Source organism: Natator depressus, chromosome 7 (assembly GCF_965152275.1).
Source record: "Natator depressus isolate rNatDep1 chromosome 7, rNatDep2.hap1, whole genome shotgun sequence".
In the NCBI taxonomy this organism is placed as follows: domain Eukaryota; kingdom Metazoa; phylum Chordata; order Testudines; family Cheloniidae; genus Natator; species Natator depressus.
The window spans coordinates 5942436-6230793 of record NC_134240.1 but is presented as its reverse complement, the minus strand read 5'-3'; the positions used below and the strand labels follow the sequence as shown (position 1 = coordinate 6230793).

Below are 288358 nucleotides of genomic sequence, written 5' to 3'. Positions count from 1 at the left end.
TGGATAAGTTCACGGAGGATAGGTCCATCAATGGCTATTAGCCAAAATGGGCAGGATGCAAAACCATGCTCTGAAGTGTCCCTACCCTCTGTTGCCAGAAGCTGGGAATGGGTGACGGGATGGATCACTTGATGATTCCCTGTTCTGTTCATTCCCTCTGAAGCACCTGGCATTGGCCACTGTCGGAAGACAGGATACTGGGCTAGATGGACCTTTGGTCTGACCCAGTCTGGCCATTCTTATGTTCACTGCAGCTGGGAGAGTACTTCCCAGCTCAGGTAGACACACACTAACTCTGCTTGAGCTAATGCACTAAAAATAGGTGTATAGCCAGACTAGCCTGGGTCTGCAGGTAGGTATCTAGCCTGGTCTACCCAGGTCTAGCCTGGGTCTGCAGGTAGGTGTCTAACCTGAGTTACCGCCAGCTACACTGTTATTTTTACCATGCTAGCTCAACTCTGTCTACCCACACTGGGAAGCACGCTCCCAGCTGCAGTGTTTAGATATCCTGTATGTGACTTGCCCAAGGTCATATAGGCGGTTTATGGCAGAATAGGGAATTAAGCTGTGGTTTCCTAAGTCGCAGACTAGTTCCTTAACAACTGGAGCCTCCTTCCTCTGAAGCCAGGGGTAGAATTAGATCCTCTAAATGTCGCCCTTTGTTTGTTTGGTTTTGGAAGAATAAAACTCAGTCCAAACCCTTTCTTAGAATATTTTGTCTAAGTGCTTTCCCACTTTGGGTCCTTTTGGGGCTGGAACAGAAATTCCAGAATAGCACAAGAAAGGCAGCATCTGTGGTATTTCTGGTGTGGCTAGAATGGGAATTAGAAATACCAGAAATCTCATGTGAGAGCCTACCCAGTTTTGCAGACACAAGGGGCGTCACTGTAATCTTGCTCTGGTTTTACATTGATGCAATTGCACCGATCTCAGTGGGGTCGCCCCCGATTTACATCGGTGAAAGGAAAGTCAGCATCAAGTCTATGGTTAAGTGCCTGCACTGACTGAACAACAAACCTTTGGAAGTTCACCTGTCTCTAGTTAAAACAATAGCAAGGCAGAGGGGCACCAGGGAAGGGGGAAGTCGCAGCCTTAAAGCCAAGTTTCCTGGCTTTTGCAGAGGTTGTCAAATTCTTAGGGTCGGATCCTCAGCTGGTTTGAATGCACACAGGTCCTCTGGCTTCTGGCCCTTCAGAATCCTTAAGAGTGTTTTTTGGTATTTAATGCCATGGGCCAATCTGTCTCCTAATAATGGAAAACAAAAGAGGATGGTGGCATCTGCTTTGGGATTCTGGAACCCAGAGGTGAAAGTAAGCCGGTACGCCCCGGTATGGCATACTGGCAAGAGCCGGTGCACCGTACTGGGGCAGCCCGGCTTCCCCATGGGGCAATTTAAAGGGCCTGGGGCTCCCAGCAGCGGCTGGAGCCCCAGGCCCTTTAAATTGCCTCCAGAGCCCCGCTGCTGGAGCCCCTGGGGTAGCAGCTGCAGGGCTCCGGCAGCTATTTAAAGGGCCTGGGGCTCCCCTGCTTCTACCGCCCGGGCCCTTTAAATAGCCACTGGAGCCCCGCTGCCGCTACTCCAGGGCTCCCACGGCTATTTAAAGGGCCAGGGCGGTAGAAGAGGGCAGCCCTGGGCCCTTAAATAGCCCCTGGAGCCCCGGGCTGCTGCTGCTACCCCGGGGGGGGACTTACCTTACAGGTGGGCTGGGGCTGGCTCTGACCCCCTCAACCCCGCCCCTTCTGCCCTAGGCCCCGCCCCTTCCGGGGGCCAGAGCTGGCCCCAGAGTACCGGTAAATCACTCGACTTACTTTCACCCCGCTGGAACTCAATAACCTACTAAAACACACACACATCTCTTTCTAATAGATTTTACATTGTGCCGGTGGCCACTGAATTGCAGTCCCCCAGCATGTGTGAATGTACTTATCTAACCACTGCCATGAAATGCCTCACCTACACAGTTCTGCAATTGGCAAGAGAATAAGTTAGTTGAACTATGTATAAGCTGAGAACTCTCCTTTAGCTTCTATGCTGATGTACTCTTCATTCTGAGATAACTAGAGGCTTAAAAAGTAACTCAAGTGCCCACCATGCTTTGTCATTTAAACTGATGAGTCAGATGAGAACATGTGGACGGTACAACAGCGTACACAATGGTTTGGAGAAAAGTCAATAGGTTTTTAGATGCCATGTGGCATGCAGTGAATCTCAGCAAATACTGGAGGGTATCGTGAAGAACTTTGCTTAAATTGCCTAGGGAGGTTGCGGAATCTCCATCATTGGAGTTTTTTTAAGAGCAGGTTAGACAAGCACCTATCAGGAATGGTCTAGATAATACTTAGTCCTGCCATGAGTGCAGGGGACTGGACTAGATGACCTCTCAAGGTCACTTCCAGTCCTATGATTCTCTGATTTTCAGCAAGCTACATGAGGTGCGCATAAACAACAAATGACAATATCAGTTGTAATTGTTTTACACTAAAATATCTGTAGGGCACGTTAAAGTGGGGGTACTACGTCAGCCTGGGGAATTGTGAAAATTGTGGCATAATTAATTGCAAAGTAGCTGCATCATTGCCTTGTTTCAGAAATGCCAAAGCCAGCTTTTTTAGCTCTGTTTTCTCCTTCTCCTAATGCACACAGGAAGATTCCTATTTTGATGTGTTAATATTTAAAGAAGAACCAGGCAAAACTGGACTCAATAAAATGAAACCTGACCCAGCCTTTTGGCCAAAGCTCTAAATAAACTCAAATCAAACCTATGGAAGTTTGAAAATGTTCAGTAACTTCCCCCCCCCCCCACCTCCCATACCAATTATCTTCTAGTTCTCGGTACTTCTGCACATCCTAGTTCTAACTTACGGCATGATGCAAAGGCCACTGAATTCACTGGAAAGATTCCCACTGATTTTTGGTAGCCTTTGCATCAGACCCCAGAGTGAGAAAATTATTTTCCCTCATTGAGAACGCTTTTTACTTAGGGAAAACAAAACGTGAAAGGAGAAGGGAAAAATTGGAAAATAAATTCAATTTTCTAGCTCGTAGCCCATGGTCTAAATCACTCCTGTATAATTGGCATGGACATTGTTACCCCTGCCAAAACAATACAAAAACCTCCCCCTGGGAACAAATAGAGAACTACTGGGGTAAAAATTACAGTTACTACGCAAGCTGTTTGCAACAACTTGAAGGCTTAATATTGTTCCCCATCAGCTTGTGCTGTAGAAGAAAACTATGGTCGTTAACCAACATTAATACCAAGATGGTTGAAATTCCTTCTTTGCATGTCGGAGAACAGCAAATTCTTCTGTTTTCAACTAAAATGACAGCTGACTAGCTCCCATCATTAATCTACCATGGATACGAGTTTACATCCAGGGCCACGACTTTCGCTGACATTTTTCTGCTGAGAGTGGAAAATATAGTCGCACCAGGGGCCCTAAACAGAACTGAGGCCGTATTGAGATAGGTGCCATATAAACAGAATAGGAGACAATTCCTGCCTCGGAGAGCTTACAGCCTCGAAGACATAAGGAGAGATAGAGGGTGAGGAAAGAGGCCTAACATACAAGCTAAGGTACGTTGGAGTGACGGATACTTTTTATGTTAGTTGCATGTTGCTTTGTAGTTTTTGTTTGCTCGTAATTGTGTGCATACGTCAGCTTAGTCACACAATGGCCCTGTTTTTGTTGGAAATCCAGCATGTGTGAATTCATATCAAGTAATGACATGCCTAACTCTCTAATTTGCACATACAAATGTGGCTTTTGTGCACACAAACAGGCATGTTGGCAAATTTTGATGCACACGCATAGACGTAAGACCTTTTTAGAAATTTGGCTTGGTAGTGTATATGCATACACTATAAAACACAAGCACACCCTACCAAGCCAAATTTCTAAAAAGGTCTTACATCTCTCTCTCTCTCTTTGCTGATTTGCATATTCTATATATAGCACCATTTGTGTTTATGTATAGATTTCACATATATTTTGGCAAGACGTGTTGTGTTCTCTTTTTTAAAGAAGCAATTTATTGTGCTCCCTCTTTCAGTTCATTTTTGCCTTTCCCTTTGCTTCCCCATGCGGTGTTCCTGAACTCTTCTGACACCCACTCCAGGATCATGTCTGGACAGTTTAGTCTCTGCCAAACAGGCTGTGTGACATCTCTAACAGACAGCCTGATGGCTGTCACTAAACCATCTCCGTGAGTGACCTCCAGCAGACCACTCTGAAAGGACTAATGGTCCCTGGACCTTTCGCTAGGCGATTTTGTTATTTGTATTGTATTTAGGGCCAACAGTGTACTTGATATTGTTCAATGACTAAAGAGAGAGACAGTCCCTGCCCTGAGGTACTGGCCAACTGAAACAGACAGACAGTACAGTTCAAATGACCAGGCGAGGGTCCAAGCTTCAAATAACTCTGTTCTAGTAAGGTCCTAACGCTAGTTAGGTTCCTTATAATTCCTGAGGCCATTGAGTTGTGTACCATGCACCCTGATTTAGCTCTGCAAATCACCGTGGGAGTCAAATATCTGCCTCTTACTCCAACAGGGGGAATGGATCTGTTCCCCAGAACATTTAAGGTATGTCTACACTGCAAGTGAAGCTGTGAGTACAGCGTGGGTAGGCGTACCATGCTAGCTTTAATCCACCTAGCCTAGTTAACAAGAGTAGTGATGACAAGGCAGCATGGAGTTCAGAGCATGCTAACCACTTCAGTATGTACCCAGGGTCCTTGGTGGGCTTGTACTGTGGGGACTAGCCTGTGCTGAAGCCCATGCCTCCACGTCTTCATATTGTTACCTTGCTCGCTTGCTGCCTGTGCTACAATCACACCTCCGCTTGCAGTATAGACACACCCTTAAGGATGAATGGCCTGACCCTGCATGGGCCTGCACATCTGGGGAAGGGGTGCATTTGGGCCTGGTCTAAGAAAAGAAATGAATTATGCTCTAGGCCACGGCACAAAAATGTTTGCACTACTGTGTACCTGACTTCATAGAATCATAGAAGGTTAGGGTTGGAAGGGACCTCAGGAGGTCATCTAGTCCAACCCCCCTGCTTGAAGCAGGACCAATCCCCAGTTTTTGCCCCAGATCCCTAAATGGCCCCCTCAAGGATTGAACTCACAACCCTGGGTGTTTAGCAGGCCAATGCTCAAACCACTGAGCTCTCCCTCCCCCCCATGCTTATTGGTTAGGTGCTGCCTTTGTACAGAGGATAATCTCCAATTGATCCAACGCGTCTAGTAGTAGGCTCCTGTCGTTGGTGATCTTCCACTGGGATGACTGTGAAACCAGGTCAGAGACAGAAGTCAGGAGGAAGAGAAGGAGTGTAAATCTATCTGTCATGCTACTAGCATGGGAGTGACTCTTTTAGAAAGATGATGTAATGTTCGTATTGGCGGAGCTACGCTGTTACAGCTGTTAAGACTTTGAACATGCCTACTGTGTGTCTGTGGTCCAATTCCCCCCTTACACACACCAGGCTTACAGTATTGTAATTCTGCTTACTTCATTCGAGTTGGTCCTGATTGACACCTGGGTAAATAAGAAGAGAATTAAATCCTCTATGCTGCCAGAAACTATAAAGCCCGCTCTGCATGATAGGGTTATGTATTTTGGATGCCAGAGCAAACCCTTAGAGAAATGCTATGGTATTCGACAGCAGTCACCCCAAAGACCCCAGTAGCACTCTTACAAGATGTAGTTGTTTGGATAATTACTGTAGGATACTGTACTACAGTGCATTTTTCCCCTAAGGAAAGTCTGTTGATATATCCATTTTTAGTGTTCATGAAACTTAGCATTGCTAGAAACAGAGCAAAACGTAAAACAAACAAAAAAAGTCAATATATTATTTTGTCAATATGCCCTCCCAAGAGCCAGTTGTCCCTTTCTTCTTGTTTTATATTCCCACCTCTCCCCCCACCACTTCAGCTATGGTCCCATGTCTCTTCTTGCTAGTTAAACGTTTGTTATCTCAATGTTGGCCAAGTATCAGGGAAGACTTCCTGATGGTGAAATGGGGAATACTTTCCCAAGGGAAGAAGCAGTGACTACTCAGTCACTTCAGAGATTAGAAAACGAGACTGGCCAAAATACTGGAATATGTGGTGGCTGGAGCAAGCCTGAAATTGGCAGAGAGCCGGCGAGGGCTTTTTCATATGTAGCTTAGCTGATTCAAAAATTTTGCCATGTGGATCCCTAGTGACTTCAGTATTTAATGTTCTTTTCATACAGACCCACATGGCTCTGATTGCAGGCTTGGGGCCTTAGATTATATGTTCTTCAGGGCAGGGACCCTATCTGACTTGTGTATGAAATGCCACACAAACTAATGATGCCACAGTCTTAAAATGAACCAATAAACCTTAATCTCTTCTCATTCTATGGAGTTTCCTAAACCACAGTCAAGACTGGATGGACCTAACTTCAGCCCCAATACACTTTTCTCACAAGCAGCTTACAGTTCCACTCAGGGCTTAACGTTGCTTTGGGATTTTCGGGATGTTGAGTTGCTTTCCGGCTAGTTTGGCTACTTTTATTCTCCTGTTGTATACAGATTGTTTATTGATAAGCTGCTGCACGCATGTTCTAACTTCAGAGCAACCTAAGAAAAGGCATTTCCAGCTGCAGTTCAGAGGTTGCCAGAGACTGCTCTTATTGGCAGTTTTCCGTCAATCTTGTTACTACAAGTTCTAGCCCGAGCAACAATTTTGGCAAACTTCAGAATTTGCATGACGTTCATATTAGTTCACTGCAGTTCAAGTTGCTGGCAGCTCAGTAGTTCCTTCAAACTACTTGAATCTCAGTCAAAAGATTTAACCTAATCTATCCATTTAACCTTTTAAGGAGGCATTTTAATGTGCATAAACTTTTATTTTTCCCAAATATCATCACTGAAGCTGGTTTTATAATATCCTTCCTCTGTGTAGAAGATTTAAAATCCAGTTGCATGTTTGTTTTCAATATCATATGTAATAGTTTCCAAAGTAACTGTGACAACGCATGGGGTATACACCAAGTAGATTTATAGGGATATTCCTTGATTTGCCAGTCATTTTCAGTGAGGTCTTAGATAACAGCATTAAAATAAATATTTACAGAACTCCATTCTTTCAAATAATTTCACAAGCCATGACTTTATATTAGTCAGGCTTATTATCAACAACCCAACAGCATCATTCTGAACCTGCATTCAACCCAAACATTTCTCGAAAATCAACCCAAACCCAAATCAACCCAAACATTTCTCGAAAATCAGCCCAAGAAGCCTGTGGGCTCACCCTTAACTGGCTTCCACAACCTCCCACAAGTTTCTGCAGCTTGAAAGCCAGAAGCATTTCCTATTCAACCGGTCTGACAAAATCCTTTGTGGTCCCAACCTGTGGCTTTTCTTTACATTCATCCCTAGTGTATGCTACGAATCACTTCTGCTAAAATTCCCTTTGGAGAGAGGAAGTAAAATGCCACATCCTTTTTGCTGCATAGAACAGAACATTGCTCTGTAATGAATTCCGGGGGAAGAGGCAGGCCACTGGGAATGAGAAACCAAACAAAGCGACGCCTTTCTGCGCTCAAACCTACAGCCCTATATGTGACACTTAAAGTATGTAAATAGTGGGAGGGCAGAGCTCAGTTTCCCTGCTGCCCTCCTTGAACATTGTTTGGAATAAATGTAAGCACCGCATTTGAATTTAAAGATGAACGTGTAGTGGTTTTTCACACCCCCAGAATTTCTTGGCATTGACATTTTGTGTGGCTTTAATACACCCCACTCCTCGGACTGATTTTTTTTGGAGAGCTAAAGGCCTGTATTTTACCAGTGTTTAAAATAGCATGCAAATTGGATTGCCCCACACTTCAAACAAGACAGCTGTATCATACAGTGCTTTAATGTATCGGAATACAAACCTGAGGGCAGATCCTCTGCTGTTGTTAACAGTCAGCGCTCCACTGAAGTCAGTGCAACTCTAACAATTTACACCAGCTGCGGGTCTGCCCTCAGTGGTATTGCCCAGCCTGGGTTTCTGCATATAGCATAGATCAGTTAGTGGCTGCTGTACACTACACCCAAGAGGTTGTGCACGGTCAAGGAAATGGGTGCATTAGAGTCAAAGTGGGGAGAAATGGGCAAAATGAACAATATGAATGTATTCAGCACCAGGGAAAATTGTGTATTATGTTAGACTTGATACCACCTAGTTAGTCTTCACCTTACACCCAACAGTGCTAGGGCAATTCCTTGTTTTTCATAAATGTTTTGCAAATTGACTAGAGCTGGATCAGCAATTACAGTCACACACACAGTAATGTACATGTTGTTGTCATTTGTTCCTGGTAATGCGCAAAATGTGCTGGGCATTTTCCAGACAGGAAGAAGAAACAAAGAAATCACAGAATCATAGAAGATTAGGGTTGGAAGAGACCTCAGGAGGTCATCTAGTCCAACCCCCTGCTCAAAGCAGGACCAACACCAACTCAATCATCCCAGCCAGGGCTTTGTCAAGCTGGGCCTTAAAAACCTCTAAGGATGGAGATTGCACCACCTCCCTAGGTAACCCTAGGAGCTTATAAACTGAAGATAGTCAGAAGTTAGAGGGGAAAGATCCAACATTACAAGTAGAGTAGCCAAGGGAGAGAAGGTACGGTGTCAGTCACTCTCAAACTTTGACACAATAATGTCATTTGTGAATATTTCATGATCTCTCCTACAAATACCAACCTAAAATTCCCTAATTCTATTTATCTGCTACTTCACCCTAGCTTGCAGCTTCTTTGACCCTTTCTTCTAATTGTAGGTCAGATGGTGAACAATAGCACTGGAATGACTTGCTGAGTAAAGTATGATTCTACACAAATAAAGGAATAGCTCACTTCCCTGTAGAGGTTATGCTGATCCAGTCAGAATAGAAACATACCATGTGATTTACATGACCAATCACAACTGAATAACAGCTTGAATTTTGAATACTGAGGATAGAATATTTGCAGTGAACAGTTCACAATCTCTCCATTGAGTAAATTAAAAAAAACACACACAAATTGATAATTTAATTTGAAAATAAGCTAAATACACTGGGTACATTAATTGCTCACTCTATCTGTAACAGATATGTGGGGGGAGGCGAGACAGAGAGAGAATTATCTTATTTGCTGTGTCTTTCTTCCACTTACTATACAACAGGAGAACTGCTGTTGGAAGCAATCCATGTAAAATAATGTTAACTGCTAGCAAACTTTATCTGAACAAAAATGCACTGGGTCTGAGATTTTGCTTGGCTCAAGTTTTCAAAAGTAAGTAGTAAGTTACAGAATAAAACAACTGAATAATTAAACATTGGTTTAAATGTTTATTGTGCTATGAGAAACTAATTTTTTATTGGAACTGAACTAACCATGGGTTTATATTTGCTTGTAGTCTCTGTGGACTTTTGTATTACTTAATAATATAGTAATATTCATAAATCATACCAGAGTTTTCAAATTTCCTCAGGAGTGACCTAGGCCAGGGACCCATAACAACTTGCTGAGAGACTAAAATTAAACTCAGCTGTAATAGCACTGTAACTAATTTATGGTTAGTTTGCTTCCTATGAGGATACATTTAAAGGAATGTATAGTAAGGGTAAGACAGAACATTAATTTAGTAACCTGTAATTGTCACACTACCAAAATGTATCTACTGTTTTGCTGGTTTATTGCACAGTCTGTTTCCAAAGGAATAGGAAAATCAAATTGCATAATAAAATATGTAAATTCAACCAAACAAAATCAGGAAAATACCAGAGACAAAATGAAACCTATCAATTGTTGTTGCCATATTCTGTTTCTTTTGTATCCAGACTATATGTATTTTAAAAGTATCGTATGTCATCGGCTTTAAAATGAAAAGATGTACAAGATTATCCATAGTCCACTAAACTGATACGTTGTTTTATGTGCTTTGAACTGTGATTCTTAAAATATATGCTTCCTCGCTGGAAAACATTTTCATGTAAATGCAGCTTTAGAACTTCAGAAAAGATTGTTTACACAAAATAGAGAATAACGACAAAGCCCAACATTTTGAAGTTATTATAGGTATTTGTTTTTCCTTTAGTTTCTCTTACCACAGAATGAAAGGATAAAAATGATTTTTTGGTAATTACAGGCCTGACCTTTAGGTCCGTATGCAGGCAAAACTCCCACTGAACTCAATTGGTATCTGGGCCCAGATCATACATATCCTTCCTTAATTCCACCCCTTCCTTCAACTCTGAGGGCTAGAGTTTAATCTCACGGACACCCAGTGGGGTTACATCATTGCCACTGAGATCAGGTGTTGGACCTGAAATTCTGCAGTATTTGGTTAACTCTAGCCAGCGCTACTGATGGCGCAAATCAAAATGTATTTCCTTGAATTACTTTTCAAATTTAAGCTTATTTTTCATTTGCATGATCTGCAAAGAAAACACAAGTTTTAGTTCATTCCTGCTTTGTACCAAAATAACTCCTGTTTCCAATTATCATATCCTTTTGTACTCCACTTTTTTCAAATGATCATACCAAACACAAAATGTTAAATTGCCACCACAGCCCATAACTCATCCCTACACTCAACCAAGAAAGAAAAAAAGGAGGGCCGGTCATTTGTGGTTACAAGAATCACAATAAAATGTGGTACTTGATGATGATGTTCCTCTTTAACCATCGTCTATATGTTATTCTAACCATTTGAACCTCAATGTTCTCTCTGAACTAGTAATCAGCCTTTTATTTTTATGCTTATCACTCTTCTTGAGAATGACAGAATTTACTGAGCTCACCAACATGTGTTCTACAAATTGGTACATGCTTCAGACGTTCATTTAATTTATATAGGAAAATAAATTAGTCCCTGAGGTGACCTCTGAATATTTCCACTTGTTGGATGTGTTCCCCAGGGCTCTTGAGCTTCAGGAATCTTCTAGCTATGCAGTAATGACCAGGACCTCAGAAGTGGTCTCATTAATCCCTCTTCTCATCAAACATTAGGTGATGTGGTTATAAGAAGTCACCCTGTCCCCAACCTCTTCAGTTCCTCCTATTCCAAAGCTGGCTATGAGCACAGGGACCCTTGCTCCATGCCCACAGAATCTTTCTTGGTTTTCACCCAGAAATCTCCTGTTAGCTTTGTTCTTGTGGTTGAGACATTTTCAATAGATTCTTGGTAGCTGGGTAATTTTGGGTAGCGACTTTGCCCTTGTGTAATCTGGATTTGTGGATCATTGTTGGATTGCTTCTGGGGTCATCACACTAAATACAAAAGGCCTGGAGAAAAAGAACATGTCTAAGCAGTGTGATTTGTGCCCTTCCATCCTCCCAAAGTTGGATGCACTTACCTGCTGCCTCAGAGAAGGCTATTCTCCAGATGGTTGTTTGGTACACTGGGCCTTTACACTGTTGGCCTGAAAGGTCATACTTGGTTCCAAGCCTTCCTTTTGGACTGAGACCATTTAAACCAGCCCTGTACAATTAACCCTGCCTGCCACACCTGGGATGGGACCCCTGAGTTTTCAGGGGAAAGGGTTTCAGACAGAGAAAGTCTGGGAGACCCCCCCAGTGGGAAAGAGAGACAGAGTATGGATGTGGTGGGGATTTTTGAGAGTTTGATTTCAGGAATGATTTTGGTATGTTAATAAATACAGCCCCAAGGAGGGGTGCACTGCACCAGAGAAGAGTTTGTTGCGGTAGTTTGATTGAGAGCCCTGAGAAGTGGGGAAATGGAGGCAGGGTGACTGTATAGCCACACCTGGCCACAAGGGGGGTGTTTGGGAGGTGGCCTGCCCTGTGACAAAGAATCTGTCCAAATTCCTTGGTTCTGAAGACGTCTCTGACTCCTCCATTGATACTGATCCCTAGGACTCCATCTTGCCTTTACCCTCTTTGCAAATATTTTGAGGCCCTCAGTGCTGATGCACTTCCAGCTTCTGCACAGGACCCATTCCTCATTGCAGGGATCTGAGGGAGTCCACTTTGGAGTCTGGGAGATGAATGAGTCTTCTGACTCAAGGTCTCTGTGTTGGGGCCTGCCAGCATTCTCCTCCATGCAATCCAGACTGGGCTTTGAGGTTCACTTAGATAGCCTTCATGACAAGGACATTGTAATTTCCAGAGGTTCACTTATCCGATGAAGTGAGCTATAGCTCATGAAAGCTTATGCTCAAATAAATTGGTTAGTCTCTAAGATGCCACAAGTCCTCCTTTTCTTTTTGCGAATACAGACTAACACGGCTGCTACTCTGAAACTTTTCCCCTCAGGTTTCTCTAAGAGCTTCTTCTATGCAGCCTCTCAAACTGCCTGGACTGAATCTGTGCAGGTGTCTTTTCCTTATTTCTCTTTCTTTAACCATGGATGATGTGTCCATATTGGCAGGAATCTCCTGTAGCAATTTCATAGTCAGGAGACCATAAGATGCCAACTGAGAAGCCTACTCCTTTAACTCAGTCTTCCATCTTTCCCAAAGGGGCTAAGGTGCAATTGCCACCTTTAGCAGCATAACCTCTACCTTTTGAGCTACTTCTGGCCAGCATTCACAATGATTATCTCAGAACCATATGAAGAGGAAGCAAGGGATGGTGGCAACCAGTCCTCAGCAGCTGACCACATAGCTCCAGGATTTTCGCTTCCCCTAAGGGATACCATTATGTCTGTATCTGTGCCATCACCTGCTCTCCGCTGGCAGTTTCAGGAGTTACAGATTCAGATGGTACTTTACAAATATCTTTTGAGCAACAAATACCGAGCAGCAATAAAAGCACATAACACTTACAGTATGTAGTCCAGCAAGCAGATGCTGCGGTATAATTAATTTATTAGCCATTTAATATGGCAGCTGAAATGAATCACAGCTAAACTCATGGCCTACGTGCATTACCTCAGAAAAGTATCAGTATTCCTATATCTTCGCCCAGGTCTTTATCCATTCGGGCTTTCAGGAATGGCGAAATATGCTTGTGGCTGGTGCAAATGAGTGCAATATAAAGTAATGAGAATATAACATAGTTCCTCTTAAAGTTATATTGTAATTACTTCTGGTCAGTAATTGCTGCCTTTGTGAAGTATTAACCCATGCGCAGTTACAGCGCACACATGTAACCAGAGCTTGTAACTACTCAGCAACACTGACTAGCCTTGAGTCGCTATCAAAGACCTAGAGCAAAAGAAATATACAGCATATTAACGTAATAAAATAAACTCCGGTGTGATTTGAGAAAGCTGTTCTGAAAGACAAAGATGTTGTATGTTTCTTTACAGCACAAAGCATTTAGTGAAAAAACTTGGGAGCTGTTTTGCAGGAATATTCTCAAAGCAGTTAAAGTAACAGAACCAAAACGGTATTTGGTTTTGTTTGCTTGCTTTTCTCCTTGCAGCTGTCTGAGAAAAGCATCGGCATTCCTAGACTTTTTGAAGATTCCCTGTTTTTTCAAACTAGTGCTCCAGAATTAGATGGTTAATTAAAATAATCTTTCCTATGGAAATCTGGAATTTGTCAAGCCTGAGCGTGAGGGCGGCTCCCTAGTGGATCTGTTTGCTTCTTTGTTCATTTACACAAGCCCCTTCCCTTTAATCAGACATGTAGATGGATACCTAGAGGAGAGAAAAGGCCTGTAAAAACAACAAAAGTCATTCCTATTGATAGATGAACCTTGCAAGTGTTGGAAATCTGATGCAGATGATCATCTGAGTGTATCTGCACCTGTTTAGATTGGAAATCTCACCAAAAAAACCCCCAACCCTTTTCTTCCTCACTAAGATTTCCAAGGCTTGTTGGTTTCAGATGGGTCACAGATACCATGAGAGAGTGGTATTTTCTCATAGGGTTTCTTTCCTTCTCCCAGGAACCGAAAGTGCTGTGTTATACCATAAAAAATTGTTTTATTTGAAAATTAACCACATTTTATAAGCTGAAAAAATAATTCTGGTTTCATTCAGTCCCAATTCTGATAGAAGGGTTGGGTCAAATGATCAGAACTGGGTCACCCATTCCCAACTTATTTCAGAGGAAATAGGTTTTGGTAGAATAATGCTGTGGAAATTGACAAGGAATCAACTCCTCTCAGTTATTCCGTGACTCACTGGAACTAAAGGTATGCTTACAATACCTTAAAATAATATAATGACACTGCTGTTACTGGAGAAGAGAGGATTGATTGTTACTGCTGTGACTGGACACAGCTGGTCACTTTCCATCCCATCCCATCCCCCAGTGTCCTGGCAGCTGAGGTCATAATAAAGCCAATCTGGATGAAAACTTGAAATCTACTGGTGACAGAAATATGCAGATTGCTGCTGCTGCTGAGAGTTTGCTGTGGACTTTTATTCAGTGGTCTTTGGATGAAGCCTAGAAAGAGCATGAAATAATTGAAAGATGCCTATTCCTCCTCTCCCTATTGTCACATCAGGAGCATGAATAATGCAACTTTATTGCAGATGGTCTGATAATTTGGGGAGATTTTTGGGGAAGAGAGAAGTTTATTGCAAAGGAGAGTTTAATATGTGACATTGTTCTTTATTTGGCAGCAGTATATTTTTTAAATCTTCCTTAAAAAAAAAAAAGGTGGGGATGGGGACACAGGTATATGAGAAAGAGAATTACATTTTATTTGGTCCTAGGTCACTCTGTTGGATTTTCCTTTGGTACCTGGCTGGATTACTAGAGATGACTCAGAACAAGAAATGGAAAAATGAATGTGAGTGACTGTAGTGACTCAAGCAGCCGACATCAGATGTTAATGAATCAATATCCTTTAGCTAGCCACCTACCTACAAAGAAAAATCCTCCCCCAGATCGAATTTAATACAGGGGACCATTGTGAGAAGAGGAACTTCAGAGAGTGATGATATATTTCCTAAAACAATTGAGTGACAATACTGATAATGGGCAACTGATTTTCAAATGTCTACATCTGTTGTCACCATTAGAGACACCGTTGAGGCTACAGCTGTGACCCGTAATGGGACAGATAGAAAATTAACAAATATAAACTTATCTATCTTATCTTAACAAATATAACTAATGAGCCTGAGCTAAGTGTGTCGGGTGTGGCGAAATCAGCATTGGCTCTTCAAGGAAAAAAAGATAAACCAATAAATTACATTGAAATCAGTGTAGCACCATTGAAGTCAATGGACCTTTTGCCTATTTAGTCCAGGTGAGGGTCAATCGCTACATCTGCATGGATTCCGGCTTCTGTTGTTGTTCATGTCTGTTACACAAATGGTGAAAATTCGAGTTCTCATTTTGCTAACTTCAAAACATTTATTTTGGGAGAATGGAATTGTCCAATGTATCTCAAAATGTTTATTAGATATTTGAAAGCCACTTTATGGCTAGGTGAGAGCATACTTCCACCTGTGGCATTTGTATTTTTATATTCATTCATAGTTAACCTTTGTCTAAGAGGAATGCATTAATTTCTTCTATTGGCAGTGATTCTACTCCTGTTTCTTTTCCTATATCAGATGTTTCTGGTCAAAAACATACCCTGCTGATTAAATTGGTTGTTTTTGCAGACCTTGACTGGGTGCTCAGGGTATGTTACTAGCATCCAACGATCTGTTTAAGGAACACACCCTGCTTGTATTTCCAGATATCACGTTTAATCAGAGACCTTTTTATCTGGTTATTTCCAGAACACAGGGGTGCTTTTAATTTGCAGTAATCTATCTGTGCCAATATTTAGTTATGTAAAATAATAATTCATGGATTTTCCTGGTCAATTGCCACAATGTAATGAAGGACTAACAGGAAAAAACAGTGATGTGTCTTTTAATGATATGGAAATGGGTCTGATTACAGATTTGAAAGTCAAACTGCAAATGAAAATAATTCACTTCACTTTATATTTTTATTTAACAAGAATGACTTTATTTTTCTGGTAGCTGTTACTATGTGTATTACGGTAGCACCTAGAGGTCCCAGCTAAGACCAGGGTTCTAGGCACTGTACACATGTATAGCAAAAGACAGACTGTGCCCCAAATTATTTACAATCTAGAGAAAGGGTGGGAGGGGAACCAGAGGCACTGGGTGGAGAAGTGCCTTGCCCAAATTCACCTAGCAGGTTAGTGGCAAAGCCGGGAGGAGCACACTGGTCTCCTAACTCCCAGTCCAGTGCCATACCCACTAGATCAGTGTTTCTCTACCTTTTTGATACCAGGGACCAGCTTGCTGCCTTCCTAAACTGTGTCAGGGAGATCTCAGGGATCAGCGCTGGTCCACGGGCCGGTTGTTGAGAAACATGGCACTAGATCATGCTGCCTCTCAGCTGATTTGGATTACCATTAGCTGTAACCCAGTCTGGAGATGGTAGGCAAATATTATAGCAAAAACTTACTGCTCTTTCTGTTTGGCCCTTCCTATTTCTACATTTTGGAGGACTTTATTTTAATGGAGGCACATCAGGAGCAGAATTGCTTTAAATTCCCTTGTTTTGTAAATCTGTTTTTGTTTTCAAAAGTACTGTAAGGAAAAGCTTGTCCTTCTCTCCCTCCCACCCCTCTTTTTTTTATTGTTATGTTTATCAAGGGTCTCCGATTGGCACGCCTGAAATCTGCTAGTTATCCTTAATAGAGGCACAGCACTGGCAACCTCCATTCTGGCATTTCTTAACTTTTGAGTGTGCAACTTTGAAAACTTAATAATGTTATTTTAATGTAGGGGAGCTTTTTGTGTGTATTATGAGTCCTTATTGCCTGTTACACTCAGGAATATATGAAAATTATATTTTGGAGTGATCAGGGTAAAGTAGCACCTGCTTTCTCTCAGCTAAAGGAGAAAAGGGCTCCCCATTAAACTAGGGGCAGTTTTTAAAAGGCACAAAAGGCTGTTAGGGACACAAGTCCCAGTAAATATCAATGGGATATGGGTGCCTATGAAAATCTCCCGCTTAAATCTAAGTCCATACATATAGTCCACAAAATCTGGGTTTACTTTTTCTGTTTTCATGCCTTTAATTTATACATCAGATTTACATTCTGGGGACTTTGCTGCTCTTGCAGAGACAAAGTTACTGAAGCTACAGGTACTTGTGTAGATGTGCTATGCTTTGGCATAACTACGGTCCCACCTTTGTCACTTTTACCTAGCTTGCTCCACAAACAGTCCCCCTGGTTTACTCCCAGAGTAACTATTACTCAGCATGAGGAAGGGTGACACAAGCTTGGAATGTCGGGCCCAATAAAAGATGTTGGATCCGTTTGCTGTGTTTCCCACCCTGTGGAGCAGGTTGAACTGTTGACCTGGACTTTTAATTTCCATGTTTTTCACTGATGTTGTTTAAAATGCTCCCCATTATTGTAAATTCTCACCTATTTGTCACAGAGGGAAAAACTGGAATTAACCAGAGTATTTTGCTTTGTGGCTTCAGTTCCTCATTAGGGGGATTTATGGTCAGGGCAGGGTAAAGCCTCCCTTGAATTATACTGAAGTTCTAATGATAAAAACCTCAGAGAGGTCATGAACGTAGGAGCTTTAATACCTTTTCAGAACCATCTGGCATTAGATTACATGCAGGGAAAGAACAAAATCTGGCAGTAATATTCATCTCCATTAACCTAGAATACAGGCTGATATGATTATAGTGAAGAAAATACTCCCACTCTTTTAACAGAAAAGCTCTTAATAGATGTGGGCTAAATTGGTTTATAAAATGGTAGACCTCTTGAAACATGGCTTTGCCCTTTTACTGTGTGTTTTTACTTTTGGTTGCGATGGTTTCGTTTATAGGTTTTAAAAATCTTGATAATGAATCTATGTAAAAACCAAATCTCAAACATTGTGAGCATGAAAGACTGGATTGTAGCTACACTCTGCTACACTGCAAAATCCTACATGAAGAGCACAAAGTGAGATGGTAGGATACAGTCACGGTTCCCTATGAGATTCATGCTTAGTTGCACTTCTGCATCTGGTAAAGAATGTGGGTGAAATCCAGGCTCCTCTGAACTCAAAGGCAAAAGTCCTCTGAAGTCCCAATCCAGCAAAGCGCTTAAGCATGTGCTTAACTTTAACCACATTGACTCACACTTTATGACTCCCATGGGACTTACTCCTGTGGGTTATAGTTAAGCGTGTGCATGGGTCCTTTTGCCGAGTTAGTGTGTTAGAGGAAAACATACCAGTAAATGTGCAGACCGCTCCTAACATCATAGAGGAGGCCAGGGAATAGGAGAGATGTTGGAGGGCGTAAAAAGGGTGAGGACTGAGGAAGTGCCTGGGGAGAAATGCCGTGGGACCCACCCAGGCTGCTAAGCCCAGCATTCTATTGCCCCGTGGGCATACCTAGCAGCTCTGAACGTTGCAAGGAGTAAGTTAGGGGCCACCAGTCCAAGAAAGACCTCCTTGGGCCCTCAGAAGCAGTCACTTCCCAGCCTGTTGATGTAACCCAAATCCTTCAGCTCTCAGACTGGAATCTTGGCTATTCTCATCACCCTCTGTGCTGCCCCTGACAGTTTGTTCCACCTGCATCCCACCCCTCCCTAGCCTGGCAATGGCTGCCCAAAAGCTTTGCCCCCATCCTCCCTCTCCTCTCCTCCCTCCTTGGCTTCCCTTTTCTTTTGCCTTCTCTCCTTTTCTACTCTTATTCCCACACTGTCTCTCCCTTCTTGCCATCCCCTTGGTCACAGCAAACCCAGGGGGCTGATCCTTTGCTCCTTTATACCCATTTGACACTGATATTACTACATGGAAATCTGTGGAGTTACAGTAGCAAGAAACTGGTGGAGTGGAGAATCCAGCCCTGTGTGTGCCCACTTAAAAAAAACATTCACTGCTAAGCTTGCACAGTGTATCTACTAATCGTTATAACAAAGGCATACAAAACAGTCCACTTAACTTAAAACCCAGTAGAGGTGTGCATCAGTCACTAAGGGCCTGATTCAGCAAAGCACTTAATCACATGTTTAAATCAGTCCCTTTTCATCAGAGTAGGGATAGACAGTTGAATTGGAACCTAAACACCACAGAATCTTGTGGTAACTCACATGCCACTATTTAGAAAAGCTGGACGAGCACAAGTCCATGGAGCCGGATGCGCTGCATCCGAGAATGCTAAAGGAGTTGGCAGATGTGATTGCAGAGCCATTGGCCATTATCTTTGAAAACTCATGGCAATCGGCGGAGGTCCTGGATGACTGGAAAAAGGCTAATGTAGTGCCCATCTTTAAAAAAGGGAAGAAGGAGCATCCGGGGAACTACAGGCCAGTCAGCCTCACCTCAGTCCCTGGAAAAATCATGGAGCAGGTCCTCAAGGAATCAATTCTGAAGTACTTAGAGGAGAAGAAAGTGATCAGGAACAGTCACCATGGATCCACCAAGGGCAAGTCATACCTGACTAATCTAATTGCCTTCTATGACGAGATAACTGGCTCTGTGGATGAGGGGAAAGCAGTGGACATGTTGTTCCTTGACTTTAGCAATGCTTTTGACATGGTCTCCCACAGTATTCTTTCCAGCAAGTTAAAGAAGTATGGGCTGGATGAATGGAAGATAAGGTGGATAGAAAGCTGGCTAGATTGTCGAGCTCAATGGGTAATGATCAATGGCTCCATGTCTAGCTTGCAGCCAGTATCAAGTGGAGTGCCCCAAGGGTCGGTCCTCAGGCTGGTTTTGTTCAATATCTTCATTAATGATCTGGAGGTATGGTGTGGATTGCACCTTCAGCAAGTTTGCAGATTATACTAAACTGGGAGGAGAGGTAGATACGCTGGAGGGTAGGGATAGGATACAGAAGGCCCTAGACAAATTAGAGGATTGGGCCAAAAGAAATCTGATGAGGTTCAACAAGGACAAGTGCAGAGTCCTGCACTTAGGACGGAAGAATCCCATGCACTGCTACACACTAGGGACCGAATGGCTAGGCAGCAGTTCTGCAGAAAAGGACCTAGGGGTTACAGTGGATGAGAAGCTGGATATGAGTCAACAGTGTGCCATTGTTTCCAAGAAGGCCAATGGCATTTTGGGATGTAAAAGTAGGGCCATTGCCAGCAGATCGAGGGACGTGATCGTTCCCCTCTATTCGACATTGGTGAGGCCTCATCTGGAGTACTGTGTCCAGTTTTGGGCCCCACACTACAAGAAGGATGTGGAAGAATTGGAAAGAGTCCAGCGGAGGGCAACAAAAATGATTAGGGGACTGGAACACATGACTTATGAGGAGAGGCTGAGGGAACTGGGATTGTTTAGTCTGCAGAAGAGGAGAATAAGGGGGGATTTGATAGTTGCTTTCAACTACCTGAAAGGGGGTTCCAAAGAGGATGGATCTAGACTATTCTCAGTGGTAGCGGATGACAGAACAAGGAGTAATGGTCTCAAGTTGCAGTGGGGGAGATTTAGGTTGGATATTAGGAAAAACTTTTTCATAGGAGGGTGGTGAAACACTGGAATGCGTTACCAAGGGAGGTGGTGGAATCTCCTTCCTTAGACGTTTTTAAGGTCAGGCTTGACAAAGCCCTGTCTGGGATGATTTAGTTGGGGATTGGTCCTGCTTTGAGCAGGGGGTTGGACTAGCTGACCTCCTGAGGTCCCTTCCAACCCTGATATTCTATGATTCGAATTTGGCTTGACCCCACATGCCATTCTAGTATGGATTTCCATAGTCCTTCTGAAAAGTAACTTATGCCATTCCCCTCCCTCACTTTTCCCTCCTGTGTCCCACCCCAGGACGTTGTGGCATGTGGCTAAGATCTCATTATTAAAATATTTCCCAGAGAAAGGACTAGGGTTCAGTATAATTAGGTGGTATACAGATCAGCCTCATTCCGTTGAAAGATGTCTGTCAAAACATTTTCTTTTCCATACTCATATCAGAGCCAAATAGACACCTCAGGCCAAAGTGAGTGGGGTTTTTTTCCCCATAAAATGTGCGTGTCCACAAGTTGTCATGTGCAAAACTCCAAAACATGCCTTTGCATGTACAAATGTTCGTGTGCAGTGAGCAGTTTGTTTTTCCAATTTAGGTGTGCAGTGATATGGATCTGTTCACTCTCATCCTTCTTTGCAAGTGGCAATGTCAGTTTCTTTGCACACCCAGATGTGTGTGCAAATTCGAAAAGTGATTTTTTTTCCCAAAGCCTCTTTGGATATTCCCTGAATGAATGTGATAGCATGACGCTAGCCAATTTATGATCCTTCTATTGGGTGGGAGACCCCAGCCAGATTCCCATCTACTCCATTCCTGCACTTGGTTCAGAGCCAGAGAGAGAAGCATGATTTCAAGCTGCCACAGCACTCTCTGTATTCTGGGCCCTTAGAATCAGGCATTCCAACCATGCGCCCTAGCACGGGGTATTGAGAGCAGGGTCGTGTGTTGAGCCCTCACACCAGCACTACGCTGCCCACGGAGGCCCTTGTGTAGTGGGGATTCTCGGGGGCTGTTTCCCTATCCTATAAGGCCCCCGTCAAAGCATTGTTAAGGGATCTGAGCCTCACTTGCCACTTCACTTTTGCAGTCCCAATCTACTGTGTGCCAAAACTATCTAAAAAGCAAAGACTCCTATTTCACGTCAGAGGGAAAACCTTCACTGCAGAATGAAGGAGATCGCTGAATCCTGTAAGATGTGGCTCTGGTGCTTGTACTGCCGCATCTGCTGTTATATTTCTGCTTTCTTCTCTGGAATGGTAACTTTTTCCCCCTGACTGATTTATGCTCTGGTTGGAAACCAGAACCCAGGACAGCCTGTTCCCTTGGTCTGTGCTATGACACTAAATATGCACACGCAGCCATTTGTATCTGGTGCTTTCTATCTACAGAAGGGTTTTTATTATCTTTCTCTAAAGAAGTCCTGAAAGAGAGAGAGCAAGAAAGACTGGCAACAAAAGGAAGTGTTCTAACAGGAACAAGAATGAAAAGGGGCAAAGGGCAGGAAGTTGCCAAGAGACCATGTCAACCGAGAGCAGGGAATTAATGGCCAATATCAAAGTGACGACTGGAAACTGCATGTTTTCCTGCATGCGTTTAGTTACTAAATAAGAACTGCTAATGGAATGCTTCAGCTCCGTTTTTAACTGCATTTCTAATGAGTGGAAAACTCTGTTTCTTACCTCTCTAACTTTCCTACTTTGTAGAATCAAGTACTGAGCTAATGACAAGTCTTAAACATAGTTGTCATGTTGTAGAAACATAGCTAGCAATGTGAATAAAAGGCAAATAAGTACAGTTAAAAAAAACCCCACACCGAGTGCTATTAAAAGACATAGGAGATTTCAATATCTTTCCATTTAGATGAATAGGAGACCTTTACAAAATGACATGTCTGAATTTTATTTTGTAACTAATTGGAAACTGATTTTTTGGTGAAAGCGAGAATTTTCAAAAATGCCCAAGCGAATTAGGCACACCTACTTTATGCCCCATTGAAAATCGCAGTCAAAGTTCTTATTTTCTGACATTATTTTGCCCATCGTACTCTAGATGCTTTCCAACTTCTACAAAAGAAGTCATGGCCTCTGTCCCAAAGAGTTTACACTCTAAAAAAGAAAAAGCAAGCGTTCAGCAATGGGAGGGTAGGGGAAAAGGGAATATCAAACAAATAGGATGGCCAGGTGGTCATTAACTTTGTCCTGATCATGCCAAGTTTGCATTGACTCCAGAAAGCAGCTATGAACAGCTTGGTACTGATTTAGGCCCCAGCAGAGACTAAAAATAATTCACACATTCCCTAATGGAACCATGAGAACTGTTGGATAAGTGGGTTTACCTGGCCTTACTTGCACAAGCAAATTTATGATCATGATGACGCTCTTGCTTGTAATCTCTCAAATGACTTTCTCATTCTCCCCACGGCCATTAAGTTATCACCAGAAAGCAGCCTCTTCTATTGAGCAAGAGACTATTTTAATGATATCAAAAGGTGTGGAAGAACACCAGGTGACTGATAAAATCTCATGGCACAGTATGAATACACCTGGAAAGGTGCCACTATTTCCATATCCTAGACAGAAATTATCTCAGGCTGAAAGAGATGGAAGTAGATTGACTCCTCTAGGGCAGTGGTTCTTAACCTATTTATCGTTGTTACCTGTGCTGCAGGTTGAGAACCATAGCATGCCCATCTCCCCCACAGACCCCTATGCCCAGTGCCTCCCACCCAGAGACCCCTCCACAGAATGGAGCTAGGAGTGGAGCCCTGGACAGGGGGACGGGCAGCAGGGACCCCAGACTCTGCGGGGCCGACTGGCAGCCCTGGACCCCGCGGGGCCAGCTGGCAGCCCTGGACTTTGCAGGGCCGGGCGACAACCCTGGACCCCACAGGGCCAGCCAGCCAGCAGCCCCAGACTTTGTGGGGCCAGGCGGCAGCCCCGACCCGGGTGGCCAGGAACCTGGACTCCATGCAGCCTGGTGGCCTTTAGCACACAGCTGGGATGCAGCTGTGTGCTAATTGGGCTGCAGATTGAGAACCGCTGCTCTAGGGGAAGGCTATTGAGCTTAGACACAGGTAACTGGGCATTGCTTTTATTGATAAAGCTTCAGTCTGAATATGCAACGTATCAATATATAGAACAGGCTGCCAAACAAGAGAGATGGGCGCAAGCAGCGTAAAGGAATTTGAGGCTGCGATGGATAATCATTTAGGGGATACAAATCGATTTCTTTTGATTTATAAAACTATTTACCAAAAAGGGCCTCTCCTAGGCTACCTTGCCACAAGTTAAAATGACCAAGCCAAGGGCTCCATTTCATTTCAGCCACCTTTGTGATGCAAAGGGTCTGATAAGCAGCTGAATTTCACCAGCTGAGAATTTCCCAGGAATAATAGAGCGGACACAGACCCAGCTTACCCACATTCAGCCCTGGTGCAGGGGGCATGTCAGGGCTGGGGAGGAGATGTAAACTGCACTCACCCCCACTTTACAGAGTAGTGTAAGTGGGGTCTTAGTGCAAATGAGACTCACACCCGTCAGCTCAGTGCATTGGTTAAATGTCAGATTTCTGCCTATATGTGGGTTCCCGATCACTACAACTTGTAAATCAGTCAGTGCTTTACAAATATTTGTCCTGTGTTGTGGTGCAACACACGGTACTGTAGCAAGCTGAACGTTTCTCAGGATCTTCAGATACAGTCTATTAGATGTTGCTACACCCCTCAGTTTCTTGAATGCAATGCAAACCAGACATAGGCAGGGGCTTGACAGTACAATCACCCCATGTTTGTGATGAACAGCACCTTTAGGTAATTTGCTTTTAAAGTTAAAGCCATCCAAAGCAAAAAGAGAGGGGAAAAAAAACCCCAACCCAAACAAAATCCTTCCAGATACCAAGCCCAGCCATAAGCGTGGCTGTGTACTGCATCTGGGAGCAGCTGTGTCAGTGTGCGGCACGTACTGTGTGCTTCTGCAGGACCACACAAGTTTACTGTACTTCTTAAATCCTAGACTCGCAACAGTGAAGCTTCTGCCAAGTTGTTGGAGATAGTGGCACCCGGGAGGTGTTATGTGAGACGCCATGAGAACCCTATTTGCATTTACTTACACGTATTTGTTTCCCCCCCACATGTGACAAGCAAATTGGATTCCCTATCTCGAGAGTGAGAACGAAGCAAAAGGTTTGCAAGGAGAGTCTGGCAGACTGTGTGACTGAGCACAGAGTTCAGATATGGGCAAGGGATCCCCTTGCTGAGTTATAGCACTACACTAATTTCACTACATTTCAAGGTTTTCAGCCTTTTCCATAAAAACACCACCTCACCCCAAACTCCCTTCTTATCTACCTGGGGGTCTAACCTAGCAATATGGGAAGGAGGGGGGCACAATCTCTTGACATCTTTTTGCACCCCCCCCCAGGGTGCATGACCCCCAGCATGATAACCCATGCTTCAGCTATAACAAAACTTCTGCTGAGGTGTATTACCATAGTGCTGCTTATTACACAGGGCATGATAATGAGCTCAGCGTGCCCAAAGCCTTGCAAGCATCAACCCATGAATCGGATTGGTGCAGCTGCACAATAGGCGTGAAAAGATGATGGGGCTAGTTTGGAAGACAAAAATAATCTTGGGGCCCATAGTAATGTAACTACTGAGACTGATGATCACTAGTAAGAGAAGGGATATTGGCAGTGTCGCCGCATAATTACTTTGGAAAGCTTGTCTAAAGGGGCACAACTCCATCAAAGTCAATGGAGCCACACCCATGTACCCCAACTGAGGTTCTGCCCAATCTGCTTACTGTGCAGAAAATGACTGGCCCATGAAGCCATGTCTGTTTGATGCTGAAACCACAATGTGAGATAAAGCATTCAAGAGAACCTCCCCCTTATCTAGAGACTGTTCTTGTAATGCTCCTCCCTGTAAGTTTTCTGCTTCTGAAAGTTAAACCTCCCTGGGGGCAGCTCTAACATGGACAGCCGACTTTTTCAAAAATGTTTCTAAGTTTTTCATGTAGAATTGATGTGGTTTTGTTCTTTTGAGACGAATTCTACCTTTGATGCTCCCCATCATATCCTAGTCAAATGCCTTTGTCCTCCTCCATGAAATCCAGGGTAGGAAGTAGCCTTTCTGTATAGCTTAGACAAATGGGTCACGTTTGGACACATTCCATTCAAATTAAAAGCGAATCAGATGTCCCTGCGTAAAGCATGATTCTAGTCCAACGGTCAGGCATATATGGGAGCCTCCTCATTGCATGCATTCTCCATCCACACAATGCTAGATTTTGAAAGAAAGCAAAGGCAGTTTTGCAATTCATCAGGAGATATAATGGAATGTGCATGAGCTAAATTTTTGTTCATCCTCTTCCTTCAGTTTTGCAGCTTTTATAACAGAGCGATTTGTGGGGGAAACATTCCATTTGCCTGAAGTAGTATATCCAAATAAAATAGAAGTATTGTAACCAAATAAAATGTACAAGGTACTATCCATAGCTGTTTCCCTGGCTCGATAACTATGCAAATAGTGAATATTGGCTTGGCTAAAGATGTACACCAGGTCCAGCTTCTGTATTGACTTAATCCCTATTCAGCTTTACTGGCATGAATGGAGTTGCAAGAGGTGCCATCAATGCAGAAGTTGCATCAGAGGTTTTTTTTACTGTACACTGCATATGCATAGATGCCTTTCATGCAACGTCCAAAATGTTTCCATTTAACAAGTTGTGTGCCTAGACCAATCGCTTATTTAGGCATATTTTTGATTTAGAAATAGGAGGATGAATATTACGATAATCAAATATATACTATAAGACTGTTTTTGTGACTTATGATCACTTGTTTTTAGATATTAGATGAATTAACTCTTTGTAATAATCATTAAACTTAATTGCGGCACTGTGTAATGGCACAAGAACAAATATCAGGAGATTTTAAAGAAGGGCACTTTTTTAGAAGCTTTCATGTTTAATTAGATCAGTAAATGAAACATTTTCCCCCTCTAACTAAGCCAGCTGGTATCTTGCCTATTTGGCACAAACAGGAAATATACATGTCTAGCTTTGCAAGCAAGATGGTGAGTCATTGTTGCAACTTAAAACTTAAGTTTTTAGACAGAGGAACACTGTGTCTTTATATAATAAAAAGTGCTGTTTATACTGCAATATATATTTTATAGCGTTAAACATTAAAGTATGTCTTTAATTAAATTCTTCAAAACTTCCTCTCTGTAAAATAAGTTATTCCATTGTCACTTTTTTAAATGCACTGTAGAATCTAATGACAGCGTGTTTTTCCATCAGTATTATTTGACCTGTGTACTTTAAAAAGTTAAAGTGGATTGATTCTGCTCCAGATCTTCTCTGTCACATGACCCATGATCAGGGTTCTTGGCAAAACAGTGGCTCAGTATTTATCCTGCACTGGGAAAAAGTAGACTATGAGGATGATCTAGGATCATCATTTATGGTATTGTTTTTCAACCCCCTCTATAATATAGTAAATTAGACAGTAAGGGGATCTTTCCACTACTAAATTCATTTCACAATTAGAAATCTAGTATTTTTTTTCAAATTTCAAGATTTAATCTGCTCATGCGTCCTCCAGCTGTTTAATTAAAGATTTGGTACATTGGCCAAGGAATGTTAAATGGAATTCCCATAAAATAACTGTTGTATGACTAGGCTCCAACCCCAGGTATCTAGAATCAACAGTGCATTTGTCAGAACTGTCTCACAGTTTGCATCAAGCTTACTAAAATACATTAATATGGAAAGTAATAATTCAGCTGATAATGTCTGCAAGAGCAAATCACTTAACATTCATTACTGACCCAGGTCGGGGTCTCAAACTCAATTTACCTTAGGGCCAGTGCCACTCCTCAAATCCTCCCAGTAGGCCAATAATGTCACTCATGCCGCCTCGGCTGACTCCGCCCAGCAACTAGTGATGGTATCGCTGTCCCTCTCCCCGCAGCCAATGGGAGCTGCGGGGGGTGGCACCTGCAGCAGACAGAGCCGGCAGCGAGGCTGCATGGGTCTCTCCTGCCCGCTCCCCTCCTGCACCCACACTCGGCCAGCAGTCACAAGGGCTGGATGAAAAACTTTAAAAAAAAAAAAGTTTCCGAGGGCCGCACTGGAGAGGTTCTCGGGCCACAGATGGCCCACGGGCTAGGACTTTGAGACCCCTGCCCTAGGCTTTGTAGAGCCAAGTCCCAGGAAGTGCTTAGGATTTGGCCCTAAAACATAAGATTTACTAGACAAACGTTCATCCAGGATAGATCAGCTTTTATATAACCAGGTAAGGGGCAAAAATGAGAACTACTTTAGTAGATGCCGTGGATTGAGTCTTTATGGGAAACTGTTAGAATCATGTTGCAATTCAAACACCTAAGGTGTTTGCTTTTTAAACCAGACATCCATGGCAAATATTTATACATGTCTAAACTTACTGCTTTGTGCAAATATGAAATTTCAAAATAGTATTTTAGTTCCAGAATTAATATTTCCTGTTTGTGGCTCCAATTTAGCCATTAAGCAAACAAGCAATTGTTGCGATTACTCCTGTGCTTAAAGTTACATATGTATGTAAGGAGTTTGCTGAATAGGAGCATCTGGGAATACATGTGCGTTTCCAGAGACCATCCAGGGACACAAATATTTCCACTTTTCTCTCCAGCAAAGCACACTTTGCTTTTGTCTATGAGGGCAACATATTCTCAAAAGGGAAAGACCTACGGTTACGCCGTAGACATGATATAGTTTGCAGAGCATTCCTCATGCGGGAGGCAACAGACCGTCAGATACCCATCAGAGAGCATGAGATAGTAGTAGTTCTTGTCTGGCTATAAGACAGATTTCCTGAGGCAGATAGATGACCCCCGGCTCTCTCGCTTTATGTGACATTCTGGCCACAGCTTGCGAGCCGCCACTTCCAAAACAAGTTCTCTATCTGGAACAATGCAAAATGGCTTTCTTAAAAATAGTCCGGGGTATGTTCATTGCATGAGGCTAGATCATAACTTTCTAGTCTCCTCTGAGCAACGTGCACCCTGTAGCGGCGTTGCTCTGGCAGCAGACCTGAGAATGAATTGTGACTCGTGGTCACCACTCCTACCCTGCTCCTCAGTTGCTCAAGGGAAGTGAGTAAATTACTTCACCCCTTTTTGGAGAGCAGCTTAATCCCACCCCGCTACTCTGACTGGAGAGTGAGGTCAGAGCTCCTCCCACTCCTCACCCTTTCCCCACTTCCTTACCGTGGGGAGTACTGGGTTGTAACCCCACTCCCGCCACTGAAGCCAGAGTCCCAATCTGTGTGGAACCAAGCGAAGGAGTAAGGCCCAGACCCACAAAGTGAGTTGGGTGTTACAATGCTGAGCGTCACAACACCTAACTTTTAGGAGCCTAGAATATCACTGGAACAACACTGGGATCCACAAAGCCTGAGTTAGGTGCCTAGGCTTCCCTTGGACAATGAATGGAGAGAAAGACAGGAGCCTTGGCGTGTGAGCCACGAATGCCAGCATGGTAGGTGGAGAACTGCCTGAGCTGGCCACTGGGAGAGGGGTGTGTCATGAGCCCCACCCCTCTCTTGAAGTGAGGCACCTCAGTCCAGGCTGGATGGAGTCCTCGAGCTCAGCAAGCACACTTCAGGTGAGAGCCCCTCGCTGGAGCCAGGCACAGACCCAGAGGGAGTTGATACCGTCTGCTGGGCTCGCTTTATCCTTCAGGCAGCTAAGGCTTTGCACTGGGGAGGGGAGAGTGCTCAGACGTTTAAAGGGGCAGGACATCGCGCTGATTGTCTCTGTTATCCCAGTGGGCAAGGTACTCACCAGTGGCTTGCTGGGTTCAGCTCCCCCTCTGCCCTATGAGGAGAAGGGATTTGAACAGGGATGAAGCAATTCTTAGGTGAGAGATGTATGGAGCGATTCTCCCTCTTTCTCTGGCCCAATCATTTAACTGAAGAAGAACAACTGGTCTGGGCTCCACAGGTCAGACATTTCCACTGATCTTCCCCTGGCTTGTAGCCCACCCTGGGACATAGATGTCTGGACACCAGGAATGAAGCAACAGTGCACACCCCCAGAGGGAGAAATTTAGGCAGTTAGGGAGCTTCTGCAGTGGAAATTTAGGTATCAGGTGAGTTTAGGCACCTATAGGGTTAGGTGGCACCTGAGCAGGGATTCTGTGGATGACCGGGAGGCCTAAAAACAGGACTTAAGCATCTAAATCTGGGGTTAGGTGTCTAAGTACCTTGGTGGATCCAGGCCTATGGGGCTTTATTTCCCTGTAAGGGCAAGGACAACCTAACCGCTCATGAAGAAAAACAAGAATTCCCATTTATTCTCATAGTATGTTCACCGAAGTCAGCAAAGTTCATCACATGCCCTGAGCCTAGCTTACAAAGGATACCTGCTTCCTCCACATTCATTCAATTGTTGTTTTTTTCGCGTCAGAAAAATGTCTCTCTTAAGCTTTTCACACTATGTGCTGGGTCTCACAGCAGATCCATGGAAGGGCTTTCTATTGCCTAAGGCCCCTAACCTGTAACTGGATCTATGCAGTGGACTCTTAAGCCTGCTTGGCGCGCCATTGATTTTGCACTAATTGCCTGAGCCCAAAGGCATCCAAATCCCCTATGGTTAGGTGGATCAAATGCTGTGTCACTGAAGCAGGGTCAGCTGTGGTTAAACCATTTCCAGAAGGGATCAGAGCCTGGGTTTCATGGTGGGTTACTAGATAGAAAGAGCATTAGCCACCCCAGAGGACAACATTTGTAAGCTGACTCCTGACTTAAGTGGTCAGATCTGGGGCCTAAACTTGTACAATAGTTTCCATAGTAACCTGATAAAGTCCACAACCTCATCACTTTCTGAAAGTTTGACCTTTCAGGACTAAAATTGACTCTGCCTGGTGTCTATGTTAAAGTGAATTTTTCAGAAAAACTGAAGGGAAAATCTCTCTAATTAATTTTGACTTAGGGGAGAGTTTAATACCATTACTTTTACCCAGTTTAAGTATAAGCCAAACGTTCTGAAGAGCAAAAATAAGCTAAAATTTTTAACTTGCAACGTGGCATGGACACAGTCCTCATTAAGTACTAATGCATTTGCAGACACCATGTGGTCACACTTACCTTTGTGCCTGCACATTTACCAATGCAAACTAAACTTCTGTAAGCCTGGTTTAAATCAGATTAGAAGTGTCCACACAGGGCTTTGCATTGGTTTAACTAGATCAGGTTTTTTTATGTAGACCAGGTAAATTCTTTTTCTTTTTTCCTTTTTTTAAGGAAATTAAATTGAAAAAATATGCATGTCCAAAGTTTCAAAAGGAGTTAAGAAATGCAAGGATCAGGCTTTCAAGTCAGCCACATTGTCGAATGTTTATAGCAATATCTGCCCTGGTTTTTTTTCCTGGTTAAATGTATAGCACAACGTGCTGTATTGTTTCTCATAAAATATATAACTAAAATAAACAAAATGAGAAATATGGCCGAGTTAAATTGCTGTTGGAACCTTAATTTTTGCTTTTTCCTGTTTTTTAAACCATTCATTAATGTCAGTGCTTATTTGCATTTAATATATTATATAAAAGTGTATTTCTAGTGTAGCTTCATTTGGATATTCTTCTTTAATTCTCAACATAATCTGTTGTGTTGCTGTGCGGTGCTAAACAATTGCCACTAATCAGGTAGTTTAAGTGTAGCTAGACCTTTTTTTATCTGGATAGTTCAGAGGCTTTCTAGTAATTCTACAAAAAATATAGATAAATAGAATCAGGACAACTTGTCCATTGAGGGTTTCTGGAGACATTTTCAAAGTGCATGTTGATGTTTCTAAATGACCTATGACTGTTTCTTCAGTTTAAGTCCAGTGGGGTTTTCAGTATGATATGCTTTCTTTATTAAAATATTCTTGGTAATGTGGTGTTCACCTCCAATGGGCAAGATTTATGTTAACTGCATTAGGAAAATTCTCCTTTCATGACCTTTCCTCCATTGTGTGGCTTTATCATAATCAAAACAAACAATACCAAAATATTTGACAAGATTAGCAAAACAAACTAGTGTGGTGTTTTTAGGATGATAAATGCAAAATCCTTAATCGGAAACAAAAGTTAGTCAGATCCACTTTAACAGCCATGCCAGGCTAACGATGTCTCCAGGAGAGATGAAACATCAATCAGCAATGAGCCCAAGCCAGTAAATTCAGATATGGACTTGCTCAATATTTTGGGGATATTAAGGTCAGGGTTTTGGTTTGGTTCATTACTGATGGCTTCAAAGTTGATGAATCCAAAGTTTTTCCAAGTTTGGGTGCTTAGGTCAGAGGACTTTGTTTTGGGCCCATCTCTATTTTTTATTTTGGTGAGAGCTGATCCTCCATATCACGTCTTAAATTTCCAAGTCCAGAGAATGGAAGGAAGATCTCTTCAGGCTCTGATCACCAATCAAATGTCACAGTCTTTCAAAATTAACATTGTAGGGCCAGATCCTCAGCTGCTCTACCAGCCTAGTACCATTTAAGTCAATTGCAGCTGCAAGCCCCAAGAACATGATGAATTGATAAACTACACTTGAAACTTTCAGAGCTTTTAAAAAACCCAAATGCTGTTCTTAAGAAAGTGCTGTCAACAACCTGACCAAATCTCCCTCTTTGGATGGGCACTGCTCTGGTGGGAGCCAAGGGATGGATCCCATGTGTGTCTATGCCCCCTGTGGTGGGGTAGTAATTAGTCACTATTTTTTTAAGCTCCGTGTAAGGCCCCTACAGGTTTGGAACCCAGGCCTTCAGAGTGTCTAGGCAGCTGACCCCTCTAGGCTACCACCCAGCAGCAGCTGTAACCAATTTGTGCTCCACGACCCACTGTGGACACAGACCATGGGAAGTTCCGCCTCAAGGCTTTGACAGACAGCAGCCCCATGGTTCCTGATTGGCTCCCTGCCCTATATAAACCCAAGGGGTATTCCAGGAAGTGTCTAGGCAACAGTGTGGATCTTCTGGAGTTGCCATGACCAGTCCTGCTCCTTGCTCTTGAATTTCTGCTTTGGACTCTGACCCTTGGTATCAACCCTGGCCAGGACCTGACTCTGAATTCCCCTGCTACTCCTAGCCTCAGGTTTGCCCCTGCTCTAACCCTTGGCCCTGCATGCCCTTGTTGTGATCTTGACACTCTGCGGGTCCTAGGCACACTCCCAGGGGAATGGACAGGAAAAGCCTGTGTAGAGTTTGTTTAAGGAACCCCTGGAGGATGACACTGATGCAAATTGCCTATGTGTTGCCTCACATTACACGATGGAGTGATCATTGGCAAAGTGTGCTGGGCATGAACCATTCACAAATAGTGGGAATGTAGCACGACCTCTGTCCTTCAGGTTGCCAGGAGGTTGGGAGCTGGATAAGCTCTGACTGGGAGTGGATATTGCAGGATCTGTTTATCTTCTGTGTGTACAAAATGGCAGTCCTCAAAAGCTGCTGCAATCTCAGACTAGCTCAAGTGGTTTGGCCCATAATTTGATGTAACCTTTGTCAATGGCATCACCGGTGAGATGCAAAACAAAGGCAATGCTATCGTATGAAACCTTTCCCCCCAGCCCTCTGGGCAGAAATGGATACTGCTCCCTCTCGCTTGCCAGCTACCCAAATTGTTTTGTAATTGTTTAACTTCATGCTGATGAATGAGTGGTAAAACTGAAACAGAGCTGCAGAACACAGTTCAAACAGCAAGATAAAAGGGCATGTATAATGCATAGATGTTTTCATCCAGGAATGAAATCCAGGGATACTGACAAATGGGAGAAAAATTTCCATTTGCAGGAAAAAAAGACAGCACATGGGATAGATAAAGGGAAAAAATAGAGAAAATCTGGATAGCCACATGACCCCAATGGCCACATGTTGTGTTGCCATGTGGGAAGACTCAGGTAAAGACTCTGGCTTCCTGCACAGTGGAGTGATACAGCTCACTCAGAGGTGCTGGAACAATTTGTGTCGTGGGGGTGCTGAGAGCCATCGAACCAAACTGTAAACCCTGTATATGACGGAAACCACTTCAAGCCTGGGGGGTGCAGCAGCACCCCCACCACCCCTACTTCCAGCACCTATGAGCTCGCTGGAGGAGAGCAGAGACTGCTGGTTTTGCCATTATACACCATTGCTAGAGCCTCTTCTTGTGATGGGACCTCAGCTGGGGAACCAGCTTCTGCACTTGGTCTGAAATAGTCCAGGACTTGTGACTTTCAGAGCATGCTGCAAGTCCCATCTGTTTGCCTGAAGTTTTGAAAAGGGTGTGGCCTAGAGGGAAGTGGATTTCTGGAGACAGAGTTTGCGGGGGCTGGAATTGAAGTTTTGCTGGCTCTTCCTATCCATTTTGCTTTGGGTGACTTATTCTCTTTGAAATGGTGCCAAGGGCACCCGTGGCAGATGGATGCCTCTTTAATGTTGTTATAAATAAATTCTTGCTGAGGAAGGGTGTTAGAATTCGCTGCTTGGAACATGCTGAAGAGCTATTTTCAAACTTAATCCAATTAACATGATGTCTTTGAAGAATGAACAAAGGTGCTGAGTACACAACGGCAGTTCCCGTTGAAGTGCTGCTCCGGAGATATCGCAGACGCAGTGCAGCTATTGGTTCACCTTGTGGTTAGGAATAATAGTTTACAGCGGCTTTTTTGGTCAAGAAGAGGCAAATCCTGCCAGCTTCTGGTTGTGTAGGTCCCAGTTTAGCCATCCTCACTCATGCTGCATAGTAGCTCTCCTTGCAGATACTTTGATTTCAATGTGGCTGCTTGCGGCCTATGGGATGATTCACTGGGAGTAAGGCTGGTAGACTCTGACCCATAACCAGCACTAGGGGAAAGATCTTAGGATATTTGTGTCATATGACGTTTCACAGTTTACAAAGCTGAAGGCCAGAAAGGACTGTTAGAATATCTATTCTGACCTCCTGTATGAGAGAGGACATTAAATTACTCCCAGTTACCGCTGTGGTGAGCCCAGTAACTTGTGCTTGGCTGAAGCATGTCTTCCAGAAAGGCAGCCAGTCTGGATTTGAAGACTTCAAGGGGTGAAGGATCCACCATGTCGCGTTGGTTAACCACCCTCACTGGTAAAAACGGGTGCCTGATTTCTAATGTGAAGCTGTCTGGGCTCACCTTCCAGCCATTGGTTCTTGTTACATTTTTCTCAGCTAGAGTAAAGACTCCTTCAGTACCTGGGGATTTTCTTCCAGGCCTTGTATAATTTATGAGGCTCTCTTCTGCCCTCTCTCCAATTTGGCAACATTCTTTTTAGAGTGTGGCTGGCAGAACTGGATATGGGACTCCAGTATCAGTCTCGCTGAAGTAAATCACTTCCGTTCTCCCATTCGCTACTCCATGCATATACCTCCAAGGATTGTTTTAGCCCTTTGTGCCACAGCTTTGCACTAGGAGCTCATACTCAGTTGCTTATCTGCTAACTCCTTTTCAGAGTCACTGCTTTTCGGGATACAGTCCCCCATTCGTAGGTATGGCCTGCCTTCCTTATTCCTAGAGGTGTAACTTTTGATTTGGCTGTATTCAAGCATGGTTCGAATGGGCCAAGCTAACCAAGCAATCCAGAGAGTTCTATGCAACTGTCCTGTCATCATCATTTACCACTCTCCCAATCTTTTTGTCAACTGCAGATTTTGCCAGCAGTGATTTTATTTTTACTTCTAACCAGAGGTTTCTAATAAGCTTTCTGGTTACTAGTCTTTGATCAGGGGTTATAGCTAAGCCATAAGCTCTGTATTCTTCCAGACTATGTTTTAGAACAGAAAAGTTCTTGCAAATCTGATGGCTGAGTTTTTACATTTCTTGTTAGTTTTTCTCTATTTGTCAATTGTGTCTTTATCTGTTCCACAGCCGATTGCACAGAGTGTAGCTCTACCTGGATCTGGGGCTGTCCAAGAGGTTATGGAAGTTATTCATTGATTTGGTTTATGCTCTGTAGCTCTCTTGAAATGGGCTGGTTTAGGAGTTTAATTACGGGAGATTAAATATATGCCAGCTAGGCTACAGTTGAACGTGATACCAATGCTCAGTTAAGCATGGCCCTGCATATGTCAACTTGCCCAGCAGAACCAGGTCCTATTCAGAGTCATCAGTTTTAACAAGGGAACTTTTAGCATGGTGTATTGTGTGGGTAGGATATTACCCTCCCTGATGTACATGAACAACTTGTGGTGTTACATTAATGGTATTTCAGCACTCGGCTCCTCCACTCTGTTCTTGAAAAGTGCCCAGCTACCCAATAAGGTGGCATTAATACTCTACACACAGCAACCCCTGCACACCAAATGCTGTTCCATTCTTTTCTCACTGACAATGACCCAGATGCACCCACTCCCCCCCTTAGTGAAGTGCAAGAAATTACTGGAGCTGGTGGAGAAATGCATAAAAAACCCTGAGTTTTCAAACGAATTCAAAAGCACCCAAAAAATTGCAAATCATTTTCATCAAGGATATAAAAAAAACTCAACCTGCTCAAGCAATAACTGATTTCTCCCCCGCCCACAGGTGGCCTGAACTATTAATTGACTCATGATAATCCAGGTACTCTTCACTTTACCCGAAGTCCTGGAGACTTTGGTAATTTGAGAGTGTTGAGAGAAGTAAAGAAAGAGACTAGATGCAGGGAAGGTGCTAGAACAGGAGGGCCAAGTACCTGAAGAGGCTGTCTGCATTTTTGTTGGGTGCTGTCTTCTCCCTCTTCCTTCAGGGTGATTATAGTCCAAGGACACACACCCAGGAATCAGATTTTGTCATCAAGGGCCACCAATGACTGCAGTAGCTGAAGCAGGGTAGCCCATTAAGGCAGCAGGAAACTGTATAAGTGACATAAAGAGGAGACAAGAGTAAGAGGATGAGTTGGCTAGCCCTAGCCGGTAGGTACTGTCTGGGACTTGGCTAGTCACACTGTTAATGCTGAGAACTCCTGGGATGTAGTTTAGTTGGTTATTGTTGTTCTGGCCTTCCCCCCGCCCCCAACCTAGAACAAGCATAGACTCAATAAAGAAACTTTAATCTTTTCTTAGCTGACTGAAGCACCAGTGTTCTGAGGGTATGTCTACACTGTACATTAAGCCTGGGCCCTGACTCAGGTTTGAGCTGAAGCCCCCCTTCCAGCCACACATACACATCAGTCTGATTCAGGTCAGCAAGCCCTCAGGACCTGGGTTCTATGACCCTGAGATGTGAGTGGGGCAAAATCCGAGTCCTGCTGTGACTGAGGTCCAAGCCCTGTCATTTTTGCAGTGTGGACCCAGCTCAAGCCACAGACCTGAGTCACAAGGTCTGCACAGTGCAGTTATGGATGCATTAGCATGGCTGAGAGACCCAAGTCCAGTAACTGTTTACAATGCAGTGTGGATGCTCAAGTGCAGGATTGGAAACACTAAGTCCACAAATGCGGGTCCCACACACCCGGTTTTACAATGTAGTGTAGACATACCCTAAGTCAACCATCTTATTTAGGCCCTTTGACAGGGATTAGGCACTGTGACTTCTGACCAAATATACCCATTTTGCAGAACAGACAGCGCAGAGGTATTACATTGCCAGATATTTACTCTTGTTCCATTTCTGCCTCTTTATTTTATTTCAATGCTTGAATTATGGCTACAAGTGGTTGACTTTCCTTCAAACCCGCTTCCCTTGTGGAAAAGTCCTGTAGGATTTAATAGAAAATGCTAGTCTTTGTATGAGGTATGTTTTTAACCATCCTAAAGAGTTTCAGATCCTTTCTATTGAATTAACAAAAACCCAAACAACCACAAAATAGAAAGTGTATCATGGCCTGTTAAATGATAGGGGCTAGACTGTCATAGCCCAGAGATGACCCGTGCCTGCTGATAGTGGGCAGGGGGGAGAGCAGAGAGAGGGCAGCCAGCGTCAGCAGTGTTACTGAGCATGCTCAGTCCATGTGGGCATGATCACTACAGCCAAGCTGCAAATCTGGGGAGACATGTGACCCCGCATGCCCCCCCCCCCCGCACCATGCATTACCTCTATCATAGCCCTTACTCAGGTGTACAGAGGAATAAGGGGAAGTTCTATCCCTTCCTTACATTGTGGCTCCAACACGAAAAGCTGGCGCGACTCACCTGATATTCCCCACTGTGAGCAAATAGGAAAGGAGGAGGTGGGGAGCCGTAGTTCTGCTTGCTGGCCAACGTCGCAGGCTGGCTTCACAGCTGGAAGGAAGCTGCTTCACGGAAAGGGGTGAAGTAACGTAGGGTATGTCTACACTTGGAGCGGGAGGTGTAATTTCCAGCTGGGTGGTCAGACCCGTGCTAGCTCTGATTGAGTCAGCACACTAAAAATAGATGTGGCGCCGTGGCCGTGCCGGCAGTGGGAGGGGTTAGCCACCCCAAGTGTGAGCTCGTCCTAAGGACATACTCTGTGTTTAGCCCCTCCCATCGCTCACCCCACCATGGCCACGCTTCTATTTTTAGTGCACTAGCTCAGTCAGAGCTAGCATAGGTATGTCTGCCCAAGCCAGAAATGATACCTTCCGCTCCAAGTGTAGATCCCTCCTGAGAGCAAGAGGAGGAATTGTGACTTAAAGTCACAAGATTCATTCTCTGATCTGCAGTGCAGCTATGCACCACCTCTGTGATAATGGAGACTGTAACTTTGAGACCTCAGCCTCCCAGACAGACAGTCTGAGCAAAGTACTGAGAAGTTCTTGTTAGGCACAGCCAGCTGATACCAGACAGAATAAAGCTAAGTTCTTGCAAGCAACTTCTACTGATTTCAGTGGCAGTTAGGAGCCTACATCCCTTAAGGATCCTGGCTTCAGTTATCACTGAACACCACAGCCCTTGCTCAGAGCAGACTGTAAAGTTATGACCCAGTCCATAGGTTTTGATAGTGCCTTCTCTGAAGACTCTTGATAGCTCTATTAGTCGCATCCCTCCCATGTTCTGTTGGACCTTTCCACCTCTGAAGCTTGGAGAAAAGAGTAAAAAAACTGGTGGGAGCTATGTAGCATTCTTTCTACTGTCCCTATTTTCTCTAATTGAGCACCACTTTATTTACAAGTTTGACATCCCAGTGCTGTTCCTGTTTCCCTACGTTCCCTAAAACCCACTCCGAATTAGTGCCAGATCCTCAGCAGGCATAAATTGGTGCAACTTCCCTGACTTCAGTAGAGCTGTGCTGATTTACACCTGCTGATGGTTTTTCATCTTTAAAAAATAAATTGGATTCAGTGTGCCATGGGAGCTGACATAGTCTGACACAAATCAATCCTGGCATTGCACTGGATGAGAAACTGAGGGAACTGATGGCTACTCGCTGCTATTTTCTTTTCTTTTTGCTTTAAACTGGTGCCTCCACTCTCCCTCTTGGTGAAATATTCATGGAGTGCACATGCTGATCTGGAATGTGCGTGTGTGCACGCAGGGTTTCTGAATGCAGAGTGTGTGATTCTCTGGGTTTGTAACTATGAAATCCTGAGCGCTTCCAACAGCTTCCAGCCACTGAACGAACAAATCATTTTAAGAAGCACTGAATCAAACGGTGCCCTTCCAGAGGCCCAGTTTGGAACATCTCCCTTTGTGGATGAGAGAGCTGTTTCTGGAGACAGTGGTCTTCTTCGGTCACCAGCTAAAATAAAAGCCAACAGAGGTATCCTCCCTGCAGCAGTAAGAGAATTCTTAATGTGGTGAGCTTGTGACTAAAACCAGCACGAGATAGGAGATCACATCCGATGCAAAGTGGTAAGTTAGTAAAGAATGGCTGAGTTTTCCCAAATGTGCATTAATCTTCGTGTGTCTCTGTTTGCTCATCTGGTCTTGCTGCGTGGCACCATTCATTCTCTGCACACCTTCACCCAGACTCCTGCTGTCCTCCCTCTGCCTTGCTTAGCTTTCTCCACCCTGTGCTCTAACCTGTGCTTAGAACTGGCCCTGGAATGGGGGAGCTGCAACTCTACACCCTACCTTCCCCCAGCACTTTCTAGGCTCAGCTGAGAATCGAGCTCGGGGGTTCGTGCACATTTTATTTTCTAGTAGTTTGGGGCTCAAGCCTGGAAGGCTTGAGGTGATGGGCAACTTCAACTCAGCAGTGACTTTTGTGAGCACACTCCCTATTCCCACGAGTAAATCGCAGGGGCTGTTGGTGTGAGTAAGGATTACAGAGGTGAGTAAGGTTTGCAGAATTGGACCGAAGTGCTTTTTCACAGTTGAGGCCTGAACCAGTGAGGTGCTGAGGATCACATTAAGTAAAGGATGCAGGAGCTGATCCATGATTTATACATTTAAGGAGAAGATAATATCATTACATAATTTTGGGACAGCTGGAAAACAAAAGAGATTATAAATGAGCTGGTAAAACCTAATGCCTCCTTTGGAACGATTAGTTTATTGTGCAAATATGTATTGTAGGAGTTACATTCAAACACTGACCCAATGATCCCTGACAGTTTCCTTTAGAGCTTTCACGGTCTGTTATATAGCCATGTATTGAGCCAGTTTTTACACTCTCTATTGATATGCCAAGTATAACTTCCCAAACATAGTTACCACATCTGTGCAGTAGTTGGGTTTAAAAGTTAAACGTCCCTGCTGGGTTTTTTTAGATGCCAGCAATGATTAGACATTACCATGGGCTAACAGCTTGTATAATTCCAACTTTTCGGTGCAGCTGCTTGAAATTGAGACAAACAGGCTCAAACTTGCCCCACCCCCCACAAAAAATACAAATCAGTTTTTAAAAAATCCATTTTTTTTGCCTTGTTTAGCCAAACCCTGGAGAACTACTTACTTTGCATTTTTCTCAAATTAATAATAAACGGAAATAACCCCTGGGCAAGGCCCTTGTATAGCCAGAGTCAGTCCAGAACATGTTTCGGGCCAAGTCCTACAAAGCATGTAGAGTATCTTTCAGGATTGAGCCTTCATGCAGGGACCTTACAAAGCCCTGGCAATACAGCCTGATAACGGATGCCCGGGGCAGATCCCAGCCCTGTAATATTTTATATACGGCAAGCGGCATCGCTGTCATAAAGATTCACTTATAACCGAAGCCCTGATCCTGCAATGCACCTGCAGGTGTGTTGGCACCCAGCGTTGTAAATGTTTCCAGGCATGGACTGACTCCTGCTATATATCTGCATAGCACCAAGCTGCTGCATTTAGGCACGACTGTATTATACTCATTTAACGTACTATATGGAAATAGTATTTAAAATTCCCATGTTGGATGAAACCTCTTTGGGGCAGTATTGCCCAAGGGATGTGCCTAGAAGGTCTCATTTTTCAGAAGGCTGATTTCACTATCAACTGAAATGTCCCTGCTAAGATGGAAAGAACCCATCTCGCTCTTTCTTTTCAAACTGCAGTGAGCCCCTCTTGGACTCAGCTGCAGAAAAAAAAAGGGCTAATATCGAAGGCTCTAAATCATTCCTAAAACCAGAGCTCTTCGCTAATCCCAAATTTTAGGGCCTTTCTGGTTTTACCCAAACATCAAAGCTCAAAGATCATTTTGGCGCAGCTAGGAAAATTACAGAGACATTACATGGCTGATAATGGACTGGGGTCTTTCACAGGAGTGAATGTTGGGTGGTGAAAATGAAAGTTGATATTATGAACAGTTTGGGACTTGAGACTGTTCCAGCATTCATTTATACCTAGCTGTCCATTTTTTCTATCTACATTTCCTCCGCCCTTCCCCCTTTGGAAAGAGAGAGAGATAGAGAGTCCATCCAGTTTCCCTGGGGAGGACTTGTGTTCTGTGTTTTGTTTTTTGTTCCTTCCCCCAATTAACATGTTTCCAGTGCTGGTGAACTTGGCTCCTTTGACACTAGGGAGCGTCTGCTCCGTTAGCAAGTCTTCATCTCGCATGATATTCATTCATAGGGTAAAGCAGTTCACCTATATGCATTCTCCCTTTTTATGGGTTCAAATCCCCAAACGCAAAACAGTGCACACATGCAAATGCATGCACACATCACAATTTCTATGGTGAAATGGAAAACTGGTGACTGGCTTTATCACAGTCTCTGAACTAGTCCAAAGGCACCCTAGGAAAAATTGCTTTCTAAAGCTTTCATTTGATTAAACATAAATATATTTTGTAATGTCTGTTTCAATAGCTGATTCTATGAATAGCTTTCTACAAAATAGGACGTTTCTGTGTACTAGACAGAGTGTAAGTTGCAACCTGAATAAGCAATGGATAGGATTGTTGAACAGCATGGGTCTGATGTATAGAGATTGGGCGTTTTCTCTTGTGTGATCCTGCTCTCACCGATGAGAATTTTACCATTGACATCAACAGGAGAAGGCTGTTGGTGGGACCCGTTTGTGATTATTGGACCCAACAAGTTACCTAAGCTCAATTGTAAAAAGCGTGTGAAAGTTCATACGATGTTACAGTAACAATAAAAAATGGGTCAAGTTATTTACGACGATGAATGTTATGTTTGCAGGAAAACCAGACAAACTGGATTAGTCCAAACAACCATCATTCCAGGACTATGTGAGATGAAGATAATGTGGGAATGAAGTTACAGCCCTATGGAAATGGATTGGTGGATGAAATAATGAGGGGATGGGCTGTTCCACCCATCACTCCCTTTTTGGGTCCTTATAGGAAGAGACTTGGGAGTGTGTGTGCAGGGGGTGGATCACAGAAAGAACAGATGGAGAGGAAGAACAGACAGGCTACTGAAGCAAGCTTCGCCATCATGGCTTCCCCCCCTTCCGCCTCCCCCACTGGGACTCTGGGCCTTTGCTGTCCTGATCCTGATAGATGTCGTGACCAAGCCAGAGAGAAGATCCAGATGACATCGCCATGTCTATCAGCTCCAGCTGAATCCCAAATACCTCCTGAGATGAAGCAGCAACAGCTTCAGCTTCAGAGCACCTCTCTTCCCTGGAGGACAGTTATTACCAACTTTGATACCATCTAAGAGACTGTCAAACAAGGGGGTTAAAAGGATTTTTAATGATGTGTTTGCCTTGGGACTGAGCAGGCCAAGGTCTCTGTATCAAACCCTGTACCTTATTTAACACTGTTTAATGTTGGACGGTGGCTGGCTTATGTTAACACTTTTGCCCATTTATCTCAACTAAACTAATACTTGGCCACTAGATTTGCACACAACTTGACTGTGCAACTTTGCACACCCTTTTTTATGTGCAGCCGAAAGCCCAGTTTTGGGCATGCAGTTGGCATTTGTGTAAGCAGAGTCAGGATGGGCTCCACCCTGACATCTGGTGGTGAGGTGTGGCAAGTAGTGGAAAAGAACTTCAGGGGCTGATCTCAATTTGCATAGGCACACCCACCCCGCCTAGAATGAGGCCATAACTACCCAAATGGTCACTTTGGCTGTTGTGGGATCCCCAGTGTCTTTGTTATTGGGGCGGGAAGAGTAAATTGTTATTACCCTGATTATGGGAACTGTGCTTGGAACTGTACTTGGCCTTTTGTTATGATGGAGGGACTCACCATCAACTGAGTAGCACTCGCTAGGCAAGGGACATGGGTTCCAAAACTCTGTGAAGGGAGAGAGACTTGAGACAGGTATTAGTACCTGGTGGTGTGGGCCCCTTTGTGAGGGCCTGAAGCACCAAGTGCACCTCTGTCTCTCTCCACTGTGGAATGTCAGAGCTAATTTTGGGTCTATTAAGAGTCTTGCTACAGGTACTGTGCTGCATTCACTTTCGCCTTATGGTGCACCAGCACTAAGGCCCCCACTACTATGAGCTGAAATCACTGAGAGCTGAAATCACTGAGCACTGTGTCAAGTAGTGGGGAGCCGGAAGATCTAGAGTGCAGTGGTGCTGTTCGTGGATAGGCTGGCAGAGCGGAGCTGTTCGTGAGACAGCGGTGTGTTCGTGAGATGGCGAGCTGTGCAGAGCGGAGCCGTTCGTGAGACGGCGAGCTGAGCAGAGCTATTCATGGGACGGCGAGCTGTGCAGAGTGGAGCCGGTCGTGGTGGAGCGGAGCCGTTCGTGAGACAGCGGCGTGTTCGTGAGACGGCGAGCTGTGCAGAGCGGAGCCGTTCATGAGATGGCGAGCTGAGCAGAGCTGTTCGTGAGACGGCGAGCTGTGCAGAGTGGAGCCGGTCGTGGTGGAGCGGAGCCGTTGGTGAGACAGCGGTGTGTTCGTGAGACGGCGAGCTGAGCAGAGCTGTTCGTGAGACGGCGAGCTGTGCAGAGCGGAGCCGGTCGTGGTGGAGCAGAGCCGTTCGTGAGACAGCGTAGCAGAGCAGAGCCCTGTGGGGCAGTCAGCTTCAGGACACGTAAGGTACCCCTTACCTCTTTCCCCCACACGCAGGCACATTTTAGCCAGACTGGGGAGTAACACTATGCAGATGAACTTTTGAACTCTGGGGCTGGACTTTTTGGATTTTGGGTGATTTGAGGATTGCTGGACTCAAGAGACGTTTGGGTTCTGGGACTCAAGAACCCGAGGGAAAGGATGTGGCCCAATTTTCTGGGGTGGGTCTTTGCTCATGGTTTGGTTAATGAACACTAGTTGTGGTGTTTCCCCAATTTAATGCTGATGTCGTTTACCTCATGTTATTAAAGATTCTCTACTACACCGAGACTCTGTGCTTGCGAGAGGGGAAGTATTGCCTCTTTGAGGCGCCCAGGGGGTGTGTACATGTGGACTGACTCTGACACAGTCCAGAACATGTCAGTCCAGAACATGTGTGGGGATTTTCCCAGGTCACTGGGTGGGGGCTCGAGCCAGTTTTGTATTTGCTTTGATGAGAGGGAACCCCTGTGTACTGAACCCGGCCCTTGCTGCTATCAACTTGGCCTGGCAGAAGGGTTACATTTGCATGAGCAAATTGGATAATATGGCTGTACTGATTTGCATCTGAACTTACTTTATGACCTGGTAATGCTATAAGAGGCATCCAATCTAATCCTTGGGCCTGCATGTGTAGCCTACTGTGCCTTTTGAATACAAAAGTAAAACTATGCTTCCTTCTGTCCCTCATCCCCCTCCCTCTAAGTAAATAAGGCCAGGGTGTTGGAATATAACTCCTCCCCCTTCCGAAAAAGCCAGAGCAAGGAGTCAGGCCTAAAGATCCACAAACTCTGTCTGTCAGACCTCAAAGATAACTGATTCCAGAGCCAAGGACGCTCCATTGAGAGGGTCACATCCCTAGTTTCATACGTTCACATATTGGAACGCTTAGCTTGAGGGCCACAGGCTCATCTCTGCTGCAATAGCAGTACAGACTGAGAGGCAGTCTCCCAGCCACGCCTTAAGCCCTAGGGTTCAGGGCTTGATCCAAACTCCCTTTGAAACCAGATAAGGCTCAGATAGGGGAAGATGTAGCAGTATCAAGTAGGGTCATTAGATACTGACCCCTGTCATGTGATAGGAGTAATATTTATTTTACTGTGAACAATGTCACTTAACTGTGGCCAGGATCTGCCCCTGACCTGCAATCTTGGCTTCTACCCTCTTGCTACACCTGTCCCCCGGCTCCAATCTCTGCCAAACAGGGGGAGAGTTGGTGGCTGGCTCAAATGAGAGAGAGAGAGAGAGAGAAAGCTGAACACTGTCATAAGACATGCTAGCACAAGGTGTGTTGTGTGCCCTCTGGTGGCTGCTCCACTACAGGATAATAGCCTACTACTGCTACCAGCTAATGGAATTATCCCCTTTAATCAAATGATTGAGCCCTGTGTTATGGTACAGATGGGCCTGGTTTCCACCCATGCAAGGGAGTTGTTTCATGAGCATTTTGAGAACACATGCTATTCTATATTAATGTGCCTTTTTTATGAATAAGTGTCCTTTCCCCCACTTACCTCATTAAGGGTCTAATAACTGCTAGCATATTTTTGGCATATAAAGTTGGCAAGAGTCAAGAATTAAAAAAAAAATGTCTGAACCATTTCAGCCTTGACAATAAAGGCTTTTTCTTTTTTTCTTTTTTCTTTTTTTTTGAGAGCTAAGAGGAGGGGATAAACGCTGTTGTGTAACCTCCAGAAAGTGGGATAATTAACTTTTTTTACAATACGGAGAAATTAAAAAGCCTATATTTTTTCCAGCAGTGTTTTCTGCAATGTAACACAACACCAAAGCCAATCCCCCATCTTAATGGGGAATGAGCCAGCGCATACTGTATGGAGACCACATAACTGGGTGCCGTTGGTGCAGCAGTGCACTCGGAATAGTCATTCGGTTGCTGATGGTTCATTGTTGTCTTCTCAAATTTCTGAGTAAGCAAAAAGCAACGAGGGGAAAACGTGAGAATATCTTCGCATCAACCATTTTCCTTCCTTCCCAGTGCCAGCAGCTGTGCAAGAAGCCTGGGTAGGCAGGCGAAGAGTCACTGAAATACCTTGTTCTGGTCACAGGAGAAGGTGCACGGGGCTGAATGTTGATGGTCTTGCTTCGTGCAAAGCTCCCGTTGGTTTCTATGGAACTGCTGCTGGAGTAAAGACTTACGGGATTCAGAATGGGGCAGCAGAGTCCTTGAAATAAGATAGCCGGTCTGATGCTCCCCATGCTAGAGAGGGCTTCAGTCCTGCTCCAATCATTTGTGGAATAGGGAAGTTTATAGTGTTAGCCATTTACAGGGATGATCCAACCAGGAATCGTGCAGCACAGAAGTAATAGGAACAGGCCATGGAGTGGGCACATTCGAAATGAACTGATTTGCTTTCTCCAAGCAAGTCCATGGGCAGGGGCAGAATCCATTCAGTTGGACAGCAAGCTCTTCAAGGCAGGGAGCTCGGGCCCCAGTCACTGTTGTTCGGTGACTTGTCTGCACCAGCACAGACGGCACAGAAAGGTTGCAGAGCAGTCACACTGGCCCCCGCTGGGAACTACAGGAGTCTCAAAGCCGGCAATGCCCTGCCCTTCCTTCCTTCACCTTCAAGAGACATTCGAGGGTGGTTAGGTAGCAGGAGTGGGGTCGGAGTGCAATGTTCCACCAGGGCAGTGCAAGCTGCTTTCCCCATCTCTGGACTGGTGGGGCTGGCGCAGGCTGTGTTCATGTGGTTGTCTGCACAGTGCTGTATGCCACTAAGTACCATGTAAACAACCATAGTAATTCCTCACAGGGGGCCCAGGTCAGCCACAGCCTGGAAGCCAGTGGAGTTCCACTGGGCATGAATCCAGGCTTGCGAGTTTTAGTATTTCTTCCATTCATAGTTGGTGGTCTCAGAAACTGTGGGTTAAAAGTTCCCATAACCCTGCACAGAACAGTGGATCTTTGGCTGCCCTCTGACCCTTCTGAACAATGTAGGTATTGCACATTCAGGAGTCCTCTCTTGATCTACTCTGCCAACAGAGTTACGGACACCTTGGGAATGGGGGTTGTTCGTAACACTGAAATGCTCATAACTCTGAACAAAACCTTATGGTGGTTCTTCCAAAAGTTTACAGCTGAACATTGACTTAGTATAGCTTTGAAACTTTACTGTGCAGAAGAAAAATGCTGCTTTCCCTTTCTTTTTAGAAGTTTACATTTAACACAGTGCTGACCTGTATTTTTTTTTTTTTTTGGTCTCTGCTGCTGCCTGGTTATGCACTTCCAGTTCCAAATGAGGTGTATGGTTGACCGGTCAGTTCATAACTCTGATTGTTCGTAACTCTGAGGTGCTCCTGTATAATCGGAAAGAGGGGTTGTAACAACAAACATGTCTAAGACTGGGCTGTGATGTGTTCACTTTTTCCAGGAATGACATCATAGCTTGGCTGTTGTCAACATGGCTGTTGGCACTTTGGAGATACTGGCAGTGAGAGGGCCAAATTCTGCAGTTACAGTGGGGTAAATCCAGGATGAGTCCATTGACTTTAGTGGAATTACTCCCGATATAGTCTCATCAGGGCTAGCCTCCGACCGAATGGCACCCCAGGGGAGCGTCTTCGGTGCACCCCCCTCTCCATTTGTTAAACTTTTAAATACCTTACCGCACCCCAGCCTGGTGCCCCCACCCTCAAGCCCGGTACCCCAGGCCGTTGCCTCGGTCGCCTGCCCCTAAATCCGGCCCTGAGCCTCATGTTACTGAAAGCATAATCTGTCCTGGTGTATTTCCAACTCAGACCCATCTCTGAACGCATTAATTCTTTGAAACTGCAACATCTTTCTATACCAGAGTAAATCTCTTGTGATAGGTTGTGGGCTGGTGTCAATTTTGCCCTGATTTAACAATGCATTCTGGGAACGAGTTAAAAGTATGTGGCATCTGGCCTGGGGGACGGAGGAGGGGGAAACGGGGAGGAAGAACGTTGCTGACATACTCCCTAGCCAAGCTAGTGTTCAGAACCCACTTCCTAAGACACTTGTATCTATCTCATCAGGAAATGACAGGGGGGGTCTGAACAGCCCGCTCAGCTGTGCGCTGTCCCATCCAGGGCCTCGTTTCCTAAAGCAGCTACCGCTTTTTACAGCTACCATAGCCAGAATCAAAGGCGGCCGCTTCCAGCCTTCAGACTTGTCATTTTATTATTCAACTTAAATTAAAAATGTCAAACCAAGCAAAGGTGTCAACCGCTAACAGAAGCTGGAAAGTAACGCCCCACCTTAGCTGCTTCCTCCAAGCCAAGGATTACAGGAAGCGGGGGAAAGGCTGTGGTAAACTTGACAGCCACTCTCCTGGTGCTGGTTTGTGCAAAGGAAAACCATATTAAGTTGACAACGGTAGTGAGACTCAAGCCCCAGTGAGCTGCAAATATTTCTCCTCAGTTTATGTTCAATGAGACCCTCTCCTTGCTCCCCCACGCTCCTCTTTTTTGTGTGCGGTTGCTGCAAAGCCTGGTCATGCCCCGGTTCCATGAAGGAGGGGGGAGACACGTCTGACATGTGTACAGGCTCTGTTGCCTGGAGACAGGAGGAGGCTCCCCAGGGCAGTGAGCCGAGCCTTTAGCGGCTTCCCGTACAGGGAGTCGGACTCCACAGCGTAAGAACAGCTGTGCAGAGCGACAAGGCTGGAGCAGGCCTGACACCGCGCCACTAAGAAGAGGCTAGAATGCCATAGGCCTGGCTCTTGTGCATCATAAGTCTAGGCAGAGTAAGCCAGAAAAAAAATGGCCAGAACGCTAGGTTATTGCTGATGGTGGGCAGCTTTACAGCCGGGAAGGTTTGTACAGCGTTGCCAACTCCCATGATTTTCGTGCAAGTCTCCCCGTATGTGGTGGCTTTCTCGAAATCCCAGCTCCTGATTTCAAGCAGTTCTCATGAGAATCTCGACTTTCATTTAAAAAAATAAATAAATAAAAAAAGAGCGAGTTTCTAATCTCAGTGGTTGTGGTGAAAAACTTGAAAACATCAACTCTAAAGGCTCAAAACCTGGAAAGTCCATATAAAGAATCCAAAGGATATATTTTTTCAAAGATATTGTGATTTCGGGAGACCTGGCTCCTGTTCTTTGAAGGCTAGGGGTTACCACGACTGCATTATTTGTACAGCCCTGGAATCAAGGAGGAGCAGTAAAGGCAGCAAAACTCCTAGCTTTCCAAAGGAAAACGTTTTAAGATCACCCTTAAAAATAGGAAGAGCAATACTGGTGTAAATGCAGTTCAACAGAAAGGAGCCAAGGCTCAGATCCTCAAAGGTATTTAGGTGGCTAACTCCTGGGCATTAGGCACCTATATATCTTTGAGGATCTGGGCCCAACTCCTTGAAAGTTTTGCAGCTAATTACTGCAAGCAGAAAGACATAAAGATTAGCCAAGAGACCAATGAAGAGCATAGAGTTGGCGCGGGGACATGTATTAGACTGCGCAAATATGTAGGAACTGCAGTCTTAGGGTTACAGGAATCTCCATTTTGATCTTACTCTTCGGTGCAGAGGTAGCCAGTGTAATTGCCTGTATGAAGGAATGATCTTCAAGAGATTAGCATTGGGGGAAAAATGGTGCAGTTGTGTTTTTAATAGGCACACGCAGGGGGGAATAGCAATTTTGAAGTGTCAGGAGTTTGTTAGGAATCATTTGAAATGGCTGCAATCACTAGCATGATATGCTATTAAGGATGGTACGCAAAGGATCTGTCCCCTTTGAAAATGAAGGCAAAACTCTCATTGACTGAAAAGGGAAGAGGGGGCAACAGCAAATTTTGCTAGGAAATTGTTCTTTTCTTTCTAAATTCTTGTTCGTTAATATCAACTTCCTGCAAACTCCCATGGAGAAGGGATTTTAGCTTTAAAAAAAATTCAGGGCTTTTTTTAGTAGACTCCATTGTCTTGCGTCTTCCTTGTTTTATCAAAGAGATCATTGTTTTGTTATTTTGAGCATTTTTTGTTTGCTGTCTCTTTCATGAGAAATCCTGCATAGCCTGTGTTGCGGACCCTCTCCTGCTCGCCAGGAGTCTGAATTCAGCTTATGGCAAGGTGACTCAGTGCTACGCTACTATCTGTCAGCTCTGGCAGACTCTGCAATTTCCTTAATCTTCCAATAAGTTTCCTCCCGCAACGACTCTGGATCCTTTACTGGAAGGTCAAGCAAACCAGAACCTAGAGAAGAAAGTCAACAAATTCTTCTGGTTTCTTAGGATATGACCTTCTTTTCCAGTCTATAGCCATTATGTTCTCAAATTATGTACAAATTCAAAGGAAGTGGCCTTAAAATTAATAGCTTCCTTCACACTGTACTTCCGCTACAACTATAGTGGGTGTAGCGTATTCTGTAACTACTCATGTTGAGTGGTAAATAGATAATTAACTATTTGGACAACTGTAAAAATTTGCCTTTGAAGTATTCACACAACCTTTGCTGACCACTTGTAGGTCATCCAGGATTTAACCAGCAATAACTCAGGTCCAAGAAAGAACAGCCAATTTCTCTTTTCAATGCATAGTGCCAAATGATGTATGCATTTGCTAGGAGGGAGAAAATGGTACAGGAAAGTCCACTAGCATGAGTAGTTACAGCATACACTACGCCTGCTGTAGGTGAAGTGAAGTATTAAGGAAACTATTAATTTGAAGGCCATGGTCTTGTAACGTGGATGCATTGAATTATAATATGCAATGAAGGGAATTTCAGTTTGTTTCCCAATATACTTATTAAAAATTATGTCCAAGTATTTGTTCAGAGCATAAAGACAGTGGGCTCAATTCATTCTACTGGGGCCGCAGTGGAACCCAGAATTTGCACCCAGGGCAGCGGAAAGTCTGGTGGGAGAGAGGACCGTAGGTATAAGCTGAGCACAACCTCTGCTTCTCTGGGGAGCAGGAAGGCAGCTGGCACAATCTCTACACTGGCAGGCCCAGTGCCGGAAGGAGGAGGACAGGGCTGCCAGAGGTATGCTGATTTAGAGCCTCTCCAGGAAGCCCTTCTCTGCTGAACGTTTTCAGATCCCTGGCCAAAACTTCTCCAAGGAGAAGCCCTCAAGGAAGGGCTGGGGCAGTACTACCACTGATCTTCCTGATGGGTGAATTCCTCTCTCATGTGCAGCTGCCTCTGGTGGCATTGGAAGCATGGAGTTGGCAGCACCTTATTCTGCTGGGAGTGAATTGGGCCCCTTGTCATAATAAAGCCAGATCAGATCTGGGAGCGTTCGCAACTGTCTATTCTGGCTGCAGGTGGTGGTGATATTGTGCAATCCGCCGGCTGTTCATATAAACCCAGCACCTGACTTTGTGCTATTACATATTTTTTCTGGGCTGAATAAATTACCACTGGACATCTGTAAAACACATTTGTGTGACTAAAAGGTTGATAAAGACATGATGGGTTAGCTCCAGCTCCCCTCCCGCTTTAGCCCAAGGGTAAATTTCTGTGATGGATCCTCTCCAGTGACTAATGGCATTCCAGAATTAACAAAAGGGAAAGAAGCATTTCTCTCTGTTTCAGAGTAGCAGCCGTGTTAGTCTGTATCCGCAAAAAGAACAGGAGGACTTGTGGCACCTTAGAGACTAACACATTTATTTGAGCATAAGCTTTCGTGAGCTACAGCTCTGTGTTACCCATTAGTTTCTTGAAGTTTATGCCAAACAAATTCTCTCACTGTTAAAGTTGTTTTGTAAGTGGATATACCTCGGAGAACAAGGCAATTATGAGTGTGGGGAAACTGTCTCCAATGGTTTCCATTTTTATGGCCTTGTATATATCAGTGCAGTACACATTTATTAATAAATGTGCTTTCTGATTGCTAATCCCCATAGGGATGAATTTTTGTTTTCCCTCATTCCCTGTAGCTGCAAAACTGACTCACATGTTTAGTTTATGCACTGCAAATAACCCCATTGATGTCCATTGCACTACTCACATCGTATAACGTTACGCTCTGCCATCTTTACAAAATTGGGAGCTTATTTTTCAATTTTTAAAAATTGTGTGTAAGTAAAGAAAAGAGAGAATTTTATCCAAAGAATATATAACACATTCTGCTCTCCCTTTCACCAGAGTTAAATCTAGACTCACTCGATGGACCTCAGTGGAGTCACTCTGGTGTAACGGAATGACATCTGATTATGAGGTATCTGCCTAGCATCTGAACAGAAAAATAATACTTTGCCCACATAGATATCTCAGTACTAATGTAAGCTAAATCAAAACACACTGAACTGTGTCCACCCAAAGACATTTCACGGATATAGTTAAAATTGGCTAATCTGTTAATTTCTTTTCCCATTAAAAAAAAAAAAAACGACCCTCCCACGTATGACCATAATCAAGAAGGGAAGCAGGCGTTAGTTGACAAACCAACATGTACCAAGTAGATTTGCTGGCAATGTTGAGACTTTGTCAGTATCTCAAGTATATTTCTGGCATGATACTGTGCTCTATTGGGGTCACTTAAAGTCAGGGATGGAGACCCGGTAGGGAGGGAAGATGGAGGGTAAGATTCAGGCATATTAGCTTCTAGGCCAGACCTTTTTTTTTTTTTAAAATTAATCTGAGATTTGGTTCAATCTGGTCCAGTCCAAAAGAGCAGAGGAAAACAAAACTCTCAAGAAGTATTTTTATGAACCCTCTTGTTAAACCCAGTAGCAGGAGAAGGGTTGACTCCACCATACGCAGGGAATTCAGCGCATCTTTCTCATCAGCATTTTAACCTTTAATACCCTTCCAGAGTATCTGCGAGCTCCGATTTCTCCAACACTTAGGGAACTACAGTAACCCTGTTAAAACAAAGCACGAATGACATTTTTAGTTACTGACTTTTTGTTCCAGACATGCAGGATTTCAAGCAGTACAAGTTCCTTTCTTGGTTAGAGATGCGAGGGCGGCTGATGCGAAAGAGAGAGAGAGGCAGAGAATGGAGTTGCTCTAGCTGAGGCAGGAAGGACACTCCTATTGTTGTTGTAATAAGTTAGAGCCAATGGGGATTCAGCCAGCTCATCTGTCCTCTAATAGCTCACTTGTTTGGACTCTTCCAGCCACGTTTTTGAACGTCTGAAGATTGCCCTTAAAGGGGTCTGTGGCTAGTGCTGAGCTGAGATTGCTAATTGCCAATCAGGTTATATTGAAATATGTGGGGCCAGTATTGCTCCTGTGCTGGCTTGGAGACAGAGGGGAGCCAGTTAAGGGGGTTGGGGACTAGTACCGCTCTGTCACAGGCTAGGGCAGCCTCAGAGATTCCCTAAGCTACATCCATGCTGCACTTATGATCATTTGTATTTCGGTAATGTTGAGACGTCCTTGTCATCGGCCGTACTGAGTTTATGAGGCCCTGCAGGGTGCCAAATCACTGGTGGACAAGTCTGACTTGGCCACACCTCTCCCATTCCTTCCTACTCTGGCCTGTCCTGAACACCCGGTACAGCAAGGCTAGGGTGACCAGATAGCAAGTGTGAAAAATCGGGACGGGGGTCGGGGGTAATAGGCACCTATCTAAGAAAAAGACCCAAATATTGGGACTGTCCCTATAAAATCGGGACCATCTGGTCACCCTAAGCAAGACGGTGGCCCTTAGCTGATGGAACACCCTCTGCCTCTGGGGGAAGGGGCCTGCTGCAGGAAGGATATTGCTTGGAGCGGGGGTGGTATTCTCTCTGCTCTACAGTCCCTTTGTGCTAGCTAAGGTGGGGCACAGGGCAATATTGACTTGACCCCTGGAGGCCTGGTTCTGTTCTTACGCTGGTACAACTATTGGCTTCAGTCAGCAGTAACTCCACAAACCACTGGGTGTAACGGGGAGCAGAATCAGGCCTTGGATGCCAGTCTCTGGTGCATAGCTGTGAAACACATCTAAAACAACGAGAGCAAAAATAGAGACCAGAAATGTGTAATGTATCCAAGGAACTAAGCAGTGACACACTTTATAAAATGTTATTGTTCAACAAACACTGTGTCTAATAAACTCCATTGATTAGTGTTCAGCAGCTCGGGAACTTGGAAACCCCGATGCCTGCTAAGTAAAGAAACAAAAAGCAGAGCCACATGATGATACCAAGCAGTACAGCTGGTTTTATTTTATAAGATATTTAACTTTCCATATTAAACAAGGCTGCTTAGAGTGTATGAAACACATGGGTTTGGGGAAAAGGAGACCAAAGTTCCAAAATCAAATCTCCCTGGATATGTACAGTCATTAAAAGTAAGGGGTGTCCTTACGCTTCTAACTAGCTACTGTCGCATCAGAGCAGAACCCACCTCGCTGGCTAGGGCAGCAGGGAAAGCTGTTGTGATTACACCAGTTGCACAGCAAGGCCATGATCCTGAGAAGTGCTGTTAAGAGCCACACTATGCCATGGACTTAAACCGGAGCTGAGCAGCACTGAAGGTGCGTCCATAAGGATTCCTTTGGGGAAGGACATTTTGGGCCTGTGAAGTTCAGAACGCTTTTATGGACTTCAATGGGAGCTGAAGGTACTTAGCACCTTGCAGGATTAAGCCCTTAATCTTACGTAGCAAGTAGAACCGCTCTCCAATCTTTACCAATGCACATTGACCAATGCAACGTGTTCCTGACCATATTCAAAGATCTCTGACCCAATCTCTTCTAGCAAACCCCTAGGACATCTCAATAAATGTATACAATGGCTCAAATGAATGCTTCTTGCAGGGCAGATGTTTGAAACTGTCATCTTGTTAGATCTCTGATTCAGTTGCTAATAGCTACAGAAATCCCTGCTACTGGCTTTACCCTTTAGGCCATGCTTTCTTTTTGCATTTTTGGTATATTTGAGTGTCAGAAAACTCCCAAGATTTCTGGACTGCCTCCAGGACTGGATTTGGTCCATTGGCTTCTCAGTGGAAGCAGCTGAGAGTATGAGATCACAGCACTGGTCTACTCATGTTGTCAAAAGCTAGGACGTCACGTTTGGACAGACAAAGTTCAGAGGTGCAACTTCTAGGACTAGTGACATGCGCGAAGGTGGCACCCTTAGTTATGTTGACAAGTTTGCTAGGAAAAAAAATCTGAATTCACAGGTGCCTCCTTGTTAAACCTGTACACACCCAATGTATCCTTGTGTATTCTGGAGATAGACCCATGCTGCAAAATTTGGATTCTGTTGCAGCTTTTGTACACTCAGAAGTTTGACTGTTTGCATGCAGGGGTGTGAGGTTGCCCATTATCCATATAGAGGCTACTTGAAAAATTCCAGTCCTGCTCCAGTTGAGATTTTGAACAACCCCAAGGTTTGGGGAATGTTTGAATCCAAGGCTTTCGTTTCAAGTCTAGCGCTTCTAAGAATATCAGAATTCACAAAGGATGGATTGAGAATCATACCATTTTAGTCTCCAACCTATTGTTTCCTTCTGGTGACTTTTTTTCCTCTACGTGCAGCTGCGCTGGCAGCATCTGTCAACAGTTTTAAAAATACCTAAGTGATGTTTTATTGTAGTTTTTTTTTTTTTTTTTTTTTTTTGTCCTGAAAGTAGACCATGATTTTCTCTGGCAAACCCTGCTGTAAGTAGCCTTTGATGATTAACAAACCAATTTAAACAGCAGCAGTTGGCTTAAATTTTTGGAGAATTTTTGGCACACTGAATAGTTATAAGAAGAAAATCTTTTCTGTCTCTTGGACTTAAGTAATAACACATCCTTACAGATGTGGATTAATATGGCAGAGACAAAAATTAATTCCATGGAGAAAGTCTCACATACACAATGCCAATCAGTGTGTTAATTAGGCAGCATTTCTTTGGTGCTAGTTTGAATGCTATACCAAAATGATCACAAGCTACTGCAGCAAACAGATTATTATTGATTCTGTGTTTAGAAACCACTGCTCTCCAGATAGCTGTCAACAGATTAAAGCCACAAACAGAACAGCTTGTTCAATAAGGCGAAGACATACGTGAATGATGATTGCTATTAAAACAAGGAATAATGAGTTAATGCTTTCAGAAGATTAAATGTATTTTGGTGGTTTAGGAACAGGTGAGAGTGACAAGGTGGGTAATGTAATACCGTTTATTGGACCAACTTCGGTTGTGAAAGAGACAAGCTTTTGAGCTTACACAGAGCTCTTCTTCACTGCATATAGGAATAGTGAGATCAGACAGACTGTGGGATAGTAAGGTAATTATGGCTTGCATATTTGATGCATTTGAGCTAAAATGAGATCACTGCCAATAAGGGGTGATGTACGTTCAAACAGTATAAAGCATGAGTAATTTCATCAAAGTCAACAGTTACATCTCTTCAGTCAAAACTGACTTCCAATATGAGTTGCCCCTCACCCCCATTAGGCACTCTTGAAAACCCCACCCTCAAAGGCATGTGGGATCAGAATCAGGCCCAGAAAGTATAATGTTGAGTCCATCTTGCTAAGCAAAGAGGACCCAGGAGTTCCTTTCCAGTTCTATCACATATGATGGTCTATATTGGAAGGCCTTCAATTTGTCCTAGGGTGAGCAGATGTCCCGATTTTATAGGGACAGTCCCGATATTTGGGGCTTTTTCTTGTGTAGGCTCCTATTACCTCCCGCCCCCATCCCAATTTTTCACACTTGCTATCTGATCGCCCTAATTTGTCCAGGGTACTTGGTATACTGTAATGGGACTTTTTTTTTTTAAAGCAAAATGTGACTATTATTTGTTTAAAAATTACCTTTATTGTAATACTTCTGTCAGGCCCTTAAAATACTTGCTTTGAAAGTCATGAAAGGCCAAAGAGACGCTCACAACCACTGAAAGTACGTGGCCCAGCTCCTCAGCTGGTGCTAATCTGTGGGAATGAGGAGTGGGTGTAGAGAGCTGCCATCTTGTTTTTAGGTGGCAGCTTTTCAACACCCTTCTGCACTCACTCTGCAGGTTACTGCAGGTGGGGCAGGCCCAGAACTTCTGAAAACGAATACCCTAGCCCATTGGCCAACAAAATAAAAGCCCTGTGGAGTTGTTAGCCTGAGGTATCCTTCAGGTAATGACAGTAGATTCTGTTTATTAGCAACATGGGTTGCCAGCAAAAAGTTGCCATTATCCGGCAGTTGCTAATAAGCGGAAGGCAGGCTTGTGAGGCAGCAGCCAGGGAAGAAAGCCCTGGCAGCAGCCCTGCAAATCTACCTGAGGAGGGGGGCTGCAGTGGGGTGGGGGGCTCTCTATGGCATTTAGGGGACCCATGGGGCTGCACCATACTACTTCCTGGACTCTTGTGGCTTCAGGGTTCAGCCTGTTCCAGCGCTTCTGTTCCTGGTTGCAGGAGGGTGGAGAGCACAGGGAGAGGTACTAGGCAGCTCTGCCCACAAGCTCCTTTCCCATCTGATGGCCCCTTACCTCCTGGTAAGTCCCCGTGCACAGGCAGGCACATCCCAGTGCTTCCTTTCCAGGCAGCTGCCTCGTGAACCTCCCTGTATGTGGGGACTGTCTCCCCCCAAAAAAGTTGCTAATAAGTGGCCTGCTGCTGTCAAGAGCGGAATCCCATAATGTTGGCGTTAATGGGAGGGGAGTGGTTCCCAACCACACGTTGCCGTGAACCAGAAGTTGCTAATATCAGGACTGCTATTAAGTGGAATCTCCTGTATGTTGCAAAGGAAGGTAGGCAAATATTCACCTCGATTCTGGCACCCTCCCCTCCCCCCTCATATCTCCCTAACACCTCATCTGATTTGCTTCCCTTTTGCAGAAGCACTGCATAATGTACTGTACTCCCCTTTAATCCTGCAGTCGAAAACAAGAAATCTCACATCTTTCCCCTCAGCTAATGCCTCATCTGTCAGTGTTGTCTATTCCTGGGTTTTGCAGCAGGAGATCCAAGATTTGAGGGATGCCTTTGACCATGATGTCACCCTGGGCTCTTAGGATCAGAACTCCCCTTTCAACTGCTTGGCAGGGCGGCTGTTAGGAGTCATTCCCCAAACACACAGAGACCACAGAAGATCCTAAATGCAGAAATGCTTCTTAGAAAACTAAGACAAAAAACCCATTAAATAAAAATGAGTGTTATAAAAGCAAGTGTAGTTTAACCCAGGCTAGTGGCTTAGCTAGATAAATTCCAGGCTAGTAAATAATTCAGAGAATAAGACTCTTTTGTTCTGCATTCAGCCATGTCTGTTCTTCACCCTCTGATATGAACATCCCAGACTCTTCAGCATTACTCCCTTGTTTTCTCTCTGTCTCCCCGTGCTATCTCGCACCATGGCACGCACCATGGCAACAGTTCCCACATCAGTTACCTTGCTTAACTGATTGCCTACCCCTTCCAAGAGACATGAAACTCCCCTCCGTTGTTGTATATCCCTTCCTGCACATGTAGATTGGAGCAATGTTTAATCTAATCATGCCATTCTCCTGTTTGCTTAGGCTGCCCTCCATATATAGTACTCAGGGTGTCATTGTCCAGAGATGTAAGGGCTCTGTCTCACTTCCCCACCTAGTAATCATAAGAACATAAAAATGGCCATACTGGGTCAGACCAAAGGTACATCCAGCCCAATATCCTGCCTTCCGACAGTGGCCAGTGCCAGGTGCCCCAGAGGGAGTGAACCTAACAGGTAATGATCAAGTGATCTCTCTCCTGCCATCCAGCTCCACCCTCTGACAAACAGAGGCTAGGGACACCATTCCTTACCCGTCCAGGCTAATAGCCATTAATGGATTTAACCTCCATGAATTTATCCAGTTCTCTTTTAAACCCTGTTATAGTCCTAGCCTTCTCAACCTCCTCAGGCAAGGAGTTCCACAGGTTGACTGTGCGCTGAGTGAAGAAGAACTTCCTTTTATTTGTTTTAAACCTACTGCCCATTAATTTCATTTGGTGGCCCCTAGTTCTTATATTATGGGAACAAGTAAATAACTTTTCCTTATTCACTTTCTCCACACCACTCATGATTTTATAGATCTCTACCCTATCCCCCCTTAGTCTCCTCTTTTCCAAGCAGAAAAGTCCTAGCCCTAATGCCAGTATATCCTTTGAGATGAGGAGACCACATCTGTATGCAGTATTCAAGATGTGGGCATACCATGGATTTACATAAGGGCAATAAGATATTCTCCATCTTATTCTCTATCCCTTTTTTAATGATTCCTAACATTCCGTTTGCCTTTTTGACTGCCGCTGCACACTGCGTGGACCTCTTCAAAGAACTATCCACGATGACTCCAAGATCTCCTTCCTGATTAGTTGTAGCTAAATTAGCCCCCATCATATTGTATGTATAGTTGGGGTTATTTTTTCCAATGTGCATTACTTTACATTTATCCACATTACATTTCATTTGCCATTTTGTTGCCCAATCACTTAGTTTTGTGAGATCTTTTTGAAGTTCTTCCCAGTGTGCTTTGATCTTAACTATCTTGAGCAGTTTACTATCGTCTACAAACTTTGCCACCTCACTGTTTACCCCTTTCTCCAGATCATTTATGAATAAGTTGAATAGGATTGGTCCTAGGACTGACCCTTGGGGAACACCACTAGTTGCCCCTCTCCATTCTGAAAATTTACCATTTATTCCTACCCTTTGTGCCCTGTCTTTAAACCAGTTCTCAATCCATGAAAGGATCTTCCCTCTTATCCCATGACAACTTAATTTACGTAAGAGCCTTTGGTGAGGTACCTTGTCAAAGGCTTTCTGGAAATCTAAGTACACTACGTCCACTGGATCCCCCTTGTCCACATGTTTATTGACCCCTTCAAAGAACTCTAATAGATTGTAAGACATGATTTCCCTTTACGGAAACCATGAGCTGAACTCCAGTACGATGGTATCACACACAAACAAAATTGTTTAGCCTCTCCCCGTCCAATAGATTTTCTTCAAATGTTATGCAATGGGACATCTCTTGCAGGCTATCTGCTCCAAAATTCCCTACACCATTCCCATGATCCATTACTACAGAGACCTGCAAAACACTGGGGATGGATTACACTCTTTTCTTTTTGCTTTAGAAAATCTACAGGTTAAACCTGTTAGGAGTATCTTGTTGGCTAAACTGACTAGGTTTTGCTTCACTAGGTTAATAGAAGAACTGGCTCAGGAAAAAAATAGGAAATGGTCCAAAACTCAGCCCATAATTCAAAAAGAACTGAAAGCAAGTTCTTTGTAGGTCTGAAAAAGTCTATATGAACCTTTCCCAAACCCTCCAGAAAGCTCACTTCTGCTCTGAAATCCATCTGAGGGTTCCAGATGGTCTTGGTTCCTGCTCTGCTAGACTGGCTAGTGTCTTCATATCTCACAAGTTCTGGGACTTCCCTGAGGTCAGAAGAGAAGCAATATATTTGGAAGCAGAGATCATTTAAGGAAGCCCTTGAGACTTTGAGGTTTGACTACAGCAACTGGCCCAAAGCCAGCAGAGAGAGGACCAGACCTGCAGAGACTCCCCAGTGCGACATCACCAAATGTAGCAGAACTGCTGAGCGCCAGAGAGTCTGCTAAGGATCAAAGAAAGACGTGGGGGGTGGAGGAGACAAGTAATATTGGGAAGAGGGAAAAGGAGCTGGTTGAGCTGGGAGAGAGATGGGGGGTGGAGGGCAAAAGGGGGACTTTGAATGGGGGTTGGGGTTTGCTTTCAAACATGTAGAGCTTGTCTGATCCAAAGCTCTATCACCGCCAAGTGACCCAATGTCTGGTTACCAGATTAAAGAGGATCAAACGTCAAGTTGACCTGATTTAGAAGATAATATTTATGTCTAGGTTTTCAGAAGGGTGGGCATGCAAAAGCAGGTGTGCAGTTGTGTGCTTAATTTTCACCTGAAGTTCAGCCCAGTTGCACGTACAATCCTGGTAACCGCATAAGCCAATTAAGCATCCAACTTTGGATGCCAGTTTTGCTCATGCAGTTGCACACACAAACCCTCCTGAATATCTGCTCCCCTCTGCCCTAGATTACGTTGTGTGTTACTGTAAAACGTCTTTCATCAATGCCACAAAAACACATTTCAAATAATTTCATCACTCAGTTGACATCCAACCCAATGCCAGTGTTGTGGGGGAGTGGCATTTGGTTTTTTTTTAGCAGTGATCCGAATGATCTTTTTCTCTTACCAATCACTTGAACGTCCCTTCTCAGCTCTGGCATTACGAGGGAAAGGATATGCTAGGGTACCTTATCTGTGTAATGCTCTAACTAGGTAGCATCTATTAGCATTAATAGGAGTAGGTGTAATTCTCTGCCCATGGTACACCATGATTAAAATACCACCCTATTGCCTGTGTGGAATGGAGAAAAATGGTGAATACCAGGTTTCTGGAGAATAGATTTGAGCATCTGAAACCTCTTTGATTCTTTGTCATCTGCACTTTCTGAGCCTACTGCCTTGCTTTTTCCAGTGTGTATTCTCTGCAGCATTCATTCTGTGATGCTGGCACCATTGCTTCATCATTTGTATATCGAAATAAAGGATCAGTTGGGTATTAAACTGTTGTTTGGAAGCTGATGTTTACACATATTGGTCTTTAAAACGCCAAAGACTCGTTTAGTTCAAAGCTTACACAGCAAATGGTGAATGTTGCTAGTTAAGCCCTGTTTTTAAAATCAATATTAAGGCCCTGATTTAGAAAAATGAATATGCATATGCTTAACACCCACTGACTTCAAGTGGGTGTTAAGCATGTGCAACCCTCACGGCCAAATGTAGCGTGCAGTGAACGGCTCGGTTATTTTTCATAACCCAGCAACACTCTGGCCACCTTGACTCAAGCATAACATTTCTGCAGACCCCCAAAAAATCATAGAACACCTGCATGACTTTTTTGGGGGGGGTTATTGAATAGAGCTCTGTGTGCTAGTTTCTCTGTCTCCTCCTCAATGATACTATCACGGATTAATTGGCACCAACACAGATGTTCACAGCTGTGTTCAAGATGTTGGTGAGTGCACCATGTCAGTCATGCATGCTATCCCTGAACAGATTCATTTCTTTCATTCTTTAGGAAGACAGTTTTGTAATATGACCTAATAAAATCTTTCAGCTAGATTTCAGCAAGAGAAAAATACCCATCAGTCTACCGCCATGGCTTAGTCTAAGAAAGCCATGCTCAGGCTGCTATTGTTTTTGTTATTTTAACTCTCTGGTGCTGAATTTTTAATCAGACAATCATGAGACAAACCCCGTTACCTAAACGAAGCAAGATGTCTATTAAAAATTACACATAGGTGGAGTCTCTCATCCATATGTCTCAAAGACTGTTACAATAATGTGTGTGTTGTAACAAAATTATATAAAGGGATCTGTAAAGGCTTGGCCTCACCCCTGCGGCGCCTCCCGTTGGTAGTCATCAGGAATTAGCTCTTTTCCAGCAGAGCGCCCTCTGCAGGCCGGTGATCTGCCTTACCACTGGCCCCCATGTCCCTTTCTCTGGGGTGCTGTCCCCTGGCAGTACCCCCACACACACACACTCAGTTTCTGGGTCTCCCCACCCAGGGGAACCCCCACGCTCTAACCTCACCTCACCTCAGTCTGGGCTACTGCCAGTCCCCACTTAGCCCCCTATATCGGGGGCAGACTGCCGTGTATACGCCACTCATCCCAGGCAAGGGGGTTTGGACCTGCTGCCTCTGCCTACCCATGGGCTGCCCCTCTGCACCTATTCAGCCTGTAATCAGGCCTGCAGCCTGAGGCTTTCCAGGCCGGAGCTCCCAGCTCCTCTGGCCCTTCCCTAGCACTGCTCCAATCTAGGTGTCCTGCTCAGCACCTTGTAGCCAGGCCCTTCTCTCTCTACAGGCAGAGGGAGAGTGACTGGGCTCCTGGCTCACGGCCTCTTATAGGGGCCAGCTGGGCCTGATTGAGCTGGCCACAGCTGCGGCTGCTCCCTTAATCTGGCTGGGCTTTTTCCCACAGCTCCAGCCCTTTCCCAGGGCTGGCCTCAGCCTTGTCAGGGCCAGAGCGGGTAACCACCCCACTACAGGATCATTAGTGCCATTTTACATACGGTTGCCCCCTTTCAAGCACTTAAGCCAACACGACTTTATCTTAAATGTATGCCAGTGTTTAAACGCCTTGCTGAATATGCATGCGCTGAGGGTGAAGCACCACTGCACTTTGGGGTGTTTGAAATCGGGATCCAGATCCAAAGTGCGTGTTAGACTTCGCCCCAAATATATCACTGGGGGCTGTTCAGTGCAACATTAATTAACCCAAGAAGATGTGACTTGGTACTTTGGGCCAAATTCTGCTCCCTTCCTCCCAATTTACACCCTGGTGCAAGTGTTTGAAGTCAATGGGGTGCCCAGGCAGTGAATCATGTTAGATTTGGCCCATTGTTTCAGCATAGCAGATTTTTAAAAGAGCCCTGGATTAGTTAGGCATAACCGGTCAAACACTTTGAATTCTCACAGGCCCACCCAAATTGGCAACTCTTGTGCATGCAGATTAAGCTATCCCGGGAGCATGTGTAGTTGTGCTAGAACACAGGTGTGATGGGGTGGACGTGCTCCAGCCCCCTGTGATCCTCTAGCAAGAGGAAGAAAGGGTTACCAGCTCCCTGCAAGGGGGGAGAGAGGCCCTCTTGCACCCAGAGCAAGCTGGCAATCAGGGTGGGAGGAGCAGACAGCTTGTTAGAGGAAGCTATAAAAGGAGAAATGGGAGGGGACGGGCCCTTGCACCCTGGGAAGATCTCACTGGCAGCTGGGCCTTGGCTGGCGAGGAGCTGCTTCCTGGGCTCAGTGGGTTGTAGAAATGACGGTACTTAGCCTTATGGAAATAAGTAACCGGATGGGGTTGTGCCCCCTTCCTCGCGAGCACTATTAACCTGAAACAACTTGCCTGCTACTGGGAGTCAGGACATGCCCAACTCTTGATGCCAGGGCCAAGTTTCAGCAGCGAAGGCTGAGCAAGAGTGAATGGAGAGCATAAAGGACTAAACCTGGATATCAATCATGGCAGGCAGACTAGACCCGCAGTATGTGCCAAGGCACGTTTCTGCAATGTTCTCGAGGCCTAGTTAGGCTATTTGGTCTTGACCCTGATGGCAGCGGGGTGTGGGTATTGCACGAATTGTCTTGGAAACAACATTTTCTTGCTGTGTAAAATAGTTGGCTGTAAACTGCCCCACGCGTTCCTAGATCGCCGCATCAAGACCCTAATCCTGCAAACTTGTCCCAAGGTGCTGAACTTTCAAGCACGTGGGTAGCTCTGTGGAAGTTAGTGGCATCCTACTGCTGACTTCAGCAGGAGCGGAGTTCGGCCGACCTTGAGTGCTTTTGAAAATTCCACCCAAAACCCATAAAAACGAATCCTTCTCTTCAGCCAGTCAAGTCATAGATCCTACCCAGACATTTGGATTTTTCAGCTGGTACATTAAATATTATGGTGCTTCTTTGCAGAGGTTGTTCGGGGAACCTGTATGACATAAGCACAGTTCTGTGTTCTTGCTATATGATCTTCGAAATAAAAACAACACACGCTATCCTGTTTAATGTTCTATTGCCTTTCTATAACACTCCATCTGCTTAGTGTAGTTGCTTTATAGCCATTATAGTCCTTTATCAAGTTACAGAAACAAGTAACCTTCAAATGATGTCTACTCAGACTCCTTTTAAAAAATGGCAGGGTAATTTATCTAAGAAATGACAGGGCAATTTGGCTAAGAACACTACCCAGATTCACTTTTGGTTTAGTTAGTCAAACAGAGAGCCAGCCTTCGTGATGTATGAAATTTGCACATTTTGGTGTCCAAACTGAATGACTTCAGCAGCTCATTTAATGAGACGCCACTTAAAAGCATATTACCGGCTTTTTCTTGTAGCCTTTCTCTTAAGTGAGAAGGCATTACTTCTGACATTGGTACCATCAGTGTCAACATATGCTCTCTCACTCTCTGTCAGCAGTTTGAGCTTCTTGCAAATAAAATACTGGAAAGCATATAGAATATGGGGGAGCTTGCCCCATCAAGGCAGATTTGCTTAAGTTTAAGTCTGCTGCAGAGTCATGGTTTCTCAAACTCCTCACATGCTTCAGCGTCACATTCTTTGTTGGAGCCTATTAGAGAAGTATGCGCCGTCCTGTCGGCACTCCTTTTTACAATCAGGACTGGTACCTTTCATGCAGCTCTTAGCAATGGCCATGATCCCTAAGTTCCAAGTCTCATTCATGTCTGATTGTATCATGTTTCCCCCTTAGTAGCCTGTGATGAAAGTCAACGGTTACTGGAAGTAGGTGAATATACTGCTTCAATCTGTTCCTTGCTAACCATTGCTAAAGAGGTACATCTAGAGTAAATGGAAGTATCTGGAAACACACTCTAATGATCAACGTCACAGATGCTGCAGAAGGGGCAGAATCGCCATTATTTGCACACTGCACAAAATATTCGAGGAAAATACTTTACAGAACAATTTTAAAAATTACTCTAAAAAAGCCGTGGGTGAAATAGAATGCAGACAGGCAATGGAGAAGGGCTTCCATAGGAGGAAAGATTTACTTGGTTTCACTGAAGTCAATGGGAGTAGGGTTAGACCACCACAGAGTGCTCTTGAATATTTCTCCCTTACGCTGTATTGTTCTGAGAGGAATTGAACAAGAGGGCACAAACAATGAGTGGTTTAGAGAAGATCAGTCAGCTGCTCCTTTTTACCCTTTCTCATATTGCAAAAACAAGGAGTTTTCCAGTGAAAACAGAACATGTTTGAAAGCTGATGAAAGTAAATATCTATTATGTGACTGATAATTAATTTGTGGAACTCACTGCCACATGACATGGAGACAAAGATCTTAGTAGTGAACAAAAAATGTTAATAGGAATGAATAAATATATTAAGACTATTGAGCTGCAGGCTATAAACCAGCCACTAACTGCATAAGAAATGTCCTTCAGTAGGGTTTGTTATAGGGGTTTTACTCCTTGCATTGCATCAGGGACAGAATGCAGGAGTAGATTGGATGTTGGCCCAATCTAGAATGGCAATGCTGTTGTTCGTTTGTATTCTCTATTAGCAGGGGGAATAGACAAGATGACTTAACACAGTACATTTCTAGCAAGTTTTCAGGTTCTAAATTCTGTTCTTATTCAAATCAAATTTCAGTCTCTTTGCTCCTGTGATTGGCTTTGAAAGCATTTTCTGTCACTGTCACCATTCCCCCTGCCTCAGCATTTTATCAAGTTAGAGCCGGCTCCTCACTGGGTGTGAATAGCCGTAATTCCAGCTGTGGCTCTGGTTTCATACTTACAATCACAGTTCTTATCCTACTCTGAAGCTTAGTGGGGGCTTTGCCATTAACTCCAATGGAAACAGGAACAAGGTCCATAATTCTCAGTGACATGTGCATTTGCAGTTCCAACTCCTTGTTCTCTTCCCCTCGGCCCCTCTCCAGCCACTAGAATACTTGGCTCTATTACCCATGGCCTCTCGATTAGGGTTATAGGCAAAAAAGTTTGATTCCCGCCTCCTGTGGGACTGAGCTAATACTTCTCCTAGATGAACTTTGCCCCTCACAAAAGGGCTCTTTGTATTTAGTCTTTAACCAGCTCTTTGTCTAGGCAGGTATTCAGCCCCGCATGAATAACATGCCACTGCTCTCTGCTGAATCAGTTATTTATTCCTGCCCTGGGTTTCAAGGGGAAGAACAAAATGGCAATTCCCGTGCTATTACAGCTATAATTGGAGGTAATAATATAGATAATTGGGGGAGCGGGAGCAACATTTACTTTGGAAAATGTAAACTGGCCTTAACGGAGACCAAACGAAAGGCTCATGGCATGGCTTTGCAACTATACCCAGGAGACCCTCTCTTGGAAAAGCGTGTTAAACAATATTTTAATTTAAAAAGTTGAGTGCCTGCGATCGGTCAAAGTCGAGGTTTACGATCGAGCCCAGGGAGCCGAACGCACGCTGAAGTTACCGCTAGGAACTTTAGCTGATGCTGGCTAGTTGTGATGGGGTTAAAGGAGAAATGGAGGCTCCTGAACTTGTGTGTGTATTGCTAACCCTCTGGGGCAGGGGTGGCCAACCTGAGCCTGAGAAGGAGCCAGAATTTACCAATGTACATTGCCAAAGAGCCACAGTAACACGTCAGCAGCCCCCAATCAGTCTCCCAGCACCTCCCACCCACCTGCAGCCCTGCCAATCAGCGCCTCCCCCTTCCTCCCTGCACCTCCTGATCAGCTGTTTTGTGGCGTGCAGGAGGCTCGGCGGGGGGGGGGGGGGGAAGGAGTGAGGGCACTGCAGGCTTAGGGGAGGGGGCGGGAAGGGGTGGAGTGGGGGCAGGGCCTGGGGCAGAGCCAGGGGTTGAGCAGTGAGCACCCCCCGGCACGCTGGAAAGTTGGCACCTGTAGCTCCAGCCCCGGGGTCGGTGCCTGTACAAGGAGCCGCATAGTAACCTCTGAAGAGCCGCACGTGGCTCCGGAGCCCCAGGTTGGCCACCCCTGTTCTGGGGGATGGACTCAGAGCTTCTTACCTGTGTCTCGTGGACTGTATGGGGCTAACAGAAAACTCTCCTTTAGCTCCAGAGTCGGGTGAGCAGATAATAAGTGTGAAAAATCGGGACAGAGGGGGTAGGGGGGAGTAATTGGCACCTATATAAGAAAAGCCCCAAATATCTGGACTGTCCCTATAAAATCGGGACATCTGGTCACCCTACTCCAGAGGGAAGGGGCCTTGCTTCTGCAGCAGGGCGATCTGTGTTCTAGCCCAGCTGTTGCTGTGATTTGGAGCAGCCATGCTGCAGAGCACAGTTCTGTGTGTGAAGCCTTAGACGGCCGCAGTTTTGTTTTGCTACTTTCATTCCACCTCTCCACCCCCCTCGCCCTACATTTGTTATCCTCAGTCAGCCATGGATGGACTAAGGCAGGAGTATTTTTTTCATCCTGCATATACTGCCCAGTTGGGAGAAGAGGGGAATAAAATGAAACTGCTTTTACATTGCGTTCTTGTTTCTCTTGCAGAGAGAGCCCTTCTAGACTACCCAGGTGGGGATAGAATATTGTTTCCAAAAGAGCCTCGCTCAGCAGAATTCCCTGTTTCAAAACATAAGTCTTGATTGACTGGAGATAGTGGTAAACCACTAAATGTCGTATACCATATCATCACATCAGGGTTTGATAGCCTTATCGCCCAGCTTGCTACAGCTGTGTAAATAGCACATAAGAATATCTTTAAAAATACTAGAATGCATAATATTGGGGGGGAGGGCATGGGAAACTCAGGTGACTGCTTAGCCATGGCAATGGCCTTTCGAGCTTTTCCTCTGCATCCCTGAGGGCGTTGTATATAGTCTCCCATCACTATGTATTCTAACCACCTCAGTGTTTTAATCCTCAGCCCATCCCTGTGGAACAGAGGAGTGCTATTGTCCCCATTGAAGAGATGGAGAACTGAAGCCAAGAGAGGTTAAGTGATGTGCCTGAGGTCTCACAAGAAGCCTGCAGCTGCACTTGGAATTGACCTCAGGTCTCCTAAATCCCAGGCTAGTGTCCTAACCGCTAGACAATGCTTTCCTTCTTGAAGATAATTTTTATCAATGCAAACTGAGACTGTGATCTCATCGTCTGACTACAGGAGCTGGGGCCCGAAGAATAGGTGCTATATATAAACAGTATCCTCCTTAAAAGTTTTGTGCCATGAAGCCTACCAAGAGTTTGCTAACAGTGTGCTGAGATCACAGCCCAGCATGCTGACCAATACTCTCTCATTGTTTCCACCTACTCCCGCGTCGGTTTCTGTATCCATCCATTTTTCATCTTGTACTTCGATTGTCAGCTGGTTGGGGCAGGGACTATCTTTTTGTTCTGTTTGTAAAGAGCCTAGCGCAGCAGAGTCCTGGTTTGGTCGAGGATTGGGTTTCCTAGGTCTTATGATAATATAAATAGTATCAGAGAGAAACATTATTATTTATTGGTGCCTGTGCCTAAATATGGCCTTATCCATAATTATTTTATCCAGGAAAATGTTTGTGCTATTTATAAAGATGAAGGGGGAGAAAAGGCAACCTTCTATTGGTAGGCCAAACATCACTTCTAAATAAACGTATAATCTTCCTTGCACAAAGATAGACACATCTCAGCTGTTCTTCAGCATGCAACTTCCCATCCCAGGAAAGGAATGATGCCTGTCAAAAAAAAACAACCCATTTTCCTATGCTGCTCAGACACCAAGCTGTAAACCCACCATTGACATTTCTTTTCCTAAAAGCAAAATTAATATTTAAGAAACATCCTTGAACACGCGCGTACACACACAGACACAGACACAGACAAACACACACAGACAACTTGCATTTACTTCATCTCACCAGAATGTAAACTGAAGTCAGTCTTTGATGTTACATGCACAGATGTTGTGGCCAAGATCTCCCGTGGCAAACGCTAAACAAAAAGTGACTGAACTGCAGGAAGCTGAGCAGACCACAAACATCCAGCGCTACAGGGATGGCTCAAAGCTGCAATCTACAAAAATGCAATGATCTAACCCAATTCTCCTTAATTAAAGCAGGACTTTCCAAGATATCGCACACAGTTGGGGCTGGCCTCAAATTCTCATTTTAGCTGCAGTTCCTGATCTCTGTAAAGGAGCTAATGTACTAACTAGGACCCCTATGCATGCCATTCATAGGCACTGTAGTTTGACACAGAGAAGTCAACAGGGCTCCATGAAGGTGCAATAGTCTGCTTGCCGGCAATGAATTGTGGCACCGGGGCCTTTGATAGAGAGAGACTTAACTGAAAGGCTAAAATGTCGATCACTTGTTTGTGATTGGCGTATTTTAGCCCTTATTTCATTACTTCTGTATCTGAGTGAATAACTCCGAGCCAATAATTTACTCAGTTAATTTAGTTCCTGTTGTTATTCTCAGACTGTACAATAAGCAGAGTGCAATGTCCTCAAATTTATTAGCAAAATAGAGTAACTTCAAATTATGTAGACAAAGAGAGACAGACAGGCTGTCTCACACACACACTTGGACTTAATTTCAAGCCTTTCACTGTATGCATTTGACATTCAATATCCAAAGTGAGATCTGAATTGGCTAGTTGTGGTTGGTCGCACATACATGATCATCACTTTTATAACTGGGAGAATGACTTGAAGCCATAGATAGAGATTTAAGGAGATGACGCACAGCTCGTAAGGGAAATAATGAAAATGTGAACTTTCTTCCTCTCTGGGTGAAACAGACCTTGCTTTTCCTCATCTCATTCACACAAAGTGAAGATGGATGCATGCATAGTCATAGTATGAAAATGTACCCTGCTGTATGGTGCCTTTACATACTTTGAGTCCTGTCGGGTTTGGCGATCAGCATCTCCCATTGTGTGAAAGGCAGTTATCCATGCTCCAAACCACTTCTGGGGGGGAATTCTTGAACGTCCAAGTTCAAAATCCTTACCACAGGCATGTATGTCAGTAAACTCCATTACTCAGATGTTCACAGAAAGAGCATCTGAGATGTCCAAGTATGGCTAAAACAAACTCCCCTTTAAATTGGAATATATGCTCTTGAACACTATTTTTTTTTTTGCCTTCCATGCTCCTCTTCCTAATCACCTACAATTTCTCATGTATAGTGCAGCTTTGATGTGAAATGCCAGTGTATTGTACATCCCATATTTACAGTAAGGTCCATATAAGAATAATTACCCTCCATTGTGTGCCAGCATTTTGTAATAGGATTGCACCTTGAAAATTAGGTGGCATTCCCTGTAACTGTCCCAGACTTCAATGTAACAAGCTTCTAAAACCCACAAAGAATCTGGTGCCTCCAACTGCACATCCTACTTAAACCATCAACTTCAGGAGACATTAGAAAGTTAAAGCCACTAAGAGGAGGATGTCTACAGTTCTGTTAGAACTTAATACAAAAATGATGTAAATGTCAATTTGCACAGTTTGTCAAAAGACCTGGTACTGCAGTCAGTGTGTGAACACCAACTTTGGTGATCTTTGACTGATCATATGTATTTAGTCCTGTAACTGTGCATGTATTTTACGCAGAATTATACTGCTTGGGAGTTAACAAATACGGTCAGATAACCAGGAGTCAATAGAGCAAGGAGACCTACTATGTATTTTATGTATCCTAATATTGTAACTGACCCGCTGTTTTATGCAACTGATAGGAAGCAATGCACCTACGTCTGCATAAAGGGCAGTAGATTTATCACTTGAAATTAACCCTTCAAGTGGTTTTTCTTGTAATAGCAGGAAAGCAGCATTTTTTTTAACTTGCCTTATTGAAATCATCTGGACATGTGCTACTTAATAAAATGGCAGTAGATGGCTGGTGGACTTCCTGCGAGGAAAAGGGCTGATCAGATATGTACAGACCCTGTAAATAGAAATGAAACACGTAACAACATTCATAATACAATGGGGAATAGGTTGGGTCAGATCTTCAGCTAGTGTGAGATGACTGAGCACCAATCATATCACTGGGGCTACCCTCATCTATATCAGCAGAGGATCCGGCCCATGATTTCTAAGGTGGACGCTCGCGTATTTCGAACTAGTTAACCGGATATGAACAGTTTAGCAAAAGAATAGCACCATTTGCCTTTCTCTCCTTGTCAGTGAAATAAGCATCCATGCGTTATTATGAATGGGATGTCGGGTAGGTCTGCACTGCAGTTGTGACGTGTGATTGCAGCTTGTGTAGACATCCCTGAGCTAGTTTGAATCTACCTAGCTTGGGTACGGGAGCTGTGGCAGTGGGCAAGTAATTACCCAGGGATCTGGGTGGACTTGTTTAGACTGCCCTGAAATGTGCACTGCTGCAGAGTCACTGCTCTGGGACCCAAGCTAGCTAGATTAAAGCTAGCTGAGGTATATCTACACAAGCTGCAATCCCACTGAGTACAGTCTAGACATATGGGGTTTTGCCCCCTATCCCCCGCCTGCCCCAGTTTAAGGCAGTGCTAGAGTGCTGTAAATTTCTGCCTTGCCAAACACTAACGCTCCAAATGCACAAGCCTTTAAGTTCCTAACTCCATTTGGCATTGCAATGCACAGCTGAGCTGTACCCACGCTCCAGGTAAGAAATGAGGAACACTACAGACTGGTAGGACTTGATTCTCTTCACTTCCACTGACTTAAACCAGGAAAAAACTCGATTTAAGGATATGTCCACACGGAAGTCACAGTGTGAGTGCAGCATGTGTAGACATACTGGAACTAGCTCGGTTTCCGGAGCAGTGAAGCCGCAGCAGCTCATGCTTCAGAGCAAGCTCCACAAGCCCACCCAGAACCCTGAATAATTACTTGCCCACTTCCACTGCTCCTATGTCAAAGTACCGTTGAGTTTCAGTGAGACTCTGCACTTCACTGTGGAGTGAAGCAATATATAAATACCTGTTCAAAGATGAGACATAACACTTTTGTTTTGCATCATTTGGCATTCTTAAAATCAAACTTTGAATACTTTTACTCAGTAACTCCTTGTGTTGTTTCAGCCTACAGTGGGAGGAATCTCTCTCGCCCTACTTCATTCGGTCTATCTTCCACAAGAGCCTGTCCAGGGTCCTTGTCACCATAGGATCTGACTGCATTCTGGTCATGCATTAGGCCACATGAGCAACGTGTCACAAGCATTTCATTCTCTCCGTCTCGCATCCTCTCACCAGGGGAGAGCTGGAGGTGTAGTGTAGTGTTTAGCTTTAAAATGGACACGCTGCTCTGTGTCCTCCCCTGAGGTAAAATGGACTCACAGAAAAGTAGAGACCTGTCCCCATTTTGCGTGACATTTTTTCATAAGCCTGGAGGCACATGGTCAAAATGAAGTGGCCCAGACTTCCCTGAAAACAAAGGTCCCGAAATAAACCAATCCTGTTGTGCTGATCATCTCAAGGCATTTTTCCTCTTTGGTTATTTTTTCTCCTTGTACAAGGTCTCCTTAAGCCAATTTACAAATTCAGTGGTAGTAGTGGGTTGTTCCCCCCCCCCCCCTCCAACCCCAGCCCACAGCTTTCAGAGGTTTGAGCTGGAGCCAGTGTTGCCAAAAATGAGTTTGGAACAACAACTTCCTTTGCCCTTTTCAAACAACTGGTAGCTTTTTAAAATAATCACTTCAGCATTGTTACTTTCTGATCACTCGCCCCTCCTCTCTTTCCTCCCTGCTACCTGGAGGATAGCAGTGAATCGGGTTTCAGACAGAGGAAGAAATACATAGAAGGCCAAAATGAAGATAGTGAGATTGTGAGGAGTCCTGGCGGGAGGACAGACAGAAGATACTGGGGAAAAGTGGTGTCTGGCAATGAGATAACATGGTCTTGTGGTGTCTGCGATCAGATTGGTTTTGATGAATGACCAGCTTATTTAGTGGTGTCGTTTGTATCCAAATAGGTCCCAGTTAAATAGTGTCTGCTGGTCTGCCCTTCGCTTCTATAGCCCACTATGAATTTTCAGACAGAAAAAGCAGCAATTTGCATAGTCCACAAAAGCTTTTTATGGAGAGAGTGGTTTTGCATCGCAAACATTTTTTCTTCTGTTGCAAACAAACAAAGCCTCTTTCTATTATTGATGCTAAAGTGAACAAAAGAAAATGATGCCGTCTTGGTGAACAACTTTCAGTCCTTTCGAAAGAGGGTAAACTTTAATATATAGTAATCTCCTCTGACAGGTAGTGGGCCCAATTTTGCACTCCACATATCTATGCCAATTTACACCAGCTGAGGATCTGGCCCCAGGAAGCCAAATTTATTCATTGGAGGTCAGTCTTGACCTGTCAAACATTCACATTCCTACATTAACTTATTCTGCTTTCACGTCGCCCGTCCAGATTGACAGGTTGCCTAGGAACCTGGTTATTTAATCAACACTCCCAATCTAACGCAGCCCACAGAGCTAAAAATATTTTGTACCAGTTTCCCAGTTCTCTTCTACACATTTTTCCACAAAGGGGAGAAATGAAATTATGCATTTTGTGCCAGATCTGAAGCATGTGTACAGTGGCAACATGCTCTCCTTCCTGCTGGCTCACTTCTACTTAAGACCAAACAATATTCTCCCTTCAACTACGCCATGAAACACACAGAAGTTAATGGGTGAATGCAGCTCCAAGTACAGCGGAGCTTCACTGGTTTGTACCAGACGAGGATCTGCCCCAAAGATCTAAGAATGGATAAGACAGACAAATAGTAATAGATGAGGAAAATACTGAAGACCTTTATCTCATCAGTTGTAGTATTTTTAAAGTTTTCCCCACGTCAATCCCTACCCATCCTTTCACTCTGTCTTGTTGGTCTTCATTCTGTTTCCCCAGACTGCCCCCCTTATCTTTCCTGCTCTGCATATGCTGTAACTGTGGAATTACATGGATATTTTTTACGGTTTCAGCAGGAGTTCCTCATGCCCTCATGTGAATTCCACACATCATTTTTCATATTCTTGAATTCTGGCCACAGGCCTCCGGGTGCCAATATAAATGTCTGATTTTTGCTTTCTAATTGCAGCGAGGGTCCATTTCTGATTTGCGAGTGGTTGGGAGGGGAAGGGGAACAAACTGTAATCCAGATGCAAACTGCAAGCATTGCACATTTTTATATAACTTTGTAAGTATGGCCCTCGGGTCCTATTGACTCGTGTAGGATATTTTAAAAACATCCCTCCAGCACACATGCGAAGAAGAGAAAAGATCTCCAGAGAGTTGTCCACTGACAGTAAAAGCCACAGAAGGATCGTGTCAGTTAACTAGAACTGAGTGAAAAAATGCAAAGATTCGGGTTGACCGGCATAGTTCACGAATTTGTGTCAATTTCACCTAACTGTGTTGGTAAAAAAAACCCATATGTTTTGTTCTGACATTTTTGAAACACAACGCTTCACTTTTTGATTTTAAATGACTGTTTTGAAAGTACCTTTAAAAAAAAATATTGAGGAGACAAAAGCTCGGAAATGAAAGACTATGTTTTGTGTTTGGTCAAACTAAATGTTTTGTGTGATCCAAAATTAATTTTTGTCTTTTTTTCAAATGGCCAGCAAACTAAAGAATCCAGTATTTTCACAGCTCTCCTGTGAATTTCTATATCCAGCCTCATCCATAGTAGGTCTCTTTCGCCGTTCTTCCCCAAAAGCTACAGTAGTATCCTGCTCCTGTTCATCACTCTTGCTCTATTCCGGACAATCGAAGGGTTTTGCTGTATTGATGAACTTTGTCCATGACTTGTGCCTTCATGAGAAGAAAGCCAGGATACAGAGGCCTCACTAGCCACTATTGTTGGGAGTTGAAGGTATCAAACTGAGTGAGAGGTGTGGCCTGGTCATCCTGAGCACAGAACTAGGTGTCAGGAACACCCAAGTTCTAATCCAGGTTCTGCTATGGGCTCACCAGGTGCCCTTCCCTATCTGTAAAACACTCAGATGTTGTAATACTTATTTTAAGGATTGTAAAGTGGTGTAAATATATATATACACTCCAATGCAGTGTAATTAATTTAGCTTTCAATGATTACCTCATTACAGGAGACAGCAAAACTGGCATTAGCAGTGCAGCTGAGATGAACTTCCACTGGTATCTAACTCTCAGTTCTGTGTTCTGGGGGCTCACTGTGAGACGCATGGGATCATGGCACACTTGGCTTATCAGGTATTTCTCTTAAATACATCATTCTTTTTGCCACCATTATCCACTTGACTATTTGTACAGTCTGTCTCCTACATACAAATATATAAAAAACTATTTCTCATTCTTTGTACTGGAGCAGGAGTGAAGGGTACCAGTTGGTGATCATAGCCCCAGGGTGGTAGGCATTGTCTTTCATAAGTGTCTGTTCAATCTTTAAGAAGGCAGCCTGCCTGAAGCACCTTCCTGCAGCAGGCTGTGGTGTGACAGGTATGCCTGCCTCAGTTTCCCCACACAGGCAAACAACTCCACTTCAGGCTTTCTTGTCTCAATAATACCCCTCATTGGGGTTGACGTATTACAAGATAGTCCATAACAACTGTCTCAAACATATAGCTTATTTCTCATCCCCATGCAAACAATCAGTAAGATCAGACAACATCTCGTCCCACAACACCCCATGCATCACACTAGTGCCGTTGACTACACCTGGACTCTCTGGCAGTCCTCCCCTGTCCTTGCGCCAGGACAGCCAGCCCAGCTTTTCCAGCTGGAGTGCAACCCTGCTGTTCAGCAGGAACTCCCCACAGTCTCCCTGCTGGGGAGCATCCTTGCAATACCCCCATGTCTTCCACCACACCTGGAAGTCTTAACCGTCCTCTTCCATTCTCCTGCCATGACTGCCACCCGAGCTCTTCCAGCTGGAGTGTAAAGATGACCTCCCAGCAGAGAGGCTATGGAGGTTCCCGCTGGGAAGAGCAGCTCACTTCCCCCTGGCCCTCTCCTGGTTCCTTTGGGGTCCAGCTCTCCAGCCCTGGAGATGTTAGTGAGTAAATTCCTCTACTGCTCCTCCTGCCTTCAGCCCTCTCCAGTCATCCAGCCCTGGCTTGGACACCAGCCAGTAACCCCTCTTGCAGCTCTCCTGCCTTCTCCCAGGAACCACCTTCTACTTCCTCATGGTACCTGCTCCACTGCCCCAGTCTCTGGCAGCTCTCACCTGCCCTTCCTGACTGAACCAGTCTGCTCTGACTCTCTGGGTCTCCCCCTCACTGGGCCTCTCTCTTATCAAGGTCTCTCCCAGCAGGTTCCCCCCCTGCCTCCCCTCCCATAGGATTCCCAGAGAACTTCCTGCTTCTGACCTGACTCCCTATTCCCACGGAGCCGGCAGGGAGAGCCCCACGTCTACTCTCTCCGCCACTCTCCTCAGTGATTCCCAAGCCTGCTTTCCCGCACCAGGTCTCTGTATCGCTGGGTCTCTTTCCTTCCCTGCTCCAGGCCCAGATGCCCTCTTTAAAGCCCTCTTAATTGGCCAGATTGGAGTGTACTGGTAAGGCACAGGAGCATGTGACACAACGCTTGCCTCAAGGAGTTCACAAGCTAGATTACAAGGTGACATAACTGGTGGGTGAAACCAGCAAATGAGCAGAGGACGGGAATTAACAACAAAAACAGTAAACAAAAAATGCTGAGTTGGATTGATTTTTATGTTGAATCGCCAAGATCTTCAATCTTGGATCAGCTTGGGCAGGGTCACAGGCTCATGTGGAGCCCTACTGAAGGACTAAATCCTCAGCACAGCACAAAGTCTGACTATAAATGGCCTATATTCTGGGGAAGCAAAGATCCAGAAAGGAAAACTCTCCCCAACCTACAGCTGCAGAGGAATAGAGGAAGTGCTACAGCAGCCTAAGGGTTCTAGATTCCCTCACATTGTGCCATAGTCAACAATCCACCCATGCAACCCAGTTGTCCTGGGTGCGTACCTGCTAGCATGCAGTGCGTCTGTGCAGAGCATCGCACCGCAGGATGTGTGCGTGCGCTCTCCATGAGCTCTCTGCATCTTCCAGCACAGCAGAATTGCACCACATGTTCCACTATATTTTTGTATGTGCCGTCCTAGGATCTGACCCTGAACCCACTGAAGTCCATCGCAACACTCCCATAGTGTTAGGTCAGAGAGGAGTGGCAAGATTTGGGCCGAAGTGGGCTCTGACACAGAATATATCTCGAGGAACCATCCATGAATCCAAACACTAACCAGCCATAGGTCTAATGTGAGGAAACCTGTCGATGACAACAGAACCGCCCCCCGGCTTATAAACAGAAGTCTCCACTAATCCAGGTCCCGATCCTTCATTGCCTGAAGTCAATGGCAGCAGGAAAAGGGCCTGATTCAGCATTAATGACATGAGAAGTGACACTGGATAAAAACGATCCAATCGTGTGGTCCTTAGCAAAGCTGTTATCTAAACACATGGGGGGGCTTGTATCTGTTTGTAGCTTTACTCTTTTGAGCCTTTCTGGCTGTCTTGTTTGGGTGTTGCCTGACCTTCTATTTAATTACAAGGGGAAAAGGGGTGTTTTGGCTGAAATCATAGAGGGAAAGTCTCTGTGTAGTCTACACGCATGCTATTTATTGTGTCAAGAGACACCGTGTTCAGATGAAAACATTTTCAAATGCAATGAGGGGCAATCGGCACCACTCGCTGCATTAAGCTGAGCTTTCCAGCTGGCTCCAGAAGTAACCAAATCTCAGTCATTGCTGTGACAGCTGGTTACATTTGGGATGTTCAGCATTCTGCTGCAGGGAGCGGGGCAGGAACAGCTCCTGTTCAGAACAATGGGGCTTGTTCTGGACGATACTGTGAGCGCACACTTAGCTCTGAAGCAGAATGAACATTTAATCATGGATTTTGGTGTGGGATTGGCTCCTTGAATCCAGTTCTCACTTGCAAGCATCTTTTTGTGTGGTGTCAAATGCATTTTCTGTTTCTAAATTGTTCTTTGCACTCTGTCTCCCATACTTTATAGTGTTGGCTATTTTTTTCCTAGAGGTGGGAATTTCAGAGTTCTGAGTCCAAAACTTCTTCATTTCATAGAATGGACTGGAAGGGACCTCAAGAGGTCATGTAGTCCAATCCCCTGCACTCACGGCAGGACTAAGGACAAGTCTATGCTACCACTTAAGTCAATGTAACTTATATTGCTCAGGAGTGTGAAAAGGCCACTCCGCTGGGTGACGCAAGTTACAGAGACCTAAGCGCCGTCTACACTGGCATTATGGTGGTGGGAGATGGCAACATGCAGGGAGGGGACCCTACAGCACCAGGTGACCAAGTGGGGCCAGCAAACCCTGGCAAAAATCTGGCTTTACCTCTGTGGGGAGGGAGAGTCTCAGGGCTTCAGCCCCACAGAATGAGCCTGCTGCAGCTGAGGGCTTCAGCCCTGCTCCTGCAGAAGCCCAAAGCCCCAGCAGTCACCTCCCGCAGGGCTGGAGCCCCAAGTCCCGTCAAGCACGCCCCAGCTCTCGAACTTCTGAAGATTGTCATATGCGGCTTGGCGAGTCAGTAAGTTTGGCCACCCCAGCTATATAGGCTATTGCTCTTGGTGGTGGAGGTCTTCGGTTCAGTCCCTATTGGCCAAGGTGGTGACCATCACACGTGCATCTCACCTTGGTTTTGAAAGTTAGGCTCAATTTGCAAATAAAAGTATTGTTGTTCCATGGCAGCCATGTTGGGTGTCCCTTGCATCAGCGCTCCCCTCCACCTACAAAACCAAAATGAAACGTTATAAATGTACCTTCCCATTTCCCTCTGCTACACTGTTCACTCTAAGTGTGTCAGAAAGAATGTCGTTATGTTCCCTGGATCCGTCTGCTGTAAGTCACATTAGACCACAATAGATCTCTGCCTCTCCTTCTCCTGTCTGCCTTCTGTCTCCTCCATGTCCATTCCCCTTGCCTTGCTTTATCTATTTTTGTCACATCGCCTGCCCTCTGATCTCCATTTCTTGGAAAGAAGGTATTTCCCCACCAGGCTTTGCCCAGCATGTAAGTCAGTTAGGCCCTGATCCTGCAAGGAATTCTTTGTGTGTGTGTGCGGGGGATACCAATGAAATCAGGGGGAGCATTATACAAGTGCAAGGTTTCACTTGCATGAATCTGATTATGAAGTGAGTTCTGGCTTCCTGGGACAAGGTATAAAGGTACATAGGTGTGTAAGGGGTTCCTGCTGGTCACGTGGGTGATCTGGGAGGAGTTCTAAGGAGAGGGGTAACAAGGAATACTATGTTACTGTAGCGGAACTGGTGGCATCTTCTCTCCTCCCAGCTGGCTGAAGTTGGAAAGGCTCATGAGGTTGTTAGCTGGGACTCTGAGTAGATCCGTTTGTGTTTGGAAATAATGCAAGCCCCGAAGACAAGGATGGGAAGTGACCTACGGTTGGGACTTCATTTGGTGCATCCACTCATCTGGTTAAAGTGCCTTGGCCATTTCTCTGACCGAAGCAAGGGCTTCTCATTAGAACTGGGAGATGCACAATGAGAGTGGCTTGTAGAAAACTAGCTCTGAAGTCAAAAAGGAGCACAGATTTTTTTATTTGTGTCTCTTGTATATATATTTTTAAAGGTAGAGTTGAGAAGCATATCTGTTTGCTATTTCTTTAAGCTGATAACAATCATTCAAAAAGAGTGAAAATTCATCACACTTACACATGTTCTGTCCAACTTTTAAGTCTGGATTTCAACATGACGACGACTTTGGATAATAGTTTTCTATTTCTACTGGATTGTTCCTGTTTGACCATGGTACTTATATAGGAATACCACAATCAAAGGTCCTTGGTTGTTGTTGTTCCAGGCAAAATGGTGCGCAAATCTGCTCATTGAACACATCTGATATCCTCTCCCCGCTTCCCCCAGCAAGCCACCATCAGCATTGCAAAGCTGCTTCAATACCACAGCTGGGAACACCAGGCTGGCATAGAATCGACACAGCTGGCTTCTACTCCATTCTTTTCTTCCCCCCTCCCAGGACAGGGGCCGTGTCAGGGGTAGGCAGGGCACACGACAGAATCGCCTTCCAGTGCACTGATTTCCCAGTTACTCTACTGTCTCTGTGCCAGCTGCCCTTGGGATCTGGGGCGTGTAAAGGTGGGCAAGAGCCACTTCGTATCCCCATGCCTGGATCTTTGCCAAATGCAGCTCTGCTTCGCCTGCTGACCTGTGCCTCAATCCCCACGTACCCCATCATTTTATTTCCTCTCCATTCACTTATAATGTCTTCAGTGCACTTTTCCACATTCATCCTGCCTCCCACTCTGCCAGTCTCCTCTGATGCCTCCTGCCTGTTCTTGGGTTGTTCTTAGACAACACACTTCCAGAAATCATTGGAAACTGGTACCAATCCAGCCCAGAGCTTGGCCAGTGCCCTGATCTTCAAATCCTTCAGCTATCCTGAGAGAGGGCTGCTGACTGTGCCCAATACAGGGTGGTTTTGGCATATGAGCAGATGGCCATGCCTACTGGACAGGAACACCTGATCCTGACCTGGATCCAAATATGCCGAGATAAAAGGCAGGTGTGTTGTCCGTTGTGCCACCTAGCCAGTTGGAGCTTATTTAGCAAGCATTTGATGAAGAAACAGAAGTTTCTGCTCCCCTGTGGCAGGGCTTTGGCACAAGAACAAAGCAATCTTTTTTAGCTGGCTTTCCTTTCCCCAAAGGAAAAAGGATGGAAATGATGTTTAGGTAACACTTGGGTATTGTACATACATTTGATGAGAGGACAATTAATATCCAGACTCTTTCAAAAAGGCAATTGCTGCTTTAGCTTATAAATCACTGGATAGGTAGAGAACGGTCATCTATTAATGTGGCGTTTGCAAATGACTGCTTATTGTTTGGGTCCTGGTGGTGTAATTCTATCTGACCTGAACTTTCCATACAGATTGCATACCTCTGTGGTTATGTATTTGTCTCTACGAGGCTGCCAAATACATACAGTGCAGCATGTGCAATCTGACCTCTACCACAGGCTATACAATTGTTGTTTTCTAATCTACTCCCAGAGTTAGCATGTCCAACAATAGTGCTTCCAAGAAAGATCTTGCCATGCTCGATATGCCGATTGGACACAATGGAGAGGACATTTTGGCGTGGCTATCTGACATAAATGTACTTGTGCTGCTGGTAGTGTACGTTTAGACTGTAGTCAACTGGAAATGGGAGTAGATGGGCCCCTATAGTGTATTTTGGTAACTCTCATTACACCTGACATCTCGTGATTCTATGTGATAAAGATTTCAGGCTTGAGATGAGTGCAGGTTAATTCTAGATGTGGAGAAAGTAAGTAAGGCAGTGTTATTCCCTCCTTCTCATAATACAAGAACTAGGGGTTAATAGGGATGCAAATAACATTTTAAAAAAGTAAATCTTTAAACTATTAAAATTGTACTGGTTACATGTTTAACCATTAGCCTCCACTGCCACCCCACGGGCCCGGAGCTCACCTGCCACCCTGCGGAGTTTAAACGTTCACCGGAATACTTTACTGATAAGACTGATACTTATCGGTTAACCGGTTAACATTTTACATCCCTAGGGGTCACCAAATAGGCGGCAGGTTTAAAACAAACAAAAGGAAGTATTTCTTCACACAACACACAGTCAACCTGTGGAACTCTGTGCCAGAGGATGTTGTGAAGGCCAAGACCATAACAGGGTTCAAAAAAGAACTAGAGAAGTTCCTGGAGGATAGATCCATCAATGGCTATTAGCCAGGATGGGCAGGAATGGTGTCCCTAGCCTCTGTTTGCCAGAAGCTGGGAATGGACGACAGGGGATGGATCACTGGATGATTACCTGCTCTGTTCATTCCCTCTGGGGCACCTGGCACTGGCCACTGTCAGAAGACAGGATACGGGGCTAGATGGACCTCTGGTCTGACCCAGTCTGGCCGTTCTTATGTAGATGCTACATGGGCTACATTATATAGCCCAACAGCATTGAAATCTGCTGATCGCATAGGGCTAACTTGTTGTCACTTACAATATCATTCAACATAAAACGGCCAATCCTGCAAATCTTTCCTCCCATAGGTAGACCTATTGAAGCCAATGGGACTAATCTTGTGATCAAGGACTTACAGAATCAAGGTGTGATCCTGTTTCAAAAAGAGCTTACAAAGTGGAACCAATACCAACCGAATGAAACCAAGCTATTTGCTAACAATGACTCTCCCTACCCCTACACACCTTCTTACCAATAGAAGAAGCAGTTGCTTCTGGACTTGACCTAGAACTGAAGACTTGCGCACTACACAACTGATTTCTGGTTTCTTTATGAAGGTGGCGTATCCATACTACCTAGTGAAAAGGGAAACCTTTCCAAATGTACCCTAACAATCCTGCCTAGATTACATTCTGCTTATGAGTAAGGCCAGGATTTCGTCATGGATATTTTTAGTAGAAGTCAGGGACAGGTCATGGGCAATGAACAAAAATTCACAGAAGCTGTGACCTGTCCCTGACTTTCACTAAAACACAGCTCTGACAAAATGCAGAGGGAGGAGGATCCAACACCCTGCCCTGCTGGGGAGCTGGGGTGGGGGGGGGTGTATCCCCCACCACCTGCGGGAGCAGCTGGGGAGCTGCGGGGCATCCCCCGCTGCTCTGCAGGGCTGGGAGCTGGTGGGGTGGGACAGCTGGGTGCTGCAGGGGGTCCCCTGCTGCTGCGCCCCTGGAGGTGCAGAAAGTCATGGAATCCGTGACTTCTCTGACCTCCGTGACATACTCGTAGCCTTACTTATGAACAATAGTAATACCATCCTTATTGCAAATGTGTAAAACCGACCATCATATGCAAGGGCCACATACAACTGGGATTGGAGTTCCAGATAAGAAATCTAGGGGGCAGATCTATCTAATCTAACCAGGCACTTGCACCACGTTCATCCTTTTCTTGTCTGAGCACTTCAGAGTTACATAGGCAGAACCTGACCGATCTTGCATTCAGATCTGTGTAGTGGGATTCCTGGGTCCGTGTGGAGGCCAGCTTGCTTCCAAGGCAGTCTGCCTGGCTGGAGGAGTTCATCCACATGGATCTGGCAGCGGGATTCGGGGTCACACATGGGATTTGAGCCCTATACATTGATTAACATTTACATCCATTTGTGACTATTCTATTTCTACATGTGTGCACCTCCCATTAACGTTCTCCCCATTAGGTGCCTACTTGGTCCCCATAGCATTTGAGTTTCACAGCCTTTACTCTATTTATCCTCACAAGACCCCTTTGAGATTGGGAAGTGCTATTATGCCCATTGTACAGGTGAGAGAACAGAGTCTAAGGGTAACATTTTCAAAAATGGCTCAAGTGCCTGAGGACCTTACGTCCTACTTGCTTTCAGGCTCTTAGGGCCAGCTCTTAAAGGTATTTTAGCACCTAAATATAACCATAGGTGCCTAGTGGAATTTTCACTAAAGGGAGTTAGGTGGCTAGGGGCTTTTGAAAATACTACTAGATGCTTATCTGCCTCTGTAGGCTACTGACTACCTTTTAAAATGCAGCTCTAAGTCACTTTTGAAAATGAGACTTGGGCTCCTAAGTCACATATGTACTTTTGAAAATGATACTCCACGTAACTTGCAGAAGGTTGCACAGTCTAGAGCAGAGAATGGAGTCCAAGACTCCCATGTCCCAGGCTACCATGCTGGACCATCCTCCTCTCTCGGGAGTTAAGCATGTCGATGTAAGAAGGAGGAAAAGCATTTTTAGTTTTATGACCCACTTTTATTATAAACTACCTTGCTAGCATAATATTCCAGTTCTAGACACTACTTAACTTCCAGAAAGGCCACTGGTAAAATACCGATCTGAAGAATAAATAAATAACTGGGGAGTGATTCCAGACTTTCAACTACACCGAACCCATCTTGAGCATGTAACATCACATAATTAAGCATCTGTAAATGTGGAAATGTTGCCATATTATTACAAAACTTCTGTAAATGTTCATTAAGTATTCCAACAACATTGTTTCCTGACATCAAATATGAGGAACTGCTGTTACTAACTCTCTGCTTTGGACTACGATTACTTATGAACGTTTAAGGGGGAAAATGTAGTGTGTTTTTAGGGCCAAATGTAATTTTTAGGGTCTCTCTTTCCTATGATATTTCCCTTACTAGGCTTCTTTGCTCTCCGTAATGTTTTAAAGAGGAGCCTCTATTTAAATAAAAGATCCCAACTTTGGGGAAGTCCAGAATCAAATGTAGATATAAACATCTAAACTGGTCGCTCCTTCTCAAAGAGCCAGAAGCCAGTTACTCCTAAACTCTGGGGACGTTCAGCTCTGGATTCTGCATTTACAGCTTGGACCAATGTATCAAGTTCCAAAAGGGCTGCTGTCATCAGCATCATGTGTTGTAACTCGATACAAGATGTCATCATCACTTAAGCACTATGGTCCAGTGCCTTAGCTATGACCAAGCTGGGCTCACTGCTGCTCAGGAAGGGGCAGCAAAGGAATCATGCCCCATCCAGGCTGGTCACCCCAGTGCACATTAGTACAACCTGAAGGCTGCTACCAAGATTGAGCTGCTGCCTCTGGCCCCCAGGGGCCACTGAGGTAGCTGGGGATTGCCAGAGTATCAGGCTGCCATGGCCAAGTCCACTTTTCCATGGCTACATCGGGAGCTCTGATGGGGGGGGCAGCGGAGCTGCTATGGTGGTTCTGTGTTCCTATTTCACAAGGCAAAGTCAGGAGAGGAACGCAGGCAAGTGGAAAGCCTTCGCCTTTTACTGTGTTATGAAACAGAGAATAATTTCACATGCTTACATTTCTGCTTCTGTTTTTCATATGATCATTAAAAGGGGCTGTCTCTTGGCCACCATATTTGAAATTCTTCATCTCTTGCAAACCACCAGAATTCTTTCCTTGTGCCTTTCACATCTGCATTTTTCTTGCACCCAAAGTACGTATCTACATCTAATCCATGCAGTAGATTCACAAGGAAAGGCACATGCGGTCACAAATTTAAAAAGAAAAAAGATAAAGCAGTTTAAATGTTACTAACAGGGTAGGGGAAATGTACAAACCTCAACATTTGTTACATAAATTTTATAGCATGAATTTAACGTTTGAATTATTCTGATTGTTTTATGACACATTCAATTATCCTGCCTCCTGCGATATTTTTGCAAATTAAAGTGAGCTAGTAATTATCCTTTAAGTAATACTAAAGCAGGGTTTAATGGCTCGCATGCACTGTATGCTTCTCAGCATGACTGCAGTTAGTTTTGCTTTGCTGTTGATTATGGTCTAGCTCAGTGTGTCGGTAAGTATCGGAAACCAGCGATAAATCTTTCTTAACATAGCTAAGTGGGTGAGACAGAGCTGGGCCAAGTGCTGTGCAAACTGCACATGTGAGTTTGTTATTCACAGCGTGAAAGGACGTCGATGGATCCTTTAGGATCTCAAGTATCCTGTGATTCATCGTACAATTATGACAGAATAATTTCTCTGCCATAAACAGAAATTTTAATATCTTAAGAACAGACTTAAATTTTGCCATAATGTACAATCCTGAAATTCATACTCTCTCCCACCCCCAGAGACAAGGGAAGTTTTGGTTGAGTAATGGCTGCAAGCCTCTCAATCTTTACTCATGGGAGTAGCCCCATTGCCTACAGAATCAAGCCTTTCTGCTCCTAGGAACTTTAGTGTTCTCCACATACTGTTGTGTACTTATGGGTAAGCCCATACTTTGCCCTGTGGTATGTCAGCACAACTCCCATAAATATCAGCCAGGGACTTGAAGTCAATGAGAGTAGCATGCATGCATGTTTCCAATGCAGTCAGGCCCTATGCGAAGCCATTAGCATTAAGAGGGTGCTTTGTGTAATCTGACACGAAGACCTCATTTCCATTGCTAAATTTTATGACAATGAAATACGCAGCTTACTGCAGCACATTAAAACTGTCGTCTTCAGGCGAGATCTTCCAAACAGCTCAGCAAAACAGAAAATCTGCCCATTGGTGTCACAAGGGGAGCTTTTGGGTGAGGAGTGTCTTTCAAAAATCTCCCCTCTACTCCTGGCTGTATTTGCCCTGTTAGTGAGTGCAGAATTTGACCCTTCTTTTATTTAACTGTATAAATATACTCCTTACAAATGACAGTTGCATAATAAATTTTGGTTAAATGAGTTTAAACCTTAATTTTTTTCACTGAACTCCGGATAATTGCTGAATAATATGCATGTATTATCATGGCTCACACTCAAAGGGTCTTGAATTATTTTTTTGGCATCTGAGGAAAGGAAAAGAAGTGCCCAGCTAATAGACAACATGTAATCCGTCTGTGTTTGTTTTAGTGCATCCTGGATTTGTGGAAGATACTGACAAGAGATGTTGCCTGGGGTATATTGACCTTTGTGCACAGAAAGAAGTTACAGCTCACCAGACTAATAGTATAAAACAAGAGAGCTGCTTGTCTTTAGATTATGACCTGGTCACTTAAAGCATGTGGGAAAAATGTGTTCAGATAAAGGCTACAAAATTGTTAACACTTTTAATTATGTTTAGATTACAGACCATTATACTGCTAGCAGAGCCTAAGTTATTGAAAATCTTATCAGCTGCCATTCAGTGAATGGCCTAGCTAATAATGCACTTTGGTGGAGTCTCTTCATGTATTCATTCATGGTGTTTGTCCATCCATGCAGCCCTAGGAGTATTCTTTTGAAGCATCAGTCTGATCTTAATCCTGACCAACAATAGCTGTTTTATTCAAGTTATTCTTTATCACACAGTACTTAAAGAAATGATTTCCTTGCAATAATTTTCAGAGACGGTGTATGTAGATGAAGACTGAGGGTTTTTTTAAAAAATAGTCATTCTGGGTTCCATCCATTCATCAGTTACATTTTTTAAAGCAGCTAAAAATTGCAGTGATGTGGAATTTTCTTACAATATCATTGTCTGATAATTTAAAAAAATTTTTTTAAATCTTTTGTGTGAAGGCAACAAACGGAGAATGGGAGACGTATACATAATTTAAATGTACTCTCAACATCAGGTGAAATAAACTAAGCACTTAGTGTAAAGTTATTGAAATTAAAAGGGAAAATGAAAGATGTTCACTTCTTGTGTATAGGTGATTGCTCTTTTATTCAAGTGAACAATGGCTAATATTGCAAAACATCAAGGCTAACCAGAGAGGGATGTGTAATGAAACACTTAACACATCCAGGTCTAACCATAATACCCTATGGAATTCAATTAACTTGGTATCTACAGAGTTTGAGTCAGAGTTTTGGTTTGGTACCCAAAGAAACCATCTGGGGAAAAAAATCGCTGCCTGGAGCAGCAGGAAGTTTTTTGTTTTGCCTGCATTAGCATTCAGCATCCCTGCCCACTGTATGGAGAGAACTAAATCCCAGTGATCTGAGAAGGGGAGACCAAGATGGAATGAAAAGGAACAAGGAGAAAAGAGAGGGAATCTTGCAACTGTGCTGTGGACTCTTGTGGAAAACTCTCCATATCTACAAGAAAAGAACCAGCTGTGCACAGATAGAGCTGTATATACCTGGCAAATGCTTGTTTGATATCTTTTTGTTACCTAGCTGCACCCAGATTCTTCGGGGGAGGGTCGGGGGGGGGAGGGTCTACCCCAGACAGTGTGCAGAACAAGAAGCAACGACCAAACAGTCATCTGGTAATGAAGTTACTTCTAGAACTAGTTAGAAAAGGTTTTCTCCCTCCCCCAGGGAAATTTTTTTGACTTTTTATAACCCCCCACCCAACTAAAATCTGAAATTTTCAGTTGCCAAAACTCAGTGTTTTCTATTTTTTTTTTCCAGTTTTGGTTTTCTAGTGAAAACTGGAAATGTTCAAGGAAAGCAGACACTTTCCACCCAAAAAAAAAAAAAAGTTTTTAGTCAAAAATCTAACTTTTCATTGGAGGCAAAAGTTTCACTGTGAAATTTTGGACCAGCCTTGGCTATTTCCCAGGAGACATGGTGCCTCTTTTAAACATTGTCCAACACTATTTGTGGCAATTCAAGGAAATGGCATCTTCGGCTGATATTTTTTATATTTCTTCTTGCAGGGGCTGTATGCAGAAAACGGGAGGCGGAATGGATGAAGTGAAGTAACAGTGGAGTACCGAGGCAGAATAGCGCCATGTGGAAATAAATGCAAGCACATACATACACACAAAAACACACTCATGATCCTTGCTCTTGATGATCACAGCTCCAGCAGTCTACTCCATATTTAACTTGCATTTTAAGGACACAACCAAAGTCTATGAATTTGCAGGTGCCTGGCAAGTGGCTTACTCTGGCACAAAAATTGGCCAGTGTACATCTCCTAGGAATATCAGAATGGCCATACTGGATCAGACCCAATGGTCCGTAGACCCAGTCTTCTGACAGTGGCTGGTGCCAGATGCTTCAGAGGTAATGAACAGAACAGAGAGATATTGAGTCATTCATCCTCTGTCATCCAGTCCCAGCTTCTGGCAGTTAGAAGCTTAGGGATGCATAGAGCATGGGGTTGCATCCCTGACCATCTTGGCCAATAGCCTCTGATGGATCTATCCTCTGGGCATTTATCTAATTCTTCTTTGAACCCAGTTATGTCTTTGGCCTTCACAACATCCCCTGGCAATGAGTTCCACAGGTTGACTGTGCATTGTGTGAAGGAGGACTTCCTTATATTTGTTTTAAATCTGCTGCCTATTAATTTCATTGGGTGCCCCTCGTACTTGTATTATGTGAACGGGTAAATAGCACCTCCTTATTCACTTTCTCCACCCGATTCACGATTTCATAGACCTCTGTCATATTCCCCCCCATGCCCACCACCATCTCTTTTCTAAATTAAAAAGTCCCAGTCTCTTTAATCTCTTCTCATATGGAAGTTGTTCCATACCCCTAATCATATTTGTTGCCTTTCTCTGTACTTTTTCAAATTCTAATATATCCTTTTTGAGATGAGATGACCAGAACTGCACGTAGGATTCAAGGTGTGGGCGTACCAGGGATTTATGTAGTGGCATTATGATATTTTCTGTCTTATTAACTATCCCTTTTCTAATGCTTCCTAACATTCTATTAGCTTTTTTGACTCCTGCTGCACAGTGAGCAAATATTTTCAGAGAACTATCCACAGAATTGAGCCCAATGCCCTATTCAACTCCTGACTCAACCATAATTCTGATTGATGTCATTGGAGCCAATGGGAATTTTGCCTTTGTAAGGAGATCAGGACAAAGCCCCCAGTATTATGGGTGGGGAAAATTTCTGAATTATTTTTCATAGTCCACGCTTGTAAGGTCTTTATGAGAGAATATTTTGTCTTTCCTTTGTGAGCATAAAAGATTAATACAAATGTGTGTCTGAGGAGTATAGATTGCTTTTCCAATGACAATTAATCCACTGGGGCACTTAATCTTGTAGATTACACATGCACAGTTAATCATGTGGATTACATAGATACAGATATTTAATGAATAATGTAATTGGAAAAGTTTTATTGGAGTGTGGCTATTTAAATGACTTTCTACTGCAAATACTGGGCCAAATTCATCTCCTGAGGTAAGATCTCTTCTAGGATTAATGCATCCCATAGTCTTATTGAACAGATTGACTTCAGCCTTTATGCAGTTAACTAGAACATGAAATAGTGACAAATAGATTTTTCTCTCTCAAATACAATTAATTCTGTTTCATTTTCTCTTATCTTTTCATAGATTTATTTCTCTGAAAGGGAAGAACCGCTGAAGAGAGAAAGCACATGGAATGTGGGGACAAAACTATTCTCAACATGAGAAGATTTGGAGGAAAATATTTTTCCATGGGTAAGAGGGTAAATCAACATTGCTTTAATAATCTCTCCCTCCCTTAACCAAATCTGTATTTTAAAGAAAAAATCTTTTAAAAATGTATATTTTTCTGGTCTCATTTCACCCATGGTGAGAGGACTTTGTCATTTTCATGTCACCAGAGCTGGGTTGAATTTCACTCTTTTTTTTAATCTGAAGAATATGATCAATTTACCACATCTTCAAACACATTCTTGATTTGCAGAATAATTTTAGTAAGAAAATTTGTGCATGATCAGGTTGTTGTGAGTATTTTTCAGAATGTGAACAGACTGTTTTCAGTTGGTCACATGTTATGTTTTTGTTCTGACTGGGGCCCCACCATGCCTCTTGAGGAAAACAATCAAGCTTACCTTTGACTACAATGGGACTTAAAAACATGCTTAATTTTAAGTACCTGCTTAAGTGCTTCCCCAAATAGGACTGGATTTAAGCACACGCTGTAATGCTTTTCTGAACTGGGGCCTGGATAAACATAAGTCTTAAAATTAGAGCCCTAATCCTGAAAATATGTAACTTTACTCATGTGTCTAGTGTCACTTACTACAATGGGACTTCTGACATGAGCAGAATTAAATATATGGATAAGTGCTTGTGGGAACAGGGCTTAGAATTTCAAGTGCTCTACTCAAATTTTATACATGTAAACCTTGCCTTTCATTAGTATTCTCCCATGTTCACTTAAAAGACGGTGCTTCTGTGAAATTAATAGCAGGAACATTTGTATGTAATATATTCAGAAAACTACACAGTTGAAAAATGGACTCATTTAAAAGCTAGAATAAGTATTCACAGGAAAACACTATAAAGCTGGGTGAATACTGCAGACTATTTCTGTTTCAACACATTTGTAATAAAAAACTATTTTGGTGGGGTCGGGGGAATAGTGTTAACTCACTCTTTTTGGATAAGATATTAACTACGTAGACTGTTTCTTTACTGATTTTGGCATGTTGATTTCTACTTAATACCCACAATGCTTAATTAAATTAGTTATGCTGCTATCAGGTAGAGTAACAACTGATTAAGATATTTCTGAAATATTTCTCTTCAGTTGTATAACTAGGTCATAAATATTTACATTGCCGTTATCAGTAAAATATATTTTTCTGAAAGTACCAATAACAACTCAATCCCTTAATTAAGATATAAAACAGCTGTTTGATGGCACTTCCAGAAACATTTCCCTTTGACTGATAACGTGAAGAGCAGATAATTTACTTTAGGCACTTTTAAATAATTCTCAAATTTTTTGGAAAGGCGTTTTAAATATGAATCTTATATAAATGCAAATCAGCACTTGCGGTAGTTTTTCCCCAAGATTATAAATGTTGTTGTTTGTTCGCAAGGTCTCAGACTTGTGAAAGATTCTAATAATGACTGACTTATTATGAGGAGTAACATTTTAAAATGTGTATTGGGGTAGCACCTGAAGGACTCGCTCAGGTTGGGCCTCATTGTGCTCGTTGCTGTACAAACACATTGTAACATTTATGGTTGGTCATTTTATAGAACTTTTCACTAAATTCTGTATCCTTTTTTATATCGGCTTGAGTTGGAACGGTCAATTAACTGACCATTGTTTGTGCTTATAACATTTCTAATGGCTGCTGGTATAAACCCTGGAAACCACTTAGTAATTCTTTAACAGCAGTTAATGACCAGTCTCTTAGCTGAGAGCTCAGAGCAAAGCAGGTTAAACTCTTCTGAACTGATTGTTAATCCCAAACCAAGAGATCGATGCTACCATGAACTTCATTCAGCAATTAAAAAATGCAGTGAGATTGGGAATGGCAGGAAAACATGGTCCTTCCATAATTGCCCATGTTCAGTTGTTGTCTATAGTTTGAAAACAAGCAGACTCCAAGTCAAAGCCCCTGCTGCGATTCTAAGTGAATTCTGGTGGAAATTTCTTCTCAGAGACGTTGCCCACTGGCAAAAAAAAAGAGGCAATATATCTTTAAATGTGTTTTGTTTTTACTTGCAGTTATATGAAACATTATTTGCTTTTTTGGATTTATGTTAGCCTAAATTTAATTTTCAGTTACCCGTCTCACAAATGAATTTACATGGTCTGGATATCTATTCAGGAAAAAATGTTAATTTCAACTCTTAAGCAGAGTGCTTAGTTTGATTAGGAGCAATGTTTCCCCACTAACTGCTTTACTTTGGGCTATTAGACATAGTTGTACCACAGCCAAGCGCTTCCATGCAGCATCAGGAATTTACTTGGTACATGTGTTCACTCCTCCCTGTGGGATTACCTTTCTCCTACAATCTAGCCTGGAGAGAAACTTATTACTAAAATGACCTTGGCATTCTGTATAATATTTCCTTAATTTATGCTTCTTGGGTTCTTTTGGAATTCAGCTCCAGTGGTGTTGTGTCCAGAACTGTGAGCAAAACCCAACTTTATAGCCACAGAGCTTTTGCATAAAAATCACAATTTACAGAGTTAGCAATTTAAGCAATTATTGGATGTGTGCCATGATACGGAAGAGAAATTGGTTATCAACTCACTTTGTGTATACAGATCTTTATTACTCTGTTGGTGAGTGTTGATACTATGGAAAGAGGGAAGTTTTTTAAGCTTGGAAATGAATTTGTAATCATGGTTGGTCAAAACATCCAAAAAATGCTGGATACATACACACACATATATATATTTAATAATATTAACCATTAAAAAAAAAGTCAGTGCAGTCATCAGGCTTTATTATGCGATAATAAATAATTTTCTCCAGAGTATAGAGTGGCTGTTATGGAATCATAGTCAACTCTCAAAGCAGAGCTTTTTAATGCTAGGGGTGAAATCCTGGACTTATTGCAGTCAGTGGCAAAATACCTATTGTCTTCACTATAGCTGTGTTCTTCAAAAAACACGCAGGTTATTATAAAAAGAAAAGGAGTACTTGTGGCACCTTAGAGACTAACCAATTTATTTGAGCATAAGCTTTCGTGAGCTACAGCTCACTTCATCGGATGCATACTGTGGAAAGTATAGAAGATCTTTTTATACACACAAAGCATGAAAAAATGGGTGTTTACCACTACAAAAGGTTTTCTCTCCCCCTACCCCACTCTCCTGCTGGTAATAGCTTATCTAAAGTGATCACTCTCCTTACAATGTGTATGATAATCAAGTTGGGCCATTTCCAGCACAAATCCAGGTTTTCTCTCTATTCAAGCCTAAGTTAATTGTATCCAATTTGCAAATGAATTCCAATTCAACAGTCTCTCGCTGGAGTCTGGTTTTGAAGTTTTTTTGTTGTAATATCGCAACTTTCATGTCTGTAATCGCGTGACCAGAGAGATTGAAGTGTTCTCCGACTGGTTTATGAATGTTATAATTCTTGACATCTGATTTGTGTCCATTTATTCTTTTACGTAGAGACTGTCCACTTTGACCAATGTACATGGCAGAGGGGCATTGCTGGCACATGATGGCATATATCACATTCGTGGATGTGTAGGTGAATGAGCCTCTGATAGTGTGGCTGATGTGATTAGGCCCTATGATGGTGTCCCCTGAATAAATATGTGGGCACAGTTGGCAACGGGCTTTGTTGCAAGGATAGGTTCCTGGGTTAGTGGTTCTGTTGTGTGGTATGTGGTTGCTGGTGAGTATTTGCTTCAGGTTGGGGGGCTGTCTGTAGGCAAGAACTGGCCTGTCTCCCAAGATTTGTGAGGTTATTATAGTGGAACTTCACTAATGATACTAGAGTCAGTGAGAGTCTTCAATGAGATTTGGTTCGGGCCCAGGAAGATGCAAAAATGTTTTCAAATTAGCAAGTGAGGAGCCAGCCAATGGGAGCTGCAGGGGCGGCATTTGCAGCGCTTGCAGGCACGGGCAGTGCAGGGAAACCCTCTGCCCCCTCCCCCTCCCAGGGGCTGCAGAGGTGTGCCAGCAGCCAGCCGCTTCCCGGAGCAGTGTGGGACCAGGGCAGGCAGGCAGGCAGCCTGCCTGAGCTCCACTGCGACACCGACCAGGAGCCACCTGTCGTAGGCGTCTCCCAGCCGAGCCTGCACCTCGCACCGCCTCCTGCACCCCAATCTCCTGCACCAGCCCAGATCCCCCTCCTGCACCAAACTCCGTCCCAGAGCCCTCACCCACTCCCACACCCCAACCCCTTGCCCCAACCCGGTGAAAGTGAGTGAGGGTGGGGGAGAGCAAGTGGCGGAGGGACGGGGGAATGGAGTGAGCAGGGCAGGGCCTTGGGGAAGGAGTGGGGCCTCAGGGAAGGGGTAGGGTAGATCCTCCGTTGATCTTAAATTCAAAAAGTGATATTGTGCGTAAAAAGGTTGGAGATCCTGACGGATTATTTTTATCTTATGTTTAAAATCCTCCAATGACAGGGATTCTATAACCTCCCTTAGAAGACTATTCCTGTGCTTAACTAACCTTTACAGTTAAGTTAGATATTAGGAAAAACTTTCTAAATCTTGCTTGCTGCAGATTAAGCCCATTATTTCTTGTTCCACCTTCTTTGGTCAGGGGGAACAACGGATCACCATCCTCTTTATAACAGCCCTTAACCTATTTGAAGACTATTATCAGGTCCCCCCTCAGTCTTCTTTACCCAAGACTAAACCTGACCAGTTTTTTTAAACTTTTCCTCATAGCTCAGGTCTTCTAAATCTTTTTTGTTGCTCTCCCTTGGACTCTCTTCAATTTGTCCACATTTTTCTTAAAGTGACACCCAGAATTGGACACCGTATCCAGTTGAGGCCTCTCCAGTGCTGAGAAGAGCAGGACAATTACCTCCTGTGTCTTACATACGACACCCCTGTTAATACACCCCAGAATGACATCAGTCTTTTTAGCAACTGCATCACATTGTTGGCTCATATTCAATGTGTGAACCACTATAACCCTAGGTCCTTTTCAGCAGTCCTACCTCCTAGCCAGTTGTTCCCCATTTTGTATTTCTGCATTTGATTTTTTTCCTTCCTAAGTGAAGTATTTTGTACTTGTCTTTATTGAGTTTAATCTTGTTGATTTCAGACCAATTCTCCAATGTATCAAGGTCATTTTGAATTTGAATCCTGTCCTCCAAAGTGCTTGTGACACTTCCTAGTGGGGTGTTATCCACAAGTTTTATAAGCATAATCTCCACTCCATCATCCAAGTCACTAATGAAAATATTGAATGGGACCAGACTCAGGACTGACCCCAGTGGGACCCCACTAGAGATGTCCTCCCAATTTGACAGTGAATCATTGATAACTAATCTTTTAGTGCAGTCTTTCAACCATTTATGTGCCCCCTTTATAGTAATTTCACCTAGACTAGATTTTGCTAGGTTGTTTAAGAATATCATGTGGGACTGTGTCAAAAGCCTTACTAAAATCAAGATACAGGACATCTACAGCTTCCACCCACCCACTAGCCAGTAACCCTGTCAAAGAAGAAAATTAGGTTGGTTTGGCATGATTTGTTCTTGACTCACCTCAGTCCCTGGAAAAATCATGGAGCAGGTCCTCAAGGAATCCATTTTGAAGCACCTGGAAGAGAGGAAGGTGATCAGGAACAGTCAACATAGATTTACCAAGAGCAAGTATCAGGGGGTAGCCGTGTTAGTCTGTATCCACAAAAACAACAAGGAGTCCGGTGGCACCCTAAAGACTAACAGATTTATTTGAGCATAAGCTTTCATGGGTAAAAACCCCACTAAGAAGTGGGGTTTTTACCCATGAAAGCTTATGCTCAAATAAATCTGTTAGTCTTTAGGGTGCCACCGGACTCCTTGTTGTTTTTGTTACCAAGGGCAAGTCATGCCTGACCAACCTGATTGCCTTCTATGATGAGATAACTCGCTCTGTGGATATGGGGAAAGCGGTGGATGTGATACACCTTGACTTTAGCAAAGCTTTTGATATGGTCTCCCACAGTATTCTTGCCAGCAAGTTAAAGAAGTACGGATTGGATGGATGGACTATAAGGTGGATAGAAATCTGGCTAGGTCATCACGCTCAATGGGTAGTGATCAACACTCAATGTCTAGTTGGCAGCCGGTATCCAGTGGAGTGCCCCAGGGGTCGGTCCTGGGGCTGGTTTTGTTCAACATCTTCATTAATGATCTGGATGATAGGATGGATTGCACCATCAGCAAGTTCACGAATGACACTAAACTGGGAGGAGAGGTAGGTACGCTGGAGGGTAGGGATAGGGTCCAGAGTGATCTAGACAAATTGGAGGATTGGGCCAAAAGAAATCTGATGAGGTTCAACAAGGACAATGAGTCCTGCACTTAGGATGGAAGAATCCCATGCACTGCTACAGGCTGGGGACCAACTGGCTAAGCGGCAGTTCTGCAGAAAAGGACCTGGGGATTACAGTGGATGAGAAGCTGGATATGAGTCAACAGTGTGCCCTTGTTGCCAAGAAGGCCAACGGCATATTGGACTGCGTTAGCAGGAGCATGGCCAGCAGATCACGGGAAGTGCTTATTCTCCTCTATTCAGCACTGGTGAGGCCACACCTGGAGTACTGCGTCCAGTGTTGGACCCCCCACTACAGAAGGGATGTGGACAAATTGGAGAAAATCCAGCGGAGGGCAACAAAAATGATTAGGGGGCTGGGGCACATGACTTATGAGGAAAGGCTGAGGGAACTGGGCTTATTTAGTCTGTGATTATTTCGTTATTTAGAGCTTTGTTTGCCTGTGTGTGTTGGGGAAGAAATATGTGCCCATACAGATAGAAAATACGTGTTTCCAGTTTGATATTACATACATTTTTCATGAACAAATGTAGTACATACATGTATACGTGCCTTTACTAGTCCTCCGCCTTCAGAAAACATGGCCATGAGTGTCTGTGGCATGCAGTGCACATCACTAATTTTATTTTCTCTTTTGCACTGGGAAGGAATTTTATATTCATTTCATACATTCTCATTCACTGCACTGATTACATAAGCTTCCCCTATAACTTAGAGAACTTCTTCTGCTCTCCCCAACTCTGTCACTGCAATTCATGTCGTTTAAGTATCAGCTAGTCTGCTATCAGCAAGAAGTAGACGCTTGGGGTTTCAGTGTATCGTTGACGACTGAATGACAAGACAACAAGAAGACAAAGTGTGCACTTAGGAAAAAAAATGGAGACAATTTAACCTCCAGATTTATCTTCCTATAGTTGCCGTCTCTAAGAACAGCTATGGATGACAAGCCTAATAACAAAACCCTGTGATCCCATTGCCTTTCAACCGAGAGCCTATCCTATTGCATCATCCACCGCCCAGGCGCCAGCTGAAGGAAGAGAAACACCTGGGATTCAAGCACTGAAAAACCCATTTAAAGGGGAAATCCATGCTCAGATGGTAAAAGGTCCTGGAAAAAGAGCTAGGGAAGCAGCTGAAGCTAGTAGTGGGGAGGAGCAGACATAACTGGAAACAATACTATCCTAGAGTCATGGGCCATGTGACAAACCATCCCATTTGTTGTCACCCTGTAGTGTAGTAATATCAGGCTAGATCAGGGGTTCTCAAACTTCATTGCACCGCAGCCCCCTTCTGACAAAATTATTACATGACCCCAGGAGGGGGGACCGAAGCCCGAGACTGCCTGAGCTCCGCCGCCCTGGGTAGGGGGGCCAAAGCTGAATCCCAAGGGGTTTCAGCCCTGGGTGAGGGGCCTGTAATCTGAAACCCGCTGCCCAGGCCTGAAGTCCCTGGGCTTCGGCCCCGGGCCCTAGCAAGTCTAAGCCATCCCTGCTGACCCCATTAAAATGGAGTCGTGACCCACTTTGGGGTCACGACCCACAGTTTGAGAACTTCTGGTCTAGATGGCCTCCGAATGCCTCTCACCTAGATACAGAGCAGGCAACGTGAAAGGGAGGGGACTGAAAAGAGCAGCAGTCAATTTTCATTGCAGCCCTGATGTGTTGTGCAAGGTGAAATGAAACAGTAGCCCTGAGAGAGAGCCACCACTGGCCAGCCAGCTCCACAGAGCAGGACCAATGCAGAGCTGATCTGCAGATGTGAGCAAACCAATCGGGAATTTGATGAAAGCAGCTGATTCACATTAACATGTTCCATGTCTGGCTTCCCCGCCCATAGAAAAGGCCATCCCCTGGCTTCATAAAAGTCGCACACTGAGGTTAACGCACCGCGCTGGGCAAAATTTTTCAGACAGAGCCTTTTCCAGTGAAAAATGAGGATTTGGTGACACCAAAATGTTTTGCAAGTTCACATTGGTGTTTTGGGGGAGGGAGTGAAAAGGCAAAACCTTTAGATTTTTTTGTGTGTGTTTGAAATGACTTTTCATCTTGAAAATTCTTTAATTTTTTAAAAACAAAAACCTTTAAAAATAGTCAACGTTTATGAAAGGTTTCATTGGACCTGAAGCGATGTTTTCCCAGAATCACCAGTGAATTTAAAAGTCTGATACTCACGCAGCGTGACTAACACATTCTCTCTTGATAGCTGAGCTGTCGTATTAACATCACCATGGATATCTGTTCAAATGAGCCATTGAACATCCATCTCACCAACCTGAGCGTATCGCCTAGTTTGCCAGCTCTGCCCTACCCAGTCCAGCTTCTCGAAAATGTGCAATTTTTTGTATCGAAAGGCTTTGAACAACAACAAAAAGCATTGTTCTTCATCAGCTGCAACTGATAAAACAACCATTTGTAGTGACGTTTAATGCCAAGTATCTAAACCCTGGATTCATGCTGTCCTGCAGTACTAATATGGAATCAGCACCCTCCGAGACCTGTGTACTTGGAAGTACACTAAGCCTAAATTTGGCAAGAAGACCACCACCTTTCTGTGCTGAAATCTGTAGCAAACTAAAGAGCTGCATCTGTATGAGGTTCAGACAGAAAACAAGGGGTTTCCCCCCCAATTCAATTATATATTACAGTTTGTGATATTTAAGCCTGTATTTCCAAAAGACCTCAGCAAATGGCTAGAATTTCCAGAAGCATTCATTTCATACATTCCCGTGCCTTAGCCTTTCTGTACCTTTTTAGGTTGCTGCCGAATGATCAGTTTTCTGGAGGATTGAGCGCTGGCATGTCACACAAGTAAGGCTTCCTAGATCCTCTCTGCCCTCTCCCCTGCTTCTAGCTGGCGAGAGGAGATGAGAGGCTCTTCCACATCTGCTGAGAAGGCGTCAGGGACAACAGTGGCAAGGTAGGAGATGGGGAACGGCGAACTGGGCTGGAAGGTTGGAGCTAACCATAGTGGGAGTTAGAAGGGGTCATGAGGGGAGAGTAGCCATGTCCGGGCTGCAATGTCTTGTGGTGAAGGAAAGGCCAGACAAGCTCCATTTTGTTTAAATGGATTTCATAGCACTAACAGTGATGGGAGCACCTGGATATAAAAGTGAGATACACAGGCAATTACTTCCCCCTTTATTTTTGTGTAGCAGCTGTGCACTGTGTCTGCTTTCTGGGAATGCCCCGTCAATATTTCCTGACCAGCTGGTGAAACAAAGCTACTAATTAATAGTGTAGCAAGGCAGTCAGTTCCCTCCACAGTCCATCTATCATGCAGTGCCCCTTTCTGATTTTTTCCACATATGAGACTCACCTGTCCCGGCCAGGACTGTGTTGAGGTTCCCAGTTCCATCCCTAAACTTTAACTCTTTTGGTCTTCAGTGCAACAGACAGTGGAAATCAAATGAGAACATATTCTTATACTTTAAAATATGTAAAAACTCATGGTCCCTGATCTTAAATTGTATGAGACTAGTTCTGCTGGACCGCTGCGTGAGCCTATGCTTCCGAAAGGCTGCATGGACTCGGGGTCAAACGCCCATCTGAGGAGACTTGATGTTTAATGTACAGTTATCAGGATCAAAGTGGTATGTGGAGTAGTTGTTGAAAGTCCATCTTCCAGGAAAGTCTGGGATGCAGCTACTTTATTAGCTGTGATGACTTTTGATATCTCAAGAGGCTAACCCTTCACACCTGACAGGGAAGACTGTCTCCTGAAAAAGTAGAGACAGTTTATCTTGATAAATAACTTGGATACAACACAAAGGCCATTTGCTGGCTACGTACCTGCAATTGTCTGCAGTCAAAAAGGGGTAAGACTAAATTCTGAGTGGGTCTGTCTGTAACCTGATTATGTGCTGCTGATAAAGTTGTAATCAAAGAACTAAAACTCTTTTGAAGTTCAAAGGAACTCTGTGTTCATAAAGATATGTACAATGGATCTGATTATGGCAAATGATCGGAAGGTGTCTCATAATGGCAAATATAACTTGGGTAACACACAATGGGTCAAAGTCTAGGAATGACAGGACTTAATGCTACTTCAGAGTGCCGTGGGTTGGAAAAATAGATAATTGGTTCACTCAAGACAATTTCCCCTCCATTGATCAAAAACTTTCTAAAACTGAGTTTAAGATTCGACAGGGGTGAGACGGACACTGTCCTAGGAATAAGACAAATGCTTTGTGTCATGACACCACGCTGATTTCTATGAAGGCAGAAAAGGTTCTCTTTATATTTTTTGGTAACAATTTTTCTTTACAAATTTGGCCCAGGCCAGAAAGAACCCTACTCTGTATTTTCACTAGGCTTCATGTTGCATGGTTTTAACTTTGTCCTAGTAGACCTAAATATGAGTATTTGTAAGTTCTCCATGACTGACTGGCTTTCCTTAGAAGGCACACGCTGACCAAGATCGTAACCCTGTCTGTCTCTTGAGAGGAGCTGACAGAGGGAGCTGTTATCATAGATCACAAAGTTCAAGGAGTCCTTGCCTTAAGATGAAGGCGAGACTGGTGATTGCATGCCAAGGTCAGTACTGACAGGGCATGCGGGAGTGGATGACAGTGTTTGCAATGGATATACAAGAACTGAAACAGGCTGGCACCAAAATGCCATACAGCTTAAAGACAGCGAATTATGGTTTTGAGAACTATTTTTGAAGCCCAAATTATGGCTAGGGTGCATTAGAATGGAGAGATCTCACTTGGAAACCATCTGTCAAGGATACCTGCTCAGGGGACAGCTATGATGTGACTATAAGGCCTTGGGGAGCACATGGAGAGGAGCAGACTATGAAGTCTGTTGAGGAGGAGATTGTCTCCTCCTTCATGTTTTCCACAGTGGGGCCCTGACCCTGCTCGGAGCTACTGTAATAATGATCGCAGCCCAAGCAAGAGGGTCACTTGGTGGCATGGGCCTATGGCCAAGAGACCCCAGTAGAGGTGTACATGGGGAGGGAGGGCACAAGCTTCACTATTCCAAAGCAGCTTTCGATCACCCCCAGTACCTACTGAAATCATTATGCCTTTCAAAGGCATAACACCTCCAGGAACTGCCGCAGTCCCTCCCCAGCCCAGCATGACATAATCTTACCCCTAATGTAGGGTGTTCTTTCTCTCTCTCTCTCTCTCTTCCTTTTCCCTCCCTTCTATGCCAGGGAGTGAGGATTCCAAATCACAGCTAGAAAAGTCGTTTTCCAGAACACTTTGTGCTGCGTCAGAACGTTCGGTGGTTGTTGTTCCTCTGTCAGATTTGCTTGATGGCATTTGAAAAACTGGAATGAGAGGGAGGAACTAATAATCTCCCAAGTTATGAAATTCTGGTTCTGGAATGATTCAACCTAAGGTAAATGTCTGGGGGGGACGTTTTTCATTAAAATGGTGGGCAAGCTAGAACATACTGCTCGTTGTGATTCCCTATGCAGTGACTACAGAACGGTCTACACATCTTTGTAAAATGATAGTAGCTGACTGAATCCCAAACCCCAGCTATAGGCTGTCTTTGGATACATGCGCTGTGGAAAAGGCAATATTATGACTGTACATCATCCTAGTCGTGTCATGCCTCTGGGCGGCAGGACATATTGGGCCCAGTCTTGTCCTCAGTCTAACTAGGGGAATTATCTGGCCCCCATCACTACAGTATTTGAGTGCCTCACAATCTGTAATGTATTTAGCCTCACAAAATCCCTATGAGGCAGGACAGTGTTCTTATCCCCATTTTACAGATGGGAAAACTGAAGCACACAGAGGCTAAGTGACTTGTCAAAGGTCACACAAGAAGTCTGTGATAAAGCAAGGAATTGAACCCAAGTCTCTGGCTAGCTCCCTAACCATTGTACAATCCTTCCTCTCAATGTCAAGTTGCAGGAGAAGTAGAATCTTAATAGCTGACTGTCCCCTAGCTCCAATTTTAATATATTCTTATGTAACCGAAGACTGTATCATAATGCATATGAAGAAGGGGGGCAAATTAAGGTTACACAGGCAACCTTGATTCAGGCATATCCTTACATTTGAGTGCTTGACTTTGCAACCTTGATTACTTTCACAGAAGAATCACAGTACTTTTAACATTTTTTTTAAGTAATAGCTGTTGATAAGACCAGGAACCCTCTCTTTTGATTAACAAAATTGCAAAGCAGAGGAATGATATTGCAAAGTTTAACTCACGCAGTCTGCCAAAGCAAATGCACTACCTCAGCTAGACAGGCTTCCAGTGCTGAATGATTTAAAGTTTAACTGACACATGCAAATATATTTTCAATATTAATTTTGGAATGGTTTTCTAGTCAGCTGGCTACTCCCCCCTCCCCTTCTGCATGTAAACCTGGCATGATTCAAAAAGAGAAGAAAATTGTCGGATTTGTGTGTGTATGTGCGTGTGTCAGTCACAGATTGCTAAGAGCAAACACATCAGTCAAACGCCTGTGCTCAGATACTAGGGGCATGTTCTTGCTTCTAAGAACATAAACACAGAAAGCAATAGGAAAAGTTCAGGTGTATGAATGTTTGAAATATCAAAACACGGTTGAGATTAGTACAGATGTGAGACTAGCTATTGGTTGAATCCGAACCACATGCATAATGCGATTGGGTCTGCAAGCCACTCTCACAGTCAACTAAGCACATTGCAAACACACATTGAGGTAAGAGAAGAATTTGGTAGAAGAGAAGCACCCCTGCAAATGTTTAAAACTTGGGGCAAACCTGCCCTTATGGCCCTCTCTATGAGCCAGTGTTTGCATGGGCTAAGTTCCACACACAACTCCACTGGAGTCTCTGGGACCTGTCAGCACACATCTTGGTATAAAACTGGCCCTATAACTCTAGGATTTCACATATCGGGTCATTGAAGCCATAAGGGTAGATTTTTCAAAGGCATGACTAGGAGTTAGGCATCCAACTTGTATAGATTTTTTTTTCCAATGAGAATTGGGTAACTAATAACCCTTTGCCTTGGAAAATCTCCCCCAGTGTAAACTCCAGTGGGATCAGGATTTGGCACTTCGGTTTCTTTTTCCTACATCCAGCTGACGAACAAATTACACAAGGCTTCCTGAGGCAACTGTCAATCATGCTCTGTATTCCAGCCAGCAGGAGGTACTGTAAGAAGCTGCGTGCATTGGGTTAAAAAAGGATTGAGGCTAAAATATTCGATCTGCTTGCTGGACCTAAAGGTCAGAGTTGCAGAAAACCACTCTTAAGAATGGTTTGTTTGCCAAATGCTGACAGATGACTGTCCCTTTCCTCAACAACTAAACTCTTGTTTAGCTTTATTTCAAATGTTTACATTTCTGCTGTGATTGCAATAAAAGACCTTTTCTTGCAGCAGCCAACCATCCGAGCACAAGAAAGGCCCCTGTAAAACTGGTCTCTAATCTGTGCTTGTAAAATTCTTTCTTTGAGAGAGGCCACACTAGCCATCCTGTGTTTTGCTTTTGGAAGGAAGTTAAACACCCAGCATTTTAAATTATTTACCTTACAGTTAGATCATCAGGAGGAACAAGCTGACCAGTAGCAAAACCAAAATGGTTAAAATGAATGCCCTGGACTTTGTGACCAAAATTAAGATTTATCTTTAATGTCCTGAGGCTGATTGTAATGCAGCTGTATTGGCAACAGCTTCCAATCACTGCAAGCCAGGACCAGTTGTCTTTGGTTCCCTATTATATACGAGGCTATTTGCTGTAACAGGAAACTGTTACTAATTCACTGGCATATTGAGTCCGCTGTGTGGGCTTGGACCGCATTGTATGTTACCAGGCACAGTGCTTCCTCTTTCTCTTTCTTAGTGCCTTGCCATCCTCCCCTTATTGAGTTATACTCTGTGGTCAGGCGGCCTGACCACCTCCCCAGCCCAGAATTAGCACTGAAGAATGTAGCGTCCGTTTTACTCCGTAGTCTCCATTTGGCTCCTTCCATTCATTTTTTTAAACAAACCCCTTGGGGATCTGTGTGCCTGGCCCAGTATTTTCAGGGGATTGCTCTAGTCTACGTGAGTATGACAAGCTCCATGCTTGTCCCTTCTGTAGGAAAGCCAAGGTTTGGAAGCACTGCTGACTTCTGCATGTTCATTTTCCTTTTCCATCTGTCCTTCTGAGGAATGAGGTGATCTAGCTCTGTGGTGAGAGAGATCTGAAATACAGCCTGGAGAAGGGAGTGGCTGAGGAAAGCTTGTTCTCTTATTTAGCACATGTGACTATGGCCTTTAGGGCTGGTGCCCACCCCGCTCCCCGGTCCCCAACCCACTCCCCCGCCCCATCTAATTTATTATCCACAGTACTGAGAGGTCCTTGCTGAGATCGGGACACCATTTGCTGCTACTCACTACACAAACATGTAGTAAATTCCTGGTGCAACTGAGAAAGGGAGGACAAAGGTGGCGTTAAGCTGTCATTACACCCACTCAGTCCTGGGGCTGCAAGATGCTACAATGGCCCTGAGGTCCAGCTTGGAGCAGCCTGGGAGCTATACCATGTGGAGACTCCCTCAGGAAGGGGAAACTCTCCACAGTAGGAACAGTGCAGCATTGCTACATAGGCGAGGACGGTTTAGGCTGATGTCTCTTGGGATATGGCTATGCTACAAGCTCTACAGCTGCAGTGCTTCAGACACTCGCTAGAGCGACAGAAGGGGTCTTTCTGTTGCTGTCGTAAATCCCGCCCCCTCGAGAAGTGGTAGCGAGGTTGACTGAAGAATTCTTCCATCAACCTAGTGGTGTCTATATTAGGGCTTAGACCAGCTTAACTACGTCTCTCCAGGGTGTGAATTTTTCATGCCCCCGAGTGACATGGCTGGGTCAACCTCAGTTTCAGGTACAGAGCAGGCCTTGAAGATGACACACTTGGACCTCATTTAGGAACAGCCATCTGGAGATGGTACCTCCCATATCTCGCTTCCAAGCCCCTGAGTCTCCCACTGCTCACTCTTGTTTAGGCCTAGATTCCATTACCTGTACTCAGCCTGAGTAGCTCCTCCACCCAGTGAAGTCAGTGGAGTGCGGTGTTACTCAACATGAGCAGATTCTGGACCTGCGATTATTCAGAATGATTTCTGGAAACACACACATTCTAGGTATACTTGGTCCTGCCTCCGTGTGTGGGGGGTGGACTAGCTGACTTCCTGAGGTCCCTTCCAGCCCTAACATTCTATGACTGAGAGAGACTTAATGGGTCAGTCTTGTTCCCCTGAATATATTTGCTTAGATTCATTTTAAAGGAATTAAAGTCTTCCGTACCCACTTATAAAACAAGCATATTCAGTGTTGCCAAACACAGGATATCGCCTGGGATTCACGGAGAGGGAGCTTTCTAATGGTGCTTTCTCCAGTGGCGGTGAAGTTAAGATCTTTTTTAAAGCTATGGCAACAGCAGGAGGACACGTGAACTCTTCTAGTTGGCGTCTTTTAAAACCTAACAGTGCTGACTTTCAAAAAGAAAAAGATTTGGGGTGAGGGCATGCGCAGCATGAGAGCACAATCGTGGCATGCCATTCAGAACCCCCCACCCCGACTTCCGCGCTCTGCATTTGAAACTCCCAGCACTTTGCAGGAGCTCCCATTGTATTCCAGCACAGCAGCGTTATTGAATTGTACCTCTTTTCTCTGACCTAAGAGGGGGGGGGGAACCTCTATGCTCCTTCTCCCCCACTGGTGTTGACTAAATCATGTGTGAGGGATTAAGGAAGAGCTTGGCACAGTATTTTAGCTCTCCTCTTGCTACGGGAGCCATTGAGGACTCGTGCTGGCACAGAAAGAAGAGAGACTGTTTGACAGTTGGCCTTTTTTATCAAGGAAGCTACTATAGGACAGCAAGGGAGGGATGAGGAGTAAAGCAAATGATCCTTAATCCAGGTTAGGGTGAGCAGATGTCCCAATTTTATAGGGACAGTCCCGATTTTGGGGTCTTTTTCTTATATAGGCTCCTATTACCTCCCCATGCCCTGTCCTGATTTTTCACATTTGCTGTCTGGTCACCCTAAGCCAGGTAGCTCTTGACACCAATGGCCAGGCCATGTCTCCTTTCTGGGGTCCCAGATTCCAAGATTCATCGTAAGATTTTAAGCTATTCTTATAAGAAATGTGCCATTTTGGGGATGGAAAATGTTAAAGGAGCCTGTCTACTATGGGGCAATATTAATCCTTCTTACATGCAGATTATTTGCAAGGCAACCTTCTCTCTGATCTGGATTCCCGCCTCTACACATTTTGTGGGGAGGTCTCATCTCCCTATCTTGGTCTTTTTTTCCTTTAAAATCCGTACTCCGATTGGTACTGTCACCAGTCCCCTGACTCAGCGCCTCGGGAAAACTCTGCCTTTTGTTGTGGGTGCACGCCGAAGTTCATGCCTTGAGGGAAGGTGACACTTCCTAAAGTGCTCATTTAGCACAACTGGGGGAGGCAGACTAGCTGCCCTGAGAGTGTTTATTAAACTGCCCTGGCAAGAAGGAGAACCACAGAATTGTTCATATATTATTGTCCGCATCTGTCAGGTACCCATCGCTGTAGTAACTGAAGAGACTGTAGAGAGCCGAGATGAAGGCAGAAATAACCCATGGGTAGGCAGATGAAAATACATGATCCTGATTCTACTCCCTCTGTGGTTTTAACAGCCCCAATGAGGATACTGGCAGTAGCTTAGATGGTAGGGGAAAGCCAGTGCAATATCAGAATCTTGTCCTTTTATTGCTTCTGTCAGCGCTGTGGTCCTGGTTAGACGCTATGTACAGGCTGGGAGCACAGGGAAGAGAAATGAGGCCATGTGTCTGGAGCGAATGAGTGCACGGGATGTCTTTGTAAATGCTGAATTGATAACCTTGATTTCCGCAGCTCTTCAGGAGGAAAGGTGGTCCTGGCTGTGGAGTGGGAGTCAGGTGACATGAGTTCAGTTCCTGGCCTTGCCGCCAGGACTGGATTAGAGAATTTTGGGGCCCAGTTCACTATGGAAATTGGGGAGCCCCCATCTCCCCTGGGGTGGGAGTCCCGTTGGATCTTCACCCCAGAAGGGGGATTTCAGTTAGGGGGGGAGTTACAGAAGAAGCCCACCCCCTCACCCCCTGTGCTTAATTTATAATGAAAGAGGTGCTCAAGCTCAGAGGTGCAGGGGCTATGACTGCCAAGCCTAGAGGTGCTGGACTCATTCAATTTTGGTCCCAGCTCCTGTCATAACGAGGGTGCCCTGCATGGTGGTGTGACCCCTTGCACCATGGCCCAGGTTACAATGCCCAGTGCAGGGAGCCCAGACCCAAACGACAGGAGCCACTTCAACTGGGCCAGGACTTTTTTGTGGTGAACATGGAACAGTGCCACAAAACCCAAGACAATTGGGACTTATGGAGTCAGATCCTGCCCCTGAGTGGGACTGAGGGCCCTGAGGAGGGGTGGGGTTGGAAAGTGAATCTGCCCCACACTCACTGCCCAGTGGCTCCTGGCCCAGCTCCGGCCATTGGCCCTCACCACAGTATGTAGATGGGGTAAAACCTCAGTGTGCCACCTCCCATGCCACTCAAATTTGCCCAGCCACCCTTCCATCATGATGGGTCAAACCTGGTTGGACCTCAAGCTTGGTAGGAGGCCCTGTGTCAGTGCGCACTAGTTAATCCGGGCCTGTCTGCCATAGATTTCTTGGGAGAATATGGGAATAAGGTGTTTGAATTCCTCACACTGAGTGTTAAGATCTTAATAATGATATAAAGTTCCCACCATTCTACAAATGTTTCCCATCATTCGTCAGAGTAAAGAGCAGCCTTCATATATGCTTCTTTGGACTTTCAGATGCTTGACACATGATATTTCCTGTATGGAAAAGTGGCCTGCTCTGTATAAATAGCATAACAAGGTAACCATTGCACTCAGTGTGACAACCAAGAAAAATACTGAGAGATCAATTTAAACGTTGAGATGGATTCAGAAGACAATGCTGACTTTGTGACACGATCAGATGAATCTCGTCACACAAGATCCTAGCAATGGCAGGAGAGGAAACAATAGTCTCTATCACACACAGATCAGCTAGCCTGACCATGTTCTTTTTATTTATTCTATGTGCTGGCACATGACAATACGTCTTTTGTTCTTACACCTGCTGGAGAAGGGAAATGAGCTGATGACGGAGTTTTAGTGGCTTTCCATGGGGCAAATGGGTCAGATTTCTTTTCCCCAGTTTATTGCCGTACATCCGGTTTCATACATGTGCTTTTCAGCCCAAGATACACAGGCTGTTCAGAGCCTTGTGTTATCGTATTTTAAAGGACAATAAAGCAAGTCATGAAAATCCCCACCAGGGTGAAATAAGGGGAAGACACTGCCAGTTGTAAAACAAGCAGCCGTTTAAAGTGAATCCGACTATTTGTGGCATTGCAGGTTTGTGCTGCAGAAATGCAGCATGTGTGATTGCGGCAGCACTGAATCTCCTTTGCTTTGGCCTGACGTTTGTGTTTATAATGGCTACGCAAACCATAAAAATGCATGGCCAGGTACCATTCCCTGCTCTGATTGCAATCCCGCTGTTCCATTATCCGTGTTTTATCCCTTCTCTCTCTGAGGGTTACTGCACTGCGTGGACACCACTGCTATTCATCTGCAGTCATCTTCATGCTGACACCAAAAGAATGAATGGTGAGATGAAGCTCTTGTAGCACAGCTAACAAGTCTTCCTTTGGGAGAATTTAGCGGAATCTGATATTAGGGGCAATTCACAAAACTGGCCTGGAGGGACTGAGCGTGGGAAAACCCAGAGACAGTCAGCAAGGGCCTTTCCTCTAGGAAATGCCCCATCTTGGGAATCAACCCACTCCTATGATTCCTGGGTGTGAGTCCTACCACCTCCACGCCATTCTCTTCTCTTCTCTGGCTCCTAAGCTGCAAGAGAAAGGTAAGCCCCTTGTTCACTGAAATTTACGAAGTGAGGCAATGAAGATAAGCAGACAGTTGCGTAGCAGAGCCCTTCACGTTTCAGTCTGTGCTGACCATGAAAATTCTATCGCTCATTCCACTTCAAACCAGAGCGGACAAAACACTGTTAAAGGTGTTACCTAGAACAGCCCCGCTTTGGTGGGGCAATGGCTAGATAACCTGATAGGCCTTTCCTATCTCTAACAACCTGGTTACCATGTGCAGTGGCATAAATGTGCTGAGGTTTGTGTGGCCACAAGTTCAACACTTTTGGCTTTAAAAACTAAAACAAAAGTGTGAGCATTACAGTCCGGTTTACAATATGCCATAGAGGTTGTACTCCCTGGTGAAAATGCCACAGAGACCATCTGTTCCTTCTTACCCATCCCATTTCCTTCCGTACCAGTGACTGACAGCTCACGTCCTTCTACATAGAAAATCCCAACTACAGAGGACATTTGCACAGATGAATTAGCACTGCCGTATTAAAAAAGCCTGGCTTCTGATTAGAAAAGCCGATGAGCATGTTGGAATGGTGCTGAATACGTAATATAAACGATAGGTTGTGACAATTTTTCTTATGTGACCTAACTCCCTCTCCCCGTTTACTTTTGGTTGTGTAACAAGTGTTGCAGCCAGCAGCCATACTTCATATGAAGGATATATTTAGAAAGAGTTGACAGAGGGTTACTATATGAGATAAGCACATTACAGACATGAGAAATGCTAGAGATGATTCGAAACAAATCAGTAGAAAGTGTTATAGATGGTTATAAACCATAGTAACAAGTAACCTGTTGGACTTTCTAACAATTGATTAACCACCTAATAAACACTTACTCACCTTCAGAAACAGTATTAAAGGTACATTTATAAAGTGTGACTGAGCCAGCTACTGAAAGGCTAACACATTGTTGGTGTGTTTTCTGGATTTTTATTTCTTTTTGTGGGTACTCCAAGAAGGTTAGGAACTGGGGTCCCAAATCCTCTCTTTTTAGAAAAATGTCAGAAGTCTGACTTTACCTCCAAAGCAAATCAGTGGAAAGTCCTGAATTTGCCCTGTTAGGAACAACTATTTCAGAGATTTGAATCCAGTATTTCTCTTACCTACAGGGATGGTCCATTTTGTGTGTTGCTCAGTCCATTGCACTGTACTAATATGTTGCATTTCTATTATTGTCAACCAAAGATCTCAAAGACTTTTACCAAAATTAATGAACTTTTCTATGTTACAGATGGAGAAACAAAGGCCTGGAGACTTGCCAAAGGTCTGACAGGAAGTACAGGGCAAAGAGCTGAATAGAACCCAGCCATCTTAATTCCAGGCCCTTGCTTTAACCAGTAGACTACCCTTCCTTGATCTTTCTAATCTGAGCTCTGCTCTACTTTAGTTGCTCACAGTCAGCTAAATAACCAAAGCCATAATTCTTGCTTGCTGATCACAGGAAGAGTACTTTTAGGAGTGACATTCGGACCTCAAAAAGAAAAGGAGTACTTGTGGCACCTTAGAGACTAACCACTTCATCGGATGCTGTAGCTCACGAAAGCTTATGCTCAAATAAGTTGGTTAGTCTCTAAGGTGCCACAAGTACTCCTTTTCTTTTTGCGAATACAGACTCACACGGCTGCGACTCTGAAACCTGTCATTCGGACCTCAATGAATCAACACATCCGGAACAGTAACGTCCTTTCCAGATGTGTCTTGCTTTACATACAGCATTCACCAGAACCTTATGACCAAAAGTGGCACCACATTGCTCTATAGAGAGCCCACCCTTAGTTAGTTACCAACTAGATCAGATTCCACTCAGTTCTAGCTGGTTGGAAAATACTAAATATTTTCTGTGGAAAAACATGAAAAAGAAAAATGTACACTTTTCATGGACATCTTCTGCAGAAATGTTTAGACTTGATGTTTTTAAAAAGTCTCTTTTGCGGCTGAAAAAAAGAAATATTTCAAATCAACTCGAGTTACCACAATATTTTGAAAGAGGGCCTAGAACCACAGGTACCAGGATAACTGGGTACAATAAATTGAAAGAATTGAGTGTAGTCCCGAATGTAAGAATGTCCTGGGGTTTTGTGTGTGGCTGTTTGTGTGTATGGTTTTAGAGCTGACCCTTAACATTTTAACCTTTGACTTGTATCACTTTTTATTGAAAGGGAAAGATCTCCATGGAACCATGTGAGACACAACCCTGTAATACACGGGTCGCTGACACAACAGAGAACAGCAGTCCTGTCTATTGTATCAATGCAGTGGCCATTGCTTCATGGATTATTATCACAGATCATCGAAGGGGCTGTTACAGGTTTGGAATCTACTGGGCCATTGTGGATTTGGGAAACTTTAACTTGAAGACAGTTGACACTATAGAGTGCAATAGATCCCTCAGTCATATCAATTGCAGGATTCTTGTAAAGGGAACACTTCCTCCTGATAAAATCCCTCATCCCAGAGGACACAAACCAGTGTGTATCCCTGTAAAAAGTAACAATGGTCAAAGTTTAGCGACTCCGTTATCTGAGACATATCCCCCAAATTCTCTGGTCTGGAAACCTTGTGGGAACTGACTGGTAAGCTTTCCAGCTAAAGCAGAGCTGTGGGAGAAACTGGTGCAAAATGAGCGGCATCAAGGACCCCGTTGTTGCGACACTTCTGCATCTGACTGGTTCCACTGGATTGCTTGCGTGTAACATTTTCACATAGGCATTGGCAGGATCATGGGCCAATGGGCCTGTTTTTGATGGCTGGAGCTTCTGCTTTTTGTATCATTTTTTTTAATTAGTGAAAGATTTCAAAGCTGCGAATGGAATCTGGATCTCCCCGCCTCTCTCAGCATGGCGATAGGCCCAGGGCCAATGCTATCACCCTGCAAAGATTCTGCAGTAGTGGTTCTAGGCCCTCTTTCAAAATATTGATCCATGACTGAGTACACAGTTGGTCACATGATGTACTTCTGATTGGCCGAACCTATACTGGGCGCTCAAGAAAGTCAGCTGCCATACCCAGAGGGTTGGATATGTGTTTCTCGCTGAGCCAAATGGAAGAAAAGTACTATGTCTTTCCTGGGACCAGAGCCTGGGTTTCTACTTGCAACTGCTCAGAATGTTGTATGGGGCTTGTCTCTGCCCACAGAGCCTGAGCACTCAGCAGCAGCAAGGAGGGCCTCTGTGGGAGGCACATCTACCTGCTGTCCCTTCCCACCTACATACCCCACCCACTCAAAAAGATCATCCTGGACTAATGTGAGGGGGGCATTACACCTACTTGCTGGGAGCACTTGCTGTGGGAGGAGGCCACATTATCCGCCTTAGATGATACCATCATGTAAAGGTAATAGTGGAGTGTCGGAGGCCGGTCTGTCTTGAGGCCCATTGTCTGGGAGGGGGATTTTGAAGGTCTGGTGAGGCTTGGACACGTATGCGGTTCAGATAAGTAGCCAAGCTTTTAGGTGTTCACCAACTCTAAACTCTGACCTTACTGAGATTTTCTTCCTTCTCTCGACTTATTGGGGTTTCCACGTTCTTCTTTGACTCTCCTCATAGTGCTGGAAGCAAGACAAGACACATTTAAAAACAAAATGGAGATCGTTATTTCTCTGTTCGCAACAGAGTAGGTGGAAATTGTGGGCATCACAAAGGTAAGTGGCTGTTTGGTAACTGTCAAATACCTGAGCTCTGGTCTGCTCTCTGAGCTTCTGTTCAGTACAGGGTAGGCTCTGTCTGTATCCCTACTGGTGTGATTGGGTTTTGCTTTTGGATGTACGTTTGCAGTGGTGACAAGGGATTTTAGTAATGGAAAAGGTCAAGACGCTGTCTAAGCCCCAAATGAAAGGAGGAGGAAAAAAAACCATTTAATGATGTGGGATGATATTGAAGCTAAAAGTCAATAGTCAGAGCACCGATCCACATGTCTGCGCTGAGAATTCTCACCCCATGCCCCCCAAGTCAAGAGATGAGCGCAGTAGAAAATTGAGCGCTAGCTCAAAATGTCCACTTTGTGTTAAGCAAAGGGATATGGAGGTCTATGATGGAATTCCTATGAGACAGGTGGGCTAAGAAGGTCAGCATTTTCTAAGAAGAAGCCGAGTTTAGAGGAAAAAGTATATGCACAGTTGCACACACACCAAACAGCATCTTTAGGAGTGGCAGGTAAGCTGGTCTGTTTCCCACCAGGATCCAAAGTATTGATTCTTATGGCAGATCTCTATATCCATACAAAGCCCCATTTAGGTCATTGTAAGATCGGAACCACATTATAGGACCAAGGCCTGACCAATTTTGTTTTAATTAAAAAAAAATGTACTTGAAATCAATTGCCCAGAGCAACTAGATAAAATTGTGCTTACATAAAACAGAGATTTTTACCGTCAAACGGGAGATGTTTACTATTCAGTCTAAGTACTTATTTATCTCATAAATAACCATTTTCCAATCTTAATTTTGTCATCTTACATTTGTTTGCTTTAGTCTGATTTACTTATATTTCCCAGGGAATGTTCACATTTTAGAGTAACACAGAACAAATGATGTATTGAGTGTATTTGCCACGGCTTTTGAAAATCATCCCAGTGTCCAAAGACTGCTTAAAAAAAGTTTTATTCCTCTTAAATGCTCTCTGCTTGCTGCTGCTAAATGTCATCTGCAAAGCCAGGAAGTCCTACCCTGCCAAATATGCAGGATCCAAGCCAGCAGGATTAAATCCAAATGATATTTGCGCCAGCTTTGGAAAACGAATAGAATTTGTGACCCAGAACTCAGGGAAGTATCTAATGGAGTGGCAAATACAGATGGTCCATATGAAGCTTTCTGGGTAACTTCTAGTTTGACACGTGAAATGTTTTGTGTCACTTAAAATATATAAGTATTTTTGGCACTGATTATTTGGTGAAGTACAGATTGATACAATAGAGAAAAAAGCTGTGAGAATAAGAACTCAGTGCAAGTTAGTTAGGCTTTATACAGCTTTCCAGACTTGTGAGTATAAATGTCAGTGTTCTATAATGTGGACATGAGAGACTGCCTCAATGCAAGCCCAAATCATGTGAAACGTGTGTGGTTTGGAGTCTTCTGGCAAACTCAAAGCTGCTCATGTCCCAGTTTGAGAAGATCAGTCATGGAGGCGGCAAGTCTGTTTGCAGGCTCAGGGCCATAAAGGCAAAACTGGACCTAGCCTGTGGTAAATCTGAAGTTAAACCCAGCCACTTGGGGCGTGCGTTGGTGACTGCTGTGGGTCAAAACCAGAATCAAAGGTTGCATGATTAGTCCCGTTCAAACTAAAACAACCCAGGGTTGCAGGGCACTGCTGTGGGATAGAATCAACGGCTGACAAAATTGACTGCTGCTAAATTAACAATAATCACTTGTGTTGCTAAAGCGCTTTGTCTGGCGACCGGAGACTGCTGCACAAAAATAAAGTGGAACCAGACTATTACACAGGGTGACAAAAAAGTAAACACATACATTGCACCCATCCTGGCACAGAAGGGGGAGGAGGAGGAATCAGGAAAAAGGAGTGTCTGTCCATGCCTCGCAGGAGGTGGATATTAACAAACACCAGCATTAAGCACCTTGTCCGGAACTGGCGGTGATGCCGTGTTCCTCCCATAAACAAAGCTTCCATTGAAGCTGATGGAAGTTGGTCTATATAGATCGGACCTTCAGAAGTGTTCAGTACTTAGCAGCTCCCATTATTACATAAATATTGCCATATCAGATCAGCTCCTGGGTCCATTCGTCTAGTATCCAATCTCTCATTGGTCTGTACCAGATGTTTCAGAGGAAAGTGTAAGAACCCTGCAGTAGATTAGTTTTCATCCTGATCTCGAATAGTGATTGGCTTAAGCTTTGAAGCATGAGATTTAGCACCCCTCCTATTTTCAGTGCAAGCTGCTGGGAAGTAAGCTGTCTTGGAAATCTGGCCCTATCCAACCACAATTGGCCTGTCCAATGGGCTACATTTTCAAAAGTGACTTGTGTTTTTGGGTGCCCAATTTGAAACACCTGACAGGGCCCTGATTTTCAGAAAGTGCTGAGTACCCGCCCTCTGAAAATCAGGACTTTTTGAAAGTGTTTCCAGTTGGGCCTCCAAAATCACGAGTCACATCTGAAAATGTAGGCCATAGGGGTCAGTGTAAAGCCCAGTGAAATCATTCAGTCTTTCCTTTAACTTCAGCCAATGAGATGAACCACAGAATGCAGTGACTTCCTGGTACTATTCTCACCTCATTTCTAACTAATTGTTTTTAACCCTAGAAACTGTCCAAAAGTAGGAGGTCAAAATACCAACTTCTCTTTAACCAAAAGCTTCTTATTCTGGTGTCTGTAGCCTCTGTTTGCTGGATGCTGGGAATGAGAGACAGGGGATGAATCACTTGATGATTACCTGTTCTGTTCATTTCCTCTGGGGCACCTGGCACTAGCCACTGTCGGAAGACAGGATACTGGGCTAGATGGACCTTTGGTCATAGAATCATAGAATATCAGGGTTGGAAGGGACCTCAGGAGGTCATCTAGTCCAACCCCCTGCTCAAAGCAGGACCAATCCCCAATTAAATCATCCCAGCCAGGGCTTTGTCAAGCCTTACCTTAAAAACCTCTAAGGAAGGAGATTCCACCACCTCCCTAGGTAACCCATTCCAGTGCTTTGCCACCTTCCTAGTGAAAAAGTTTTTCCTAATATCCAACCTAAAACCTCCCCCACTGCAACTTGAGACCATTACTTCTCATTCTGTCATCTGGTACCACTGAGAACAGTCTAGATCCATCCTCTTGGAACCCCCTTTCAGGTAGTTGAAAGCAGCTGTCAAATCCCCCCTCATTCTTCTCTTCCTCAGACTAAACAATCCCAGTTCCCTCAGCCTCTCCTCATAAGTCATGTACTCCAGCCCCCAACCATTTTTGTTGCCCTCCACTGGACTCTTTCCAATTTTTCCACATCTTTCTTGCAGTGTGGGGCCCAAAACTGGACACAGTACTCCAGATGAGGCCTCACCAATGCCGAATAGAGGGGAATGATCACGTCCCTCGATCTGCTGGCAATGCTCCTAAATATACAGCCCCAAATGCTGTTAGCCTTTTTGGAACAAGGGCACACTGTTGACTCATATGCAGCTTCTCATCTACTGTAGCCCCTGCAGAACTGCTGCCTAGCCACTCGGTCCCTAGTGTGTAGCAGTGCATGGGATTCTTCTGTCCTAAGTGCAGGACTCTGCACTTGTCCTTGTTGAATCTTATCAGATTTCTTTTGTTCTGACCCAGTAGGGCCGTTCTTATGTTCTTCTTCAATGCTTAGCTGGACAGTTGGCCATCGCAATCGTTCGCTATTTGGTCCATTCCTTTGCAGCCACAAGGGCTTGTCCAACATCAGAACAGACTTGATGAACCCATGTAATAGGGGGGCTGCCTTTGTGCCGCCTCCACCCTGTGATTGGTGTTATTTTTTCACAGATGTTACCAGACGCCCGGAGAATGGCATTCACCGGAACGTCTTGTGGCATCCTCGCGACATGTTCGAAAAGCGTAAGACACCATCTGTGGACAATGGCCCCCGTAGTCTATAGACCGGAGTGACCGTAAACATCTGCATTACAAACAAAGTCATTCCACTTTATGCCCAATATACGTCACTGGCATTTTGTGTGGAAACCCTCCAGCTTTGCCCAGACTGAGTGGCACAGTGCCCAAGTTTCGCAACCGTAAAACAGTGTGGAGAGGCTACAGCTGGCTGAATAATATTTGTTTGAATAACTTGTATTTGACAAACTTCACAATACCGTAGTCTAGTCTAAGAATATAGATTATTTTAAAATCTCCTCCCAGCCCCGATCAGTAAGGTGGCTGCAATTTGATTAAAAAATCCAGCATTAGTTCAAGGGCGTTGAGTAAAAGCAGTAGCTACGATGGGTCAGATTGCAATTCTCTTGCTTACGTAGGTGGACAATTTGAGTGCAGGGGACTCCTCAGGCACATAAGTGCTAACTGGCATGAGTAAGGGGTTCAGAGTCTGGATGCATGGAATATATGGATTTCCTGGAGCTGGGTGGCACCTTCTGTGTCAGATGTGCACAAAGGACTATGAAACAATACATGCCCCTATTTGGTTATTCAACCACGGGCAGTGAGAGAGAGAGAGACTATGTCGTGGATGCTGCTGCCTTGCTGGAAGGTCAGGCTGCCTCTCTGTGGACTGGAAAGCGGAGCAGTCCTATTTGGTAACCCTCTGAAGAGAGGCCATATGCTATCCCCTGAATTCCTTGGAGGCATGAAGAGAAACTCTTTCCTTCTAGCTATCCAATGGTGAATATGATGTGGCTGCAGGCCCAGGAGTGGAGGAATGGGTTGGGCGGGCTTTCTGGGGGGTTCATGTTCTGAAAGAATAGGCGGGGCTGGTTCCTTGCTAGCTGGGTGGGGAAACCAACTGCTGCTTGGACTGTACAGCCGTGCAGACTGGGCAGAGCCAGTCTGGAAGCAGGGCTTGCAGCGGAGCCAGTCTCTGGGCAACCTAAGAAGCACAGCTGACCTGTCGTCAGCCACCTGGTTGGCTACACCACCTAATTGGTTGGCAGAGTCAGCAGGCCAGCTCTTAAGCCCAACAGCAGCAGGTCACCCATGGCTTGTTCCCAGCTTTGCTCCAGCCTTGGACTCAGCCTTGCCCCTACCTTGCCTCACTCCAGGTAATGGGGTGCTGACCCTCGGCTCTGATTCCTGACTTTGGCTCTGGTATTTGGTCTCTGACTCCGGGCTCTTGATTCCTGCTCCAACCAGTAGGCATGTCTGCCTGCGTCCCAGCCACTCACAGAGACACAGACTTCTCTCTGTATCCTTGGTTGTGCTGCTCTCCGCTGTCTCAAGGCCTTGCTATATGATAGCACAAGACTTGACAGCCTGCATGAGGTTGCTGAAGCTGATCAGCCTGGAAGAAGCCAAACCACTTTTCTCAGCTTTGCCAAGTCAGCCTCTCTTCTTCGGAAAGGCAGCCATGGTGGATGTTTCCGCTTTCCTCACTTGACGAAGGCCGTCAAATTTACAATCCTTTGGAATGCTGTATAGTAGTGTAATGCGACATCTCCTTTCATGTAACTACTGCATTCATTCATTCATTCATTCATTCATTCATTCATTCATTCATTCTCCACCCAAACAGAAACCTGGCAGTGACTTCCTCACTGCAGTATTTTTGGATCAGTTATTATATCTGCTGTCAGTCCAGGAAATGTCAGCTTTCATCTGGCCTCACTTTTACGTGTAACTTTAAAAAAAAAAAAAAAAAAACAGCAATTTTGTTTTGGTGTATTTAACAAATTGATATATCCTCTACTGATGTCAGTGATCACCAAGCCACCAGCTTCATCACCAGGCCCTCTCCTAGCTTTGACCACTGCTTTTGGCGCAGCAGATGCCATGTTAATTGCCAGCAAAGACATCCAGCAAGACATAGCTTGAAAAGGAAAGGGCCAGTGTCTGGATTTCTTGCTGTGTTCTTCATTCAACTTTATGATTCTGTGGCTTTCATTCTCCTACAGTCTCTTTTCTATGCTAACGTTGGTGGGCTTGTGTCTGGGAAATAAGAGTTAAGTGGGGTTGCTACTTATTTAAATTTTTCTTTTGTATTTAATGTTCTCTCTTAACCCAGGCTAGGGTGACCAGATGTCCTGATTTTATAGGGACAGTCCCGGTTTTTGGGTCTTTTTCTTATATAGGCTCCTATTACCCCCCACACCTCCGTCCCGATTTTTCACATTTGCTTTGTGGTCACCTTAACCCAGGCTATAAACAGGAACAAAACAATTGCCATACTGGATCATAACCTAGCCTGGTATTTCATTTCTGACCGTGGTTGGTACCTTAAGCTTCAGAGGAAAGTACAGGAAATCCTGAATGGACAATTAGGAATAATCTCTCCAGAGAATCTCTCTCTCTAACCCCCTATCAATTAGTGGATTGGTTTAATAAACTTGAGGATCTGTATCTCTGACATACTTTTTTTTTTTTATCTTACCTAAAATGTCTCTGGAGGATGCTGTCACGCTCCTAATTTTCCCCCCGTGAAACCTACTTTTCTTTTAGCCTCCACAGGATCTTGTGACGGGGAATCCCACAGAGTAAAAACAGTGGATCATTTAAAAACAGTATTTTTTGACTGGATAGGAAAGGACTCATTGGTAGCAGCATCTTTCTGCAAAGTCTGATGTCTTAGGTAGCCAATAAAAGTATAAAGACAGCATCAACCAATGCCTGAATTAGATTCAAAATATTAGCTGCGTTGTCTTAAAGGGAAGAGGCATTTTCTTTGCAGTCACCAAATATTGAATTAATGCCAAATCCCCGAGTTATGCTGATGGCTTTTCCATTCACTTGAAGTATGTACTTTGTCAAACCACTTGGTAAAATTCTCAGAAGTTCTTTAGTGACTTAGGGGCTTACGTACGATTTGACTTTCAATAATTACGCCCAACAGTTTAAAATACAAACTAAAAGAGGCACGTCCGGGCAGAGAGAGAGACCGCTTCAGTTCACTTCTTCAGCCACAATGAATGTTAGGGCCCTTCCACAAACGCAAAACTTGCGTAGGAAAAAACACTCAATTGCCAGTAAAACTCAACCTACTTGGCCTAAAAGTAACTCTGTTTGGGTTTCTTCTCCTTTCAGGGCATAGGTTCCCCCTGTGCCCCCCTGAGACTCTGACAGATGAGAGCAGTTTTAGGTTCTGGCTGTGATTAGATAGAGTCCCATCCATGGAGGCTACTAAGGGAACACGTTGAATCTCCCGAACCACAAGCCCCTGTTAGCCTTGCCCACTTTCTAGGCTGCACCCACCAGCTCTTAGGCTCATCAGCAGAACAGGGCTTCTGCCACTGTCCCCTGCCATTCGCACCACCAGGGACCCAAGTCCCTGTGAGGCGGGCCCCCTGTGTAGTCTTAACTTCAAGACATCACAATATTTTGCAAACTTTTATGTTAACAGGAACAGAGATTTCAATGTGTGTCTTTCTTCTCCTTGTGATTATTTATGCACTTCTGGTTTATTTTCAGCCTCTGTTTATATATTTCCAATTTTGTACTATTTTCATTATTGATGTGCTAAAAATAAGTATTTCCCAAAAGAACATTGTGGAAACATGCTTCTTCAGTTCAAATATCTTCCTCTACGTCTTCATCTGGTTGCTGATGACAAGACTAAGATGTTGAACAACTTGATGAGGCTTCCACAGATGCTTACACTGCCTTTTCCTTCATCTCAGTGTAAATCTGGAGAATGGTGGGTTGCCTCTTACAAAAGGTATGAAAATCTTATTTATTTCATTATCCAATAGACAACCTTCAGAACTTTCTGCTCATAATAATCACTTTAAATACAAAAGAAAATTGGTGCAAGAGAAGAAATTCTAGCAAGTATTCTCTTGCCAAATACAATGCTATGCGAGTGTATTTCAGATATGGGGTACAGGTTGGTATACAAACAAAACATATGCTTACAAGATATTTCTGGCATAGCGCAATGTTGTTGTCATCCTAGAACCCAAAAACGGAGCATGTTTTCTACATCAGGTCTGGGCCCAGAATTGTCTTCTGATGACAATTGCTAAGACCTCGTGTCTCTAGCAGATGCCAGGCTGGTTAGATGGTGGGACCAGAGACGTGAGTCTGTTTTCTAGCTCTAAGAGAGCACTAGACCTTTGTTAGTGAACGCATGTCTAAAAGTGTTAATACTTAGTTACCCTTTCAGCTTTTTGAAACTCTCTGGTCTAACTTTGCACATTAACTTATTTGGAGCGTTGGTTTAATAGCCTTTGGGATATGGATTACAAGGACCTGATCCTACTCATGCACATGCTTAATCGCATCTGTGCAAGCAATCCCGTCCTCCCAATGATACTACTCACTTGTGCAAAGTTAGTCATTTGCAAGACGGGGGCCCAAGTTCCGAAGAAGCTTCCCATTGGAAACAGTAATCCAATGGGCTGCAGGGATCTACCATCTGTGGTGATGCCTAATAACATGAGGACAGTGGTTATGATGATTCTCCATTAGTATGGATCTGTTGGAAAATATTTCATGTGACCACAGGTCATACAAAAGATCAAATCAATGAGTACCGTTGTGGTTTTGGTATTTATTTTACCCATATTACTGTGGTATCTGAGCACTTCACAATCTTGAATATATTTATCTTGCCCTCACCCCTGTGAGGAATGGAGTTACTACTATCCCCATCTCACAGATGGAGAAATAGACGCACGGAGGCTGAAGGCCAGATTTTCAAAGTTATTTAGGTGTTTAAAGACATAGCAAGGCGCCTAGTGGGATTTTCGCAAACACCTAAGTGCCTAATGAACTCCAATTGTCTCGAGTGGGAGTGAAGCACCCAGGCATTTTAAAAATCCCACTAGGTGCCTATCTGTATCTTCAGGCACCAAAATACCTTTGAATATCTTTGCCTAGCTGACTTACCTAATGCTACACAGAGAGTCTGCAGCAGAGCAGGGAATATCTTTTTTTTTTTTTTCTAAGTACCAAGCTCAGGCCCGAACCACCAGACCATCCTTCTTCAGTTGTGGATCTGGTAACAAATGGTAACATCTTAGCCATGGGCAGAATTATTTATTGAGGAAACTTTCAGACTGCTCTGTACCAGGAATCAAAAAGTAAGAAAAGAGAGGCCTGTTAAAATACCTGGTCCACCTCCCCTGCCAAAGCAGGATTATTCCTGAAAGCACCAACCAGTAGAAAAACATTTGAAATGGAAGTGATAGATTCTCCCAGAACCTTCTCATTTGCAAATTAATATTTTTAAACACCAAATGTGAGTGTATTTACTTGTTTATCTTTCCAGGAAACCCTCCTCTATTCCTTCCATGAACTCAGCTGTGACTATCTACTTTGCGAGATGATTTTTTTTTTTTTTTTTGCTAAAAACAGGAACTGATCTTTAAAACCTTTATTAATAAACAATTTATATTTTTTGCAGTGAAGTATTCATCCTAACCGACACATTACCATTCACTTCACTGAAGAAACCACTTACCTCTGCAGCTGCTATCTCTGGTGGGACTGATTCAAAGCCAAGTGAAGTCAATAGGAGCTTTACATTGACTTCAATGGCCTTTGGATTGATCCCAATATCTCTTTTTAGTGATAATCCATTGGTCAGTGTATGTTACAGATTCACAAACACACACACACTGCGCCCGATCCACAGAGGATATGACTCTGTTGTAGCCCGTGTTAGCAAGCTGTAGCCGCTCATTGTAGAACCAGTGCTCAATGTCAGGTTTCAGAGTAACAGCCATGTTAGTCTGTATTCGCAAAAAGAACAGGAGTACTTGTGGCACCTTAGAGACTAACCAATTTATTTGAGCATAAGGTGCCACAAGTACTCCTTTTCTTAGTGCTCAATGTGTCAACCAAGATGGCGGCTTTGATGTTTGCTCATATGTGAAGTGAGTCCAGATTCCAGCAGCCAGGAGCCTTATTCATCACTGTCCTGAAGCCCCTTTGAGATCACAAGGGGGTCACAGGGCAGATACATGGGCCCTGTGATGGGGAGTTTACCCCACATCAGCCCCTGAAGCTGTTAAGGTGGCTAGGTGGGCCAATTAACCTAAGCTGCACCTGGAGAAGGAGCCAGGGAGCAATGAGGACTAATTAAAGGATGACACTTACCTGGACAGAAACAGGCAGAGCTTCTAAAAGCCAGGTAGTTGGGGGCAGAAAGGGGCTGCAGGAAGGAGGTTGGCAGTCACTCTCTCTGAGGCTAGGGAATACCCAGAGGAGGATGGAGAAGGAGCCTGACAGGAAATGTAGGAAACAGTCCAGGGAAACAGCAGCAAGAGGTGGGACACTGTCGACATTGGCTGCTGGTTGTAGGGTCCCTGGGCTGGATACTGGAGAAGAAGATAGGTCCAGGTTCCCTTACCAGCCATTGGGGAAGTAGCAACATTGAGGGGAAGTGAATTAAAAGGCTGTCCAGAACAGTTGATCTAGAGAGACTTCGGTACATGCCACCCTGGAAGGGGAAAACTACAGTGACCTGGCTGGAGGGTCAAGCCACAAAGAGGGAACAGTCAAGTCCTCAGAGAGAGATGGAGTGAGCACCTGCAGGAAGGAGTGTCAGACTGGCAGAGCTAAACTCCAGCTGTGGCCACAAGGAGGTGTTCCAGCAGTGAGTAGAGCACCCTGTGCTGGGCCCCCATAGGGAATAACCCTACTTCAGGGAGCTTCTGCACTGCCTCGGCAGCAGCCCCAGGTGCAAAGGGGGTTTTGGAGTGGAGAGGGTTTTTGGAAGGGACACATGTCTAGACAGTGTCCAGCCCTGCAGTAGTAGGAGGAGATATGACAAGGAAAAATCAAACCAATCTGAGCAAAGTTAAAATGGAGGCTGAACATTGGCAAATATTTCCTAGCGGTGAGATTACGAGGCTGGGGTGTATCCTGTCCAGGGGAGTGCTGGAAGGTCCATCACCTGAGTCATTTGCAATTAGATTGACAAAACACTCCAGGATACATTCAAGGCAATAATCCCACACTGGAAGGGCATGGGCTGGATGACTTCACAGATGCTTCCTATCTCTGGGTTCTGTGCTAGCTGTACCATGAAACACAGAAACGTTTGATTTTCCCTTACTCTCTTGTCTGTTCTGTCATCATCCAGCCTCCTGTTTGCTTCTGTTCTCCCTTCTGTTTCTGTGCCCTCCCACTGTTTGAATGCTTCCTTGCTTCTCTTCTCTCACTGAAAAGGGAAGTTTCCCTTTAGGAAGGGGCACAGAAGTTCCTGTCTTCTGGACTAGGCTGCTTCTGTTACTATTAATGTTGCACTATATTATCTAATCGCTACTGCTCAGAGTTCTGCCTCATGGCTGAGGGTGCAGAGCGAGCTGTCCTGAAAATATCCCCCTAATCCTTGATCAGCAGCTTTCCCTATATTGCATGGGAGGCTTTATGGAGAACTTCAAGGGGCAGCTCGTGGGTTATTTCCATATCAGCAGACAATAGCCGTGAACTAGCATTCTTTATGCTAATCCCTGTACTCTGATTGGTTTGCCAATTTCACTGTATTTGGATATTATTTTCAATAGGCTGCCGTGCAGAAAACAGTCTCCAGAGCATTTTGACGCACCCGAGACATTGCTCCCTGCAGGCCTGGTCCTCCAAGGAGCTGTGCCAGGGCCCTCAGATGCCACGGACATGCCTAGTGATTGAGCATGTTTTCCAGGAGATGCAGAGCACTCGGCACAATCAGGCCCCAGCTGTGAAAAGCAAACAAGCGACACGGTGCCAGAATAAACCACGGTTGTCTTTTTAGGGCTGTTGGGAGGGGTAAAGACCCCTCCCCATAACAGTGCTGGACTTCCCCTCTAGAGCCACCCAGTGCTGGTCTGCCGCCTCACTGACTGGTGAGAGCGATGCAAGGCAGTCTCTGTGCACCTGCTGGGACTCAGTTTACCTCTGTAGCGTAGCAGCCACCCACTCCATGATACTTTAATCCATGCCAGGATTGAGGGAGACGCTGTATTTTGACAATAGACAGCACAGGCCATTTTAGAGAGCTAGAGTGAGGAGGAGAAAGTCTCTCTCTTTCTCTAGGTAGTAGCCTTGATGAAGAATCTGATTTAGATTCATGACAACTGAATTCTCCAGCCCCGGAGTGAGTGACCCAGCTTGTATTCCCTGGCGTTGGCAGGGTTGGCCCCAGACATTTTTTATTCTTTTTTACAACTATGGAGTGAATGTGGGACATCCTGGTAATGAGTATTCAAGATACCACTGCTCTGAGGGGCTCTGACGGTCCATTTCCATAGGGATAACCTGCACTTCATTCCCAGGTTCTCATTACTGGCCAGCGAAGAGGGCCGGAAGTACTATCTCCAGCGGGAAGGAGAGTGATTTGGGGATGGAGTTAACCTCCTCCTATTGTGATTCACGCGCTTGAGAGTCAGCATGGACTGGGAGTCAGGAGTTTTGGGTTAGAATCATAGAATCATAGAATATCAGGGTTGGAAGGGACCCCAGAAGGTCATCTAGTCCAACCCCCTGCTCGAAGCAGGACCAATTCCCAGTTAAATCATCCCAGCCAGGGCTTTGTCAAGCCTGACCTTAAAAACCTCTAAGGAAGGAGATTCTACCAACTCCCTAGGTAACGCATTCCAGTGTTTCACCACCCTCTTAGTGAAAAAGTTTTTCCTAATATCCAATCTAAACCTCCCCCATTGCAACTTGAGACCATTACTCCTCGTTCTGTCATCTGCTACCATTGAGAACAGTCTAGAGCCATTCTCTTTGGAACCCCCTTTCAGGTAGTTGAAAGCAGCTATCAAATCCCCCCTCATTCTTCTCTTCTGCAGACTAAACAATCCCAGCTCCCTCAGCCTCTCTTCATAAGTCATGTGCTCTAGACCCCTAATCATTTTTGTTGCCCTTCGCTGGACTCTCTCCAATTTATCCACATCCTTCTTGTAGTGTGGGGCCCAAAACTGGACACAGTACTCCAGATGAGGCCTCACCAGTGTCGAATAGAGGGGAACGATCACATCCCTCGATCTGCTCGCTATGCCCCTACTTATACATCCCAAAATGCCATTGGCCTTCTTGGCAACAAGGGCACACTGTTGACTCATATCCAGCTTCTCGTCCACTGTCACCCCTAGGTCCTTTTCCGCAGAACTGCTGCCTAGCCATTCGGTCCCTAGTCTGTAGCGGTGCATTGGATTCTTCCATCCTAAGTGCAGGACCCTGCACTTATCCTTATTGAACCTCATCAGATTTCTTTTGGCCCAATCCTCCAATTTGTCTAGGTCCTTCTGTATCCTATCCCTCCCCTCCAGCGTATCTACCACTCCTCCCAGTTTAGTATCATCTGCAAATTTGCTGAGAGTGCAATCCACACCATCCTCCAGATCATTTATGAAGATATTGAACAAAACCGGCCCCAGGACCGACCCCTGGGGCACTCCACTTGACACCGGCTGCCAACTAGACATGGAGCCATTTATCACTACCCGTTGAGCCCGACAATCTAGCCAGCTTTCTACCCACCTTATAGTGCATTCATCCAGCCCATACTTCCTTAACTTGCTGACAAGAATACTGTGGGAGACCGTGTCAAAAGCTTTGCTAAAGTCAAGAAACAATACATCCACTGCTTTCCCTTCATCCACAGAACCAGTAATCTCATCATAAAAGGCGATTAGATTAGTCAGGCATGACCTTCCCTTGGTGAATCCATGCTGACTGTTCCTGATCACTTTCCTCTCATGTAAGTGCTTCAGGATTGATTCTTTGAGGACCTGCTCCATGATTTTTCCAGGGACTGAGGTGAGGCTGACTGGCCTGTAGTTCCCAGGATTCTCCTTCTTCCCTTTTTTAAAGATTGGCACTACATTAGCCTTTTTCCAGTCATCCGGGACTTCCCCCGTTCGCCACGAGTTTTCAAAGATAATGGCCAAGGGCTCTGCAATCACAGCTGCCAATTCCTTCAGCACTCTCGGATGTAACTCGTCCGGCCCCATGGACTTGTGCACGTCCAGCTTTTCTAAATAGTCCCTAACCACCTCTATCTCTACAGAGGGCTGGCCATCTCTTCCCCATTCTGTGATGCCCAGCGCAGCAGTCTGGGAGCTGACCTTGTTAGTGAAAACAGAGGCAAAAAAAGCATTGAGTACATTAGCTTTTTCCACATCCTCTGTCACTAGGTTGCCTCCCTCATTCAGTAAGGGGCCCACACTTTCCTTGGCTTTCTTCTTGTTGCCAACATACCTGAAGAAACCCTTCTTGTTACTCTTGACATCTCTTGCTAGCTGCAGCTCCAGGTGCGATTTGGCCCTCCTTATATCTTTCCTACATGCCCGAGCAATATTTTTATACTCTTCCCTGGTCATATGTCCAACCTTCCACTTCTTGTAAGCTTCTTTTTTATGTTTAAGATCCGCTAGGATTTCACCATTAAGCCAAGCTGGTCGCTTGCCATGTTTACTATTCTTTCGACTCATCGGGATGGTTTGTCCCTGTAACCTCAACAGGGATTCCTTGAAATACAGCCAGCTCTCCTGGACTCCCTTCCCCTTCATGTTAGTCCCCCAGGGGATCCTGGCCATCTGTTCCCTGAGGGAGTCGAAGTCTGCTTTCCTGAAGTCCAGGGTCCGTATCCTGCTGCTTACCTTTCTTCCCTGCGTCAGGATCCTGAACTCAACCAACTCATGGTCACTGCCTCCCAGATTCCCATCCACTTTTGCTTCCCCCACTAATTCTACCCGGTTTGTGAGCAGCAGGTCAAGAAAAGCGCCCCCCCTAGTTGGCTCCCCTAGCACTTGCGCCAGGAAATTGTCCCCTACGCTTTCCAAAAACTTCCTGGATTGTCTATGCACCGCTGTATTGCTCTCCCAGCAGATATCAGGAAAATTAAAGTCACCCATGAGAATCAGGGCATGCGATCTAGTAGCTTCCGTGAGTTGCCGGAAGAAAGCCTCATCCACCTCATCCCCCTGGTCCGGTGGTCTATAGCAGACTCCCACCACTACATCACTCTTGTTGCTCACACTTCTAAACTTAATCCAGAGACACTCAGGTTTTACCACAGTTTCGTACCGGAGCTCTGAGCAGTCATACTGCTCCCTTACATACAGTGCTACTCCCCCACCTTTTCCAGTCCTGACTCCCCCACTGAGCTGCTGTGCGACTTTAGCACAATCACTTCCCCTCTCTGGGCCTGTTTCCCCTCCCACCCTTTATCGGTCTTGTCAGTCTCTTAAGGAGAGGGACTGTCTCTTACTAGCCATTTGTGCCAGGGGATCGGAGTTCTCCAGTCGCCCCCGCGGGACAGGAGTACAAATAGTACTATAGTGACTGGACTATAAATACAACTTCCATGGTACCAAACTGATGAGACAGCAGGGGCACAGTATCATTAGCCTGAGAAAAAAGATAAAGGCAACCCAGAATGACAGATGAGGTAAAACTCACCCCTTCTTAAAAGTGACCTGCAAAAGGGGTGGGGGGGAAGGTGAATTCTCTGTCTTGATGTGCCAAAAAACACGAGCACCGTTTTTTTTTCTTTCTTTGCAGGTTACCTTTATTGCCAGACACTCTCAAATAACCCTATGGCACATGTGGAGCGATTAGGGTGAGGGTGAGAAGAGCCTGTGAGGTTTGTTGATCTGAGGGAAACGCAGGCGGATGTTCAGCTAATGTAGAATGGGACTGGTAGTATGTGAAACCAAGCCAGAATTCAGGTGTGCTCTCCTCTTATGCCACACAGAATGGACGGAAGAACCCCAGGGGCACCGCTACCAGCTGGGGACCGACTGGCAAAGTGGCAGTTCTGCAGAAAAGGACCTGGGGATTACAGTGGATGAGAAGCTGGATACGAGTCAGCAGTGTGCCCTTGTTGCCAAGAAGACCAACGGCATATTGAGCTGCATTAGGAGGAGCATTGCTAGCAGATCGAGGGAAATGATTATTCCCCTCCATTCAGCACTGGTGAGGCCACATCTGGAGTATTGTGTCCGGTTTTGGGCCCCGCACTACAGAAAGGATGTGGACAAACTGGAGAAAGTGCAGTGGAGGGCAACAAAAATGATCGGGTGGGGGCACATGACTTACGAGGAGGCTGAGGGAACTGGGGTTAATTAGTCTGCAGAAGAGTGAGGGGGGATTTGATAGCTGCTTTCAACTACCCGAAGGGGGGTTCCGAAGAGGATGGAGCTCAGCTGTTCTCAGTGGTGGCAGACGACAGAACAAGGAGTAATGGTCTCAAGTTGCAGTGGGGGAGCTCTAGGTTGGATATTAGGAAACACTATTTCACTAGGAGGGTGGTGAAACACTGGAATGCGTTACCTAGGGAGGTGGTGGAATCTCCGTCTTTTGAGTTTTTTAAGGCCCAGCTTGACAAAGCCCTGGCTGGGATGATTTAGTTGGTGTTGGTCCTGCTTTGAGCAGGGGTTTGGACTAAATGACCTCCTGATGTCTCTTCTAACCCTAATCTTCTATGATTCTATGATCTGAAATGCAACAGGAATCTAAATAAACTATGGTGTGTATGTGGAATGGGGGTAGGATGGGCGGGCTGATTAGCAGTAGAACAGGGATGAATTTAAGGCATAAATAACAGAACTGTTTGAAAAACCAGTAAAAAATGAAAATTTTTGAAAATGTTTCCTGACTTTTGAATTTTGAATTTTGAAAAATTTCAACTAGCTCTACAATATTTGAGTAAAACGTCCAATTTCGTTGCTGAAATTCAAATTTTTGAAGAAAAAGCTAATAGACCAATCAAAATCTGAAAAATTTCTATCAGCTCTGGCAATATTCTAGAGCTGACCACGGATTTCTTCATAGGAGAAATGTAATTCAAATGTCACATGATGGCGAAAAAATCTAGTGTTGCCAGATTTTATTTGGGGGCGGGGAGGAGGTACAGGTTGAAGAAAGGCCATGGCTAGTTTTCCTTGTGATGCCTCTCTTAAAACAACACAAACCCTCAATCCGATGTCGATGCAATGTTAAGGTTATCAACTGAAAGACAAAAGTCAGGAAATGAGAAAGGCTAAGGTTCTCTTAAGAAAATGAATTTACTCAGTTGGGTATATTTTTTGATCGCACATTAGAGTGTTTAAAGGAGGTTTGAAGGATGTGCAATGTGAAAGTTAACATTACTGTGAGAATCTAAACCCTTTTCATTTGATGAGTCTCTCTCTACCTTGTATTATTTTTAACGTTAGTGTTGCACTTTAACCTAGATTTTTTAAAAGAAGTTAATTCATTCTTTAAAAGGCATCTAAAAACAAGACAATAGTGTTAACTTGGGATTGGGGGAAAGGCACGGGGACAACCTTAGCCCTGTGTAGCTATATAGCTCCCTATGTCATATAGAACCTGCTAGCTAGAACACCAGCCCCAGTGTTCCCCATTGACATGATTTTTTTGCAAGTTCCATTTTATTTCCAGTTTTTCTTAAAGACCCAGCTCTTGGAGTCATGTGACTGTATGATTCACAGATTCTAAGGCCAGATGGGACCTTAGATCATCTTCTCTGCCCTCCTGTATAACACAGACCATAGAAATCCCCCAAAATAATTCCTAGAGCAGATCTTTTAGAAAAACATTCAATCTTGATTTAAAATAGTCAAACATGGACAATCTACCATGACCCTTAGTGAATTGTTCCAATGGTTAATTAATCTCCCCGTTAAAAATATATCCCATGTTTCCAGTCCGAATTTGTCTAGCTTCAACTTGCAGCCATTGGATCACGCGTAAGGCAAAGATTTAGTCATGGGGATTTTTAGTAAAAGTCATGGACAGGTCATGGGCAATAAACAAAAATTCACGGCCTGTGACCTGTCCATGACTTTTACTATATAAATACCCCTGACTAAAACTTAGCAGCTCCTCGGGCCCCAGGCGCTGCTGCTCTGGGGGGCCCCAGGACACTGCTGCTGTGGGGACCCGGGGGCTAATGGCTAGCCCCTGCACTGACCATGGTGGCTGACTGCCCCCCGTCACCCCTGCTCCAAGGCCCTGGGGACCGCTGCTCGGGCTCTTCCTGGGGCCAGCCACTCCAGGACCATGGCTTGGGTGCTTTCCCTGTGCCAGCCACCCGAGCATCGGCCGCTACAACTGGCCCCGGGGCAGCTCCCTGAACGGCTGCTCAGGTGCTCCCTGGGGCTGCCCCTGGGACCACCATTCAGGCGCTCCATTCAGGCGCTCCCTGACCAGTGTCCGGTGCGGCTTGCCCCGGGGCCACTCTAGCAGCTCCTGGTGTGGCTGGCCCCAGGACCAGCTGCTCTGGCAGCCCTGGGGTCAGCCGCACCAGCCACTGCAGCTGCAAAAGTCACGGAGGTTGCGGAAAGTCACAGAGTCTGTGACTTCCGTGACCTCAGTGACAGAATCGCAGCCTTAATCAGGCGCTACCCTTCTTTGCTAGATTGAAGAGCCCATTATTAAATATTTGTTCCCCAGGTAGGTACTTATCGACTGTAATCAAGTTGCCCCTTAACTAGCTCTTGAAGCTAAATCAATTAATCTCCTTAAGTCTATCCCTGTAAGGAATGCTTTTTTAACCTTTTAATCATGGTCATGGCTCCTCTCTGAACCCTCTCCAATGTATCAAAAATCCTTCTTGAATTGTGGACAACAGCACTGGTTGCAACAGTGCCATATACAGAGGTAAAATAACCTCTCTACTCCTACTCGAGATTCCCCTATTAATGCTTCCCAGGATTGCATTAACTTTTTTGGCCACAGAGTCACACTGGGAGATCATGTTCAGCTGGTTATCCACTGCAACCCCCAAATCTTTTTCAGAGTCATTGCTCCTCAGGCTAGGCCCCCATCCAGTAAGTATGGCCTACATTCTTTATGCCTAAATGTATGCAATTACATTTCACCATGTTAAAAAGCCTATTGTTTGCTTGCGCCCAGTTAATGAAGCAATCCAGATTGCTCTGAATCGGTGACCCATCATCTTCATTCTTTACCACTTTCCTAATTTGTGTCATCTGCAAACTTTATCAGTGATTTTATGGTTTCTTCCAGCCAGGTCATACGAGAATCTCAGCATGCATTTTGTTAGAGAAGTTTTTGGTCCTCACAATTGTGAAAAGCTTGAATCCATGAACCCTAATGACTCAAAATCCCAAAGGCAAATGAAAAGAATCCAACATTATTTTGTAAATCCCATGATTTTAATGGCACTGTCTTGGTTTCTGGGGGGCTAACTCATGAACACTTGGAGTTGGCGATGCTGCATCCTTGATTCCCCTTCCATGGTCCTGTCTGGCTCTGGTGACATCATGGGACTACAAGTGTGAGAGAGGATTAGTCGTGAATCTTTGTAGGACTGGCTTCTAAAATGGCAATTGCAGCTGGTGAGTTCAGACACAGAATGGCCCCAATTCAGCAAAGAGCTTAACCGGTGATTGCAACGGAACCTCAGCAGATGCAAGTTCTTCGCTGAATCTTGTATTTGGATTTTACTCTTTTATAATACAAGGCCTGCTGGTGTGTAACAAAGCAAACCTAAACACCATGCACACAGAGGCAGCAAAATTTAGAGGGGGAAAAAAAAAAGAAAATCCCCTGCTTCTATGGTTCATGCTGTTCTTCTAAACTATTTATAGATAGGTCTACTGTAGCCAGTGTTTGCGTTTGGACTGCTTCTCTGTTCCAGTTCTCAAGGCTTCTCTAAGAGCTGAAAGTACAAGTCAGCTTGACTCCCCCCAGTTTTGAACTAAGGAAGGGGAGGGAGCTAACCCTGCAATCACCAACCAATTAAAATAGAACTCCTGCAAATGAATAGATGTTCACAAGCTACGCATGATGCCAATTGGGTCCCCCTAATAAATTGCAACTGGGGCAGGAAACTGAGCCCTCTCTCTGGCCTGCCTCTCAATCCTCTTCTCCTCTCATTTTTATTAACTCGACAACAGCCCTAATTTCCTGTGTCCTTTTAAAAGATCACTGTCTGTGCACATCATTTGGGATTCGTGCAGTACTGTGGCCTGTTAAACAATGCAAACCACACACTTTGTCCCTACGCTTGCCAAGGACCGCCTGGATTGGTTTTTGAGCTGATCTCATGATTATGCTCCCTACAGTCTACATCCAAATAATACATGGCTCCATTTTTCCTCTAGTAAATCCATTACAGAAAGTAACAACCTAGTCAGTGAAGGGTTTTTTCCTGATTAATAGATATTCAGATATCAGAATGGTTTGACTTCATCAAAACTTAAAATGTTTTGGACATTTTTTTTAAATTCTAGAAAATATGCCCTCTCCTGCCTTTGAATTAATGTTTCAATAGCCTTCTTTTGGCCAAGAGTGCAATCAAATAAGGTAATTAGTATCTACAGCCATGCGGGGGGCGGGGGAATAGTTTAAAAATCATATTAATAAACATTTTAAACCCTCTTAATGGGATTCTGCAGTCTTTAATCACACAGAGAAACATGAGTAGACCAATTTAAGCAGTCTTTGAGTGTGATGTCATTCTGTCTCTGCATGGGGCAAATGAGCCACAGATAAACACTTTCCAAAAGCCTTTAGGCCAAAGGAGATAATCCTTCATGTACACATGCATGGTTCTCAGTGTCAAAACTTCTTCCTGGAGTTTGCATAGGAGGGCTGGTCAAATCTATCAAGCAGAGAATTTCTGAAAGGTTTGAAACAGACAACCAGGAAAGTGTGGGTTTAAGTCAGGATGAGCAGAACTTAAACGGTCAAACCCAAAAACTGATTTGTATTGATTAGTACTGTCTGAAACTCCTGAATGCACAGACCTGGGCTGGAAACGCTGATTTAAAATAGTGTCATGAAGAAGAATGTTTCCACTTCTATCACTAACACTACTCAGTAATGATAATACGAATACTAGCTCTTGTATGTCGCTTTTCATCAATAGATCTCAAAGCACTTAACAGAGGATGTCAGTATTAAGACCGGTTTCAGACCGCAAGGATTTTAAAGATTAAGGCACTGATTCTTCTGGTCCAGTTGAACTATACTTGAGGACCAAGGTGGTCTTAAGTTTCTTAATGACAGGTTTCAGAGTAGCAGCCGTGTTAGTCTGTATTCGCAAAAAGAAAAGGAGTACTTGTGGCACCTTAGAGACTAACAAATTTATTGGAGCATAAGCTTTCGTGAGCTACAGTTCACTTCATCGGATGCAAATAAATCTTAGTTGCCAATGCCTTTCTGATCACATGGCCACTTACCCTTCATTTCAGTTCCTTCTGTGAAGACCTGTTCAGTTGCAGAGCTGGGGCATATTTTTGCTGATCCTGGTGTGTTTAATTATCAGTGTGTGTTACTTTTGTCTGCACTAAAAGCATTCTGGGTGCCCTCAAGAAATGGAGCACCAGTGTCCTTGGATTTGCTTAGATGCCTTTAGTTCCTTGTGTGGTACGGCCCCTCAGGGATGGTTATGTCATAGAATCATAGATGACCTCAAGAGGTCATCTAGTCCAGTCCCCTGCACTCATGGCAGGACTAAGTATTATCTTCCAGACCATCCCTGACATGTGTCTATCTAACCTGCTCTTAAAAGTCTCCAGTGATGGAGATTCCACAACCTCCCTAGGCAATTTATTCCAGTGCATAACCACCCTGACCGTTAGGAAGTTTTTCCTAATGTCCAACCTAAACCTCCCCTGCTGCAATTTAAGCCCATTGCTCATACTCCATAGCTGTTACATTGGCAAACTACCATCCAAGCTCTGCTTGAAATCTAACTTTATCCTTGCAACTTGCCAAGGGAGTAACCATATGGCATTCTTGCTATAGCATCTCTCTCCTAGTTTTTGTGCATTTACCTTCCTTCCATTTAGCTCTCATGACCACTTGGGGGACAATTGCCTTAGATGCAACAATCTTATTAGAGATTCACAGTTAGATTATTATTATTCTGCCCGTAATTCTCCAAACTGGTGAGCCCAATAAAATATTGTGAGGTGTGTTGTGATAGTCAAACGATGCTAAGTACAGGTCCCTCAAATCCATCAAGGTCTTCTGCTGTTTGCATCGACTTCTGCTAACTTATTTGACTATGCATAGGATGCGTTTGATGTAGTGCACTTGAAATGATGTATCAAGGAGAGTTGCCAAAACGAGTTACTTGTGAACTGGGGATCATTTCTATGTTGACAACACATCTGGAACCCCATAACTAACAAACCGCAATTTACCATGTTTTTTTCCCCATTGTTACTCAAAGTGTTGTGTGACTGCTCAATTTCTAAAAGTGGTGAGTAGTGTCGTTTTCAGTCTCACTAGTTATAATCCGATGATTATAAAAGATGCAAACATTAAAGGGCAGCTGTATGCTCAAGAAAAGTACCCATAACAATGTTTGAATACAACTATTTTGTAGTGTGCTTTTTAATTTTGAGAAAAGCAATATATTATTTTAAAGCACTGGGATTTTAAAAATAAACTTTCTACCAATGTGCTTATTATAGAGCCTAACCATAAACACACTCCTAACATCCTGAAAGGATTAATTTGCTTTCATATTTCATCTATTTAGATGGATTAAAAGTATGCTTAAATATCACGTTTTAAACAAGTGATCACTAGTGATTACTTTGTTAGCTTTACTTCCTTAAACCAATTTTAGACTGAAGTCATTGTTAATCTATGCCCTTGATGTTTTGTCTCCAGGACTGAATTATATCAGTATTGTGGAAGAAGGAATAAATAAGTGAATTTCTCTGGTACTTTTGCCTGTATGGGCTGCTAAAACTGTAGGGTATTTTTAGAGGGTGTTTTTTTTTTAATAAGCTCATAATTCCAAAATACCTCCTCCTTGGTTCTACTAGAATTCTGCAATAAAGAAACAAGAGAGAGGTCCAATTGGCACAAATGTGGGAAGTGGTGGAAAAGAGTAAGCACCCACCTTTTCAGGAGCATTAGGAGGCATGTCAGTTGGGTCCCATGTCAGCAAGAATGAGTCAGGGATGTATTTCAGACTGTACAATGCGCATGTGAATTAGATGGCTTCGAACCATTCCTTACACCTTCCCAAGGAAGGGAAAGCCTTTGAGAACATCTTCCATGCATCAAGGCTGCTGAACTAAAGGATTCAGAGTAGCAGCCATGTTAGTCTGTATCCGCAAAAAGAACAGGAAGACTTGTGGCACCTTAGAGACTAACCAATTTATTTGCGCATAAGCTTTTGTGAGCTACACGGATCCAATGCAGTGAGCTGTAGCTCATGAAAGCTTATGCTCAAATAAATTGGTTAGTTTCTAAGGTGCCACAAGTCCTCCTTTTCTTTTTGTGAACTACAGGATGTGGGAGAACCAATGCCAGCACCATTTATGGTATTGCTAGGTCTTAAACACCGCATGCATTTCTTGCTCTTGTTCCCTTTCAAAACAAGCTGTAGATTCTCTTTCGACTGGTCTCTGAAGCTGACATTTTATTCAGTTATCCAGTTATATGAACTGGTCGACTCCAACAGCCAGATTTTCCAAAGAATTCCAGCCGCCATTCCAGCCAGAATTTCAAGAACTCATCAGGCGCCAAAAGAAGTGGTCAGATTCTCCAAAAGAGCTCAGCATATTACAGATCTATGGGGGTCCGGAACAATCTGGTTCATGGCTGTATTGTGGGGAAGATAAAATCGTTGCTGTGCTGAGTCAGTGGGCCAAATTCTCTTCCTGAGAGGCCCCTATGCACAGTTTGGGCATGCAGAATTGGCTTGGCAGGGGATTGATGTACTCAAAGACATTGACAACGCTTCTGCAGAACGTGCATGTGCCAGCGCTGAAAGCGTGCGAAGAGCTCGTGTGGTGACATTAAGTGCCACAGGCTCTTAGCCAGTGTGGGAATTAAGGCCCGATCCAAAGATCACTGAAAAGCAACAGAAGGACTCAGTGGGCTTTGAATCAAGCCCATAATGAGAGCTACGAGTTTCCATGCCTGGAGAACTACTGAGATCTCAGACTGAGCATAGCAGGCTAAGGAGAGATTACTTTTTGATTCACTACAATGGAGTCCTAACGTACTGCAAAAAAAAGAGACACCTTTTTACTCTACTTCTCAACAGATGCTTAAGAATATACATTTGCTACCCATCTTTCTCTGCTTCCCTCTACACTGAACCCTTTGTCTGTGTGGACGGCTTCAGTAACGGAAATTTAAACCTTCTGTTTACATCTATAAACAAGATAAGGTACAAATTGCTGCAATACAAACTTCCTCCCACTGGCCTTCCACTGACCTCAGCCATAAACCAAAGGGAACCTCCCTTTTTTTTTTTCATATAACTGAAGTAGACTCCAGTCTCCATCCCTAAACAGCAGCTGCCAAATAAGCTTGCTGAATTGTGTGTGGCTGTTTTGTCGCTGCTGTCCACAAGCACAGGACCTGGGACCACCAGATTCATTGCACTTCGCATAGCAAGAGGCCCCTGCGTTAATAAATGGCAGTGGTAGCCCGACCCGCGTGGTCCTGAAGACTCTTTACACTGTAAAGTGAGGCTGATTAAAGACACTCGCCTCAGATGAAAATTTAGTATTTCATGTTATCATATAACTAGTCAAAAAGCATTTCTACCTTACGGCTGAAAAGGAAAATTAGGTACTTTTAAAGTATTTGTGCAACAAATGATGATGGATAACTAATGACAGGATTGTGATATGCCTTCTGTTTTTTATATCCATGTTTTTCCCCCTCTCTGAAGATCATTTTTGACAGATCAGGTGTACTGGCTGCAAACTACATGTTTTTAGCAGGCTGTAAAATAAGCAGAAGTACAATTGGATCAAAGAGAGATCCATGTACTTTACATGGTTTTTAATAGAAGCAGAAGGAAATGTTTACCCTGATCTATGAAAGCGACAGCGTAGGTCCCCCTAGAGCAGAGGTGGGCAAACTATGGCCTGGGGGCCACATCCAGCCCACGGGACCCTCCAGCCCGGCCCTTGAGCTCCTGGGCAGGGAGGCTAGTTTTTCTAAAGGAACATCTGGATAGAAGGTACAGGAAACAAGGTGTTGGAGAATGAAGTGAGGATGGTGTCAGTGACAAAAATTCCAGCAGCTCTGTCCTTCACAGCCTTTGCTGTAGTGATAGCTGAATGCAACCCGGGCTCTCATCGGGTATCATCTGCTACAAGACAATCAACCTGATAATTCTGCTCCATGAACGGTGATCTGGAGACAGACGATCACTACGACTCAATCCGGAGCATGGCTTTTGATTTGTCAAATGATCCTTCTAACACCAGCTGTCAATGGCACATATCTGGGATCGCAACGGGGAAGACTTGTGCGAATACAGGAATCATCTACGCCTTGGTGTAACTTCCGGCTGGACAGTCCACTCTGCCTCTTGGAGCTCCCTGTGCACCATAAAAAGGAGCTAATAGGCAACCCTTTCTCCCTGAAAAAAATCCTAGTAGATCATTCAATGCGTCCCTTAATAGCTTGTTACCGCCCACTGTGTTGCAAATGATAACGCCTCAGCTTTTTTTAATGGCACAGCGATGTTTAGAAAGGGTGAATAATCCAGAATAAACAATGGCTAATGCTCTCACGCAGCAGAGTCCAGCCCGAGGGCCAAACGTCTTTTAAAAGGTCAAGGGGTTGCAATCAATACCTTAACTATTTCTCTAAGCTCAGGCAGAGCCAGTCGAGTTCCAGTGTCGGTCTCCCTGGAGCTCCCATAGCCTGGCAGGGAAGCAAGGGAGGAAAGAGCCAGAGCTCCTCTCCCTTGCTGTCCTCGGTGATGCACCAGGTGGCCTGCAGGTGAGCTGCTGGAACAGAGAAGGGAGAGTAGTTGTTTGGAGGGCCCGGCTGCAGGGGGAGGCAGGTGGGGAAGCAGCGACCCCTGTAGCAATGAGGCTGATTCAAACACTTCCCCTTTTTTTTAATCCTGCTCCCGGAGCCCATTTTTCAGTCATCACATGCAAACGTTTGTAACACAGTTGCCCTTGAGGGCCACGGGTTGGACACTGCTGTTCTAAACTGCAGGTATGGTAGCGGGTTGTTTAAAATTATATTCTTATGGCCTTATAGGTGATCAGAATAATTCACAAAATGGAATAAGGTATTTAAATAAAAAAAAGATGACCAGGATCCTTATTAGAGAGCGATCCCAATGTCACCTTTTCTCTTGCTGAACTCTGTTCAGCATTGAGCTGTTGGCTATTTAATCTCTGCTTCTTTATGAAGTTACTCGCATTGCAGTTGTGCCTAGGAGCCCTGGACCTGTACCCCACTGTGCTAGGCATTGTACAAACACCGAGCATGTTCTGAGGTAACCTCCTAACGGAGAGGTGAGCTGATCCCAGTAGCTGGCCACAACTCTTCAACCTGGGTGAAGCAGCTGCCAGAGTTGAGCATGGTTGGGGGATGTGGCTACATGAACCAAGGTCAGCCTTCTCCAGTTGGGAGTTTGGATTGCAGAGGGGACCGTGGGCTGGGAGCTGCTTCTTACAGCAGGCCCTCATTGCTGTGTTATGAAATGTCTTAGGTAGAAATAATGTAGTAATTAAATACAAGCTCTCCGTGCCTTGATAAGTGCAATGCATGACCATCTGGTTAGTTCTAAGTAACCCTTCATCAGATGACAGCATACCCGTTCCGCAGGGAATATAGAATAGTGCTACATGATAGCTGTTTGGGTCAGAGACTTTTTCCTGGGTTTGTACAGCATCTAGCATGATGGTCCTGGCCCACAACTGGGGTTCCCAGTGATACTGCACTAAAATAATTAATAACGACACTGCCTTGTCCAGTAAGTCAACTGATCTATTAACTTCAGAAAAAAGAAAAGGAGTACTTGTGGCACCTTAGAGACTAACCAATTTATTTGAGCATAAGCTTTCGTGAGCTACAGCTCACTTCATCGGATGCATACTGTGGACTCAAATAAATAAATGCTCAAATAAATTGGTTAGTCTCTAAGGTGCCACAAGTCCTCCTTTTCTTTTTGCGAATACAGACTAACACAGCTGTTACTCTGAAACCTGTCATTAACTTCAGAGTAATTTACAAGAGTTATGGTGTCTTCACTCCGGCATCTTCTGGATTATTCTTTTTTTAATTTTTCAAAAGCAAAGATCATTGCTTCCTTTGCCTTCACTTCACCATGGCCAACTCTTGGGACTTTGTTATGAATCTCAGGATGTTGAGGTGTTGTTTTTTGTTTGTTTGTTTTTAAGTAAAGTCCCAGTTCCTGGATTAAAGTGATTATAAGCAGCTCTTTATTGCCCCGAGCCCCCGCCTGCATCCAAACTCCCTCCCAGAGCCCACACCCCCTCTTGCGCCCCAATCCCATACCCTGCACCCCCCCCCGTACCCCAGCCCCCTGCCGGCCCTGCGCCAACCGGACTGTAAACCGGAATTTCAATGAAGATCAGAAATGCCGGATTATAGAGCTTTCCGGCTGGTGAAGTGCCGGATAAAACAGCTTTTACTGTACTACTCGATGCAATGAATAATTCATCTGTGGAACAAACTGCTTCCTGAACAGAATCCTGCAACAAACTGTCATGTTAGTCTTCATGTATCAGTATGTAATTATAAAACTGTAGGAGGAATATCATGCTGGCCATTCTCTCTTAGGAGAAGGGAAGGAAAAACTCCTCTTTGGCCATTTATTTTTAGAAAACCACCTCAAGGTGTGTGTTTACTTGCTAGCTCTCATTTTTAGGTTAATCAGAACTGACGATACCGATAAATTTTTGCCTCAGAAGAAAGAGACCATTCTAAATATAAACTCCCTAGGTCCTTTTAATCATGGCAACCGAACGGTCTTCTGTTAAATATTCTTCCAAAGCCATCTGGTACCCTATTTTCATGGCCAAGTATTTGGTAACTTTATCGCTCTAAAAGAAGATTATGCTTTCAATATTTGACCCTGGTTCTCTGGGCTACTCCCTCAGACAGACAGACTGACATGTCTCAGCAAACTCCACCTGAGACTGTGAGCTAGTGAAGTGAGTCTGTGTTAGTGCTTCTCCACCACTTTCAACCCAGACCCCAAAATGCCAGTTGGGGTTCCTTGCTGATCTCAGTCCCGCAGGCTTTGCAGGGGGGCTGCAGCCAGAAGTTATGGCTGGTTTAGGATGGGGGGTGTGGTCCATTTCTATCTCCACCCCTCTCTGCTCCACAGGGAGGTGCTGGTTCAAGCTTCAGTGCCCCGGCTGCTTCCCCAGGAGCAGTGTGCGCATATGAGACATGAGAAGAAGGAGGGAACAGAAGCAGCTGGAGAGGGAGAGAGGAAACTTCCATTTCACCGGTGCAATTTTCCTGGTTTTGTTTTTCTTAACTGAGACAGTCCTGCCCTCATCACCCACCTGCCAGTTGCATCCCGCCGTCTGAGGAACACTGGCTCGTTGCTACTGGGGATGAGGGAGGTGTCCAGCTGTAGTTCCTCATACTTAGTTTGAGAAGCAAATCTTAGGAGAATTATTGCTGGTCGGTGCTGCTGTCAGAGGAAGTGTGTGAACCACTGAGGTGGTACCAGCTCACTCAGTTTCACTGTCCCACAAGAAGGCTCCAATTCCCAGGAGGTTTCAGCTACTCTCACCTCTTCTTCCTAGCTTAAACCCTGCTTCAAGCAAGCGTACCTCTTAGGCAAAGCACTTACATAAGTGCTTAAGTCCCACTGAAGCCAACGGGATGAAAGCTTACAGTGCCTTGCTGAACCGGGTGGGACTTAAGCGCGTGCATAAATGTTTTCCTGAACCAGGGCCTTACAGAGGAAATGTACTTCACTGCCACTGCTTTGGCCACCAAGAAGATGCTCCAGGCTGGGGGTGCCACGTGCTTCTGCAAGGTTGCCAGGTGGCAGAAACTGGCTTTGATACAGATGCATTCAGGCCATGGTAGTTATGCAGTTCCAGTAGGTCTTAGACATGGTGGAGCTTGTGTTCGAATTTCCCCCTCAAAGTCCATTCGTGGTCCTTAGCTACTTGGCCTGCCTTTTTAAACATGTGGCTTGATTGTGATGAACTCTAGAGGATGCAACCATCCTGGAGAGAGATGGTTCTTTCAAGCCACGTTGGATTTCATTACCCAGGTTCTATTCGCTTGTCTAGGGGAATATTAATAAAACTCCTATGGCGCCGTAAAATATCAACAGGAAGGCACGCGAAGGGCTCGATCCCACTGCCACTGATTTTCCAGTGGAAACCGGATTGAGCCTAAAGCATTTACCCTTATTTAGCCATTAGTTGTTTTCTGATCGTTTTATAATCAGTGCAGATTTATTAACACTCTGTATGTAGTACAACATGGCAGAAGATTTCCTGAAGGAAGATTTAAACGCAACTGAGTAAAATGTGACCCCCTTCTTCAAGTCATGTATGGCATACAAAGAGGCTAGTTTGTGGAAGAAGAGTTTTTTGCATGCGTGCTGTATCTTGGTTTTGATTTAAAAACAAAACAAAACCTGACTAGCTGTTTCCATTTTATAATCATTGGGGAAGGCCTAGTATTCAGGAAAAGCCTGAAAATGTCACTCAAATAAAAATGTAATGGTTTCATCATACTTGCCACTGACATTGCTTTGTATGTTCAAAGCTGCATATGGATGTGAATGTGGGGCGCTGTATTCCAGTAGAATGATCACAGGACTGGGTTATGGCACCATTTTATTGCATGGCCTTGGGCAAGTCAATTGACTGACTTAATTTCCCCATCTGTAAGGCGACGATAATACATGTAATATCTGCCTCACAGGACTGTTGTGAGAATTAGTTTATTTGAACATCAGTTAAGTAATACTGTAAAAGCACATGGCTCTAGGGCAGTGGTTTTCAACCTTTTTTCCATTTCCGGCCCCCTAAAAAATTTCAAATGGAGGTTCAGACCCCGTTGGAAATCTTAGACATAGTCTGTGGACCACCCCCCTCCCGGGATCTGCAGACTACATGTTGAAAACCACTGCTCTGGGGTGGAAACACTCTGTACTGGGGCAGTTTCAGCATGCATAAGTTGCCTTCTGGTGTGGAAATAAGGAACATCTGCTATATTTACTCTTAATTTGACGGTATTTTTTGCAAAGGCACCTGGAATGCAGATTGGTGCATAATATCAAAAATCGATAGAAATGTGTTCAGATTCTGCTCAATTTACAGCATGTTAAATACACACTATAAATTAATGCAATGTTTAGTTTGAGGTTTTAATTGCCCAAGAGTCAGGAAATGCAGCATTAAGTGTCCCACGGCAACCTTGATTCTGTCCCATTTCATGGCTGCATTAAAATAGAGTCTGTATGTGCTTTCTGCTCCTGAGCTCTGTAATGTAATGGCAAGATACAGCAGCTATGTCAAACTAAGTACAAACTTTCTGCGAACACAACTAAAGGAGGCATAAGCAAAATAATTAAAATACTGAAAATGTACCTCAAAGCTAACCTTCAAAAGTGAGGGATGGGCCAGCACTGGACCTGCAAAATTAATGATGTTAAGGGCCTGAAGAGACCATTAGGATCATCTCACCTGACCTCCAGCAGAATTCAGGCCAGAGAACCTCACCCAATTTCTGCAACAAGCTTATAACGGTTGATCCTGCCTCTCCCACTCTCACCCCCAGCTTATTAGTATCAAGTGATCCTTTAGGCTCCATGAGATAAACAAGCTTCTGCTGAGGGAAAACCTGGAGGCATTAAACACGGTGGCACAGATTGTTCCTGATTGTCTGCAAGGGGGAGGGTGTTGGAGGAACTTCCTTTCTGATCCCCCATGTTCCAGGAAAAGCAGGGACTGCTCCCTCCATGTCCCCCAGGGTGGTGGTGGTGGTGTAAAATAGCCCCTACTAGGAGAAGGACAGAACCAACCTATCATCCTCTTCCATCAGCCCATGCAGCTATCTCATTGTGCAGGTTGCATCATCCGTCTTTGCTCGGGGGGTGTGCTTCTGCTACCAGAGGCACAATTCTTGCTGCTAAGAAGAATGGTCTGGACAGAGACTAAAGCTCTGGACTAGTGTTCAGGAGACATGGGTTTGATTTCCAGCTCAGCTACAGCCTTCCTGTGTGACCTTGGGCAAGTCACTTAACCTTTCTGTGTCTCGCTTCCCCATCTGTAAAATGAGTTTAATACTTCCCAGCCTCAGGCAGGTATTGAGGATAAAATCCATTAATGACTGAGCTGCTCAGAAACTACAGCGATTTGAGCCATCTAAGTGCCTAGATTGATAGCCCTTCTTGAGCCAGCATGGCAGCGCACTACACTGGGCACAGGTTAGCCCATTATGTGAGCGAAAGTTTGGAGAACAGTGAATTGAATGGAGAAAGCAGAGGCTGGAATGGCTCCTGCAGAGGAGTTAGACCACAAATTGAAATCCTTTAACCAGTGCACCATCAAAAGCTTTTGCTTGGCAGAGAAATGAAGAGAAGCTTGAAAATTAAGTGCATGCCAAGAACCTGCAGGTGTTCAGCTTCCTGGCCAGGTTGGAAAGGCTCAGATGCTGTAGGATTTTAAATAAAGGCTCAGGCACAATGACTGAAAATACTCTTTGGAGGGATAACCATTTTTGCATGGAGAAGTTACTGAATTCAGAGAAAACGGAGCACAGGGGCAATATCTTTGCTAAGACTTTGGAGGACAGATGCGATAGAGAGAATTTAAGATCTGCTATGAAACAAGTAAGCTGGTTAAGGGGAATGAGAGCCTTCCATTCCTGGATTTAAATCTGGCCCCGAGAGGAAGGGAAAAACCTGGCTGCTGCCATTGGTTATCTTGTGGCACCAAGGATCTACCATCAAAGGAAAACATTTTACCTTGTGGGATAAGAGTTTGGGCAAGCAAACTGTTGAGGCTGATAAAAGAAGACAATGCTGATACAGACAAGCAGGACAGCAAAGAACAGAGAGATTAAAGTGACTTAGGATCACAGTCACCCCAACATAGAAAGATAAGACCCAGGAAAGATAGTGAAAATAGACAGGTTTCAGAGTAACAGCCGTGTTAGTCTGTATTCGCAAAAAGAAAAGGAGTACTTGTGGCACCTTAGAGACTAACCAATTTATTTGAGCATAAGCTTTCGTGAGCTACAGCTCACTTAAGTACTTAAGTGAGCTGTAGCTCACGAAAGCTTATGCTCAAATAAATTGGTTAGTCTCTAAGGTGCCACAAGTACTCCTTTTCTTTTAGTGAAAATAGAGTTATAAAGCTAGAGGCAAGTTTGGTATCCCCGAGAGTATTGTACTTAAACCTACCTTTGTTCCTTGAGATACTGTACTGTCTGTATGTTGTGATTAAGTGCTCTTTCGCTCCCTAAATCAAGCAATTACAGTTTGATTTTTTTGGGCCATCTTTATGTAGGCAAATTCCCACTGTCACTTTGACAGGATTTTTGCTTGTGTAGGTTTGGGCTTTTAGTTATTTCTTCGGGTGTCGAGACTTTGCACACTGTAAGTAGTAACAGATCCTCCCTGATAGGAAAGTGTTTTGCTGAGTTTGTATTGATGGCTTAGTTCCTTCAGATGTTGTGTATCTATTCACTTATACTAAGATTTTCCTGCTGTATTTCCCAGTCCCCAGCAGTAACTATTCAGAATGATGAATCATATACGACTTATTTGTACATTATCCAAAATGCCAATAAAAATACATTTCAAATAGGCAAATACCACATCTCCCAGAATGAGAGATGAACTTTAATACCATTCTGCATCTGATTGTATAAGGGCTTAAGCATAGAACACAGATCGTCATGGGATGATTAACATGTATTGTTTGAACTTTAGTGTTAAATTATTTCGCTTTTTCAAATAACATTGAAATTTAATTCAAAATAATTTATCATCATGGGAGGCATTTCTTGCCTTGAACAGGAAGGGGACTGGAATGGATTAGAACAGCAGTAATGCAAGACTCTGATTTTTAATACTGTTGCTAGAATGTGTGTTAAAATTTTGTCCCTTTGAAATTGTATCCTACAATTTCTAACACTGAAAGTATAAAATAAAGGATTATAAAATTCTCCAAGGGAGCAAATAATTTGCTTTAGTAATGTATGATACAATATTGATTTTTAGCTCCTTTTTTCAGGTCCCTTATTTATTCCTCTTTCCAGTTTTCCTGTCTCCTGCTCAGGTTCTGCAGGAAGTGGGGGCTTATTAATATCTGTTTCAGGAGTGGTTGGCTGAGGTTCTTTGGCCTGCAATGTGCAGGAGGTCAGAGTTGATGATCATGATGGTCCCTTCTGGCCTGAAAAGTCTATGGATCTGTTTATATATGTGTCATAAATATAAAGGGAAGGGTAACCACCTTTCTGTATACAGTGCTATAAAATCCCTCCTGGCCAGAGGCAAAACCCTTTCACCTGTAAAGGGTTAAGAATCTAAGGTAACCTTGCTGGCACCTGACCCAAAATGACCAATGAGGGGAGAAGATACTTTCAAATCTGGGGTGGGGGAGACAAAGGGTTCTGTCTGTCTGTGTGATGCTTTTGCCGGAAACAGATCAGGAATACAGCCTTACAACTCCTGTAAAGTTAGTAAGTAATCTAGCTAGAAAATGCGTTAGATTTTTTTGTTTGTTTGTTTAATGGCTGGTAAAATAGATTGTGCTGGAGGGAATGTATATTCCTGTTTTTGTGTCTTTTTGTAACTTAAGCTTTTGCCTAGAGGGATTCTCTATGTTCTGAATCTAATTACCCTGTAAGGTATTTACCATCCTGCTTTTATAGAGGTGATTCTTTTACCTTTTCTTTAATTAAAATTCTTCTTTTAAGAACCTGATTAATTTTTCATTGTTCTTAAGATCCAAGGGTTTGGGTCTGTGTTCACCTGTACCAATTGGTGAGGATACTTATCAAGCCTTCCCCAGGAAAGGGGGTGTAGGGCTTGGGGGGATATTTTGGGGAAAGACGTCTCCAAGTGGTCTCTTTCCCTGTTCTTTGTTTAAAACGCTTGGTGGTGGCAGCATACCGTTCAAGGACAAGGCAAAGTTTGTACCTTGGGGAAGTTTTTAAACTAAGGTGGTAAGAATAAGCTTAGGGGGTCTTTCATGCAGGTCCCCACATCTGAACCCTAGAGTTCAGAGTGGGGAAGGAACCCTGACAATATGACTTCACCTTTTCCTCTTACTTTCCAAAGCCTAGATCCTACCATCTCTGCTTCTGTCCCTCCTATAGGTTAAGGCTGAGAGGATGGATGGTTGTGTTGTTAAATAATCTGGACCGGGACTTAGGAAATGTGAGTTCTATTCCCAGCTCTCTGCCATGGATGGCATGACTTGGGCCAAATCATTAAGGGCTTGTCTGCATGGCGACTTATCACACAGCAAGCTATAGTGTGAATCTACAGCGCTAGTTTGTCATGCTCTAACTGGCCGAGTGGACCCTGCTAGTTCTGCAGGAGGGTTTAACGTACTATTGACAGTAATACGGAAAGTTTAGTGCACGGTAGCAGGGTCCACACAGCCAGTTAGTGCCCTGGAGATTCACATGCTGGCTTGCCGTGCACTGAGTTTCTGTGTAGACAAACCCTAGGGGGCCTCCATGCCCCAGTTTCCCACATGCACCCCTGTGTCTTGTTTATGTGGACTGTAAACTCTGAGCTAGGGACTCTCTCTTACGGTGTGTTGTATAGAAGTGTTACTCAACAACCGGTCCAGGGACTGACGCCAGTCCCGGAGATCTCCCTGACAGAGTTTAGGAAGACAGCAAGCCGGTCTCTGGTATCAAAAAGATTGAGAAACAGTGTTTTATAGCACCTAGCCCCGAGGGGTCTTGAACCCCTGCTGTAATACAAATAATTCTGGCTACAGACGCAATCTCTGATTAAAGCACTAACAGCACCATACTCAGCAGGGCACTGCTATGGTCTCTCCCCTTTCGAGCTACACCAAGCACCTCTTCTATTTCACCAGCAGCAGCTGGTCCAGTGAGAGCGATTACCTCGCCCACCTTGTCTCTCTCACTCCAACTGGGCTATCAGCCTACATCCTCACGGCAACATGGGCAGGTTTCTAGCCCAAGTGAAAGCAACACCCAGGTTTCAGCCTGTAGCCCCAACTGGGCCAGCTAACTTGGGATGAAAGCACCAATAAACTCAGGGCCTAGGGGGACCAGACAGCAAGTGTGAAAAATCAGGACAGGGGGTGGGGGGTAATAGGAGCATATATAAGACAAAGCCCCAAAAATCAGGACTGTCTCTATGAAATCGGGACATCTGGTCACCCTATCAGGGCAGGTGGGAGAGCCAAGGGCAATATCCAGTGAAGATATACCCTTTGTTACCTGCCCAGGTAGCACTTCCCTTTGTCCCAAGCTGCTGGCCAAGAGTATTTCTCTCAGCCTGACACAATACCAAGAAAATGTATTGTCACTCACCGGCATGGCGGTTTCCTGCAATCACAGGGGGAATTCAGGAAACTCACATGGTGACTGTAACAGGCTGGCCATGTTTGCCTGACACACCCCACTGGGTTAGCTGTGAAAGGGTTAAGCAGGTTTTGCTGACTCACTGATAGAGCGGACAGGGAAGCCTCAGGCAGGGACTCCAGGTAGCGCTGTTTTCGGATTCCCTTTTGGTCATAGCCCAGCCCCAGGCGGGGTGACTTTTCAGGCCTCCACAAGTGCGTGGTCCAGTGTGGGGACTCCGCCCCCTTGCAGTGACCCACTTTTGCTAAAAGCCAGGCGAGAACACGCACAAACCGTGGGTTTGCATGGAATGCCAAGTGGGCCCAGCAACTTGAAGTTATTTCAGAATGGTCTGATCTCTTTCCTATTCTGAGGGTTTATTTTAACTTGTTTGTACATGCACAATCAATTAACTGTGGGTACATCCAGATGCATGTTGTATAGGCAATTTACAGAAAGAGGAGCAAATGAGGCAAGGATGCAAGACTGAGGCAATTCAATTCATGAAGAAACACTCCCGTGCCGCTGTTCTGACAAAGGTCTGCATTCTGCTCGCCTGCTATGCCATCAACAATTAAACGAACTGCAGAAAGAATCGCTGTCTTCCAACACTGAACAAGGAATTTTATTAGAACAACAACATTATCCCTAAAAAGAAAAGGAGTACAAGTGGCACCTTAGAGACTACAGCTCACTTCATCAGATGCATTCAGTGGATTTTTTTTTTCCACAGTATGCATCCGATGAAGTGAGCTGTAGCTCACGAAAGCTTATGCTCAAATAGATTGGTTAGTCTCTAAGTGCCACAAGTACTCCTTTTCTTTTTGCGAATACAGACTAACACGGCTGCTACTCTGAAACTTGTAATTATCCTTAAAGCCATTCTTCACTGTAGACCTGCCTAGAACATTTCCCAGCCCCAGCTGGACTGGGTGACAGATTTAGAGACACAGCATGCATATCCTTGCAAGGGACAATTTGTTGGTCTTCACATTCATGATGTAAAGTCTGGTGACTTTTGCTCCAAGTTCACAGAGAGTAAAGCAGTTTAAAAGTGCTAGAGAGATCATAAGTAACTTGCCTTTCATTTGATTAGGAGCCTTTAAATCTGACAGTATCTTTCCCCTTCCTGAAAACAGGGGAAAAAAATTAAAGGGACCACCTCAATTTAAATTTGGAGCTCAATTTAAACTAGATTTTTATATAAGGGTATAGATTTTTAAGACCAATGGAAATATTTTGAATTTAAAAAAGAGTCACTGTAATATTTGGCACTGCTGGAAATTAAATGGACTATACACAAACCTGGGGCACATCACTGATTTCAATGATCCTAACTCCTGAGAAATGCACAAGAAAACAAACAGCATCAAAAGTGGTAAGTTAATTGAATTTTTAACATTCTTGTACTTTCAATAAACAAAAGTAAAGCACTGAGTTTGTTTACAAGGACTGGTCGTTGACACTTTCATTTTGCTGTTTTTATTTCTTTTAAAGGGAGAGGCGCTTATTCTCACTCCTTCGAATGCAGTTAATACAAGGTTTCTTTTTCAGGTGAACTATTAATCCATGGAGGGATGAACTGATACAAGCCTATCAGAGCTGCAAATATTTTTCAGAAATCTAAAGTAACTCGGTGTAGAAGAACAAATAAGATTCAAGGAATCATTAGATTCTCCTGATCAGCTTTAAGTTGAGAAGGGGGGGGGGGGGGGCAGTGCACAACAGGGAACAAAGTACCGTGGTAGAGTTTAGTTCACAGTGTGATTCTTGCTGCAGCGTTGAGTTTATTGCAAATCTCTCTCCCTCCTCCCAGGGCAAGGAGTCCTGGCCTAGGTACTGAATCGGACAGGGGTCTTTCCTCCTGGGACACCAGAATCAAAAGCTTCCTTGGAAGGGAAGAAAGTGACATGGGAAGAAAGCAGGGAGGAGCCCTCCTTTCACAGAGGCGGGCTCTGGGCATTTGCTTTGCCGGAGACCGCCCCCCTCCGGTCTCCTGAGCTGGTTCCCAAGAACTCCGAGGGCACCGGCTAGAAGGGGGGGAGAGAGGAAAAAGCAGCCCACCAAAAGTGCAGCAGGCTCTTCCCTGTTCCTTCCCGAGCCCCTCTCGCTGCACTATGCTGGTGTGTCCGATCCCCCGTGCGCGATTATTCCTCCTCCTCCTGCTGCTGCTGATCTTCTCTCCGCTGGCCGTTGTGGTCACAGCAGAGCCCAGGGTGAACAAATCGGATGCGAGCGGTTCCCACTTTTAATAAAGCGAAGTTGGGGGGGGGGGGAACGCTCGGAAGTTTTTCTTCCTCCGAGAAGGAGCCGGGGCGGGGGTGGGGGGTGGAATTAAAAGGGGGGGAGGGGGAAGGCTGCTCTCTGCTAAGGCACCACCATGCAGCTAGTGCTGTGGGCGCTGGGATTAGGAACACTCTTTCTGCAGGACCCCTTCAAAGGAGCCAGCACAGCAGCGAGGAAGCAGAAGCTGCATCCAAGACAAGGTAAGAAAGATGCTTTGGGCGCCCCGAGCTCATTCAGGGGAAGTTTCCAGTTCTTTGGGCTGTTTCTTAGATCTCATTTTAACATGGGGGGGGGGGGGGTTCTACAACCCTGCAGTATCGCTTTCATTGATTTTCTCTTTGCTTGTCATCAGTTACAAGAACTTTACAAAGTTGTGTGCCTTTCTCACGCTGCGAAAACACGGTGCACAGGACGGGGGGGAGGTGCCGAAGCAGCTGGACATGGTCTTGTTCTTTTTCTTGAAGCCTTTCTGAAGCTCCTAATAGCCTGAGGTTAGAAGCCCATTTGTACAACACCTACCTCCATGGGGGTCCTGGTCTAGGATTAAAGTCTCTAGGTGCTCCTGCCATGCAAATACTTCACCATCAGTGCCTGTTGCAGGCAACCTAGTGGTGCATTGATTGGTTTTGTAAGTATAGCTACCTATATCCCCCCACCCCCCGAAAGTCAGGCCTTGCTGCTTTCATCCATGATAAGTGTGTGTGAAAAAGCCATGCCCTGCCTGACCTGACAGAGAGCGAGTCTTTACAGGGCATGTGTCTGTGTTACTCTTTGCAGCTCAACTGTTGGAGAAACTACGCGAGTTCGAGATCGTCACTCCCACCCGTGTGAACGAATTCGGAGCCCCCTTTCCCACGCACGTACACTTCAAAAGAAAGAGACGAAGTATTAACTCTGACCCTTGGGCCACCGACGCCTTCTCCTCCTCGGCACACTACAGGCTTTCCGCCTTTGGGGAGCAGTTTCTACTCAACCTCACGGCCCATTCTGGATTTATTGCGCCACTTTTCACGGTCAGCCTCCTCGGAGAACCGGGGGTTAACCAGACCAAGTTTTACACCCAGGAGGCCAGCGACGTTAAGCACTGTTTTTATAGAGGACATGTGAATACCCAGCCCCAGCACACTGCAGTCATCAGCCTGTGTTCAGGGATGGTGAGTGACTTCCCCTCCACCTTCCTTCCTCGCTGCGTTTGGGGATTTTCCAGGTCCGAGCTTGGCCTCTTAAATCCTTATCTCCCAGGTGTTTGTGTTTACACGAAACACCTTGATGCGGAGTCCTCTGCGCCTTTAAAAACTTGCCATAGTTTGCCTCCTGTTGCCACACAGCTTCTCTGGCTTAAAGAGGAGTAAAACTCCGCTCCATAGGGAAAGTTTTTTTTTGGGGGGGGGTGTCCAGGAGCTCACTTATTGTAACGTGCCCCGCTCCCCGCTGCTTTCTAAGCCGGGGCGATCTTGCCAGGGGCTGGGTCTCCGGTTGCAAAGGAGCCATGGCAGTAACTGAAGGCCCCCGAGTGACAGCGGGATGCGAACCCGGAGCCTCTCCTGGGGCTTCGGGGAGGGGCTGCCCTGTTTTCTGTGAAGGTCACCGGGGGCAGGGACTTTTTCACACGCCGGTGGCCAGGAGCGGAAGCAAGGAGGTGGGGTCACCCCGGGGGCTGCTCACAACACGAGCCGGTGCCTCCTGACCGGACGCCAGCAGCATTTAAGGTGGAGCAAGCCACCCGGGGTCTGGGGGTGGGGGGAGGCTCCCGGCCTGGCCCCCCCGCAATCACACCTCGAGTGAAACCCCCGCAACGCTGCACGCAGACCAGGCCTCTCCAGCCCGGTCACCCGGCGGGCGAGCTGGCCTGACGCCGGCTGACTCGCAGGAGTCGCAAAGGTCTGGCCGTCCGCTCTGCCCGCGAGGAGTAGAGCTGGGGGGCTCGCAGCCAGGGAAGCCACGTCTGTCCCGACGTGGAGGGAAGGGCTGGGGGCGCTGGATCCCTGGTGCGGCACCCCCCAAACCCCCTCAAAGCTTGCAGCTGCTGGGGGGGGGGTCTCCAAACTTCCACTGCTTTCTACACCTGACTCCTTCAGTCCCCGGTCCTGGCAAAACCGCCACCCAGTGCGGGAGGGGGCTTCGGGGGCCAGTCCGCCAAGCTCTGCCCCCCCCCCCCAAATTCAGTGGGAAAGAGGAGAAACCCCAACCCTCCGGAGCAGGCAGCCGGGATCCGGAATACTCACCGGGGCGGCCGAGCTGCGCTGCCCGCGGCTGCCGGGGAGTCCCATTGCAGGGCCCCCCCAGCCTTCTGCACTTTCCCAGGGGCTGTGCGCTCCCGGCAGCGTCCCCTGGTTGTTGCCGTGCGGAGTTTGGTGGGCGGAGGCGAAGGAGCCGGGGCGGGAGCTGCAAGGAAGCCCAGCAGCAGCAGTTAGTGCCCTGCCTGCAGGACGGGGCCTGGGGGTGTTTGCAGCCCCCCCCCCCGGCAAGCCTGTGATTGAGATGGGGGGGGGAGATTTCAATTCCCCTAAACCCCACCAGCCAAGCGGGCCGCCTCACGCGCTCTCCCTCCCGTCCCGGGGACGACCTTAAGGAGGTGCAAGGCACTCGGCCAGCCCCAAGCCAGGTCTGCTGGGGATTTAAGGAGGCCGCAGGAGATGGCAAGCCGCCTTCTCCATCCTCCCGGCTCCAGCCTGGGGGAAGGCGCCAACACAAACAGCTGTGCAGGAAGCTTGCAAGGGAGGAGGGCTTGTCTGGCTGCTTTCCCCTGAGCTGGGGCTCATTCCCTGGGAGCTGGGCTAAGCCAGGGATGGAGGCGGCTCCCGGCGCATAGGGCAGGGGCCGTGCAGGCATTCTGGGTACAGTGCCCTCAGCTTGCCTGGGGGGGAGCTTAGCCATGAGTAGGGAGCCCTGTCCAAGGATGATCCTGATCCGTCCTTGCTGGGGGGCGGGGGGTGACCTGTGGGAGACCGGCCAGGGCGGGAGTTAGTCCAGAGCGCTTGGGCACTGTGCTGATACCTTCCATCTCCTGGGGAGCCTCCACCAACAGCCTTCCCGGTTAAAGGGGTTCCCCAGGGAGAATGGGGTGCAGCTGCTGCCTGCCCCCTTTTGGTCCCGGACTGGCTGCCGCTAGCATACCTGTCCCCGGAGAGGCAGGTGGATGCGCTTTGCGGAAGGCCAGGGTGCGTGTGTCTTGCGTGGCCAGCAGCTGATGCTCAGAACTGGGATTGTGCTCAGTTCGCTTGTAGTACCTGCCTCTCGGCAGGAGGTCAGACTAGCTGACCCTTGTGGTCCCGTCTAGCCTTATGGTTCTACGGTTCTACCTTTTTGTCCGATGGTGTACTTTTGCCTGGGAGTGGCATTCCCCATGGCCTGCTCCACAGTCATGTGGGCTAGAAGCTTTGATATCCTCTCATGGGCAGTATCTTCACCAGGTGAGTTCCTTCAAACTACTGGATGCCACGCTCAGCTTGTCTCTGCTCAGAGTTGTTCTTGGCATATTTTATGTATGAGAAACAGAGAGGGCAGAACATAATAGGGCCCACCTCTGCCCGAAGATGCACTCCAGCATCTCCTATTGAGATCAGGAGTAATTTTGCAAACATCTCTCAAGGAAGAACTGGATCTAATATGTGTCCTCTCTTCACACAGGGCTGAATTCTACTCCTGGTGGGTAGTAACTTACACCACGAATAATCTCCCAGGTTTTAATGGGAATAAAGTATACAGAGTAAAGTGCTACTCAGTGTAGCAGAATTGGGCCCATAGCTTTCAGCCACCGCAGGTGTAGGAGTTGCTTGCCAATCTGAACATGGTTAGAAAGTGTAAATGCCCTAGAAACTTCTGCATGTTACCATGTCCGTTTTATACAGTAATTATGTAGGCCTAGTCTCTAGCATATTCCCACTGGAAGCTGACCACCTGTCTCTCTCTCCACTCTCAGCTAGGCACATTCAGGTCTCACGATGGGGACTATTTTGTAGAGCCGCTGCTGTCGCCTGATGGACAAGAGTATGAAGAAGAGCACAATAAGCCACATGTGGTCTACAGACACACTGCACCTCAAAAAGACTCACCAAGGGAAAGGCACACTTGTGATACTTCAGGTATTCGTTTGACTACTCCCCATACAGTCACTTCCATGATTCTGCATTGCTGAATTATAAACCATTTACCGTGATATGGGAGAGGACATTGGCACTGTTTGGGCTAGAAGTAATTGTGGACGTGCAGCAAAGGGGCTATTGTGAATATCTAGGTGTGGTGCTCTTTGCTTTGGGGATCAATTGCTGCTATTGTTCAGGTGAGGTACATCTTGTCTTTGACTTCTAACTTCAGAAGGTCAACCTAAGGCCAAATTCTACCACTTCCATTGCCACCGTCGATCCCAATCATGCCTGCTGTGAGGTAAAGTAGTCATCTCTGAGCTCTTGTGCCTTAAACGGCTTCTGTGACTGTACCACCATACTTTTCTTCCCTCCTAACCATAAGCTCCAAAATACACAATTTTTCCTGCACTTCAGCTGAAACTCATTTGTGCTTTCAACTTGCGTCATCTTGCTAGCAAAAATTCCTTCCATCGTGGTCTTTCTAGGCCCCATCTCTCCTTACCTGAATTGGTCCAAAATGCAATGACTAGTCTCTTCTCCCAACCATTCCTCTTCCTTGGCAGAGGTTATTTAATGTTCTCACTAATTAATTTCTTCTTGGGTCTCCTGTTTTCTCCCCATGTTCGGGCGCCACTCCTTGGCATACTAAATCTACAGATGCCTCTTGTGTGGTATATTGCAACCTAAACACTGTGGGCATGAATCTGCCAACCATACTCAGGCTGAGTGGTATGGTTACTCTTCAAGTAGGTGGGGTTACTCACGGAGTAAAGGTATGATTTGATGTGAGTAAGAGCCGCAGAATCTGGCCGCTTGTATGCATTAGCGTGTACACAGTGAAAATCTGCTTTGGACTGTTTTGTGATGCGTTTGTATTGTATTAGCGCTCTAAAGAATTTACACTGTGTTTTACATTTGTGGCTCATTGAGGGAGGGAGGATGTAGGCAGTGGTTTTGCCATTCAAATGTAAGTCGATATAGTTAGAGCTGGTATGTGACACAGTGATTCAAGGAGATGTCCCAAGGCACTGATCAAAGACCAAGATAGATTTCATGGTAATGGAAGCATGGTGGTACACACACGTTGGGGGGGATAATGGTACATCTCACAAGGCTTTTATTGTTTGTTCTTCCAAGGGTTGCTGCTGGACTATGCCACTCTGGTTTCTCTCTTCCAGCTGTTTCTGCTCCCTTCTTTGAGATCAGATGCAGGAGACTCAGAACAGTTGGAAAGAAACATGGAATCTGGCACAATTCACCAGTAACCCTTGGAGGAACGGACCAGCAGATCACGGAACCCATTGAATGAAAGGTAGATGGAAAGGCCCTGAAAACAATTTAGGGTCTTTCCCTTTGTGCAGTGATCATAAATAGTTCAACCTTCTGACGCATCTAATAGTTCGTGCTACACTAGCTTTCTCAAGAAATCGACCTGCTGTATTATTCTGCTTAATTATCCAGGTCTTTTTCTGTCCTCTGCTAATCTGCTGTGCTTCCCCTTTTCCTTTGCTGCTTGTTCTTTATTGCTCCACACAGTCTGGAAAAAAGAGAAGCCCAATAAGTTAAAGCTCTGTCCAAATAATAAGGTTCAAAGGACCCAAAATCGGCAGCATGTTTCTGCCCGTCCCCCATTTCTGGTTCAACAATTTTTAACTGACTCTTGTGCTGGTGACAGGTGCTGTGTTGTTAACTCTGGACATTGAAATAGCAATGAAAGCACAGGGTGTAGGCACTTCCCTCCACTGGCTCCCCCATATTCTTCCACCGCCATCACCTCTAGAGGCAAGAGAGTAGCTCAGATGGCTTCAGGGAAAATGTGAAGCCCAGCAACATTTCTCAAGTTTATCTTTAGGAGTCAGTTTGGAGCCACCTTTGGGCAAACTGCCGCGTTCACATAAGCCGGGGGAAAAGGAAATGATCTCATTAGAATTTATGAGCTCAGTTGCATTGTACCTGAGATCTGTAGATGACATTAAATTTATACTGTGGCTGCAGCCAACATGTGAAAAGTCCATTTGTGCTGCAAGTTAATGGGGAAACCGGAAATCCGCCCAAAGCGGAAATTCAACGCCAGGAAAGACGTAGACCCCAAACCTACAATGAGCGTTGCGTGGGCAGACTCCTTTGCAGGACTGTGGCTTTGTTAAATCTCTCTCTTTTAGAGGCTCTTGTGCCCAGAAACAATTTCCGCACGACAGGCAAGCTGAGGGCACTGTACCCAGAATGTCTGCACGGCCCCTGCCGTATGCTCCCGGAGCCGCCTCCATCCCTGGCTTAGTCCAGCTCCAAGAGTGTTCTTAGCATAATGAAGTATTTGTAGACATCCGTCAGCGTCTGTGAAAAGTTTTTCCCCCTGAGGTATGATTGATGGATAAAGTAGGGGCTTTCATTTCCAGCGATCTCCATGAAGCATTTATCATTACTCTTATTAGTTTTCACTTGATCAGGTCGGCTAGGGAATGCAGGCATATTTGTCTTTTGGTTCTGCTACATTTTAATTAGCAGTTTCTTATACAGTAACTGCGTTTTATGCTTTTTAGATAAATGCAGTATAGGCTCTCGTGACCACGACACAGCTTTTCTGCCATACAGGTTACTGGACTAATGATGTGTGTTATAATAAACTATTGCCAAGGCTTTGCTGTTGTTCAGTGTAGCAAGCTGTTGTAGTTATGCTGAGGTCCTGGGTTATGATGCTGTTAATAGCAGCTTCTCCTTGTTCTTTCACTGTTGGCCTGTCCCATATCCTTCTCTTTGTGTCTTGCTTCCTGCCAGAGTAGTTTGGGAGTTAAGAGGAGGACTTTGTACACTCACTAACCCTTCCCTTCCTTCGGCCATCACAATAGAGTCCCAGAGTTTAAGGTGATCTAGTCTGACCTCCTGTATATCACAGGCCAGCAACACCTCCCAGCACATGCACGCTAAACCCCAAAGCCAGAATGAGACCGAAGTATCACAGCTTTCAGGAGACTAGACTTTTCTGTGCCAGAGAATAGGAGGCACCAGTGTCCAACGCACCCACAATATCAGGGAAACGGTTAAATTAGATCTACCCAGATAATCCCGGCGAGTGACCTGCACCAACACGCTGCAGGGGAAGGTGAAAAACCCCCAAAGTCACTGCCAAGTTGACCTGGGGGAAAATGCCTTCCTGACCCACATTTGTTGATCAATTAGACTCTTGAGCATCTGAGCAAGGACCAACCAGCCAAGCCCCTGAGAGAGAGAATGCTTGGTGCCAGCTCAGAGCCCATCCCACCCAATGTGTCATCTCCCTCTGTGGCCATTCCTGATGCTTCAGAGGAAGGAGCTAAAAACCCGTACACTAGGGGAAAACATCCCTTCCTGACCCCTGCAGGTGACTGGCTGAAACCCTGAAGCATGAGCTTTCAGAGCATAAGACATAAACTGCAAGTGAGCCCCAGGGCTGCCTCCTACCATCCTCCTAAGCAACGTTGTCTTACAGTCGCACTCATATATTTTTGTCCAGCTCTCTATTAAAACTAATAAAGTTGGTTGCCCCCAAAACTCCTATTGGGAGTCTGGTCCAGAACCTCGCTCCTCTGATGGTTAGAAACCTTCTTCTGATTTCCGCCCTGAATTTGTTCATGGCCCACTTATATCCATTTTTTCTTGTGCCAAGCTGTCCTTTAGCTTAAGTAGCCCTTCACCCTCCCTGGTATTTACCCTCTTCCCTCCCCCCACCCCCATGTATTTATAGAGAGCAATCCTATCCTCTCTGATATTTATTTTATTTTATTTTATTTTGCTAAACAAGCCAAGTTCTTCCACTTTCCTCTCCTAAGATTAGGCCCACCATTCCCCTGATCATTCTACAGGCTCTTCGCTATGCCTGTTCCAGTTTAAATTCATCTTTCTTGAACATGGGGTGACCTGCTGAGGTGATTCCTCCACTGATTTATACCCCCGACAGGCTCTGGCACAATAACTAACTAGCTAGACTTGCTTGAACAGCATTTAAAAAACGAAGACTGGCCAGGGTGGATTTGAAATACCACTAGGGGGCGCTGCTTAGACACGCTGCTCGTGGTAGCCCTGCTCACTCTCCCTGCTTCATGCCAGCAGAGCGTTCCCACAAAACTCTTCCCTAGGTCCCGATTAGCGAGGTGGAGATTGAGAGTTTAAAAAAAGGTCATTTTAATTCAGAAAGGAGACTGCCCACTGAAGGCGGAGAGCTGAGCTTCCTGAGTTCAGTGGAGGGAGGGTCTGCCGCTGCTGTCAAAAGGAATGAGAATCAGTATTATAGTCACTTGAGAGATCTCCCAATGGACTTGATGATGACTGTACGCTTACCAGTGTACACTCGCAGGTCCTAAGGCGAAGAAGTTCTGTAGACTCATAGATTTCGTGGTCAGGGGGGAGCACACTATGACTATCTAGTCCATGGCACAGGCCGGGAAACCTTACCCATAATTTCTGCATCAAGTCCACAACTTCTGATTGTACTAGAGCATATTGTTTAGAAAAACATCCAGTCTTGATTTAGTCCAGCTATGGGTATTACTTCACGGTCAGTATCTAAATAAACCACTTTGGTTCATCTCTCATTCCATTCCCAGAGGGAGTTGGATGAACGTGACTTCTAACATATTCATTTTTTTCCAAACACACCTGTATGCTTGTACACATCACACAAACTAATTAGTTGTACTTATATCTGTGGCTTTCCCCTTCCAGCCTACTGCCTCTATTGAAATGTTTGATTTCATAGAATATCAGGGTTGGAAGGGACCTCAGGAGGTCATCTAGTCCAACCCCCGACCAATCCCCAATTTTTTGCCCCAGATCCCTAAATGGCCCCCTCAAGGATTGAACTCACAACCCTGGGTTTAGCAGGCCAATGCTCAAACCACCCATATGATTTGTTGCCCTCAGAAAGTGAGGGATAGGAAGCCAACCCCTTCTGTGCTGTAGGGTTCCTTATTTCTCTCCGGTGTTTTCTTTTCATCTTTGTCTGTTTTTTGCTGCTTACCTTTCTTTCCTTCTCCCTCTTATATCTCTCCTGAGGTGTGTTTTTGGTCAGTTTTGGTTAATTTATTTCTGATCTTTTGCTAGTATTATCCGTTCATGCTTTACGGCTTGTCTGGAGCTTTCTGTTATAATTCTACCTGTCTGCTGTGTTTTGTTTTCTCCATATTGTTCTTGCTTATTATTTAGTCCCGATTTGTCCATTTCTTACAGCTTTTACTACAAACCCCTTGCAAAAGTTATATTTTGAACTAGCTGTTTCTGTTCTTTCCTCCTTCACATCCCAATTGTGTTCTGATATCCGTCCTCTTACCACCTGACCTTTCATTATGCTTTTTCTGTTTTCTTTCCAGCTTCACATTTAAAAAAACCCAAAGAAACTTTAGCGCAGACTCTCCCAGCTACACCTCGTTTTTCCTTCAGTTTGGCATAACAGACTCAGGCTGTGGCTGAAATAGATAAGAAGCTTTTTCTCATTTGTAGGAACAAGGATCAAATGTGAGCACTGGCTGCTGACCCCACTTTCATTGCTAGGGTAATAGGCCCCTCCCACTCATTTGCCTTGGGATTGGGAAATAGCTGCACTGGGTTTTGGATGGCAGTCACAAGTCACGTTGAGGGCTAGCCCTGTAATGACATTTGTTAAAGCAGAAGCATCCACCAGGGCAAAACTCTCCGATGAAACAGCAGCATTCACCTCATTGGTGCGACACTGATAAGAAGATGATCAGAGTCTCCCCATCTTGAAAGAGAGCCAGGAAAAGGCCGTCCTAGTATTCGTATTATGGTGGTAAGAAATGAGAGCAGTTCTCAGGATAGTGCAGGACAGAGGAGCCCTGGGCTGTGGGAGAACAGGCAGAACTTGCTACAGCAGAGCCCCTGCAGACCCGGACTGATAGGAGGAGGAGAGGAAATACTGTTCTGTTGCAACCTTTTCTGCTCAGTTTCCACAACCCTACAAGTCCCCAAGCTTTACTTGCACCAACGCTCCTTAGGAGCCGCTCTCGAGCGTAGAATGTTCTAGCACCTCCTGAAAGCAAACGCAAAAGTGTCACAAATGCGAAGTCCCAAATTGTGACCCGCGTATTTCGACTTAACCTTCTAAATTCCTGCTTGGCTGTTTAGCTACAGTGATTCAGCAAACAGAAATGTCACCACTCGACTTGGATAGCTAACTCCCAGAGCACCAAAAAACAAACAAAAACGTTCCGAAGACATACGCTAGCTCTAGCATCTGAGAACTTCTCATTTGAAAAAGGTGAAATGCAAAGTAGCTGTGAGTTATTTGCTTATCTCTTCAATAGAGAGGCAGCTTTTGCTGCAGTCATGCCGAGTGTCGTCATTATCTCATACGACACTGACGCTTCCCAGACTTCTGGCCCGATGAATGCCTGCAGTTCCCAAAGGTGAAGGCTGTTGAATGTACGGTTATCACACTGATATCGCATAGCTCTATTGGATTCAATCAGTTTACACCATAAGTGGTTCTATACCCTAGTCCATAGAAGTAACCTATTACTGTGTAGACCTAATATTATGTGGATTCTTTTTTTTCCTTGAAAAATGTGTCCTTTTTTGATGATGCCACGAGAGTCATGGTGCAAAATATGTCTCGCTGTGCAGCTGACACACATGACACTGAAATAATCAGTAACATGTCACCGATTCTCAGATACATTAATGAGTAATTTGTAATACATTACACTTTCAAAGTAGCTTTTAACGGTCTGTCCTGCTGAACATAACACTGGAGAGTCACGTAGCCTCCTGGGGCCATTTGTACTCTGGCCTCCACTACCAGATCGCTGTTACAATTAAGCCTGGGTTAATTTTGGACCTGATCCTAGATGATGCCGAGCACCTGTAATGTGCCGAGCACCCTCCATTCCCATCATCCATTCTGTTGTAATCTCTCTCCCTGAGATTACTGGTGGCGCTCCTTTGATATGGGCAGCAGTAGCTACAGTCAGGCCATTCCCATGGGCCTGTGACTGCCCCTCCTGAGTCTGCAGGAACCTGGATTTCTAAAGTTTATGGGCCTGCTGCAAAGCCCATATTTCCTCACAAGCACATAGGGAGGCAGGGGTCCCATAGGTGAGAGGCTCAGACTGAGGGATGACTAGGTGGGGGCCTTGTCATAGGAGAGGGTAAAGGATCTTCCATTTCCTTTGTGCAGGAGAGACTGTAAACCAGTGTTTGTGCGATGGGAAACTGGGGTCACAATATTTGATTGTAAGATTTTTGTGATGGGGTGTGTTCAACTTTAGGATGTGCCTCAGGCTGCGGCTAGCCACCCGATACACACACAAGGTGTGTGTGAAAGAGAAAATTAGTCTTGTATGCCAATGAAAGATCTTTAAATGAACACCTGATTCAGGGTAATGAGATTATATGTGACTTGTTAGAGTCCAAATCTCCCCTTTCCTGGGATCCCCTATCCCTGCTCCATATCTCAGGATTATGGCTCTTCCCACAGGATCTTTCCTCATCCCAACCTTAATCATCCCTCTCAACCCCACTCATCCCTGAGGAATCATTCCCATCTCTGCTTCTGTGTTTCTAGCTTGCAGTATTGTTGTGAGTCTCACAATATTGGCTGCGTGTTTTAAAGCCCCAGCTCCTGGAGTCCTGTGACTAGGTGGCAATCTCAGCTTTCCTTTCTTACAGAAGTAAGCTTCTGGCCCTTGTGGCTGTGAAGAAAAGCCTGACGTGAACCCAGAAGGCAAATAAAAACATACCTCCCAATGGTTCTAGTGGCTAAAGCAGGGCGCAGTGTCATCCAAATTTGGCCCAGCTGCCCCTCCACAGGCAGAAAAAGAGGGGCAGCTGAACCAAACCTGAATGGTGCCGTGACCCCATGCACCAGGCTGCAATACCACTGGGTTTGGGAGCCCTCGCAAATGGGGGTCTGGCGCAACCTCCCCCCTTTTCACAATGCCCCTGCCCAGGTGGCCTGAATGCCGGAAACGTTCCCAGCTTCAACTGTGACAAGGGCCACATGGGGGTAAAAGAGGGACAGTCCCGAGAAACTCGGGACTGTTGGGAGGTCTATAAAAAGACTCCAACCTTTATTATTTTTAAGCCAACCCCATGACTGTGTAGGGCCGGACTCATGAGTTTTGGCAGGAGTGCCCCTATAATCCCAGACGCTCTCCATTCGCCTGCTGCCTGCTGATTGCAACCTCCTGCTGCCCCGCACTCAGACAGACGCTGGGCCCCTGGGAGCCTAGATTGCTGGAGCCCCGCTATGCTGCAAGCAGCCCTCTGTGTCCCTGAGCAGGCACATGGCTGCTTCTCTGCTCAGCCCACCCACCGCTGCCTCCTTGTGGCTTGAGATTGGAACGACAGCTCAGCAGAGCAAGACCCGGACGGGCAGCCCGGCAGAACTTCAACCTGGCAGGAAAAGGTGCCTGTATCAGGGCAGAGGCATCAGGAAGAGGAGAAATTCGGGGAGGATGGGCCCTTCCTCACGCTCCCAGGGGAAATGCAAAGGAACCAGTTGGTTAATAGCAGGCCCAAGTGAGGGGGAACGAAGGGGGGTTTGTGGAATAGTAGAATGGCACCTGTGCAGCTTACTTTTACTGGGCAGGTGGAGACAATTTCTGGAGGGGAGGGAAGCAGCTGAGGGAACAGCCTGAGGCTGCATCAGAGTGCAGCTCAGCAATTGCGTCTCTGCTGGTGGGCCGGGTTGGGCTGGGAGGAGGCAGCTGGCCCCACTGGGCACTGCTCTGTCCCCCGGCTGGGCGGGCACCAGGCTGCTTTCAGGAGCCAGCTGGGCTGAGCTCCCTCCTTTGCCTGCCCACTGGCTCTGAGTGCTGAGCCGGCCCAGGCGAGGGGCCTGAGCTGGCTCCCCAGGAAAGATTGAGCCCAGTCCCCCTCCCCCTCCCATGAACGAGGTTCCAGTAGGAGAGAGGAGAAGTGGGGGAGGTGACTCAGACCTGGGGGTCTGGTGAGGAGAGGAGGGGGGCACAGCTTGGAGAGGAGGGGAGCTGATGGGGATATAAGCACAAGGGTCTTTGGAAGGGATGTGGGCTTTCGGGAGCTTTGGGGAGGGGCTTGAGAGAAGATACAAGACATTTGGAAAGGGGAATGATAGAGGGGAGGGATGTGGTATAGACCCTTTTTGTTGGGGAGAGGGATGTCAGCAAATTTGCCCTGTCTGGAGTGGAAGGGGTGGGGGGGACTTGTGGTAATTGTGAAGGTCTGTATGCCCCCCACACCTCCCGTTTAGCTGGCAGTTAGCCCACTGCCTGCAGCAATCCGCTTGAGTGCGTAAGAATTCATAGCACGGGAATCAAGCGTCGTAGACGGGAAGGTGTAACGTTTGCAGAAGCGGTATTAAATGTTGTTGTGCTTTGAGCTGTTAACATGCTTGATATGTTTCAAGAAGAAAACCCAGGATTCAGGACCAGCAAGGCAACTGTCCCCAGAGGCGGATGCTTCTGGGTTGGATGTTTCTGATGGTCAGAATATTGCACTGCTTGGTCTTGCCACCCAGCAAAATACCCAGGTGCAGAGACTGAAAAGATCCGAGTGGTGCAAAATTAGCCACGCCCATTAACAAGGAGATGAACTTGGGCCGTGAGGTCTTAGTCCTGTACCCAGACATCTCATTAAATGGCACAGTTCGATATTTCAGTCTGAAACGACTTTTTGTTTCAAAATCCTTGCGCGTGTTATAAAAAAGGTGAAATCGAAACAAAGGGTTTTTTTTCAGAATTTTTGCTTTTGTGGAGAATTTAGAAAGTTTCTGGTTTTGTTCCTAATTGGAATAAAGACAAATGCTGAAATCTCCAAATCCTTTGTGAAATGGGATTTCCGTCCTCCGCCCGGCTTTAACATGCCTGTGAATGGTGTGCTGTATTGTATGGTTTTGCTGTATGACACTTCTGTCTGCGCATATGCTATAAGTTAAATCTGTACATTTTTAGTGAATCCTTTTGCCGTTAAAGACTTTAGATCTAATTTAGCTCTATAAACTGCTAAGCAAGCTCAGATTGACTTGTATTTGAACTTTCTTTGGTTTGCCGTGCAAGTAGTAATCAGACAATTATCATTTTTGTCTCTTATGTATGAACGAACGTAGAATGTTATTTTTCATTGGATTCTTATTTGGGTTTGATTATTCATTTCCCGTTTCATTTTTGTTCTTCACTCCCACCCCCCAGTCTATAAATGCTGTTTTCTATATCCTACTGTAGCAATTTACAATTCTCTGGGTTCATAGTCATGGAAGTGGAGTTAACATCCTGTGGAGTTAACATTAATTCTGCCTTTAGGCTTGATTGTCAGAATATGCTACCAAGCAAGCCCCTCACCTCCCCCCTCATTTCACTCCTCCATCTCCGGCTGTCATCCTAGCAGCATAACAAACTTCCATCACCAAAACTAAATTCGGCTCTTGGTTACATTGGTGTAAATCTGGAATAAATCCATTGACTACAGTAACTCCAGATTTACACTGCGGTGTAACAGAGAATTTGCCTTGATGTTATTAAAAGGGAAAGATCTGAGTTTGTCTTCTGTGACAGTTCAGTGAATGCCCATCATTTGAATAAGGTAGGATTTTTTAGTTTGCTTAATCCAAATACAGAAAACACCGTATTTTCTAGACTGCGACTGTAAATACAGCTACTATCCTGTCACCATGCATGTGATTTCTCAGTGGGCTGCGGGAGATGCAAAAGGAAATCTTCAAAAATTACAGTAAAAAAAAGTGTGCATGTTTCTTGAAATCTGGGGTGGATGGATGAATGGATCAGGGGGTTAGTAATGGAATATAGCCTCTTCCATCTATAGGTGGCTGGTTTAGATGCCTCCTAAGATGGCAGTGGCCGATGCTTGTGTTTGTGAAATGAAAGTCCGGGTCTCCCTCTAATTCTGGTATCCACATCACAGAAACCACAATCAAAAATTCACCCCCTGTTAGCAGCCTCAGAAAGGCAAAGGATTCTGCTGGCATGGAATCTGAACTGTTCCTCTCACTCCGAGCAGTGGCTCCATGAGGTCAGGGTTGAGACACATTTGCAATATTGCAAAGCTTGTGCTACTGCTCCCCACCTGTGTACTGTACCTGTGTACTGGGCAGAGAGAGGAGTTTTGTTTTCCTTGTGTTCTCATTAGTACCTTTCATGAACTTCAGTGAAAAGACTCTCTGAAATAATTAGATGGTTTTAAAGGGAGGTAAATAAAAAGAGGATCTAAGGGCTGTTTAAAACACTGCTGTGGTGTTTTGAAGTTCACTGTAAGGGTCTATTCTCCTTTTGTTGCATAATTGTCACTGGTAGCAATTGGATTTAGAACTTACTCCTAGGTGTGTTTCCAGTGATTTCACTGGGACTTCATGTGAGTGTGGGTAGCATGATCAGCCCTGTATATTGAAACCAAACCACATATACAAAGCCATTCTGCAAGGGTGAATTGACTGTAGCTCTCCCTAACAACTTCAGTTCCAGGGAGTCAGGTCACAAGGTGTTTAACCGCCTTGAGGGAACTCAGTTAAATTTTGCTCAGCTTTATGAAAGTGTGCAATAATTAACTTCCTAACTTTAGCTTTAGCACCTGCTTCGCTGGGTCAGAGCAGTTATAGAGACTTTATAGACTAACTACCAAATAGCAAGTCTTAAGTACTAAAACACCTGGTTTATGTATTCAAATTGCATTTGATAATAAGTTAGTTTAAAAGTACTTTTTTTTTTAAACCTGGGAGGGAATTTTAATACTGTTAGCTAAGAAGCTGCTTCCCTTCCCCCTTCCCGCCCCAGCTTTCATGAACTTGAACTGGAATTGCTTTCATTGTCACATGCCTTATTTAATTGTGCAAAATGCTTTCTAGTCCTAAGGGCAAGTTAATGTGGAAGTGGAAAGGATTAGAGCCATTAGGGACAAGTGATCACTCTTTTAATTTTTGATTTTAGCATAACAATAGTTACTACTTCAAAAGCAATCCCAGGGTCTACTCCTGTCATCCTTACTAATGCAATCAGTCACAGTACTCCTATAGGGCCTGATTCTCCATTGCCTTTGGGACTGGTCCAAAGTCCATTAAGTTCAATGGAAAGAGTCCCATTGACTTAATTTCAATGGTCTTTGAATCATCCTTTGGCCAAACTGAGTGCAAAGTAAATCTAAAATGCTACCAGACCAGGATGGTAGCATTTTACTTCCAATTTGCACCGCTGTAAATAACTGCACAATGTACAAGGCCCATGTCGTTTGCTTGTGTGAATGAAATTTACAGGATTGGGTCTTTATATCCTTCTGTTGGCTTCATTTCTTCCTTCCTGTTGCAAGTGAAAATTAATTGTTAGAGTTTAGATCCATCAAGTGCTGTACTGGGTGGTTGCTAAACTAAAGCAATCATTAAAAACAGAAAAGGAGTACTTGTGGCACCTTAGGGACTAACAAATTTATTTGAGCATAAGCTTTCGTGAGGTACAGCTCACTTCATCAGATGCATTCAGTGGAAAATACAGTGGGGAGATTTATATCAGAAACAGACATGGTTTAAAGAGCCAATGTTAGGAAATTGTTAGACTAGTTCTTTGACCACGTTTAAATGAATATCAACTGTTGAAGCTGTACAAAGGATAGCTTCGTTCATTCTTGAATTATTAATCTAGTGGTGGCTTGGCTTTAAATGCCAGGCACTTGAAAATCCATCACATCATTGGCACTTGGATTTTATTGTGAATAAGCCAATGTCTTGTTCCTTAAACCCATCTAATTACTGTCATGTGTAGGTAAGCGCTTTCCAGTTATTGCAAGAAATTGAGAGATTGCCAAACAAATATTTTGCTTCCTGTTCTCTGTTGATATATCAACTGTGGTAGACAAATGCAAAACATCACACTCTTCCTATAGCTCAAAATGTAAGAGTTTTTCATTGCTCTCTATGTTATCAGAATAAGCTTGCCATTGTTAAGTTACATTTTACAGAGTTGGTTCCAGGGTATTAGAGAGACAAGATAGGTAAGGTAATATCCTTTATTGTACCCACACTGTTAATTTATGACAGGTTTCAGAGTAGCAGCCGTGTTAGTCTGTATTCGCAAAAAGAAAATGAGTACTTGTGGCACCTTAGAGACTAACCAATTTATTTGAGCATAAGCTTTCGTGAGCTACAGCTCACTTCATCGGAATGCATCCGATGAAGTGAGCTGCAGCTCACGAAAGCTTATGCTCAAATAAATTGGTTAGTTTCTAAGGTGCCACAAGTACTCATTTTCTTTTTGTTAATTTATGGTGTTCTGGTGTTCTGGGTGATGTCTGAGTTTTTCACTTCTGCTTAATTAGCCTGCAGTATGTAGATCTATTCAAGAGGTATGCAACATTTCTATCCTTTGGTGGCCATCTTAATGGTGACAAGTTAGATATCAACAGCTTTAGGCCCATATGGCATTCTCAGTCTGCATGCACAATTGCTGTTGGGAGTTTTATGCGTGGCTTGAGAGCAGTATATTGCAGTTAGTGTTTCATTTTTTTTTTTTTTTTTTTTTTTTTTACAAAGTGTCCCATTTCTGGCTGGGTTAAGATAACAGCTCATTGTTGTCAAAGTACATGAGTGGTTTTAAATCAGTTACTGTCTTGCCAGACTGTGCTTAGTTTGTTGGGCCAGGTCTATACTATAAACATATGTCAGTATAATTATGTTGCTCAGGGGTAGTTCACTGACCTTTGAGTAAGGGGTAGTTACACCGACCTTCTGATTAAGAAAAAGCAGAAAGCCGACAAGGAGTGGAAGATGGGAGGGATCAGCAAGGAAAGCTACCTTGTAAATTGGAGTAATAGTAATAGGATGAAATTTAATAGTGAAAAGTGCAAGGTCAGAACATGTAGGGATAAAGTGAGAAAGGCCAAAAGCCATGTAGAGTTGGACCTTGCAAAGGGAATTAAAACCAATAGTAAAAGGTTCTATAGCCATATAAATAAGAAGAAAAGGAAGAAAGAAGTGGGACTGCTAAACACTGAGGATGGAGTGGAGGTTAAGGATAATCTAGGCATGGCCCAATATCTAAACAAATACTTTGCCTCAGTCTTTAATGAGGAGCTTAGGGATAATGGTAGGATGACAAATGGGAATGAGGATATGGAGGTAGATATTACCACATCTGAGGTAGAAGCCAAACTCGAACAGCTTAATGGGACTAAACTGGGGGCCCAGATAATCTTCATCCAAGAATATTAAAGGAATTGGCACATGAAATTGCTAGCCCATTAGCAAGAATTTTTAATGAATCTGTAAACTCAGGGGTTGTACCGTATGACTGGAGAATTGCTAACATAGTTTCTATTTTTAAGAAAGGAAAGAAAAGTGAGCCGGGTAACTACAGGCCTGTTAGTTTGACATCTCTAGTATGTAAGGTCTTGGAAAAATTTTTGAAGGAGAAAGCAGTTAGGGACATTGAGGTCAATGGTAATTGGGACAAAATATAACATGGTTTTACAAAAGGTAGATCGTGATCTCGATTTGATTTCCAACCTGATCTCCTTCTTTGAGAAGGTAACAGATTTTTTTAGACAAAGGAAACGCAGTGTATCTAATTTACCTCTATTTCAGTAAGGCATTTGATACAGTTCCACATGAGGAATTATTAGCTCATAATAATTATGAGCTGCCAATGTGATATGGCCATGAAAAAAGCTAATGTGGTCTTGGGATGCATCAGGAGAGGTATTTCCAGCAGAAATAAGGAGGTGTTAGTACCGTTATACAAGGCACTGGTGAGACCTCATCTGGAATATTGTGTGCAGTTCTGGTCTCCCATGTTTAAGAAGGATGAATTCAAACTGGAACAGGTACAGAGAAGGGCTACTAGGATGATCCGAGGAATGGAAAACCAGTCTTATGAAAGGAGACTCATAGAGCTTGGCTTGTTTAGCCTAACCAAAAGAAGGCTGAGGGGAGATATGGTTGCTCTCTATAAATATATCAGAGGGATAAATACCGGAGAGGGAGAGGAATTATTTGAGCTCTGTACCAATGTGGACACAAGAACAAATGGATATAAACTGGCCATCAGGAAGTTTAGACTTGAAATTAGACAAAGGTTTCTAACCATCAGAGGAGTGAAGTTCTGGAGCAGCCTTCCAAGGGGAGCAGTGGGGCAAAAGACATATCTGGCTTCAGGACTAAGTTTGATAAATTTATGGAGGGGATGGTATGATGGGATAGCCTAATTTTGGCAATTAATTGATCTTTGACTATAAGCGGTAAATATGCCCAATGGCCTGTGATGTGATATTAGATGGGTGGGATCTGAGTTACTACAGAGAATTCTTTCCTTGGTGTCTGGCTGGTGAGTCTTGCCCACATGCTCAGGGTTTAGCAGATCGCCATATTTGGGATCGGGAAGGAATTTTCCTCCAGGGCAGATTGGCAGAGGCCCTGGAGGTTTTTCATCTTTCTCTGTAGCATGGGGCACGGGTCCCTTGCTGGAGGATTCTCTGCTCCTTGAAGTCTTTAAACCACGATTTGAGGACTTCAATAGTTCAGACATAGGTCAGGGGTTTGTTACAGGAGCGGGTGAGTGTGATTCTGTGGCCTGCATTGTGCAGGAGGTCAGACTAGACGATCATAATGGTCCCTTCTGACCTTAAAGTCTAGGATTCTATGAACCCCCCCAATGCAGACAGCGCTATGTCGATGGAAGGACTTCTCCAATCAACATAGCTAACGCCTCTTGGGTAGGTGGATTAGCGATGCTGACGGGAGAAACTCCCTTGTTGGCATAGTAACATCTTCACTAAGCTCCAGAGCTGTGCAGCTGAAGCACTGTGTGTGAAGACAAGTCCTCAGTAACGAGATTGGAATACCCAGTGTGTAAATATGACTGACTGGTGCTTTTCTGGTGCGCCTATAGAGAGAGACATGGAAGGATCAGCCATAAATGTCAGTAAACAACAATTTCACCAAACACACACACATCAGTGACAAAATGTTCCCATTGATGATAGAAATTTACAGATCGGTAAAGCAATAAAAATGCTGCTTGAGAAGGTATGAGAGATTGATTTTAAGGCTATTTACTGTGTATATTTGACAATTTGTGTTTGAACAGATATAAAGCTCGAACTTTTTGAATCTCAACCTCCTCTATCATTAAATAATTGTCTGACCCCCTTACCCGATAAGCTCCTGCAACTGTGAACACTTAAAATACATAAAAATAAAACAAATCCTTACAACACATAATTTTGCACAATTGTGAACATTTAAATTGATACAAATAAAAAAGCTTTAAAATCAGTATTGATATTTTCCATCCAAATTCTAAAAATGAACTCTTCCAACCCTCCCCTGCCCTCTATATAGTCTCACGAATACAACTGCCCTACTCACTTACTTCTAAGCTTGCATCTTCTAATAACAAGAATAAGGCAGCAAGTACCAAACTTCCCTATCCCCTGAACTGTAACTCATTGTTATATTAAAAAAAATTACTTAACACAAGAACATAAAAATGGCCCTACCAGGTCAGACCAAGGGTCCATCTAGTCCGGTATCCTGTCTTCCGCCAGTGCCAGGTGCCCCAGAGGGAATGAACAGAACATGAAATCATCAAGTGATCCATCCCCTGTCGCTTCTTCTCCTTCTTGGATCTAAGGACTTTGCAGAACCTTAACACAGAAATGCTGCAGACCAATAAGGTCCAGCTAACCTGTAAAATCACAGGAAACCATATTGTGAACCAACCCACACATGCGGTCTGGGTTACACCTGTCAGTGCTGTCTTCTCCCTGCAGGGCTGGGCAAACTTTTTGGCCCGAGGGCCACATCTGGGAATAGAAATTGTACGGCGGGCCATGAATGCTCACAAAATTGGGGTTGGGGTGTGAGAGGCGGTGCAGGCTCTGGTCGGGGGTGTGGGCTCTGGGGTAGGGCCAGAAAGGAGGAGTTCAGGTTGCAGGAGGGGGCTGCGGTGTGGGGTAGGGTGCAGGGTGGGGGGGGTGAGGGCTCCGGCTGGGGATGAGAAGTTTGGGGTGTAGGAGGGTGCTTCGGGCTGGGACCGAGGGGGTCGGAGGGCAGGAGGGGGATCATGGTTGGGGCAGGGGGTTGGGGCACGGGGTGAGGCTCAAGGGTGCAGCTCTGGGAGGTGTTTACCTCAAGCAGCTCCAAGAAGCAGCGGCATGTCCCTTCTCCGGCTCCTGCGCGGCCAGGCAGCTCTGCACGCTGCTCAGTCCACAGGCACCGCCCCTGCAGCTCCCATTGGCCATGGTTTCTGGCCAATGGGAGGTGGGGGGTGCTTGGGGCGGGGACCATGTGCAGAGGGGAGCGCCCTGGCTGCCTGTACATGTAGGAGTCGGAGGGGGGCCAAGCCACTGCTTCCGGGAGCCATGTGAAGCGACCCCTGACTCAGCTCCCCAGCTGGAGCACTGGAGCAGGGCAAGCCCCAGACCCTGCTCCGCAGAGGGAACTCGAGGGCCTGCTTAAAACGGCTGGCGGGCCAGATCTGGCCCATGGGCTGTAGTTTGCCCACCCCTGATCCAACTGCTGCTCAACTTGGCTGCCAGTTTTGTAACCCTGGCAAGAAAATTCACTGCTGATTAGTCAAGAGCTTCCAACTCCTAACTAAGGGGTATGTGTGTACCTGCAGGAATGTCTGTCCTTAATGCAAGCTTCCAAACTGGCTTCAGAACAGCTGGAGAGCATGGTTAACAGTTTCCTGCACTCCCTCTAGGATGCTCAAATAGCAATTATTCGTTTGCAGTCAGTCAAGCCTGTATACTGCCCCCTAGGCTGGGAATGTTTCCATATCGACTCTCAGCAAGTAGAAACAGCTGCTGCAATTACAGCTGTAAGGTTTTTGGCTGAAACCTAGAAAAGAAAAGGGGATTACATATAGGTACAGTTGGCCATTCTTAGCAGATGAGGGTGGCATGTGACCAGGATTCATCACCGCATTTGGTGTGCTAGTTGGATCATTCGCTTCCCTGGCCCGGGCCAAGTACTGACGGGCAGTGCGACATGAACGCTGATCCATCTCCCCCGCTTCTGCACTGATTTACACTGGTGTAAATTAGGGGTGTGCCAATGCTGCCTGTGAAGTTATTTTAGCATGAGAGCAGAATCATGCCCAGTTTAACAGCACTGCTTAGTGCAGGATAAGTAGAGTAACCCAGTTATATATGATTGCCATGGGTTTTTTCAGGCTTCTTACTCAAATAGCTGTTATGTGCGGATTGTTAGCTGTCGTAAGGTAGTCCACACCAAACATAAGGAAACACGGTTGGAGTTCATATGAGTTATGTGGTGTTTGCTGTACGGTAGCATTTAATTTTAGAATGTCGTATTTTGACATGGAGGAGGCAAATTAACAGTTCTCAGTTGAACAGTCATTGGGCCATACACTCAGCTGGCTGCTGCTATTTATTAACATTTTAAAATCAGTGCTTTGGAAATTATTACTAAAACATCTGAAAAGGAAACTGCACATGTCAAATAGCCAAGAAGTTCCCTATCGTTGAAATCTTGTTTGCACTCTGAGCGTTCCTTTGTTCCCTAATATTCTGCTTCCTGTACCCTTCTCAGTGGGTCAGATAAGGAAATTGGATATTTTTCACCAGCATGATGAAATTAAAGGAAAGCTACAAAGACTAAGAGGTCTGTAGGCCGTTAGATGAACAGTGCTGATTTGGCTTTATGTTACTTAGCAGGTCTGAGCTGTTTCTCTTGGATGAATCACATTCAATTAGCTACTTCCTCTGATGAGCTGATTAAAACTTAAGTGGCATCAAATACCAGTGATTTTGCTCTTACGCTTAAATAAAGCTATAATTACGTACTAATCAGATGGTGAATCTTAATTGTACATGTTCCATATGTGTGTTTTGCCCATGCACCCGCCTCACTCTGTCATCTTCGTATCAGCTTTTAACATACTTTCCAGGTCCTTTTTATGTTTTGCCTAATTGAATATCAAAAGCCGTATATGTGAAACTTCCTGTGTTCTATTCTTTAGTCAGTGGCAGCTGTGTTATTAGATGACCTTTACCATTTTGGTGGCACAGAATAATAAGAGGGGAAAAAAATATTTGAAGCACAGCCATGCTATTGTTACAGGCAGAAATGAATCATATGTAATTGCTTCACTCGTTGGGGCCCAAATCTGGCAGTCCTTATTCCATCCTTCAATTGTGCCTGAGTAAGAGAGGCAGGATTTAGCCCTTAATCGCTTATGTGGGTTAATAGCCACATTGGACACACTTGGAATCTATACGCAGACAGAACAGTTAAAATTCCTGGATACAAATAGAACAAAATTTGCTGATTTTTTGAATTCTTCCTACATACAGGATTGCTCTGGTCCTGGTCCAGCAACGCATTTAAACACATCTGACTTTTAGCGGCATTGACTTCAATAGGACTACTCATGTCTTTAAAGTTAAGAACATGGTTAAGTGCTTTGCTAACCTGTGGCTTTCCATGCAGTCCTTGTTTTGCATAGCTACTTAGAACAAATCTGAATGAGTGTAGGAGACAGGCTACTCGCTGTTGTGTGAACTGAAGTGTGTTCCTAACATGAAAAACATGTGGTTTTGAATGTATTCAATCAGGAATCCATCTTTTTTTAAACCACAGGGCATGAAAATAGTCACAAAAAGAGCAAGAGGAAAAACCGGAGAAGACAATGGCAAGAAAGTAGTCTGTTATCGGACGTGGCAGTATTAAAACATAGCATAGCAGGAAATCAATTTTCTACATATAACAACAAGACTGAGAACACAAGTGATGACAAGACACACCGAAGAACGAAGCGATTCCTCTCCTACCCTCGATTTGTGGAAGTCATGGTGGTGGCAGACAGTAGAATGGTTGCCTACCATGGAGTTAATCTGCAACACTATATCTTAACATTAATGTCAATAGTAAGTATCAAAATAGAGGAAGACTTTCCCCCTTGGATTTTACTCGCCCCATCCCAAGATGGTGCGATACTCCTAGCTTGTGTACATCAAGTACTGTACTAAAGTCAGGATTAGGTAAAGATGGAATGTGGCTCAGATGGACAAAACTTCAGTCTTATCTCGAAAATGTCGGAACCCACAAGAGACTCTTCCAGTCCCGTTGGAGGGGTTCTTCCATCCCTGGCTCCACCATATAAATTAACTATTCCTGGGGCTCACTCCTTCAGTTCCCCAAGTCTCCAGCAGTGGGGTTACCTCAGGCTGGTGCTACTGTCCTTGGGATCTAGTCTCCTTCCCACTCAGGCCCGTGTGACATACAAGCTGAATGGGACTGTTGCCGCATGCAGCTTCCCAGCATACACAGTGAGGAGTGTGGATCCCCTCCCCCTTTCTACATGCTGGGATTTAGAGGTTGAGTTGTTACCCAATTTCCTTTGCTGCTTAAAGCTCATGAAGAGTGGTAGTATCAGTTGACTTTCCATTAGGGTGGTAGGAGTCCCAGTGGCAAGTCTTGCCTTGTGTGCAGCAGTAGGGTGGTTTTGCTGGCATCTTCCTCAGCTTTCTCACCCCATTCAAGGGCAAGCGTAATGCTGACAGGCCCCGGTCATCGGTGGGCGGGATCGAACCTGGGACCTGGAGTTTAGTGCATGAGCCTCTATCACATGAGCTAAAAGCCAACTGGCTGTTAGCTAAGGCTGCAGAGTAAACTCATTAATCTCTCTCTCTGAGTGGTCTCGGAGCCACTAGATGGGGCAGAACGCCACACCCAGAAGGTGTGTGGGTTACACAGGCTCAGTGGTTCCAAATGCCACTGGATCTTTGTGCTGAGCTCACTGATCAGCTATGAGCTTTCTGTTCCTGCCAAGCGCCAGTCTCTACCCTCAGCACTGAAGCAGAGAGCCGTGTGAGCTGATGCTATGGGTAGCAGATTCTAGATTACAGACCTCCACGTTCCCTAAATCAGATGCACGCTCTGAACTCAGAGTCCAGATCCTGGGGCTCAAAAGACACTACCACTATCTGTCAGTAGAGGAGACTGATAGTAAGAGCATGTTTAGGGTCAGTGTTTACTTAGTGCTCTTGTTTCTCAGAACAAAGGCTTTTTTTCAGCATAGCAACAGGTTTCCTCTTGCTGCTTAATGTTCAGTGACTCTCTTCTTTGGTGCATGGGACATTGAACAGCATGGAAATGCATTTGATATTCTCTTGGGTAATTTATGCTGTGCTTTCCAGAGATGAGCTTTCAAAAAAATAAATCATCAATTTAAGTTCCCCCAAAGACTTACAGACAGCGATATAGAAAATAGAATGTTGTTAGAAAGGTCCCTTGAGAAGGGTGATATGAGTCTCTAGATGACTATGCCAAAAGCTGCAGTTATTTTGGATACAGACTCCCATTTATTTGAAAGCGCTAATAAATATCCGATGGGAAACATTCCTGGACCAGCCCTCAGCAGCCACTAGATCCATTTGGATTTTTCCATCTCTGATTTCTGTGGGTCAAATTCTATTCTCATTACCTCCCATCAAACACCCCCACCCCCCAATGTTATCCATGGAAAAGTAGAGTATAATATAGATAAAAACACACTTAAGTGTAAGGCTTAGCAAAAAATGTACAAAGGTTATCTGGTGAAAATCTCTGCACACCCTCCCGGTCTCCCCCCAAAATGTACAAACTTCATAAAGTATTATTTACAGGAAGAGAATGGCCAAGATCATCAAGTGTGACTAGTGATTTTGGGTGTCCAATTTGAGACTTATTTAGAAGGGCTGGATTTTCAGAGGGCAGGCACTTAACGTTTAAGTCATCTTGAGTTGGGCATCCCAGAAATTGAAGCATTTGAAATCACTAGTTGCTTTTGAAAATCTTAGCTAGCGATAGTTGCAGATGTGTATCTGAGGACAGAATGTGGCCCTGTAATTGGGTGATGATATATGTGTGCAGAACTGAAGATTGGGTCCAGAAGAAAGTTTTGGGATTCTGGCACACAAGGTTTTCCTTTTCATTTTAAAACAATGCTCAAGGTGTTGCCAAATCTCTCAAGGTTTTGCGCTGAGATGATGATCATGATCAGATCATTAGCTAAAATTCTACAACAAAACCTAGTGAGAGAGTGAAGAGCTGCCACACTCCCCTTGGTCAGAGAACAGAAGACAAATTTGTGTTGTTTTAATTCTTTGTTTGAAGCCAGCATTAACTCTGAACATTTTCTCTTTGATGCAGGTAGCCTCTATCTATAAAGACCCAAGTATTGGAAATTTAATTAATATTGTTATTGTGAAATTAGTCGTGATACATAATGAACAGGTAATGAAAGTATTTTTTCCTCTTTGCATTTGCCACAGGGAGTGAGCACTGAGATAAATAACTAAAATACACATTTTTGTATATATATTTTTTATGGCTAGGATGGTCCTTCAATATCTTATAATGCCCAGACAACATTAAAAAACTTTTGCCAATGGCAGCATTCCCAGAACCACCCTGAAGAAAACAATCTACCCAAACATGATACCGCTGTACTTGTTACCAGGTATATTCAGTTTTCTCATTAATAATGTAGCCATTTGAGTATCACAGTTGGAAGCGATTAATTTATAATGCATGTGATCGTCAGAAATAATTGATTTGGGGAAGCGCAGTAATGGCAATAAGTGTTTGGATTGCAACTGTGGAACTAGTGTAGCGATGGAAAGCAGTATGGTAAATATTTATCCCTCTGTTAAATGCAACTTATAATGGTTGTAGTATCCAGGACCTGATCCTAATGCCATTGAAGGAAATTTGGTTAAACTCTATTTGACTTAAATAGGCTATTGAATCAGACCTCTTTGTTCAGTTCACTGACAGCTTGTGTGACAAAGCCAGCTTGAGAATGTCAGCTGGAGAACCAAGAATTGCTTTTGAATTTTTTTTTTTTATTTTTGCATTTGTACTGTAACTTGCGTGTACATGAAAATTAAAAGCGTCAAGTCTGTTCTGCTTTCAGACAGGATATTTGTAGAGCTCACGACAAATGTGATACATTAGGTAAGCTTAATCTATTTTTTTTTTTTTTGTTTTACTCCTTTGAGGTCACAATGTTAATATGTGCTTAACTCTGAGCAATGTTTCTTTTTTTATAATACACCGTTTTGTTCTGCCCTTGCCTTTCTAGGTCTGGCTGAACTGGGCACTGTTTGTGATCCGTACAGAAGCTGCTCAATTAGCGAAGATAACGGACTAAGTACTGCTTTTACGATCGCACATGAACTTGGCCACGTGTATGTTTTTATGTAGATAAGTTTACATTTAAATAGCCAAAGATGTATACTAAGTGGAACTGATGCATAGCGGAGCCTAAGAAATGAGTAGGTAGGAGATGCAAGGACAAGGCGGTGAAACAGCTGGCAGCATCTGGAAGGCGGCTGAAGTTGCTCCATAGCACCCAGTGGTAGCGGCATGGCGTGGCAAAGGGAAGGCCCAGCCCAGGGGGAGCACAGAATGGGTGGGATGGTGTGTCCGAGAAAGCCCCCAGCTGTGGGCAGCAATTGAGTAGGGGAGAAAAGAATGCTGCCCTTCTCATCCCCCTGCCCAAATCAAATGAACACATATCCCCTCTCAGGCCTAGCTCACCTCTAACTGCCGAGGGTGGGAGTCAGTAGTAGGGTGTCTCCAAGCAGATCCAAGGTCTCGATGGCCTCTGGAGCTGGCACATTTTATGTCGTAGTGTTTGCTCCGCTCACCTTGCATGCCCTCACGCTCGTCACGAGGCTGCGAGGGTGTGTGGTGGAAGAGCTAAGAGTAAACATGGGCAAACCTCTCCCCTTCGGCCACCTAGCCTCAGGGCTCCTGCCACTACATGTTGCTCAGCCTGTCTACCCTACCCTGGCGGGTAACTTTACTGCAGTTAATGGAGTAGTTACGCCAGAGCAGGAATTTAGCTTAGTGTGTTTGGCATTCGACTGAGACAGCTTCCACCAAGGCAGTGCTCATGTGGATGAGCATGACCAGCTCTGAAGCTAGGATTCCCAATGCCCCCACATCCAGCTGAGCCCCCAGTTGATCGTTGAAGGTAGGGACGAAAAAGAAGTGCTTTGTCTTGCAAGTGCTGGTTGTGTCATCTATCCGATGGCTACATCACCAATTAAAATAACATACTGTGTTTTAGAATAGAGGCTTCAGAGGTGGGATTAGTGAGCTCTAATAAACGGGCTTAAAGCGTTTTTCATTTGGGCAGTGTATATTTAAGGGCAGCTGTATTTTTTTAATTTGATATCCTGATGGAAATCCCCAAGGTTTGGCCTTCCCCACCCCTAACTTGCAGCAGCTTACTTCTCGAGCTTCATCCAAAGGAGGTGGTCCTGAAACGGAGTGCCTCTGTGTGGGAGGCGGGGGAAGAGTTGGCTCACTGGACGAAATCTTAATGGAAATAGAAACTCGTCAGCCTTCACATTTGGATCACATCAAGTCATTTCCCCTCTTTCACTTCAAATAGCAGAGCAGCTTAAGATGTTCTGTCTCTGTTACATTTTTGCAGCATTCTTCAATCGAGTGCGTGCTGCAAATCTCACATGGGTTTATGCTGATATTGATTCTTGATGGCATTCTGTAAACCTACCAGCTAAAATATAAGTTTATCCCTGGTGTGACTCCACGTAGGCAACGACATCAGTGACAAACTTAGCCCTAGATGTCTAAAACCACAGTTCAGTTTCATTAGAAACTTTCCGCTACTAGGCTATTGAATTCTCAGGGCTAAACTATACTAGGGACTTCAGCCATCCGTGGCTTGCAGACCCCTAGAGTAGACACGCAACACTGCTGTAAAACACAATTTGCATCAGTGCTGTTTACTCTGCTTGGAACTGGGGTATTCTGCACTGATGCAGATTGCAATTTGTGTTAGCTGGATCTCTCTGCACTAGGGGTTTTCACTGGTGCAGCCCTGCTGGTGACTGGCCGCCAATAGCCATTCCCAGTACAGACAGTGCCTCAGTTTCAAACTTTGTAAGTCCAAAACGATGCCATATTTCATAACTTCACCACAGCTTGTGGAAAGCTGGGATTTACAAAGGAGCCGAAGAGAGTTAGGTGCCAGATTCTTATCGACTTTCAAATTCCCAGCCAAAGTCTTTGACTGTTTAGATTGGCTGGGGAAACTTTGTCACTGGCATAACATTGGGTAAATTTCAGATGCAGTTTTCTGTCTTGCTACCTGTATCCGTGATCCTGCAGGCATTCTGGACCTCACAGGATTGGGCCCAAAGTGTCTGGCTTCAGAATACCTCGAGTACACATGTTGCCACTTAGAGTTCTGATGTTGAAAGGTTTTGTGTACTCTGGCTATTATACACCCTATTTCTGCTGTAGTACGAGATACTTGGTCTTTAATGTGCGCTTCATTAGACTTGTTTTGCTTTTTGTAGATTTAACATGCCACATGATGACAATAATAAGTGCAAAGAAGATGGAGGGAAAAATCAACAACATGTCATGGCGCCAACGCTCAACTTCTACACCAACCCCTGGATGTGGTCAAAATGTAGTAGGAAATACATTACTGAATTTCTAGAGTAAGACATTATATATGTGGTGGTAGTGTTATACAGACAGCCCCCCTCATTTGTTACACTGAAAACGAAGGGTGCATCATTTGGAAAGGAGTTGAAGTGTGTGTGTGTGTGTGTGTGTGTGTGTGTGTGTGTGTGTGTGTCGTTTACATAGTGTAGAAATACAACTTCTGAGATTCAGTCCCTGCCAGTTCGGTCTCATGATTAACTGGCAAGGAATTGCTCCTCTATGGGGAAGGCTAAGTCTTGGCCCCCATGGAAATCACTTTTAAGGAACTCGTCATCTCCGCTAACCTGAGCAGTGAGTTTCCTAAGCTTTGTGACCCAGATACTGAGTTGTGTCTTAGGAGCACTTGGTACAGCTAGGAAGGCAGTTGCTAAAGTCCATGAAATCCACCTCTGCAGGCCTTGGAGCTGACCTGGAGCCGACCTGGACCCTGGAATAAATTAGAGAGGCCGTCAGGTTGCTCTGGCTTACACTGACTGCTCATTCTGGCATCAGAAAATGACCAGGATGAAGGGGGAAAGGGGAGCTTGGCCATGCATCCTTTCCTCTGGCCATACTCCCTATGTGGACAGCTGGGACGGGGTTAGTATATCAGCTGCTACAGTGGCACTGCACCTCTTTAGGATCCCCCTATGCAAAAGGAGCTTTCTGATAGCTTACTAAAGCAGCGTCAACCTGTCGGAATGGCACTAGGTTGCCCTACTGTGGGCCAGGATCCGTGCCCATTATATCAGTCGAAAGTGCAGAGTTCTTCTGAAGTACAATGAAAAGTTTTGTATGAACGTGTCCTAGGCCTGCCCTTTTCTCCCATTGTTTTTGATGGGAGCAGGTGAAGGCCCAATGTTGTGTATAGTCAGATCTGAGAGCTTGTATCCCTCAAGTGGGCTCTTACACTGTTTGTGTAGCAGGACTATTCAATATTTCCTCTCAGTTTGCACTCACTTTTGGTACCCAAAGCATTGTGCTGTATTTCTCAGCAGCTGAAGTAGTGTATGTTAAACATGACAACACAATAACAAGGGAGAAAGCATGGTCTTGTGGGTTAAGGCCCAGGCTGGGAGGAAGGCAATCTGGGTTCTTTTCACAGGTCTGTTTATAAACAGGGACCTGGCGCATACCATGTAAGCAGGGTATGCCCCTGAGCAGCCCCATGTGTAAAATGGGTGATAGTCATATTTTGCTACAGTGCAGGAGTCTTTGGGGACTAATTTGTTAACCTTTGTGTGGCACACAGATACTGCATTGATACATACATTAAAAAGAAATGGGCTCTGGCCCGACAAATCCCTATTTAACCCTGTTGTTGTTCTGTTTTATTGAAGCACTGGTTATGGGGAGTGTTTACTAGACGAGCCTGTATCAAGGACTTACACTTTGCCTCAACAACTCCCAGGAGTAATTTATGATGTTAATAAACAATGCGAGTTAATTTTTGGACCAGGCTCTCAAGTCTGCCCATACATGGTAAGTGCTCTTCCACTTCTTTGTTTTGCTTGCAACATGCAAGAGGAATAAAGCTTTGCTGGGTTAGTCCCCTTACAATATATTTTGGTATCCAGGTTGTTAATTTTTGTCAGTGGCAAAAGGCGTTGCCATAACAACCGCTACCCTAGGCCATCGGCAGGGTTTGACTCCAGGGCCTGTGAAGCACAAATCTCTACCACTTTCGCTGAAGGACTGCACCCAGGATCTTCAGGAGTGACTAGTGATTTTGAAAGCCTCAGTCTGGAGGGGTCCCACTTGAGACATTTGAATGAGGCTTGATTTTCAGAGGGTGGGTGCTCATCACTTCCAAGGTATATCAAGTTGGGCACCTAGCCATGGAGACACCCCAAAAAAACTAGTCCCTTTGGAAAATCCAGGCCCCAGATAATTACCTGGGAGCTATAACGTACAGCTGACCTCTGTGGACCAGCCTCAGAGGGGCTATTTAACATATGACTGCCCCGGAGAGAGAAGCCCTCTGTCCACCGAACAGAAGCATATCACAATAATCCTCACTCTGCCCTGCAGCATGCCTCGCTCCTGTTCTACCTTTAAAAGGCAAAAACATTGTCCACTGCTGTTTGCTGAGACTCCCCACCCAGGTACCAGTTAGTGCCAATTCCAGTGGCTATTTTTGTGTTCCGTTTTGCACAGCCGACTGAAATGCTATCAGAGGGGAACAGCTTATGATCACCACTAACTTAGGTTCGACTGGAACTGGTAGCAGGAGACGGGGGGATTTTTCATGATCGTGGTCATGATTTTGGTTCCAATACGCACACGTGCAGCCCATGTTTTGTTAAAATCACCTGTTGACAGAAATTTTCCAATCAGCTCTGCTAGTAACTTGATTTCAGGTGGGCTCCACTCATCCAGGTTCAGGACTGATTTATCTTTGCGCTGAAAGGCACCCTGAGCTATTCAGTACTTCCCCTCCCAGCCCTGTTTTATATTGCACACATTCATTGTGTAAATGATGGCAGTTCTAGTGTGAAATGTGATGTGGTCAGTCGTGTGCGTCACACTTGAGCCGGGCATTACTTAATACTATGATCATTTAAATAAATGAAGCAGATGCAGTGCCGACGACTCTGGTGCATTAACGTTGATGGAGCTCACAAAGGATGTCGTACTCAACACACACCTTGGGCTGATGGGACAGAGTGTGAACCCGGAAAGGTCTGTAATACCTGATGTTTCATCCCCTCGTAGACAAAAATGGTGTTAAAAGGCTCATAGTGTATATATCAATTAAAAGTCTTTTTCCCCCCTGAAGTTCAGTTGTATGGAGTGCAATTTACAACTGAAATTCACCCCAGGCTAATTCTATATAGCTTTGATGGAGGCACAGTGTAATCGTGCTGGCTTGTGATGTAGGAGGTAATGTTTTCTGTTCCTTGTCAGTGCTGGTGGTGTATGATGTCAAAACGATAGTGTCTCTCTAACTTGGAATTAATGTAGTAACGTGTCATCTGCAAATGCCTCTAAATTGTTCCTTATATAATGTGGTTAAAATCTCCTGTTTGCCATTATTGTGTTTTATGAAATGCATTCTGCTTTTCGAAAAGCTAATTGTACTTTATGGAATTACTTGAGTAAACTCTGAGACGTTTTCCTGTCCTATTCATTGGAAGTTTAATATATGCAGTTGGTAATCAGTATGTTTAAAATTGGCCCCTTGCTTGGACAACTTCAGAGTAGAATACAAAGCTGGTCAAAATGTTTCATTTGAAACTTTCTTTAACAATTTTTTCACCAGAAATGGAAATGTCTGTGGGTAATGTCTGATTTCAACAAAATGTTTCAGTTTGTGGTCTACATTTTTCAGTGTTCATGTGCCAAACCTGGGATGGGGGTAATTTATGGGATTTTAGTTTTTCCAGGAGAACCCAACCATTTTGAAGAAAAATTTCAACCAAGACTTTTTAGCTTTTAGCAGAATTTTTTGTAAGAACAAAAAACATTTTCCTGAGCAGCTGTATGCTTGATGGTTTTCAAGGACTTGCGTCTTAAAAATTCACGTTTGTAACACTCTGTCTAACAATTAATGGTTATAGTTAGGGTGACCAGATGTCCCGTTTTTAAAGGGACAGTTCCATTTTTGGGGACTTTTTCTTATATTACCTCCCACCCCCTGTCCCGTTTTTTCACAGTTGCTATCTGGTCACCCTAGTTATAGTTGTCATTGCCTTGGAAGACTTGCTGTCTCTAATACTGTCTAATACAGGGATCAGCAACCTTTGGCATGCGGCCCATCAGGGAAATCCGCTGGTGGGCCGGGCTGGTTTGTTTACCTGCTGCTTCCACAGGTTCGGCCATTGTAGCTCCCACTGGCCGCGGTTCGAGGCCAATGGGGGCTGCGGGAAGTGGCGTGGGCCGAGGGATGTGCAGGCCACCACTTCCTGCAGCCCACAATGGCCTGGAATGGCAAGCTGCGATTGGCCGAACCTGCAGATGCTGCAGGTAAACAAATCATCCCTGCCCGCCGGCGGATTTCCCTGTTGGGCCGTGTGTCAAAGCTTGCTGATTCCTGGTCTGATACATACATTCTTTTAAATGCATTTTAATTCAAATGTATTTAGGCCATATTTGACCCATATACTTTCATAAAAGAAATAGATTATTAAATTTTCTGCATTTCTGAAACCTTTCTAGTCAACATGTTTTGCTAAGGGATGATTCAAGGCAATGGGCATAATGTATCATTGTACTTTTCTTTCTGATGGAAGAGCACAGGCACAGAAATTGTACGTCTTCTCATGCATCCATGCAGGGGACGGTGTCATGGGAATATCCTTGAAATTCCCATTTTTATACTGCTCTTTGGAGCTGTGTGAAAATGGGCTCAGTCTACCGCTCTAACCGATTTTAATCACTTTTTCATGAGGGTTCCCCCTTGTTCAGAGAGTCGACCGAAGGCCTGTGCGTCATGGCGATCAATTTGAACCCGATTCTGATGACGGAAGTGTAACTTCAGTGGTGTGTAGACCTTGTGGTAGCCCACTGCATAAGGGTGAATTTCACCCTTTAAAAGACATCCGGGCTTGATCTTGAAAAAACTACTGTGTGTAGTTCCTACCCCAGTGAGTTGCATTTCAGCGACTTCATTCGTTATTGCTCACAGTACAAGCCTAATAGATAATGCCTTACTACTCTGTGTGCGTATAAGATGCACTGTAGTAAATAAAGAAGCTGTATCGCACTCAGACAGGGTAAGAATGAATGACAGGAAAATTAAAGTTAATACCTCCCATGGACTTCAGTGGGACTGCTCAAAGTCGCGGGGGAGGGGGAGCACTAATCCCAATAGTAACTATTTTCATGGTCAGTCCTGGTAAAAATCCCATAATGCAGAATCTGGAAGTAGCCCAGTCACACACAAGGTGAGCAGGGAGAAAGGCATCTAAGTACCTTTGTAGATCTGGGCCTAAATCCCACTTTTAGGCCCCGCTGTGATCCACAAAACTCGCGCTCAGCTGCCGTCCACTCCTGTAGGGGCCTCGACTTACTTGCACCCAAGTTTTCAGGGTAGAACTTCCCTGGGCCCTGAGGTTTCTGCTTCTGGTCATGCACGTGGCTGCTTCTCTCCGGGCGCCTGGATGGATGCCTATTTTCTGCCCAAGTCCCAGCGCAATCCACAAAGCAGGATGCAGTAGGCAGAGGACTACCTAGCTCACCCGTGGGGCCCAATCCAGTAGGGCTCCCTGCTCAGAGTTAACCTACTGGATTGGGTCCCATTCAAAATCGAGGTGATGATGACGGTGATAGTGCTTCATCTGATTTTTTTAGCCTAGTAGTTAGAGCACTTACCTGGGTTGTGAGAGACCTCGGTTCAATTCCCCCCTCAGGCAGAGGGGAAGAAAAGATTTGAACAGGGGTCTCCCAGCTCTCGGGAGCATGCTCTAACCACTGAGCTATGGGATAGTCTGATGTGGGGCTCTCTCACCAAGTTGTGGCACTGTATATAAACACTGGAGACTGGACTGTGGGTCCAGCTTACTGCTTTCCAGCTGGGTGCCCAAACCCCGTGGCTTTAGAATCCTCCTGTCTCTTTGTGTTTATTGGGTTTAAAAAATTCAAAACAAAATCCAGAAATTATAGTCACATTTCTAATGAATCACAGATGCAAAAAGAGACCATCCAAACCTCCTCAGCCCAAACTATGTGCCTGAAAATGAAGTCAGGCCAGTGTCCCCCCCAGCCCATGCCGCCCCCGTTCCTCCAATCACAATTCTTTTTTGTTTTCCTCCGCCCTAGCCAGCTACTGAATAGCTGCGCAAATTGTGGGAATCAGCCTTTCGGGTGTGATGTTGCAGGCCCGAAGACAGGCCAAACAGCCGCTCTGCCACAGTGGCATAAAACCACTGCATTCACAACTCCCGTACACAGCAAATGCCCGTTCTTCCTCACGGAGGCAGATGCCGAGGCCTCTGGTGTCTGAAAAACGTCTAACGGCAATTGTCCATAAGTCTGGCCATGCATTGGGGGGGACCCTCTGTTCTGAAGCCAGCAAATCCCTACTGGGCATATTCTGCCTGTCTGCCTCTCCCTCCCTCCCAGTGACTCTTTCACTATTTAGCCACAGTGGAACAGCTTGAACAGGAGAGACTGAGGGAGTCCCTCCCCCCATCTGACTATCCCATAGCACTCTCCTGGGAGACCCCTATTCAAATCCTTTCTCCTCCTCTGCCAGAGGGGGGAATTGAACCTGGGTTTTCCGCATCCTAGGTGAGTGTTCTAACCGGTGGGCATCACCGCCACTGCTTTGTGTACAGCGAGGCACCTAACTCATTCTTGCAAGGAACGACACTGGCGGCTAAGTGTCCAGGAGAGGGGTTCCCGGCTGTGGATCACTAGCATTGATAGGCCCAGACCAGACTTAGGGGCCTATCCCCATAAGGCAGTGGAGTTTGGGATACACCCCTCTCCTCAGCATCTCCCATTGGTGGGTCCTTACCTAGCATGCTGGCTTTTTGCAGATCACACTCTAAGGCACCTATCTCTCCCCATTCATTGAATAGGGAGTCTGGCTATGTGGGTCGCATTGTTGTTCCTGTGATTTTTCTAAGCACCTAAAAATTAGGTGTCATGACTCTGAGCATCACAATGCCTTAGTCACTTTGTGGATCTGGGCCAAAGGGCCTTATAGAAAAGGGGGAGGAGGGAGCATCTCTGAGTTTTGGTCTGATTTACCCTTCCAAAGTTTGGATCAGCATAAAAATCCTCCCCCGTATTTTGCTGCATCTTGCAAAACACTGATGTACAAAATCTGGAGTTAATTTCTTTGGAATGAGTAGCTATTTTTGTACTAAGCTATGATGTGGCCAGCAGCCTTGTATGTTCAGTAATGCTTGGCCTCAAGTCGCCTTGTTTAAAGTCTGTTATATATGGGTTGGCAGAGAAAATAAAGTGCCATTTTTTTAAGGGAAATATCTTTGGAAACCAAAGAGCTTGCCTGTCCAAACAGAGATAAAACAACTCGGATATCTTATCCCCCACCTTAAATCTTATTCCTAAATCAAAGCTCTGTATATAACAGAGGAGTATTAACTTATACATATTTTGAATATGAGAGCACTGAAGTTGACACCAAATTAAATCAAGTAATAATCCAACCTCAGTTTTTGGCCTTTGCTAGGTGAATACTTGTGATGATCATTTACTTTTGTTTCACAGCATTGCTGCTTCACCAATTTTAAAATAAGCGATTGTGTTCCCAATGCAAAAAAAGAGGCTTATAAACTTAGATCCATATCTCTTGCGGTTTTAGAGTCTATTTCAAAAATTGCAAAAAGCATAGAATTACAGCTGTGGTTGCTTTTTTTTGCAACCAGTAGAGGCATAATCATGATTTTTGGTTTCTTGTTTAGGGCAGTAGGTAGTCATATAGGCTATGCATGCGTGAAGTCTTGGAACACTTGTCTGGCCCCTGCCTATCTAGTCAGTAGCAAGTCACCTGTTGCATAGATTGGGTGAATTATCTAGGAGTCTCTTGGAGAGATAAAGGAAAGTAGACTCTGTTATAATGCCTCCCTCCACCATCACGACCTCCCTTTGTGAAATTATGTCTGCGTAAATTATTTCGAAGTTGGTCTAGACATTAATTAGTGGATTAACAACAGCACTTCCACTCATTCCATAAGGCATGGAAATAGGCCCCTAGGAAAGAAAGCTCTGGCAGACACTGTATGTTTTTCTGTTTTAATTCATGTGTTTCCAAAACACAAAAATAATATTTAAACATCGATGTAAAACAAACAAAAAAAGACATGAAAGTTACACAACTTGAATATTCACAGTATGTTTCCAAAAACACAACTCTATTTCCTTAAGTTAATCTTGCTGTTTATTAAAGTGGAACATCTTCCTCTTTCTTTCCTTAATGATGTGCTATTTATGACCACAAATCCTGAAATTCTGAACATAATCAATAGTGTAATTTCCTGGCAGAGTTCTGTGTCCTTAGCCATCAGATGGGAAGCTTGTAAGTCATGTCAAGCTCTTAGTTGCCTACATTCATAAGTTATTCAGTCTGCTTCACTGGGTCATTGGTGCCAAGCCTGTGTGTGGCAGGATATTTCACGGCCGAAGTCAACATTTCTGCAGGAAGTCTCTCCTCTGGGACAGTGCTGCCATCTTGATGCCACGTGTCTCTTAACTTTGATGACAGCTGCTGACCCTTTGTGCCTCTGAAAACAACCCAAGATAGGACCCCATCCCGCAGTGCTTAAACCCTGGAAACTTCAGTGGCAGCGATGTATGAATCAGACGGCAGGGTTGGGCCGACAATGGAGAAACAGACGTCGTAGGACTTTTTAATAAAACAGGCTGTACTGCGGCAGGCTCTTATTAAACAATATGGCCCTTGGTAACCAAGCCTGCACAGGAAGGCAAACCCAGGGCATGCTGTAGACTAGAGGACAAGCTCGCCTTCAAACGAATCCAGCAAATAGACCCCATCTCAAATAGTAAGCAGCTAGCCAAACACACCTAGGACCAACTTGCTTCATTAGCAAGTGGCAGGCAGGCAGAGCTGTAGGAAAGAGATCTCTGTTAAATGTGCCGAAGGGCCAGTGTTTATATAGGCCTAGTGTGGTAGCAGCTGGCCCTGGCTTGCGTTTCTGAGCCCCTGGTGCCATACTAAACTAGCTCCCTCCTGAAACTTGACTATATTTCTCCAAAAAGAAAAGGAGTACTTGTGGCACCTTAGAGACTAACCAATTTATTTGAGCATAAGCTTTCGTGAGCTACAGCTCACTTCATCGGATGCATATTTCTCCAGTTCCACTCCTTATCCCGCACAGCAAGCCAGTGTGTGTGTGCAATGTTCTTGCTAATGGAGAAAGATTTGGTCATGTGTTTTTGCAGCGCATGGTGTGGGATGTGTATGTGCAGGTGAGAGAGAAGATCATACTGTGATTCATCCGACTCCTATTTATTGTTCTCCCATGGACGGAAGTAGATTGACATGCCTGGGCGGTACAGTGGGGAGCCTGAGCCTGCAGACACCTGCTGGCCATTGGAACGAGACCTTAATAGTTTGTTTTCCTGGCTGCCAGTGTAACCTGACGCAGCGCAATCAGCAGGATTTGAACTTAGGAACTCTCCTGCTTTAAAAGCATGAATCTCTCCTATTTAAACTCAAGGTGTAGGAGCCTAAGTATGCTTGCCTCTGATATTCTGTAGCAGAGAGAACTCCTGCTGGCATTCCTGTTCCGTCAGAGGAGGGAAACTGATTGCAGGGAGGATGGAGGAGTTGAGAAGATGAAGTTTGCTCTCTCTAATTCAATGATACTTCCCCTTTGGGGTGGTTTTTTTTGTTTTTTTTTTGGTTCTGACACGGTGTCGTTCAGGATGAGTAAAAACTAGCCAGGGGCAGTGAGAGGGGAAACCTCTTTTCAGATTTTTTCTTGAGATTGCACAGAGCTTTTCCATGGAGTTTTGACTGGATAATTCTGCAGAAATTGTTGAAACTCCCCACGGATTCTCTGTGGCCATAGTGATCAGTCACAAATTAAATATGAAACGAACAGAGGCCAGTGTGCCAGAGAAACCGGGGTACATCAGCAAATTCTGACTCCCATTACCATGGAGACCATTCCATTTCGGTTTCTTTTCGTGCCCGTCCAGCCTCAGCAGCAATCTTGCAATGTTTGTTGACACAGCATTCATTTGATGAATGGTTTGTGATTTGTCTAAATATTTGAGCAGTGCTACTTTAGTTACGGGCGTGGCAGCATTTTCATTGCAAGGTCTGTTTTATGATAGGCTTACGACTCCCCGGTTTAAAGGCCCAATCCAACCACCACTGATTTTTAATGGGAGTTGAACTGGGCCCTACATTTTCTTTAGGTTTAACATTGGATTTCGCAGATGGCCAGAGCACAGAACAGGGAGGTGAGAATTCCCGGGCTCTGTAACCAGCTCTGTGGGCTTGTGCAAAGAGCTTTCTGTGCCTTGCTTTCCTCATCCACAAGCTAACTGGATTGAGGCGGGAGTTCTAGGTGAATTTGCTGGCCAGCGTTAGCCAGGAGGTTGGATTAAACGGTCACAACAGTCTGAGAAAAGGGAGTGGTCACATTGCTTTCGCTACCTCATGGGGCTGTTTATGAAGATTCATGAGTTACTGTTTGCAAAATATTTTTGTAAACTACTCGTTTTTCTGTCATTAAACGCTCAATCCAGGTATGATCATTTTTGTTATACACCTACAGTCTTTATTCCTGCATAATTATTACCTAACAGCCCTAATCATGGATTGTGCTAAGCACTGTGCAGACAGCGAACAAACAACAGTGATTTCAATAGGTTTTTGCTTCAGTAAAGTGCTCAGATTGTGCCTGAAATGTGATATAAAACTAATCAGCGATTTTTAAAGGGAAACAAAAATTGCATCGTAGTGATTTTGAAGGTGCCACCACCATTCCTTGCTGTCTGAGATATACAGAGTGTTTTACACACAAGCATTCATGGAGAACAGGAGCCATCTTGTTAGGATGAAACCTCTTGCTGATCCCTTTATAAATGCCCAGAAACAGGGACTGTCACTTTCTGAGAAGAATTTTGTGCAAAATCCTTGAGTTTCAAGAAGCTGTCGCGATGTTGGAGGAATAGCCGTATGCGTTGCAGTGGCGCTGAAAAATCCATGGATCTCAAACGAAGTTGATGGAGGGTGTTTGATTTATTTTTGGCCCCAAAGCAAGTAAGCACCTGCGGGAATCCCATTGATTTCCCATGAATAGGGACTGACTGCTGAACCAGAATCACATTTAACACTACTGCCAATAAAGTGGAAATTTTTTTTTAAACATTCAAATACTTTACAGGGTTCAGAGTAGCAGCCGTGTTAGTCTGTATTCGCAAAAAGAACAGGAGGACTTGTGGCACCTTAGAGACTAACCAATTTATTTGAGCATAAGCTTTCGTGAGCTACAGCTCACTTCATCTTTTCAAATACTTTAAGCACTCCCGATTAAGAAATGCATCGATCAGGCTATTAGCTTGCAATCCTTCAAACACTTATGAATGTGAATTGTTTTACACAAGTAACTGGGGGCTTGTCTACACTTACCAGGGGTTTGACACGCGGCGATCGATGCATCGGCGGTCAATTTAGTGGGTCTATTGAAGACCTGCTAAATCGACTGCTGATTGCTCTCCCGTTGACTCGTATACTCCACCTGAACAAGACGTGCAAGGGAGCGTCTCCAGTCGACATTGCGTAGTGTGGAGCCCGCGGTAAGTAGATCTAAGTACGTCAACTTCCGCTGCATTGTTCACGTAGCTGAAGTTGCATATCTTAGATCGATCTCCCCCCGTAGTGTAGACAAGGCCTGGGACTACTTGGTTGCATAAATCTACTCACATACATAAGTGTTTTCAGGATCAGGGCCCTATTTCATCCCACTTTTCTTACGTGTTGGAACCTAGGTGATATGCATCCGTTATTCAAAAACCCCTTCAGTACTCCAAGGCAACAGGATGTGTTGCAGACAAACTGGTAGCCTTAGCTTTGGTTTCCTTTCCCATCCCCCACGCTGTAGGTTCTGGAGTATTGGTTTTAATGTGAAAATAGGATATAGCAAATAGCCACGTTTATAGATTTTTAAGTCCAGAAGGGATCATTAGGGTCACTGTGTCTCTCCCCACCCCGCATAGCACGGGCTGTAGAATTTGATCCAGTAGTTTCTGTGGGGGAGCATTTATTGAGCCCAATAACTTGTGGTGGGATTAGACAGAGCGTGTCTTTTGGAAAGACATCCAGTCTCCAGTGAACAGCACCAATTGTGAGAGGAATTGATCACTTCCCTGGGCGAGTTATGTCAGTGGTTAATTACCCTCCATGTTAAAAAGCACAAAAGGGTCCTGGTCCCCGAGCAGGGCTTCTAGGGGCTGTGGGAACACAAAATTCACTAGGGGTGAAATCCTGGCCCCCTTGAAGTTTCACCATAGAATTCAGGGGATTTGACCCTATGATTCTCAGGCCTTGTCCACACTAGAGAGGGTTTGCCATGCCTCTATAGCTCTACCAGCCAACCCTCCTAACGGAGGCATGGCTTAGAGCGGCAAAAGATGTGCTTATACCAGTTCCCTGGGCAAAATATGCGCTCCCACAAAAGACTTTTTTTTGCCAGTATAACTGCATCTGCTCTAGGGCTTTTGCTGGCACAGCTGCGTGGGTTGGGGGGAGTAATTTTGTTTTTCACACTCGGACCTGATGTAGCTATGCCAACAAAACTTCTACATGGAAATCAGGCCTGGGGAAGTAAAGTGATGTGGAAAAAGTGTTCTGGGGGTGGAGAAACCCCACTTGTTTTTATTTACCATTTTTATTGCCCTACTTTTCTTATGTTTTCCCTTCCCTTTATTCTGGCAGTTTCTACAGTTCAGGGAACTTTTCTTTCTTTATATTCTTGCTCTTCTGTCTCTTTTTACTGACACATTGTGGCTCTTATCTGATTTTCTGGCTACAGGCTAAGTAGCTTTTTTTCAAAAGCCGTCACTCCTAGTGTTGCTTTACAGTTCAGGATCAGTAAACGGGGCATTTTGCGGCTGGGGTAGCTGTTATCCGTTTCTCTATAAATCACTCTTCTGGCCTCTGCAATCTGTCTGGTCTTCACCTTTTAAGGATGCAAAAGTTTTGAACCTGCTGCTTCACCTTAATCTCACGCAGAGCAGTATAATGCCATGTGACCTACTCTTATTGTTACTGAAGTCAGAAAAGCCCGTAAGCATGTGTCTAAGGTTACAGCTAAGCATGTAGTGGTTTCCTGAGTTGGGACTTGTGAGTTTCATCCTTGATTTCAATGAGGGCAGGTTCAGACACCGGGGTTTTTAAGCACTCTAGCATTTAAAAATGTTTTCCCAAGTTTTTGAGCCGGTGTGATGAACAGTAAGTGAAGGCTTCTTTTGCAAAATGTTCCTCTCCTTGTGAATGTAGCTGTTGAGAAAAGGCAGACAAATGAGCATGGGCTGAAGACCGAGGGGGAAATTGGATTGCTAACTTCTAAAATGTCAATATTCTGTAATGGAAAAGAGTCGTTCTGTGATGCTCTCTCTTGCTTACAGCACTGCAAGTATGGTGTATGTGTCCCCAAGGAGCGAGAGGCGCCGGTAACAGATGGAGCGTGGGGATCGTGGAGTCCCTTTGGAAGCTGTTCAAGAACCTGCGGTGGTGGCATAAAAACTGCAGTTCGAGAATGCAACAGGCCTGAGTGAGTACAATAGCACTGAAAAACCTACCGGTTTGACCGCTCGAGCGGTGACACTGACGCTGGATTGGGGGCCCAAACTGACCAAAATATTGACTGGGCCACCCACATCTAAATATTTTAAGACAGGTGGTGGGCTGCTCGAAAGCATTGGCCTGACTCTGCTCCAGATGACTCAGAGTTTTAAGATACCAACCAAATGTCCACCTAGCGCTACTGTATGAGTCAAGTTCCTTCCACAAACGCTTCATTAAGCCCTGTTATGCTTTTACATGTGAGCTGGCACAGATTAGACAAGCTCTGTGGAAATCTGGACCCTGTTTTTTTTTTTTTTTAAATAAAAGCATTTAAAGATGTTTATCATAAACGTGTCAAGCAAATTCATGTGCCCTTTGAAATCACAGGGAATTTTGCCATTGACTTCAATAGGATCAATACCTGACCTGTAGAATGTTAGCAGCTGGTTTGAAAACAATCCGTTTAACGCAGTGACTGGGCTGATTTCTGCCTTACTGCCTGCACTCAGTCATTGTGAGTGTTGAGGAGAGGAAGGGATCATTTGGGGTGGGCAGGAGAATGTGTTCTGCTGAGTTGGCTGAAAACAGGAATTTGAAAAGGCAAAGTAAGAGTCGAGTGAGCACTTCATGGCAGAAATCGTTCTACTTTCTTGCCGGTAGCATCAGAAAGGTTATTACCAAGGAAATTGGCATTAGCAGTGGGTCCGTGTCAGGTTTTGCATCAGCTCTTTGAAGTCTGTGGTAGATGAGTGTTAATTGAGGAAGTGAGGTTTAGACCAGGGACACTGGCGTTAGAGTGATACCTGGAGATTGCTCCGTTTGCGTGAGCAAATGTCACAGTAAAGGAAAGGCTGAGGGCAAGGGAATTGGACGTCGACAAGCTCGTTAAAATAATGCTGAGCACAACGCCAGAAACACAAACATCAGAGTGTCCTCATTCCTGACGGCCTCCACCAGTTTTGCAACAACTGAGCAATGCAGAAACTGGGTGGCTCTTCACAGATAAAATATAATTCTATGTGTGCAAAGGATGCTCAAAGCAGCCATCCAGCCAAACACTCAGACCTTTCTGATGAACGACATTCCTGGTGGGATGGAGCACTAGGCAGCTGGATGGATAGATTCTCTGGTAAGAAGTCTCCTGGACCTCAAAGCCTAGCCTCTTCAACACTACCTCCTTCTGCAATTCAGAAGTTAAATTGTGTGTATTTGCAAACATAGTTGTAGGCTGGCATTTTCAAAAGTACCAAAGTGAGTTAGGCCAGTGGTTCTTAAAGCCAGTCTGCCACTTGTTCAGGGAAAGCCCCTGGCACGCCGGACCGGTTTGTTTACCTGCCGCGTCAGCAGGTTCGGCTGATCGCGGCTCCCTCTGGCCGCGGTTCGCCGCTCCAGGCCAATGGGGGCCGTGGGAAGTGGCGCAGGCCAAGGGACATGCTGGCCGCCCTTCCCGCAGCCCCCATTGGTCTGGAGCGGCGAACTGTGGTCAGTGGGAGCCGCGATCGGCTGAACCTCTGAACATGGCAGGTAAACAAACCCGTCCGGCGCGCCAGGGGCTTTCCCTGAACAAGTGGCAGACTGGCTTTGAGAACCACTGAGTTAGGCGACAGCGCCCATTGAAAACCAGTGGGAGCTGGGTGCTTAACAATCTAACGCACTTTTAAAAACACCACCCATAGTGCAGTCAGTTGTACTTATTTTCCTGGATTTCTTTCGAGAGCATTATAACTGGCATTGTCCTCCCCTCGAACCCACCATGAAGTCTCCATCGAGGTTTTTTTTTTTTGTCTTAGGCTGGCCCACATAGGTTTTACGGTGACTTTGTTTTGCCATTTAAATTTGATATCATGTTGGATGTGGGCTGCAAGGACCTACATTCTCCTCATGAGATTTTTGTGATGTGCAAGTGAGTGAGACAAGTGAATAAGGTGAAAGAAAGAAAGAAAGAAAGAAAACCTCTGCATAGGCTCTCACCCTCATTTTAAAACTCACATTCTTCCCCCCTTTTCAAAATGTTCTTTTCTAAAATATCAACTGGCACTAGTCTAGCTGAAAAGCAGTTTTATTCCTAAATGTTCTGACTGTGTTCTGACACCCTATAAAAACAATAACAAACAACCCAAGTTTCTGAAGTCAGATCCAAATGACTTTTTATTTGCCCTTGTATATTAAAAAAAGACTTCACATTTGTAAACAGATTTTTTTTTTATATGAGCATGCAGGTTGGCGCCTTGAATGCCAGTGAAATGGTCTGTTATACTGACTGTGTGAAGAGCCTCTCAAATCCACCATTTAAAATGGAAAAAGCCCACTAACTCTTAGTTGGAGCCCTGCTACTGCCTCTGTCTGTAATATGTTCTGACACCTACATGGTTGAGCACTTTGTAGAACAGTAGGAAGCTGTAAGCCTACGACAGGCAAGCAGACTGTGTTTTGACATGCACTCAGAGGAATGTATTAGCTGACCAGACCAGACCCTTCACCTGGGAAATCCAAGCTGGATGGTAAAGCTAAAGCCAACTGCTGCAGCATATCACAGACAGTATCTGCATTGCTGGCACAGTGTGTCAAAGAAAGGCACAGTTGCAGTAACAGCAGAAGGAAGCATAGCTCTTAGGACATCAGCACAGGGAGCCCCATTTGCAGGAAAGGCTGTTTGGATCTCAGCATCATCCCTGTCTGTGGTTTTAGTCAGATCTGCATTTCTGGTATGTCACAGGAGTAGCTACGTGTGTTGAAAACTGGCTGAGTTTGACATGTAAGCGTATCTACAAATAAATGTGCCGAGCCGCCTAACTGCTGAGCTGCTGGCAGTACAGTTAGCTCGTAATAGAGCTACAGATTAAAACACTTCTGAGCTTTCCCTGTTGAAATGTGTTCAGTCTTTTTTTGGGAAAGGGGTGGTCAGATCGGGTTTTCAAAAGGTGGCCTCTGTTGGCGTGCATGCCATCTCTTTCGAAATTTCTGTGTAGTCTCACTTGAGTTCAAAAGCTCCACTCCACACACACCCCATCATTTGCCTGCACAAGTGATTGGGTGCACAGAGTTTTGTGCATTGAACTGCATGCAGGTGGAGACCGGGTTCATACCCATCGGGAAGACCCGGCCCTCGTGGGTCAGGTTTTGATGCATGTAAAATGGAAGTCTAGTCCTATAGTGAAATATTTGGTCAGGAAGATGGCATGCTGGCAACATTTAGCTTGAAACATGCAACGCTAAAAAGATCAGTCCCGTTAGTGGAAAACATTGTGGGTGTTTCTGTATATTGCCTCTGTTTGTGTGCCCGTTTGCAAATGCAATGACCTTGATGCATATCATAGAATTTGCACGCTCAGAACCCCTTTTGTGTATGCCCCGTCAAGTGTTGCACATGTAAATTATGTCACTTGTGCCCACAAAGGTGTTGCACATGCATAAGTGCACTTCGTATAATAACTCGGGACAGTGGGGTTGTGTCCAGCTCTCCTGAAGCAGAACGTAATCACGCTGATGCCTTGAGAGGTAAGTGTGAAAAATAATAAAGCTTAGCATTTACAAAGGGTGTATTATATAGTCAAAACAAGTCAGTGTGGGAGCACGGAGGAGAACCCAGGTCTGTCTCCTAGTGTGATTTGTTAGGCCACGTACTGAAATGGAAGGATCTTAGAATCTCTAGCAGGGATTTAGCTGGGTGTGGGTGGGTGTGTGGAGCAGAGTTGGGAAGGGAATATTGCTAGACTGGAGAAACAGTCCGCAACAGAAGTTACCTGCTAGTACAGATGCTTCAGAAATGGTAGGGTTACGCATAGAATGAGCAGGTTTGTATGCATGAATTACTTCATTTTCCATCATCTGCCACTTGTTGATGGCTGTCCATAAAAAAGTATTCCACCGTGCTGGTTGAGAATGGCTAATGCACCAGTATTTCTTCATGGCATTAAAAATGTCACATGTTATTGGTGAAAATCCATGTCTGAAAATGTTTTATATGAAACTGATTTCCTGGTCAGGGTCAGCCATCTCAGTTTTACCAGGCTCTGTTAAAGTTTTTCAAGTGTGTCTCAAAAATTATCAGAGTGGTTTGGGGCTAGTTTGAAAAAAAAATCAACGTAAGTGTGTTTAAGCCTCCAATACTAGCAGAAGGGAAATTTAATAGCAAAGTTACGAAGCTGACAGATCATGGCAAGTTTTAGCATTCTTTGCTTTATGGTAGGTTCTTGTATGCAGTATATTATCTCTAATCTCAAATATCATGTCTAAAAAATGTAATTGCTTAAAGGTCTAATTGTATGGGGGAGGGAGTGTTGAAGTGGTTAGTATTACATATGACAAGAATCCTACATATTCTTATTTACTACCTTAATATGAAAAAACACATCTTCTGTTCATGATATCTGTTTATAATGGGAGCATTATGCTTTAAAGTGTCATAGTTGCAATGTATTTCTCTCTTTAAAACATACACGGGTAGAGGTTTGCATAATTTAAGGCCATCATGAAATTGTAGTACTGCCTTTGCAATGTAAATGGAAAATATTTTCAAACTGAAACTAATTCTTGTGTCATAAGAATCCTGTGAAACCTAACATGGGTTATTTTTGGTTTCAGAAGATCTGTAATGTTCACCTAAGAATGAAAACTCTCCGCGCTAATAATTAAACTATTATTCTGATCTATGTTCTCCTGCAACCTCAAGTGTTACTGATTGAAGGTTGGAAGCAAATTTGATATGCTGCTGGGATCAGCACAAAAAAGTTTATATTTGGTATGCTTGTAAAACCATGACTGTCCAAGCTGAAATTCCTGACAGTTTTTTTAAATTAAAATAATAATTTTGACTAAAAATGACATCAAAAATTTGTAATTCAGAAAATGTTGACCTGTTCTAGTTCAAATTCATGTTCCCAGATGACATTCAGTGGTGTCAAGTCATGTTGCCTGGGTTTGTGTTGGAGTTTGCTGTAGCATGTTGGATTACTCAGATGCCCAAATGCCTCTTGTGCATGGCGGGTACTTGTTTACAAGAACTAGAGCTCTGCTTTTATTTCCTGGTTTAAGATCATTGTGTCCAATTCTATATGAGTCTAAATTGTGGTAACTCCATTGATGTCAATTACATAAGTACAAGTTTCAGAGTGACAGCCGTGTTAGTCTGTATTCGCAAAAAGAAAAGGAGGACTTGTGGCACCTTAGAGACTAACCAATTTATTTGAGCATAAGCTTTCGTGAGCTACAGCTCACTTCATCAGATGCATAAGTAGAGGATCTGTCCCAGTTCTGAGTACTTCCTATTTCTCTTTCCAAAGAATTATGCTGCAAGAGGATCAATATGGCCCTGTCTAGCTGCCTGCATTGAGGGCTAGGTTCTGCCCACCACTCTCTGGCCAATTAGCTGAGCCAGCGTGGGAGTGGGAAGTGAGAAAGTGTCACTGGTGCTCGTAGCCAGCAGTAGATGACAACTCCTTGGAAACAGGGCAGAGAGGATACTTCCGCAGAAATGTGTTTCGAGGCTTGTCTATGTGTACTGCTTTAGCTAAAGGGTTGATTTTAAATTGATTTACTTATCCCAGTGCAAAAGGCTGGGTGAACACTACATCACATTGACGTAAAGTGAAGTACTGTTGATTGAGCTTCAGGTGATTAGGAACAGGGTTAAGCCAAACCAAAATAAGCCGACTTTAACCTGAACTAAGAGAGTCCGCACTGCGTTTTTCACTGGTTTAAATAAATGGCCAAGTAACCAAGGCCGCAGAGTCATAAGACTGCTCTTGGCGTGAGTAGAGCTTATGCGTCACCCTTTGCAGAGAACTGTGCTGAAAGCCAGAATCTCGTTTTCTCTGTCTAGAGAAGAATTAAGCAATCTACAGTACAGCCACCTTCATTTCATTGAGGAGAGGCAATCACTGACAGGCAAAGTGGTGCCTTTTTAGCTACCGATGCATTGTATTTCTTTTGTGGTCGTTGGCTGAGATGAAATGTCTGCCTGCCCGATCTATCTACAAATACGCCATACATGTGTTAACAATGGTAGGTAGAGCTGGGTAGAATGACCATAATCTCTTCTCCAGTGACCCAGGGTAGAGAATGGCGTATCTGATGCGTGTGAGTCTTTTCGCTGGAGAGTGAGTCAGTGGGTGAGCCCAATCTGCAGAGCTCCTATTTTTCTCCTGGAATCATTAGGCTGCTGGAGTGCTGAGACCACTGCTTGTCCTGCTGATCAATGTTGTCTCATTGTTGCCTTATATTTCCCTGTCAGCCTGTCTATAGCCATGTGTGTGTTGTCTCTCCTCTAATCCTTAGATTGGGGCGGGCACCGTCTTTGTTCTTTTGTGTGTGTACAGCACCAAGGGCAGTAGAGTCCTGGTCCATGCCTCGGGCTCCTAGGCCCTCCAGTAATACAAATAAATAATAATAATGCTCTGATATTGGCTCATCGTAAAAGGGAGCGTGCAAGTGAGTAATCAGTAGTAGCGAGGCAGTGTTGACTGGGAGGCACAGGATTTGGAGGCAGGCCACCTGGTTTCCATTTCTGCTTTGCCAGTGACCTGTTAAGAGAGTGCATTTGCCTTTACGTGCCTCAGTTTCCCTATCTGTATAATAGATATTATTGGGGGTGCCTCCACCGATGAAGTATTTTGAGATCTACAGAAGGAAAACACTATATATGAGCTAAATATTATTGCTATAAATGTGGGAAGATGTATTTTTGGTGGTAGGCTGCATGTTGTCATGCTAGTCATTGAAGATCGTCTGACATTTGCACAATTTATTTTTGTTTCACTTTCTTGTATTATGGCTCATTAGGGAAATCTCAGAATGTATTTGAATTTGGAAAGTTTCCCTTGCAATTTGTTTTGTTCAGAGGCATACTGAATGGGAAGCAGATGCTACTGTCGTTTTAGGGGGAGGTTTTTTTGAGGCAGAAATGGAAGTTAGGCACCAAACTCCAGCCCACAGTCAATCTCCCATTTATATTTTTACGGATCTCCCCCTGAGATTGTGTAACACTGCCTTCTACAGGATAGAACATTTCAGCCCCATCCACTATTTATCTATTTGGAATGTTCTTGCCCTCTTATGGGCTGATCTAAAAAGTGTGTATTAAATGCAAAGAGTTGGGTTAATGGAGACTCGTGATTGATATTTTTCATGCCCAAAAGTTACGAGGAAAGTTTACTCGGCCCCTGTGTGCGCATGTACTGTTCTGTACAACTTTTGGCTTATGGATACTATTTTTCAGGAGTCACCTAAATTGGCTCCTCTCAGATTTAATTTAAAGTGTCATATCTTTGCTTCAGTAACACCACAAAATAAAGGAGAGCTGCAGTTACGTTTGATTGTGTTATCAAACAAATAAACCCACCTTTGAATGTGTGATCTAGCAGTTCTACTCTTAAATCTAATGTTTCACCTTTTGGAGCTTTAATTTTAAATTGGCTGTAGATGGTGGCTAGAACAAACTGCTGGTGGATTAGACACTGGGCCAACGGGACCAGTGCTTAAGGGCCCCCAAAACTGGGCACCCCCGCGGCTGACCTGCTTCGCCCGTGCCACTCCTCCCGTGGCCCAGCTCCACCCACCCGGCGCTCCTGTCAGGGAGTGGGGAAGTCCCCGCACTCCAACCTTGCTCCCCGGTAGGAGTGCGGGAGGAGGCAGAGCGTGGACTGCAGGTGGAAGGTTTATGGAGGGGCCCCCCACTTGCTCTGGCCCAGGGCCCCACAAAAGCTTAGTCTGCCAATGGGCTCTTTCCAAGGTCATGTTATTTTGTTGTTGTTTATTTGTATCATCCTGGTGCCTAGGAGTCCCACTCATGCAATAGGACCCCGTTGTGCTAGGCACTGTGCAAACACAGAGCAAGATGGTCCCTGCTCCAAAGAGCCGACAATTTTAAATGTAAGACAAGTGACAACAAGTGGGTAGAATGGACAGACTGGGAGCACAAGGAGATGACATGAAATACCGGTCAGCATTGTTCTGGTTAAAAGACTGTAATTGGTTAAAACTGGATTGGTAACTGGTTAAAAGATAGGAAACAAAAGATAGGAATAAATGAGCAGTTTACAGAATGGAGAGAGGTAAATAGTGGTGTCCCCCAGGGATCTGTATTGGGACCAGTGTCGTTCAACATATTCATAAATGATCTGGAAAAAGGGGTAAACAGTGAGGTGGCAAAATTTGCAGATGATACAAAACTACTCAAGACTACTCAAAGCAGACTGCAAAGGGCTACAAAAGGATCTCTCAAAACTGGGTGACTGGGCAACAAAATGGCAGATGAAATTCAGTGTTTACAAATGCAAAGTAATGCATGTTGGAAAACACAATCCCAACTATACATATAAAATGATGGGGTCTATATTAGCTGTTACCACTCAATAAAGAGATGTTGGAGTCATTGTGGATAGTTCTCTGAAAACATCCACTCAATGTGCAGCAGCAGCCAAAAAAGCCAACAGAATGTTGGTTCTCATTAGGAAACGGGATAGATAATAAGTCAGAAAATATCATATTGCCTTTATATAAGTCCCTGATATGCCCACATCTTGAATACTGTGTGCAGATCTGGTCGCCCCATCTCAAAAAAGATATACTGGAATTGGAAAAGGCACAGAAAAGGGCAAGAAAAATTATCAGGAGTATGGAACAGCTTCTGTGTGAAGAGAGATTAATTAAGGGACTTTTCAGCTTGGAAAAGAGATGGCTGTCGGGGAGGGTTATGATGGAGATCTGTAAAATCACTGGTGTGGAGAAAGTAAATAAGGAAGTGTTATTTACTCCTCATAACACAAGAACTAGAGGTCACCAAATTAAATTAATCAGCAACAGGTTTAAAACAAATAAAAGGAAGTATTTCTTCACACAACGCACAGTCAACCTGTGGAACTCTTTGCCAGAGGATGTTGTGAAGGCCAAGACAATAACAGGGTTCAAAAAAGAACTGGATAAGTTCCTGGAGTATAGGTCTACTGGCTATTACCCAGGATGGGCAGGGACGGTGTCCCTAGCCTCTGTTTGCCGGAAGCTGGGAATGGGCTACAGGGGATGGATCACTGGATAATTACCTGTTCTGTTCATTCCCTCTGGGGCACCTGGCATTGGCCACTGTCGGCAGACAGGATACTGGGCTAGCTGGACCTTTGGTCTGACCCAGTATGGCCATTCTTATGTCCTATCCATTGTGAAGTTTTCTGTAGGCATCACAGCAAAAGAGTTTTAAGCGGGATTTGAGGAAGAACACTGCAGATACCTATAGATATGTGAGGGGGCAGCATAAAAGAAAACATGAAGGTGCTTGCTTGAAAATTTAACAAGCAGGTGATCGGGGCCAGTTCTAGGAGAGGACAAGCAGGATGATTGCTCTGGGGGCCAGCTTCCAGAGGGCGCTGTACAGTTGTCCCACTGACCCTTTTTCCCTTCGGGAGGGAGGAGTGCTAAAAACATGCTCTGTCCTGACCAGCCGTTCTCCTGCCGATGATGAAGGGTGGCAGTTGTAACAATTTTTTTTTTTAAACTGGACGATGGCATGGTCTGGAAGGCATGCTGAATCCTTTCCCATGCTCAATCCTCAAAAGTGGCCAGATGGAATTTTACCAGAGTTTCTGAAACAATTATCCTTTGAGCTGACAATAAGCACCATACATTTCATCACAAAAGGTACTTCCTAGGTCTGAAAATGAGTTCCTGTCCTGAAAATGCTTTCTGATCAGTACCTCTAATGTCACAGCGGGATCGCTCATTCTCTCATTACTGCTGACAGCTACTGGCAGGTCTCCTTTGGCTCATGTAGAAGAGACGGGTGGTTTTGGGGTGGCAGGTTGTGAGTAGAGCTGGTCAAAAGCGGTTTGCCGGAATGATTTCCTGATGGTAAGTGCCCTTTCTGTGGGGAAAATTTCAGTTTTGCGGGGAAAAAATGATTTTTTTTTCCCCATCAGGAAAGTCAAAATGACAGCTGCCCACCTGGAAGGCTCTTGTCAATTTCACTTTCTGCAATTGAAATTGACAAGAGGAGCCTAGACTTTCACCCATGTGAAGAAGCTGTTACTTGGCTGTGCAAGGAAAATGGTGGTGGTGGTGTTTTAGTTCCTCGCTGTCAGAATCAACAAGGGCTCCTAGGCTCTACAGTAATATAAACAATAATTGTCACAGCAAGGTGCTCTAGACCATCAATGGTCATAAAGCTCTTACGGTGAAGAGGTCCGGGTACATCTTTCTAGGGATCGTCCCATCTTTATTTGTAGATTCTCACAACATAAAATTTAAAATTACTACAGCAGAGGGGGAATTTTTATTCCTCTGGGGAATCTTTCTCTCTGCCCCTCTCCCCATCATAATCTGTGTTCCTCAGAAGAGGGTGGAGTCTGCCATGCCAATGAGGCAATTCCCTTAAAGATATACAAAAACTGGATTCATTAGCTAGTCTGCTTGCAGTAGCATGCTAAAAATAGCAGTATGGCCGTGACTGCATGTGTGGTGGCTCGGGCTAGCTGCCCAAATACAATCTCTCCTGACCCCCTGAGCTGCCATCCATGCAGTCTTCTGCCAAGCGCTGTCCCAACTGCTGTACAGAAACAAACTGACCCTGGACTTTGCTTAGTTGTTTTTTTGGATCTCTGAGGATTGTTAAGCATCCCGCCCTGACTCCCTTGCCTATTGATTTTTTATTTTTTTTGCACCTCTGCAATTCCCAGCTTTCATTTGTAACCGGAAGTAGGTGAATGGAAATCTCACAAGAGAGCATCGTTTCACTGGATTTTCAGTCCAAAGTAGTTCCGAACTTGTTTGAGGTTTCCCCTTTGCAGCTCCATATTCAGGCCTGCATTCCAGCCCACTTTGAGCTGTGTCCTATTCTGGATCTGGATCTATCTGCCTTTCAGGTATCCCACTAGTCGGTTGAGCAGTGGCAAATTATCAGGGCTTTGTGATGAGCTGTAGGGTGCAGCTCACTCTACCTCACTCCTTCTCCCCTCGGCCCCATCTTTATTTTCCCTTGTCTTTGTTCTTATTTCTTAACTCCTTCCACTTACTGCTTGCAGTAGTTAGCTGTCACTTTGAGATCTTTCTTAAAGAAATGCAAGAACAAAATATAGGCTCTACATCACCAGTGACAGAAGAGAAGTGTTGTAAATAATAAATGTCTTGAACTAGTTAGAGGAATATGATTGTGTGACCGGTCGCTGGTAGCATAGCACTTGATCCAAGGCTCATTAAAGTCAGTGGAGAAACTCCTGTTTGCATCAGTAGGCTTTGAATCAGGCCCATCATGAGCAAGCATGGGAGCGATCCAAAGGAGTTTAAGCGTCTTCCTTTACCCCGTGCGTGCAGAGCAGCCGTCGTTGTGTAATGAGGTGGAGGGTGGCAGCAGAGACCAAAGTCATCTTTCCTTTTGGAAGGCTGGGGAAGGCTTGTGGGTGGCTGCAGGCTCTGGTTGCTGTGTTATGGAATCTCTGAATAAAAGAATAATGTAACTGTTAAATACAAGCTCTCCACATCGTAATAAGAACACCACACCTGGTACCCGGCCTGGGGCTCAAACCCAGGAAGAGTAACATACATGCTCATGTGCAATTGAGGCAGCATACACAGTCCCTGGGAAAGGAAAATGGGTAGCATTCTAACCACTTTCCTGGCTGCTGCAGGAATGAGCTTGATGGGTTTCATAGCCCTCGGTCTCATTTGGAAGAGCGTCTTTCATGAGATGGGAGAGCGAGGTTGAGAGGCTCAAAGGATGAAAAGTACCAAAACTTAATATATTAGGGAGAGAGAAAGAGAGAACTCAAAAAGAGGCTCTGTTGATACACTGCATCTTCGGCTTGTGGTTGATCATTGCATCTTAGAACTAAAGTGATTTTTTTTTTCCAGGCCCAAGAATGGTGGGAAATATTGCGTGGGTCGTCGAATGAAGTTTAAATCCTGCAACACTGAACCATGCTCTAAACTAAAGAAAGACTTCCGAGATGAGCAGTGCGCTGACTTTGATGGGAAGCATTTTAACATTAACGGTCTACCTCCTAATGTGCGTTGGGTTCCTAAATACAGTGGAAGTGAGTATGTCAGGAAATTAACGTCAGCCTCCTTGAAATGGCTGCATAAGGGAATAGAATTAAAATAACGTGACCTTTTGCTTTTCCAGTTTTGATGAAAGATCGGTGCAAGTTGTTCTGTAGGGTAGCAGGAAACACAGCCTACTATCAGCTCAGGGACCGAGTTGTTGATGGCACCCCTTGTGGCCCAGACACAAATGACATCTGTGTGCAAGGACTTTGTCGGGTAAATATTTCCTTCTGCTGTTTAACTAGGTTGTTTTCTTGTTTCTATTGAAAAGATCCGTTCTCGATCCCACTTCCACATTCTTGGCTTCACCGGTGCTAGTGTGGATTCTTCCCGAGGCAAATCAAAGAAGTCCTGCTGTCATGGTCATGTGCCCTGTGACTGGAATTTTCAGAGAGCTTAGTGCGCACAACTGGGCCTGGATTTTCCAGAGACCTAAGCAACTATTTTGGCACCTTAAAAAGTGACCAGTTTTTCAAAAGAGCTCAGCACGGCGCTCTTTGAAAATCTGTCCGGAAGTGTTGCGGTTTCTGGGTGCTGAGCACTCTTGAAGTCTGAGCCCAATTTCGGGTGGGGAGCACATGAAAAATCTAGCCCTGTGCTCTTTTGAAAGTCTGACCCTGCCGGAATTTATTTTCCCCCTTCACAATTATTTTAATGCTATTCTCCTCTATCTGAGAACAGCCTATTCCAGAGTGACTTCCCAAACTGAGGTTCCCTTGTACACGCGGCAATCTCTAAACTGGATAACATTGCCGTCTTTTTCTTCTTCTCCCAGCGGTACATTCGCAGGCACAAGTACACAGTCCCTTAAAGTTAAGCCTTGTTTGGGAGTGAGGGGCACTAGCATGCACTGGAACCCACTGTTAATAGTAATGAAGTAGGATACAATAAACTGTCTGATATGGAAAGAGATCCCAAATTGTCGTAATGTTACAGTGTGCAAATTCCACGTTTGATTATAACGAGCCCTTGCTTTTTGGAGACCCTCTGCTTAGAAACAGCTTCAGTGTAAGGTGGTTACAATGTAAATTAACTAAACATGTGGAAAAGGGGGAAAAAATTAGTTTGGCGGTGGTCTTTGTACACAGATGATTAATATAATTTAATTAGGAGATTTGTAAGTTCTGTCCTATTTAATATTTGTTCAGTCTAGTTTTTAACTTTTTCTCTTAAAGCAAGCTGGCTGTGATCATGTGCTAAATTCCAAGGCAAGAAGAGACAAATGTGGCATTTGTGGCGGTGATAATTCTTCATGCAAAACTGTCGCGGGCACATTTAATACAGTGCATTATGGTAAGACTCCGTCACCAAAAAACTTTACAGAGAAAAATGCAAGCCTATAAAACCATTAACCACATACAGTCGAGAAAACCACTCATGTAAACTGCAAAATCCCTCTAGCTGTGGTATATTCTGTTCTGTAACTATGTATGCTACCCTCAAATGAAACATTTGGTTTGTGTAATGCCTGATCGTTTAACATTTTTGAAGATTTTTCCCTCCTCCCATAAAAAAAACAGTAAATGGGATGGCTGAGGAATAGTCTTGACCTTTTGCTCCATCTTCTAGGCTATAATACCGTGGTGCACATACCCGCTGGTGCTACAAATATCGATGTGCGGCAGCACAGTTACTCAGGGAAACCAGAAGATGATAACTACCTTGGTAAGTTTAATGCAGAGAGACACGCTATTTATACTGCCCTTTCTCAGCTAAGGAATATTTAGATTTCAAAAATATGTACAGTGTATCTGCCAAACAGACTAGCCTTAATTTTGCTTCATCTGTCTAGGTGTGTCTGGCTACTTATAAGGTCCTTCTTGCTGTAGTACATGAGAGGCTAACACATTTTAATTGCTTTATCCTTACAATGCCCCTCTGGGATCAGGAAGTAGTAGTATTCCCATTCCACAGGTAGAAAGTAAGGGAGATTAAGTAATTCGCCCAGGGTCACTCAGGAAGTCTGTGACCCCGCTTGGAAATGAGCTCTGATTTCCCAAGTCCCAGAGCCGGTACGCAGATCCCTGCATAAGCTACGTTTGCTGGAGTATAAAGACAGACGTTTACAAGGTTTTAATGGAAATTCTATACATATTTTTAGGTAATGTAACCAAAATATATATTATTCCACTGTAAGATAACAGGCCTGATCCTCATTTACACAACTTCCCCTTTACCCCTGCCAGAGCAGTGTAAACGAGAATGAGGTCCCAAGCATCTCGGTTTTATTTAAACCGATATGTTATAATGGTAACTCAACCTTTAGCTATTGCACACACACGACAGCAAGATTCTGACCCCCTAGTTCACGCTGAGCAGTAACTTGCTCCTGAAATAGTACAGCTTGAGTGAGGATGGCAAGGATGGCAGAATCCAGCGCTATGGAAATTCACCTATGGGTGAATTTGATACCGAGGCAGATGCCTAGTAAGGCCTGTCTTCCACTTCAGTCCTGCTGTCTCCCCCCCAAGTAGAGTTCATGCTGGCCCTTTGCACAGCCATGAATTTCATCCTGAGAGGGGTGAAATCCTGGCCACATTGAAGTCCAGGAAGTTTTGCCCCTGATTTGCAAAGTGCTCATACTGTGACCCTGTTTCTCTTCCTTTGCACACATCCTTTGTTTGGGTTGGTCAGCAGCATTGTGGTTCATTTACATTTATCTAGATCTCTGTTTGGACAATAGGTGTCATCTTGTTTTCCAAAGGTGGAATAATCAGCTTGTCAAAACAGGCTGGTTTTGCTGTTAGGTTGTTTTTTATTTTAATAGATTTTTAAAAATAACTGAGTGTGTGTGTGTGTGTGTGTATTGGCTTTAATGATTAGGGTTATTTTAAATGTTGTCTTCACTTGGGGTGAAATTCATCCCTGTGCAGAGGGCCGGCATGTAACCCGCGCAGCGTTTATGTTCCACTTAAACCCTCAAAGTAGGACATAAATGATGGACGGGCCTTGTGTATAGGAGTTCATTTCACCCATGGATTTTTTTGTAGTATCACTACTTAGGCCTCGATTTACTATGGGAGAGATTGTCCCTTATCCTAACACAGATGCTCAAGGGAAGAATGGGGTGTAAGGAACACCCCCAACATGGCACAACTCCAGGAGTGGGGAGAGACCATAGAGGCTCTGTGCCCCATAAGTGAGTGGGTGGAGCCACCCTTTCCCTACAAGTGAGTGGGCAGAGTCATACCAAGCAGAGCTGACCAGGCCTGAAGGGGGAAGTGAGCTAAAAGGAAGAGGAGACTCAGGGAGAGGCGGTGACTTTCTGAGTTGCGCGTCCTGTCCAGGAGGCCCAAGAAGGCTGAAGCTAGCCTGATATGCTAAATAAAATAAATGGCCTGATGGTGTTCTGAATGGTTTAAGATGTAGAAAATATTTCCTTTGCAGTCATTAGAGAATCTTGCCAATGAGAATACAGTGCAGGGAAAGAAAATAAAAAATCAAGTGAATCCTTTGGGCCCTGCTCCTGACAGTTGATCCATGCAAGTGGACCCCTGTGCCCGAGTAGGGTCCAACTGTATGGATTTGATTCCAGGATTGGGGCCATTCAAGGTATTTTACCCTTATATACCTATTGCCATTAATTTGTGGCTTGTCCGTTATTAATGCATGTTTATAAGTGTCTAATTAAGCAAAACTGGATTAATATGCAAGCTTTGTTACCAAGAGAACCGTAAAACTTTCCAAACACTTTCTGGTCTTTCTCCAGAGGGAGAGATTCCTCCCTATTCTTCTCTTTCCTAGAAAAATAATCTTCCATGTATATAGTTCCCTGCTGTGTATTCAGAACAGTCTACCCCGGCCAGGCCCCTGCGCCCAGAATAACCTCTCAGTTCTTTCTGGAGGGCTTTAATCTTCTTGAAAAGCATGAAGTCAAATCTTCTTTAATGTTACAGCATAGAGTATAGGGTCTAGGCCAGTTGTGATTTCTTTAACTGAATATTGCTGGGAAAGCATCTCTTCCTATTAGGCCTGAATAAAAGCAAGTCAAAAGTGTGCATGTGTACATTCATTTCACAGTTCACTGAGTGTGAAATCTTAGGCCCTGGATATTGTGAACCTTGTAGTAGTTACATAACAATCTAGGAGGAATTTGATGTCATCAAGTCTGGGATGTCTAAACGGTCTCCCCTATTGTTGTAGGAAGGTGCAATAAATGGAATGGATTCCTTTAATGTGTTTTAGTGCTGGTTAATAGTGTTAAGTCACAGTAGGAAGAATTTGGTTGGGGCTGAATCCTGCAGTTTGAGGTTTTCCTTTGGCCATGTACGTGTTAGCTGCTGAGCAATCTTTTTGCTTTATTCTCTCTCCTAGTTATGTTTCAACCACACCTTCCACGTTTTGATGGTAGCTTTAGGTTTTACAGTAGAGAGCCTTTGTAGTAATGTAGCTGTGATGGGTGAAATGGTGGGGAAACTAACTTAGGAAATTAGCTACATAATCGCATTAGTGTGAAGTTGTTCAACAGACTGCTGTTTGCAGGAAACTGTTCCTTTTAGAAAGCAGTTAGGCTTTAAGCCGTCAGTGCTTTTGCATACCTCAAGATCTGGAATAAAACAAAAAAGGATGATGCTGGCTGAACTCCATTGGAAGGTGAAATCCAGGCAGCTCAGTTTGATGGCGTGTACCCTAACCCTATGCCCCTGAATGCGGGATGAAAAGGGTCTACAGCCTGACAACGTTTCCAGCAAACAGCCTTGCCCAGCCCATCTTTATCTGTGTAATTCTGGTGTTGCAATATTTGGGGGGCAGTTTACATGTTCTATTTAAAGACCACGCTGGCACATCTTTGCCACCCCGCCTGTGCCCTGTATTGAGGAGCAACCCCCAGCAGTCGGCCTTTCTTCTAATAAGGCCTGGGGCCAGCTTAGGGTCTGCCGACGCTGCAGCTGGCAGATGTGACTTCCAGTGCAACCAAGCATCCCCACGCTAGCTCTGCCTGCCCTCGCATTCTAACCCTCACAGTCTTGCCATGGCAGCAGGAAGGGCTGCTTGCCCTGCGTATGTACCTAGGGCCTCTGATGACTGCACTCAGCATGGCTAGCCCCTCTCGTTGCTCACGCCTCTTGCTCGGAGCGAGGATGGGTTTGTCCACTCGAGCTGGAAGTTCCGCCTTCCCTGAAGGGTTTGTCTACACTGCACGCCACTGGCAGTGGCCTGTCGGGTCCGTGTAGCTACGAGGCACAGGGAAAAGCCTCCTCCCTGTGGTGTGGAGCGACCCGCGACAGCGAAGGGCTCTGGCATGGGGGAGGCCATAGGGATAAGGCTCGGGTCGCTTGCTGCGGCTTCCCGCTACCAGAGCTGTTCCCCACTGCTGGAGCCTGTTCCCCACTGCTGGAGCCTGTTCCCCACCACGGGGAGCTGCCGGAGCCTCTCCCCGCTGCCTTCCCCCTGGCGGAGTCTTTCCCTGTGGTGGGGAAAGTTGCCAGCAGTTCCGTATGCCTAGGAAAGGCTCCGCTACAAATAACAGTGTAGATGGGGAAGGCCCTGTGCGGGCGTGTAGAGACCCAGGCAGGGTAGGTCCCTGAGGGGTCTCTGTTCACGCTCGGGGGTCGTGCGGTGTCTCTGTTCTACACGCCGCCATAAGGGGTGTGCAGTGTACACGGCCCCATGGTCTCCCAGGGCGGAGCTATGGCACACCACAATAAGCAGGAGTGCTCCTCAGCTGCGGGCACCGCAGTTGTATTGTCACTGCCCCGGTCCTTGAGCCCCTCTTCCTTGAGAGAACCAACGGGTTTTACTGGAGGAGGATCTACCACAGGGGTGGGCAAACTATGGCCCGGGGGCCACATCCGGCCCTTCAGACCTTTTAATCCAGCCCTCAAGCTCCCGCTGGGGAGTGGGGTCAGGGGCTTGCCCCACTCCACACATGCCATGGCTCTGCGCGGCTCCCGGAAGCAGCTCCGTGCCCCCGTCTGAGTCCTATGCGTAGGGGCAGCCAGGGGACTCTGTGCACTGCTCCTGTCCCAAGCACCGCCCCCGCAGCTCCCATTGGCCAGGAACCGCTGCCAATGGGAGCTGCAGGGGTGGCACCTGCAGACGGGGCAGCGTGTGGAACCACCTGGCTACACCTCTGCGTAGGAACCAGAGGGGGGACATGCCACTGCTTCCGGGAGCTGCTTGAGGTAAGCACTCACCAGAGCCTGCACCCCTGACCCCCTCCCATGCACCGACCCCCTGCCCTAGCACTGATTCCCCCTCCTCCTCCCTGAGCCCCTTGGTCCCAGCCCAGAACACGCTCCCTGCACCCGCAACTCCTCATCCCCAGCCCCACCCCAGAGCCTGCACCCCCAGCTGGAGCCCTCACACACACCCCGCACCCCAACCCCCTTCCCTAGTCCAGAGCCCCCTCCCACAACCTGAACTCCTCATTTCTGGCCCCACCCCAGAGCTCTCACCCCCTCCCACACCTCAACACCCAATTTTATGAGCATTCATGGCCCGCCATACAATTTCCATACCCAGAAGTGGCCCTCGGACCAAAAAGTTTACCCACCCCGATCTACAAGATCACCTTTAAATAATTCATAGGTTCCGAGTCCAGCAGGGACCATTGTGATTGAGTCTGACCTCCTGTGTAACACAGGCCAGAGAACTGCCCCCAAATAATGCCTAGCGCAGACGTTTCAGAAAAGCATCTGTGATGGGTTGTCACCCGCAGGGGTGCAGACAGGTTGTCACCCTCAGGAGGACCGCTGCACCCCTCTAACCGCCCAGATTATCTGGCCCTTTTCTCACACTGCTTTGCTGGGGACAGCCTCACCAGCCTCACCAGGCCCTGTTATCACCCAACAGGACAGCAGGTGGCACCCCACACCCAAACTGAGCTACCTCAGTGCTGTACCTAAACCACTCAGACAGACAATTTTCCCAGCTCCCCAGGTTCGCACCCCCCTCAATGGAGTATAAACCCAAAATTAGACCGTCTTGCACTGCACAGGGATCTGTACAATGTAAGCTCATTAATAACGTTTGCCTTACCCTCGATGTGGTAAAGATATGCAACAGCCTTTGTTCACAGAGCAGGGCTTTTTCCCCAGACACTTCACTCAAAGGCACACTGGTTTAGACAAAGAAAAAGAAAGATTTTAAGTGATAGCAAACAGATCAAAGCAGCTTGCCTTCATCTCTTAACGGATCTTGTGGTCATTGGGTGGTTTGCTCGAGGTCTGCTGTGCCAGCTGTCTGTGCAGGGTTGGAGCTGCGGCGCACAGAGGGAACACACACACGTGCTGCCAAATATCTATCAACATCTAATCATACATCCAATCTTGATTTAAAATCAGAGACACCATCGTGGGATAGAGTGTCCCCGAGCCTGAGATCCTCTCAATGCAGGAGGCTGTCAGGAAGCAGTAGCTGTTCCCCCAGCCCCTCCGTAAGTTAGGACAACCAAGGGCTCTTCTCACAGAGGGAGGCTCCTTTTGTCAGTCCCAGCCTGGGACCAGAAAAGACCTGTCCTGCTGATTGCTCCCCATCCCCTCCTTTGGAAACTACAGCAACTCCCCACCTCCAAAAACTACTTATTTTTCAGGGCTCAAAATAAGGATTTTTAACCCCCAAAAAAGGCTCAAAGCTACAAAATTGTATCACTGCCTCGACTTGCCTGACCCTGCTACCTGGGCTCCACAGTGGGGCAATGTCTCCAGCCTAGGGGCCTGATCCCGTCACATGTGGAGTCTCCCTCTGCTTCCACTGACATCAAGCATGGCGTTTCCAAAACTGTATGGGCAAGCTCCTCAACCGCTGGAAATCAGGGAGGGAAATCACTGAAGCCAATGCTGCTACACCAGTTTACACCAGCGAAAGGTCTGGCCCCATAGTGTTAAAATGTGTATATATGGGACCTCAAATAAAGTGCATGAGTTACTTATGTGAGTGTGGGGTTGGTTTGTTTTTATCTCTTTTGCTCAGCATTATCAAACAGCCATGGAGTCTTCATCTTAAATGGGGACTTTGTCGTCAGCATGTTTAAAAGGGAAATCAAAGTTGGGAATGCTGTGATCGAATACAGTGGCTCAGACAATACAATTGAAAGGATTAATTCTACGGAGCGCATTGAGCAAGAAATCGTTGTTCAGGTAAAGTGTACTTTCTTCACGCAAACGCACCTCCGCTGGGTTTTATTTGAGTGAAAATAGTGCAGATATTGACTGTTCTTAGTTTATCTCTGTGTGTCTTTGTTTTCTCCAGATTCTATCAGTGGGTAATTTATATAACCCTGATGTTCGATACACATTCAATATCCCCATTGAAGACAAACCTCAGCAGTATTACTGGAACATCTATGGCCCGTGGCAAGCCTGCAGTAAACTTTGCCAAGGTATGTGCTTTGGAATATTTTAAATCAGTCACAGCATTTTCTGGATTTTGGTGGTGGTAACAAATGCATTTACACTTGCTTTCTCTGAACTTATTATCTCATGTGAGTTTGATCATTTCTGTGAACTGTAGTAGTGGAATGATCTATGCTGCCTTATGCCAGCTGATAATGTTTAGCACTTTTCTGGTGCTTCTCATCTTCAAAGCGCTTCACAAACAGTCACTCACTGAGCCTCACAACAACCTTATGAGGTAGGGAAGTGTTGCAATGGGGAAACTGAGGCACAGAGCATTTCCTTCTCGTTCCCAGAGCTGCAAAGGGAGTCAATGTCAGAGCTGGGGTTAGCATTCAGGAGCATCTGTCTCTGTACCTCTATATACCTCTAGGTGGGTGACAGGGAGTGGATCACTTGATGATTACCTGTTCTGTTCATTCCCTCTGGGGCATCTGGCATTGGCCACTGGCAGAAGACAGGATACTGGGCTAGATGGACATTTGGTCTGACCCAGTATGGCCGTTCTTATGTTGTGATACACTACCTCTCTCTCATTCACCAGTAGTACTAACGTCCATCTAAATATGGTGGATCCTTTTTTGAGTTCACGATGCAGATTTCACCTCTGTACTAGATTCCCTAGATCAAATAGATTTGCAGAGCACAATTTGAATTTTTTTAAGAAGCTATTTTGAAAACAGAAAGAGAGAGAATAGATTGGATCACTTTCCTGTATTTGTTTAAAAATGTATTTTTTCCTATTTAGGGGAACGAAAAAGGAAACCCATTTGTGCCAGAGAATCTGATCAACTCATGGTGTCAGATCAAAGATGTGATCGAATTCCCCAACCTGATCCAGTAACTGAGCCTTGTAGCACAGAATGTGAATTAAGGTGCACTCTACTCAGTCATGTATATACATTACATCATATATTTATTGCCTAGTCTTCTTTCCTTTCACTGCCTTTTGTGGTTCCTTATCTCTCAGTGACCTACACTAGCTGAAGCAGACAATAACATTGCTTTCGTAGACTTCTGCAGAGTAGAATTCTGCCACTGTCAGCCAAGAGTTAATGGTGCCCACGGTCTTCCTTGTAGCAGGGACACGTTTTGGTCTCTTCACTTCAGCTTGCCTTTCTATGGTGAAAGCAGCACTAACTGTAAGAGGCACATCCTTTATTTGATGCTGCGAAATGTAGAAACATGAAACAAATGCCTGTGATTCCTATCCTGACGTGATCGACAAGGCTGGGAACTGCATGGTGGTCTTGTCTGTCCAGGAGAAGCCGTCTGCAAACTTTAAAAAACAAACAAAAGTAGGCCCAAATCCAGCAAAGCAACTTAAGCAAGTGAGTCATCCTACTGGAGTCAGCGGGAGTACTCGTGAGCTGTACCTTAGCATGTGCTGAAGTGTTTTGCTGGATGAGGGCCTTAGCCAAACAGCAGCCTGTGACGATTACAGTATGGCGAAAGATTTTGGGGGGAAGACTGTTTTTAAAAGAACCATTATTTCTAGACCTGTTTAACTTTTCATAGAATTATAGAATATCAGGGTTGGAAGGGACCTCACGAGGTCATCTAGTCCAACCCCCTGCTCAAAGCAGGGCCAACCCCAACTAAATCATCCCAGCCAGGGCTTTGTCAAGCAGGGCCTTAAAAACCTCTATGGATGGAGGTTCTGCCACTAAATTGTGAACTTTTGAACTAAAGTGTGGGCCGAGGGGGGGTTAAGTGGCTGCTGCTGAGCCAGTTTACTTTTTATCTAGATTCCATCTGAGAATGTGATGGTCCTCTCAGGTGGTCACTGTAACAGCTGAAAGGCTACTCAGGTGCCATTGCGCAGCTTGGAAGCTCCAGAAGCGGGAACTGTAAAAGTTCGGAACTCAATAACAGATCTGAGACTGACCTGTAAATCGGGAGCTACTGGTTCCAGATCTTTATTTTATTTTCCTAGCTACTCTCCTGGAGTTTAGCCTTGTGGCCAAGTTGAGGAGCTCTGCATTTTCTATACAGGAGTCTCTAATCTGGGCTCTGATCCGATGCCTGTTGAAGTCAATGGGACTCATTCCATTGACTTCAGTGGACATTAATTAGTTCCCTAATTAGGGACCTCATTCTGCAAGGTGCTTGGGCGAGGTGCTGAGTGCCCTCAAGTTCCAAGTGGGCTCTCAGGACCTCATGTAATCAAGCCCCATTCACAGTGTCAGTGTCATCCTGCCAGTCTGCAATTGTAGTGAAGTAACCACAAGCACTTCCTCCAGGGATGGGGACAACCGGTAAAGAAGCAGTGATACAGGCAGACCAGTCTAGCAGTCCTCGCCTGGAAAAATGGTGTCTGCATTGGAGGATCTTTAGGGTGGGGACTTGGATAAAACCCAGAAGAGTGTGTGTATGTGTAGAGGATGGGAGTGTGGATTGGGGGTGTTTAAGAGGAACACGGAGAACACCCTCAAAAGAGTATGAAAGGCCAACTTCTGCTCCCAGATATGTAGGTGTATCTCTGCAAAGGCAGGGTTCTACCCAACAGCTATGAAAAATGTTCCATGCCTTGGGGCCTGGTGCCTCTCTGACGCATGGGCAATATGCCTGTGTAGATCGCATTAATGGCAATTACTTGCATGTATCCTCAGTCCATTGATGGTCACGAGCAGTTGTGTTTATTCTCCCAAGTATGAAAGTAAGCCTTTAAGACTAAACATGCAGTTAATTATTATTGGGCTGGGGCCCATTGTGCTAGGATCTGTATAACGGCACATTAAGAGACTAACCTTGCCCCCAAAGAGTTTGCAAGATAAATACAAAGGCAACATGAAGGCTGGGAAACAAAGGTGAAGGGTTTCCCCAGGGTCACTTAGCAGATCAGTGGCAGATCCAAGAATAGAACGCAGGGCTCCAATTTCCCAGTCCGGTGGCCTGTCGACGGGACCGTGCTTTTTCTGCCACCTGTCCAGCACCCTGTGGTATAATTTAAGATTTATATCAAGTCCTAATATTGGAAAACATGTTAGTCCCAGATTCTGGAGTGAGGAATCCCAATAGTGTGAATTAAATTAGCCCGTCACCTGCACAGATCTATTCTATGAGGCGGGTATGGAAACATTGGAAAGCACATCTGGACCACTGAGCACCCACAGCTCTAGCTAAAGTCCATGGGAACTGTGAAAATCAGGCCTCTGGTGCCTGATGAAAACTGCACCATGTATGTGGACATAAATTTAATGCAACCACATGGGAAAAGTCCAGGGTCAGCAGCAGCCACATCTCTCCAGCTTGGGGACTGCATGGAAGTGATTCTGGACTATTCTGGAGAGAATGCCACACACATTGCATGCTTGCCTTCTTGCCATTTCAGTCTTAAAGGAGGATGTCTAATTTCCTAGCTTCAGGGTAGGAAAGGTGACTAAAGCACGAGGAGGTGGCTGTAGATAGGAAAGTGTGTTCAAGAACTGAAAGGCGGACGAAATCCCTGAGGTTCTCAGTTGAATGGCCTTCGTTTTTGCATCGCTGCCTGCGGGCAATAGAAGCCCCCCGGCAAACGCCAGGACCAGAGTCCCACCCACTGACAGCAAGTGCTTTTTAATCCCTGATAGAACTCTTTCTTTGTATCATCTATCTCGTACCGGTGCACAAATTACTCAGTTCCACTTCAGAGGACTGAAAGTTTTGCTAAAGCATTCTGCTTCATGGAATTACATTTGGCGTACGCTTCATGCCCATACAATTTAATACATCTGATGCCAAGTTTTTTTTAAAGCTTTTGGTTTTCTGAGGGTGAGGCATAGTCTAGGGGTCTGAACACAGGCCTAGAAGCCAGGAACCCCTGAATTCTAATGCTTGCTCTGCCACTGACTCTCTGTGACCTTGGGTAGGTCACTTAAACTTATTGCCTTGGTTTCCCCATCCATAAAAAGGGGCCGATACTGCATAGGTACATCCCAAGAGTGATGCAAGGAGTAATTAGCTAATGTTTTAGACAGCACTTTGAAGATGCAAAGCTTTGGGTGGTGTTGTAATGAGTTACAAATCTGCATAATTAAAGTATGTATATTCCTTATTTATGTAACATGATACTAACTGCATTATATACATAGGATACTAAAAAGCAGTAACCCTTTCTGCTTCCGCTTTTCCTCTCAAAACCACGTGCGTTCCCGTGCTCTTCCAGACTTTCTGCTTTAGATAGTGTAATACTGGCAGAGTTACTGATGGTGGTTTTTGGGGGGCTTTTTTTTGTGTGTGCCCAGGTGGCATATTGCTAGAAAGAGCGAGTGCACTGCGCAGTGTGGGCTGGGATACCGAACACTAGAAGTCTACTGCACAAAGTACAGTAGGTCGGAAGGGAAGACGGAGAAAGTCGACGATCGATTCTGCAGTGGCCAAACCAAGCCGAATACTAGGGAAAAATGCTTTGGAGACTGTAACGTAGGAGGATGGCGGTATTCAGCCTGGTCTGAAGTAAGTATGTCACCTGAGTGGTGACATTTGCCTTATTTCAGGTGAAAATCTACAGCCTGTGTATTCTTGGCAGCTCTCAGTCAAGGGGGGGCAGGCACTTGGTCAGCCTAACCTAGTAAAAAAAGTTGATTTGGAAAGTGTCCTGCTTTTGTGGCGGAGCCAGTCAACTGTGCGCTGCTGTTGCTTTGAAGCCGCCTGCTGGAATAGTGCATGAGATGGACTCTGCCGCCAGTCAGTCCTGCATGGATCCGTCATCAGGAGGCGCTCGTCTGTGAAACTGGTAGCTATGCATAGCACGTGGAACTGGGAAATGGTTTTCAGCATTTTCTCTGGGTCCAAAGCTGCCCAGTAACCCATCCGCCATTGCTTTCTGCATTCCTCCGATGTCCGTAAGGCCGATCTTGACCGTTCTCTGCACGCACGACTGCTAGCACCATCATCAGTAAGAGTTTGTGTGTGGCCTGAGCATGCAGACTGAACTAAAGACAGGGTTTTGTTTTATGACTGCAATATAAATAGCTTTACTTTTTAAAATACTATGCAGCCTCATTTTCATTTACACTGAGGCCCCTTTACACCGTTTTGGCATTGACACATCTTGAGGCCACGTAAAGTGCCCGAGTGGTGTAATGGCACCTTGGTATAAATGGTAGAAGATGTAAAACAATGATTGGTATTAAGAAGTTAAATCAGGCCACTGCTATTTACCGTTTCTCATAATACAAGTACAAAGAGACACCAGTTGAATGAAATTGAAAGGCCACAAATTTAAAACTAATAACAGAATTCTTTTTTTGGCACAACCCATAATGAAACCTGTGGAACTCATTGCCACAAGATATTATTGTGCTTGGTAAGATAGATATATATATACAAACCTTTGTACTTCTGGTCAAAACCAGCCATCAGCTGCCTGGGATTAGGAAGAAATTTACCCCATGGGGGCACTTTTGTACAGTTGTTCTTTATGGGGTTTCTTGCATCTCCTTCTGAAGCCTCTCGTCCAGGTTACAGGACTAGGTAGACTATTGGCCTGGCCCCGAGTGCAATTCCCATGTGTGTTTACTGAGTTTCTCTTTCAGTGCTCTAAAAGTTGCGGTGGTGGCACAAGGAGACGCCGAGCCATCTGCGTTAACACCCTCAATGATGTTCTGGACGACAGTAAATGCAGTCGGCAGGAGAAGCTCGTTGTACAGCGCTGTAGTGACTTCTTGTGTCCACAGTGGAGAACAGGGGATTGGTCAGAAGTAAGTGTCCACTGTTTTAAAACCAAAAAGCTGGTCTCTTTCACCCACGGGTCTTGGGCCAATAAAAGGTATGACCTCACCCACCTTGTGTGTCATATCCTGGGACTGACCCGGCTACAGCAACACTGCACTAGTAGTCAGCTTGCGTTGATGCGCCTGTCTGTACCTATGACTAATGAATGGCTATGAAAGACCAGATTCTTTCCCTTCGAGGGGGCACATTGGAGCCCCTGGGGTTCTGCTGTGAGAAAGGAGTGAAAGATGTCACACAGAGGCCTATGCCCCGTGGGCGTAGCAGCATTCTGCTCTGTAGGGGCTCTCTTCACCCCCGCACACAAGAAAAGTTGGGAGCCAGGATAGCGGGAGGAGTGGGGAAGCAGCGTCCTTGGTCCTAAGCCTCCAGATCCACTGACCGTTTTTCTCTCTGGAAAGCATGTGCCTTCGATAGGGAAATGAGGCATTACTTCAACTCCAGGGGTGCTCTGTAGCCTTTGACAGGGGGCTCATGGAGAAGGAAATTCCTGCCCCCTAGCTCCACAAGCGGAAACCTCAGCAGCTCGTCGAAACAAGGCTCACTTCTCCAGGGGTCATGTTCTTTCCGGAGTCAAAGAAATGAGATGATGGAGGAAAACTCCCTCAGTGAGTGGACGTTGGTCCAGCTCTGGCTCCTAAGAACATGAGCCGTGTAACGGGAAGAGAGAGCGTCAGCCTCTGGAGTTGTGATGCCTTTGGAAAGCTTGGGCTGGCGGGAACATGGAAAGAGGAGCACTTTGCTACATCTTTGCAGAGATGTTGCCAGCCATCCTGTCCCCTAGTGCTTGAGTGTGGCCTTCCAGACTCCTCGGTCCCTGGAGACAAATCATGGCTGCCTTCTGCACTGGATTGGTTTGGAGGCAAGGGCTTCTGCACCCTTTCTCCCCGGCGCACCTCCCATTTTGGCCCTCATGCTACAGCATCCATAATTTGCTCCTTTGATTTCTGGCACTTCTTCAGAAGTTCTAGGGAGCCAACATCACGAATAACAAGGGTGTTAGCAATATGCAGGGAAAGTTACACCACTGTAAAGCTGAGCTAGTCCCATGGAAGTTAGTGGAGTTACACCAGGTTTACACCAGAATCCAGCCCAGTAAATCCTGTATGAGTTGCACTGTACATTACATTGATTTTCCCAAAAAGGATGATTAATAATAATCCTGATTTTTCTCCATGTTCTTTGACTTGATGTTATTTTCAACCCTCACTATATGTTTGTTTTGACCCTCATAGGTGTGTCTAAGCTCCAGTCGGTGCTATGCACGAACTCCTCTTAGTTAAAGACACACCTCTAAGCAAATAATTGTTTGGTGGCGGTTTCTGGTCTGATTTTAATATCACGGGCAGATTCTCAACTGGTGTCCATCACCATAGTTCCATTGACACCAGCGAAGGATCTGACCTCGAGTCTGTGATTTGCTCCTTGCAGTGCTTGGTAACCTGTGGGAAAGGGCACAAACATCGCCAGACTTGGTGCCAGTTTGGAGAAGATCGATTAAATGACAGGTTTTGTGATCCGGAGAGTAAGCCCGATTCTGTGCAGACCTGTCAGCAGCAGGAATGTGCGGCGTGGCAAGTAGGACCCTGGGGACAGGTAATGTAAGAGACTCTGTTTCCTTCTGCTCCTGGTATAAATGGTCTGTTGTTGTAAAGCTGACAGCAGTAGCAGGACCATGCTAAATTTCATTTGTGTTTATAACAGATTGGCAAAGATTTTCAAAAATGGGTTTCCAAGCTTAGACTACGAAGTCCATATTTAGGCACCTAAATAATAGCAATACCCACTCTGATGCAGTGCTTGGCATCTCAAAGCACTTCACAAAGGAGATTAGTATCATTACCCTCATTTTACAGATGGAGAAACTGAGGCACAGAGGGGTGACGTGACTTGCCCAAGGTCATCCAACAGCTGAGCTGGAACTGCTGCCCAGATTCCCAGGCCAGTGCTTTATCCACTAGGCAATATTACCTCCTTGTAATAATAAGTGGCCTGATTTTCCTAAGTGCAGCACCCATTGACTTTCCGCAGCCCTTTTTCAAAATCTTGGCTTCATTTTTGTTGTCTGTTTCATATTTAATTTTCACAGAGGGAAAATAAGCAATCTGTGCTAATTTCTTCCAGAGGATTCTGCCTTCTTGATTTCCACCACAGCTGTAACTTTTATGATTTAGTTATTAAAAATAATAATAATTAGCCGGACCACACAAATTACTGATCGGCACAATGCCTTTCATTCATGATCATGGTGTGTTACTGGAAGCTTGAACAGCCTGCATGCAAAGCAATGTGACAGGGATTACACTAAATTCATATCCCACAGAATGGGAAATCATTTAAACACTCATACATCCATATTTGAAGATGATAAATGAAGCATGCAGGATTCCGACGGAAGCAGTGAATTAAGTTTGACCTCCTTTTAAGCTGAAATGACCGAAGTAGAAGAAAATGGCTTTTTTTACTTTTGGTGGATGTTAAGAAAGAAATGATTTGCTTCAAATACACTAGCCCTGCTTAATACTTTCCAGGTCAAATCTTTATTCAGTCACGTGCACGTCTGTCTTGTTTTTTTCCCCCCTCCCAGTGCACAGTGACATGTGGGCAGGGCTACCAAATGAGAGCAGTGAAATGTGTTGTCGGTGCCTATGTATCAGTAGTGGATGACAATGAGTGTAACGCTGCTACACGACCGACGGACACACAGGTAAATGTTACACTTCTCCTCATCTCTTGTTCCCATCCAGGCATTGCCTCTTGCGGGAGTGATAAAATAAGCACGCCTTTCCTCTCTATTAATTATTCCTGGCTTAGTAAATCAATACCAAGATCTGCTCTTTTGAAGATCTCTGGGCCAGATCCTCAGCTGGTGCAAATCAATATAGCTTTACTGACTTTCAGTGGAACCATGCGAATTTATACCAGCTGAGGGCATAAGGTCTACTCTGCAATTAGACACCTGCGGCTGGCCTGTGCCAGCTGACATGGCTCACAAGGCTCGGGCTGTGGGGCTCTTTAATTGAGGTGTAGACGTTTGGGGACCCTTCCATCTCGCAGGGTCCTAGAGTCCGGGCTCCAGCTTGAGCCCGAATGTCTACACCGCAGTTAAACAGCCCTGTGAGCCTGAGTCAGCTGGCATGGACCAGCCCCGGAGTTTTAATTGCAGTGGAGATGGACCCTTGGTGGCCAACTTGAGTGTTTTTGGCAGATCTCAGACAAGAGCAGCAGAGCTTGTAGACCATGGCCTCTCTGTTAGCAAACCTGGCAGCGGGCAGGGTGCTCCAGTGTGCATTTTTGCGAGGATTTAACATGTACGTATGCCGTGAAATGGATCTGTACAGCCTTGTTGTAGTTGTCACGTGCTCTGTTTTTGATGTCGAAGCCATAGTGGGCTTCCTATTGTCAGTTCTATACCATGGAGCATGCCTAGGGTGACCAGACCTCCCGTTTTTAAGCCCTCCTGCAGCTATCCTGGCTTTTTCTTGAAAACGGGCAAATTGTCCCCTATTTTCTGTCTCCCGCACATCAGTACTGGCAGGTCCTGCTGCTGGCCGGATCCTTTCTCGCCAGCCGCCCACCAGTGGTGAGTGCGGGGTGAGGGTGGGGTCCAGTGGCCAACAATAGGGATGGGTGTGCAAGGCTGAGGATGAGGCAAAGTTGCAGTGCCGTCAGCACAGCCCCCCACTGCGTGCTGGCTCTTGGCCAGCAGTGCCCTGTCCCCAGTCCCCAGCTGCAAGCTGCGGTGGCTGGTGAGTGTGGGCAGGCTACGTGTCGCCCTAGGGACAATAACTCGAAGAAGAAGGAGCAGTAAGGAACAGGAGGGTTTTTTTGAGATGTTTTGTCCCTGTGCTCCGCTACCCACCCTCCTTCTCTTCTGCTCTGCTGTCCTTGCATCTGGGCTCCATGAATAGAAAACGGAGCAGTGGAGGGTCTTCTCCTCCCTGCATACCCTCCTACCAGACCACAAGGATGCACGGGGCATTGCTGACAAAAAACATCTCCAATCAAGAGCATACAGATGCACACACATCCTGACATGGAGCTCCCACAGGACAAAACATCTTGAAGAACTCCAGTTACTGTATACATAAATAATCTGCCCATGTTTTACGAACAGCATCACAGAGTAGAGTCACGCTACCTATAAATGAAGGAATTTTAGATCTGGCAAAGGATCTCTGGGTTACTCCTGTCTCAGTTGCCACTACTTCACAGTGTGCTGATCATAGATATCCAGTACTGTCAAAGGGTTTAGAGTATCTTTATACTCCTCCGACTCTGTCTTCACTTGTCACTGCTAAAAATGCAAAATCAAAACAAATAGGAAAGTCCACACCCAAAGAAAGAGAATCAAGGAGACTAGACCTCTTTGGATGGAAAAATGATTCCTCGGTGTTTACAAATTAGGATAGCTAATAATCAAGCCATGCTGTCTAAATAAGATACTCTTCAAGGGGATATTCGGTCTGATTTTAAGAACAAGATACCTGTAGAAATTACAAATGAATTTAGATCGATCTGTGAAGAAGGTCACTCAGTTGCTAAAACCGCACTGCAGGTTGCATTGGACGCTGCTGATACTGGTGTCCGTTCAATGGCTATGAAATGTGCATCACAGTTGGCTGCATCAGGTTTGCCTAAGGAAGTACAGGCAACCACTGAAGATTTGCCATTCAATGTACAGTTTTTTAGTACTATAATGGATGAGTGTCTTCACTCATTGAAAGGCTCAAGATCCACTATTAGATCACTGAGTTTATACACATTAATATTTAGAAGGAAGCAATTTTGTCCTCACCCTTCTTCCTCGAGATATTGGAACACTACACCTTTCTGAAACTTTTATCAACAGAGATCGTCTCACCAATCCTAGATGAGATTGAGATATCAAAAGAAGAGAGCTGGTCCATCATCCTCTTTGCTAACATCACAATCAGGAAAGATGCAAAAGCATCAGATTTGATGCCACAGTCAATGATCTTGGACTAATCTACAAGGATCTATACCTTTTCCTCCCTCGCTTGGTTCCCATCTGTCTTTTTTGTCCCAGGAGGGTTGGATTACAGTGGATTCTTCATGTCTTGAGGATGGTTACACCATTCAGTTTCAATCTGTGCCTCCCACCCTTATAGTTCCTTTTTAGTCACTAGTCTCATGAGAGCACTATGCATCAAGAGGGAGATGACGTAATCAATCTCGGAGCGACAGAATGGGTACCTCAAAAATTTGTGGGAAAGGGCTTATATCCCCCTTATTTCCTCATACCAAAAAAGAAAAGAGGTTGTCATCTGATCCTGGATCTCGGAAATTATTACAAATACATTAGATGCACCAAATTTGGTATGGTAACTCTTGCTTCAATTATTCCCACTTTATATCCTATGCATTGGTTCATGACCCTGACCTTATAGGAAGCTTACTTCCATGTGTAGATAAATCCTGCACAGAAGAAACATCTACAATTTGTAGTTTTAGGTGTAGGCTTTCCTTCCTTTTCCATTAATTCCAAAAATGTTAAGGAAGGTAAGACAAGAGGCAGCTCAGATTATACTGGTGGCCCCTGCCTGACCTCATCAGTTCTGGCTCTCAGAACTCCTGATAATGTCCACACATCAGTTTATCATGCTTCCGGTTGAGAAGGATAGAATCACAGTCTAGTCCTACATCCAAATCCAGCTTCTCTGTGTATCACAGTGTGGATGGTATCTGGATGCAATTAGATAGGGAAAGTTCTGCAGAGGTACAGAACACAGTATCTTACTTCAGAGGCAGAAAGTATGTGCTAAAATTATGTAATTTGCATAACAGAAGCATTTTTCATCATGGGAAATATGTACGGTCACATTCCATCTCCTTGTTCTGTTCCAATTATTTTGGATTATTTATTACATTTAATACACTCGGGAGACTCTGTTTCAGTCAAGGTACGTTTGGCAGAGATTTCAGCATTTCATCCGCCAATAGAAGGGGGTTGAGTTTTCAGTCATTGATCAGTGAATAGATTTCTAGATCACAGTTGGGGAAACTGAGGCATAGGGAGGTGAAGTGACTTGCCCAAGGTCACCCAGCAGGCCAGTGGGAGATGCAGGGATTGAACCCAGGACTCCTGAGTACCAGTTCAGTGCTCTGTCTTCTTGGCCACACTGCTTTGTGAAAGCCTGATTGAAAGAGGCATAAGACATTGACCAGACAGTTCCCTATTTGGAACATACTTGAGGAAAGTTAAAAATTCATCTCATTCTTTCCAAAACCAACGTGACTTATGTTAAATACATTTGCTCCAGGTCCAATTTTTTTCCTGTGATTTAAAAACTTAGTTTGGCTGGTATTTTTCAGTAGTGCTTAAGGGTGTTAGGAGCCCAACTGCCATTGAAAATTGTTAGGGGCTGGAATGCCTATTGCCTTCTTGGTGACAATCTCTACTCTTGTCCCCCAAACTCCTTTCTTTGGAAGTTCATCATCATAAATGCAGATGACATATGATTGTGAGGATACTGGCAAATCAAAAGCTAAGTGCAATTCTGCTGTCAGTTCCCCTCTTCCCCCCGCCCCCCACAATGTATTGATTTCAAATTTTGCAGATCTGTCATGAGGACCTGAGAGCAGAACCTGCCTCTATTAAAGTGAAGAGTCTGTAAATAGCGGATTGTAGGGCAAAGTATATTTTTCCTTCTTTCTTAACCACATTGTGGAGATTACTTACCTGGAGCATCTGCAAATCAATAATCCAATATTTTTCATTTTCTCTCATACGTTTGTTTGGTAGGACTGTGAAATAGCAGCATGTCCTCTCCATCCAGCTGCTCCAGAAACGAAAAGATCTATGCCCAGTGTTCACAGGACACAATGGAGATTTGGATCTTGGACACCCGTAAGTGTGTGGTCACTGGCTACATTTTATAAGATGACAAGTTTTTTGTTATCGTTGGTTTGATTTTTATCCCAAAGTCTGTGCCTTTGCACAACAGGAGATGACTTCTCACTAAACTACTTGTTGATCTTTCCTAGTGCTCGATGACATGTGGGAAAGGTACCAGGATGAGATATGTCAGCTGTCGTGATGATCAGGGCTCAGTGGCTGATGAAGCTGCCTGTTTTCATCTCCCTAAGCCTTCAGCGACAGAAGTGTGCTCCGTAACGCCATGTGGACAATGGAAAGCCCTGGAGTGGAGTTCTGTAAGCAAATCCAGTTCTTACCACAGTATAATCTATATGGCCTGTTCCTGCAATTTATGTCATATATTTCTCATGTACTCTGTCATCCAGTGCACTTCTGAGGTAAAAGGCAAGGAAGTTGAGATGTTTCAACTTCTTTTTATTAGCAAGTGGTTTCATTTTAAAAAACATCTCTCCAGGCTGGAAATGAAAGTGTCTTCTTTTCCACTTGTCAATGCAGTGTTCAGTGACGTGCGGCCAAGGTAAGGCAACGCGGCAGGTGGTCTGCTTGAATTACAGCGACCAGGTGGTCGATAGAAGTGAATGCGATCCAGATGATCTCCCGGCAACGGACCAGGATTGCTCTGTGTCTTCCTGTCAGAACATCCATGACTACGGCAGGCCAATCCACCCTTTCCCATACCCGGAGCATCAGCCGAAATCTCACCCAGGGGGAAACCCAAACCAGAATACTGGCCCCGCGCACATACCAGGAGACAACCAATGGAGAATCGGCCCATGGGGTGCTGTAAGTGTCAATTTATTCACTTCAGGTCAAACTATGACCCTTGTGTTCCTTTTCCCCCTGCACAGATGTGCAACAAGGTACCACTTCACTCCCCTGCACTCACTACCCATATGACTCAAGCCTCTGTGTATTCCTCTGCCCGTGGAGCTTTAGCTCTGCTCCTCCAGAGCACTAGAAGGCATGGCAGAGTAAGTAATCTGTGCCGGGCATAGGGCTGGCAGCATTACTTCCCTTGAGACAAAGGACTTACTAGAGACCAGATGGTGCCTTTGAGTCATCGTGTGGTTCCTGGTCTTCTCCTGGGGCAGCTCAGCTCTGCTTCTTACTCAGGGCTAGCAACCAACCACAATTGAGACTTTCTTATTTTTTTCTAAACAAAACCTGTGAATGCAGGGTTGAAACAGTGCATTGCTAAGGTCCCACTTTAGCAAGGTGATGTGGTGTGGGAGGAATTTTAAATATCTGAGTGAAGTCACTGGAATTGCTCAGGCACTTAAAGTTATGCCCATGCAGAATTCCTTTGCTGATCTGGGGCCTAAAGCGTCCCGGGGGATTTAATGTTTGTAAAAACAGGCTTTTCTGCTTGATTCACGTAGACTGCAAAGCACAGGTGCCAGCTTCCTCATTTCACGGGGGTGCTCGACCCCTGCTCTACCCCAGGCCCTCCAAGCCGTCCCCCAAGGCCCTGCCCCACCTCCTCCCGCCCCGCCCCCGAGTGTGCCTGCCCTCGCTCTACCCCTTCCCCCCCCCCAGTGCCTCCTGCACGCCACTGAACAATTGATTCGTGGTGGGCGGGAGGCGCTGGGAGGGAGGGGGAGTAGCTGATCGGCGGGGCTGCAGCCCTGGAGCACCCACGGAGTCGGCGCCTATGCTGCAAAGGTAAAAGGATGTTAGTTAGGCTAATGCCATAGACCTGACATTTGTCTGTTAACTCTAGCTCCTTTGGCGAGAGGTGGGGGTTTTGCTTCCTGTTGCGCGAGCGCACTCCCATAGCTGAGTGTTCTGATGGTCCTTCGGGAGAGCTAAGCCCAAACCGGACTTGATGGCATGGTGGGTGATTGTGTTTTGCAGTGCTCTAGTACGTGCGCTGGGGGATTCCAGCGGCGGGTTGTGGTGTGCCAGGATGAAAACGGATACACTGCGAGTAACTGTGATGAGAAAGCAAAACCTGTTGAGCAGAGATCATGTGAATCTGGCCCTTGTCCTCAGTGGGCTTATGGCAGCTGGGGAGAGGTGAGAACCAAGTTAAACTTTTCCTGTCTCTAAAAAGACGTACGCCAAGGTTTTCAGTTGGGGGGCGGGGCGGGGAGTTGAAAATTGGAAATAAAAAATACTGCCAAAGGTTAGCAAAATGTTTCGTTTACTGAAAAGCGAGTTCTTGGGAACTGAAACAGTTCTGTAAAGAATCTGGTAATGTTTTCAATTAAGCACGTCGCAGAAACATTTCCGGACAATGGCAGATTTTGAAAACTCTATTTAAAAAAGGCCATTTTTTGAGAGAAAAGCTACTCATTTGAATTATGTCAACCTGCTGTAGTGAGTTTAGTGTCCAGCTTCAGACATCTTCAAAAGCACTTGGCTGATGTTCAGCGCTTTCTAAAAGTTGGTCTCATTTAATGTGTCTTATTTTGAGTACCCAAAAATAGTGGCCCCAAAACCTCTGGTCCCTTCTGACATTTAAAAAAATACCAACACCCTCTTCTGGGGCCTGTCTCGCCCCACCCTGAAGTCAGTGGAAAGACTCTCGTTGATTTCAATGGAGGTTGGAGCAGACAATGCTCGATATGTAAATTACTAATATTATAACTACTCTGTTGATTTCCTTTCTCTAGTGCACAAAGGTATGTGGTGCAGGAACAAGAACGAGGCTTGTGGTGTGCCAGCGCCCTAATGGTGAAAGGTTTCCAGATCTGAGCTGTGAAATTCTCGACAAACCACCAGACCGTGAGCGGTGCAATATGCAGGACTGTCCTAGAGATGCTGCCTGGAATTCTGGTCCTTGGAGCTCGGTATGACCATAGCATATTTATCTTTGTGACTCTTTTTATAGATGTTCCATAACAACAAATCTAATATGCTTAAAGCCAAGGTGTTAATATTTTGTGTCCTAAAACTGCACTTAAAGAAGATTATTTACAATATACTCAGAGTGACGCATTCAGGAAGGGCTTACATTAGCAAAGTAAACTCCTTTAATTTAAAAGGCACTTTCTGCTAGATAACCAACTTTGTACATTTTATTACATTGCAAGCACCATGCATTACGAGTCTTGGTTATGACTGAGTTCTTTGCATGCAAATTAAAACCTGGCATTTTAAGCAGTATATTTAAATTTAAATGAAAGTTTTGATTATATTTTATATTAATATTTTATTGTGCACTTATTATTGCCCATGTTGCATTTTCTCTGCAAAAAAAATTATAGTTATGGGAGGATTTTGGTGCTAAGTTGCCCTCATTCGCAAGTATATGTGTTTATAAGGGTGTATGTGTTAGTTTATAAATATATACACACCCATACAGAAAACACAGGCACATTCCTACTTTAGTATAATGCATATATACATGTATATGTATTTCTATATGTATACATGTATGTTTATATATGTAGTGTCCTTTATTCTCAGCTGTGGATCATATAGTGCAACTGATGAGGGACCAGGCTTAAAGTGGTTTTAAGCTACCCTTGCATATTTCTCTGATCCTTGGTCCGATCCCCAGCCACTGCTCTAAATTACACTAGCTGCCCGTGTGGGACTATTATGGCAGCCGGGGATCAACAGGAAGTAGGGAAGCCCCCTTTCTTTAGGTCACCTTTCCTCTCCAACCTCTGGGAGGGGAGTGGTTATGCTGGCTCTGTGCCACTGGGATGATTCTCCTGCACTGCGGTGTTCCGCCCACGGATCCAGCTGCGCAAAGTGGCTCTACTGCAGGGGATGATCTGGACCATTATATAGTGTCCTGTAGTTTAAAACTCTACCCTGCCCAGCCTGGGATCTGTCTGCTCTGCAAGGCGAACTCCACAGAATAATACTGACTTCCTGTATAAAAGGCCCTCTCCACCTGAGGACAGGTGGAATTCTAGTGCTCCTGGCTGGTTGCTAACAGGTGCTCTTACACCAAAGTGAGTGTGGGACTTGGGACGCTGGCTAGATAAAATGAAAACCGTTGATGTGACCATTTTAAAATGACACGCAAACACGTGTCAAAATGTATTGTATATTTTGTTAAACGTAGCTGAAGGTTTTTTAAAGGTGATTTGACTTGAAAGCACTTTATAAAAAATGAGGCCTTTTTGTAATATATTGACTTCCTTAAACACTATGGTTTTAACGTCACATTGCTGGAGTTTAATGTCATTGTAGTTTCTGTGGATGCTTTTGGTAACATTTCTGTTTTTTTCATACCTCAGTGAATTATGTGATAGCCATAACATTGCTGACTAGTATTTATACGGTGCTTCATCATTACAAGGGACAGTGATTAATTTGAGGTGCTAATGTATCACTTTTATACGGATAGTTGGTGCTGACTGAACGAGCTGAGCACTACTCAGTCCCCGAGGCGGTTGTTTTCTCCCACAACTACGTCCTGAAAATTGCTGCTAACTTCTGTTTCATGTGCTTGAATGTTTGCAAGACCCAAGCAAGATGGCTAGCCTGTTCTGTTGGGTTTTGGTGTCCTCCAGCATTTGGCATTATCACCACGCCTTTCCGGGAACAGATCATAGGGCTGTACTCAGCTCTGGCATAACTATCGATTTCAGTGGGGTTGTGCCCACTTCCACCACAGCTGAATCTGCCCCCCCAGTGTTTGATAGACAGGGCTCCATCCTGCATTCCTTCCCCAGCCAAACCTCCCATTGATGCCAGGTGTCGATGAGCTGGGTCAGATGTGCAGAATCAGTCTTGCAGCACTGGGGTGCATGCAGTCGTAAACTGTGTTCTTAGTCTTGTGTTGATTAAAGTTTGCTCTAACTCGTCAGTGGAGAATCTTGCGACCAAAGTATTCAGTAGTAGCGTCACCCGCTTCTACCGTCCCTTCTCTTGCAAAGTTCCCGCTGGAGAAAGATTTTCAGAGCTGAGCCACTATTATTGCCGTATAGGGTCTTGCTTTTTCATGTGAAGTATCTTATCTGTTGTTTGCCCGAGCTCTGCCGTAATTGACTCTAGAGCTGTATTTGAGGACCTGTGGGCTCAAGAAGGAACCAAAGTTTTGTCTCTCCTGAAAAATATAATAAATTTCTACGTATCCCTCGTTTTCATATTACCAGGCGCTACTTCAGTAGGTAGTAGGGGAGAGTCCAACTTTCTTTTATTGTATCACCTCACTTGCTTCTAGTTCCGACATTGATTGCAGACGTCATTCTGTAGCCGTTCAGACTTCATCTGAACATCAGGTGGAGTGTCACTACCATATTTTTGGTCACTTTTGAAACAAGAGTATAGTATTAGCTGAAACTTTTCAGCAATATGGATTTATGTATTTATGTAATAAAGTGTATTTATTTTTCCAGTATTGTTATTTAATTTTATATAAATATTGCATACATTTACAATGTTTAATGTTAACATCAAACAGTGGAAATTAAAGACAAGTAGAAAGTAATCAGAAATGAATTTGTATAATGATTTCTTGAGTCGTATGCTAAACTGCAACAATACACTTAATACTATGAGATGGCAAGCCTTTCTGAATCGGCAATGTAAGATTGTCTTCCGTCAACGGTTATTTAAAAATCATTATTATTTATTTAGTGCTACTCTAAGGAAATTAGTCGTTCATACTAAGTAATATAAGCTATATTTAGAAAGAGATACATTTAGTTACTTTTGAAATAATGCTAGTGCTCTAAAACCTCTCACTGTGACTGTGAAGTACAGATGAGTCCTTTCATGCAAGTATTTAACTGGGTAGTGTTCTTGCATGATTGACCGAAATGTATTATATAAAACATCAGAACTTAGACTGTTCATTTTATTAATAGTGCGTCCTGCAGCCCTTACTCAGGCAAATTCTGTAGTGACCTTTTATGAAATCAAAGTGGGGGAGGTTTATCTCACCTAAACATTTCAGGGTTTAGCCCAGAGATTTTTTTATTTTTTTTTAAAGCTGTGTGTGAAATCATACCATTATCATATGACATGGCTGGTGTAAATGCATCCAGCATTACCTTTGTGATGGACATTCCCGGGGAAGAAAAGAATCACAAAACCATGTGGTACCTTTCAAACTCCTTGTTTATTCAAGAACATTTAGTGTTCAAGCCCTGGGGGGAATCATAATCCATCTGATAGACCTGCTTTTAGGACACTTACATATAAAGACTGTTACTGGGGAGAACTAATACTTTCGTAAAATTCACATGCATAATTAAGTTGGGTGACAAAGAACAACTTTTTATGTACATGCAAATGGTGAAAGGGAACATTCGCACACTTTTAAAAACTAGGTTGCCAAGAATCAGTACACTCAGAACCTTGAATCCATTTATCCAAAAGCTGTCTGGGTGAAATCCTGATCCAATTGAAGTCCGTGGGAGTTTCTCCTTTGACTTTACTGGGATCAGAATTTCACCCTCCTGAGTATAGAATCCCCACTGAAGCTGATGCGAGTTTCTTACAAAGAGGTCTTGGCAAACTGGGCACTAGAGTTGTGAAAGCCAGTTCTTTGAAAGAGTAAGCAAATCATAGGGTACCTACCAGTAATATCTCTGTAGTTATTGAGGTGGGTCTCTTATACCCTCACTGCATGAGTATTGTACTCAGTGATTTTAATGGGGGTTATGTCAACTACTTGCAGGAGAGACAGTGGCCCTCATTCTGCCATTGGATCCACATGGGCAGATCAGTCTGGGCCTTGAGTCCTATAACTGCATTTGCAGAACATCATCTGAAAGGCTGTGTACAGTTTATCAAAAGCCTTCCAATAATCTAGACTTTGGTTTGCTAAATAACGGGGCTACAACAACACTGCAAACAATCCTGTTAAAACTGAGCACTTCCAACTAATGGCATACAGTGATTAGAGGGTAAATAATCAGGATATATGTTTTCTCAAGAAAATAAATGATTGCATTACAGTGTACCCTAATAGATAGCACAGCTGGACATTGATATGATATCTGTATAATGAAGAAATTACTTATCACAGGCTTCACAACCTGCTCCCTTCTCTTCTGATTAGAAAACACAAGGGGTCAAATGAAGCAGTTATTTTACCCAATGCCATCCCCTTGGTTTCAGTTGCGACATCTTTCTGCCAGGCAGCTCCGTGACTATAAGTCAGTGTTGAATTTGGCTCATGAACTGTATCTGAGAGAACTCTAGAACCGTGTTATCATTTTCAACATGATCTACTGTGTGATTTTGGCAAGCAGGCCTCCTTGTTTATCAATCATTATTGTCACAAGACTTTAGCCAACGGAAATGTTCAAAAGGGATTTAGGGCCAGATTCTAAAAAGTGTTTAGGCGCCCCGTGGGATTTTCCAGAAAGCCTCTAGGCACCTAAAACTCATTGATTTCAACTGATGATAGGTGGCGAGATGTCTTTGGGCAGCCAAATAGATGCCCTAATTTTGAAAATGAGACTTAGGTACTGCAATGCTGAGTGCACCAACACCTAAATACCTTTAAAAATCTGGGCTTATGGTCTCCGCTACACCGTAAGCTGATCTCTGGTACTACGGTGGCTGATGTCCACACTACCCTCCTCCTGTCGGTCATGCGCATCCTCACCAGGAGCGCTTCCACCAACTGAAGAGCGGCAGTGGGGCGGTGCTGAGAGCCCTCCGCACAGCTCCCTTCCAGGAGCCCAGCTTTCCCCCCTTCCCCGCCCTGCCGCCGGCTCTCAGTTCCCTGTTCCCAGCTGGGAGGCGGGGGACAGCCGCCTGAGCTCCTTGAGTGGGGAGTCTCCGGGCAGCAGCCTGGCTGGGAGTGGGGAGACGGGGGCAGCCAGACTCTAGCTGCCTGGCTTTTTTATCCATGTCATGGCTCCAGCAAGGGACCATGAAATTGACAAGCCAGCCAACAGTTGATGCAAGTAACACAGTGTCTACGCAGACACTGCTGGCCCTAGCTACACCCACATAAGCCCTACGCCACTCCTGGAGGTGGAGTTGTTATGACGGTGTAGTAGAGCAGTTACATTGGCAGGACGAGGCTGTAGTGTGGACGCTGACATAATTAGGTTGCCTTATGTCAACCTAACTGTGTAGTGTAGACCAAGCCTGTGTAACGTTTCTGTTCCCTATCAAATATTTTTTCTGGGCTTCCATTGTGCCTGGACACAGCCACTCCCAATCTTCTTCGACTGTTGTTTTTTCTGTTGTTTCCTCCTAAACAAATCTCAACAGAAGATTCCTTGCTATCTTCTAACCTCATACTTAATATCATCCTCCCCTACAAGTTTCCATTTTTTGGAGCTGACTTGTGTCTTCTGCTTCCTTACCTAGTGTCTTCTGCCATGATTCACCATCTAGGTCAGCCCCTGCATCTGTCAGCACATTGCTCTATATGTATGATGACTGGAAGATCAAGAAGCACAAATCCAACCTTTACAAAAAGCATAGAAACCCAAGCATTTTGCAGCTACAGGTTAGGGTCGTTTATGGATTCAGTGAGATTTATGGTAGGGATTAGGTAGGTTGTTTTGTGTCCTACAAGAGTGTCCCAGAGAAAGTTGCCTGATCACAAAAATATTGAATGTTTTCATATTCCAGTAAGACCACCTCAGAGTACTCTCAGGTTTCTCTAGCATTTCATTTCAAGATCAAATCGGAGCAACTTAAATAGACAGAACATACAGGGGTTTCCTCCAGATGTGGTCAGCTTGGTGCTGCTTAAGGAATAGTCCTACATGCAGGGGTGAATGTAAGTCTAGAGACTTACTGGTACGGGGCTGGGCTGGGGCCGGCTCTGGCCCCCAGAAGGGGAAGGGCCTCGGGCGGAAGGGGCAAGGCTGGGGGAGGTCAGAGCCAGCCACGGCCTACCCTGTACGGGCAAGTGCCTCCTTCCCCCTCCCTGGGTTAACAGCGGCAGCTGGGGGCTCTGGCAGCAGTTTAAAGGGCCCTGGGCGGTAGCGGCAGATGGAGCCCTGGGCCTTTTAAATCATCCCTGGAGCCCTGCCGCCGCTTCCCCAGGGCTCCGGCCACCACTACCACCCCGGGCTCTTTCAATCATCCCCGGAGCCTGCCGGAGCCCTGGGGAAGTGGAGGCGGGGCTCCAGGGATGATTTAAAGGGCCCAGGGCTTGGCTGCCGCTACCACCCAGGGCCCTTTAAATCGCCGCCCCAGCCCCACCACTGCTACCCCAGGGCTCTGGCAGCGGGGCTCTGGCAGCAATTTAAAGGGCCGGGGGCTCCAGCCACTTCTGGGAGTCGCAGGCCCTTTAAATTGCATCTGGGGAAGCCAATCCACCCCGGTACGGCGCACCGGCTCTTGCCAGTACGCCATACCGGGGCCTACTGGCTTACTTTCACCTCTGCCTATATGTCATTGGCTATTAGCTAGGATGGGCAGGGATGGTGTCCCTAGCCTTTGTTTGCCAGAAGCTGGGAATGAGCGACGGGATGGATCACGTGACGATGACCTGTTCTGAGGCCCCTGGCATTGACTGTTGTCGGAAGACAGGACATTGGGCTAGATAGACCTTTGGTCTGACCCAGTATGGCCATTCTTATGTTATGTTATTTGTACTGTGATAGTGCCCAAAGGCTCCAACCTGGGTTTGGGCCTACTTGTGCTAGGTGCTGTACACACATCTAAGGTCTGATCCAAATTTCACTGAAGTCAGTGGAAGCCTTTCCACAGATAACAGCAGCCTTTGAATCAGGCCTGTACGAAGGGACAGTCCTTGCCCAGAGGAACCATCTCGTTCAGAATATGTTAAGCCCATTAACCTCCTTTTTGTTGCTGCTCCCATAACGACCATGAGAGAGCACAGTTGCTTTCAGATTGTTATGCCTATTTTTGCTTCTTTGTGTAGTGCGTTCCCTGAATGTCAGTTGACCGCACCGCAGACTAGAAGATCTTTAAGTAGCCTCAATTAAACATGACAACTTAAAATAAAAAAAGCTTTTGTACTGGCTTGGCACAGCTGGATGGTTTGATGTCTGTAGGGATTGGGGGAAGAGATGGCTTTATTTTAATGCAGGCATTTAAGAAAAACAATTCCCCTTATTCCTCTCCATAGACAGGGTGCTTTGTCCTCCAGAGCTGCGGGTTCTTAGCCCTTCCCAACGGGGATGAGGCACCGTAATGCCATGAGCGCAACACCCCGTCAAGTCTGGTCACTTACACGCCGCGGTGCTGGGGATAATAGTCACGATGATTATGATAAAAGGTGTGTGGCAGCTGAGAGAGCTTTGAGCAAAAGCCACTGGTTCTGGTGTGGAGCCACTGGTTCTGGCGTGGAGACTGAGGCTCTGAAATGGTCACTTGCTGTAATCTGGAGATCGTTCTTTGTGGCCTATGGGCAAGTTTGTGATTTGCTCTGCAGTGCCGCACAGGGGAAAGCATCCCTTCATATCCCACACATCACCGCCCTCCGCCTGGAAGAGAGGGAGAAAGCATGTTCAGCAGGCTACAGAGTCCCTGTGTCCCGTGTTAAAGCAGGTGGGGAGAGGCACAGAGGGAGCAGCGCCTCTCATACTCCTGCCAAAGTGTGAGGCTCTGACAGTCTGCACAGTTGTGCCAGCACAGCAGGGGAAGTAATTTGCTACAGTCCCACACCAGCAGCAAAGTACTGTCTTGGCTTCTTGGAGCAAGGGGGGAAGCTAGGTGGGAAATGTGACTCTAAGTCACAAGTCCATCCCTGAGCTGCTCCTGGGGCCAGGCAGCTGCTTGCCACTCTGAGTAAAGTCATGTAACCGCAGCCCTGGGGCGGGGCTCAAGCCTTCTCCCTGTTGCTTACGGCAGCTTCTCCCTTCTTCCCTTAGGGGCATGGGTTCTTTATTTTGGTGCCCGGTGCCTCCACCCAAGGTGACTCCTCTCTGTGCCAGGGACACAGCGGGTGCTGTCCCTTGGGAAAACATTTAACATCATGTACTATACTAGGAATGTAGGGATAAAACAACACAACAATAGGGGGACTTTATGAGGCCCAGGGCACAGAAGATAAGGGGTAAGGAAAGAATAGGAGTAACTAGAATAATAAAATAGCAACAATACCTGAAACCCTCCACCTGCCAGCACTTCCTATGCGCCCAATCCCTCCTAGCACCTGCCTGGGCAGCATGTGAGTGGAGAAGCAGTTCTTTACTGAGCGATGCAGCACTATAATTGTTGGCCAGCTTAAAACTCATATGCAAAATAAACAGACATGGGATTTCTTACAAGACCTTCGCCCCAAAAAGGGTAGGATTGTCCTGAGGCTCCCTAGTCTGGAGTCCCAGGGAAAATGAAGCTGGCTCTTGGTAGCCTAACCTGGAATTGCTCCTCATCCTCCTGGGTTGCTGGTCTCTTCTGGGCTGTCACCCATCGGTGACCCAGTAACCACCACCAGAGTTCAACATTTCCCTCTGGGTAGGAACGAGAAGTTTCCTGGGGACCTCCCAGGCTGTGATACTTGTTCTGTCTCTGCTTCACTCCAACAACAACCCAACACTTTGTATCTGAGCTCTGGCTAATGTTGATTCTGGTAGTAGCTTCAAGCTTGTTTTGTCACCAGCCTGTACTCTAGGGAGTCTCGGAAATGGAGTCCTGAGTCTCTGTGGCCATTGCTGCTATAGTCCAAGTGCGATTCCCTTAGAGGCTTAGAGTAATATGTCAGGAACAACTAATTCCAGAGGGGGTTGCAGTCAAAATATGGCCCTATACAAACTAAGCATTAGTTATTATATTGTTTAGCATCTCACAGACATGTACAGTTCAGGCCCTCAGTTCAGGAAAACAGTTAATGCACGTGCTTAACTTTACGCATGTGCTTAAGGGCCCATTGACTTCATTAGAAGTCAGGCACATGCTTAATTGCTGACCTGAATAAGGGTTGAATTTTGCAACGAAAAATCCAAAAGTAGGAAGTGGTAGCTGGACCAGGATTACCTTGATGCTCTGTTATAGGGATTGGTTTACCTTTCAATTTGTGAAGTTTTGTGGCCATATGTGTTTTTGGAGGCACTATTTTCATGTTCTTTTCCACTGTATATTTTCTAGATTTAAACAAATAAACTTGGAAAATTCCCAGAAGGAAAAAACGTCTGGAACTGAAAGTTAAAGTGGTTCCAGTAAAGCTAACTCTTAGACACCAACTGGTTTAATGCATAATAAATGACCATTGTTTTTCATCCCAAAATGATGATACAGTGTTTGTTTGATTTCATCTGGAATGGAGAGTATGAGCAGTTGAAAGTACTTAGACTGTTGAAGAAGTTAATTGCATACCATTATTTGAATAGGGATAAAATTACTCATTTTATCACTAGTTCACTTACTAACTCTTCTTTAGTATCCCCTCTTCCCATGAGCTGGACGTTTGCTGGTCTCTGCAGCACATTGGCATGAACTTGATCAAAAGGATATTTAGCAGTTGTGTTGACAAATGCTGATGGTTCATTAAGTGATTTCAGAGGGCGAGATTCTCACTTCAGCATATTTGTTGTACTGGTGGGCTCACCTGTAGGTACATAAAATACTGACATCATGAAGAGCTAATCCTCATTCCACCCGGCGGGAGGAAACAAACCAGTAATGGTTGCCATTTATCTGCAAGGTTACATTTGTCTCCCAAAGCACTGAATTCCCGTACAGCAATTGAGCAGTGTGCCCGATGGCAGGAAACAGTGAAGGGCAGTAACACGGCAATGGAATGTGCATGGATGAGATGAAGAACACTAGCTGGATCCCTGGGCTATGATTTGAAGCCTGCACATATTTTTTTCCCACGTTGCAAATTTATACGTAAATATCCTAGGCTACAATAGTAGTTGTTTCCTCATTGCTGAAGTATTAGAAATAGTAATAGATTTGTTCTTTAGAAAGAAGAATATGCGATTATCATGGACTCTGAGCATGCAGGCCTTTACCATAAATATAACACACATCGTGACTGTTCGGTTGTTAAGGACATAGTGTTGTAAACCTAGTTGCAAAGACACTTAAGGAACTCTATTCATGTTTTTTATTTTTTGTACTATCTCATCGGTAAGGCAGGTGGGTGTGCTGCATGCATGGTTTCCTTGATACTAAGCTCCACACGTTAGCCTCTGGACAGTACATGATGGATGATGTATTTGAATACAGATTCATAACAAGATATTTTCTGTTTTAAGGGAGCCCTGCTACCAAATCCCTGTAGCAAGTCATTTTGTCTGTCTTGCCTATTTAGATTGTCAGTTCTTTCAGACGGGGCTGTCTCTTACTATGTGCTTGTACGGCACGTATCATAACAAAACCATATTCTTATTTGGGGCCTTTAGGCACTACCATTATACAAGTACTTAATCATTATAAAAGCGTGATGTCAGTTAAATTAGGCCACCCTCTGCTTTAATTGATCCCATCTTAGTTCCTTAGCATGTCAATCACGCTTCCCTGGACACACAGACTCCTTTACACTTTCATACACCAACTTGCTCATGTAACCTAGATGTCACTTTGTCCTGGAGGATGAAGAAGGAAGGAAAACATGCATGCCTCGTGTTGGTGGAAAATACATCAGTAGGAAATGGTTCTGGTAATGCTGCCTGCATCAGTGCGACCCAAGTCTTTACGAGGTATTATTTTTTGAAATTAAGTAGCTTGGACCATGGGTCACATGGGAAAATTCTGCATGTAGTGATACATATGCAGCAGTGTGGTCTTCAGGAGCTGGCACATCACTACACAGAATATAATGACGGTGCAGAACAGAGAGCCCAGGACAACCATGAAGGAAATATGGGCCGTTACAAACACGACCTGGATGCTGCGGGGAGAAAGATGGGTACGTGACTTTTTCCTGCCTTATGGTGTTACTCAGAGCTCCCTGTTGCCCACAGATACGCGCAATTGGGGCCTGATCCAAAGTGTGAAGGAGTCACTGGGAATCTTTCCACTGAACTCAGTGGGCTTTGGCTCAGGTCTTTGAAGAGTTAGCGCAACCTTCCTGCCAAAGAGTTGCTTGACCATGGGCCATCTCTCCAGGTAGGACTACACTGGGCACTAAGGGTCCGTCTACACTGCAAAATAAAAACCCTGCATCCGCGAGTCTCAGACCACGGATCAATGCCCTTGGCTGGGTTTCAGAATGCAGGCTCTAGCCTGAGCTGGAACATCTACCCTGCTATTTTTAGCCCCATAGTGTGAGCCCAAGTCTATGGGATCCGGGCTCGTGGACTCAATGTTTCCAACCCTGTACTTGAGCATCCACACTGCATTATAAACCTGGGTTTATGGCTACTGGATCTGGTGTCAGAGCCATGCCAACGTGTCCATACACAGACCTTCTGACTCGCATCTGCGGTTTGAGCTGTGTCCACTCTGCAAAGTGGCAGGGCTTGGCTGGCTCTGACCAAGTCCCCTAGTAGGGTCCTGAGTGTTTGACCCAAGGCAGACTGATTTGTGTGTGGACAGAAGGGGAGCTTGGGCTCAAACCTGAGTCAGAGCCCGGGCTTAGTGTGCAGTGTAGACATACCCTGGAGGGCCAGTGAAATGGGCTACATACACATCCACCTCTGTTGTACAAATTACATAGTATTCACTTAAGACTTCCTCGAGCAGAGCTAGCATGCGTACGTCTACCCACGCTGGAAATAGCCAGATACCCGCTGCGGCGTAGATGTGTGCAAAGGCCCTGATTTTCAACGATTCTGAGAATCCACTGCTCCATTTGAAGTCAATGATTTTTCTTTTTTCAAGAGGACTTATCACTAGGGTTTTGTCAAAAAATTTGAGGAGGAGGAGAACAGCGGTGCTGGAACAATTTTTGAAGTGGGGGTGCTGAGAGCCACTGAACCAAACTATAACCCTTGTATATAATGGAAACCACTTCAAACCAGGAGGTACGGGAACACCCACAACACTCATCATTCCAGCACCTATGGAGGAGGAGGGGAAATTGTGAAAATTCCATCCATTTTTTGGCCACGGTTTTGTCACTGAAATTAAAAACTGATTCAAAAATTCAAATGCCAGAAAATGTCAATCTCTCTACTGATCATACTTCTGACCCATAGATTGGATGGCAGAAGTCCAAAGAAGCCAAATAGTCCATTGTAAAACCACCTTTCATGTGGCCGAAAACCCAAACATGATACAACACTATTGTGTCCGTGACGGTAACTTTCCTTATGGAAACATAGGCAAGTTCTGCCCGGTTCACGCTCAAGGAAACCCATTGACTTCAGTGGAGGTAGAATTTGGTCCAAAATGTTCTCTAGCACGTGTCTACAAACTATTAGTTTTAAAAAATTTGTTCTTCTGTAGCAGGCATGTGCATTTTCTTTCACAAATATATTAATTTTATCCAATTCAAGAAAAATCCCAGTGTCCATTTACTTTTCACTTCCTTCCTTTCTCTTACAGTGTCTGTGGAAAGGAAAGTATTACCGTGCATATCGCTGGGGGTAGGGTGACCAGACAGCAAGTGTAAAAAATCAGGACAGGGTGGGGGGTAATAGGTGCCTATATAAGAAAAAGCCCCCAAAATCGGGACTGTCCCTATAAAATCGGGACATCTGGTCACCCTAGCTGGGGGGGATTTGGTGGACTCTGGTGCCATGGAGTGATTTTTGTTTGCCCTGCTTCAGTAGCTCTGTCTCTTCGGTATAAAGATTACTCTCCCCATTTTACCTGTAAATAGCTGACATGGCTTTTGACCTGTTCCCAGAGATGGACACCAGCAGTAGAGATGCACTAGTAGCATTGCACCATGAGTTCCACAAATGTGGTGAAGTCGTTCTGTATGAAAACTAGGGCCCTAATTAAGCAGGGGACTAGACCCACTGATGTCAATGGGAATACTCATGTATTTAAAGTTAGGCAGGTGCTTACATGCCTTGCTGAATCAGGGCCTATGAAATTAGCAAGTCCTTGTACAACCGCCGCTTTTGGAGGGTGTTCCGGTGTTGCTGAAAGCCGTGTAAAGACTTCAATATGTTTTTTAAAATCCATGTAGTCCAATAAACAGCCAGCTGGCCAGAATTTATCCATGCTAATCTTGCTAATGTATATGCATAAGTCTTAACATATCTTCCCATATCATGCTGAAAATGGGAATGGCGCGGTGTGCTTCACAGGGCCACATTTGCAGAGCACCAGCAGTATCCGTGAGTGGATCTCTTTGCGTGCACCAATGCAGAAGTGAAGTGCAATAGCTACTTGATTGCCATGATCTGGTTACAGCTGCATTTAAGGAGGCCCACTGAATTTCAATAGCTTAGTGTCTAATGTAAAATGAGACTAAGTTGTATGAAGGAGAAACATTAACCTCCTTAATTTTTCTTTTTTGTTTCATCTATCATTTGTTTCAGCTAAGCTTTTTGGATAGGACGAATGAGTGTTTACTTTTAGTATGATCCTAAAAGTGTGGAAATGTAAACCTTCAGGAATGGGTTTTAATTGCCTTTGAAAAGTTGCCCATTGCAAAAATCTGATAAAAATGTGTTTAGCGTGATTTTTCCCTCCTTTCTTCAAGTAACTGATTATAATTATCTTTAGGAAGCCTTTTTGCTGCAGCTTGCATTTAATACTTCCCAAATTGTAAGGCTGCTGCACAGTATCTGTAAAAATGGCCTTGACAGCACTGTATACAATTCTGTTACTCTGAAGAATTAGCCATATTCTTGGTGGGAGTTAGCAGTTCTGCCCTGTAGTTACAGCCAGTTGTCCATTTTCAAAATACAGATAGCGTGAAGTACGCACATTATAAGGGTCAGTTCTTGCGCTGGTATCATCCACATGTATCCAGTTGCAGACGTTGGTCCTAACTGATCATAATTTGTGTAAATCTTTTATAACCTAAGTGGTCTTTTTGGGTATATATTCCGTTCTTTTCAGGCACTAAGCCAGTCAGAAATCTTGGAATCTATTGCAGACTTTCCATTTTGTAAGAGCCTTAATGAAGAAGGTGGCATCTTATCTTCCAAATTTTATACATAGGAAATGCAGTGAGGAATAAGCTGATGCAATTCACACGTACTTGGTAACAATAAAATAATCTTCATAATTCTTGAAGTCTGAAATAGAAAGCAAATTTCTGTGAAAATGAAAATGCCAGCACCTGGACAATGGAACAGAACATTGCATCTCAGGAAATGTTTTGCTTCACATTCGGAGTTGCAGCTTCACTGACCTTGGCGGGAACAACTAATAAGGATATTTATTTAATTTAAGTAGTACATTTTAGGTTTATTTTTAAATAGACACCTTTCCAAGACTCTAGGTGCCTTCCTCTAATTAATCACACAAAAAATATAAGTAAATTAAAACTATGCAACCAGGACATTGAATCTAAGCTTTTCTGGGAAAAGATTGTTTATTCTCTGTGTAAAGCAGAAGGCGTGATTATAATGCTGTGCACATGTTAAAGAATAATGATAACAATAAACAATAGAAGTGTTTCACTATACCCTTAGTGTAGTGGACACAGTTTATTTTTAAAGTAATAACAGTTTTCTACATTTATTTTCTCAACCGCAGCATTGCAGCAACCTGTTTAAGTATGAGAAGCAGAAGGCTGAAACTGACAGCTAACAAAAATGAAATTGACTAGAAATCAGCCTACAGCAGGCTTTGCCAGATAACACCACACTTTCATCAGTTTGTGCTGATAAGATCCAAGTTACATTCCCTAGCTGGCAGTGCATTCAGCCTGTTGGGAGTGGATAGGGACTTTGTTGCTATTCTGAAGCACCTCTCTAGCTCAGGCTAGCGCATGTAGGTGCGAGACGGAGGATCTTTGCCGCATGGGGCTTTGGAGGGTGGTAGGGAGTAAAGGTTTGGGGCAGTTCTAAAAGACCCAAGAAAAATTTCACTTGAACTTCTAAGTTCTCTGTCCATATATGTCTAAAGCTTTCATATAGCTACCAAAGGGCCCAATCTCGCCAGGTGCTGAGTGCCCGCTACTTCAAGGGAGTGACTCCATTTTATGCTGGTGCAACCTAGAGCCCAGTTTGGCTTGTAGTGCCTTCTGCAGTCCTCAGTCAGTGTCTAATATCAGTGGCAGTTGCCTATGCAGACTAATTGCAGTAGCTCAGATTGCCTTTCTGGGCTATTCTTTCTCTCAGACAAACGGGAATTCTCCATCTAATGTGAGCTCCAAAGTGCATGGAAAAACCCCATGGTATCAACTTCCTAGAGTCTTTCTACTCTCTTAACCCCAGCCATAGCTAATGGAAGTTTTGCATGTGTCTAGACTGCAAGATCCCTGTTGGATTTTGTTGTTGTTTCCTTTGTTATGCCAGGCATTCTGCCTGGTTTGTAAGGTGTTAGGGTAGAATTTTCAAAAGCACTTCAGTGGGAACAGAGTTAGACTAACTGAGCATGTCTGAGAGTACAACCCCTAAGTCCAGAAACCCAATTAGCAAAAGACCAATACCTCTGCTACAGATTTAGGGCCAGATCCAAAGGCAATTTTGGTTAGTAGCAATCTCTTTATTGACTTAAATGAGCTTTGGATTAGGCTGTTATCCCATAAAAAGAAAGTCTCAATTCCTCCCTTTCCCCATTACTTTGAAGTACTTTCTACAAACAAAACCAAGAAAAGAGGAAGTGTTTTCATCTGTACACTTCACAGGCTTTAAAGAAGGCAAGGTCAAAGCTTACCTCACCATGGAGCTGTTACTGACATAAATTGTAAGCAGACCGTGTTGTTTCCAGCTATAAAAGAATTCTAAATTCTGTTAATGACATGCAAAGTTCTTCCAGTGTTAGAAAGAAAAGATGAGTCAGGGTGCACCACCCTGGTGTGTACTTCCATAAATCACATACAGTAGAAGTGAAGCACATCCTTAAGCCTTTTTTTTTCTGCGTCACATATGCTTAAAAATAGTGCCCCCAATAACACTGAAAATACCTGAAAAGAATTTTTAAAACATCACAATGTGTGCTCTTGGCAAAGGGATTTTCAGTCCTCAGAGTCTTAGTTGCATTTGATTGTTCATCCTACTATCATTCCTTTAAGAGTAAAAGAGTTTACAATGAAAGCAAATACGGCTGAGATAGAAAAATGTTTATGCACCGCTGTCTTATGTTCTTGAAATGGAGAACAGAAGAATGTTGGGTACTAGACAACATCATCTTGAGAATATCCCAACTATATTCAAGCATTAGCAAAATTAGTTAAATGTACATAGACTCATAGACTTTAAGAATGCAACTATGTGCATGTAAATGTGTGTGAAACTCGCCTAGCGTCATCAAGTTTAAGGCCAGAAGGGGCCATCAGATCATATCACGTATATCACAGGCCACCCACGCACTAAACCCAATAACCAAAATGAGACCAAAGTATTACAGCCCACAGGAGGCTGAACTATTGTGCTACAGACAGAGAAATTGCAGCAAAGGAGGTTTAGGTTGGACATTAAGAAAAACTTCCTAACTGTCAGGGTGGTTAAGCACTGGAATAAATTGCCCAGGGAGGTTGTGGACTCTCCTTCATTGGAGATTTTTAAGAGCAGGTAAAACAAACACCTGTCAGGAGTGGTCTAGATAATACTTAGTCCTGCCATGAGTTCAGGGGACTGGACTAGATGACCTTTCGAGGTCCCTTCCAGTCCTATGTTTCTAACTCTTTCCCCACGTACAGCATAGGTCTTAGAGTCACATTTTCTGGATATTCTTCCTGGTACTGTGAATGAATTGCATATGTGACCCCAACTGACGTGGGATTTCATCCTGTAAGGTGTTGACCTACTATGAGAGCACTCAGCATCTCACAGGATTGGACCCTGAATCTCTCTGTACATCAATCTGTAAAATGAGGATAAAAATACTTACCACTGGCACCGTTCCGAGCAGTACCACAGTTCTTGTAAGACAGAATATTTGTCAAATACTTTCAGCTCCCTAGAAAGGTGCTATGCATGAGCATTGTTATTAGTGTCTCTATGTAATAAATGGGAGGAAAATATATAGATTAAAGATGTACATCTCTCCGTTGACTGCGGAAAAGTACTAATCAAGTCTAGGGATTTATTTGATTTTTCACTGTTATGTTTAAGAGCCATGTCTGCCACCATTCCAGATGCAGAATGTGTAATGAAGATAGTGGAAATTTGTATTAAACAATCAATGGCAAGATTTAGTCCAAAGACGGTAACCAAATGAAAATGTTAGACGGTATTTGGTTGTAACAATATTTGAGACTGTTCTTAATCTTTGCTGCCCAGACACGATTTATTTTTTAATTACATTTGCTTTGGAGTTAAACTGTTTGAACATTTTTCACAAAAACCACTGAGTTTCCAATGAAAAACACCATGGGATTTTTTTAACCAGCTCTGGCAAAAAAGCAAGACAAAATTTTGGAAAAATGTCTGACCTTTTTTTTTTTTTTCTGCTGACGTCTGAAATTTTGTCAAAATTGTGAATTTCCATAATTTTAAGCCATCCCAGTGTTGGAGGAAGGAGCTGTGTTTTCTCTCCGTTTTTTAAATGTGAGGCTGAGCTATTTTTTGGCCACCTGGAAACTACAGTACACTTCCACAAAACTCTTAGGAAAACTTAAGGGCCCTCCCCTAACTGAAAATACATGTGGTTTTCTCCTGGGTGGCACAGTGGATTGACTCATCCACAGGAAAGTTCAGCCTACTCAGATCCCACCGCTGTAGCAAAGTATGGCTGAGGTGCTAGGGGTGGAATGAGGTAGCCTAACTATGGTCACTGTGTAGGCACCACTGCATCCTATGCTGGTTCATCTTCTCTGCTCTTTGGGGGTCCATAGTAGACTGTATAACTTTACAGTAGACATGGTGCTTGGCTCCCCCTTTCCCAGTCACGCACAAGGGCTTCCTCCTACTCTGATTGCTTAAATACATGAACATTTGAATACCTGATCTCGTAGGTTCAGTTCCCAGTTATTTGGGTTACTTTGTTATTTAGCTTTCCAAGGGAGATTGTTCACCATGCCATTTTTGATATAGAGGTGGTGGGAGGGTGTCTTCTAGGGGAGATGCTAAATACCAAGGTGCTGGACATCTGCTCTGTGTTAACAATAAATATCCCATGGCTCCTTTTGTACGAGTAAGGATTAAAGCTAATAACTTTGGCCAAATTTTCCATTCCCCCATTTCAAATCTGCTGTGCACTGTCCATTTGATTTCAAGGGGAGTCATGTTTCGGGGGTATTCTGTTTACACAGTACCAGTTTATGCAATTTTTCGCACGTTGAGTAACACTCAACTGAAGTCAATGAGATGAGCATCGGTAACTACTACACAATGTATGTGAGTATTTCAAAAATCCGCTCTGTGGATTGCACAGCAGTTTGGGATCCTTTGAGATGAAAGGAACTATAGATCAGACATAAGGAATAAGAAGTGAACAGCCAGCTGGCCATCCTAACAGATAATTTACAGAGTAATGGGCTGCGCCTGAGACACGGAGTTCAAATATGGATCTCGACTCCTTCAAAACCAGGGTGTTTAGCTTCAGGGTTTTGACATAACACGTTACAGTGACTGGGGCCAGGCACGTGGTTTGGATCTGGACTTCCCCATACTCTGCATCTGCATGATCTACTGGTTAAGAATTAGATAAGTTCATGGAGGTTAGGTCCATTGGTGGCTATTAGCCAAGTTGATCAGGAATGCAACCCCACGCTCTGGGTGTCCCTAAGCCTCTAACTGCCTGAAGCTGGGAGTGGATGATGGGAGATGGATCACTTGGTAATTGCTCTGTTCTGTTCATTCCTTCTGAAGCATCTGGCATTGGCCACTGTCAGGAGACAGGACATTGGGCTAGATGGACCATTGGACTGACCCAGTATGGCCAGTTCCTAGCTCCTGTGTGTCTTTGGGCAAGTCATTTAGGCTCTGCTTCAGGGAACAATCCCTATCCAGGGCAGCACTTAAATGTGTGCTTAAGGGCTTTCCTGATTCGGGACCTAAAATATCTCCTTGTCTTGGTTTTTACTTTTTACTTATGTGCTGTCTCCCCTGCTCCCCACTTTTGTCTGGTGTATTTAGTTTGTAAGCCTTTCAGAGCAGGAACTCTCTCTGATGGCAAGTCAGCACAGTGTCCTACACAATTGAGCCCTACTGCTGTAATTAAAATAATAATAGATGGGGTTGGCTCTGGCCAATTTCTAGACCTAATGTAACCTCCAAGCTCCTACATGTACAATCCTTGTGTTTTTATTTACCAACTGCGGGTGAGGGAAACTTTTGGCTTGGTTTATTTCTTAGTAAAAGCACTGATAAGAGTCATCAAAAGGAAGGAAGAATCCTAGGGTCTATTTGACATTATTTATCTCCATCTTCTGCATTCATTCCGTTCTAAAACGAAAACAGGAGAACGGTTATACTGAGAGATTGCAGAAACAGTGTTTGTATTGAAGGACTAAATCCGTATGTTTGTGATATAACATGCAATGACTTGCCTAACGTGTAATGAAGAAATTGAAATTGAATCTCTCAGTGCATCATGCTGAGTAAGAGGTTTGTTCTACAAGAAACTGTCATATTAAATTCTTGTCGTGATTCCAGACCTCTTTTGAGTCCTAAATCTTTTGGAGGAGACTAATCTGAAATCAAAGCGAAGTTGCTTAGGGTTGGCATGCCAGAAGTGGTCACATCTGAAAAAGTTCAATGAACCTGCAGAGAGAGGTTGAAATTAGTTGCTTCACTACAAAGCATACAGCTCACCTACCTGCTGATTTGCTTTTTGCTTTGATTCTTTATGTTCTGTCTTCTCGGCTTCTTCTGAGTCAGTTTCAAACCGTATACATCTGAAGTGGGAGCTTGTCCCGATTTCAGTATTTATTTAATAAAAAAAATAAATCCGTCTACACTGTTTAGTACAACATTAAAACAAATATAGCTTTAGAAACGTGGCATTCAAAAGGTTATGGATTTGTTTCTCCACTGCCTCACTCCTTGTGGAGTCGTTTTAATTTGTGCAAAGTGGGCGTAATATGTTGCTCTTCTGATTTATCCGCCTTTTACTCTCGCTTGGCACATGAGTCAATGGCTACCCAAAAGGGACTCTGTCCCTTTAATTTTTTTAGTGGTAGAATGTACCACTCTAAAGGCCAGATTCTCGGCTGCTGAAAATTGACTTTGGTCCTTTGAAGTCACTGGAGTCATGCTGACTTATATCAGCCAAGAATCTAGCCTGCTGAATGCCACTTTCTATCCCATTCCTTTAAGTTGTTGTTGGTATTTTCTGCTTAGAAAGGCTTTTACAAGCAAGAATAAGATGCAATACATGATACAAATGAGGACATTTCTCATGGGCTAAATTCTGTCCTCTGTTACGACCCCTCATTATTAATGGCTACCATCATGAGACGGAGGGCATAATTTTTGGCCTGTTACACTGAGAATAAATACCCTATTTAGTTATTGGATGTATGTAACAATGTAGCCCTAACTGCATTAAAACTGTCTCCTTGCTTTCCATTTCCAGTGTTCTGCTTCTTGTGGACGGGGACATAAACACCGAAATGTGTACTGCCTGTCAAAGGAAGGAAACCGCTTAGAGAATGATTATTGCAAGCACCTTGCTAAACCGAACGTGCAAAGGAAGTGCAGAGGGGGCAGATGTCCGAAGTGGAAAACAGGAGACTGGGGACAGGTGAGCTGCAACATTTTACCTCTTGTACCATTAGGTAGTCCTTATCTGTTGCATTGTTTGCAAGCGTCATTTCAATCCTTTTGCAATAAAAGTATAAATGTTCTGGGTGACGTGCTCAGCTCGGGTAGCTCGGCATCGCTCCAGATAAGCCTCTGGAGCTGCACTATCGACATCAGCTGAAGTCCTACCACTGTTTTAGATACAAAAGGGGGTGGTCAACTGCTAACAAAGAAGCACCAGTTGTAAATTTCTTCAACTGCTGCTAGAAAAGGCATTGCTGTGTATGAGTAACCAGACTCTCTTCTCCTCCTTCTTCTTCTTTATTATTGCAATACTTTGGATCCTGAGTGCAATTGTGATTAATTTGGAGGCATATGAAATTTAAATGATTGTTTGTTAATCATTTTCCTATTCAAGCTGAGAAAATATATAGGAGCTATTAATTTTAAAACTTACTTTTCACTCAGTTTTGTGTTTTTCCAAATGCATTACATGGGAACAACAGCAGTCTACCTCTGTGTCATTACAAAATCAGGTGCTTCGTGCACAGGCTGGAGGAAAGTAGGAAAGTCTGGATTTTTCAAGGATGCTGTTTGCTGAGAGCATAACTTTCAGCCATTTTGGTTCTTTATTTACATTGCTTTCCCCATATTAAACTCTTGAGAAATATTTCAGGCATGAAAAATATCAGTTTGCTTTTCTCATCCTTTTTTCTCTAACACTGAGAGTGGAATTTGGTTTTTGAAACTAAAATTTAATATTTTCTATCACACCAAATTGCACCTTTAACCTATTTCATCAGATTTATATTTACCTCTGAATCTCCATTTCACATGGACCTGAATGATGTGCTAATCAGTCAAATTATTGAAGATCCATAAGTAAATGAATTTTTAACTTGGGACATTTTTAACTTGGACATTCACAATCTTTCTTTGCTTTCTATATGAAACCCTAAGATTCTTGCTATATGCATCCTTTCCTAAAAGATAAAACATGAACACATCTGTACATGCATCTGTATAGACAAATATTAATATTAGTACATACATTTTTATCAAATGTCAAATATTAAATTTAAAAAGCATTAAATCCATCATTATTTTCAGACTTGGATTTTTTATTCTCCTCTTAGAATAAATAGAATATGTGCTGTACAATATTTGTATTTCTTTCTTGAAGAATGGGGTAATCATATATTCATCATACACGTTTAGTTGTTTAGGCCCTGATCCTCCAAAAAAATACACAAGTAGTTAATGTTAAGCATCTGAGCAGCCCTATTGAACTCAATGGGTCTCCTCCCAGATTTAAAGTTAAGCACAGTGCCTTATTGTTTGCGGTACTGTGGCCTTAATTTTGTCCAAGAAGCTACAAGAATAAAGACTCACATGACCGTTAAAATGTCTCATCATGTCAGATCTGCACTTTATTTAAAGTGACTGCTCCTGAAAGCAATTTTTGCAGCTAATAAAAGTCAACGTACCAACACAATGGTCGGTTGATTGCTTAAAAACATGCTAATTTTAATTGATAAAGATAAATGTTTTAAAATTCAAAACATTCTACTGCATGATAGGATTCAGTTTCATACAATTTGAGAAAGAAGCTCAGCTTAATGAGACTCTGAGGTGATTTATGGCCTAAAGTAATCTGTTATGACGAGGCAATTAAAGAATATTTGTATTCTTTATATACTAGAGAGCATTGCCGGCGTCACCAGCTGAGGATCTGGCCCTAAAAATTAGCTATGAAAGCAAAGATGAAAATGCATCATATAACAGCAAAATAGATCATTTAAAAATAACAATGTTATGATACTGTTTCCTTATATTCTGTGTGTAACACAGAGCCAGTCATCATGTAGTAAATTGGAAGAGTTTGTCTACGTTTGATGTAATAAAACTGGAATAGGTAGAAGTCTTGAATAATGTCATGCCATAGTGGCATGCATGCCACACTTCTAGAAGTGCCTTTTATGCTAAATACTTTTGGAAGTATCCACGTGATTTGTTCATAAACTGCTGAACAACAGCGATTAAAATGCTTTCTCTGTCTGATAAATCCTGAAGCCTGCTAAATAAGAAATAAAAGCATAACTGGTCAACTGAAGTCAGCTTGGCCAGATCCCACACTGGTGTAAATCAATGTAGCTTCATTGACGCTTGTGCAGCTGTAATGATTTACACCAACTGAAGCCCGGGGCCAGAGTTTTTCAAACATCAGCTCTCTATTTGGGCTCCAAGGTGTCACTAGAATGGTTAGAATGAGTTAGGAAATTGATTTCTGAACTAGACAGCAAACAGTAAAGCTATGCGCTCTGTAACACTTAACACAATTCTAATGTGTCTGGATTCTAAAACAGAAGAAATTAACAATCGCACTCTGGATCCAGTGCCTACCGAGGTCAGTTCAGTTGTTGATTTCAATGGGTTTTGGAGCAGGACCTTAGAGATACAGGATACAGCCCCAGGCACGGTGGCAGGAAAGTATCTGGAGTGCATATGCAGATGGCTCACTGGCTTCACTGGGTTTGACAACCAGGGGGAGTTTGGTCTGAATTAGAACTGCAGGATAAGGTCCTCAATTAATACAAATACGGGCAAAACTACAGCCAGCTATATACGCCTTTTTCAAGGAGAGTGACATTTAGTAGCAGGCCAGTTCAAGGCCTGGGCACCATTCCCACTCCATGTTAAAGTGAGAGGAGAGAGCTGGTGCGATCCTTCCACACCATGGGTGAAATGGGCTATGTGCTGTTTGAAATCTTAGCTATGAACAGTTTGGATACCACCAAAGAAGCATTGTGGTGTTTCGTAGATCTTAACAACTGTAAAAATAAGAACGGTGCTACGTTACCATGAAATTGTCTCTTTCTGTAGCGGGTAAACCAGCAATAGACTGTGTGAGATATAAGACAGAGTTTTAAAATACACATACATTTTCTTTGTCACCACACGCCCACAGTTTGTGTTGTGTGTGCCCGTGGCTGTTTCCTTTTCCTTTTAGGAACAGTACGTGAATGATTAATAATGAATACTAGCCAGCACAAAGTGCAAGAGAGTACTCCAGTCCTGTATGTTTTCTATTATCTGGACTGGCTTGTATTTAATTTCTGGGCAATTCTTTTCCAGATAATTATAAATCCTCCTTCCTAGAGCAAAACATTTTTTAATTTATGCATTCATGTGAAAAGGTTTGTCTCTTCAAGTAATGAATGGACTTGTGTCTTTAACTGAGAAAATGCCCTGAAACATGGGGGAGGGATAGCTCAGTGGTTTGAGCATTGGCCTGCTAAACCCAGGGTTCTGAGTTCAATCCTTGAGGGGGCCATTTAGGGATCTGGGGCAAAAATTGGGGATTGGTCCTGCTTTGAGCAGGGGGTTGGACTAGATGACCTCCTGAGGTCCCTTCCAGCCCTGATATTCTATGATTCTATGACAGCTTATGCCAGATATGTCTACGGCTTATGTCTCCTATGTGTAAATCAGCACCATTATCTTTTAAGCAGTAAAAATAACAATACTTATTCTGTCGTCTGAAAATTGTCATCTGTCTAGGTAGATTTCAGGTTGCAACCTGGCCCTATATTTTTCTCGGTGATAAACTTGTAACATGAGTTAATATGTTCCATTTTTACTGTTGTGTTTCTCTGTAGACAGTGGAGAATTTGTGCTAAACTACATCGTGGTCTATGGTGAAAAAAGTGGCAGGTTTGTTCTGTCCCACATAGATGATAAATATATGAGTATAGTAACAGTCCGCCCTGATCCTTACATGAACAGGGGGAGGACTGTAGTATCAGGTTTATTATGCTTTTAGGGCCAGATATCCAGGAGGTGTAAATCAGAGTTGCTCTTCTCAGATCAACAGAGGTGAGTCAATTGGTTTGATAAAGTAAAACAGTGATCACTGTTAAAAATATACTGTAGGGCAGTCTCTGTCTAAATGGGCATTTATAATAGTGTCTCATTCTATTATTAGGAATCCAGCTGTAAAATCCTACCTGTACTCTGACAAATATGTAAACGTTATAAACAGAGAGTGAGAAGGCTGCATACTGATTAGGGGCTTGATCCAAAGCAGACTGAAGTCAGTGGAATGACTCCTATTGACTTCAATCCCCTTTGGATCCGGATGCTAGGTGTGGTAACGCTTTTGAAAGAATTCTCGGCCATAAACTGGCAACTTCCTTGTTTTCAGAACCTCATAGATGACACCGCTCTGATTTGTAAGAAAAATTACGTCCATCCAATATTCATGTTCTAACAGCAGCCGTAGTTACTCCTCTGTTATCAGTTAAGCCAAAGTAGTAGTTTTGGAGCCTCGTGTTTTTTGGATGTGTTCTGGATAAACATGTACAGAACAGCAGGGATCTCAGGAGCGAAATCCTGCCCCCCTTCAAGTTGATGAAAAAATTCCCACGCCAAACGATTTTTCCTGACTTAAGCTCACAAATGGGGTGTGATCCTGGCTCCACTGAATTAAGCAGGAGTTTTTCCTCTTGACTTCAATTGAGCCAGGATTTCATTCCAGGTGAGCCCCGAAATTAGCCAAAATCTTTTCCTGGGGTCTGGTGTCCCCTGTCTGGTCCTTGGGAGTGTTATAGGTTTACATACAGTAAACTGGAGTACAGTTATTACAGCTTTACATACAATAAATTCCATTACTAAAATAAGACATCACTGTCCTTTTTAGCTCACTATGTTGTATAACATTTTCCTGTTCAATTCAGTATCAAATGCATGATTAGCCCCTCCTAGGACAGAGCTGCAACTTTAACCCCTTCTGTCAATATCACAACATTCTTGCAAATGTGTGTTTTGTAGGTGATAAACTTGGGCAAAAGTTATTTAAAAATGTACTAAGCATCCAGGTGGATGTGTTTCTCCGACTGTGTTTCCACTATTCAGCGCACTTTCTCTTGTGGACTGTTTAAGATAAACCGTGTTATTAATCACAATAGAACCACTACAGCATATGGGATGTATTTGCATCACCAGTCATAGGAATCTAACTGCCTTGTGCTACTTTTCCAAGTTACACAAACCAGCCTTTCATAAATATTTATAACCAGGAGAATGTTCGCAGTCCGGGGGGGGCGGGGATTTGGTCTCCTTTGCTTTATGATGTGTTCAGATACTAAAGGAAATGCTGCATTACAGAAGAATACTTTTTAAAGTTTTGGAAGAGGATTCCTTGCACATTATAAATTGTTTAATTCCATTACATAATAAGGCTTACTTTCGTGGTATTATAAACTTGTTTTCTCAGTAGCTCATATGTTAATTAGGTCTTTTCTACTAATTTTTAATTCAACAAAACATTAATCATAATATCTACACTTCAACCATTTCTCTTACACAAACTTCTGTCTAATCTTTACTAATCTTGTCCCACATTTACAAACTATATATTAGGACCTAACAATAAAGAATCCATACAGCAGTGAAGTTAAGTATCAGTTCATCATCATATATTGTGGGATGTTAGCAGAAAGTATTTTTGTATGGGAAAAAAATTAAGCTATTGAAAACAGTGAGCTGTAGACATCAATATTCAAAAATCGGAAAAAATGTATTTTGCTCATTATTAAAATCAGGCTTATAGTATATGACTAGAAGTGGATAAAAACGCGCTCATGCCATAATGAAGCTAACGTGTGAAAGTAAATCAACTAATTTACAAAAATAGTTCTGTTTGTGGGGATATGCGGTATGTAGTCATTTGCTATGGTGAATATGTAAATTAAAAGCAATTCCAGAAGTCGAGTACCTACAAATCTTCATTGCTTCAGTTCTTATGCTATATAATTCGTGCTTCCTTTTCATTACAGGCTGATCAGTCTCCTGAATGATGTTTCTGGAAAGTGTGATTTATTTATTTAAATTATTGAACTGAGTGTGCAAGGAGTAACATAAAATTCCTGCTGACTCTAGCATCTTGTGATTTTTTTTTTTAACAATGCTGCTATCCTGAGAGATTTTTGCAGTATAAATCTTATAGGTGAAACCCAGACTCCACTGAGGTTAATGGCAAAACTCCCATTGACTTCACTGGAGCCAGGACTTCACCCTATGTGTTCAGATTCTCTGCAAAATGTTTTCTTACATGGAGAAGAATTTTCTGCATCAAAAAGAATCAGAGTTTTAAATGTCTAGGTGCTATTGCTTGCTCACTCAGACGAGTGATAAATGTGTTTGCAGAACTCAAAGCAGAGCTCCCTTCCTCATCTGAAATCGGAGAGGTTCACTACAGCAACAGAGAGTTTCACAAGGAAAATAAGGAAAGCTGCAACTTACTTCTTTTTTGTCCCTCTTTAGTGCTCTGTGTCCTGTGGACGAGGAGTTCAGCAGAGAAATGTGTATTGCCACCCGGGCACTCAGAAACCAGCCAGGGAGACGGACTGTTACCAATTCACAAGACCAGTCTCTGAACAGGAATGCCACATTGCTGAATGTCCCAGTTACAGCTGGGAAATGGAGGAATGGCAAACTGTAAGTAGAAAGGGCCCGTAGCAGGCAGCTTCAGCGGTATTCAAAGCATACCAAAGTAAGACCTTCTTCCTGACGTTTACCAGGATCACATTACTCGTTCTGTGAAGTGTGAACTACAGAGAGACTTAGGAGATGGCCGGCTTGTTCAAAAGATTGTTGTCAGATGGCCAGGGTTTACACTAAACAGGGTTAGAGCTTGCCTTGAGACAGACAGAGGGTGTATTTGTGTGTTTGCGTCTGTATGTATGTGCACGCATTTAAATTTAAAACTTTAGATTGCCAAAAAAAGAAAAGAAAATATGTCAAAGAAAGTCTGGCATAAATTACATAGTGATGTATGGAGATTGGGCCAGTTTTTTAGAAAGTGCCAAAGAAAGCACTGGAGCGTAAGACGATGCATAGTACAGGTTTATATGTGCATGCTGCAGAATGTTTTGGTAGGACCTGCACAAAGCCAGTATTTTTCACATTTTGCTGACGCAGCACCCGATTCTGCCCCACTTTTCCCGTTCATTACTAGCTGCCTTTGGGCGTGAGTCTGCCATCCGTACACATGCAGGAGTAGGAATTTGGTAAGTAAGTTTGATTGAGCTAAGTTTCGCTATTTGCAGAGCTGTAGAAGCTGTGCATTTAAAAAGTAACCTCCCACACTACATCATCATCTATGTGCCTTTGGGATGCTTGTCCAAACTCCCTCCACCCCACCCCCCCCAACGTGATAACTCTCCCCATCCAACATGAGATTTCTCCTCCTTATTCCACCAGTCCAGCATCTTTGAAACACACCTAGGTTCAAGCTGCACTTAGATCTCTTGCACTGTGTTCACTTACTGTGACCGGTGCGTGTGTAACCCATACCCTCCTGGGTGTGGTGTTGTGTCCCATAAGTGCCACCGAGACCAGTTAGAGAGAGATTAATGAGTCTGCTCTGCTGCCTCAGCTAAGAGGCTTATGGCTTTTAGCTCATGCAGTAGAGGCTCATGCACTAAGCTCCAGAGGTCCCAGGTTCTATCCGGCTCGCCAACGACCAGGGTTTGTTGGTGTTACACACAGTATCAGGCATCATTAGAATTTCAGCGTTACTTGCGGTAAACCTACTAAACTGTGTCTAAGTGGGATGATGATCGTTATCACAGAGATTATGACATACCTGCTGGACCCCGTGAATATAGCAAGGGCAAACGAGGATGAAGCCAGAAGCCTGTTCAAGGCCAGCAGGGAAGCTATGGATTCTTACTGTCTACCAAAGCCTCCAAGTAGATGTAGGCTCCACTTTTCAGCTGTCTATCCTGCATTTGGATATTCAGGTTGCCGAGTTGATTATCTAAATGCAGGATTTTTATGCCTCTTAGGCCATCCGCATTCAGAATTTAGACTTCTAATGAACCAAAATGAAGGACACAAAGACAATTAATGTAGGAAGCTTAATATGATGCCAGATTATTTTTCTGAAGATAAATATGGTTGTCTATAAACCCCAGTTCACAAAAGATACGCTAGAAATGAGAACACAGAGCCAGTTTTGTTCTAAAATGGCCTATGTCTCAAGGCATAATCAATTGGTGATTGACTGGTCACATGGTACTAGCCCTTCCCCCTTATTTCCAGCTGCTACGTTACATTCTAACACAGTTAAAACACATAACTTGCTAACATTACTTTTCTGCTGTAGTTACCCCAAAGTGGTATAATGGTGAATGGGAGGGGAGAGGCCTGGCTCCCAAAAGAATCTCTGTATTACACAATAGGCCAGGAGATGAAAAAGGGTGAGCGTAGGACTGTTTGAAATTTTTCAGCTGGATTGTCCAAAAAATCGTATTTTTGAAAAAAAAATCTGACAACCTGCTGACTTATTTGAAATGTTTCATTTATTGGAGGCATTTTTGGTGATTTCTAGCAAAATGAAAACTGCAGAGCTCTTTCAAACACTGCACAATGGAAACAACTTTAAAATTTGTCAATATTTAATTATGGGTTTTTTTTTAAATGCCATCCCCTACTCATTGAGAACCCTTGAGCTGGATATTTCACAGTAAGCAACAGCTGACAGAAATCTCTGAGCATAGAGAGGTTCAAGTTCAGGGTTTTATTCTGCTGCTTTTGTGAGGAGAATTGCTTTGCATCCTCATGTGTAACAGACCTTTCATGAATCTCCTCTTCAGTCCAAATGGCAACCTGCTTAATGTGCCTTTTGCTCTGCCTCCTGCTGCAGGCACATAACACTTATTGATATCAGTGGGGGTTTGGGGCGCATTAAGGACCTATTGAAATCAATGGCAAAGCTCCCAATGACTTTAATGGTGCAGGATCAGAGTCTATGTACATTGTGGTTTGTAATGAAGGCTGCAATGGTGTGGATTCCATCCCATAAGGAGAGCAGAATAATCATTAAGTGATCTAGGGCCTGGTTTTAATTCATACTAAGGCCCCGTTACAGTGCTTTTGCAATGCAAAAGGGTCTTAAAGCAGGAATAAATTCTTTAAGGCCTGTTTACGCTGCCAGAGGGGGTCTTCAATTTAAATGAGAAACTGGTCCCTTCTATTCAGAATGCAAAGGACAATCTAGCGCTGCCCGTTTACTATATTCACCTGCTCAGAATATTGGTGTGCTCAAAAACTCCCATTTTCTTTATTATTGTGCTGTGGTTATATACAAGAAATAAGAAAAAAAATTCACAGACGAAACAAAAAGCATTTCAGTCCTGCAAAGGCTGTGGAATGTTTCACCTGGAGCAAGAAGATTCAGGGTTAAAGCAGCAGCTCCATTCTGCCTTTTTATTTGTTCCTTCTCTACTAGCTCATCCTTGATTCGGTACAGTACAGTACACTCACTCACTGCAGCCAAGAGTATAACAGATTATTGTATATACCTCACAGCCCTGTGGGACTCGGCCTTATGGACTATGTTACAGACAAATTTAACCAACTTCGTTCCATTAGCTGTGCCATAATCTTAATGTTTGAAAGCTGTAATGATGATCTAGTCATATGTGGGGGCAGCTGAGGAACGATTCCAGGACTACTAGAAACATTGGGGATCAGATCTGTAGCTGGTGTAAAGTGACATAGGTCCATTGACTTGAACGGAGCTACACCAATTTACAGCTGCTGAAGATCTGGCCCTGCGGTTACAAGGCTGAGGAGGTAAGGAACAGAGGCAGAACAGAATAGACTATGAGCTGTTTGCCTCAGACAGAAGTGCGTTAGCCTGAAAGAAATTTGCAAAAGGATAAGCTGCTGTCCCAAACAACACATTCTCTTCTACAGAGGACATTAAACCCATTCAGCTAATGAATATGCAAGCGGGAAGCAAAGTAGCTCACCGACCAGCATGCCGTTTTAGTACTTACCAAACAACATAATTAGCCCTTAAAGGAACTTCTCCAACCTGGCGTCCTCTCTCTCATTTTTGCAGCTGGAGAGAATGACCCGCTCCTCTTCCCACCACTTTTGTGGGAGGCGGATGTTCACACTGGTTTCTTAAAGGGCTCCCCACCGGACTGTGTGCACTCTGGAGATCTCAAGCATGTGACACATTGGATTCCAAGGAAGCTTTAGGGATAGAGGGGGGAGAGAAAACCCTCCTTGCCCAAGAAGAATCACTAATTGAAACCCACTGCGGATGTTGCCCATTTTGAATTTGTCACTGCTTCTCTTGGAGTAGTTTTCATTTTGTCAGATGTATGGTTAAAGCGAAATCACCTCCTTGCCAGCTATAAATACAGCAGGCACGTTATTCATAGGGTTGTGGCACAGATTGCTTTAATATGCTGTGAACAAGGAATGCAGTGAACCCAAATTAACACTTATGGCATGACCTAAAATAATGTTACAGCACCGTTCACTTTTTGATTTCATTTTTTAAAGGGGGTTTGTCAAGCATCGTTTAGTCTTCCTTTTTTTAAAAACACCACTCTAGTCTTGCCAGTGAAAAGCCATAGGGAACATCCTGGAAACCATCTCTTGTTATAGTCGTTAATTAACTCTTCTAGCTTCTTGCAGCACTGAGGATGCTGAGGTTGCTGGGTTGAGTGGGCAGGTGCTCTATGGTGTTGGTGGCCTCCGATGTAGGGGAGACAGGCCTGCCAATGTGGGGGGGCAAAAGGGGAAATTGCCCAGGGGCCCGGTCAATTTAAAGGAGCCTGGGGGGCTGCTGCTGCGGTAGCGGTGGCCGGGAGCCTCAGGCCCTTTTAAATCTCCCGGGCGGGCCACAGGGCTCCTAGGCACATGCATGGCCAGCACCGAGTTTCTACTCTGCGGGGGAGGGGTGCTCTGCCCTTATGCGAGAATGCTGCAAAAGAATGGAAGTTACAAAAAAAAAATACAAAATTGTGTATTTCTGGCATTTGTTACTTCAGGGGAAATCTTTCAGTCCTGACTTAGGCAGAATGCCCATCGAAAAATGTCAAAACAAAATATTCTGATTTTGTTTTTTACTTTTTTGTTTTGTTTGCTTGCTTGACTTGAATTCACAAAATGCTTCAGTTGACCTAAAGCTGCATTTTTGCGGGGGGGAGGAGGGGTGGAAAAAGTTAAAATTTTTGGCCAGCTCTATTCATGAGCTTAAAGTTAAGCACCTGCTTAAGTATCTTGCTAAATCAGAGCCTAAATAGACAAGACAGAAGAAAGGCGAGAGATGCCTTAGACTTGCTTCCCCTTTCTCTTTGCCCAGGTCTTTTGCCCTTTAGGGTACATGGCAAGGTTCCTCATTTTACAGATGAGCAACTGAGGCACCAAGAGATGAAGTGATTTGCCCAGGGTCACTCATGGAATCTGTGGCAGAGCCAGGAACTGGAATCTCATTTCCTGGATCTCAGTCCATGTATCTTAACTGCAAGACCCTCTTTCCTCCCTAGTTAAAAATTAATAACACACTATGGCAATATACTGTCACTGTATCTGTCCGTCACTTTGTCTTTTCCCCATTGCATCTAAGGGCAAACTGGAAGTCATGTTCGCGGATTCTTCTGCCTCTTGGACAACGTGACCGTCTGAATTTTTTCTAGTATATGTTTCAGCCTAGCAAGGGAGCTTCCACCACCTGTTGCTTGTGGAATTATTGCTTGGCTTATATGAAGTTTCTCTTCATTAACTGGGGCTGGCATCAGTCTAGTTTAAAAATCATAGAACTTATTCCTTCTCCCGCGGCATCAGATTTCTGCAGAAACTCCCTAATTAGAATGGAGCACTTCGGTTAAGGTATATGCTGCATTGGAAAGGTGACAATTAATGCTTTCTGTTGACTGTGCTTAGGGAATCCCGTAACCCACTTTTAAATGTAATTTAAAGGAGTTCTCTACTTATACCATGAGGCGATACCTGAGAAGGGCAAATATATAGCACATTTGGTTTGCTCTCCTGGGAAATCACAGTCAAGCAAATTATGCTGTCCCCCTTAGGAGTGCTACATTTCAGTTCAGACCTAGGGGAAATTTACCCTAGGTAACTTCACATGTAGATTTGTGTGTGCGTGCATGCGGGCAGTCTGATTGGATATTATGTCCTTTGCTTAGAGGAAGACAATTCCTGCACATTATATCCAATGATAATTTTCAAGAAATGGTCTGTTAACGACTCCAGGTAGCTGAAAGCTTTGCAGCGCCTGGTAATTTTTTATTTTGACTTTTCTGTTGTCGATGGCTCTGACGCTTCCGTGCTTTCACTAGAATGCGCTTTGAGAAGAGACCCTATGTGTGAGTGCAGGAAGGAGCCATGCCCGAGTTTAGCCCGGCCTTGTGAGCGCAGTGTTTCTCCACTAATAGAGGACAAGGAGACAAGTCCCGTTTGCCTGCTGTGGCTGCAGAAGGTTTAAAAAGCATTTGTTGGGCGTGGCTGAAGTATCCTGCTCTTAGTAACGTGCATTGTAGCAAAGGTGGTTAAACCAGATTGAAGCAGTAGGGGGACCTCTCAAGGCAGCAGTCAAGGAGAGAGGGGAGCCTGCTTTACTCAAGTCAAGTTGAGCAGGGGAGCTCTCCTGCTTTTAGCATGGGCCGGGGAGCTGTGCTTTCCCCTTACTTTAACCTTTAAGCTGAGTTAGGTGCTTGATCTTCTAGCCCTGATTCATGGGAGTAGTGCCACAGAGAGGGCTGAATGATTGGGCCTTAACATATCTGGAAAGGCCCTTTCAGGAGCAGTGGTGAACCTCTCCATCGGTTGGTCAAGGTATTTTCAGAGCCCAGCTGAAGGTGGGTAAAGCATGTACATAGGACCTGTTTGCCTAGCGTGTTTTGGCTGATGAAGAGCTCCCGATCTGCTCTCTGTCACCCTCCCACAATCCAAGCAGTCTCAGTAGGGCTGCTTTTTCTTCACCAGTGCTTGGGAAATCAGGGGCGACCTTCCCTTTGAAATGCGGGCCTTGCTACAGTGATCCACACCTGTGTCCCCTCGCGGCGAGATGGCTGCTGTGCACTCCCCAGGCAGGCGACCCCTCCATGTCTTTTGGAAACCTAAATTAGCGCAGAAGACTACTGGCTCCATCAGACAGTGAAAAGAAAAGGAGGACTTGTGGCACCTTAGAGACTAACCAATATATTTGAGCATAAGCTTTCGTGAGCTACAGCTCACTTCATCGGATGCAGACAGTGAACGCTCTGTGCTGATGCTCCAAGGTCTGCACCGGCTGCCAGTCAGATTCTAAGTGGAGTCTAAAATGTTGGTTTTGACCCATGAAACTCTCCGTGGTTAGGGCACAGGCTGTGAGAGAGAGAGGGAGAGAGCTGCTTCAGCTGACAGACCTCAGGTTTAAAAGAAGGGGGCCTACTGACAGGCTCCCTTCCCTCTGAATGTCTCACTTCCCCCTACTTTTTGCCCAACAAAGCCCAAGTCTGTTCAGCTTTGGGGTGTGTTGCAAGGGACATCTTGGGCCTTGCAGGAAGGGTTGAGTTGGCTGGTTGTAGGGTAGAAGAGGAAGGCTGATCCAGAGGTTAGGGCTCTTGTCTAGTGGGAACCTGGGGTCAAGTCCTTGCTTTGCCACAGTCTTTGAGCAAGTTGCATAGTCTATCTGTGCCTCAGTTCCCCTTCTGTAAAATGGGGATGGTAGCACTGCCCTGTCTCAAAAGGATGTGAGGAGGATAAATATATTCAAGATTGTAAAGTGCTGAAATATTGTTGCAAAGGGTGCCAGATGTGTACTGTACGTAACTAGCTTATTATTCGAAATGAGCGATCATTGGGGAACCTTTCTTCCAGAGTCCTTCTCTGGGCTCCCGTCTTTTGTGTAGGGGAGAAATTATTTTTTATTTTTTAATATTGGTGATAGATGCTTTTAATAAATCTAAATACATAAATCCCACTTCACTTCAGTTCTCAATGTCTTTTCCCGTTTACATGGTGTCGGAGGTGCCCAGGATTCTTTGCCACTCCTTCTGGTTCATGGCACAGGTTACAGGCATACACATAGTTTGGGGAGGGCCATGGGGGAGCATTGCTCCCCCAAACTGCAAGTCTCAGGAAGGCGAAGAATTTGTCCCCCCACACACTGCCCCATTGGCCTGGCTAGAATTGTCTCCCCAAATACAGAAGTCAATCTATCCCTATGGTTATAGGCCCTTGAGTTCAAGTCCTTTTCTCTTCGGTCTTCTCTTGGCAGAGTCTTTCCATTGTATCCTCTGTCTTCCATTGCAGTCCCTTTCCTTTGCCGGTCATTCTTCTCCCATTTTTGTCACATGTCTAACCCTCCTCAAATGTGCATTCTCCAGCCAATCCATCAGCGAGAGTCCCAGGTTCATCTTCCCCCTAATTTTTCCGTGCACATTCTGTCTGCCTCCTCTTACCTTACCTGCCTCAGTATATTGTTGGCTAAATCTAAATACATAAACCCACACTGGAGTTAATTCTTTCTTCAGGGTTGCGCACGGTAGTCCAGGACAAATTGGATCCACCAGCATTTAAAAACTAATCAGTGCCGTCCTATTGACTCTTGCCAACTCTTGTTACATCAGGCTGCGAGCAGCCCCTGAACAATTCCTAGTCTCAAAATAAGGATGGCCAATAAAGAAGCAAAAACATATTTTACATTAATTTGATATAAAATAGGCAGTTAGAAAGACAATAAAGGCAGGTAGGGTCCAGTGAGTGGGTAAGGCACTGGACTGGGAATCCAAAAACCTATATTATATACCCAGCTCTTTCACTGACTAGCCGTGTGACCTTTTGAAAGTCATTCAACCTCTTTGTGCCTCTGTTTCCCCTTCCACCCTTTGTCTTGCCTATGTAGTAGGATTGCCAACCCTCCAGGATTGGCCTGGAGTCTCTAGGAATTAAAGATGAATATTTAATTAAAAAGATGTCATGTGGTGAAATCTCCAGGAATATGTCCAACCAAAATTGGCAACCCAACTATGTAGCTGTTTGCTTGTCAAGACATGGGCTCTTTCTCTTTATGAGTTTGTGCAGCGCCTAGCACAGTGGGGGCCTTGACCTCAGTTGTGGCTGCTAGTCGCTAACTCTAATACAAGTAACTAGTAATAGAAAGCAACAGCATTCGTAAGTACCATTAGTTTATCATTTGTACTGGGGAAATGTTTTTGCATCACTATGTGAATTAAAATGAAGTTCTGGGATACCTGTGCTGACCTGTCTCATTTATCGGCAGTGCATGAAAACGTGTGGGGAAGGGTCCCGGTACCGGAAAGTTGTGTGCGTGAATCAGAATAACCAGGAGGAGGACAGCGTGAATTGTGATGTCAGCAAGCGCCCCCCTGATAGGGAGAGCTGCAGTTTACCGCCTTGCGAGTACATCTGGATTACGGGGGAATGGTCCGAGGTGAGCACCACAGGGACTCTACCGCAGCGCTCCACGGCGACTGTCGTTCTGCTGATTGGACTGTGAGCCTCAACATCGTTAGTCTGATCAGGGTCTGAATGTACCCTCTGAACAACAAGAGCCAAACCCTCAGCTGGAGCAAATCAATGGAGTTCCTTTGACTTGGATGAAGCGATGCTGATTTGCACCAAGCTGAGAATGTGACCAAAAAGCTCAAGTCTTTCCACACAGGAGCACCATCCCCTTGCCCCCTCCCCACAAGAAAAGAAAAGGGTTGATGTGCTGGAGCAGTAATTAGTGCCTGCAGCATGGTGCTGGATACTTTAATTATTAGTTTGTTTGTTTCTATGTAGTTTCTCTGTGGGAGAGAGGAACAAAAGAGAGGGTATTAAAAAGTAAAGATCAGTCTCCAGTACAGTCCTGGTTGATAACTTGAAGCGTTTTTATTCCCACATGGATTCCACTTACCGTACAGTGTATATTAAATATGTTTTTATTCCCTTGGTACAAATAACATAAGTGAAGGCAGTCCAACCACAGCCTCCTGTCTGCACAATTCCACTAGAAATGGATCCTTAGCTGGTGGAAATCTCTATAACTCCATTGAGTTCAGTGGAGCTACACCGATTTCATCAGCCTAGAATTTGGCCTTCGAAGATCAGCTTAATTACCAGATCCTTCTCTTAATCTTGCATATCGTAGCATTTGAGGGCCCAATCCTGCTCGCTTTCCTGACCCTAGCAGTCTCACTGGCACTCAAAGGGCTACTCATGTGAGGAAAGCAAGCAGGATTTGCCACCTAAAACGTGCAGGAGGCGGCATGCCAAGGAAAATTATCTACTTCCTTTTGGAGCCAGAGCTCACCACAGAAGGAAATGGACTAATCGCAGATTGTTTCTTTCTGCGTCAAGTGAAGGAGTACTTTCCACTTGCAAGAGCAACAGAGGAACCTGACAAGGCTGCTGCTGACACAGCAGAGATGAGAGAGAGGGAGGCAAAGAAAGAAAGAAAGAGACTAAAAGGTGGGGTGGGGAAGAGCTCAAGAAAATACAGGGGAGAGAAATACAGAGAGAGAGAGAGATTTTTGGGAGGACCAGCCTATGACCCAGCATTCCTCAGGCGTCATATGGTTTTTCTGGAAAAATGTTCCTTCAAATATGAGAGGATCTACCAAAATATCTGCTTCAGTAACCTACTGTGGGTCCAATCCTGCAAACACTTATGCACATGCTTACATTTAGCCATTGCCGTGGGGCTACTCACATGCATAAAGTTGCGTGTGTGCAAGTTTGCAGAATCGAGGCCTATGCTCTCTCTCAGATCAACAATGTGTTCGCCCCAGGTGCTGTTAAATTCATAGGCTATAAAGGGGAAGCTACTTATTTTTTTTAACTGCAGACAAAACATTGTCCCTCCTCCTGTAGCCTCCTAGCATATCTTCGTTCCAGTGGTGCAGGGCACGCGTTTACCTCCCCACCCCACCCCCCACCGCCTTTTCTGAAAATCTTGTAGAAGAACACAGATTCACAGCAGTGTTTTACTGATCGCAGAGGACCACATGCTGCTGCCCTTACTCGTGAAGAGAAATACCGCATGGCACAAGGAGTCCCACCAACATCAGTGGACTCGTGCCTGCAGATTGATAGCAGCTGAGGATCTGTCCCAATGAGACTACTTGTGAACTGAGCTACCATTCAGGGGGAGTAAGGGGCAGGGTGGGGGGGGGGGGCAGAGTGTGACCCACGTCTAATTTTAGCGCTTGGTTTTGTAGGTTGCGAATGGCCACTACAATAATCAGCAGCCACTTAAGTACTGTACTTTAAGGCGTACCGGTCATTTATTGATCATTCTGAGCACAAGCATATAGAATCCCTCCTCCATAACTGGCATAAGAATACAAGCTAGCCTTTCTTTTTCCCTGTTTGTCAAAGAGACACTGCGAGCGCCCATGCGCAATGTTAACCAAACTTCTTCATTTTCCACAGTGCTCTGTGACCTGCGGCAAGGGCTATAAGCAAAGGTTGGTCTCGTGCAGTGAAATTTACACCGAGAAGGATCATTATGAGTACGGTTACCAGAATATAGACAACTGTCCTGGCACCCAGCCACCAAATGTCCACACATGCTACCTCGGGGAATGTCCAGTTTTGGCAACATGGCGAGTTGGCAACTGGGGAAGTGTAAGTTTAATGTTGAGTTGTGGTGCCTGGAGAGAGGCAGTATTACCAAGGGGCGAGAAAGGTTGAAGTTGAGCTGGTGGGTCAAAACATTGGCCCAAAATTGATGCATTGGGTAACACACATTCAGGCAATGGTAGCCTTAGCCTTTGAGACTGTTTCCAAGGGTCCCACACCCAGCAGTCAAACAGCTGACAGCTCCAATGATCACAGCACTGCTGCTGAAGCCAGGTGACTGATAACTCCAGTCACACAACCGTCGTTGCTTCTCTGATCCCTATGTCCCTTCCTTTCCGCTCTCCCCTTCTGTCTTTGCAAGACTGCATGACACAGATCTCTTCCTCCCAGCTCCCCTCCGTGCTCGGCTTGTCTTACTCATGCCTTCCCAGGTAGCTTGTACATCCCAGCAGCCTTTGCACAGATGGCCAAAAAAGAGGAAGTGATCTTTTGCCTGGGATCTAGCAAAAGCGATGGTTGGCCATGTGTTTTGGAATGAAATTCATTCATGTGGATGTTCAAGGCTTATTATGTGAATAATTGATACGCCAAAATTTGGACAAATTTTGAGCATCAACACGTAAAGAATTACACTTTCCTTTCCCCCCTTACTTCAAGTGCTGTGACAGAGCAGTGAAAAGAAACTAGCCTTTCAGTGTAACATTATTATATTGCCAAACCTATTCTGGATCCTAAACCACCAGCTCTGATTTTAGTTAAAAGATGACAATTCACTTTTTTGAAGACTTTTGCTATTCTTTGAAACGTTGTTTCCCCAGTGGCTTTGATTCATTAACACATCTCGGGCATTTAAGGATATGTATCAAATCTTTATGAGGTTATGAGGATTGAGTCAAGCAAAACAGTGTGAAATTTGTCTGACTTAATAGCACTTCTTTTGGGAGTTGCACACACTTCAGAAAGTAAAAATTTGGCTGTTGGTTTGCCCTGTTGTCCTTACCAAACACTGTAAACCATCAGGCTTTGCCAGCCTTTGATTTTCAAAATAATTTAGTGTGGAAATAATTCTCAGCTTTGTTCAAATCCTGGGCCCTGTTCTGCTCCCATAGAAATGTTATGGTTCAGGGACTGATGCAGAGTGATCACTGTGACCCAGGGACGGGCATAAATGGATAATTTATAATTGTCTTTAACATGTGAAGAATGTCTTCACCATCTTACTGTGCACTAGTTAGGAATAAATTTTCAACAGGAACTAGTGATTCTGGCTATCCCATCCTGAGACACCATAAATAGGCCTGATTTTTAGAACTTAATGGGAGTGCTGGTCCTTTTAAAGTGTCTCCAGTTGGGCACCCAAACATGGAGAGCATCCAGAATCACTCTTCGCTTTTGAAAATTCAGGCCTAGAGCTGCGCAAAATGGAATGGTTTCCGTTTGCAGGATCTGGTGTAAACACTTCCTTTGGTTTCAGTCCTTACCCCTGAGATTGCTTTTGAGTTTGGGTTTCAAAGAGAGCCCAGATATAGCCACCATTTCACCTGATCTCTTGCACGGTTTGGATATGAAATCATAAATGAACCCATGTTTGTTCAAAGGGGCCTTTCTGTGACCTGGAGCTGAGCTTCACATTCGTAAGCAAAGACTTGCTTGGATTCAGACTCCTTAATGAATGTTTCTCTGTCGTGCATCCCTGCTGGTGTGAAACAATGTCAATCCACTGGATTGGGCAAGTGGAACGAGCAGCCACTGGGACACTTTGCTTGAGCATATGGTTCACTTGAACCATTTCTGCCCCAATCCAGCAAAGCACTTTAAGGCTGGTGAGTAGTCCTACTGAAAACTGTGGGACTCCTTGTGTGTCTAAAGTTCAACGTGTGCTCGCATGCTATGCTGGTTTGGGGCCTTGGCAACCTGATCTTGACCAGCCGTCTGTGTTTTACCGGCCTAGCACCATAAGCACCAGTCATGGCACAATACTTACCGTGCTTTATTTTATAGTGCTCGGTGACTTGTGGCATTGGAGTGATGCACCGGTCAGTGCAATGCTTGACCAATGACGACCAGGCGAGCGCTTTGTGCCATGCTGATTTAAAACCCGAAGAGAGGAGGACATGTCACAACATCTATGATTGTAAGTCTACAGATTGGTGCTTTCCACTTACGGTGGAGCCAGAGAGGCACCGAGCGCCTGCAGCTCCCATTGACTTCCGTGAGGGCCGCAGTCCTCGGCGCTTCCCGCATCAGGCCCTCGATTCAGAAAAGCGCTGAACATGTGTGTGATTTCACTGGAACCACTCCCATGCTTAAAGATAAGCATATGTTTAGATGCTTCACAGGCTCAGGGCCTAAGCGTTCCCAGAAGGAATGGTGATGTACAATGACAACTTGACTACAACTATTTCAGTGTCATTTCAGGTGAATTACCAAGCAGCTGCCAAGATGTTAAAAGACTCAAAGGTGCCATTGAAGATGGTGAATATTACCTGAAAGTGAAAGGAAGGATATTAAAGGTGTGTTTCGGGAATCTATTCTGCATTTCTTGAAGCTGCAAGATTATCTTGTGTGTACTCCTCACTTCCACCATTGCGTCTCCCACCATGCTTTTTACAGTCAGTGTCTGACAAAATCATGATCTCTCTCACTCTCAGATATATTGTGCTGGGATGCAGACTGGCAGCCCAGAGGAGTATGTGACTCTTGTCAGTGGGTATGCAGAGAATTTCTCTGAAGTGTACGGCTACAGGTAAGCAATCTCTTGGTTCTGAGCTTCATGCCGCTTTGTTTTCCATGGCAATATTTTCCTGTCATGAGTAGAAAGGGTTTTCTTTTGATTTAGATTACATAACCCGACCGAATGTCCGTATAACGGGAGCAGACGAGAAGACTGCCAGTGTAGGAAAGATTACACAGCAGCTGGGTTTTCTGCCTTCGGCAAAGTCAGGCTGGACCTGAACACAATGCAGATAATAAGTGAGTAAAAAACAGGGTCTCTCTTAACCAAATGGAGCTGTAAGGACAGACAAAGAGAGGGAATTCAGTGTGCCATGTTCTTGGGCTGTCTTGTGAAAGACCTTCTTTCATTTTATACCTGATCACCCCAAATCATTCAAATGTAGAGCTCATCAGATCTTTCCCCTGAAAAGCAGTTTAGGTGCACTAGGAATGATTAAACTATATCACCTTAAGACAGGAAAAAACACAGAATAATGACTGTTTTCTCATTCCTTTGAATTATCTGTTACCATGCTGTGAACTCAGCCAGGTTTATGCATTGGTTTGTTGATATTTTTATATTAAATTGGAATCGAATTGCAAATATAACCCTGGAGAACCTGGCCCTGCGTCTTTCTCTCACTCACACATGCCATTAGCTGCAATTGCAGGATAGGGCCCCAGGGATTCAGAGATGCTCATCCCTGCATGGAGCACCCTGGTATATAACTCCCAGTGGTGCAGCTGGAACTGAACTCTGCACTCTTTAAGGGCCTGATCCAATGGCCATTGAAGTCAATAGGAGGATTTCCCTTGACTTCAGTAGGCAATGAGCCAACCCTAGGGAACCAGTCTTACTCCTGTTGAAGGCGATGGGAGCTGTGCTACTGGCTTCAGTGGGAGGAGGATGAGACATATAAATCCTATGTCTGCCATGCCCCTGGACGCTGGGGGTGCATGTCTGATGGCCCACTGAGATTGACTCCAAGAGGAGCGCCGCACACCTACGTCTAAGGGTAGAATTTGGCTGGGTATCAGTTTTCAGTAAATATTTTAAAAATACAACATAGTATTAGTACTGGCATTGAGGGGGCAAAGATTGCAGATTTTTAAAACGGCCGGATAAACCAATCTCACGTGATTGCTATCACTTCCTTTGCAAATTGCTTTAAGCACCCTGGCAATATCCCCACCATGTGAGCTATAGAATCTAGGAGGTTCCGATTTTCAAAGGAGCCTAAGGGGATGAGACACCCCAGTCCCATCGAAATACCAAAGGAAATGGCCATTTAATCTCCATAGACGCCTCTGAAAATCCCAGTCTGATTTGTCATACGTTATTTTAAAACAGTCAGCTGGAATTTTTCACTAAGCCCTTCTAACTTTGAAACAACAGTTTTGTTCTGTTCCACTGCCTTGTTTTGTTTAAGGGAAAATATACACTTTGGATGCTCATATGTTTTGTGTTACTGGTGGGTTCAGATTACTGGGAAATTTTCTGCTGTGAGAATATAACCAAAACCATTATGTCCATGTTAGTTGTTTTTTTCTACACAATCAAATTCATCAAGGTATTTGAAGACATGCACAACTTTCAATATGTGAGGACCCCCATTTGGGTCAGTGCGTTACTCGTGTGCGGAATGTTACACGTGTTCTTAAGCAGCCTGCTGAACTGGGGTTTTACTGCTGCAAAGCCAAGAGACAAGATCTTGCTGAACTCCCTAGAAAAATGTATAAAAGCAAATTGCCCAGATGTCCTGGTTAGCAAATAACATGTTCAAATTTCTCTCTCTCCCCATCTGCCCTCTCTGTGCTGCTCACCAAATAATTTTCTCAGCAACTGATTTACAGTTTGCACGGACACATGATGGTCGACCTGTTCCTTATGCCACTGCGGGGGACTGCTACAGTGCGGCCAAATGCCCACAGGTATTTGACAATAATATTTCTTAGGGACTGGCTCCATTTATTATGTTCAGACTTTATATTAATTACTCTTGATCACATCAGCCCAGCTCCAACAACTGTCACATTCTCATCTCAGCAGTCTGAAACTTTCTTTTGTCTGTACAAAGTGTACTTTCTGTTCTGCAAACAGTCATTGGGTTATTGGGAGACAACCAGCGGGGTTCAAAAAGAGACATTCCATAAAGCCAGGCCTGATCCAACAGCCCAGCACGGGGAGCCAGAATTGACAATAAAGGGGAAACGAGAGTAAAAAAAAAAAAAAGATTGGGGAGGTTTTGCCTGATTCAGTTTGCACTGGTGGGATCTATCAATCTTGGATACTTACCTGGCCCCTGACAGTAGTATCTATGCATCTTGCTTTCTTTAATGCATTTATCCTCACAGCACCCCGGGAGATAGGGCAGTACTATTACCCCCACTTTTCAGATGGGGCACAAAGAGACTAAGTGACTTGCCCAGGAAGTCTGTGGCGAACAAGGGAATTGAACCTGGATCTCCCAAATCCCTGGCTAGCACCTTAAGCTCTGAACCATTCTTCTGCTAGGTTGAGCTATTAGATCAGTGGTTGTCAACCTTTTTCATTTACGGCCCCCTAACACATTTTGGATGGAGGTGCAGACCCCTTTGGAAATTTTAGCCATAGTCTCCGGACCCCCAGGGGTGCGCAGACCACAGGTTGAAAACCTCCATTCTCTGCTAACAACAACCTTTTGCAGACCCCTTAGACATAGTCTGTGGACCCCCAGGGTTGAAAACCACTGTATGAGACAGTCAGAGGTGTGTGATGTAGCGGAATTGCAGGAGTGGGTCTGGGGTAGAGCAGCAGATCTGTGAATCATCAGCCTAACAGTGATGCTTCACGCTGTTCGAGTGGCTGAGGGCACACAGGCTGACTGTACAAAGAAAAAAGGGGAAAGTCAAGCAGGGAACCTCAAGGGACTTCTGCACTAGTGAGAGAGATGCACTAAAGGAGCGGGTGGAGAACAAGGATGGAGATCAAGATAGTACGGTCACAGGGTGCTAAGGCGTAGAGAGAGAGGACAACTTTACCAGCCAGGCCAAGAAGAATGCAACCAAAGAGGGGGTGTGGCTGGAAAGGGGACAGAGCCAAACAGTAGGAGATCAAGGAGAAGGAAGTCAAGTGAGCAGGAATAGGGATCATGCACTTGAGAAGCCAAGAGGCAAAATGGAGGATGGAGATGGGCTTGTCATGAGGTTTGCAGGAAGGTTTTCGGAGGCCAGAGGGAATGTGGCGTATCTGAAGGCTAAGGGGAGAGTGAGGAAAGCGGATGGAAGAAGAAGGTTGAGAGTTGGAAGGGAATGGGGCATTTAGGAGAGAGGAGCAAGAGAGACACCTCAAGTTGGAGATCAGGTTGAAGGAGACCGTGCTGGGAAAGGTGTGTGAAGAGAAAGATTGAGGCAAGTGAAAGGCAGTGGAGAGAGTCCTCCTCAGATAACACACGTGTTCCCACAGAAAATGCAAGCAAGAGGAAGTTGAGAGTCAGAAGCAGAAAGGGGCCAGCTGGGGGTGTGGGCACAGGTGCAGCCAGTGAGCAGCAGAGCAGTTTGGCAAGGAAGATGGTGGCGCTGAAGGCAGAATCAATCAGTCTGCTGACGTCTGTGTGATCTCCTGGTCTCTGCGGCAGGGGAGCGGTGCGCTGGTGTTGGGGCACACACAGCAGAGGGAGAGGAGGGCAAAGGGGCCAAGTGTGGAGATGTTTTTGCAGCCGGCAGAGGAAAGAGAGGGAAGGACAGGCCCAGTGAGCTGGAGAAGTTTGGTTATGACCAATATGCACATTTGGAAATGCTCTAGCGTGCAGGGGGCGCTGGAACGGGAGGCCAGGGGGTCACGGCCCTCCCACTTTTTACCTATCGACGGGAAGGGGAGGGTGGAGAGGAGTGAGTGGGGGGCGGGATCTTAGGGGGAAAGGGTGGTGCAAGGATGGGGGAAGGGTCGGGGTGGGGATGGGGCCTCAGGAGGGCAGGGGCGGTGCGAGGGCGGAGCCTCCGTTCGGGCACTGGTAGCCCCTCCCCCACTTTTAGGGACCTTCTGCCACTCCTGCTAGCATGTAGTAGCTTCACCCTGACGTATACAGTGCTGTACACTATATTGAAATACAATGTGTCAGGAGAAGGCCTGCTTACATTATGTTACAGGTGCCTCATTTAGCCTTCTAGGTGTCCTCAGCTTCCAGCACAACCAGCGTATAACACTGTTGAATTCTGGAGTAAGAATAACGAGTGATCAGTTCTGAGAGTAAGAACTTGTTTCTCGACCTTCGTCATAATGGGAGGGTCTGGGAGCAAGGTTTAGTGAATAAGGAGTCCAGGAAGCTGACGGAGGAAGAGAGGTCTCTCCATTTCCTTGCCTTCCAAGCTGATGTCTTTCTGTACAGCACCATGTCTCAGGGACTGACTTGTTACTTCAGGAACGTTCATGAATGTTGATTTCTCTCCACCTAAGTAGATATTTGGCATTTAATGTACTCGCTACCTCGGGAAATTCACATTCCCGAGGTAGCGAGTACATGGAGCACAGCTAGCCGCGATCTGCCTTTGCCTAGCAGAGCAGCCATCTTGGACTCCAGGTCAGGCTGAGATAACAGCCAGCAGATTCACAGACTTTGTGTTAGGTGGAAAGGGGTATTTCAAAGCGCAAAGTCAAGTGGGTGTTTGCTAATGGGAGTTATGCATAGGCATCAAGTGTAGACTTACCCCTTCATTTTTTGAGCATTTTTTGCTTCTGGAAATAAAAGGGGAGTTAAGTTAAGGACATACCTAAAAACCAAACAAAACAGAGTTTTGATTTTGATTTAAGTTGGGGTGGGGGAGAAGATAGGACAAAATAAGGTCATGGATGCCCTCTGTGGGTGAGAAGGGAGAAAAAAAAGCTCCGAAGCGAGGCTGAGTTGGATGCAGTTCTCTTCCATGTTCCAGGAGCTGATGAAGCAGCTTGCAATGGGAAGGCCAAGAATGCCCTCAGCTGGCCAGTGGTGGGAAAGCAGCCCTCTCCTTTGAAGCCCCAAATGAAAAGAAATTCTTAATCTGAGTCATGCTGTGATTTGTACAATATGTGCTAATCACTCTCAGGGCTTGGAAAAATTGAAAACATTGCCGGCGAGATCTTGTTAGAAAAATGACACCGTGGCATGTTGTTACAGAAGCGTGCTTGCAACAATGAAGAATAACATAATTTAAATATGGCTCAGGGGTTATGTGGGGTCTCAGGTTCCTTGTGCATCCCTCTCCGAGCGCTTTTTGACTGAGCCATTTCAGAAGGTATGTCTTTGTGGTAATCGATGTGTTTTTGTGTTTTTAGGGTCGCTTTAGCATTGATCTTTACGGAACAGGCCTTTCACTAACAGAAACAGCAAAATGGATCTCGCAAGGGAATTACGCGGTGTCGGAAATTCAAAAATCCCCAGTAAGAGAATGAGCGTATTAATTCTGAATCTGGTTATACCTGCTAATGGGAGGTACCTAATTTCTGTGTGCCACATTATCTTGCATAGAATCATTCTTCTAACAGCATATCATAATGAAATCTAATGTAGGCATTAGATATGTGAAGCATAGCCCATAACTTTGTGTGCGTGTGTGTTTTGGAGTAGGACAGGTGTAGTAAACTTAACTTCATTTGAATTATTGCAATTAATTAATGGGTCTGTTTAACCGTGAAGCTAAAATCACTGAACACCGTGGTGCAGACGCATCTTTCGTTAGCAGGATGGACCACATTCTGTGACCCTGCCTCAGGAAAAGTTCTTGCTGGGAGCTTTGCCTGAGTCAGGGCTGCAAAATTTGACCTCATCGGCCTTTTCTATCTATAATGTCTAATTTCATGACCAAGAGCAATCAGTAAAACCAATAATGGGGGTGTGGCCATTATTATTTGCTTGCAGGAGTTTTTAGAGGCTCCAGCCAGGAATCAGGATCCCATTTCACTAGGCACTGTACACAAATATAATGAAGAAGACAGTCCCTGCCCCCAGGCAGCTTAACTCTTTTGGCTGCTAGAGCAGTTAATCTTAAAGACTCACTTAGTCAGTGTTTGTCCATCTGTGTGGGTAGATATTCGGGTTAGATGCTGGCTTATCCCTGGTAAGTATTAGATGCTGGTTGTGACAGACATGGTAATTTCCTGCAGTATGCTTGGAAAACCTTACTGAATTAAGTTTACGTATCTTTGGAGTCCAATGTATTAAATGCCGAGGTTCTGCATTATTGTGGGCTGGGGTGATGAAGGGGCTATATTGAACAATGCAGTAGACAAGAATGATCTTTTGGGACAATATGCAGGACGTGGAATTCCTGGGGAATCTCAGGGAGGAGGTGAATACAGATGCCATCTGCTGGTTCGCCAAAACGCAACCTTTTGAAGCCAGGCCCAGAGGAAGGGATTGTTGTCTGCTCATTACCTGTTTCCGAAGGTTGGGGATCAAAGGCCGAGGCTGAAAAAAGAAACAGGCTGCTCTGTGCTGTCGGTGTCTTGTTCTGAGCTGAGGCTGTTATGAACTTGTAACCACAAAAACAACCCATTGGGGAGGTTTGAGGGACTAACTCCGATCAGAGCCCTTGTTAGAGTTGGAGAGTGATCTCTGGTCAGCTTATTAGCATGTGTGTATGCAGGGAACTGTGCTGTCTAGAAAAACCCTGTTCAGGAGGGGGAGAGGCAGGGGTCTCCACCCAAGAGAGGTGATGGCCAAAGAGCCTGGAGCCTAAAGTAGGTGCCCCTGAGGGACCACAGAGGCGGAAATACAGGTGCAGTTGCCCTGAAGTGTGGTGCTGGTATTACTTAGAGAAGGAAAGAGGAGAAAGGCAGATGGGGTGGCAGACAGTGGGAGAAGAGGGTGTCAAGGTATGAGGTGAGAAGAGAGGGGGGGGAAAAGTGAGAAAAGATAAAGACTGAAGCTAGCGGAGAGGAAGAGAAGAACCAAGCAGGAGAGTCATTCTTGGGCTGTAATGTCTTCAGGCTGCGTCCTCTTAGAGGTCATGGCTAAGGTTTTCAGAGGAGCCTCAGCGGATTTCGAGGGGAACTGGACATCTGACTTGCTTGCAGCATGTGGTCAGTGGGAGGTGAGGGGACAGCAGCATTTCAATGCAAGACTGTCCCTCATCCCTGTGGATATTCGCCTCTTACACCTTCCCCCCTCCAGATATTGATCATGCTTTGAACTCTGAGAATCAGTGCTAACTTTTGGAAGCGATTTTGTTCATTATTTCCAGAGTCTGGTATTATCCAGACATCAGTGCCTCAGAGAGCCCCCATCTACAACCCCATGTCACCATAAGCATTTCACATTTATACCGTGCATTACTTTCCTGTTCTATGGCTTGGTTATTATTATTACTGTTGCTCCGTGGCCCAAGCGGCTAGCCAGTTATCCAGGTTTTGCAGGATTGCTTCCGTTAGGAGAGATGGAAGATACAAGTCAGGTATATTCTTTGCTGCAATCCTATTTATTTACAAAGAATGTGCACAACCTCCTGTTTCCCTGAACACAGTAAGAACAAACAAAAGCAGGTGGTTACCTTGCTTCCAAGCCTGCCTCTCCAGGCAGTCATGTGTCCCAAGGAACTCTCTCTCTGCTCTCTTTCTCAGGGTCATGCTCACCACTGCTGCTCTCACAGTCTGTTCGCTTCACATGCACACACGTGGCATGTCAAACAAGCCCTTGGCCCTGTGTTTGCAATCAGTCCCAAAGAAACCTTTTTTCCCTCAGTTAGTTCTTGCTCAGGCTTGTCGTGCACCCCAATGCCTTGGGCAGTGGCTTCTACTGTTTTCGTTATCACTATCTAAAAGGAGATTAATTGCTTCTTCCAGTTGCCATTTAACCAGGTCTCATGATTAAAGCCCTGCCTGATGGCAGCCATTCCCACCATCCAGCATAACATCATTTATTATTTGTATTGTGACAGTGCCTAGAAGCCATGCTTATGGCCCAGGACCCTATTGTGTGAGGTGCTGTTCAAACTCAGATGCTCTTCGATAAGGATAATGCCACTGGTGTCTGAGCTGGTGCTTTCTTCTGGTGTTAGTCAGTCTGGACTCTCATAACAATGACGTGTTTCGTTCTCAACCTTTTTATCTCACTTTGCTAAAGATTATATTTTGGTGGGAAGGGGGAGAGGGCTTGGATCCGGCAGTCAGTTTTGTGCCTGATTATGGACTAAGGTCAGAGCCCATCCGTAGGGGTGGTGAGGCCCTGTACTGCCCCAGGGCTAGTACCAGGCGGCAGAATACCTCCCTGAACTCCCCCAGTACAAGGGGCACTTGCAGCCACTCCGATGCCCGCCCTTCCTGTGCACCAGTCCCTCTCTGCTGACCAGTGCATGGAGTGTGGTGGGGAAACAGATGTAGCTTTCCCTCTTCTCTGCCCCTTCTGGCTCCTCTGAGGGCACTGAGCGCTCCTAGAGTAATAGGAACAAAGCAATCTCTGCTCCCACCTTAGTGCAGGGGAGTCCAGCCATGGCCCTGTCCTCTTCTCCTGCATCCCTTTGCCTCTCTCCTCTCTTTCCTTGCAAGGTTAGCAATTCTGTCTGGTCCTTTGGGGGGCAGCTCAGTGCTGGGGGAAGCTCCTTGTGCTGCGCCCCACTCTGCACCCATGTCAGGGCCCAGCAGAATCCAGTCTTAGATTGGTGTTTGTCAGTTTCAGGGTTCTCTGTTTCCCTTGCGACAGCTGATGACATCACTGGTACCTAATACTGGAGAGGAACAGCTGCTTCTGCTCCACTTTAGCTGCCAGTGAGCTCGGGACGCAAAGCCCTGGGTCCGAGTCGTGGCCAGGACAGATCTATTCAGCTCCCCTTCAGGAAGGAGAAGCTTCAGCAGTCGAGTTAGGTGCTGGGAGAGGCAAATGAGGCAATTATAGTTGGCAGAATTAAAACAGACCCTGAGGCACATGGCTTAGTTTGATTACCCTTTTGGCAACCTCCTTGGCATACTTCTTGGGGTGTAAGTGCCAGAGCAAACCGAAGGAGAGAAGAAATACCAATCAGAGATGAGAGCGGTCTGCTACAATCACAGATCAATAGCACCAAGCACAGGAGAGAGTTCATACACTGCAGTTTACAAATAAGTGCTCTGTGCAGGCTTGCACTGCACTTAAGTCCAATTTTCAGGTAATTTATGGCTCAATTCCCCTCTGAAGAGTGTCTGTCTGTGGAAATGACATGGGGGGGCAGGGGGGGATGCTCTGTAGACAATAGGCGGAGGAGAGCACCAGATTCAAATCTCAGTTACTCTGGTGTCAATCCATTGAATCTGATGGGGTTACACTGGTTTAACGGAGATCAGACTCAGGCCTAAGGTCTTCTCATTCTTATCTGTCTTTCATCATCTATCAGTGGTCTACAGCAGGGGTAGTCAATATGTGGACTGCAGGTCAAATCTGGACTGCCAGACACTTGTGAACAGACCCAGAAATCTTTTTTTATTTACTTGAGGTGGTGGGTGGTTATTGGTGGGGTTATTTGTTTTTTTCTTATTTTCCTTTGGAGTCTGGACCTTGACCAAGAAATCTGGACCTTGATAAGGGATAGTTGACTGCCCCGGTCTACAGCTTAGAAAGGCTGGAGAACGATGTACAAATCTGGGAGAATAGCAGCCAGATCTAGTGATCTCCACATTTCCACATCATCACTTTTTGTCACACCTGGGGCTGCTGAGCCTCACCAGGCTTTTCCCCCGGAAATAAACACTTGGATGTAGTGTTGGCAAACATCTTTCCTTGCCTTTCACATGCTCGGTAACATTTGAGGTGCAGTTTCTTTCCAGCTGTCTTGTTTCTCCTGTCTAATCTGTGATCCTGTCCAAGGGGAGGAGACGAGTAATTCACTCATAAGAAAGTTCTCTCTGTGGGGGCAAGCTGGAGAAAGCTCAGGCCTAGAGGACTTCCCAGCAAATGGCCTCTTCCTTGGGTGTCATTTCTTTTGGCAGTTCACAAAAACTCTACTTTCTCTGCATTCAAATGCATTTGTGCATCAGTTCACAAATACTCTACTTTCTCTGCATTCAAATGCTCAGCATCTGACCTATTAGCCATAAATGTAATTACCTTTGCATCAAAGGAAAAAATAGCTGTTAATTTATACATCGTTATAGATTTTGGGGAGGAATTTTTTCCCTTCCAATAAACTTTTTCAGTTTTATTATTAAAACACCCACAGACTCGGGTATCTGGAAATGGCGGCATTTGATTTTCTCTGGTGTGACATGGTTTGAGACATCATTTCTGATTTTTCCCACAGGATGGTACCAAAGTAATAGGGAAATGTGGTGGTTACTGTGGAAAGTGCACTCCATCATCTGGAACAGGCCTCGAGGTTCAAGTGTTATAGCAACGGTAGGTTCCCCTTGTTTTTGGTGCTAAGGGAAATCATTCCAGGAATGTATTGCTCAAGAAAAACACTCCTGAGTCCTATTGTCAAACCAGATTTAGGCACCTAGAATTCTGTCTGCTTGGGACTTAGGTATTTTTTAAAATGTTACCCTGAGTGCCTAAGTCTCTTTTGAAAATGGGACTTGGGCTTTGGGCTTCTAAGTCACTTAAGTGCTTTTGAAAATGTTATCCAGTATTTAAACTCCACTGGTATTAAAATTTGACTTGTATATAATGCCTTTAATTCCAAAGGGATTATCAAACAACCATATAAATTCATACGGCTTCACAGATACTCAGCCACCATTGGGATGGAGAGGACTGCCAGCTGGCACATACAACACTAGGCAGGGAATTGCTTTATGTCCTAGACACCAGGACAAACCACTCCACTTGAAGAAAATACCAGAGGTCATATGGACCAAATTTTCAGAGAAAGTCCACATGCAAAAAGGCATGTTCATTTGTGGACCTACATGTATGCCTGCATTTTCCATGATTGTACGCACATTTACTGAAATTACATGTGCAGAATGGGGATTTAGACATCTAAATATTGATTTGCAGCAATTACACATGCAGTCATGGTAAGTGCAGTGGTAAATCACATGTGTCCAGTCTTCAGTGTTCAAATTGCCCACTGAAAATTTAGTCCCCCATTTCCATGTAGGCTGGGCCTCTGTTTTTAAGATGTTGTCCAAAAGACCCCACACTGGAGATGGGTTGATTTTACTCAGAAGTACAAAGAGTTGTGCTCCCTCCGTTCTCAGCTGGAGTACAGCCCCTTCGACCATAGCCAGCAGGGGTCAATTAGAGCCCCTCCTCTAACTTACACCAGGCCCTCAGGCTGAGCAGCTACACTCTAGAATCAAGGATCCAGTTACACTTAGGGTTGTGGTTCCTTGATGGCTTCCCCCATCCCGGGCTGAGTGGATCACAGCATAAACCGCTTGATTCTGCACCATTAAACTTCATGGGAATTTGTCGATTTTCTTGAATGGGAGCAGGGTCAAGCTCAGGGAAACAGTGAGACTGACGGTACACACAGAACTGTCATATGCAAACTGAAAAAGGTGGAGAAACAGGTTTTCTCTGCTCTTTTCAGCTCTTGCAACCTTAGGTGCTACCTGTAACAATAGCAGATATAACACTTTTACATGGATATTTGATTTTCGAGTTGGCTTCCGCAAGCTGTTCTGGCTCCAAGTCCTTTTCTGATATAAAAAGTCAATGTTTCAAAAGCGAAGATAACCATCTTACTAAACCATGTAACTTGTTTGTATATTTCAGGTTTTCTGAAAGCAGGGAGATGAGATGGATGAAGGATAGTGTTGCAATACCTCTGCCTTCTACTTTTGTTCTTGTGTGTGTGTGTATGTGTGTGTGTGTATATATATATTGTATATTCTTAATGATGTAAAGTATAATATTTATGGCTGGAATTATTTATTTTGATTTAATATTTTTGTACGTAAAATGTTTATATTAAGGCTGCTTTTGCTGTTTTTTGTGTTAAACCTTGCAGTCAAACCACTGCATTTTACGTACTCTACATTATATGTAGCATTATGACAAAAGTGATACTTCATTGTCACTGTACTCAATTGTTTACTTTCAATCAGTAATTTTTCGTCTTGTTACAGGCTGCTTTGGCCTTTCAAGGTGCTACACAATTTGCATAGGGGTATTTTTGGCATTTCAATACAATCTTTTTATAAGGAAAATAGAGCAGGTTGGGGGTTTGGGGCTTGTTTTTTTTTACTTATTAGGCAGACAGCACTAAGGGAACAAATGAAAAATGAATACAGTGTTTGCTGTACTATCAGTCATTATCTTTTAGGTATATTTTTAATTTCATATGACCTCTGTGGCCAGTGCTATCAATCGCTGGTTTGGTGCTACCACAATGTATTTATTAATTCTCTGTAGCTTTAGACAGTTAGATACAGTACCACCATAGAGAAAGGGGGGAAATGGATGGATGAGCCAATTAAGATAAACTAAGGTCTAACCCAAACCTTAGGATCTCACCCTGCTAATGGGTCCAAAACTTGAAACCCATTTTTAAGGCTCGCAAAACCTTGGTTACATTTTTAAAATTACTATATTCTAATTGCATCCGCTGTGGGACTTCCGTCTGGAAATGGGGTGCTGGATTTGTCCAAGACAGTGTGATTGGGCCATATGTTCCCATGGTGTGTATGCTGAAAAGTATAGCAAAATCTGCCTCAAAATTGTAAGAAGCCAAACCCGCCTACTTCGTATTATGCTCTTGGGAGTGGGGTCTGCAGAAATGTGGGAGGGGTCATGGAACAGCCAGGACACCCTGGAAAAACATCCTAACTTACCTGACAATGCATAAGTTACTGTTCTGGGCTATACTAACTCAATATCAGCAGACATCTGGAATGCTTCAGTGGATTTCTATACATACAGGGCCATCTGCAAACAAGAGGGGACGAGTAAGCTTCATCTCAGACTTACAAGGTGTTTCAATCAGATCACTTTGAACGTGCAAACACCCGGCCCCTCTTACACATGCTGGTTAATGTGTATTAGTGCATTGCTTCGCTCTTCCCCAGCAAAGCATCTGTAATCTTTGGGTTTCTTCCATCCATGCGCAACTGATTCTGTAGTCCTTGTTCAAGAATAGCTCCCACTGGAGTCAAAGTTTGGCTGAGTGAGGACTGCAGAAGGGTCTTTGTCTGTATGTCACCAGCCTTGCTGCCTATTACATATAGACCATCTACTCAGAACTCAGCAGTACGTCTGTGGTGGTGACTTGGCGAGACTATTTTTGTAGACGATGACTCTGCCCTTTAGTTCTTTCCCTACAGTTTTACTACACATGGGAACATATTGCCCATTCTCACTATATTTTTGGTGTGATCAGAAGCCAGGAACTCTCAAGAACAGTATGGGAGGGAACATCATGGGACTTTCATCAATGTGGGAAACCAAAGAGTTTATCCAAAAAATTGGATAAATACCTATACTCTTGAGTGCACACACTTACCAAACCCAACCTCAGAACTTTTTGAGCTCCTGTTAACCTGCATTATACTTCAGCCATCACTAAGTAGAGCAAATGTAATCAGTTTGTTGAAACCTATAGTATCGATAAACTACAATCATAGAAATGTAGGGCTGGAAGGGACCTCGATAGGTCATCTAGTCCACTCCCCTGCATTAAGGCGGGACTAATTGTTATCTAGACTGTCCCTGGCTGGGATTGTCTAATCTGTTCATGATCATGTCCACTGATTTATAATCCATGCCTTTGCTAGGCTATCGTCAGCATCTTTATTCTGCCATCTAAACTTGGTCTATTTTAGAATGAAAATTGCTAGCCAGATCCCCAGTGGGTATAAATTGACATCGCGCTATTAAAATCAACAAGGTTATGCTAATTTCCACCACTCGGAAACTCTGACTTTTGCCTACTTTGTCAAATGTTGCCTAAGAATTCATGCATTTAATGTTTGGATCCAAAAAGAAGATACATTATCCCATATGCATTTTGCATTTTATATTTCACCAAGTTGTAGGATATGGTCCTACGGCAGTCAGATGAATCGTTTATCACCAACCTGGGTTGTATGTTGGTGAGTCATGGTAATGAAATGACACCCGCAATATTTTTTGAGAAAATGCCAAAAATACCATTTCAAAGTATGTTTTATTAAAAAAAACAAAATCAGGGCGAGGTGGGAGAGAGTAGCTATGAAATCATGATTTTGTGATTACTACTCGTCATTAATGCTTCTGTCCTGTAGGGAAAAAGGGAAAATTGCACTAACTTTTGGAGAAAAACCAATGGTGCTCAATTAATGCTTGGACAGTGCAGGCTGATTTTATTTTCTGGAATGAAGTGAACGAGTATTTATAAAAAAGAAATAATATTTAGACCTGTACGCATTCCTTTCTACCATGTAGTTTAATAACCGCCGGCAACAGAGGCAAGAGAAAGCTAAAATTATGAAATAAAGTGTAAGGGAATTATTTATAGTTGCTTATCTTTAGAATCACTGATAGATTTAAATAAGTTAGAAGAAAAGGTGGGGACCACTGAGATATTCGTTCTTGTAACGTAAATATAATTCTATTTTTTGCTGTACCAATGCCATTATTTTTCTAAAAATTGTTTTTTTCCAAGCACTTTCCTGTACAAGGTTATTTTTTTTCTTTTCTTACCGCCAAAAGGAAATGAAAAGATCTGTAGCATGTGCATTTGTGGTCTCTTTTTGCCATCATCGCAGCTCACTACATGTGCGCTATTGTAGAGACCAAATACTTTGTATGCAAGGGAATAATTCGTTGCTGATCAAAGTGAATGTTACACTAACATCTCTTTTCCCAAGCTTTTGATTGCTGGAGTTCTTCAGTGCAAAGGAATGAAGGAACCATTGGAGACGTAGTACCCACATTATCAAAAGTTTCGGAAGGTAGGAATAAGGTGAAATATCATGGGCCACATCCTCAGCTGGTGGAAATAGAGTAGTAGCTCCAATGAGGCCCACGCTAATTTAAAGAGTTAATCAAAAATGGATGTCTTTTGGAAGGAGGGATGGTCCCGGGGTTAGGACACTACACTGGGATTTGGGAGAACTGGGTTCAAGTTTCTGCTCTGCCACAAACTCCCTGTGTGACCTTGGGTCAGTCACTTAGCTTTTCTGTACCTCAGATCGTCTCTCTGTAGAATGGGGATAATAGTACGGCCCTGCCTCACAGGGGTGTTGTGAGGATCAATCTAATAAGGGTCAAGAGGGGCTCAGATAGTGGGTGATATATATGTACCTTATATAGAACTATGAAAAGCTAGATGAATATTAAATATGTAAGGAAGTCTGAACACAAGATAAAATTGGGTTCAAGGCAGGGAGATTTCAAAAAAACATCCTACAGGAGCGTTACCAAACAATGATACATTCCACCGAGAATACTGTATCTTAGAGTTTGTCTATATGATGTGTTAGTCTGCACCAGAGGGGTATATGTTTTAGTCTGCACAAGTGTGTCACGTACTAACTGGCCCATGTGGGCCCTGCTGGCATGTGCGAAAAATTCCCCAGTGTGTGTTAACGTAGAACTGTTTGAAACGGGACTATGTTAACATGTAGTAGGAAACTCTGAATACATGCCAGCAGGGTCCACGCAGGCCAGTGCGCAGCCTGTTAGTGCAGACTAAAATTTACACCCTTCTGGTGGGACTAATGCTCTATGTAGACAAGCACTAACAGATTCCCCAGCTTGCCTGAACCTGGTGGGTATGCACTTGGCACAGCTAAGCCATGCCTCTGCTGCCACTGGTAGTGTGCTCCTGGGGGAATTCTGCACCACTGCCCGTGCGCAGAATTCATGTCTCCCGCAGATTTCTTTGCTTCCCTGCAGAAAAATGACTTCTGATGGGAAAGTAAAGGGAAGCTGCAAAAGCAGTCATGCACCTCTCCCTGGCAGCACAGGCAGGTTGGCTCGGGTGCCCGGAGCAGCTGGTAGAGACTTAAATCACCACCAGGAGGGGGTGAGCTGGGCAATCATGCAAGCTATTGCAGCAAGCTCAGCATGGAGGGGCAGGGCTTCAGGGTGTTTCTGAGGAGATAGGCATGGGGTAGGCTCTCACCCCTCAGGCAGAGCAGAATGAACCAGCCTGCCTGCTTAGTGAATTGTTCCCATTGTCTTTGTGATTTCCCACAGGAGTATAAAACAGGTGCAAAAGTTTTAAGGCTCCTTCGCATTGCCAGAGCGGTGTAAAGGGCAGTGTGGCCTTATAAATGCTTATGGTGCTTTCATGATTAGAACTGGTCTAAATATTTGGACTGAAAAAATTTCCTATCAAAATGTGCTACATGAACTGTTTGCTACTGACCTTTTTGGAGACGGTCAGTAGCCAATACAAATTGTGAGTTTGAGTCCCCAGCCCTCACTTGCTCTTCAGTTACCTATGATGTAACACTGAGCATATGGCTGCATATATTTGTTGACTAATAACTAGAAATAAAGGGTCAAACCTAGCTCCATTACTATTAGGCAAGGGGGTTTGTGGATTTCCTCCAATGCTCCCCACTGCCATTCTCCATCCATTGTACTGTAGTTTAAATAAATTACCTAAATAATTGAAACCAGAGTGATTATATTACGTTATTTGGACAAATAAAATATGCAGAATTTTGCAGAATTTTAAAATATTGTGTGTAGAATTTTTAATTTTTGGTGCAGAATTTTCAATGTTTTGGTGCAGAATTCCCCAGGAGTATGCTAGCTGTTCTACCACAGCTATGCTGCTATTTATACTTGCAAGGTGGCATATGTACACGCAAGCAGGGGCCCGAGCCCCTAACTCATCGTGTTGATGTAGCCATAGCTGCAACCATCTACAGCAGATAGTAATGTACTATTCAGTGCACACTGTGCTTAATTTGTGCCAGGGCTGAGCCCCGGCACCTCTAGGCTTGGCAGTTCATAGCCCTGGCACCTGTGGGCTTGCTGCATCAGTTATGAAAGTAAAAAAAAATGCACATAACCCAAGACAATTCCAACAGAGAACCTCTCTCTATCAAATACTCTGGTGAACAAGAGTGAAATACATTTCTGGGTCCACCTATTTGTTCAAATGCTTCTGGTGCAGTCCATGACAAGGGATTGGAAGTGTTAAAATCACGCAGACAGTTCAGTGCCACGCGTATTGCCCCTCATGCTTTTCACTGCATCACTTATTTTTTCCATAAGTTCTCCAAAGTGATGGGCTTGTGAGCTGAGTTTTGTTATCAGTAGCCACCAGTAAGTAACCTCATTAAGACAGCACAGTAGGCCTGAGGGCTGAATTTGGCATATTGGTTTCAGAACTGGAAAGCCAGCGTGCTTCAGTGGTTGGCTGGATGGGGGGCTGCGGTGCTCAGCACCTTGCAGGATCGAGCTCTTGCTTCTGGACTGTCCCATCTCTTGCAGAGTCATCTTGAGAGCAGTTTGGGTTGGGAGCTGGTTGGCTGGTTGGCAGGGGATAAGAGTGAGACATAGCTTACTTAAACTGTAAGGTCTGTGAGACAGACACTGTCTTTTGGTTATATGTTTGCGCAGCATCTGGCACCATGGGGCCTTGGTTCATGACTGGTGCTCCAGGATGCTATGATACTGCTACTAATAATTAATCACAGAGCTGCCTTTGATGGGGTGGATGTACCCTGCCCCCTTCCTCAGCAAGGGGAAGAAAGGGTTAACAGACTCTGCAAAGAAAAGGAAAAGCCCTGCCACAAAAGGCTGGGTGCAAGTTGCCTTCACAGAGGAGGGAGGAGCCATTGCCATTTACTTCAGTGGGGCCATGGAGACACCGAGAGGAAGTACTGTCCCAGCTGAAGTCAATTGGAGTTTTGCCATTGACTTCAATGGGGCCAGGATTTCACCCCCAGATCTTACACCGCCCAAAATCATCTGTGATCTGCTATCACAGAATTGGAGCACAGCTAAAGATTTGTCGACAAGCAGGATGTCTCCTGCATGACTTCCATGCCCGTGTGTTCGACCTAAATATTTCATCCATGCCAGGATTTCATTGATCTCTTGTGTAAAAGAGCTACTTTGCATCTGTTCACATCCTGCAGGAATGCTTTTTTTCTCCTGCTTTTAAATGAGAGGAGTATATTCTGTAGAGCAGGGAAATCACTGCTTGGAATTCTGTGGTCAGGTGTGGTGTGCACACTTTGGACAATTGGAGAGAGGTCAAAGAGTTGCAAGAGTGATTTGAGGTTGGGTAGATATATGCTATAGGGCAAGACTTAAGGAGCCAAACCGATTAAGCTTATTAATATTATTATTTATGTTTATTATAGTAGTGTCTAAGGGACAACCAAGAGTGGGGCCCCATTGTCCTAGGCCCTGTGCAGACACAGTAACACACTGTCTCTGCCCTGAAGAATCTAGCTGGCCTCTTTGCAATTTTATCCCAAGGCCAGAGGGAGCAGAGGGAAAGCACCTCCTGGGTCCTACTGCCTCCAGATTGTGTGGGTATGTGTGGGTGTTGTGGGGGGCTCACAGCAGTGCAGGGGGAGGGAAGGCTCTGTCTGGGCCCCGACTTCCCCCCTTGGGTCAGAACAAGCACACCCATGAATCTGTGAGGCCCTGCTCTACACCTGAAACTTAGGCCAATCTGGCTACGTTGCTTAAAGGTAGGAAACACATCCCCCTCCCCCCCCACTCCCACCCGAGAGGTTTAGTTAAGCCAACCAAAGCCCCGGTGTAGACAGCACTAGGTTGACAGAAGAATTCTTTCATCAGCGTAGCTACCACCTCTAAGAGGGGTGGATTTACTGCAGTGCTGGAAGAACCTCTCCTATTCTGCTGCTGTAGCAAGTGTCTACACTACAGCCGTGTAGCTGAAGCACTGAAGCTGTGCCGCTAGCCTCTCTAAGGGAGACTGGCCCTCAGTCACTTCTTTATACTGTTTGGGTCTTTGATCCCTCCTCCTTTGGTCAGCAGACAAAAGGGCCCCTCCTCAGGGTGATACTTCAAAGGGCTCAGTCCAGAGGTGGGAAATTTGCATTTCCACACTCCCTTCCAAGCATTTCCTAGGAAACCGACTTAACTCTAAAAGCTTATAACTTCCCA

The 288358-nt window shown here is 44.6% G+C and overlaps 1 protein-coding gene and 1 long non-coding RNA gene across 3 annotated transcripts; one reads left to right on the top strand and one right to left on the bottom strand.

Annotated features, from left to right (window-relative positions):
* Positions 1-149066: 149066 nt before the first annotated feature.
* Positions 149067-285879, top strand: ADAMTS9 (ADAM metallopeptidase with thrombospondin type 1 motif 9). The gene is made up of 41 exons (XM_074957398.1): positions 149067-149151; positions 150202-150259; positions 150837-151213; positions 153982-154144; positions 173718-174004; positions 176271-176354; positions 176456-176580; positions 177037-177077; positions 177205-177310; positions 179456-179602; positions 180929-181070; positions 182163-182270; positions 192660-192805; positions 204655-204836; positions 204926-205062; positions 206022-206139; positions 206416-206511; positions 212761-212927; positions 213040-213169; positions 213931-214057; positions 217409-217619; positions 218702-218866; positions 220329-220493; positions 221485-221604; positions 225664-225768; positions 225906-226073; positions 226294-226581; positions 227653-227814; positions 228414-228590; positions 249130-249297; positions 255621-255794; positions 264388-264558; positions 266544-266738; positions 268695-268827; positions 269112-269206; positions 269345-269439; positions 269533-269666; positions 271249-271340; positions 274699-274803; positions 279630-279724; positions 281051-285879. The coding sequence occupies exons 1-40, from the start codon at positions 149101-149103 to the stop codon at positions 279717-279719; spliced, it is 5805 nt and encodes a 1934-aa protein (XP_074813499.1). The 5' UTR covers positions 149067-149100; the 3' UTR covers positions 279720-279724; positions 281051-285879.
* Positions 235685-259248, bottom strand: LOC141990366 (uncharacterized). Of its 2 annotated transcripts, none has more exons than XR_012640164.1 (3): positions 259145-259248; positions 238014-238195; positions 235685-236132 (listed from the first exon to the last, which is right to left on the bottom strand). It is a non-coding gene; the product is annotated as an uncharacterized LOC141990366 (long non-coding RNA). The 2 variants fall into 2 exon arrangements; XR_012640163.1 differs by lacking the exon at positions 259145-259248 and adding an exon at positions 255600-255840.
* Positions 285880-288358: the final 2479 nt, after the last annotated feature.

Coding starts and splice junctions, on each gene's coding strand:
- ADAMTS9 (XM_074957398.1), top strand. CDS start 149,101: ATGATCCTAACTCCTGAGAAATGCACAAGAAAACAAACAGCATCAAAA. Junction 266,739..268,694: donor GAGTTGGCAACTGGGGAAGT/GTAAGTTTAATG, acceptor TTTATTTTATAG/TGCTCGGTGACTTGTGGCAT. Junction 268,828..269,111: donor ATGTCACAACATCTATGATT/GTAAGTCTACAG, acceptor GTGTCATTTCAG/GTGAATTACCAAGCAGCTGC.